At 41.7% G+C, this 277500-nt stretch overlaps 1 protein-coding gene across 1 annotated transcript; it reads left to right on the plus strand.

Moving 5' to 3' along the window:
* Window positions 1-116863: 116863 nt before the first annotated feature.
* Window positions 116864-227314, plus strand: LOC145398717 (uncharacterized). The gene is made up of 5 exons (XM_080271516.1): window positions 116864-116899; window positions 118327-118507; window positions 162847-162946; window positions 165977-166106; window positions 227213-227314. The coding sequence occupies exons 1-5, from the start codon at window positions 116864-116866 to the stop codon at window positions 227312-227314; spliced, it is 549 nt and encodes a 182-aa protein (XP_080127642.1).
* The last annotated feature ends 50186 nt before the right edge of the window (window positions 227315-277500 follow it).

A 277500-nucleotide genomic window follows, 5' to 3' on the forward strand; every position in this document is an offset into this window, starting at 1 on the left:
GTGTGGTTTAATGTGGTGTTGTACTATGGTGTGTGTATGATAGTTGGTGTATTGTGTGGTGTGGATTTGGAGATGGTGTGTTGATATGGTGTGGTATAAAACATTTCAGTGAACTGCACTGTTGTACTGTTGTCTTTTGTGTGTGTGTGTGTGTGTGTGTGTGTGTGTGCTGCAGTACGCAACGTTTTTTTTTTGTCTCGAAATGTAATGCGTGCTATAGTGTTGAGTAGTGTGGTGTGGTGTGATGTGTTCTGTTATAATGACTTGCATGCTATTATTTAGAAGTAAACACACTTAAGAAAAATCATAGCCTGGTGTAGAATGTCTTTCTGTAGCGTGATGTTATATAATGTACTGTAGTGTGGCTTGGTGTAGTGCACTGTTGAGTGTTATATGTGTCGATATGTGGTAATGAACGTTTGGTGTAATATGTTACTTTTGTGCCGAAAAAAAGACCCTTCCAAAAACGTCAAACAAACTAAAGCTAAATACAGATGTGTGTCAAATAATGTAATACATGAACATAATTCTGACACAGTAAAGAGTTAGATTAACATAAGTTGATCGATGAGTGCTGAACAGGGTGGTTTTAAGCAGGGTTAGAGGATCTGTTGAACTCACGAGTGCATGATGTTCCTTTAAAGGAACACAAAGTGTATACATTTGTATCGCCATGCATACGAAAGTTACCCATTGTAAACCCATTTTCTTATCATTGATTTATTACAGAAAACGTTGATCTCATTTTTCATCATCTTTTTTCATACTTTTGTTTCCATGCGACAGGAAATGATCACATGAGAGGAGTCAAAAACTGGACTTGAAATATGTCACATTAGCTGTAAGTTTTTAGTGCGAAGTTTTCTTATTTAGGGAAGTTATGTCCTATATCATTATAGATATTAAAGATTAGATAATAAAGAATCTCTATCAAACATAAACGCTAAATAGGATTACACGAATTTCGTATTAGGGCCTGTGAAATATGTGTTCCTTCAGAGGAACATTGTGTAGTCACATGAACGATGTGTTGCCAATGGTGTTTTTTCTTTCTGTTTCTATAAGTTTACAATGGCGCCTATGGTATATAATTGATTACCTACTCGAATACTAATATTTAGAAGAGTGAAGCAATATATATATATATATATATATATATATATATATATATATATATATATATATATATATATTGTTACATAGCCTATGATTTCATCATTTTTTGTGTAATTCTACCGTACAGTATGCTACATCTTTGATCACGAGCGTGTTCTACCTCACTCCCCCTTTTCTCCCTTATAGTAGAGTAAGTCGTTCTTTCTGTTGTTCAGAGCAGGAGTGTCAACTCTTTGTCCCCTCTGGCTTCATTTGCGCGTCCTTCTTACAAGTTGTATCAAGCTCTGCCGGCCCCTATATAATGAGCTCAGTCTCTGCATTATTGCCACTTAGATCTACTCCTCATTTTGTTCACATCTCTCTCCTCCCCTGTACAGTTGTTATTATTGTGAGTGCTCAGGAAGTCTCCAGCCATCTAACTGCTGTGTTATTTGAGTATGAGTGTTATTACATTTTGTCTTGTACTGTATAGCATAAGGTGTTAATTTGTAGGCCTAGTGAGGTTTTTGTGATTAATGTAATGTTTTACTGTCAGCCAATTTTTGATAATATTTTGTATCTTGCATTTACTGAGTATTATCCGGCTTTCTCATTTTATCAGGGCTGACTTAGATAAATTTACTCTTGCTAATTTCGTGTTAATAGAGGCTATTGCAGTTAACCATATATTTAACCTGTTTTTGCCATTACATTATCCTTATGAGTCCTGAATGTTTTGTTGTTAGTTTGAGCATTAAACTTTAACTTGTAATTTTACCTCTTTTGTTTTGAACCTGGAACTTTACGGGACAGTAGTGATTTTTAGTATTCTCACTTAAAGTGTACATTATCTTTCTCTGTTCCGTAACAATATATATATATATATATATATATATATATATATATATATATATATTCGTAAAATGCCTTGTGCAGAAGGTAGGCCTGCTATGTCAGTCCATGCAAGAAATTTGGATTATATAATAAACCATGCTAGATTATTCTTGTAATTTCTAATTTCTTGGCAATGTATTTACAAAATACCTGGCCTTACAGGTGTTTTATGGACGTCGAGCAAGCAATTGCATACCTGTACACTTTACCTGATGATGAAGCTGCTACAGGTACAGACATTGCCTTAGAGCCTCCTGATGATGGTGCAGAGTCTGATGGAGGTGATCCCAGTGAAGATGTCGTTGATGTAGATGAAAATATGCTACTTGGGCCAAAACTACTTGCAAAGTCACCTCATATAGAACTTTCAAACAGGAATTCATCGTCTAGAGCCTTGTTTGTCTAGGTCAACACCAGCAGACTCAGAAGAGTCGGCAGAAACAACATCACACGCAAGGAAAAGCAAGAAACCACCAAGGAAACGTCCCAAACGCACACATGAATGGAAAAAATGTGACCTAGAACAATCAAAAAGTGGAAGACAACCAATAGAAGAGGAACATCGACCAACAATTTTGCATAAGTGGGCGGATGATGGGTTGAAACCAAATGATATTATCAAGTTCATGTGGAATGATGAGATCATGGAGCTTATAAGGGAAGAAACTAACAGGTATCACCAACAGAAACTTGGTAAAGAGCTGTGTGTCACTGTAAATGAACAGTATTAGGTTTTAGGTATATTTCTTCTCCGTGAGTACAACAAGGTTCTTAATAGGCGGATGTTTTGGTCACGACAAGCAGATTCTAGAAACCTTGCAGTGCTACAGTGAGGAATGTCAGTCAGTAGGTTTGAAGACATTGTTAGGAGCTTGCATTTTGTTGATAACTCTAAGAAACCAGAGCATGACAGAATTTATAAAATTCGGCCGATATTTGATCAAGATGTTCAAGGAGTTAGTTCAACCACTTCCCTCGATCTGGGCAGTTGATGAAGCTATGGAACCAGCCTATGGTCATCATATCCTTTGACTAACGCAAGAAAGCCTTGGTTTAATCACGCTTGTTCTAATGCTGTCCGCAACAAGGAGAAGGCCTACAAAAGGTACCGGAGCCAACCCACCCCTGAATCACATCATCTTTACGTTTCTGCCCGGAATCGTGCTAAGTCTGTTCTTCGCTCTACTAAATATAATTTCATCCATACTAAATGCTCTCAACTCTCCAACTCGAATTCTTCCCGCTCCTTCTGGCACCTTGCCAAAAATCTTTCTAACAACTTTACCTCATCATCCTTCCCTCCTCTTTTCTACTCTGATGGTTCTGTAGCTATTTCTTCTACTGATAAAGCAGATCTCTTCGCACAGACTTTCTCCTCCAATTCCACCTTAGACGATTCCGGTGCTGTTCCTCCATCACTTCTCCCCTCTGACTTCCTCATGGCTGACATTAAAATTTCTTCAGTTGATGTATTTTCTGCCATCACTGGCCTCAGTACTAACAAGGCATATGGGCTTGATGGGGTCCCTCCTGTTGTTCTCAAGAACTGTGCTTCTGTACTTACACCCTGCCTAGGCAAACTCTTTCGCCTTTGTCTGTCAACTTGTACCTTTCCTTCTTGCTGGAAGTTTGCTCTCATTCAGCCAGTCCCAAAGAAGGGTGACCACTCCCAACCCTCCAACTATCGTCCAATTTCTTTAACGTCCTGTATTTCAAAAGTTTTCGAGTCAATTCTTAATAGAAAAATTTTAAGGCATCTTTCCTATCACAACCTTCTTTCCAATCGTCAGTATGGGTTCCGTCAGGGACGCTGCACTGGCGATCTTCTCACCTACTTTTCAGACTCCTGGTCATCCTCCTTTCGGGACTTTGGCGAAAGCTTTGCCATTGCACTTGACATCTCAAAGGCTTTCGATCAAGTCTGGCATAAATCTTTAATTTCCAAACTGCCCTCCTACGGTTTCTATCCTTCTATCTGTGCCTTCATCGCTAGCTTCCTTTCTGGTCGTTCTATAGCCGCTGTTGTAGACGGCCATCGTTCTTCTTCTAGATCTATCAACAGTGGTGTTCTTCAGGGCTCTGTCCTATCACCAACTCTCTTCCTTTTATTCATCAGTGATCTTCTAAGCTGTACATCTAACCCTATCCACTCATACGCTGATGACTCCACCCTTCACCTTTCCATTCGGTTCCCGCAACGCCCATCTCAACAGTTACTTCAAGAAACAAGGGATGAGGCTATGGCACACCTAATGTCTGACTTGGCTCGTATCTCTGACTGGGGTAAAAATAATATGGTTGTCTTTAATGCATCTAAGACTCAGTTCTTACACCTATCAACCCGACAAAATCTTCCACAGGTATACCCATTAATGTTTAATAATATTCAGCTTAATCCTGCATCATCCTTGAACATGCTTGGGGTTTCATTTACTCGGGACTTATCTTGGAAAGATCATATTACATCTCTTGTAAAATCTGCTTCCAAGAGATTGGGTGTGCTAAGCCGACTCCACTCTTTCTTTACCCCTACACAATTGTTGACTCTATACAGGGGTTTTATCCGCCCCTGCGTGGAGTACAACTCTCATTTGTGGGGAGGCTCACCACATACAGCTCTTCTCAATAGGGTGGAGTCAAAGGCTTTTCGTCTCATTAACGCGTAGCACCCGTCTGGCAGCAAACTCTTATCCCTTTTCTGTCCAACTCTCTAATGCAAGAGTTAACCGTTACTCCCAGTCTTTCATTTATGCAACAGGTCAGCTCTGGAACTGTCTCCCTCTATCTGTATTTCCTGCTGCCTATGATCTCCAGTCTTTCAAACGCAGTGTGTCCAGGCATCTCAAAATGATCGGATCTTGAATTTGGCTCTCTATTGTATTTTGTTTTTCTCTTGGAGGGAACTGTTACTGCGGGCTCATGGCCTTTGGTTCCTTCTTCCTCGCATAAAAAAAAAAAATAGATTCAAGCAATTTATCAGGGGAACGCCTGTACGATTTGGGTTTAAGTTTTGGTGTCTCTGCTCTTCTGAGGAGTTTTTGATATCTTTCAAATTGTATGAGGGTAGAGATTCTGGACATGAAGATGGCTTGACAATAGGGGAATCAGTTGTTCATATGTTGGCTAAGGGAACTGTTCTCACAGGTAGTAATGGAAATATAGACAATTGTTTTACAACTCTTCCCCTTCTCGAGTCATTTCGTGAAGAGAGTGTAAACCTAACGGGAACAATAAGAAAAGATAAAGTTAAAAATGTTTTTCTGTCTGAGATAAAAAAGAAAGAGGATTTGCAGAGATGCTCAAAAATGCAGAGGACACGTTGGCAGTATGCCAGTGGAATGATAATAGCGATGTGAGATTGGCAACAAATAAAACAGTTAATCACTAGCAGTCATTAAGTGTAAACGATGGTCTAAACAAAAGAAAGAAGTAATTATTATTCCGCAACCTGTAATCATCCAAGAGTTCAATAAGGGGATAGGAGGAGTTTATCTGTGTGACCAGTTCCGCGGAAAATACAGGGTGACATTTCGCCAACGAGTGTGCTATCATCCTCTTTTCAGATTCATGCTAAACGCTTCAATTGTAAATGGCTCCTATTTAGAAAAATTAGTAAGGTAACTGAACTTCAATATTTGAGAGAGATTGTTAACATTCTTCTGAAACCATGCGAAAGGCCAAGGAAAATTTCACCGATGACATTACCAGATTTTGTACGTTGTGATGGAATTGGACATAACATAGTGATGGGTGATAGACAGCGGAGGTGCAGTGTATGAAAAAAAAAAATGCTAAGCCAATGTGCACTAAACGTGATGTTGCACTGCATGTTCCATGTTGGTCAAAATACCACAAAAAGTAAGAGCATAGGTTGCACTGCATACCTACTACCAATAACAGTACCTAAACAATTGAGTACAATTTTATTCAACAAGTGTAGTGAAAATTAATATATTTTCGTCTATAAATTAATGTGCAGTAAAGAAATAAATGTGTAATGAGGAAAGGATAACAAAGTTATGTTGAACACTGTAAGGGATGCTAAAATATTTTGTTATTGCTTTCATGAATATACACGGAAAATTGATTAGTTATAATAAAGAGAAAAGGAATAAACACTATTTATCGTCAGTTTACCTTTATTTATTGCCTAGGGATACCATACGATCATACTGAGCAACTAGATACATGAATCGACCAAGGAGTGCCGAGAAGGCCTCCATGGTGTTCCTTTAAAGGAACACTGCAAATTTCCTAGATGCTAAAGAGATAATGCAAAATGAATTTGCACAATTCAGTTTTTGGTCAAAACATGTAACATATGTGAAATTGAAAGAAATCTGCAATATTCAAGTGATACCATGCTTTCGTGGGTTTCGACATGGGCGATGATGAAAACAGTGGATAAAGCATGTGAGAAGAAATGGAAAATACTTATGGAATTTATGGTACAGAATAAGGGAGGGCAGGTTAAACAGCGTGGAAGTATGGAATAAATGGTTCATAATAAGGGACAACATGTCAAAAAGAATGGAAACATGGAAGGAGGTATGTTCTGTATGCATGTATGACTGGCAAGGATGGTTTAGAATAAGAGAAAACAGGTTGAACCAAATATACAGTGCGGAATGAAAACTGCTCGACGTACCACTGAAACAAATGACGACCTTTTATGGCTTATTCTCGCTACATATGGACAATTTTATCCAATTTTAGAAAAGCCTCTAATTCAAGAAGTTACTGAGGGCTATATCTAACCCTTCTAACTTGAAGAGTTTTTCTGAGAGAATAAATAGACTGGAGTGGCATGGATGAAATATGGATGACGGTACTGAACTGATGAGATTAAAAGTTATTCTCATGGCAGCGAAGCATATGTAAATATTAGTTTTGGTATGTATCTTACATGAATTCCTGTAAAATATGCTACTGAGAACATGTATCTTTAATCAAACATTTCTTGTTACAGAATCTTGCCGTACTGGTGGTGGTGTGGTGATGATGGCAGCCGCTTTGGGAAGATTTTGGCTTGGCCTGTGGGTGTCCTGCCTCATGGTCCACGCCCGCCTGCCCCGATGCTGTGGTATGGTGGTCGCTTGTAATTAATTATGCTCTGTACCATCACGCATCGGATGTAATATAATATGCAAAATTGTGTTACAGCGCCTTGGAGTATTAAAAAGGAATAATAATACCCTTATCGAGGGAGTCAAGGGCCTGGCATAGCCGTTTTATGCAAATGCAGGTAAAATTTTTCTGCTCCTTTAAAGCTTTGTACAAGGTCACCATAAAGAAGGAAATGGCATTATTGTTACATCACACCAAAATACCGTGACAGGAAAAAGGAGACAAAATATTACACGAATTTAAGTACCTACATATGCAGAACATTTACCATCCCTCGAGCACAGAAGTATAAGTTGAAAATTGCAAATGATAATAGCAAATTAATATGCGAGGTTTTCTGTAAAGATGTGGAATATATTTATCTCGGGCTATGGTGTGTAATAATATGTAGAATGCAACTCATTTTCTAATACATAATAATTGCTCTTAAAGACTGATGTATGTTAAGTTAGTGCTTTCCTTCCACTGTTAGTTTTGGTAAGTATCCAAATACTATCTATCTATCTATCTATCTATCTATTGCCAGACGCCTCAATCCCATTTGGAGTGGCCACAAACAAATCGCCTCCAAGTCGCCCTGTCCCCCGCCATTTCACTGCCCTGCTCCAAACTCACATCCCCCTCTCCCATATACCTCTCCACTCCATCCCTTCATCTCATCCTCGACCTTCCCCTCCCTCTTCCCCCCCTCCACCTCACTCACATACACTCTCTTCGTCAGTCTTTCACCCTCCATCCTCTCCACATGGCCAAACTACCTCAGTGTGTTCCTCATAACGCTTCCTATCACATCCGCATCCACACCACAACGCTCCTTTATATCCTCATTCGTCAGCCTGTCTCTCCATGTGACTCCACAGGCTCCAAATACACTTTCCCATAAAACGAAGGAGGCTATAAGGATAAAAAACATTAGCAGACATATAAAAACATCGGGAAACTATCAGAGTTCCACTGAAATGAACTAGCGTCTGTTCACCCATCTTTAAAGTTTGAACTTCAAACATTCATACCAACACCTTACTGGCTAAACGAATCACACAAATATGAGCTTCGTAATGCATTGTAGGCTATGAAGAGTGGTACGCACTTCTCCCACTCTGCCGCCCGATGTTTCGTGAGTTGCGGGGATGGCTTCTTCGGTGTTATCACTATCTATACTGCATAATTTATTCATTCCCTACTCCCACTGTTATACTCATGCTCACACCAGCAAACTGAGCCATCCATGCAGTACATAACATACATCCAGGTGAGTTCTACTGGAGCGCTATTTACGGATCGCCTTACGCAAGATACCAAACTATGCAATTTCGTGATATTCTTTTGTTCTGGTACTGGACAGGAATGCCTTCACGTAGTGGCACCGATATAGCTGAGCAACCCCGCCTGAAAGGTTGTAAAAATGTTACTCATCCCTAGATATCCCCTGAGAGGAAGAGGTGAACTGCAGGAGGAGGACAACTTAAGCCTGCAGTCCACTGGGGTCACGTCTCACATGAATCTGGGGCATGAACTACTATACCGCTGCTACTACCATTAGTGCTTCTTCTACAACAACAACAACAATAACACCCACAACAACAAAAACTACTACTACTACTACTACTACTACTGCTGCTGCTGCTGCTGCTACTAGTACTACTACTATCACTATTACAACAACAACAATTACTACTACTACTACTACTACTACTACTACCACTATTACAGCAACAACCACAACAACAACAGTTACAACAACTACTACTGATATTACTACTACAACTACAACTACTACTATTACGCTTGTTCCAGACCTGAGCCAATCTGTGGGTGACCTCCATGCTGCACTGGACGCCATGTTGGCCACACAGTCATGCAGTCGCTCCTCCGTGTTTGTGCTGACAGATGGCTCGTACTGGACCTCCCTCGTGTCCAGGGTTAGTATTATATTATCTGCTATTCCCTCTTTTTTATATGCTGGAATCTGGGCATAGGCTTAACAGTCCGTTCCCTTAGGCCCAGCAGTCCCCCGATGTACCATACACCTCCACATGACAACACTTCGGCACTAACACCCGCCGTCCATACTGATCACATCAGGGTTTAAAATATGTGTGCAGTGATCACAAATTGTGCAGTAATCGATCTGATTTCTGAATTGATCAATCTGATTTTGTGTAGTGAAGAAATTGATTATGTGCAGTCAAAAGTACTTGTTTGGGTAAATGGAAAACGTTTGGCAATACAGCCTACTCAGAATTTCTATAGTCGTCTCGCAAATTATTTACAAAGAGATAGCAATAAGTTTAGTTTTATTATTTAAGCTTTTTTGTTTTATAAAATTATAAAAGCTTTCTTATGTTTACCTTTCTTTTTTTCCTGGCGATTTTGGCAATCTCATGACAGGAAATGGGGTCTTGGAGTCTCACAGACCAGTGTATCTAGCAGTCTTGCTGCGCCCGATTTAATATCCTAAAAAACAATAAGGACTGTGGAGAAATATACTGAATATATCCTAAATCCTACCTCATTCACTTTGCTTCTCTTTCTCACCCAGTACCCTAACTTTACTTTCTCTGTTAAACTTGGGTAAGAGTGAGAGCAGGATTTACGTTTGAAATATGTTTTTTTTTTTATAATAACTGTAATTTTTCCATTGGTTAAACCAGTAATTTTTAAGAACAGTGTTCATTTTAGGTGTTTTTGAACAATTTCTCAAATTATTTACTTGTACAAAAATTTCTGCATTCATTAGCCTCCATTTATATCATAATTAAGTTTATGGAAATGTGTAAGAATAGTTTTTTTTTTTTTTAAGTATCCTTAGTTAATTTTTTACTTATTTAAATTTAATCTTACTACTAAATATATTTGGTACGCGAACTCAAAATTGTAATACTGGGAAATATATATATATATATATATATATATATATATATATATATATATATATATATATATATATATATATATATATATATATATAATGGATTACAAAATTTTGCTTTAGATGTGCAGTAATCATATTTCCCTATTTTATACCCTGGAACACATACTAGGGCTGTCTCATTGAGGACTTATGTATTGATATTAGTGGGGGTGTTTTTATGACACATTGGCGGTCCTACGGTAGATCAGGAAATTCTACCTCACTGAGATTCAAATTATTTAGACTGTTCCCTGCCCTAGACGAGATTAAAACCCGCGTCCAATGGAGCTGTTGACCACATCTCTACTGACTCGTCCTAAAATTATCATGTATCTATCAAGAATGCTGACTTGTTAAAACTGATTAGCATGGAATGATGCCTGTCACAAAGTGCCGTGGGGAGGTGAAGAGTCAAAGTAGACTGTTTCTACCGCTGATATGAGTGATATAAGCTGCAAAAGGACGAAAATCTAGGCCAAGTTAGAGTAAAAAGAGTAGAGTATCATTCTTTCTTGTTAGTCCAGTGTACAAGGAGAAATAGCAGGGCAGAAGGAAACGGTAGATCTTTTACTGCAGGATGAAGAACTGATGGAAAGATTTCATATGCAGAGACAGAATGAGGAATTTAGTATGGAATGATTGACCACTACTAGTCTTGTCTAATTAAAAATGATAAAGCAGAAGGAAACAGTTTAGCTTTTATTGGAGGATGAAGGACTGATGGGGTGATTTTAGAAGCAATAGCAGAGAAGGAAATGCTGTATGGCATGGTTGATTAGCAGAAAAGGAAATGCTGTATAGCATGGTTGATTAGCAGAGAAGGAAATGCTGTATGGCATGGTTGATTAGCAGAGAAGGAAATGCTGTATGGCATGGTTGATTAGCAGAGAAGGAAATGCTGTATGGCATGGTTGATTAGCAGAGAAGGAAATGCTGTATGGCATGGTTGATTAGCAGAGAAGGAAATGCTGTATGGCATGGTTGATTAGCAGAGAAGGAAATGCTGTATGGCATGGTTGGTTACCTCGCCCGAACAGAGTTCGATGAGGTATTGTTTTTGGTGGAATTTGTTTTGTTTGTTTTTTTCTTTGTCTGCTAGCTATATCACGGAAAAACGGCTGAATGAAATTATGTGAAACTTTCAGGATATGTAGGAACTGGTACCCAAAGAAAGTGAATACATTTTGGAGGTAACTGAGTGACCCTGAAAGGTCAAAATCAAGGTCACGGATTTTCAGAGGGCAATAACTTGAAAATGGTTGAAGCTAGAGATATTTACTATTATTAACATACAGGAACTCGTATTATGGGCTTTCATTTGGCACCAAGACCTTTGACCTCAAATTAAATGAAAGGTCAAACTCAAGGTCACGGATATTCAGAGGCCTGTAACTCGAAATTGGTTGAAGATAGAGTTATATTTTCTATTATCAACATATAGGAAATCCCATATGGGTTTTTTGGTACCTTGACCTTTGACTGTAAGCGACCTTGATAGGTCAAACTAATGTTCATGGATATTCAGGGGGTTATAACTCGAAACTCGTTGAAGATAGAGATATTTACCAATACCAAGATATAGGATGTCTCATCTGGGCTGTCATTTGGCAGCATGACCTTTGACTCTGAGTGACCCTGAAAGGTCAAATGCAAGATCATGGATTTTCAAAGGAGTTAACTTGAGAACATTTGTGTCATTACCTTAGATTTTAATTGTGCACTGACACTAAATGGCATAAACGAGTCAGTATTTAACAGCAATAAAATATCTGCTGCACAGCTCAGGCTGTGCTGGCCGTGCATCACCATAAACAACTCAACCTCCACGCAATCTTACGCATGGCACTGCAAAGACGGAGAGAGAGTTTTTTCATTTCACCAGATGATGCTCTGGATGTTTATCTTCAAGATTATAATAAAAAAAAAAAAAATTCTTTTTTCATTTTTCACTACTCCCTTGCGTAAACATACGCATGGCCCAACGCAGAGAGAGAGAGAGAGAGAGAGAGAGAGATTTTCACCAGATGATGCCCTGGATGTTTATCTTCAAGTTTATTTAAAAAAAAAAAAAAAAAATCCTTCATGTTTTGCGCACCACGGGGTGGACAACAACAACAACAAAAAGGTAATTGCACCACGGGTTAAGGAAAAAGAGGTAAATATTACAGCCACACCCAATATCAAGTATTTCTTGATAGTTAAGTGTCCCTTAGATTCCCCTATCCAAAATCACTTAATCATGGCATCGTTTCAGAGAGGCTCAGAAGGCCCAATATCTGCTCAGGGCCCCAACCAAATGGGCAGACTCACGTGGCCATGTGGAATGTAAGAGGTGTGAATGAGGAGAGCAAGAGGGTGGAAGTGGTGAATGTGTTCAAGAATGCAAGATATGCTGTGATGGCACTGTGTGAAACGAAGATGAAAGGGTGCGAAGTGGAGGAGTGGGAGGGTGTGAAATGTGTAAGATCGAGAATGAATGGGAGAGGAAGATGTAAGGAAGGAGTTGCTTTATTGATGAATGAGGTGTGGCAGAGTGGAATGGAAGGCTACAAATGTGTCAGCTCGAGGTGTATGTATGTCAAGTTCAAGTTTGAGAAGGTGAAAGTGGCAATAATTGTAGCATATGCACCGTGTGAGGACAGGAGTGAGAGATAGAAAGACAGGTTTTGGGATGAGCTGGGTGAAGTAGTGGGAGAAATGCCCAGGAGCTATAAAGTGATTGTGATGGGGGATATGAATGGAAGAGTAGGCACTGGTCCTCAGGATGTCATAATGGGTTGTTATGGAGTACCAGGAGAAAATGATAATGGGAATCGACTAAAGGATATGTGTCAGGAGAGGAGGTTGTGCATTTGTAATACTTATTTCAAACACAAAGATGCACATAAAAATACATGGTATAGAGGAAACGGGGATTGTGTGGAAAAAAGCCTGATTGATTACGTGCTCGCAGAAAGGTCGATGATGGGAATGGTTGCTGATATGAGGGCTGTGAGAGGCTGATGTGGAGGTCTGTCAGATCATATGATCGTGGTATGCAAGATCAAGCTTTGAGGAGTGAGGTGGACCAAGAGAGAGAGGAGCAGTCAGGGAGAAAGACTGAAAGTTGAGAAGCTGAGGATCAAAGAAATGGCAGATAATTTGAGGACCAAAGCAGAGGACGAGTTAGAATCAGTGAACTGGAATGTATTGGATTTGGACAACCTGTGGAATCCATATAGGGATTGCTTAGCTAATGCTAAAGTGGTGGGTGGTGTGGCAAGAGTGTCAACAAAAAACAAGGGTACGGCATGGTGGGATGAGGAAGTTGAGAGAGCAGTGGAGAAAAAGAGGAAGAAGTGGCTAAAGTGGTTACAGAATAGGGGTTCAGTTGAAATAAGAACTGAGTATATCGAGAGCATGAAGCACGTAAAGGGACTAGTGAAGAGGAAAAAGAAGGAGGTAAATGATGATCTGGGAAGATAAATGAATGCGAACTACTCTGAAAATAGGAAGTTATTCTGGAAAGAGGTGTGGAAATGTAGATGTGAAAGCAGAAAGAAATGTGATAGTGTGAAGGATGCAGGTGGTAAGTTACTAACATGGAGATGAAATAAGGACCATATGGAAAGAATATTTTGAAAGCCTGATGAATGGGAATAGAGAGAGCAGAGCGGCTGTAAACATGATTGGTTTTGGGGGTGTGCAGAGAAGGAATGCAGTGCTAGGAGACGTGATACTGGCACAGGTGAAGAGCGCTGTGAAATGGCTGAAAAATGGGAAAGCAGTTGGGGTTGATGAGGTGTATGCAGAGATGCTTACGTGTAGTGGAGAGAGTGGAATGAAGTGCTTGTTGGAGATATGTAAGAAGGCGTGGATGAGTGAAACTGTGCCTGCAGAGTGGAAAAAGGCTGTGATCGTACCCCTGTACAAAAATGAAGGTGAGTGAAGTGAGTGCAAGAGTTATCGTGGCATAAGTTTATTGAGTCTGGTAGGGAAGGTATATGGAAGAATTATTATAGAGAAAGTAACAGAGATATCAGAAGTCCTAGTGAGTAATGAACAGGGTGGCTATAGAAGTGGCAGAGGATGTGTAGATCAAGTATTTGTAGTGAGACAGATAGCAGAGAAGGCTTGTGAGAAGGACCATAATGTGTTTATGGAATTCATGGATCTGGAAAAAGCATACGACAAAGTAGACAGAGAGGGATTGTGGAAAGTTTTGCGCATGTATGGTGTAGATAGTAAGCTGTTAGGTGCTGTCAAGAGTTTTTATGATGGTAGCGAAGCATGTGTACGAGTTAATGGCCATCTATGTGAGTGGTTCACAATCGGTGTGGGCGTGCGACAAGGTTGTGTGATGTCCGCTTGGTTGTTCAATACATATATGGATGGGGTGATGAGAGAAGTAAAAACACGAGTAATAGAGAGAGGGATGGCGCTGGTAATGAATGGTGATGGATGGAATATCTCAAATTTGTTGTGTGCTGATGATGCAGTACTGCTTGCAAGTAACGGACAAGAACTTGGTAGGCTAGTGCAGAGTTTTGCTGATTTCTGTTAGCATCGTGCCTTAAGAGTAAATGTACAAAAGTGTAAAGTGATGGTTATTGATAGAGAAGGTGACTCCCAATGTGATGTCACACTGAATGGAGAGAGACTGGAATTGGTGAGAGAGTTCAAATCCTTGGGTACAGTGATAGAAAAGAGAGGAAAATGTGCAAAAGAAGTTGAAAGTAGAGTGACACAAGGAAGAGAAGTGGCTGGTGCAATGAAGGCCTTGATTAAAAACAAAGGCTTGAGTGTTGCAGCTGCACAAGGCTTACATGAAGGAGTGTTAGTGCCAACTCTAACATATGGGTGTGAGAATATGGTGTGGCATGAAGATGAAAAGTCAAGAGTAAGAGCAGTGGAGATGGGACTGCTGAGGAATGTATGTGGAGTACAGAGGGTGGATAGGATACGAAATAATGTGATTCGTGAAAAGTGTGGAGTGAGGAAGCCGGTGGACACCAGAATCAATGAGAGTGTTCTGAGATGGTATGGTCATGAGGAAAGAATGGATAACAATAGAGTGGTAATAAAGGTATACTTGCGCGAATTTGAAGGAGGGAGGAAGTGAAGTAGGCCAAGGAGAAGGTGGAGAGATATGGTGGATGAGTGTGTGAGGAAGAGAGGTTTGGAAGTCAGTGAGGCTATGGAACTAACAAGAGATCGAGCTGGCTGGATGAATTTTGTGAGGAGAAGTGCGTGATCAGTGATTTTGGCACCTCTTGTGAGCATGGCAGCATCCGGATTGAATCAGTCAGATATGCTGTGTGAAGCTGCAGAATGTGGTGAATGTTTTTGGCGTATCCGGTAGAGCTAGGATTCCGGGGGCTTGAATGATGAGTGAATGGAAGTGTGGCCTATTTGGTTTGGGCATGTTTGTGCTGTCTGGACATTGCTACCCCTCACCCTGCCCTTGGGTGGGAAAGGAGGTCCGGATGATGGTGATGATGATGATGAATGTCCTTTTTATTTCATTCATAAAATTATGTACAATATAAACTTGAAAGATTTCACTAAAGTCCTCCTAAAACTTCCTGTGAGATTTCGTTGCATACAGATTGGGAAGTAGAGGGAAAAACTCATTTGTAACAGTAATTCAGTTGAGATAATTACCCGTCCAACCCCCGGAAGGGCCGTAGGCCCAGAAAATGTAAAAACAAGTATGGGTAAAGAAAAATCTTTTTTTTTTTTTTTTTTTTTTAACATGACTCTCCAAATTCATCATATTAACATGAAACCAAAACCTTAATGTGCATCTTTCAAATCTGCATCCTATAACATGCCTTATTACATCATGGGAGTTACCCCTTCAGTTATCGGTAGGAGAGTCAGTGTTAGGTGGGTTCGGCCTAAAATTTCAAATGGGCTTAAAATCGTCAATTTTCACCCGATTTACTCCAAACTTGATATGTGACATCTTTGACTAGATATCCTGTTGTGTTTATACGTCAGCATTAAAATGACTGCCGGGGACGGGTTTGCAGTGCCTTCACACCGATTCTTGTTTGGGGTTGATTTGCATGACATTGGATTGGTGTCATGTATCTTTGCTCAAACATACTGACGTAAGTATTCTTTGGCATGAACATCTGTAAGTATTTTATTATGTCTTTATACTTTGTCATTCAAGTGTTCGATGATTAGTCGTCTCATTCTTGTTTCCCCAGTATTCCCTGTTTGTCGTAAGAGGCGACTAAAAGGGACATTTTTATCTTTTTGCTCTCTTTCTTTCCCTTGTACTTTGTCTGTCCCAACCCTCTGCATTTTACTTTCATTTAGTTAAATTCCTCTCACCACTGTCTGGTTCCTGCGAGCCACTGGCATTGGCACCAGGGTAAAATATTTTTATGCTTAAGAAATCTTGATGAACTCTGCTTACGAAGCAATGGCCCTCAGTTCCGTGCAACCCTTAAGTGGGCAGGGGGTGCTAAGAATCCCACGGTGTAGAAATAAGTTTATACATCCAAAAAGAACCTTAAGAATAGGAAACTGGAATGTTCGAACTCTCAATCAGGCTGGTAAAATGGAAGAACTTACTTCAGTGTTCAAGGAATACAAGATGGATATTTGTGCTCTTACAGATACGAGGTTGCTTGGAGTTGATAAAATGAATTTGGAAGATGGTATTACTATGTTGGTTTCTGGTAGGAGTGATGGAAATCATTACCAAGGAGTAGGCTTACTGCTGAGTAGAGATTCTTGTAAGGCAGCATGTGAGTTTGAACCAATTAATGAGCGCTTGCTTTATGCTCGTTTAAAATCTGACCATGGTAATATCAGTATGGTTGTAGGGTACGCTCCGACAAATGAAGCTGGTGATGAAATGAAGGATGACTTTTATGAGAAGCTGCAGGATGTAGTGAATAGAGTGGCAAGACATGATGTGTTAGTTTGCATTGGTGATTTTAATGCGATTGTTGGCAGTAGTAGGGATGGTTTTGAAGATTGTATGGGTAAGGAGGGTGTTGGTATAAGAAACGAAAATGAGGTGCACTTTGGAAGCTTTTATTTGGCAAATGACCTTATAATTGGTGGAACTATCTTTGAACATAGAAAAATACATAAGACTACTTGGATTTCACCATGTGGTAAATATTCTAACCAGACTGAACACATTGCAATTAGCAGAAGATATAGGAGTTATTTGCAAGATGTTTGCGTAAGGAGGGGGGCAGATATAGGTAGTGATCATCAACTTGTTGTGTCAAAGATTAAAATAAAACTTAAGAGAAACGTTAATGGTAAATGTACAGGAGGTAATTATTATGATTTTGATGAGCTGAGAAGTGATGAGAGCACGAGGGAAAAGTTTCGGTGGGAATGTAGGAACAGGTTTCTAGACCTGCAGACTTTGATGGAATCTGAAGACAATGATATTAATCAAATGTGGAGAGAGGTAAAAGTGGTTTTGGATGAGAGTGCTAAGGTTACTATTAAGATAAAGGGAAAAGCGAGAAGGAAAAAGTGGATGTAAGATGAAACATGGAATGCAATTCAGAAAAGGAAGGAGGCTAAGTTAAGAAGTGAAGAACAAAATGTTGATGGCCAGGTAGTTGAAGTACTTAGAGCAAAGTACTGGAGTTTACATTCTGAAGTTAAAAGACTTGTTAGACGTGATAAGAGGAGGTTATATGATGAAAAGGCAACAGAGACAGAAATTAAGTAAAAATGACGGTCAGAGCACAAAAGCAGCGTATCAGGCCATAAAGGAGTTATCTGGGACTGAAAAGAGAAGGAAGGAAATACCTGTACGAGATAGAAATGGTAATTTGATGACTAAAGATTTGGATGTAAAAGGAAGGTGGAAAGAGCACTTTGAATCTGTTCTAAATAGACCAATCCCAGCTGAAGAGGACATTTTGCCAGCAGAGAGAGATTTGCAGATAGAAACAGGGGATATAACTTTGGAAGAGGTAGCAAAATCTAAAAAGGAGTTAAAGAATTTTAAGGCCCCAGGAGAGGATGGAATATTCCCTGAAATGCTTAAGGTGGAAAATGACGAGTTGATGAATGCGCTTTTGAAACATTTTAATGTAGCTTGGGATGATGGTGGAATTCCAGAAGAGTGGAAAAATGGAGTGATTATAAAAATACCAAAAAAGGGATATTTACGTGTGTGTGGCAATTGGAGGGGGATAACTTTGACACCTGTAGTTGCAAAAGTCTTTTCCAAAATCTTGTTGAACACAATAGAGCCAGTAACTGATAAAATTTTAAGAGAAGAACAAGCGGGATTTAGAAAGGGTCGAGGTTGTAATGATCAGATTTTTATTGTAAGGCATCTAATGAAACAAGTTAATGAGATGAAAATTCCACTTAGTATGTGTTTTGTGGATTTTGAAAAGGCGTTTGATAGTGTTTCACGTGGAGCTATGTTGAAAATTATCAGATTCTATGGTATACCAGAAAAGTTTGTAAATATTATTAGAAGCCTGCATGAAGGTACTTTTTGTAAGGTAATGGTGGGTGGTTCTTTGAGTGATCCTTTTCAAGTTAGGTCAGCAGTGATTCAAGGAGGAGTTGTTTCGCCATTGTTGTTTGTTTTGGTTATGGATTATGTTAGAAAAAGGTTGTAAGGAGAACAGGTGCAGGAATTAACTGGAAAGAAATTAAGAAGCTGATGGATTTGGACTATGCTGATGATATTGTACTGATTTGCGGAAGTATTTACGAGATGCAGTGGGTGCTTGATTGTCTGGTGGAGGAAGGAGAAAAAGTGGGATTGGTAATAAATTGTGGAAAGAGTGAAATTATTAATATGAACGTGGAGAACCAAATCGATTGTGTAATTGGGAATAATGTGGTGAAGAACGTAGAAAACTTTAAATAACTGGGAACGATTGTATCATCAAATGAATCATTAAACAATGAAATTGAGGAGAGGATTAGACAAGCTTGGCGAGCTGTTGGAATGTTGAAATCTGTTTGGAATAATAATATGCTTTCGGTACATAATAAAGTGAAAATTTACAAGTCCATGGTTAGACCAATTTTAATTTACGGGCATGAGTCATGGTACGGTACAACTGCAACAGATCAGAAAGTATTAGGATTTGAGAATAAAATACTGAGAAGGATTCTTGGGGTAAAGTGGCAAGACAGATTTACAAATGCAAGAATAAGGGATATTATAAGAGTGGAACCAGTTAATGAATATGTGCGACTGTCTCGCTGGAAGTGGTTGGGGCACATACACAGAAAAGAAGGTAGTTTAATACAGGATGTGCCAGAGTGGACTGTTAGAGGAAGAAGACGTAGAGGTAGGCCGAGGGAAACCTGGTTCAGGACAATAAAAAAAGAAGCAGGAGAGGAGTGTTGGTGGAACCTGAAGGAGATGGCAAGAGATAAATATTGGTGGAGAGAGTTCATCGAGGCCCTATGCATCCCGTGGGGTGTCACAGGAAATTATATATATATATATATATATATATATATATATAGCTATCTATCTATCTATCTATATATATATCTATATATATATATATATATATATATATATATATATATATATATATATATAGATATATATATATATAGATAGATATATTCTGATCACTTATAATTTTCTTTAAAGGTGAAATAATGGTCATAGAGATAAAATAATTGGGGAATGGTATCAATGGCTTGTTTTTCATATATTTAATATACAGTATATATATATCACAGAGAGTACATTTTACACCTTGCATAGCACATGTTGAACACATGTTATAGTGAGAATGGACTGTACATGTTACAGTTGATTTCATTTATACTGGCAAACCCTCAATAAGCTAAACTGATTGCCAGATGCAATCAAATGGGAAAGTAAATTCAACTAAATGTCAAGGAGGCTCGTTCCTACCTCATGACTAAGGCTCACCGAAATTCACACAACCACAACTGAAGTATTCGAGATGTAAGAGTGGCAGCGTTCCGTCGTATGAGAGCAGACCGGCTATTATGTCTCCACCCCTTCTCTAGAGTCACTATATTCGTTTTATTTTAACAACCTAAAATTACCATCTCTTCATGAATACTGAGCTGGAACAAGAGTTTAACATTCGAATATGATGTCAGTCACAAAGGGGTGCTTTGAAAAGGATATAGAGCACTAGTATTGGCCTATTCTGCCACTGACCTGCATGGTATCAGCTCCAAAAGGAGGAAAATCAGGGCCAAATTAGAGCGAAAAGGGTATAGCAAATAGTCCCACTAGAATGTATCCAGGATGTGGCTCTCCGAGTAGCAGGCCAGGTAGAAGAGAAGGACATGGCTAATAATGTATTCCACTGGTACAGGATCTGCCTCAGCTGCGAGCACCCTGGGGACTGGTAGTTTTTGAGAGCAAGATTCACGGCCAAGAAGAGAACACGACGCGGAAACATCTTATCCAGACAGTTGGTGAAGCTCAGAGGGTAGGTTGTATGATATTGTAGTAAGAGTAGATCTACTCACATAATCTTACATGTAGTGTTGTTATAATGGCAACAAATCTTCTTATTTACTTTATTACTTAACAATGTAATTTGCTTTCTGCAATAGCTGGATCGCAGTTTTTATCTTTCTTTTCCACAGTCCTTTTTTTTTTTTTTTTTTTTTTTACCATCTTTAAGCGGGTTATAAATTTAGAGAGAGAGAGAGAGAGAGAGAGAGAGAGACAGACAGAGACAGAGAGAAATTTCAATGTTCAGAAAAATCCAACCATCAGGAACTTGAAGGGCAAAGTGCTTATTAAGTACCACTACTGGTGGGAACTACACCATACTTTGCAATTTTTCTTTGGCCTTCTCAAACCCATGCCTCGTTTCAACACGAGTTGCAATGCAAGTGGTAACTCCCGCCTTGATCGCAGCAGGGCTTGACGTGGGGGGAACTCACGCTGTCTGTCAGATCTCTCCACTCCGTTCGGAAGGAATCAAGGACTGAGATCGCTGAAAAGATCAAAAAAGAATTCCAGCCACAAACATCCTTTATTCTCCATTTTGATCAAAAAAGAATTCCAGCCACAAACATCCTTTATTCTCCATTTTGATGGAAAGCTCTTGCCCAACATCGATGGTAGCTGCCACAGTGATCGCCTGGCGATTGTTGTTACAGAGGCTGGTACAGAGAAGATCCTGGCAATCCCTAAGATCTCTGCTGGAACGGGTGAAACAATGGGAGCGGCAGTGCTAAGGACTCTAGATGAATGGCCGGAAGTGAAGCCCTGGATTGCAGGGCTTTCTTTTGATACCACAGCGTATAACCCTGGGGTTCACAACGGAGCTTGCTTTATCACTGAAAGAGGTCTCCAGATCCCGCTGTTGTTATTGGCATGCAGGCACCACATGTGTGAACTCATAGTGGCAGGGATCTTCTCTTCTTCTGGTCCTGAAATTCCTGTCTTTGGTCCATTCAAAGAGTTCTGGAACAAAACTGACACAGATTCCTTTGATCCCTACGATGATGACCTAGATGATAAATCTCAGTCGTGGATTGCCAACAGAGCCGAGGACATTGAACACTTCATACTCAGCCACATGGATCATGCGCAATCCCATGACGACTACCTTGAGCTCCTCCAGCTTTCATTGGCTTTCCTCGGGAAGAAGCCAGCACGGATGACCCTTTACTATCCAGGTGCCTATCACAGAGCAAGTTGGACGGCCAAAGGCCTTTACTGCCTCAATATCTTCCTTTTCAGAAAACAACTGAAGGATGCAGCCTCCTTCCCCTTCACATGCATCAAAAGGAGGCCATCAAATGCATCTGTCTTCCTTGTCACCATCTATGTGATGCACTGGTTTGAAGCCCCAAATGCTGTCGACTCTCCAGCCAGTATCCTCAATCTGAAGAAGTTTGAAGAATTCAAAGAGATGGATCCTATTGTAGCAAAGAAGGCTAGGAAAAAATCAAAACCACCTCGGGTACCTCAGTGAGGACCTGGCTACACTAGCCATGTATTCTGAGAAAGTCTCTGCTGAGGAAAAGCAGGAAATGCTGAAAAATATGACCTCAGCACTGCCGATGAAGAAGGGTCTGCTCCGTTTGAACATGAAAACGATAGATAAGGCATGGGATCCGACTAAGTTTGTCACCCAGAAGTCGAAAAACCTCTTCCAGTGTTTGAAGCTAGATACTCCAACAAGCATCAATGACCTCTGCCCCATTCCCGATGTCATGGCCCACCTCAAAGTAGTCAAAGACGCTGCTGAGCGGCCAGTCAAACTGGCAGTGGACTACAACAGTGGTCTGACGAAGAATGAAGAAGAACAACAGCTGATCTTCCATGTTGTGCAGCACCACAGAGCCCTCTAAGACTCGACCAAAAAATCCCACATGCAATAAAGTGATTATGCTTGTTGTATAGCTCAAAAATCTTATTTCTTTCTGTACCACATTGTTTATTTTTACCTTTCTCACCATACTCTTCACGTACTCAGACCAGTTAGATTTACAGGATGTGGGGGTAGTAAGGCACGACTTTGCAATATTAAAAAAACATAAATTTTTGCTTGAATGCTTTGTTTGTAAGTGGAATTGATTGCATACTTTGCCCACCTAAATAGCCATTTATTTTTCCTTCCCTATAACTGCTGAACACCTTAATATATATATATATATAGCTGGAAGTAGCTACCTGTGTGTAGGTCACTGGTGTTACGTTTTTTAATGACAAGGGACTGTGTAATATACAGTTGCAGACTCACATAATCACTGGGTGATATATTATTATACAGTACAGTACCATTGTCGTACGCCTCTAGATTTGCGTACCTAAAATCCCTGTATTCATTAGCATAAAACTCTTGCCGGTCAATATATCTTACGCAATTTAAAATCCCCGGGTATATACATGATTGCTTATTCTTACCCTCTTAATACAGAAGAACAAAAATAATAATTCCTTTCCGAGGATTTACGATTTCCTTTATATAGTCTTCAGACCTCATCACTATGAGATAATATACCATCATGTCTATTGTGATGTGATAGGTATAATTCATTAAGGAAAATAATTCAATAGTTATTCTATATTACTTTTCACATTACGTGCAGTCAACGTTAAAGAAAATTTACCTCCACAGAATGAAGAAGCAGTATGAATTGACCTTTTCTATCACGGAGCAAGAAATAGAAATTTATTATCCGAGAATTGCAGAAAGTTTATGGTAGGAGACTTACTAACAGAGTTAGGGGAACAGCTGAAGAATTAGTTGGAAAAGAACGGGAATGCATCAGGAAGTAAAAAGATTTATACATCAGATATTCATCCCAAGGTGTTTAGTGGAAAAGTTTCTAGAGAAGGGAAAGGTTTTATATCCTATGTCACCTTCACGGATTTTGAGAAAGCATAAGACAGAGTGGATAGACAATGCATGTGGAAAATATTAAAAATATATGGAGGAAATTGGATGCTACTGAATGCTGTGAAAAGTATGTTTTGATTACTCATTATATAAACTAAATTGTCAAAACATTACCAAATATATTTGTGTAGCAGATCTCTTCGCACAGACTTTCTCCTCCAATTCCACCTTAGACGATTCCGGTGCTGTTCCTCCATCACTTCCCCCCCTCTGACTTCCTCATGGCTGACATTAAAATTTCTTCAGTTGATGTATTTTCTGCCATCACTGGCCTCAGTACTAACAAGGCATATGGGCCTGATGGGGTCCCTCCTGTTGTTCTCAAGAACTGTGCTTCTGTGCTTACACCCTGCCTAGGCAAACTCTTTCGCCTTTGTCTGTCAACTTGTACCTTTCCTTCTTGATGGAAGTTTGCTCTCATTCAGCCAGTCCCAAAGAAGAGTGACCACTCCCAACCCTCCAACTATCGTCCAATTGCTTTAACGTCCTGTATTTCAAAAGTTTTCGAGTCAATTCTCAATAGAAAAATTTTAAGGCATCTTTCCTATCACAACCTTCTTTCCGATCGTCAGTATGGGTTCCGTCAGGGACGCTCCACTGGCGATCTTCTCACCTACCTTTCAGACTCCTAGTCATCCTCCTTTCGGGACTTTGGCGAAAGCTTTGCCATTGCACTTGACATCTCAAGGGCTTTCGATCGAGTATGGCATAAATCTTTAATTTCCAAACTGCCCTCCTACGGTTTCTATCCTTTTATCTGTGCCTTCATCGCTAGCTTCCTTTCTGGTCGTTCTATAGCCGCTGTTGTAGACGGCCATCGTTCTTCTCCTAGATCTATCAACAGTGGTGTTCCTCAGGGCTCTTTCCTATCACCAACTCTTTTTCTTTTATTCATCAATGATCTTCTAAGCTGTACATCTAACCCTATCCACTCATATGCTGATGACTCCACCCTTCACCTTTCCATTCGGTTCCCGCAACGCCCATCTCAACAGTTGCTTCAACAAACAAGGGATGAGGCTATGGCACACCTAATGTCTGACTTGGCTCGTATCTCTGACTGGGGTAAAAATAATATGGTTGTTTTTAATGCATCTAAGACTCAGTTCTTACACCTATCAACCCGACAAAATCTTCCACAGGTATACCCATTAATGTTTAATAATATTCAGCTTAATTCTGCATCATCCTTGAACATGCTTGGGGTTTCATTTACTCGGGACTTATCTTGGAAAGATCATATTACATCTCTTGTAAAATCTGCTTCCAAGAGATTGGGTGTACTAAGCCGACTCTGCTCTTTCTTTACCCCTGCACAATTGTTGACTCTATACAGGGGTTTTATCCGCCCCTGTGTGGAGTACAACTCTCATGTGTGGGGAGGCTCCCCACATACAGCCCTTCTCAATAGGGTGGAGTCAAAGGCTTTTTGTCTCATTAACTCTCCTCCTCTTACTGACTCCCTCCAATCTCTGTCTCTTCGCCGCACTGTTGCATCTTTATCTCTTTTCTATCGCTACTTTAATGGTCACTGCTCCTCTGAACTGTCTGCTTGCATTCCTCCACCTCTACGACGGGCGCGTAGCACCCGTCTATCAGCAAACTCGCATCCCTTTTCTGTCCAACTCTCTAATGCAAGAGTTAACCGTTACTCACAGTCTTTCATTTATGCAGCAGGTCAGCTCTGGAACTGTCTCCCTCTGTCTGTATTTCCTGCTGCCTATGATCTCCAGTCTTTCAAATGCAGTGTGTCCCAGCATCTCAAAATGATCGGATCTTGAATTTGGCTTTCTATTGTATTTTGTTTTTCTCTTTGAGGGAACTGTTACTGCAGGCTCATGGCCTTTGGTTCCTTCTTCCTCGCATAAAAAAGAAAAAAGTTTATTGTTCCCCCAATGCTTCTTCGGAAACCCAGTGTATTTGATTCCATATTCACTCAGTTGAATAACCTTAACCTTGCCCTTGGCACCGAATTTACCATTTTGGGTGATTTTAACATACATAATGTTGAATGGTTATTGCATTCTGCCTGGACTGACGACGCTGGTCTAGAGTGCGAGCTGTTTGCAGAATCGTTTAATCTCACCCAGTTGGTAAAGCAACCAACCAGAATACCTGATAATCCTGATCATAATGCCCATCTCTTGGATTTATTCTTGATAAATAATCCAGATCAATACAGGATAGAGGTACTGTCACCACTTGGATCCTCTGACCACAATCTCCTCAAAGCCTTATTAGTTAACCCTCCCACACCTCCCCGTCCTGAACCTGTCAGGGTGACCCGATGGCACTTTGATAGGGCAGACTGGGATGGATTTAGAAATTATCTTGCTGACATTCCATGGCAATCTTTCTTCTCTAGTGATCCCAATTCTACCCAGTCCCACATCTGTGACTTAATACTAGCTGGTATGGATTTATTCATACCAAGTCAACAATTAACTAAAAGATCGAACTCTCCAAAATGGTTTGATGGCAACTGTGCCAGAGCAACAGCTCAAAAGTCATTAGCATATAACTCTTACTTAAAATCAAAAACATCTGAATCACTCTCCAAGTTCAAATTTGCTAGAAATCATGCAAAAGCTGTATTAAATCTATCTAAATCAAATTTTCTTCAAAAGCAAGCATTAAAACTACTTAATAACCCTAATGACAATAGAATATTCTGGTCAACCCTTAATTCTTTCAATAATAACTTTAACAAGTCATCTTCCATTCCCCCACTAAAATCTTCAGATGGCAACATTACAAATGACCCACGTGGGAAAGCAGATATCTTTGCCAGTACCTTTGCCAGAAACTCTACCATAGACGATACTAGCCAGAATGTCTCAGTACTGGAACTTGATTCTCCCGAAATTGCCTCACTTAAAATACAGACAAGATACGTAAAATCCATCCTAGACAATTTACCTACCAACAAAGCTCCAGGCCTAGATGGGATTCCACCAATTGTTTTGAAAAAATGTTCCCCTGAACTTGCCTCTGTCCTAGCTAAATTATTCAGACTATGCATATGTACTTCTTTATTCCCAAATTCATGGAAAGAAGCCAATATCCACCCAATTTCGAAGAAAGGAAGTTCGTCTCACCCCTCCGATTACAGACCAATAGCTGTCACAACTTCTATTGGTAAGGTATTTGAAACTTTAATTAATAAGCACATTGTTAAACATTTTGAATCCAACAACTTAATTAGTGATAGAAAATATGGTTTTCTCCACGAAAGATCCACCATTGTCATACCATCCATCAATCAATTGATCTTTTTGGAGAAACTCATACAGTAGCTCTTGATATCTCTAAAGCTTTCGACAGAGTATGGCACCGTTCCCTGCTGTCCAAACTCCCTTGCTATGGACTAACGTCTTTTGTTCCTTTGATTTCTTCATATCTTAGTGACAGGAAAATAAGAGTAATAGTAGATGATGTATACTCTAATTTCCACTCAGTTAACGCCGCCGTGCCGCAAGGATCAGTACTGTCCCCAACCCTATTTCTGGTTCATATTAATGATCTCTTATCTGTCACCCACAATCCCATTCACTCATATGCAGATGACTCAACACTACATAATTCATTCACACTCAGACACCCATTTACAAAGTCTAATATCTCTACCTCTCAACTCAGTACAGCCATCTCCATAAATCAAGATCTATCTACGATCAGTGAATGGGGACAAAACAACCTTGTTTCTTTTAATGCTAGTAAAACTAAATATATACTGTACAGTTTACTAATAGACAGATATTGTCAGATTCGTACATTACCTTCAGTGCTACTAATATTCCCATCCCCAAAAGTATTGAAATTCTTGGCGTCTCACTTAACAGTGCCCTCAACTGGACCTCTCACGTACGATCACTTGCTAAAACCGCCTCAAAGAAACTTGGATTATTGTACAGAGTCCGTAACTTCTTCGTCGATGAGCAGTTAGCTATAATTTATAAGAGTCATGTGCGCTCTCAGCTTGAATATTGCTCACCTTTGTGGAATGGTTGTGGAGAGGTTGCATTAAGACAACTAGACAAAATTCAGAACAAAGCTGTTAGAATCATTAACAACCCTGTCATTACATATAAACTACCTCCCATGCAAGTAAGAAGGAATGTTGCCTCCCTAGCATTATTTTACAGATATTTTTTTGGCAAATGCTCAGACGAAGTTGCGTCCATGGTGCCACCTCTCCATGCCTTCCCTCGTGCTACACAGGCATCTGGTAGCGCTCATGACTGGAATGTCACTCAGCCATATTGCAGAACTTCTGTCTATCAGACTTCTTTCATTCCCCAAACTGCATCTCTCCGGAATTCACTTCCCCAGAGTTGTTTCCCCCCAAATTTCAACCCACAACTGTTCAAATCTAACTGTTACAGATATTTTATGAATGGAGGATGCCAGTAATCTGGTGTACGGATTTTTTTTTTTAATCATTTGTTTTTTCTTCCTCCGTTCTGTTATTTATAAAAAAAAAAAAAAAAATGTATGAAGGTGCTAGGGCTTCAGTGCATGTGGATGGTGAACTGAGTTAATTTTTTTTGTCTGAATGTTGGATTGAAACTGGGATGTGTCATGTTTCCATAGTTGTGCAGCCTGTATATGGATGGAGTTATAAATGAGAAACAAGGTAGTGCAGCTGATGCTGGAGCAGCCCAATTGAGAGAGGACAGTGCTTAGAAACTTTCTGTTCTGTTGTTTGTAGGTGAGACTTTAAGTGAAGATGAAGGGGAACTGGAATGTTGATTGATTGAGAATAATAAAAATCTAGCAGCGCAACTGCCAGGGTCATATGCCACCGGACAACAAGGTAAAAGACACTGGAAAAAATGTCTATCTATTGCCAGACTCCTTAATCCCATAAGGGGTGGCCACAAACAAATCGCCTCCATGTCGCCCTGTCCCCCACTATTACATTCCCATGCTCCCAGCTCACACCTCCCTCTTTCATATACCTCTCCACTCCATCTCATCCTTGGCTTTCCCCTCTCTCTCCCCCCCTGCACCTCACTCACATACACTCTCCTCATCAGTCTCTCACTCCATCCTCTCCACATGGCCAAACCACCTCAGTGTGTTTCACCTACCGCTTCCTATCACATCCACATCACAACGCTTCTTCACTTCCTCATTTCTCTGTCTGTCTTTCCATGTGACTCCACATGCTCCCCTCAAATAACTCATTTCCACTGCTCTCTTCTTGACTTCTGTCCCTCCAACAAGGTCCAAGCTTCACTTCCATACGTTAAAGTTGGTATCACAATACTGTCAATTAGTAACTTTTTCACTTCCATGCTCATTCCCTTGTTTCTTATCACTGCTTTCAAGGAACCAGCAACCTTTCTTCCTTGTTGTACGCTTTCAAGCACTTCACCCTCTAAACTTCCATCCTTACTCATCACACTACTCATGTACAAAATGCACTCACATTTTCCATTTCCTCCTCATCAAAACTCACTGTACATTCACTGACTTCATTTCTCTCGAAGACCATAACTTTACTCTTCCCTAAATTCATCTTTATATTCCATTTTTTTCAGTCTCCCAAACTCATCCACCAAGCCTTGCAGCTCTGCTTTGTGTTCACTTAACAACACAGTATCACCTGCAAACAACAGTACAGAGAGTTTTCAAACACTGCCCTCTCTCATTAGGGCCGCTCCAACATGCACTGCGTGCCCTGCTGCGGGGGGTCACCTTGACATGGTGGCAGGGCTTGAAGCGTGGTTGGGTGTGCCACCTACTTTGGAGGCATGCCTACCTTTGTAGGGTTCGCCATTGGTCGACCACGTGGACCATGCACCCCCTGCATCACTGGTGGAGGAGGCCTGCTGGTGATGTTAGTCCCTGCCCATTTGCCATCTAGGGCAGGACTGTTGCCTCCCCACGTGTTTGCCATGCGTGGCGTCCCGTAATGCTGGGAGACGGGAGTCCTGGAAGTTGAGTGATGCTGCACGATGCACCCTGCAGCTAGTAATATACCTCTTTGGTCCCTTATTCTGGCTAGACGGGTGTCCTGGTTGGGTCCGACCAGGTCAATCGGCTGGTCATGTGTTGGCTAGGGTTAAGTGGGCACTGGGGGACCTGGTGGCTCCTATCATCCTGGAGTCACCCTTGCCCAGGTCCCCCAGTGGTTACCTGCGTATACTCTCCCGCTACCTCTGGGGTCTTCAGTGGTGTTATCCCTGGCTTTTGACCTCTCCTTGTTGAGCTCCATGGTGGGTGGAGGGATGGGGGGATGAAGTTTATGTTGTTACATGAATGGCTTTTCTAGCTAAGAACAAAACTCATGCTGAAGACGCAGCATCCATCCCCAACCACTCATCAAATTCAACCTCACTCATTGCCACTCTGGAACCTTTCCAGGCCCCTGGTGGTTATCCTCCTCTGCCCCAGTGTTCTGCTTGATCAGGGAGGCAGTCACGTCGGGTTGGTGGGGCTCTGGGGCTAGGCCTAAAAGAGTCTGAGCCTGAGACTTTTGTTAAGTATATTGTTTTGAAATCTTCTGCTGGTCAGTCAGTCTTGGACATTGACATTTTTCATCTCCACCAAGCCATAGTGTCTGCATGTGGGAGGAAACCAAAAATCTCAACACAGGGGGATGGAAGCATCCTGGTGGAGGTATCTTCCCCAGAAGAGAGCTCCCGCCTAATGGCTCTGACGTCCACGTCTGGTTCCAATGTCTGCTGTATCCCACATGCTACATTTAACAGGTGTAAGGGGGTAATTTTTTCATGTGACCTACTCCGATATTCAGAGGCATGGTTGTTAGAGGAACTACAATCATCTGGGATGGTTAAAGCTGAGCGTCTTCAAAAGAAAATAAATGGTGTCCTGAACCCTACTTCTACCTTGTTCCTGACCTTTGATAGGTTAACTTTGCCTGTGTCAGTGAAACTCGCTTGGCTGTCATTTCCAGTGAAGCCTTATGTGCCAACCCCAAATCGATGTTTCCAATATCAAGGTTATGGCCATGTTAACCGGTTTTGCCACAGAGCACAGGCTGGCCTTCCTGGTGTATGTGTCTCCTGTGGCAGACCAAGCCATACCAATGACTATCCAGGCCCCCTTAAATGCTATCATTGTGTGGGTCCTCATGCTGTGAATTCTAAAAACTGCCCTCGCTACTGCCTAGAAAAGGAGATTTTGTCTATTCAAACAACTGAGAGGGTTTCATTTCCTGAGGCAAAAAGGAGAGCCCAGACACTCTTCTTTCAGCCAGGGGTTACATTTGCTTCTGTCCTTTCCAGAACACCAGTGCGTCGCCCTGTATCTCAAAGGCAGCCTCGTCCCATTCCAGTACTCACTCCTTCAACTCGTGATATGCAGAATGCTGTCCCCATGGTTAGTACTGTTGGTGAGACTGATGCTTGCCCAACCTATACTCCGACTGTTTCCACCCCTACTTCGGTGGCTGACGACTTGCACACTTCTGTGGTGGTGGCAGATGTCTATGTCAACCAGACTCCTATTCCCGTCATAGCCAGTATGCCCGAGGCTCCAATTGTCCCTGGCAAATGTCATCATTGTTCATCAGAGTCCTCCGAATATGAAGACCGGCCACCTAAGGTCTCTGTTGTTGACCCTTCTGTTGACACCTTTCTTGTTCCCTCTGTCCAGCAGGCTGAGGGATCTAACCTGAAGCTGATGCTTCAGCTCTGGTCCAGTCCCGACCTGGGGATGTTGGACCGCTCGTTGGTGCTTCAGATCTGAAGCATAGGATGGCCTTCTCAAATGACACTAGACCTGTGGGCTCTACTTCCACTTCTGGGGCTTCTGGTGGGGACACTGGCCGTCCTACACCTCCAAAGACAGCCCCCAAGCCACCTTCCAAACAAACTGGTATACCCACTCCAAGAAGGAGTGTTGTAAAACTTACTTCCACATCCTCACGTTTGTCTTCAGACGTTAGACAGAGGATGCGGGTTTCTGGTGCTGGGCAGGCTCCTGTCAAGGGCGTTCATAAGCATCAGTTGAAACCCACTCGCTTGTCAGGTGTACAGTCCCGCACTTACTCATCATTCCTCCATTATGGGTTCCATCATCCAGTGGAACTATCGGGGTTTACGTGCCAACTATGAGGAATTGTGTCATCTGGTTTCTCAATTTACTCCTCTGTGCACGTGTATCCAGGAGACCATGGTGGGTGATACTGTTCCTTCCGGTCCTTCTGGCTACCATGCCTTTTATTCTAATCCTGTGCCGGGCCAAGGTCATCATGGAGGTGCTGCTATCTTCCTTCGCAAGGATATTCCATACAATCATCTGGACATCTCCACTCCCCTGCAGGCTGTTGCTGTCCGGATGTTTTTACGTCGGCAATACACAGTTTGCAGTCTTTATCTTCCTCCTAGTGCTACTGTTGAAAGGGCGGATCTGGAACACTTTATTCATGAACTTCCTTCTCCTTTTCTGTTACTAGGAGATATGAATGGTCACCATCCACAATGGGGAAACAGTGAGGCCAACCCTCGGGGTGTAATGCTGGCCTCTTTAATGGAAGATGAGGAGTTAAGCATTTTCAATGCCAATAAAATGACTTATTTCCATAGTCAGACCGGAACTTTTACTGCCATTGATTTGTCTTTATGCTCAGCTGATGCTGTTTTAGATTTTACCTGGGATGTGTTGCCAGACCTGTATGGCAGTGACCATTTTCCATTACTTTTAACTACTAGTGTTGGTGGACCTCAGCCATGTCTTCCTTGCTGGCTTCTGGATAAGGCTGACTGGCCAAGTTTCAGGGAATTAAGTTCCATTTCCCTTTTTGTCAATGAGTTTGGCTGTCTTACTGAGGCTGTGTCATATTTCAATACTGTGTTGCACTCAGCAGCCCTGTTATCTATTCCAAAAACAAAGGGTCAGTTTCCTACACGTCCGATTCCTTAGTGGTACCCTGAGTGCAGTTCCGCAGTGAAAGCCAAACGAGTCACCTTCTCTCGACTTCGTCGTCACCGTGGGAATCCTCAGTATTTGGTGGCGTTTCAGAGGGCACGGGCTCATATGAGGCGGGTTTTAAAGGAGGCCAGGCATTCATCCTGGAAGGGTTATGTTTTCCCTCCATCAATTCGAGGACTTCCATCACCCAGGTGTGGAACAGGGTAAGGAATATTTCAGGAAAATTTATTGTTCCCTCCCCTCCTGTTTTATCTGCAGCAGGTGAAACTGTGGCTGATCCACTTGCTGTTGCAGAGTTGCTTGCTGATCATTTTGCCAGTGTGTCAAGGAAGGATGCAGATACGCCTTTGGCTTGCCACCGTCGGTGCCTAGAGTCTCGTGGTCTCAGTTTTGCCTCTGCTGGGGGACAGTCTTACAATGTTCCATTTTCAATTTCTGAACTCCAGGCAGCTCTATTGCAGTGTCATGATTCCTCTCCTGGTTATGATGATATTCCTTATACCTTTTTACACCACCTGTCTGATGAGTCCCTGTTGTTTTTGCTTTCACTGTTTAATAAGATCTGGTGTTCTGGAGAGTTTCCGGCTTGTTGGGGTGTTGCTGTAGTTATCCCCATCCCCAAAATAGGTAAGGACCACCTACAGGCCCAAATTATCGGCCTATTTTTTTGATGTCTTGTATATGTAAAGTTTTGGAAAAGATGGTCAATGTCAGGCTTGTGTGGTTTTTAAAGAGATGTGACTTCTTATCCCCTGCCCAGTATGGTTTTTGAAAAATGCGATCTACCTCCAATGCACTGCTGTCCTTGGAATCTTCTGTCTGAGAGGCTTTCTCCACTAACCAACACCAAGTCATGGTCTTCTTCGATCTGGAGAAGGCATATGACACTGCCTGCAGTCATGGTATTTTACTCTCTCTTCATGAGTTTGGTGTTCGTGGACACTTGGCTATTATTCTTCAACAGTTTTTATCTAACCGAATTTTAAGGGTGCGAGTGGGACGAGTGCTTTCTACTGCCTGAGCACTAGAAGATGGAGTACCACAGGAGAGTATTCTTAGTGTTACTCTGTTTGTTGTAGCCATTAACAGTGTCATTAGTGTACTTCTTGACGGTGTACGAGGATCACTATATGTTGATGAACTCTCGATCTCCCTCACAGCGTCTAGAATGTCTCTGATAGAGAGGAAGTTGCAGCTGGCTCTCAATCGAATTTCTGACTGGGCAGAAACTCACAGTTTCCTTTTTTCTTCAACAAAGACAGTGGCTATGCATTTTTGTCGTCTTCAAGGGGTTCACCCAGACCCTGACTTGTATCTCTATGGTAGGAAAATATCCTGTGTGGACGAGACGTGGTTTCTGGGACTTCTGTTTGATAGACAACTAACCTGGGTCCCTCATAATCGTTCTGTTAATGTGGCTTGTCTTAAAGCTCAGAGTCTTTTGAGGGTTTTAGTTCATACCTCTTGGGGTGCTGACCGTCAGACCCTCCTCCTCTTGCATAGGTCTCTTATTCTTCCTAAACTTGAATATGGGTGTGAGGTCTACTCCTCTGCAACAGATGCCCGTCTCCAGTTGTTAAATTCTGTGTATCATGCTGGTGTACATCTGGCAACTGGGGCATTCAGATCATCCCCGATTCCAAGCTTATTGGTGGATGCTGGTGTACTCCCCTTCGTTATGCGATGCCAGTTGCTAATGGTGAGGTGTTGGTATCGTCTTCACCGCATTCCAGACTCAGTTTCTTGTGCCATCGTCTCCCAGGATTCCCTATCTTCTGTTTTTGACACCCGTCCTAATTTCCCAAAGCCATTTGGTTACAGGGTCCGATATGTTATGTTAGCCCTCTCTGTTCCGAGACTGGCAATTTGTCCACATCGAATCCCAAGGGTGGGTTCTCCGCTGCTCCCTCGCATGACATTCTGTAGGTCCGTTGTTGAAAAAAAGGGCTCACTTCCCTCTCAGGTGTCCCTCTCCCTCTGTTTAGAACATGCCTCCGTTCATGATGGTTTTCTCCCCGTCTATACTGACGGGTCTAAGACTGATACTGGAGTAGGATTTGGTGTTGTATTCCCTTCCTTTAGTAGGGGCGGTAGCCTTCCTGGCATTACTTCAGTGTATACGGCGGAACTGACTGCAATTCTATATGCTGTTAAAATTATTTTTACTCTCCCCCAATCCTTTTTTGTGATTTTTAATGACTTGCGTAGTGCTTTGTCTGCACTGGAGTCTTTTAATGCATCCCATTCATTGGTTTCATTACTTTTAGTGTGGCTTTTTCTTCTTGGCCGTCGTGGCCGCCGTGTAGACTTCTGTTGGGTATCCGCACATGTTGGTGTGATGGGCAATGAGAGGGCAGATACTTTAGCTAAAGCTGCAACTTATCAACAGCCCTTAATCGACTACCCACTTCCTGCTTCTGATGTAACACCTTACTTGCGGTACACAATTCGTACATGTTGGCAGAGACAGTGGGATGTTGTTTCTCACAATAAACTAAAAGAAATCTTTCAGAGAGTGGTTGTGCCAAGGGTTCTTCCCTCTGTGTCTCGGCGATTGGAGGTGGCTCTTGCTAGGCTTCGCATTGGGCATTCACGGCTTACACACGGGTTCCTGATGAATGGTGAATCTCAACCATACTGTGATGACTGCCTTGTTCCCCTTATTTTCCGTCACTTGCTGGTCGAGTGCCCGAGTCTGGGGGACCTACGTCAGAGATTTCTCCGTGGGCATAAGGGGGTAGACAGTGCCTACTGTTTGTCGTCGATGCTTGGTGAAACCTCTAGCGATTTTAGTGATGTTTTTAGTTTTCTTCAGGAGGCGGGCCTCCTTCCACTTTTATAAGTAACTGATATTTTATAAACTATTCTTTTACTATTTTCAGTGTTTTATTTCTACTAACAGATTTTAACTTTAATTTGAATATGCACGTTTTCTTTTGCTGTGTGTTTTACTTTGTGATCCGGCGGCATATGACCCTTGCAGTTGCGCCGCCAGATTTTAATTATTTGCAATCAATCAATCAATCAACATACACTGCCCTACCTCGTACCTCTTTTACAACCCCATCCATATAGAGCTTGAACAACCATGGAGACATGACACATCCCTGTTTCAATCCAACTTTCAAATAGAAAAATTCAGTCATTTCACTATCCATATGAACTGCAGCCTTAACACACTCATACATACTCTTTATGGCTTTCAACAACTTCCCATCTACTCCATATATTCTTAATACTTTCCACAATCCTTGTCTATCCACCCTGTCATATGCTTTCTCAAAAACCAAGAAGGCCGCATACAACTTCTTGCCCTTCTGTAGAAACTTTTCCATGAAAGATCTAAGAATGAATAGCAGATCTACACAACCTCTTCCCTTCCTAAAACCTTCCTGTTCTTCTCCAACTAATTCCTCTGATTATTTCTCTGACTCCGTCAATAAGTATCCTACCATATACTTTTCCTATTACACTAAGAAGACAAATGTCCCTATGATTACCACACATTTCTTTTTCCCCTTTTCCTTTGTAGAGGGGAATGATTATACCTGACTTCCAATCCTCCGGGACTCTATCTTCCTCCCAGGCCAATCCGCACATCTTCCACATCCATTCTAGTACTATCTCCCTCCCTTATGCTTCAGCATTTCAACACACACTCCATCAATTCCTGGGGCTCTCCCCATTTTAACTTCCTTCATTGCTTCCACGACTTCCATCCAACTGATTTCTTCCTCTCCTCTCACATCCCTGCTTCTCCCAGCCATTCCCCAGCCACTTATATTCTCATTATTTTCATTTTCTGTGTTCAGCAATTCCTTAAAGTGTTCCCTCCATCTGCTCAATTTTTCTCCCTTCTCCACTGGTAATTTACATTTTTATCTTTCACTCCCCTACTAACATCTTTGGCACCTCTCTAACTCTCTTTACCTCTTTCCAAAACTTTTTCTTACATTACTTCCACTTTACACTCAAATTCCTTCCAAATTCCTCATCTACTTTCTTTTCACTCTCTCATACTAATCTTTTCACCTCTCTGTCCCTCTCTACATATAGCTCTCTCTTCCATCTCTCAATTTCTTCCACGCTCCTGTTTCTCATCCACTAACTATAATTATGCTTTCTTCTTTTGTGCCACAGTCTCTCTCACCTCTTCATTCCACCATGGTGTTCCCTGCACCCCCTTCCGTCTTCTCTTCACCCCACACACCACCTATGTTGCACAGACATCTTTTGTGAATATCTTGCACACACCTTCCACGTCCATCATTTGCTGCAATCAATATTTACCCAGTGGCTCCTCCATTTCCCTCTTATACTCTGCCTTTTTCCATCCTCTTGTAAACTTTTCAGTATCCTTGTATGAACTACTTCCTCCTGTCCTTCCCTTCTTCTGTTTCTCCATTTCAGTTTTACTTTGATTCTGACCACCACTAAGTGGTGGTCAGAAAGACCACTCCCTCAACCTCTATATATTCTTGCATCCATTATACACTTTTCATCCACATACACATAATCAAGCATTGCTTTCCGTTCATTTAGTTCACCACCCACCCTTCTCATGAGTCGCCACATATACCCGTGAATCATTTTGTCCCTGAAGAGGGTGTTGGCTATCACCAACCCCCTCCCAGCACAGATGTCCACTGCAGCACTGCCATTCTCATCCATCTCTGCAGGCACACCTCACTCACCAACTACTCTGTCCACCTTCCCATTCCCTACTTTTCCATTCGTATCTCCAGTCTAAAATACTCTCTCATTCCTTTCAAACTTTTCCATGCACGATTCCACATTTCTCCAGAAGTCTTCTCTCATTCGGCTCGCACGATCTTGCGTTGGTGCATACAGGCACACAATCACCCACATTTGTAATCCAACTTTCAATCTTACCCACACAATCCTTGAGCCAACTGATCCATACTCTCCTATATTCTTCTTCCATCTGTTACTCACAACAATAAACACTCCTTCTTTTGCCCTCTCATTCTCATCTATTCCCGCGCATATACCCCATCCATACCCCCATTGTCTCACACTCACACCCCACCATTTAATTTCAATTAATCTACATACATCCACTGTCGCACCCTCATGAACCTGGACAGTCTCTCTTTCCTTCACCTCATCATTTTGCACCTCTTACATTCCACGTAGCTATCCGTACCATGCCCTTTGTTCGGTCCTTAGTCATCACCTTTTGGTTGGTCCTGGTCCAAGGCTTCTTGTTCGTATTTTTAGGTTATTGTTTTCCGGAGAGTGGCACTAACCCTTCGCCAACCCACTTGTTGTCATGTAGGGAACACGTGTTGGCTGGTTATAAGATTGCCACCCAGCACTGTAAATGGTTCCCTGATTTACAGGAAATGATTTTGCTTGCTACTCAATGTACAGTAGAGCTACCCTAAATACGGAGTACCAAGACACTATGTAAATACCCGTTAGTAGAAAAACACTGAAAATAACAAAAGAATAGTTTATAAAATATCAATTACTTTTAAAAGTGGCAGGAGGCCCGCCTCCTGAAGAAAATTAAAAACGTCAGCAAAATCGCGGGAGGCTCCACCAAGCATCGACGACAGAGTGTAGACACCATCTGCTCCCTTATGCCTATGTAGGAATCTCTGACGTAGGTCCCCCAGAGTTGAAATTCGACCAGCAAGTCATGGACAGTATGGGGAACAAGGCAATCATCACATTACAGTTGAGTCTCATCAATCATCAGGAACCCATGTGTAAGCCGAGAGTGCCCAATGCGAAGCCTGGCAAGAGCCACCTCCAATCGCCGAGACATGGAGGGGAGAACCCTGGGCAAAACAACTCTCTGGAAGATCTCTTTTAGCTTATTATGAGCAACACCATCCCAGTGTCTCTGCCAACACGTATGAATTGCATTCTGCAGGTAAGGTCGGGTAGTCGGTTGGGGGCTGTTGAGATGACACAGCTTTAGCTAATGTATCTGCCCTCTCATTGCCCATCACACCAATATGTGCGGGAACCCAACAGAATCCACGTGACAGCCACGACAACCAAGGAGAAAAGGCCACTCTAAAATTAATAAAACCAATGGATGTGATACTTAACTCGTGGATTGTGCAATTACCCTTTTTTATCCCACCCCTGGTGTCCAAAAAATGAAGGAAAACAAAAGTTTTGTTTTATAGTTTTTGTTTATTATAAATTTGAAGATAAACATCCAGGGCATCATCTGGTGAAAATGAAAATAATCTCCGTCTGTGCATAGGGCCATGTGTAAGTTTATACATGGGAGTGGTGAAAAAATAAAAATATTTTTTTTTTTTTTTTTTTTTGTATATTAGAAACTTGAAGACAACCATCCAAGGCATCATCTGGTGAAAAAAAAAAAATCACTCTCCGTCTTTGCATAGCGCCATGCGTAAGTTTGTGTAGGGGTGGAGTAGTTAGCAGTGATGCATGGCCAGCATAGCCTGAGCTGTGGCTCGCAACGGGACATTTCCCAGCCTGAGCTGTGGCTCGCAACGGGACGTTTCCCAGCCTGAGCTGTGGCTCACAATCCACGGATTAAATGACTCTAGTGCAGACAGAGCACTAAAGGAGTCACTGAAAATCACAAAAACAGATTGAGGGAGAGGAAACATGATTTTTAGAGCATATAAATCGCAGTAAATACCGCCATATACACTGAAGTAATACAAAGACGACTACCACCGTTATTAAAGAAAGGGAAGACAACTCCAAAGCCTACTCCAGTATCAGTCTTAGACTCGTCAGTATAGATCGGGGACAGAACCCTCATGAATGGAGGTAAGTTCTAAAAAGAGAAAGGGACACTTGAGAGTGAAGTGAGCCTTTTTTACCAACAACGGGCCTACAAAATGTCACACGAGGGAGTTACCAAAAACCCACCCCTGGGATCGTATGTGGACAACTGCCAGTCTCGGAACAAAAATGGTTTACATACAAACCAGACCCTGTAACCAAAGTGCGTCAAGAAACTAGGACGGGTTTCATAAACAGAAGACTGAGAATCCTCGAAGATGATGGCACAAGAAATTAAGGCCGGAATGCAGTGAAGACGATACCAACACCTCATCATCAACAACTGGTGACGCAACTCCAAGGGGAGTACACCAGCATCCACCAACGAACTTAAAATCGGGAATGACCTGAATGCCCTGGTTGCCAGAAGCACACCAGCATGATGCAAGAATTTAACAACCGGAGACAGGTATCTGTTGCATAGGAGCAGACCCCACACCCATATTCAAGTTATAAAAGAATAAGAGACCCATGTAGGAAGAGGGTCTGATGGTCAGCACCCCAGGAGGTATGAGCCAAAACCTTCAAAAGACTCAAAGCTTTGAGACAGTCGCCTAGACAGAACGAATATAAGGAACCCAGGTTAGTAGTCTATCAAACAGAAGACCCAGAAACCGCATCTCTTCCACACAGGATATTCTCCGACCATAGATATACAAGTCTGTGTCTGGGTGAACACCTGAGGATGAAAAAAAATGCAGTAACTGTCGTTGTTAAAGAAAAAAGGAAGCCACGAGACTCTGCCCAGTCAGAAATTCTATTAAGCACCAGCTGCAACTTCTTCTCTATCAGAGACATTCTAGATGAGGTGGAGGAAATTGAGAGGTAATTGGCACATATAGAGATTCGTACACCATCAAGAAGTTCACTCATTACGCTGTTGATGGCCACGGCAGAGAGAGTAACACTAAGGATACTTCCCTGTGGGTGCTCCATCTTCTACTGCACGGACACTAGAAAGCACTTCTCCCACTCGGACCCTTAAATAACTGTTAGATAAAAACTATTGAAGAAAATTAGGCAAGTCCCCATGAAGACCAAATTCATGAAGAGAAGGTAAAATGCCATGACACCAGGCAGTGTCATATGCCTTCTTTGGATTGAAGAAGACCGTGACCTAGTGTTGGTTAGTAGAAAAAGCCTCAATGACAGAAGATTCCAAGGACAGTGGTGCATCAGAGGTAGATCGTATTTTTCGAAAACTATACTGGACAGGAGATAAGAAATCACCTCTCCAAAAACCACACAAGCCTAACACTGACCATATTTTCCAAAACCTTATATATATAAGGAGTCAGAGAAATGGGTCGATAATTCGTCGCCTGTAGGTGGTCCTTACCTGATCTGGGGATGGGAATAACTACTGCAATGCCCCAGCAAGCCGGAAAGTCACCAAAACACCAGATCTTATTAAGTAATGACGGCAAAAATGAAAGGGACTCATCAGAGAGGTGACATAGAAATGCATAAGGAATATCATCACAGCCAGGAGAAGAATCATGGCACTGCGACAGAGCTGCCTGGAGTTCAGAAAAGGAAAAGGGAACATTATAAGATTCTCCCTCAGAAGAGGCAAAACTGAGACCATGAGACTCTTGGCGCCGACATTGACAAGCCGAAGGCGAATCTGCATCCTTCCATGACACACGGGTAAAATGATCAAGCAACTCTGCAACAGCGAAAAGATCAACCACAGTTCCACCTGCTGCAGATAAAACAGGAGAGGAGGGAACAGTAAATTTTCCTGAAATTTTCTTTACACAGTTCCACACTTGAGTTAGGGAAGTCCTCGAATTGATGGAGGAAACATAACCATTCCAGGATGAACACCTGGCCTCATTTAAAGCCCGTTTCATATGAGCTCGTGCCCTCCAATACACTTTCAGATACTGAGGATTCCCACGGTGATGAAGAAGTCGAGAAAAGGAGACTCGTTTGGCTCTCACTGCTGAACTGAACACAGAGTTCCACCAAGGAACCGGACGTTTAGGAAATTGACCCCTCATTCTTGGAATTAAAAACTGGGCTGTGAAGCGCAACACGTCAGTAAAATAAGACACCGCCTCAGTAAGACAGACAAATTCACTGAAAGAACGGGCAATACAACTTAATGCCCTGTAAAGTGGCCAGTCAGCCTTACCGGTATCTAGAAGCCAGCAAGGAAGACGAGGTTAAGGTCCACCTGCACCAGCAGTTAAGAGTAATGGAAAATGGTCACTGCCATATAGGTCTGGCAACACATCTCAGGTAAAATCTAAAACAGCATCAGCTGAACATAAGGACAAATCAATGGCAGTAAAAGTCCCAGTCTAGTTATGGAGTTTAATATACCCAGCTCCTCATCTTCCACTAAAGAGGTCAGCATAACACCCTGACAGTTGGCTTCACTGTTACCCCATAATAACAGAAAGGGAGAAGGAAGACTATGAATGAGGCGTCACCCCCCACCCCCGTTACAGCAAGGCTTGGCGAATGAGTTTGGAAGGGTATAAGAAACTAAATTTAAAGGTGAATGTAAGGGAGAGTAAAGTTGTGGTCTTCGAAAGAAAAGAAGTCACTGAATGTACAGTCTTTTATGTAAGGATGAAGGAACCAAAGGCCAGAAGCCTGCAAGAGTGTTCCCTCCAAGTAAAAACTAAAACAAGATAACAGGGAGCCGTATCCAAGATCAGTTCATATCAAGGTGCTTGGACACACTGCGTTTGAATGACGGGCAGTAGGAAATACAGAAAGAGGGAGACAATCCCTGAGTTGACCTGTTGCGTACATGAAGGACTGGGAGTAACGGTTAGCTTTTGCATTAGAGAGTTGGATAGAAAATGAATGAGACCTTGCTGCTAGATGGGTGCTACACACCCTCCGTGATGATGGAGGGATGCAACAAGAAAGTTCAGAGGAAAAATGACCATTGAAGTAACGATAGAAAAGAAACACAGATGCAATAGAGCAGCGAAGAGGCAGAGGTTTAAAGAAGCCAGTAAGAGCCGGAAAGTTAATGAGACGAAAAGCCTTTGACTCCACCTTGTTGAGAAGACCTATGTGTGGGGAGCCTTCCCACACGTAAGAAATGTATTCTATACAGGAGTGAAAAAACCTGTGTAGAAAGTCAACAACACGGAGTCGGCGTAGCACACCTAATCTCTTGGAACGAGATTTTACAAGAGAGAGAATATCTTTCCAAGATAAATCCCGAGAGAATGAAACCTGAAGTATGTTTAAAGATGATGCAGGATTGAGTTGGATGTTGTTAAAAATTAACGGATTCACCTGAGGAAGATTTTGTTGGGTTGAAAGATGTAAGAACTGAGTTTTTGATGCATTAAATAGGACAATATTATATTTACCCTAATCGGAGATATGAGCCGTCAGACATTAGATGTGCCATAGTCTCATCTCTTGTTTGGTGAAGTAACTGCTGTGATGGGGACTCAGAGAAGAGAATGGAAAGGTGAAGGGTGGAGTCATCAGCATATGAGTGGATAGGGTTAGATGTACAGCTTACAGTGTCACTGATGAATAGGAGAGAGTTGGTGACATAGAGTCCTGTGGAACACCACTACTGATGGCTCTATGAAACAAACAGTGACAACCTACAACAATAGCTATAGACCGACCAGAGAGGAAGCTAGAGATGAAGGCACAGATAGAAGGATACAAACCGCAAGAGGGCAGTTTGGATAATAAAGATTTCTGCCAGACTCGATCGACAGCCTTTGAGATGTCAAGTGCAATGGCAAGCTTTTCGCCAAAGGCCCGAAAGTAAGATGACTAGGAGTCTGAAAGGCAGGTTAGAAGATCGTCAGTGGACGTCCCTGTCCGAACCCATACCGACGATCAGAAAGAAGCTTGTGGGAGGAAAAAATGCTTTTTTTTTTTTTTTTTTTTTTTTTTACCTATGTTAGGAATAGATTAAAAAACTTATAGAGATACAGGATGTTAAAGCAACTGAGCGATGGTAAGTGGGCTGGGAATGGTCACCCTTCATTGAGGCAGAATGAAGGAAAAGTACAAGTTGGACGACAAAGGTGAAAGAGTTTACCCAGGAAATGTGGCTGGATAGTGAGGAAGTGGAAACTGTGAGTGCGTTTAAGTATCTGGGAAGTGTGATGAGTTAGGATGGAAGTTTGGAGGATCAAGTGCTTGAAATGGTACAGCAGGGAATAAAGGTTTCTTGTTCCCTGACAGCAGTGAGTGAGCATTGAAGCAAAACAAGTTGCTGCATGACAATATTGTGATCTCCACTCTAACGAATGGAAGTGACGCTGAGTCATGGTTGGAAGGAGACAAATCAAGAGTGAAAGCAGTGGAAATGAGTAATCTGAGAGGAGCATTAAGAGTTACATGGAGAGATAGACTGGCAAATGAAGTGAAGGGGCGTTGTGTTGTCGATGTGGATGTGATAGAAAACTTTAGGAGAAATACATCAGGGTGACTTGGCTATATGGAGATGATAGTGAGAGACTAACTAGGAGAGTGTATGGAAGTGACGTGGGGGGAAGAGAAGGAGACCGAGGATGGGATGAAGGAATTTGAGTAGAGAGGTATACGAGAGAGGGGGTGTAAGTTGGAGGGAGGGCAGCGAAATGGAAGGGGACAGGGCGACCTGGAGGAGATTTGTTTGTGGCCACCTCTTACGGATTAAGGCGTCTGGCTATAAATAGATTGATTGATAGACAGATCTTTTTGCCAACACTTTTTAACTCCCTCCTCGTCTTTCATCATTAGCTTAAGCTCGTCTTTCCTTCTAAAACCCAAAATTTCAAACCGATACCATCCCTCTATGACGTGCTGGCAGAAAGGGCACAGTAGAGCAGTGGTAGTTGGGTCAGCTTTACCGACTGTGACTGTATAATGCTTAGTTCTTCTGCAAGTGGCATGAAGACATTTTAAACAAAATGGTTTTCAAGTTCATTTGGTTAAGAAGTCGAAGTTCAAAACTTTTAAAGTTTTGAAATTCACCTGAAAACTCATTTACGTACAGTTTGAAACTTGGTAGATATAAAACAGAAAATTAACAACAAATAAAAACAACGTGATATCAGAAGCTCGGAACAACTTCCTTATTAAACTGGTGTCATTTACAGCTGAGAGAGGTGGTTTGGTGCATGACTGTGGTGGTGGTGAGTGACGATCCAGACTTCCTGTCCACTTTTGCCGAGTCTTCCTTCAAAACTCACCTGCTGATGATTCAGACAGCGAGGCTGCTTGCCTTCACTCGCCTCCCTCTCCACCGCCTCCACACCCTTCATCACCTTCACAAGACATTCTCTCGCACTGACTCACTCATTGCTATTATCAACGGTGATCTGAGAAAATTCAGGTAATCCTTTTAATCCGATATTAATTCCTCCACTACAGGGATTTTCTCACCTGGGTGCCCTATTTGAAGAGATTTTTTTTTTCTTTTTGTCTTTCAGAAACCACCTTTAGCCTTCAGAAATTTTGAGTAAGTCGCACTGATTAAGAAACTGTACCGTCATTCCTCGCACAGGAATTTTCGGGGTGTTTCGACCTTTCTAGCACTTCCTTCTAGATTAGCTGAAACTGCTATTTCATGCAAGTCATATTAATTTTGTTAAATCTACACTCCTAAATTCTCAGTCACTGTATGCTGTTTGTTGTACACATTTACAGCCGGCCATATCGGAGCCCCCAGGAGGCTTAAGATTGGGGTACAGGAGTAACTTAGCATGGGGAAGAATATAGATATGGTGGCATTGGCCTCCTAGGCCATTTTGATGCCATTGTTGTTATGGCTTCGAGGCCAGAATGGCCAGAACTGCCCTTAGTAGGCGGAATTTGTGGCTAACCACTGAGGCAATTTTCAAATTCATCTTTAGATTTTTTTGTTTTCCATTTTTCTCTAACGCAATAGCTTGAGCAAGTGCATCCGTGTTCACGTGGTGACAACAATTCCCGAGGTTGACCATTTCCGGTGAGAGCAGCGTGGCATCAGCGAGCATGCACACATGAGAGAGAGAGAGAGAGAGAGAGAGAGAGAGAGAGATAAGAGCCCACAGCTTCTCCCACACAGTCGTTTTCCACCAAATTTTGCACACGCATATGGATACGCCAAAAAACGCCACATGCAAAAATTCATTAAACACTAGTCACTTTGATTTTTATAAAAGAGGGTTAAAGAGTGTCACCCCATCTTCAACAAATGTCCGCTGCCCAGCGTCAACAGGCGTGTCGTCACCGTGGCAGCCAACAGCCGTGCCGCTATCTTGATATTCCTCTCTCTAATGATGGCCGCCACACCGTATATCTACTGGTCCCCTGCCGGCTGAGGACATCCAACATCCAAGCTTCATACCTATTCTGATTTTTTTTTTTTTTCAACAGTTTATGACGACGTACTTATTGTATTGACTAAAGGGTGAAACGATGGAAGTCTGACATTGCCAGTATAAAGAAAGTGCAATAGATAGGTGTTTCAGGAATAAATGCGAGCGAAATGGAGTGTATGAACAATCGGAGGCGAAAGCAGTGGGCGAAATTCTAATAAAACGCACTAAGAAAACGCTTTAGGAGTTACAAGAATTGACGTGGCATCAGAAAGCGTGTGCGTTAGACACACAGAGAGGGGAACCTGCGGCCAATTAGCCACCATTCGTAACTGAGGCAATAAAGCTGGCTATCTATGTGTGATGTGTATGGAGCATCAAAACAGTGCATGCCAACAACTTATCAGTTCATGGTGCATTACCAACACTCAAAGGCAACCCTGTGTTTTGAGCACCAAAGTCCTCAATAATACAACAAAGAACAGCTTGCTATCACTCAGAAATTTCTTGGATTGGTGGCTAATGTTTATGCCAAGGGGATTTCCTTATCCCTACGTTGCTCGCGTGGGGTGTTTTGGCACCCCAAAATTTTTTAAAGCTCACATTTCGTAGGTGGCAACTTGGTTATTTCTCTCCGTTCCAGTACTCGCCTGATTCAATGAGGGGAAAGAGCACGTGGAGTTGCGCGGTCCTACCTGTGTTGTAGTGAGAGGCACACACACACTTTTCCCCCCTAGGGTGTCCAGTGTCCCCACCAGACTAACCAAGGTATATTATTACAATTTATGGAATGTTTTTAATTTCAATGGGAAATTAATTTATGTAGATCTGTTATGGAGAATATATATCAGTCCTCTCTCTAATATATGTTTACAATGAATTGCTGCTCTCAGTGTATTTTATTACTCATTCAGTCATATAATTATGAGTTTAAGACAATAATGCATAATTTCATATACCGGTAGTTGTTTTATGGAAACTTTCTAATTGATAAAAATTATCCATCTTTTCAGGTGCAAGATCCATGAAACCGAGAGACTAAGGCTTCAAAAGATGTTGGAGGAGGCTTTTGTAAGCAGTGCAAAAGATGAAGAAGATATAGAAGGGGATGAGTATGTTCCTGCCTCCAACATTGCAGGTGAAGATGACGTCGTAGAAGAGGATGAGCATGTTCCTGACTCCGACTGTTATGAATCAGAGCCAGATGATCTACCAGAGGAGCCCCAAAAGAAAAAGCCAAGAAGTGAAGGATGGATGGGAAAAGTCAAAACAACATGGTGGAAGAAGAATGCTCCTAATTTAGTAGGTCGTACCCGTGCTCACAATGTTATTAAATTCTAAAGCAGGGCCAAAAGAACCAGACCTAATTTTTCAATCACCTACAGACCTCTGGGCACTCTTCATCATTCCAGAAATAATTGATTTATTGGTCGAGTATACTAACTTGACAATCAGTGAGAAGAAAGGGAAGTATGCTGAGCCCTACAGAACACGAGACACTGACATATTTGAAAAGAAAGCATTTCTTGGCCTACTTATATTAGCTGGTACTTATCACGCCAACAGGCTACACCTTGCTGATATATGGAAATCTGATGGTACTGGAAGAGAGATATTCAGGCTGACTAAGTAACTGAATCGCTTTTGCTTTCTGTTGTGTTGTCTAAGATTTGACGACAAAGCAACACGCGAGGCAAGAAAGAAGGTGGATAAGCTTGTCCCAATCAGACAAATATATGAGTTGTTTGTAGAAAATTGTAAAAAGAACTACGCTCCATCAGAAACAGTGACTGTAGATGAAATGCTTGTAGCCTTTAGGGGCCATTGTTCCTTCAGGCAATATATTCCCTGCAAACCAGCCACGTATGGCATCAAAATACATGCATTCTCTGATGCAAAAACTTTCTATGTATCTAACATGGAGATATATATATATATATTTTTTTTTTATGTGAGGAAGAAGGAACCAAAGGCCATGAGCCCGCAGTAACAGTTCCAAGAGAAAAACAAAATACAATAGAGAGCCAAATTCAAGATCCGATCATTTTGAGATGCCTGGACACACTGCATTTGAAAGACTGGAGATCATAGGCAGCAGGAAATACAGACAGAGGGAGACAGTTCCAGAGCTGACCTGTTGCATAAATGAAAGACTGGGAGTAACGGTTAACTCTTGCATTAGAGAGTTGGACAGAAAAGGGATGAGAGTTTGCTGCCAGACGGGTGCTACGCGCCTGTCGTAGAGATGGAGGAATGCAAGCAGACAGTTCAGAGGAGCAGTGACCATTAAAGTAGCGATAGAAAAGAGATAAAGATGCAACAGTGCGGCGAAGAGACAGAGGTTGAAGGGAGTCAGTAAGAGGAGAAGAGTTAATGAGACGAAAAGCCTTTGACTCCACCATATTGAGAAGAGCTGTATGTGGGGAGCCTCCCCACACATGAGAGTTGTATTCCACACAGGGGCGGATAAAACCCCTGTATAGAGTCAACAATTGTGCAGGGGTAAAGATAGAGCGGAGTTGGCTTAGCACATCCAATCTCTTGGAAGCAGATTTTACAAGAGATGTAAAATGATCTTTCCAAGATAAGTCCCGAGTAAATGAAACCCCAAGCATGTTCAAGGATGATGCAGGATTAAGCTGAATATTATTAAACATTAATGGGTATACCTGTGGAAGATTTTGTCGGGTTGATAGGTGTAAGAACTGAGTCTTAGATGCATTAAAAACAACTATATTATTTTTACTCCAGTCAGAGATACGAGCCATTAGGTGTGCCATAGCCTCATCCCTTGTTTGTTGAAGTAACTGTTGAGATGGGCGTTGCGGGAACCGAATGGAAAGGTGAAGGGTGGAGTCATCAGCGTATGAGTGGATAGGGTTAGATGTACAGTTTAGATCATTGATGAATAAAAGGAAGAGAGTTGGTGATAGGACAGAGCCCTGAAGAACACCACCGTTGATAGATCTAGGAGAAGAACAATGGCCGTCTACAACAGCGGCTATAGAACGACCAGAAAGGAAGCTAGCGATGAAGGCACAGATAGAAGGATAGAAACCGTAGGAGGGCAGTTTGGAAATTTAAGATTTATGCCAGACTCGATCGAAAGCCTTTGAGATGTCAAGTGCAATGGCAAAGCTTTCGCCAAAGTCCCGAAAGGAGGATGACCAGGAGTCTGAAAGGTAGGTCAGCAGATCGCCAGTGGAGCGTCCCTGACGGAACCCGTACTGACGATCGGAAAGAAGGTTGTGATAGGAAAGATGCCTTAAATTTTTTCTGTTGAGAATTGACTCGAAAACTTTTGAAATACAGGACATTAAAGCAATTGGACGATAGTTGGAGGGTTGGAAGTGGTCACCCTTCTTTGGGACTAGCTGAATGAGAGCAAACTTCCAGCAAGAAGGAAAGGTACAAGTTGACAGACAAAGGCGAAAGAGTTTACCTAGGCAGGGTGTAAGCACAGAAGCACAGTTCTTGAGAACAACAGGAGGGACCCCATCAGGCCCATATGCCTTGTTAATACTGAGGCCAGTGATGGCAGAAAATACATCAACTGAAGAAATTTTAATGTCAGCCATGAAGAAGTCAGAGAGGGGAAGTGATGGAGGAACAGCACCGGAATCGTGTAAGGTGGAATTGGAGGAGAAAGTCTGTGCGAAGAGATCTGCTTTATCAGTAGAAGAAATAGCTACAGAACCATCAGAGTAGAAAAGAGGAGGGAAGGATGATGAGGTAAAGTTGTTAGAAAGATTTTTGGCAAGGTGCCAGAAGGAGAGGGAAGAATTCGAGTTGGAGAGTTGAGAGCATTTAGTATGGATGAAATTATTTTTAGTAGAGCGAAGAACAGACTTAGCACGATTCCGGGCAGAAACGTAAAGATGATGTGATTCAGGGGTGGGTTGGCTCCGGTACCTTTTGTAGGCCCTCTCCTTGTTGCTGACAGCATTAGAACAAGCATGATTAAACCAAGGCTTTCTTGCGTTAGTCAAAGGATATGAGAAAGGAATGTATGCTTCCATGCCTGAGAGAATAACCTCCGTAATGCGCAAGGCAGACTCAGATGGCTCCCAGCCATGGAAGCAATAATCATTCCAGGGAAAATCAAAGAAGTACTGCCTGAGGGCCTCCCAGTCCGAGGCTCCAAAATGCCACAGACGACGTTTCCCTAGAGGGTCCACAGGCCGTACCGGAGTGATAGGACAGGTTAAAGTAATAAGGTTGTGATCGGAGGAGCCCAACGGAAAGAAAAGATTAACAGAGTAAGCGGAAGGATTAGTTGTGAGGAAGAGGTTAAGTATGTTGGAGCTCTCTCCAAGGCAGTCAGGGATATGGGTAGGGTGCTGTACAAGCTGCTCTAGGTCATTAAGGATAGAAAAGATGTAGGCTTGTTCACCAGGTGGATCCGTGAAAGGAGAGGAGAGCCAAAGGTGGTGGTGAACATTGAAATCTCCTAGAATGGAGATTTCAGAGAAAGGAGAAATGGATAGAATGTGTTCCATCGTAGAAGTAAGATAGTCGAAGAATTTTTGATAGACAGTAGAATTAGGGGATAAGTAAACAGCACAGATATATTTAGTCAGAGAATGACAGGAAAGCCGAAGCCAGAGGGTAGAGAATTCAGAAGACTCGAGTTCAGGAACACGAGAGCAAGATAAGTCGTTGCGTATATATACACAACAGCCACCTTTGGCTTTGAAATGAGTATAGAGAAAGTAGGAGGATACAGAAAAGGGTTTGCTGTCAGTTGCCTCAGACAGCTGAGTCTCCGTTAGAAAAAGAAGGTGAGGTTTAGAGGAGGAGAGGTGGTGCTCAACAGAGCGAAAGTTAGAGGAAAGGCCGCGAATGTCGCAGAAATGAAGAAGAAGAGAGTCAGGCAGTGGATCCAGGCACCTCGAGTCGTCACAGGGAGAGGGGCGGATGGTAGGGGCATTTATGGTCCCCCCACCTGGGGACTCCGAGGCTTGGTGAAGAGACGCCATTTTTGTTGAATTTTGAATAGGAGGTGTAGTGTGTACTGTGTACTGTGCATGTAGATGGACCATACAAGGCTGACAAGAAATACAATTCACCTCAGGCGTGGTGACAAGGCTTATCTCTGAGATCTCCGGATCTGGCAGAAATGTAACATTTGACAATTGGTCCATCAGTCGTATCAACACTTCACGGCCACAAATTGATTACCGTGGGGACACTCTGAAAGAACAGACGTGAGATTCCCCAGCAGTTCTTGGTGACAAAGGGTAGATCTTCTTGTGATGGTATGTTTGGATTAGAGAGAACCTTACAGTAGTCTCATACATACCAAAGAGTAAGAGTAAGAACAAGAAGAATAATGTTTTCCTTGTGAGCAGCATGCACCATGATAACAAAATAGACCCAAGAACTGGTGATGATAAGCCTGAAATCATCATTTTCTACAGTTCAACCAAAGAAGGGGTTGATGTGGTCGACATGGTGGTAGGGAAGTATGACACTTCCAAAAACAGCCGTCGTTGGCCCCTAACTGTGTTCTTCACTCTCCTCAACATCTCCACAGTAAATTCGCATGTCCTATATGCTCACAATCCACAGAATAAGCTGAGGCACAGCAAATTCATGAAGAAGGTATGTCTGGTGCTTACTGAGGACAGCCTAAAGAGGAGACTGCAGACCATGCATCTTCAAAGAGATCTCAGAGCAGGAATTAGAAGACTGTTGCCCGAAGCTGTTGGATCTTCAACAACCTCCAGCCACAGTCATCACAGAGGACAAAGCGATGTGCATTTTGAGCCAGGTCACAGGACCGAAAGGTGAAAACAGTGTGTAGCACTTGCGGTAAACATGTTTGCAGTGATTACAGCAAGGTGATTGTGAGTTGCACTGAGTGCCAAGATACACTATCAGGTGGTGAATCAGACTAATCGGAAATGGTGGGGATGTTGGGCAAAACCAATGTCTCGTCCATGGCTTTGTAATGAGCTCACATATATTTTTCCTGCAATTTCATTCTTGTTGGAACATTCTGTGGCTATTCTTGATGAGTGGTACATTTCTGTATTATTGCATTGGTGTGCTTTAGATAAAATATACAACATATGTCTACGTAACAAATTTATGTTAACTTTCATTACACTGACATATATGTTTAGTTATATTTGTGATTTAGATCATAATGTGAAACAGATTGGATTGGATTTTATTTTCCCATATTGTTTATCATAATACTGATTATAAAAAAACATAAAATGTATTATCCTGTGACTGTTTACCTAATAAAAGTGTTTTGAATCCACGTGTTGTTTTCATTTTTACCGTTTTTATAATTTATTTTATTTTATGTTAATAAACACCAACTACAAGGCATTCAATCTGTTCATTAGTGATTGCAGAGATATGCCGAAGCGGCAGTATCAATATACTTAACATGCTGGTATCACTACATGTATTTTTGTATTGGGGTGTTGTAACACCCCACCTGACCAACCGTATTTGAAAACCCCACCGGACTAACGAAGGGTTAAAAACGACCCCAGGAAGATGCTTCATAGGCGGGGATGGAAGGCTTCCTGACTGTCAGGAAGTAACTACTATAAACGCGCAATAATTGCGTAATAATAATAGGAACACTAAAAAAGCGTCATCTATCATGATTTCATCATGTATAGCGGGAGGGTGTGAAGTGTGTAAGTTAAATGCATGCGTTTGTGGGATGAAGGAGTTGCTTTATTAGAGAATGATGAATAATAAAGAGTAATGGAAGACTGCTAAAGCATGAAAATACTCAAGGTGTATATTACGTCAAGTTCAATCTAATTCGATGAAAGTGATATTGATCACTGCGGCTACATATGGTTCTACTCTAGCTGAAGAGAAGAACAGGTTTGGAGATCAACTAGGTGATCATCCAAAAGTTACAGGGGTTTGTGATAGCGGACTTAAATGAGGAGTGCCCAATGGCCCTATGAAAATAATGTAATAGGCTGTTCTGGAGTGGAAGGCAAGATGGGACAACGGACATTGACTGAAGACTGTTTATTAGGATTAATTGTTATAATATTTTGAGCAAAAAGAACTACACAAGTATACGTGATATTGTGAGTGGTAAGAATGATCAAAGGTGCCTGACTGAATACATAGAGAAAAAGATGTTTGGAAGTACTGTTGACATTAGAGTGGGGAATGAATTATGCTAAGGTTTGCCTGTTCATGTGATTTTTCTGTGCGTGGTAAAACCGAGAAGTGTGTGGTTGATAAAGGGAGAAGAGAGTAGCCTACACTGAGAGAATAACTAAGAGTGAAGAAGCTGAATAAGAAACCAATGTGTATCATCATTATCAACATCATTATTACCGTCGTCTTTGGTGCTAATTTTTTGTGCTGTTGCTAGTGTTATTAATACAAGTAGTCTTCATTTTATTTCTTAAGGCGTTACTTTTGTTGATGTTTTCAGAGTGAATCTGTACTCGTCGTTGCCGTACAGTGATTCATCTACTCTGCCACAACGAGTGGCCACCTGGACTGCTGACAGAGGCCTGGTTCTTGCCCCCACCACCCATCTCTTCCCATCAAAATTTATGAAGTAAGTGATTTATTCCCAGGTTTGTCAAGTAAATCATGTATACTTACAGAAACAGAAAATTTACCCATTCAGTGCAATATTTAACCCATATGAAGAAATATTTTACTTACAAAACTCTATTTTACCAGTTAAATTTTACCTACACAAATAAATAGTTAACCTATTATGGTTCAGTAATAATTTACTTATACCATCATGTTGTTACACAGAGCAACAATTTACCTTTACAAAGCATTATGCTCCCCGTCTATCTATTGCCAGACGCCTTAATCCAGAGACTGTTGGCCACAAACAAATCGCCCTCTACGTCACCCTGTCCGGTGCCATTTACCTACCCCCCGTCCAACTTCCTCCTCTCTCATATGTATTACCATTCCATCCCCCAATCTTATCTTTGGTCACCCGTTCCATGGTCAGTCTCTCATTCTTCGTCCCCTTCCCATGACCAAACAAATATTTTTTGCGGACAAAAGAAACAGATGAGCGTGGCACCAGATCGTGAACACAGCTGTGATTCGGCACAAGATCGTGAACACAGCTGTGATTCGGCACAAGATCGTGAACACAGCTGTGAATCGGCTCCTTACCTCTTAAAGCATACTGATAAGCGATTAGACTTCAGTGATAAACGATTGATGACGAGTCATCAAATGTGCCATTATGCCTCAACTGATTCGATTAGGGCTCAACTAATATACGATTAGGGCTCAACTGATATACGATTAGACTACAATTGATATGCGATTAGGCATCAAATGATATACCACTCAACATCAACTGATGTATAATGGGGCTTCAACTGATATACGATTTGGCATCAAGTGATATACAGTTCAACTAATATACGATTAGGCATCAGCTGATTTACTATTACGCATTAACTCGTATATTATTAGGCTTAAACTGTTATACAATTATGCATCAACTGATTTACGAGTAGGCTTCAACTGATGTATGATTAGGTTTCAACTGTAGTACGATTAAGCTTCAACTTAAAATAATTTGATCTTAATCATATAAGCTTCAGCTGCAATACGATTAAGATTAAATGATCCTCGGGTTCCCATTTTATCCTTGGGCCCATTTCCCCAGGGTTATATTCTCCATGGACCAATTTCTACCATGGACGTATTTTCTCACTATCCACCCACCCACCAACACTGCCCACTCATCCCACCAATCAGTTTACCTACCCATCAGACCATCTGTTTCTAATATGATTAGAGAAGAAATTCAACGGTATTTGGCTGCCATCTATCCACCACGCTGACTTGAGAATTTCCGATTAACTATAATCTTGGCCATCAGAGGAGTCACTTGAGATTATGTAATGAACATGTTTAAAAAGTCTCAATTCATTGTAAGAAATTACACCAGTCAGAGCTGTTAATAGTGTTGTATATGCATTATTCCTTGATTTCCATAGAGGACAAACAGACTGGCAGACAAACACTCTCTCTCTCTTTCTGTGTGTGTGTGTGTGTGTGTGTGTGTGTGTGTGTGTGTGTGTGTGTATGTGTGTGTGTGTTTGTGTGTGTGTGTGTGTGTGTAGAAACATGAAACTCCACAGATATGCCCTGCCGCATTTACCGCATAATATAACATACAGACGTGTATTACTTAACATTTTGGGTAACTGGAGGCCCATTGCACCTGTTTTATTATTATGCATTCTTTACGTTAGCGCATTTTAGGTATAATGATTATAAAACTGTTGCGCATTAATGAACAGTTTTGGTTAATTAGAGGGTACAAATAAACAGACAAACAGAATGGGAATTTTAATAGTATATAGATAAGGCCGTGTACCACCCTCAACTTCTGGAGCACAGGGTAAAATATATTTCAGAAATAGAGAGGATAATACTCTGACACTTTCATCTATACTGTTGCTGATTTCCATTCTGTGTACCATTGTTGCACCTTTTCTTATCCAGAGAAGTCTAGGCTAGGCTAGGCTTGTTTTCTTAGAACTAGGTTAGGTTAGCTTATTAATCAGTTAGGTTAATCTGTTAGGTTTGGGCAGGGTAGGTGACGTTAGGTAAAAAAGAAAACAAAAGTTAGCAAGACTTTCTGAAGTATATACAGGGTGTCCTGGGAAATGCCTGTCAAATTTCATTTTCTTCTAGGGATAATTTTGAGTAGAAAATGCTGTATCAATACGGACTGTATTCTCAGCCGATATGAGGGTACAGTTATTATTGATGACCATATCGGTGGAATGGTCTCTATGATTATTAACCCATAAGATTATCAGTCAAAGAATTTTCTTATCATTAACTCTCGTTCTCTTATTGACTCCTTTCAACTTGTCTCTTTGCTGCACTGTTTCATCTGTATTTCATTTCTATCGTTAAGTCAGTGGTCACAGCTCCTCTGAACTGTCTGCTTGCATCCCTCCACCACTACGACGGGTCTGTAGTACCCATCTAGCAGGAAACTCACCCTTTTTCTGTCCCGTTTTCTTATGCACAAGCTAACCAATACTCCCAGTCCTTCATGTAACTGGTCAACTCTGTACATGTCTGCCTATGACTTCCAGTCTTTTAAACACATTATGTTCAAGAATCTTGAAATGAACGGAAGTCGAATTTAGCTCTCTTTCACTCTTTCTCAAAGTAAACATTTTTGTGGGCTTCTAGCCGTTGACTTCTCCCTCCTCAGAAAAAAAAAGAAAAAATACTAGCACCATTATGGTCACGAAGTGGACTCATGGTGAGATAGCATTTTTTGACTCAAACTCACCCCTAAAATATCTTCCTGAAGTTTGGCAGACATTTCTTGGGGCACCCTGTATATAGTGTCTATGAGCTAAACGTTAAGTGCTTATAAAGTGAGGACGGTTTCTAATGTGCAGATTATGTCCTTGGAATTATCAGTATAGGATATGCGCTTTTTTCAGAGGCTTCATTTATTCATTGTCTCTGGAAAAGTGTCTTAAATTTCAATCCACCTAACTTCGACATTTCCTTTTGGTGTCCTTCGTGGTCACTGGACTTTATGAAGCGTGACAAAATTAGTGTAGGGTAGATGGATTGTGTGTAAATAGTTAGTGACAGGGATTCACTCACTCTAAAGTTGTTAAAGTAGACCATACCCAAGCTTATAGACACAGTCCACATCAAATAGTAATTCCTATTCTTTCCTCATACAGGTGTGTTGAGTATACTCAATTCGCTCTAACTTGGCCAAAAACTGCCATCTCTCCATCTTGACTGCCGAGTTGTACCAAGATGTTATCATTTAAGTATGGTACTAGTCACAAGGAAGTGCTATGGAAAGGATGTAGAGCCATAGTGTGGTCTTACATTGCCACTGGACTACGTGGAATAAGCTGAAAAGTGTTGAAGATCTGGCCCAAGTTAATGTAAAAGATGAATAAGAATATGCTCTCTATATTTTGATTCCATTATACCATTAAGCACTAAAATCCAACTGGGAAAGCTGAAGGTATCCTTCAATTCTAGGTTCCCTCATCGGCCTCATCTGGTGGCATCACAGGTAGAGTTTCCGACACAAGTAGCAGCGATGGTGGACGACCCAACAGCGCCGGGGGGTAAGCGGCTCACCTTTACGGGACCCATACATAATGCTGTGGAATTCCTCGCAAAAAGGATTAATTTCACGTAGGTCACACTGGTAGTCTAGTTTAACCCACTGAGTCCAGGAATTGTGTTATTACCTCCGCCAAGGAGGTTATGTTTTTACCGGCGTTGGTTTATTTGTCTGTTGTCTGTTAGCAGGATCACTAAAAAAAATTGCATCACCCGGATTCATGGCAATCTAGAGTATTTAGGAATGGATTTATCTGTGTTTCCGATCTTTTGTCTCCTGAAAGTAGGAAACATTTACGGATATATCTAAACTTCCATTAATGTATACAGGATTTACAGTTCTGCCGTAAATTGTGTCATTCATATATTATTATTCTTTTGCAGTCTGAACCATACCCTTCACAAACATAACATTGCCGTACCTGGATACGATCCAAAAATATAGTGAATGAACTACACAGAATTTTTAAAAGTTATCTAAAGTCTGACCTTTTAGCCTATTATGATCATATGATAAGGCAATGGGAGGTTGACAATAAATAAATAATTAAATAAATAAAAACATAAGATCGAACACCGGCTGGGAGACGAAACAGTTTGGGAATTCAAGGTAATGGGTCATCCTCATGATTGGTCCGTCATAAAAAAATATTTCTGCTATTATCGTCACTTGGAGCATCTCGAATCTTTTGACAATGTGACGTGTAGGCTACCATTTTGTCCAAATATATGAGCCACACCTTCCCTTTGACGACAGAGAGAAAATAATCCATGAATGCAACACGGCCATAGGGTCATGTATTATTCCTAAAGGGAAAACAGTCTGCCGATAGGGTTTTTACCTTTCATTTGCAATCCTCCTCACTGATAGTCAATGATTGAAAACCGGTGCACCTCTCTAAGTAGCCAGATCATAAGGCAGAAGTTTAGTGCATCCTTGATGGTGCCAGTCATCCTTGTTGTACAAGATCACTAGATGGATGACCAAGGCAAACATAAGGGATCCTGATTACTTGTGTTAAGCACCTCCTGAAACTGCCCCTCCTCCTTCCTCTCTCTCTCTCTCTCTCTCTCTCTCTCTCTCTCTCTCTCTCTCTCTCTCTCTCTCCTGCATTCGTATTGGTGAAAAGGAGGTCCTCTGGTGTCGATTTAACACACTAACAACATGTGACCACATCATTCTCACCATTACCTGTGTTCAGTACCTCCAAAGGAAAATATGAGTGAATTTGTTTAGCTTTTAACACTTTGGATGCACATCTTATACTGTTAACCTTCACTATACCATACTGAACAGCCATGGCGAAAACACAAATCCCTGTCCCACTCCACTATAGATATGGAACCAGTAACACAAAGGGCGCCGCCACACCAAGGCCGGAATCACACTTACTCTGACGTGATTTGTCCGATTATGTACGTTAGAAGTAACACTGGCATAAGAACACTTAGTTTCACTGAGCCACATTCTGACCAATCCATTTTCACTGTTAGACATGATGCACGTTACAGTGAGACGCATTATGGTCAGAATGTGACCCAGTGATACGAATGAATGAATGAATGAATGAATAAATGAAAATGTGACATGGGGGCGCAACAGCAGAGGTGATATGCCGCTGAACACAAACATTATAAAGAAGTCAAAAAATAAATGAATAAATAAATAAATAAAATGAATCATAAAACAAAACGACAAAATCAAAGAAACAACGAAAACTAAAACGTGGTGGAAAGATTGAGGTTAAACGAGAACAGTATAAAAACACAAACTGAAATATGATAAAGTCCTACAGTTTGTGGAGAAGGCCGGAACTTAATACAAAGGAGAAGGTGCCTCCTCCCATAGCACAAGCCTCTTCCCCAAGTACCGAAGAGAGAAGATAAAGTCCGTTGTTGGCTCGGCACCCGGAAAGGTACTGCCGACGAAGGTCCTCAAGACTTGGGCATTCCAAAAGAAGATGCTGCACAGTCAAAGGAACCAGACAGTCATCACAATAGGGAGGGGGCGCCTTCTCCATTAAAAAACCATGAGTCAGCCTAGTGTGGCCAATCCGGAGACGGGCCAAAGCTGTTTCCCACTGTCGGGATAGTCCAACATACCCTCCATCGCCCAGGTTCTGACGAATGCTGCGGAGTTTGTTCGCCCTTACTGCATCCCACCTTCTCTGCCAACAGAGATGGACAGCTTCTATAGTGCTTGTACATAAATCCTCAGATGGGACACGGTAATGGGGAGAGGAAGGGCGAGAGGCAGCGGCTCTCACCATAGAGTCAGCACGCTCATTGCCTATGACCCCCACATGAGCAGAGACCCAACACATCTGTACAGAAAATCCGGGTCTGTGTAATAAGAAGAGCCACTCCAAGATAGACAGGACTAGAGGGTGTGATGAAAAGCCACAAGACAAAGCTTGCAAGGCACTGGCTGAGTCACTAAAAATGGTGAAAGAAGCAGGGGGGAAACTAAAAATCAACTCAACTGCAACTAAAATAGCTATAAGTTCAGCAGTAAAAACAGAGGCGGAAGGAGGAAGACTCCCACCACGGCTAAAATCATGGAAAACTACACCAAAGCCTGTCCCAACACGGGACTTAGAACAATCAGTATATACAGGGATCGAGCCACTGTGGGCTGAGGCGTGTTCTAAAAAATAAGGCAGATCTTCCTGTGTGGAATGAGAGGCCTTCCTCTCAGGGAAGTAATCACATGGCCGTACTTCTGGGAGGAGCCAGGGAGCCACTCGGGGAACACGCACAGAGCAAACAGGAAAAGGCTGAACACCTAACTCCTCCATGGCAGCCTTCACTCTGTACCGTAACGGTTGTGGATAGCGTGGGTGGGTGTTATAAAAGGGGAAAAGAGCGACCTCAGAGATAGCCATACAACTTGGTGAGGAAGGTAGATGGTGAAGGCGGTGCCAACACTGCACCAGTAAGGACTGGCGACGGAGATCTAGTGACGGTTCATTTGCATCTACTAATAGACTAGGAATTGGGGAAGACCGGAAAGCTTCAGTTGACAGACGGATCCCAGCATGATGGATTGAACTGAGAGGCTTCAGCCGTGCCTCAGTAGCAGAAGTGTATACCTCACACCCATAGTCCAATTTCCTTCGTACCAAGGCACGGTAAAGGTAGAGCAGGGTGGCTCTATCAGAGCCCCAAGATAGGTGAGACAGAGTCCATAGGAGAGACAGGGCACGGTGGCAGGATAAACGTAATGCACGGATGTGGGGAACCCACATCAGTCGTCTGTCGAAAACAAGACCGAGAAACCTTGCTTCATCCACACATCGGACCCTGTGGCCATGTAACTTGAGATCGGGGTCGGGGTGGACACCTCTCAAGCGGGAGAAATATAAGGCCACTGTTTTTGTTGGAGAGAAACGGAAACCATGCTTTGTGGCCCAATGAGATACGTGGTCTAAGGTGAGAAGCATACGACGTTCAGCCACGGGCATCCGAGAGGCAGCATACCATATAGCTAAATCATCGACATACAGTGAGGCAGACACCCCCTCTGGAATAGAGGACAGAATACCATCTAATGCTATAGCAAAAAAGGTCGTGCTAAGGACACTTCCTTGGGGCACGCCTTCTTCCTGAGGGTACGAAGGAGACAGAGTATCACCAATTCGAACCCTGAATGAACGGTCACACAGAAAGTCTCATATAAATAGGTGCAGCCTACCACGTAAACCTAAAGAGTGAAGCTGCTTGATGATACCAAACCGCCATGTAGTATCATATGCCTTTTCTAAGTCAAAGAAGACACACACCAGATGCTGCTTCCTGGCAAAAGCATCACATGCTACAGCTTCTAGGCAGACAAGCGCATCTGTCATCAAATGATATTTGCGAAAACCAGACTGACATCGAGAGAGACAGTCATTCCTTTCGAGGAAATACATTAAGCATGAATTGACCATCTTTTCAAACAGTTTACACAAGCATGATGTAAGGGCAATTGGTCGATATTTTAGAGGACTGGATCCTGTCTTCCCTGGCTTTTGGAATGGCAGGACAACAGCTTCGCGCCAAGAGGTAGGAAGAGAAGGGTCTCTCCAGATTCTATTAAAAGCTTGAGAAGAAAAGACAGTGCATCATCACCCAGGTGCTGAAGCATTGCATATGGAATATTATCTGACCCTGGTGAGGTGTCATGACAGAGGGAAGGAACAGATTGGAGTTCATGGGAAGAGAAAGGGAGGTTGTAAGACTCCCCTCTCCCGGAATGGAAGTTCAATACCCTAGCCTCTTCTACGTCCCTGTGACTGGCAAAAACTGGAGTGCTAGCATCTCTACGGCTGACCACTGCAAAGGCAGAAGCAAAAATATCGGCCACAGCCGCAGGGTCACCAACAGGCTCACCATTTGACAGCAGCACAGGGGACCTGCCTTGCAGGAATTTTCCTGAAATCTTTTGTACCCTTTTCCACACCCGAGACACTGGTGTCTTAGAGTTTACGGAAGACACATAAGCCATCCAAGATTCTCGTCTGGCTTGTTTGAGGACCCGGCGTGCCCTAGCACGTGCCCTCCTGAATTTGACAGGATAATGCTCTGTTTTGTATCGACAATAATGTGAAAATGCTGTCTTTTTGGCACGTACAGCAATACTACAATCCTCATTCCACCATGGGACAGGGCAATAGTTATATGTGCCAGAGGTTCTTGGAACAGCGTGGAGGGCATAAAGAACGAAACAGCTTCATCTATATGTGGAAAGTCTTCTATGGAAACACCAATAGAAGTCAAGGAAGAAAAAAGGGACCAGTCCGCCTTATCTAACCTCCACCTCAGGAGACAGGAACAAGGACTAGATATTGCTGCAGTAAGGAGGATAGGAAAGTGATCACTCCCATGCAGATCCCTCAGAACCTCCCAGGTGAAATCCAGGATGCAGTCAGGAGAACAGACAGAGAGGTCAATTGCGGTAAATGTATTCGTCTGAGGATGAAAATACGTAAACTCACCAGTATGCAGCAAGGAGAGATCCTCATCCTCCAATAAGGATGCCAACAAACGACCACGTTGGTTAATTAGACAGTCACCCCACAAAGGGTGGTGACCATTAAAGTCCCCCAGGAGGAGAAAGAGATTAGGTAGTTGTCTAAGGAGGTCTTCAAGGTCTGCTTTACTAACTACTATGCTGGGTGGTAAATATATGCAACAGACAGTATACCAGCGGAGGGCATACAACCGCACAGCAACACAGTGAAGATCAGACTGGAGGTGAACCTGTTGATGGGGGACATTAGCCCTCACCAAAACTGCACCACCTCTAACAGGATCCTTGGTTGGAGCTGAGTAAAAAGCATCATACCCAGGTGGTGCATGAGGAGTGGCAAACCCTACAAGAGTTTCCTGGAGACACACGCACAAAGTGGAATAAGCCAGGAGGGTCCGCAGCTCCTCCCAATTACCACGCAGCCCTCGACAATTCCATTGTAATATACTGGCTGAGAATGCCATAGTATCCACAGCAAAGGAAGAATCAGGTTGAGCGGCGAGACAACCTTGCCCCCGGCAAGCAACCAGATATAGATTGCTGCTTAGAACTGCCCTTAGAAAGGGACTGCCTGGCACCGTTATGGTGGACAGTGTGCTGCCCAGCTGAAGATACCTGGAGGATGAAGAAGAGGGCCGGACGATGGTGTTCTTCTTTGCCAGGGCAAGAGATGGTTTGGCAGGTGGACCGCAAACTGCCCCAGCCGGAATAGAGCAGGCAGTGCCACCACGAGAAGGAGCACAATCAGTAGCACATCCCACAGTACTGGAATCCTGAGAGGGCAAGGCCTCATGCAGCTGAGCAGGTGCATCAACTACCTGAGGACCACCACTATCTGGTGGTGGCTGGGTCATCAGCGAGACGCCATCCCCAGCCTACACTTGCCCTGACCCCTGAGCATCCCGAGGAGGAGGAGTAGTGGGCTCCACTGCAGAGATCTTTGGTAGCAGCGCTTCACTCTCTGAGCACTCCGAGGAACCACGGCGACGCTTACCTTGCACAGGAAGGACATCGGGAGTTTTGGATGTGTCAAAGCAAGGTGTAGCATCGACACGGGTGTTTGTCACTGGAGGAACTGGGATGGGGGAGGCACTCCCAGATGCTGGAAGCACCACCACAGAGGGGACACCCCCAGAGACAGGAGGCACCTCCCCGGAAGAAGCACAGCTGCTTCCAGGCTGCACTCCCTCGGTGGAACCCCCCGGCCGAGAAGGCCAGGAAGTAGAACCCTGAGAATTTGATGGGGCATTGTGTGATGGCAGGGGCACCTGCCGAGTAGCTTTATGGTGAGACAACGCAGCAGAAAAGGTAACCCCAGGGCGAATGCACAGCTCCTTTACCCTGGCCTTTCCCTCAGAAAAGGAAATTTTCTCCTTCGTTCGGACAGAAATAATCTCATATTCATACTTGTATACTTCGCAATCCCTTGAGGAGGCTGATGTACTCCTCCACAGTTCAAACATTTAGAGGGTTGAGAACAATCATCCATACCATAAGAAATTCCACCACAATTTCCACAAACCTTGGGAAGGCCAGACGCTTCCCGCCTGCAAGAATGGAGAACATGACCAAACCTTTGACAACAATAGCACCTTCTAGGTCGGGGAACATAAGGTTTAACCTTAAGCTTCCACCATGCAGTGGTGATGACCTCTGGCAAAGTAAGACGATCAAATGTCAAGATAAGAGTGGGCATGGAGGTTAAAATCCCATCAATTTTCTTCATTATTCTTTGTACTGATACAACTCCCTGAGGAGCCAGCCCCTCTAAGAGGGAAGAATCAGAATATGAGACCAAGTCACGAGAATATACAACCCCTCGGGACTGATTTAGGACCGAGTGACGAGAGGCAGATACAGGATAACCAGTGACCATAGTTAGGGACTGGATGCGTGAACTCTCCTCTTCATTCCTGGCTTCTACCAATAGAGAACCATCACCCTGCAAAGAGACCTTGGGGGTAAATCCACATGCTATAATTAGACCACTGTGAATCTGGAAACAGTTCAGGTTCCGGAAGGAAGTACCATCATCTGTTTTAAAGACTATATATATTGTGTAAGAATGCTTCACAAAGATACCAGGTAAAAACTCAATACAGGGAACATCTGTACTCGCAGTTTTGGCAGATGACCCAGAGGGTACAGGGTCGTCGGCCAGAGAGAGACCAGTTGATGCTGACTCGTGCGGCTGGTCACGGACCATACGAATGGTTAAAGATTTGACTAATGTACCCATACATACACTGGCAAACATAAATTGTCACCAGAAGCCAAGGGAAACCGCCTACCAGGGAGTGTGGGGACCGAGCGCGGTCTGATGGGAGCGGGGTACCTCGTCCTCAGAGAATGTCCCCAAAAGAACACCCCGTGTTACGAAAGTTTGCTCCCACCAGTGCAAAGACCCCCTTCCCCAACACTCCCCAGCCCAGACACCCAACCAACCAACTCAGGACAGCACTGAGGCGATCCCTCTGGAGGGCGGCACCGATGACCCATACGGGTAACCTACGTTTCGGGCAGCGCTTAGTCAGACCCCTCACCCACAACCCTACCCGCATGAGAGACCCTGCCAGATGTTGTTACATCCACAGGCAGGCTTGTGGGATCACAGGGGCACGCAAGCCCCCCAACCACGACAAGGTGGCTGCCCACGGGGGGGCCCAGTGATACGAGGTGTTCTTATTCCAGCATTATTCCTAACGTACATAATCAGACTTCTCGTGTCAGAATAAGCCTGGTTCCGGCCTTGGTGTGGTGGCACCCAAACACCCACCTACTAGTACTCTTATAAACAAGACTTGCTACTTTCGTAGAAACTTAACGGAATTATTTAAATTTCTTTCCCCCAATACATACTAAACATCTCCCTTAAATTTATTGTATATAGTAAATTAAAAAGAGATCGTCCGTTAACACCAAAATAACTTCAGGTACTCATACGTGATGCCAGATGACAGAGAGTTTGGCTCGCCGTTGAAGAATGGCTCCTGGTCTGGTATGGCAGGCCAAGTACTCCGGGAGGTTAGTGTTTCAACATATTAGTATAAGCCAATACAAATGAGAAAGTAGTCTTTTGGTATTATTGCTTTCAAAAGTTCCACTCCTCCCCTTTCTGTTCAGTATTCAAAATTCTTAAGTAGTTTAGGTGAAATTGCATAAAGTCACCACAGTTTGTCGGTTTTGTTCATCTGTTAGTTTTAATCAACAGTTAGTTTTAATGACCCTAACTAATACAGTGTTATAAGTTACAGAAAGGCAGGAAGGGGAATGAAACTTTTGGAGGTAACAGTATAGTAGTCTAAAAGGCAGGATGGGATAAAAATGGTTTATTGTTTACATTCAAGTAGAATCCCTATGAGATGAGGCGCAGTATATCTAGTGTCACGAGAGATGGCGATCAGTAACCCACATTTTAAAAATCTTGACTACAGTGACCTAGCCTCAGGACCCTTCACCTCTCAAAGTATGTGATGTATGGAACTGATTATTACTGTTTCACAGCAAACATAGACATTCACAGTCACCATAAAAACTCCTCCAAATTTAGTAATGTTCATCAACTCAGTAATAGTTAATACACTGTAGAGTTACTGCCTATCCGCCTTGCCATGTAATTTTTCCAGATCTATAAATAACATGCATAGATTATTCATAAACATCCACTTCCTTATTTACCAGTTAAGTGCGCTTTGTGAAAGTGTGACGAGCGAGTGAGCGCCATGTTTTCACAATTTCTCTCTGATATATTATTTCTTCATGATGGTAGCTGAACAATGAAAAATGTACTGGAACGAAAGACATTCAGATACCCCCCCCCCCGACACACACAAACACAAGTAATGGAAGCTAACACCACCTTGATCACGGCCTTCGCAAAGTCTTTCACCAAACAATGTTTCAAATGAAGTGGAGGCATGAATGCTTAGCGTCTTCTCGGATGTTCCATAAACAAAGATAACACATGTGCTTTATTTAACCTTGCTGAGGTCCTAGAAGCATGCAGATCACCGGTGTTCAGGCCCCCAAAGATGTTCCAATGATGTGATTTGTGGTCAACAGCAGTCAACAAAGTACTCAGTTTCTTAACTTTCGTTCACTCTATGGGCATTCGCATTTTTTTTTTTTTTAAATGCAAGGAAGAAGGAACCACAGGCCAAGAGCCCGTAAACAGTTCCAAGAAAAAGAACAAAAACAATACAAGAGAGAGCCAAATTCAAGATCCACTCATTTCGACATGCCTCGACACATTGCGTTTGAAAGACTGGAGATCATAGGAAGTAGGAAATACATAGGGCGACAGTTCCAGAGTTAATCTCTTGCATAAATGAAGGACTGGGAGTAACGGTTGGCATTAGAGAGTTGGACAGAAAAGAGATGAGAGTTTGTTGCCAGAGGGGTGCTACAAGCCTGCTGTAGAGGTGGAGGGATGCAAGTAGACAGTTCAGAGGAGCATTGACCATTGAAGTAGTGATAGAAAAGAGATGAAGATGAAACAGTGTGATGGAGAGACAGAGGTTGAAGGGAGCCAGTAAGAGAAGGAGGGTTGATGAGACGAAAAGCCTTTACCTCCACCGTATTGAGAAAAGCTGTATCTGGGGAGTCTCCCCACACATGACAGTTGTATTCTACTCAGGGGCAAATAAAGCCCTTGTATAAATTCAACAACTGTGCAGGGGTAAAGGAGCCACGGAGTCGGCTTAGCACACCTAGTCTCTTCTAAGCAGATTTTACAAGAGATGTAATATGATCTTTCCAATATAAGTCCTGTCTGAAAGAAACCCCAAGTATGGTCAAGGATGATGCACGATTGAGCTAGATTTTATTAAACATTAGTGGGTACTCCTGTGGAAGATTTTGTCAGGTTGATGGGTGTAACACCTGAGTCTTTGATGCATTAAAAAAATATATATATTTTTACCCCAATCAGAGATACAAGGCAAGTCAGACATTAGGTATGCCACAGCCTCATCCCTTGCTTGTTGAAGTAATTGCTGAGATGGACATTGCAGGAACTGAATGGAAAGGTGAAGGGCGGAATCATCAGCGTTCGAGTGGATAGGGTTAGATGTACAGCTTAGAAGGTCATTGATGAACAACAGGAAGACAGTTGGTGATAGGACAAAGCCCTGAGGAACACCACTATTGATAGATCTAGGAGAAGAACGATGGCCGTCTACAACAGCGGCTATAGAACGACCAAAAGGGAAGCTATACATCAACGCACAGATAGAAGGATAGAAACTGTAAGAGGGCAGTTCGGATATTAAAGATTTATGCCAGACTCGATCGAAAGCCTTTGAGATGTCAAATACAATGGAAAAGCATTCGCCCAGGTCCCGAAAGGAGGATGACCAGGAGTCTGAAAGGTAGGTGAGAAGATCGCCAGTGAAGCATCCCTGACGGAACACATACTGACGATCAGAAAGAAGGTTGTGATAGAAAAGATGCTTTAAAATTTTGATGTTAAGAACAGACTTGAAAACCTTTGAGACACAGGATGTTAAAGCAACTGGACGATAGTTAGAGGATTGGGATAAAAGATTGACTGATTGATTGACCGTATTAAAATCTGGTGGCGCAACTGCCAGGATCATATGCAACAGGACAACATGGTAAAAGATGCGGCAAATAAAAAGTGCATATTCAAAATAAGTTTATATTCTGTTTGTAGGAATAAAACACTGAAAATAATAAAAGTATAATTTATAAAATATAAATTACTTATAAAAGTAGAAGGAGGCCTGCCTCATGAAGAAAACTAAAAACATCAGTAAAATCGCTAAAGGCTCCACCAAGCATCGAGGAGAGACAGTAGGTACCATCTGCCCCCTTATGCTTATGCTTGAATCTCTGACGTAGGTCCCCCAAACTCGGACACTCGACCAGCAAGTAACGGACAATAAGGGGAACAAGGCAATCATCACAGTACAGTTGAGTCTCACCACTCATGAGGAACCATGTGTAAGTTGATAGTGCCTAGTGCGAAGCCTAGCACAGAAACACCTCCAATCGCTGAGACATAGAGGGAAGAACCATTGGCACAACCACTCTCTGAAAGATTTCTTTTAGTTTATTATGAGCAACACCATCCCAGTGTCTCTGCCAACACGTACGATTTGCGTACCACAAGTAAGGTGTTACATCAGAAGCAGGAAGCAGGTAGTCGGTTGGGGGCTGTTGAGAAGATGCAGCTTTAGCTAATTTAACTGCCCTCTCATTGCCCACCACACCAACATGTGCAGGACCCAAGCAGAAGTCCACATGGCGGCCACGATGGCCAAGAAGAAAAAAACACTCAAAAACTGATAAAACCAATGAATGGGATGCATTAAAAGGCTCCAGTGCAGAGAGAGCACTGTGCGAGTCACTAAAAATTGCAAAAATGGACTGGGGGAAAGTAAAAATGATTTTGAGACCATATAAAATCGCAGTCAGTTCCGTCATATACAATGGAGTAATGCTAAAAAGGCTACCACCCCTACTAAAGGAAGGGAAGACAACACCATATCCTACTCCAGTATCAGTCTTAGACCCATCAATATAGACGGGGACAGAACCCTCAAGGGTGGAGACATGTTCTAGAAAGGGAGACAGGGACACCTGAGAGGGAAGTGAGCCCTTTGTTTCAATAACAGACATTCAAAGTGTCATATGAGGGAGTAGCCAGGAACCCACCCTTGGGATCCAATGTGGACAAACTACCAGTCTCGGAACAGGGAGGATAACGTAAGCGACTGGACCCTGTACACAAATGGCTTCGGGAAATTAGGGCAGGTGTCATAAACAGAAGATCGTGAATCCTGAGAAAGTACGACACAAGAAACTGAGACCGGAATGCGGTGAAAACGATACTAACATCTCATCATCAACAACTGACATCGCAAATCCAAGTGGAGTACACCAGCATCCACCAACAAATTTAAAATCGGGGATGATCTGAATGCCCCAGTTGCCGGACGTACACCAGCATGATGCACAGAATTTAACAATCAGAGACGAGCCTCTATTGCAGAGGAGTACACCTCACACCCATATTCAGGTTAAGGAAGAATGAAGGACCTGTGCAAGAGGAGCATAATCTGTCAGTAAGCACCCCAAGAGGTATGAGCCAAAATCCTCAAAGTTTTTACACATGCTTCCTTAACAGAACAAATATGGGGAACCCAGGTTAGTCATCTATCAAACAGAAGACCCAGAAACCGCGTCTCTTCCACACAGGATATTCTCCAACCATAGAGATACATGTCAGGGTCTAGGTGAACCCCTCGAATACGACAAAAATGCATGTCCACTGTCTTTGTTAAAGAAAAAAGAAACTGCGATACTCTCCCCAGTCAGAATTCTATCAAGAGCCAGCTGCAACTTCTCTATCAGAAACATTTTAGATGCAGTGAAGGAAATTGAGAGGTCATCGACATATAGTAAGCCCCATACATCGTCAGGAAGTACACTAATTACGATGTTAATGGCTATAGCAAAGAGCAAAACACTATGGATACTCCCCTGTGGTACTCAGTCTTCTAGTGCATGGGCATTAGAAACCAGTCAAAGCACCCCTCCTGCTCAGACCCTTAAAAAACGGTTAGATAAAAACTGCTTAATAAAAATAGGCAAGCACCCACGAAGACCAAACTCATGAAGAGAAAGTAAAATGACATGACGCCAGCCAGTGTCATATGCCTTCTCGTGGTCGAAGAAGACTGTGACCTGGTGTTGGTTAGTGGAGAAAGGCTCACAGACAGAAGATTCCAAGGACAGTAGTGCAACAGAGGTAGACTGCATTTTCGAAAACCAAATTCAGCAGGGGATAAGAAGTCATTTCTCTCCAAAAACCACACAAACCTAACATTGACCATCTTTTCCAGAACTTTACACATGCAAAACATCAGAGAAATAGGCCAATAATTGGTCACTTGTTGGTGGTCCTTACCTGGTTGGGGATAACTACAGCAACACCCCAACAAGCCAGAAACTCTCCAGAACACCAGGTCTTATTATTGAAAATATTGAAAGCAAAAATGAACGAGACTCATCAGACAGGTGACATAAAAAGTTACAAGTAAAATCATCATAACCAGGAGAGGAATCATGGCACTGCGATAGAGCTGCCTGGGGTTCAGAAAATGAAAAGGGAACACTTATAGGACTCTCCCTCAGAGGAGGCAAAACTGAGACCATGAGACTCGACCGTAGGAGTCGATACTGACAAGCGAAAGGCGAATCTGCATCCTTCTGTGACATGCTGGCAAAATGATCATACTCTACAGCAGCAAGAGGATTAGCCACAGTTCCACCTGCTGCAGATAGAACAGAAGGGGAGTGAACAGTAAATTTCCTGAAACTTTCCTTACCCGATCCAACACCTGAGTGAGGGAAGTCCTCGAACTGATGGAGGAAACATAACCTTTCCAGGATGAATGCCTGGCCTCCTTTAAAACCTTCCTCATATGACCTCGTGCCTTCTGATACACCACCAAATACTAAGGGTCCCCATGGTGATGACGAAGTCGAGAGAAGGTGACTCGTTTGCCTTTCACCGTGGAACTGCAATCAAGGTTCCACCACAGAACCGGACATTTAGGAAACTGACCCTTTTGTTCTTGGAATAGACAATAGGACTGCTGAGTGCAACAAGTCAGTGAAAAATGACAACACCTCAGTAAGGCAGCTAAACTCATCGACAGAAAAGGAAATGGAACTTAATTCCCTGAAATGTGGCCAATCAGCATTATCCTGACACCAGAGAGGAAGACTTGGCTGAGGTCCACCTGCGTTAACAGTCAGGAGTAACGGAAAATGGTCGCTGCCATACAAGTTTGGCAACACATACTAGGTAAAATCTAAAACAGCATCAGCTGAACATAAGGACAAATCAGTGGCAGTAAAAGTTCCAGTCTGGCTGTGGAAATAAGCCATCTTATTTGAGTTTAAGATGCCCACCTCCTCATCCTTCACTAAAGAGGCCAGCATAATACCCAGAGGGTTTGTTTCATTGCTACCCCATAGTGGATGGTGAGCATTCTTATCTCCTAGTAACAGACAGGGAGAAGGAAGGCCATGAACAAGGCATTCCAGATCCTCCCATTCAACAGTAGCACTAGGAGGAAGATAAAGGCTGTAAATTGTATACTGCCTATGTAAAAACATCCAGACAGCAATAGCCTCCAGGGAACTGGAGATGTCCAGGTGACTGTATGGAATATCCTGGCAAAGGAAGATAGCAGCATCTCCATGACAACCTTGGCCCGGCACAGGATCAGAATAAAAAGCATGGTAACCAGAAGGACCAGAAGGAAGAGCATCACAACCGTGCACATGCACAGAGGAGTGAATTGAGAAACAAGATGACACAGTTCCTCACAGTTAGCACGTAAACCCCAACAATTCCACTGGATGATAGAACCCATAATAGAGGGATGATGATTAACCTGTCACGTCCCGAGGTTTTCCGCACCTCCGACATCCCCCAGTCCCGAGGTATTTTCGATTTTTTTTTTTTTGGCTAAAACCTTCGCTTTTGGTGAGAAACATCGAAAATTCATAGAGAAATTGCTCACCTGAGGTTTAAAATACCCAACCCAGGTAGGAGTTCCTCCTTACCCGACTGGGTTTTCTAACATGCTGGCACCAAAGAAAACGAGTTCTATGGGAGGGTAACTATTTTATCCACTCATAAACGGTATTTATTTATTTACTTGGTACGAATGTATATGTAGTATGAGAGTATATTGGTTTTCAAGCAGTAATAAAGGCATTATAAGCATTGTTTCACTCACTAACTAATCACCATACCTGACCTTTTTTTGCCACATTACCTGATCATTATTTCTGGCTGTTTCTTCTTCTAATGCTATGTAAACATTGTCCTCCACATTGTCATCGATTGGGGAATCACTCTGGCCCTGAATATCTTTACTAGCCAGGTCACTGGTAACAGGTGAATTACCGAGACAATGGCATGAGGGGGGGAGGGGGAAGGTTATGCTGTGTAAGGCATTGTCCCTGCTTGGCATCTTGTAGAGGAATAGAGGAAGGTGTCCCGTGTATACATACGAAAAATCACGCGCGAAAATTGAAAATTGTGCAAATTAGGGACATTGCAATTGCACGACTTACTGGTACGTCGCCGGGACTGGTAAATGCAAATCGTTGCAACGTACCCATACGTCGACGGGACGGGGCGGGTTAAGTGAGGGACTGTACACCTCCTGACAAGTGAACTGATTTGGAATGATGCTTAGGAAGGCCCTTGGGAAGAGACTGCCCAACACCAGGAACCCGCACCCTATGTCAAACATCCGTAGGCAAACGTGATGACCAGCAAGAGGAGAATCTTGCAATACTCTCTTCCCCGGAGGTGGAACAACACATGGCTTGGAACTGTTATGCTGCCCGGCTGAAGATAATCTGGAGGAAGCAGAAGGGGGCCAGATAATGATCTGTGGTGGAGCAAGAGATGGCTTCATAGAGGGACTGCAAGCTCCCCTAGCTGGAGTAGAACAGGTAGTTCCACCATGAGAAGAAGCACAATCAGTAGCACAGCCCACAATATTGGAACCCTGAGATGGCAAGGCCTCATGCAGCTGAGCAGGTGCATCAACGACCTGGGTACAACCACTAACTGGTGGTGGCTGGGCCATCAGTGAAATGCCATCCCCAGCCTCCACTTGGCCTGACCCCTGAGTATCCTGAGTAGGAGTAGTGGGTTCCATGGCAGAGATCTTTGGCAGCAGTGCTTCTATCCCTGAGCACCCTGAGGAGCCACGCCAATGCTAACCATGCACAGGAGGGACGTTGGGAGTTCTGGATGTGTCAAGACAGGGTGTAGTGTCAACACAGACATTTTCCCACAGGAGGAGCAGGGATGCAGGAGGCAGTTCCAGATGCAGGAAGCACCAACCCAGAGAGGACACCCCCTGAGACAGGAGGCACCTCCCTAGAGGAAGCACAGCCGCCTTCAGGCTGCACCCTTTCAGTAGAACCTTCCGGCTAAGAAGGCCGGAAAGTAAAACCCCATTAGGTTAAGGCCCAATTCACACTATAGGGACGGTCGTGCTCCACTCATGGTCTGGTCAAGTACCATTACATGCATTTCAGTGGAAGCATTCACACTGGCAGTCACGGTCAAGGAACGCTCCGCTCTCGCTCCACTCACGATCCATTCAAAAGATATTTTGAGTGGAGTGAGAGTGGACCATGAGCAGACCAAACCGACAGTGTGAACACCTGCCATGGTCTCACTCCGCTCCAGTCTTGATTCAGCCCTTGTACAGACGGGTATTGCTGCTTTGAGTCTCTTGAAAAGATGGAGAGAGAGAGAGAGAGAGAGAGAGAGAGAGAGAGAGAGAGATTCCTGTTTAACAAGTACATCTAGCTGCACAGTAGTCTTCCTTACACTCTTCCTAAGCAATTTATTTTGAACATTACCCCTTAGCTTTCTATTGTATGTAAATTATTTCGTTTTAATATGGACATACTTCACATAAATACAAAACTAATCAACACTGAGGTGTCATATGCAGAGTTAATCGTTAACGGAGAGGCCCTGCGGAATCTCTAAACCCACTGTGAGTACAAAATATCATTCAGGGTGGACCGTAAATAATGCAACACTGGAAGCTCGCCTGACAGTATATTGCGTGTTGTGTGGATGGCTCAATATGCTGGTGTGGGCGTGGGTGTGGCAGTGGGAGTAGGAATTGAATAAATGAGGCAGGATAGACACTGATAACGTTGATTTAGCCGTCCCAACAAGACACAAGAAATTGTCCATATTTTAAGGGTTTGTGTACTTGGTTGTGTGTAATAAAGTTTACAGCGAAACTATTTGTCTTTTAGTTGTAGTTTTTTTTTTTCTCTCTCTCTCTCTCCTGAAATAAAATATCTAATGACCATTGACGGAGGACATGTGACTTGTGAAAACTCACACATCCTCCGTCAATGGTGGTGGCACGTCTAATGTTGAGGGAGAGGAGATGATGGGACTGTGAGCAAAACGAAAGTGGACCTAATGTGTGAATGTACCAGGATCGTGAGCGGAGCGAGAGTGGAGCGTGACTGGAGCGTGACTGTCCCTGTAGTGTGAATAGGACCTGTGGTATTGTGTGATGGCAGGAGCACCTGCCAGGTAAGTTTAGGGTGAGACAAGACAGTAACAAAGGTAACCCCAGGGCGAATGAACCTCTCCCTTACCCTGGCCTTTGCCTCAGAAAAAGATATTTTCTCCTTCGTTCGAACATAAACAATCTCATACTCACACTTGTACACATTGCAGTCCCTTGAGGAGGCCGCATGCACTCCTCCACAATTCAGACATTAAGAGGGTTGAGAACAATCAACCATACCATGGGAAACACCACCACAATTTCCACAGACCTCAGGAAGGCCAGACACTTTCAGCTGGCATGAATGGCAAAGATGACCTAGCCTTTGACAATAATAGCACCTTCTAGGTCAGGGAACATAAGATTTAACCTTAAGCTTCCACTACGCAGCAGTGACAACCTCTGGCAAAGTAAGGTGATCAAACGTCAAGATGAGAGTGGGCATGGGTGTTAACCTGCCGTGTGCCAGAACCATTTTTAAACGGTCCGACATCATTCTGCAGCCAGTGCCAGTGCTGTTTTAAACCAGTTTAAAGTAAAAAACTTCTCTGTGATCGCAATTTTCAAGATTCGTGGGTAAAAATTGGCAGGCATGTAAGGTAACTGTTCCTCTACCATCCCCCAGGCTGTCAAGGCCATACACTCACTCGCTCCTCCCCTCACACTCACTCTGCCTCACTCTGCCTGTGTGCCTCACCCAGTACTGTACATAGTAAAGGTATTTCTTAAATATTTTTTCATGTACGTGTAAGTTGTAAATATTTTCTTGTAAGTGTAAGGACTATTCATTGAAGTCAAGTTGTAAATACCTTCTTGTAAGTGCCAGGACTGTATGTAATGAAGTCAGATTGTACCAATCTTCAAGTAACTGTAACATAATGCATTCACAGTGAGAAAGACACGCAAATTGTGATAGATGCTGAAGTATTAAGTAATCAGAAAAGTGTACTGAACATTGCTATACCTTCCCAGCATAAATACCTGAGTATACCTTACACAGAAAACGGCTTTCTCTCACATACGTGGTAAGCGTGTGAGCGGCTATACACGTACATGAGTACGCAGGACTCAATAAAACTCATTTCCGAGCGTCGGTGAGAATTTTAATCCTTTTGGGTCTCAAATAGGTCCCAAGGTCACGTTTGAGAGACGCATTTTTTTTTTTTTTTTAAGTCAAGGTTTACAAATAAAGAAAAAAATATCACATTCATGCACAAGGAAATAATACACATCTGCCTATAAAACATAGAGCTCTACTCAGTGCTGCAAAAATGATGGGAAGTTGCGTAACAAGTGGTGTGTGGTAGCGTGGTGAGTATTGCCGTCTAGGTGGGTAGGTAATTTCTTGGTGCATAGGCGACATGATTGCACTGTTTCTTTCCATATTTTTCCATAAAAAACAGTGCACTAATATGTGTACATTATATCCCACGTGATTTGTGAATGATTCTTGAGATGTTTTGTTTACAAAAAACAAACCAAACAGTTACAAGATACTTATAAAACTATCACTTACTAGTTATTACTGACTAATTTATTTTACTTTGCTCTTATTTTGCTTAGTACTGTCCAAGGCTGTGGGGTTAAGGACATGGGGGTAAGCCTAAGAGCTTGCCTTTTGTATGGACATACGTTTATTTTATTGTTGCTAACTATATCATCCTGTGTACTTACAGGCAGCAGTAGAGACAGTGATGAAATATTTATTATTTCTCAAAACTGACGGTTTTATAAGTATAACCAGGAAATGTGAGAAACTCATGAAATATAAATCAGAAAAAGTAAGGAGACACTAACAATCATACGTCAATGAAAAAGGCAACACTTGCTGCACATGTATGTCCGCCTGGTAACAAATAAATGCATGGTACGTGTATAAAAGGCTACAGAAACGACCTTAGAAACCTAAAACCATAAACGTGTAATTATTTTACCTCAATCAGACACTCTAACATACAGGAAATGAATAAATATTGAGACATACAACTCGGAATGAATGAATGAATGAAAGAAAATGTGACATGGGGGCGTAACAGCAGAGCTCATATGCCGCCGAACATAAAATTACAAGAAAGTAAAAATTTTTAAAAAACGGAAAAAATAAAAACGAAATAAACAATGCATAAAACAAATGAACAATATAAAAGAAAAAAAGAAACCAAAGCTAAAAACAAGGTGGGAAGATATGGGTTAAAATTAGAACACTGTCATTAAAATACAAACTAAAGTATTGAAGAGGGCCAGAACTCAACACAAAAGAGAAGGTGCCTCCCCTCATAGTACAAGCCTCTTCTCCAAGAACCGAAGAATGAAGGTACGATCCATCGGCAGCTCGGCACCCGGAAAGGTACTGCCGACGAATTCCCCAGGAATGGGGCATTCAACAAGGAGATGCCGCACAGTCAAAGGAACCAGACAGTCATCCCAATAGGGAGGGGGTGCCCTCTCCATTAAAAAACCATGGGTCAGCCTAGTATGGCCGATCCGGAGACGAGCCAAAGCTGTTCCCACTGTCGGGACAGTCCCACATACCCCCCATCGCCCAGGTTCCTACAAATGCTGTGGAGTTTGTTCGCCCCGGCTCCATCCCACCTCTGCTGCCAGCAGGGTCAGACAGCCTCCACAGTGGCTCCACATAAATCCTCAGATGGGACACGGTCTTGAGGAGAGAAAGGGCGAGAGGCAGCACCTCTCGCCAAAGAGTCAGCACGCTCACTGCCCATGACCCCCACATGTTCAGGGACCCAACACATTTGTACAGAGTATCCTCGCATACATAATAAAAAGAGCCACTCCAAGACAGACAAGACCAGGGGATGTGATAGGAAGCCACAAGACAAAGCTTGTAGGACACTGGCCGAGTCACTAAAAATGGTAAAAGAAGCTGGAGGAAAGCTAAAAATCAATTCAACCGCAACTAAAATGGCAGCATGTTCAGCAACAGATGCACATGGAGGGAGACTCCCACCACAGCTAAAATCACGAAAAATGACACCAAAGCCTGTCCCCACATGGGATTCAGAGCCATCAGTATGGACAGGGATCGAGTTACTGTGAGCAGAGGCATGTTCAAAAAAATAAGACAAAGCTGCCTGTGAGGAAAGAGAGGCCTTCCTCTCAAGGAAGTAGTCACATGGTTGTACCTCTGGAAGAAGCCAGGGGGTCACTTGGGGGACACGCACAGGGCAAACAGGAGAGGACTGGACACCCAACTCCTCCATGGCAGCCCTCACTCTGTACCCAAACGGGTGTGGATAGCGAGGGTGGGTGTCATAAAAGGGGAGAAGAGCGACATCAGAGACAGCCTGACAACTCAGTGAGGCTGGAAGACGGTTAAGACGGTGCCAACACTGCACCATTAAGGACTGCCGGCGGAGATCCAGCAATGGTTCATTTGCATCAACCAACAGACTTTCAATCAGCGAGGACCGGAAAGCCCCAATTGACAGGCGAATCCCGGCATGATGGACAGAATTTAGTGGCTGCAGCCGTGCCTCAGTAGCAGAGGCGTACACCACACACCCATGGTCCATTTTCCTCATAAATAAGGCACGATAAAGTCAGAGCAGGATGGTTCTGTCAGCGCTCCAAGACAAGTGAGATAGGTTCCTTAAGAGAGACAGGGCACGGAGGATTGAGAGTCGTAATGAAAGGAAATGCCTTGTCCCGTGTCAGTCTCCTGTCGAAGACAAGTCCAAGAAACCTTGTTTCATCGACACATCCCACCCTGTGGCCATAATAACTGGAGATCTGGGTCGGGGTGAATTCCTCTCAAGCGCCAGAAATACAAGGTCACAGTCTTTGTTGGGGAGAAACGGAAGCCATGCAATGTGGCTCACCGAGAGACCCTGTCCAGAGCGAGCTGCATGCGGCATTCAGCCACGGACATTCGGGAAGCAGCATACCATAGAGCCAAATCATCAACATACAGTGAGGCTGAATCCCCTTCTGGAATAGAGGACACTATACCATTCAATGCTATTGCAAAAAGCGTCACACTGAGGACACTTCCCTGAGGCACCCCTTCCTCCTGAGGGTACGAAAGAGACAGGGTGACACCATCCCTAACTCAGAATGAATGGTCACGCAAAAAATTTAATATAAAGAGGGGTAGCCTGCCACGTAAGCCAAAGGAATGGAGTTGTTGGAAGATACCAAACCGCCATGTAGTATCATCTGCCTTTTTTAGATCAGAGAAAATGCACACTAGATACTGCTGTCTAGCAAAAGCATCACATGCTGCAGCCTCAAGATGGACAAGTGCATCTATTGTTGAGCGACATTTTAAAAAACCAGACTGACACTGAGAAAGATATTCATTCATTTCTAGAAAATACATTAAGCACGTGTTGACCATTTTCTCAAAAAATTTGCACATGCAGGACGTTAAGGCAATTGGCCGATACTCCACGGGACTTTAACCTGCCTTCCCTGGCTTCTGGAATGGCAGGACAATGGTCTCACACCAAGAGGTGGGAAGAGAGGATTCCCTCCAGATTCTGATATAAAGGCTGAGGAGAAAGGACAGGACATCATCATCCAGGTGTCGAAGCACTGCGTAGGGAACATCTTCCGGCCCTGGTGAGATGTCATGGCAGAGGGAAAGGGCAGATTGGAGTTCACGACCAGATAAAGGGAGGTTGTAGGACTCCACATTCCCTGAACAGAAGTCCAGTACCCTTGCCTCTTCTATCTCCCATTGTCTGACAAATATCGGTGAGCTAGCACCTCTCTGACTGACCGCAGAAAAGGCGGGCACAAAAATATCGGCCACAGCTGCAGGGTCACCAACAGGCTCACCATTAGACATCAGCACAGGGGACCTACCTTGAGTGAATTTTCCCGAAAACTTTCGCACCCTCTTCCACACTTGAGACACTGGTGTCTTTGAGTTTACAGATGACACATAAGCCATCCAAGAGTCCCACCTGGCTTGTTTCAGTACCCAACGAGCCTTTGCCCAGGCCCATTTGAACTCGACAAGATAATTCTCTGTCCTGTATCTACAATAACAGGAGAAGGCTAACTTCTTCTCACGTACAGCATACTGCAATCCTCATTCCACCATGGGACCGGTCGATAGCAATTTGTGCCAGAGGTTTTAGGAACAGCATGAAGGGCAGCAGAATGCAGAACGGAGGAAAAGAACGAAACAGCCTCATCAATATGTGGAAAGTCTTCAACAGAGACATCAACAGAAATCAGAGAAGAGAAAAGGGACCAGTCTGCCTTGTCCAATCTCCACCTCGGTAGACGGGAACAGGGACTAGATACTGCTGCAGTAAGGAGGATGGGAAAGTGATCACTGCCATGGAGATCCTCCATAACCTCCCAGGTAAAGTCCAGGAGACAGTCAGGAGAGCAGACAGAGAGGTCGATTGCAGTAAATGAACCCATTTGGGGATGAAAATGTGTAAATGCCCCAGTATTGAAGAGGGCAAGATCCTCATTCTTCATTAAAGACGCCAACAAACTCCCACGTTGGTTAATAAGACAGTCACCCCACAAAGGGTGGTGACCATTAAAGTCCCCCAAGAGAAGAAAGGGCCTAGGTAACTGACCAAGCAGGTTCTGAAGTTCTATCTACTGACTGCTGTGTTGGGTGGTAAATAAATGGAACAAACTGTGTACCAGCGGTGGGCATACAACCGCACAGCAACACACTGGAGGTGAGACTTGAAGTGGACTGGCCGATGAGGGATGTCAGCCCTCACCAAAACAGCACCACCTCTAACAGGATACTAGGTTGGAGCTGAGTAAAAAGCATCATACCCAGGTGGTGCATGAGGAATGGCAAGCCCTACAAGAGTTTCCTGGAGACACAAGCCAAAGGGGAATAAGCCAGGAGGGTCCACAGCTCCTCCCAATTACCACGCAGCCCTCGACAATTCCATTGTAATATACTGGCTGAGAATGCCATAGTACCCACAGCGAAGGAAGAATCAGGTTGAGGGGCGAGACAACCTTGCCCCCGGCAAGCAACCAGATTTACATTGCTGCTTAGAACTGGCCTTAGAAAGGGACTGCCTGGCACCATTATGGTGTACAGTGTGCCGCCAGCTGAAGATAACCTGGAGGAAGAAGAAGAGGGCCGAACGATGATTTTTTTCTGTGGCGGGGCAAGAGGTGGTTTGGCAGGTGGACCGCAAACTGCCCTAGCCGGAATAGAGCAGGCAGTGTCACCACAAGAAGGAGCATGATCAGTAGCGCATCTCACAATACTGGATTCCCGAGAGGGCAAGGCCTCATGCAGTTGAACAGGTGCATCAACGACCTGAGGACCACCACTATCTGGTGGTGGCTGGGTCATCAGCGAGACGCCATCCCCAGCCTACACTTGCCCTGACCCCTGAGCATCCCGAGGAGGAGGAGTAGTGGGTTCCACTGCAGAGATCTTTGGTAGCAGCGCTTCACTCTCTGAGCACTCCGAGGAGCCACGGCGATGCTTACCTTGCACAGGAAGGACATCGGGAGTTTTGGATGTGTCAAAGCAAGGTGTAGCATCGACACGGGTGTTTGTTACAGGAGGAACTGGAGGAACTGGGATGGGGGAGGCACTCCCAGATGCTGGAAGCACCACCACAGAAGGGACACCCCCAGAGACAGGAGGCACCTCCCCAGAAGAAGCACAGCCACTTCCAGGCTGCACTCCCTCGGTGGAACCCCCCACCCGAGAAGGCCGTGAAGTAGAACCCCGAGAATATGATGGGGCATTGTGTGATGGCAGGGGCACCTGCCAAGTACCCTTAGGGCGAGACAACCCAGCAGCATAGGTAACCCCAGGCCGAATGAACCACTCCCTAACCCTGGCCTTTGCCTCAGAAAAGGAAATTTTCTCCTTTGTTCGGACGGAAATAATCTCATATTCATACTTGTATACTTCGCAATCCCTTGAGGAGGCTGCATGTGCTCCTCCACAGTTCAAACATTTAGGGGGTTGAGAACAATCATCCATACCATGAGAAATTCCACCACAATTTCCACAGACCTCAGGAAGTCCAAGATGCTTCCTGCCTGCAAGAACGGCGAACATGACCAAATCTTTGACAATAATAGCATCTTCTAGGTCGTGGAACATAAGGTTTAATCTTAAGCTTCCACCACGCAGCAGCGATAACCTCTGGCAAAGTAAGACGGTCAAATGTCAAGATAAAAGTGGGTGTGGGGGTTAAAACCCCATCAACTTTCTTCATAGTTCTCTGTACTGCTACAACATGATGAGAAGCCAGCCCCTCTACGCGGGAAGAATCAGAATATGAGATCAAGTCACGAGAATACACAACCCCTCGGGACTGATTTAGGACCGAGTGACGAGAGGCAGATACAGGATAACTGGCGACCATAGTTAGAGACTGGATGCGTGAACTTTCCTGTTCAATCTTGGCTCCTAACAATAGAGAACCATCACCCTGCAAAGAGACTTTGGGGGTAAATCTGCATGCTGTAACTAAACCACTGTGAATCTGAAATCGTTCAGGTTCCAGAAGGAAGTATCATCATCCGTTTTCAGGACTATATTTTGTGTAAGAGTGTTTCACAAAGACACCAGGTAAAAACTCGATACAGGGAACATCTGAATTCGCAGTTTTGGCAGATGACCTGGAGGGTACAGGGTCGTCGGCCAGAGAGTGACCAGTTGATGCCGACTCTTGTGGCTGTTCACCAATCACACATGTGGTTAATGAACTGTTCAATGTATCCATATATACGTTGGTAATTATGAATTGGCACCAGGAGCCAAGGGAAGCCGCCTACCAGGGAGTAAGGGGACTGAGCGCGGTCTGATGGGAACAGGGTACTTCGTCCCCAGAGGGTGTCCCAAAGAAGACACCCCGTGATATGAAAGTTTGCTCCCACCAGTGCAAAGACCCCCTTCCCCAACACCCCCCAGCCCAGACACCCAACCAACCAACTCAGGACAGCACCGAAGTGATCCCTCTGGAGGGCGGCACCGATGACCCATACGGGTAACCTACGTTTCTGGTAGCCCTTAGTCAGACCCCTCACCCACAACCCTACCAGCATGGGAGACTCTGCCAGATGTCATTACATCCACAGGCAGGCTTGTGGGATCACAGGGGCATGCAAGCCCCCCACCACCACAACAAGGTGGCTCCCCACAGGGGGCATATGACACAGAAATCTCTTGCTTGCATGTAATGCAGCAGCTATGTGGGTAAGCAGGAGGCAGGGGGTGGGGTTTGGAGGGAGAGTGGAGGGTGAAGGGTGGGAGGTAGAGGGATGGGGAATCTGTGGGAGATAGAGGGGCAAAGGAATTGGGATATGAATGGGAGGAAGGAGGTGAGAGCTATGTATCCTCCAGAGCAGTAAAAATATATTGCAAACAATATTCTTTTGCTAAATGAACTGTCTGATCCCAAAATAGTAAAAAATATTGCCAGATCAACAGTATAATAAAACCAATACATGCAACCCAACCCCACACCATGATTAGCTCTTCCCAGACTGTTTAAACTAAAATACTGTGATCTGCGCATGCCTGCTATAGAAGCAGAGGGGTCTGGGGAGCGGCTCGTATCCTTATTTCATCCACCAGCCTCACGCAACAGTTTTCATTCATGCCTAAATATGCTGCCATGGGAGTGGCTAGGAGACCCCCCCTACCGAGAAAGCCACTATAGTGGCCAGGAGACCTGAAAGGGTTAATGGCAAAATTCGTTGTTTCCACATCAAAATCTATCATTTTAGCCACAAAAAAAATTGTTAAAAAAATGGCCGGCACTGGGGTGATCATAGGGCAGGTTCAAACCCCATCAACTTTCTTCATAATTTTCTGTACTGATATAACTTCCTGAGGAGCTAGCCCCTCCAGGAGGGAAGAAATAGAATAAGAGATCAAGTCACGAGAATACACAACCCCATGGGACTGATTTAGGGCCATGTGATAAGAGGCTTACACTGGATAACCAGCGACCATAGTAAGGGACTGGATGTGTGAACTCTCCTCTTCATTCCTGGCCTCCAGCAACAGAGAATCATCATCCTGGAAGGAGACCTCGGGGGTAAATCCACACACAACCTAAAGCATTGACAATCTGAAAACAATTTAGGTTCTGGAAGGAAGTACCATCAGCCATTTTGTGTACTAAGTATTTTGTATAACAGTGTTTCACAAAGATGCCAGGTAACTTTTCGATAGAAGGGACATCTGGATTTGCAGGTTTAGCAGATGACCTGGAGGGCATAGGATCGCCGGCCAGAGAGTGACCAGGCAATAGCGACTTGTACAGCTGGTCACTGAGCACACAAGTGGTTAACCCCTTAACCGCAGGCTTGTTTTGCTTTGACTTGCGGCTCCCGCGGGCATATTCGTGCTCCGACAGACTCTCTAAAAATATTTGCCAAAAATCAGTTAGTAATCCTAGATTATTAAAATCACATAAGTTTATGGCACATACCTTCAGCTTTCTCTTGGGGTGTTTGTTGAGCCTTCGTCGAGTACCGTTGGACTTGTGGAGACCTCTGAAGTTGGTTAAAGAAGTCTCCACTTTACACTTCCCGACAACCCGTAATGTGATTACCACAGCTTGATATTATCACTAGAAACATTATTCTATGATTCTGAAATAGTTTGGAATCCATACTAAAAAAAAAAAACACTTTGAAAGCAATGAAAATTACGAGCGCGTATATGACCTTCCCACTTCCGATCATTCGCTGCTGGTGTTCTGTCACTTATTATTCATAAAAACTCTCGCAGTTTATATTTGTATTACTATACAACACTTATATATATCTACAGTCTTTATCCATAAGTTTCCTTCAGTAATAGTAGTTTATGGTCACTGTAGGCATTCAATTTCTCTTTCAGTAAAATACGTAGCATTTACTTTCTCGTCCTTTATACTAACGTTGAGAGTGAATGTCACTTTCACCTTCACTCTCATAACTCATAGTATTCATACATGCTAGAGTGAAACTTTCACTTTCATTACTCCTAGTACATATACTTGTATTCTTATAATACTACTCATTTACATTTCTATTTACGTTCTCTATTTTATTTACATTATTTACATTTCTATTTTCTTTACACTGTGTTAGGCACTGTCACTTGCAGTAACTTATAAAATTATTTTCCACTGCTCACTTATATTTACATTCATTGCATTCACTTGCTGTTTACACATTATTTACACATTATTTACATTTCCACTTGCACTGTTTTACTCACCAGAAAGATCGTAGTCACTCTCTATCAGTTGTCAGCCCTTTACCTCTTTCCACACGAGGTTTAGTAGGGGGTAGAGGTCACAGGGCCCTTTGGATGGGGCTAAAAAGCGGCGGAATTTAGCAGGCGCGAATCCGACGTACTTTCACCTTGAAAGATGACAGTAAACTGATACTGGTGGCCTGCCTGCCTACTGCCTAGGGAGAGTGCATTACTGCCAACGTCAGCCTTGTGAGAGCTGCTAATATATAGCTGTGAAATGACTGGGAGGAAATCTAGAAAATACATAATAAATTAGGTAGTTCCATGTGAATGTAAATATCACTTAGGCTTCTCCCTTCCTTCCTTATATATATTTTTATTATGAGAATAGATTATACGGCATATTTCAAGGGGAAATAAACAACGAAAATTAGCGAACGAGTGCACATGAGGTGTTGTCAGGTGATAATTAGCCAATTCCAGGTGTATGACACTATCACTTACCTTATTTCATTGTTGTATATATTATTTGGTATAGGAATAGGGCATTGGGCTTATTTCAATGGATGAAATCAGTGGAAAATTCCAGGGAAGATTTACTTAGCGTAGCACGGCCGATCAGGCAAGAGGAGATGGTAATGGAGGGGAGGTAGGGAGGGGAGTCAAGAATGGGGAGAAATGGCTAAATTGTCAACAATGGATGGGAGTACAGATGAGATTAGGAGTGCTGACTAGTGTTGGACATTGGTAGTACTGACAGATGATCCATGCCACCACTTGAAAACCCGGGCGAATTCAAAATAACACAGAATCACAAAAGTGATGCCCCGCGGTATGATCCCTTGCTCCCAAGCGTCACGAAAGTGATGCCCAGCGGCTAAGGGGTTAAAGAAGCGTTTAATGTATCCATATGTACATTTGTGACAGGTTAAATGGCACCAGGAACCAAGGGAAACCACCTACCAGGGACTGAGTGGTCTGATGGGAGCAGGGTATCTCGTCCACAAAGGGTGACCCCAAAAGGACACCCCATGATGCGGAAGTTTGCTCCCATCACTGCAACGACCCCCTTCTCCAATACCCTCCAGCCCAGACATCTAACCAAACAACTCAGGAAGGGACCAAGGCGACCCCTCTGGAGAGCAGCACCGATGACCCATATGGGTAACCTACATTTCAGGCAGTGCTTAGTCAGACCCCTCACCCACAACCCTACCAGCATGGGAGACCCTGCCAGATGTCATTACATCCACGGGCAGGCTTGTGGGATCACAAGGGCACGCAAGCCCTCCCAGCACGACAAGATGTCTGTCCATGGGGAGGATTTGGAGCAAAAGGAAGCTCATTTCCATTATCAAGAAGGACTGCCTTCAGTAAATTCGTCCAACAGTCTATGAACAACCGCAAATCTCGTATTTGATAAGGACGGTACTTACAAAGGCGTTGCATTACCGATATAGCATCATAACAGCATCAAAACATATCCATCTTGAAGTACATTGAGAGTTCTGCATGTCTATGATGGAAGGTGGTGGTACAAACTCCAACTTGTAGCAGGCTCCATTGCTTGAGTTAAGATCCAATGAGTTCAGTTTCTCCTAGTGCATGTTAAGGTCTCTTATAAAGTCATCCAGCTCCACCTGTCTGAGGAAGTGTGGCTCCTTGCTCTGTAAATTTTTTTTTTAAGTTGGCACCCATGCAACTATCCTCCTCACAAGGTTGTCATTCACTTGTGGTACTTAATGGAGCGTTTGGAACTGGAAGCCCAGGTCATGGGGTACTGGCCTAAGAACAGAGGGTACGTTAGGATACATGATCATGGACCAGGTTTTCACTGATTCCCATTTGGTGTTAGTTAGAAACAGTAACAGTTGGTACAGTGATCCTTGGTCTGTGCCAAACCATTGATACGGCAAAAGGCATACCTGATGGCATTGATTCATTCATGTGGTTTACAAAAGGCTTGCATGCTACATGAGATGTCCACTTCTTGTCTTGATCACTAACAGGACATTTGAAGTAATGTTTGTAAGTGGCTATAACATTCCTTGTAATTGATTTCTTCAAGCTTTCAGGTGCAAAGAGCCAGCAGATATAGAAGGAAGTGTCTGATATATTCATACAGTTACGGCACTCCATTGTATACCAGCACAGATCAAGGCGCTTTGTAGCAGGAGAGATAATCTAATATGGAATAATGGCAAATATATGCTTACCTATGCATGTATTGGTGTCCCACCCTCCCTCCAAAAAAAAAAAAAAATGATCTGCTTGATCGTGGGAAAATTTTACCCGACTCTGGCTGTGACTGATTCATTTTGAGTTACTAAATATTTTGTGATTCAGGTACTTAACTGAAAATGATATAGCCGCCAGAAGATCTAGCTGAAGTGTGCCTTTATATCTATTTCCGTAATAGGAGTCGGGTCGGATTCCCACATAAGGGGAGATTTTTCTAAGGTATATTGGCTTTTGAAAACTGGACGTGCTAGAAAAGACTGGATATCATATTCGAAATATACAGGTTCATGTTCCTTAGAATCATCTCAAAATATACTAGAACCATAACACTTTTTAAATTTTGTCGACTAGTGTCATTAACAAACTTGACCGTGAGTAAACATTGCTCGCTCGCTCGTAACAATGGTTATGATAAGTGACATCCAGACATGAAGTACTCTTGCAGCCATTATTATCCCAAATACATTGCTAACAACAGTCACAATACTTACCTTACAGTGGATTATTTACACTTTTTCTACAGTTTTTCAGAACAGTATGTAAGGTAATGGTCACAGCCGGTTTTCCCATCCAGTGGAGCAAGTCTTCATACCTGGGTCACCTGGCATAAATTATCTCTTCAGTACTTTTCTTTCTTACTATTTTCTTTTATTATAAACAGGCCAGTGCACCTTCATTACATTATGTTATCATTTGTAAATACATCTCTTCAACCCCTGAGAAATTCTCACTGTTCCTCTTACAGTACTTTTATTATTCTGTGATCAATCTGCGTGGTCACGTATCTTATGAGGGCTTCACAGCACCAGGACAGAATTGCTGTTACTGACTTTGACCCTTACTCCACTATCAAATCTTGGATGAGAACTTTTAACTTTATTTGACTGAATGACTGCTTGAGTGACCAAAATATGTGACGAGGTAACTGGCAGGGTTATATGTCGTCGGACACCAAGTCAGAACACGACAATGAGGACAGAATAAAAGCAGACAATAAAATATAGGTTAATTAAGTGGAAATAGAAGGGCTAACTGCATTGGAGTTTTCAGAGATAGTCCTGAGTCAAAAAAAAAAAAAAAGTCTTCCCTGCACAAGTGACAGCTGAGTTGCCTGGTCTCGGCTACAGCCAGGAATTCAGTTTTGTTAGGTTTCATAGGGACCGTCTTAGTAACTGCGTTAACTTTAACCCTTCTCTGACTCAGATGTAAGTTCGTTTTCCTCGAATAGCCCTCAGATGTCAAAGCTCAAGGTCGCTGGGCAAGGTCAAAGTCGGGCCCATGTGTGAGTTTCTTAGTAAAATAACTCAAACACTTCTGATCTGAATTGAACCAGATTTACTGGAAGGTTTGAGGGTTAGACAAGGAGTCAACCCATTGTTTTTTAGAACAATGAGTCAAAAGCCGAGGACATAGAACAAGGCCACATTAAACATTTTTCTTATTTCAATCATATACTGTAATAGGATTGACAATAAGGCAAATATAAAAAGGATTCGATTTTGAGAACAAAGTTCAAGGTCACTGGAACAGCTCACATGCCAAAGTGACAGGGCAAGGTCAACTCAAACGTTACTGATATGATTTAAACCAGATTTGGTGGAGTGGGTAATGGTCAGGCAAGAACGAAGGGATTCAGTAAAGATTATAATAAGTCAAGGGTCAGTCCCACAGGGGAGAGTCAAAGTTTGATTCTTTTCTTACCTAACTGTTCATGCCTAATTGTATTTTTACAGGAATGAGTCAAGCTCATACTGTCCGCTGTATTAAACCAATTTTATCATACATGTCCTTAAATTTATGAATTGTTTTTGGCACACACTATTTCATTCGGTAGTGCTTTCCACTGATCAATTGCCCTATTTGGGAAATTAAATTTCCTTACGTCTTTATCGCCTCTCCTATATTGCATTTTTTTGCAAAGTCCTCTTGCTGATGCTTCCCCGTAGGATACATACTCTTTTATGTTTGTTTTCTCCGTCCATAATAAGCATTTATATACAGGCAGCATAATCATGTCTCCTCTTTTTCTTCTCTCCTGCAGTGTTGGCAGACTCAGTTTTTCTAGTCTTTCTCTGTAGCTTAGATACTTTAACCCCCCCCCTATCCAGAACAATGGATGACCTGAATTTTTACCCGCAGCTTAACTTATGGTCACCTGCAGCAGGGAGTGGAACACAACAAAGGATGACCTGAATCTAAAAATGCATGTGACAAAGGAGGAGGGAGTAGGAGGGGAGGAAAGGGGAGGGGGAGGGAGGGGGAAAGGGGAGGGGAGGAAGGGGGAAGGGGAGAGGGGGGAGGGAGGAGGGGATAAATACTGCTGCTTAACTTAAGACCTAGAGGATTAACCCGCCCCATCCCAACGTTTTCTGGGCAGTGGTACGCCCCAGTCCCAACATTTTTGGACCTTTTTTTTTTTTTGGCTCAAAGATCCGCTTTTTGTGAGAAACATCGAAAATTCATAGAGAAATCGCTCACCTGAGGTTTAAAATACTCGATCCAGGTAGGAGTACGTCCTTACCTTACAGGGTTTTCTATCAGGCTGGCTGCAAAGAAAACGAGTTCTATGGGAGGATAACTATTCCACACCACTCATAAACGATATTTATTTATTTATTTGGTACGAATTTATATGTAGTACAAGAGTATATTGGTTTTCAGACAGTAATATAGGCATTATAAGCATTGTTTCATTCACTAACTCATCACCATTCCTGACCTTTTTTTGCCACATTACCTGATCATCATTTCTGACTGTTTCTTCCTCTAATATTTGTCCCCCACATTGTCATTGATTGGGGAATCACTCTGGCCCTGAATTTCGTACCGTGGCATGACATGGCTTTACTGGCCAGGTCACTGATAACAGGTGAATTGATGAGAAAAGGGCATGCAGGGGGGAGAGGAGATCATGCTGGGTAAGGCATTGTCCCTGCCTGGCAACTTGTAGAGGAAGGTGTCCCGTGTATACGTGCCAAAAATCACTCGGGAAAATGGAAAATTGTGCAAATTAGGGACCTTGCAATGTTGCCGCATTAATTTACGTCTCCGGGATATGAGTGCACATCATGTGAGGACGTGAATTCACATCTCCGGGACGGGGCAGGTTAATGGATGACGGTTCATTTTTTGGGGTGAAAATGAAATTATGCGTTAATCTACATGAAACTTTACTGGATTATAGCTATGATACCTACTTAAACGTGTAGGAAGTTCCAATACGATACATGAAGAAAAGAAAAAAAAGATATTCAGTAAAATCTTAATATATTTAACCTAACTTTCACTGACTACTGCTCCTAAGTGAGTAAACATATAATTTCATTCATTCATTCATTGCCACACGCCATGTATCCCAAACGGGGTGGCCAAGGGCTTAGAGTTAATTGTTTTACTGGAAGGGGCACCAATCCTCCACCAACCCCACTTGACACGTAGTCATTTTAAAAATATCAGTGATTAACTTAATCATTTACAAATAAAGCTCAGGGATTAGTTTTGCCAAATATAGCTTTTATCCATTAAAATTTCATGAAATTGATGCATTATTTCATTTTCAACCAAAAAAATGAACGTCTCCCCTTAAGCTTGGTACCCATCTTGTAGCGGCCCTTCGAACATTTTCAATCATATCTATGTGTTTCTTGAGATGATTCCAGACTACTGATGGATACTCCAGGGATGGTCTGACGAATGATGTTATTATCTTTCTCAGCATTTCTTCATTTATGTATGTGAATGTTATTCTCATATTTGCAAGCAGTGTATACAAGTTCCGTACCTTCTCACTGATGTGGTCAGCCGGAGATAGTTTGTTATTGATAATCACATCAAGGTCCTTCTCTCTTTCTAATATGTGTAAGGCTTTACTTCCTAACTTATTATCCCAGTCTGGTCTTTTTGCACTTTTACAAAACTTAATTACATGACACTTGTCCACATTGAATTCCATTTGCCATGTATTACTCCATTCATGAAGTTTACTTAATTCTTCTTGTAGCTCTTTACAAGAGTCTGTGATAGTAATTCTCCTTTGTTTTTTGCTTCATCAGCAAATATAATTAGATAGCTTTCATTTCCAATGTTACCATCTATGTCATTTATATACAGTAAAAACATATTTGGTGCCAGCACTGAGCCATGTCAAACTCCGCTAGTCACTTCCCTCCATGATAAGATTTTTCCCCTTAGTACTGTTTTCATTTCCCTTTTTCTGAGAAAATCTTGCATCCAACAGTACAGTTTGCCTCGGATGCCTCCTTGATAGTACAGTTTCCTTAAAAGTCTTTGGTGCGGTACTCTGTCAAATGCTTTCTTGAAATCTAGATAGATACTGTCCACCCACCCTTTTCGTTTCTGTAATGTTTCTGCAACTCTGTCATAGTAGCTTAATAGATTAGTAACACATGATTGTCCCTTTCTGAAACCAAACTGCCACTGTTATCATATAATATTCTTTTGGATGGTTTACCCAAACTTATCAGCATTTCCAATATCTTACAACACTGGTTAATGTTACTGGTCAGTAGTTGAGTAGAATTTGTCTGTTCCCTCTCTTGAATAAGGGGACAATATTTGCTTTCTTCCAAATAACAGGCAGTTTACCTTGACTCAGGGATTCCATGAATATTAAAGATATTGGTCTACTTAACTCCTTTGCACATTCTTGTAGCACCCAACATAAAATTTCGTCAGAAACATTTGCTTTTGCTTTGTCTAATTTACTTAACTCCCCCTGTATTTCTTTTTCCGATATTTGTATATCTGGTAATATGTGTTGGCATGCATGTTCCATATCATCCCTCTTAAAATTATTTTCTTCTGTAAAAATCGATTCAAAACTTTCATTTAGAGCTTCACCAATATCTTTCTCTTGTGTATAGATGATCCCCTCGTCTGTAATGGATTGTATTTTATCTTTTACTTTGGTTTTGTTTCGGATGTACCTGTAAAATAACTTCCGTTGACCACTACTTTCATTTATAATATTTTCCTCAAACACTCCTTGGGCTTCTCTCCTTATTCCTGTATAATCGTTTCTTGCCTATTTATAGTTATTATATGCCCTCTTACTATTGTGTCTTCTGTACCTATTCCACAACACGTCTCTGTTTTTCTTTTGATTTTTTACATTCTTTATTAAACCATTTCTTTATTTTCATTTCTGCTTCTTTGTGCTGTGGGATGTAATTTCAGACTCCTATTTCATAAAGTTCACAGAATTTTCTATATATATCATTTAAATTTTGTCCGCTAACCTCTTCTTCCCAATGTATTTCTAAGAAGTATTTCTTTAGATCATGATCATTGCCCTTTTTATAGTTTAGGCTCTTTTTGTAACATTCATTACTGTTAACTCTGTCTTATGCAATCCTGAAGTTGCAGTTTAATACTAGATGTTCGCTTTTGCTGAATGGAGGGTGATATATTATTGTCAATATCATTTTCTTTGCTTGTAATTATAAGATATAGAACTAATGGTACATCCAGTCCTCTTTTTCTGGTGTTTTCCTTTACATGTTGTGTTAGGAAAAACTCCTACACAAGATCCAGGAGCTTTTGGTCCCAGCAGCTTTCCTAATTCTTTATATCTTGAGTAATCCAGTTTGTATTTGTATTGAAATGTCCGGTTAATAAAATCCTTTCAGATTTCTCCTCCATTCAAGTAATGCTCTTAAATTCTGAATTGTACTCTCTGCCAAGTCTTCATATTCGCCTCTTTCCCAAGTGTTTGATCTGGGTGGCATGTATAAATTTGCCACAGTTACTTTCCCTTTAGATGTATTAATCTCTACTGCAATCATTTCTACTTCTGAAGGTATATCTAGTTCTCTTTTTAAGACTTGTAGATTTTTCTTTGTTAATATTATAATTCCTCCTCCTTTTTTTAAGTTCCCATCTCTTCTCCAAATAATGTATTCCTCTAGGTTTAGGGTATAGTTTGATATCCTTGGTGTTAATTTTGTTTCAGTTAGGCAAGTAATATGTGGTTCCATCTCTCTGATATCATCATTCATCTCTAATAATTTAGATACCATTCCACGTAGTACACCGACTTAATCATCTTGTTCACATACTTGTCATGACCTGGGTCTACTACCTTCCTTCTTTTTTTTTCCCCTTCTGGTTATGTACCACTTTCGTACCTGCAGTTCAATTACTTTGTAAAAAAAATGTTTTCTTCTCTTCGTGTGATCTAACCTCGTTCTTTGTTTTTGCCTCCCTCTTCTCTTTTAGTAATCCCAGTTCCTCTTGAGTTAGGCATCTTTTAATCCACAAGTTTTAGAATTCCTCTTTTTCCATATGTTTGTTTGCATTTTTAGTATCTCCACAGTGTTTACACTTTGGAAGGTTACTTTCAGAGGGCTTGATTTATTTCTCTCATATTACCCTAGCTTTTTTTGTTGTTATGTCTTTACTACAGATTTCATCTGATATTTCCTTCAGTATGTTGTGAGACTTGGAAACTGACAAAATCAATGGAAAATAAATTAATTCGTTCTCAGAGAGCAATGGAAAGGTCAATGTTGGGAATATCTTTAAGGGTCAGGAAAAGATCAACTTGGGTGATAGAGCAGACTAAAGTCAAAGATATTATAGAAGTTATAAAAGAACAGAAATGGAGGTGGGCAGGCCATGTAGCAAGAACAAGGGATAATCGATGGAGCAAGAGGTTGACTGACTGGACACCAAGAGATGGTAAACGTAGCAGAAAAAGGCCAGACAGGAGATGGAGAGATGAGATAGAGAAATTTGCAGGGAAAACGTGGCAAAGATTGGCCCAGCCAAGGAATTCGTGGAGAAGGTTGGGGGAGGCCTTTGTTCAGCAGTGGACTTATAATGGCTGCTGCTGATGATGATGATGATGTTCATTATACTTGCCATCTCCTTTTTGTCTCTCGAAATCTTTTTTTTAATTTCTTCCTCATCTAAACCATTGATTACAATACATTTTTTTATATCTGCTAAATCTTTGACCAATTTTGGATTGTTTTGGATTCTTTTTTTCACTACCATTTCAATGCTTTTTCCTTCGACTCTTGTTTATTTACTTTCACCATTTAGAGCATACATAGTTTCCACATCATTCTTGTAGCTTTACAACGCCTCACTCACATGAGTTATCTTCTCAATATCACTGCTCTGATCTATCGGGTTGCTTCCTTGTGCGTGTGTGTGTGTGTGTGTGAACAAAACAACTAATGAAATTTTGATCCGTTTTGGATCAAAATTGGTGGATGAGTTGACAATCATCAGAGTGATTTTTTTTTTTTTTTTTTAGAGTAACAGGTTGAAGGTCAGGATCACATGGCAAAGTCAACTTACAGTTTTCATCTGATTTGCACAAAACGTTGTGGAAGGGATGAGGTTAACACACGGACAAAGAGATCTATTTTGAAAACAGTCAAGGTCAAGGTCAAAGGGAAAGGTCACCGGACAAAGTCAGCTCAAACAATCTTGCTCTGATTTGAACCAAAGTTATTGGAAGGGTTAAGGCTTAGGCAAGCATGAAGTTATTTGATTCTGAGAGTAATATTTCAAAGGTTAAGATCACAGGCCAAATTAATATTATCGGCCCATTGATCAGTTGTTGGCCGTGTGTACTGCATTCTCTTAAGTGTTTTTTTTTTCTTTCTTTTTTTTTTGACTGGTGTGTCTGGTAGGTTGTTCAAAGACTGACATGTACCTAAGGGAGTCCGTGTAACTCTCCCAACAACTATGAATGGACAATGGGTATACTGAGGACACACTGAGCTAATTGTTTCCTTGATGTACTTACAACAGAGCACCATCAACTAAAAACGAATCATCTCTGCTGCTTTTCTGCTTATGATCTTTGAAAATTAGTCTCCTGAATCTGAAGCAAATGACATAGATGACACATCTATGGCCACATAAAGTTGTTGGTGTCAATTGCTGTAGAATCACCAGACTGAATTTTAAAGCCCATAGGGAAGAGGTAGGAGAGACGACAGGACTTTTGTTGTCAAGTGCACAGTGCCTAAAAATAATTATCGGAGCAACTTTGTGGTAAACAAACTGAAAAACTAACAATGTGATCCTAAACACGACTGAGGCCTTGTGACACTTGTTGGTAGCCCTGATGATCCCAGTTGCCATGTGACGTATGTATGCTATGTGTTATCATAGGCATTTCCTACAATTGTGACGCATCAATGCTATATATAATACTTGTGTATAATTATTATAGAGATGAATGTATGATTTCAAAACTATTAACCTCCATATGAGGATACAATTTTTAGGCATTGCACATAATGAAAGAGAAATACGCTGAGGTGGTTTGGACATTCGGAGATAAGGGAGAATGAAAGACTGCCTAAGAGGGTGTATGTAGGTGAAGTGGAGAGAGAGGGAGGGGAAGACCGAGGATGAGATGAAAGGATGGAGTTGAGAGGTATATGAAGGAGGGGGGAGTGAGTTGGAGGGAGGGCAGTCAAATGGTGGGTGACAGAGCAACTTGGAGGCGTTGTGTCTGCGGCCACCCTTTGCGGGATTAGGGCGTTGGGCTATAGATAAATAGGACATAATGAAAAAGACTGTTTTCACTATCACTTTAACCCAATATTCAGTTTCCTTTCATTCAAAGGTACACTTAGTAAATTAACAAGAGTTTCTATATCAGTCAGCAGAACATGCAAAAAAGTCAAGGGTTACACAATACACTATACACAAAATAATACCTTTTTTTTGTTTCAGTTCCTGATAAACAGAGTAATTACTGATGATCATATTTTGAAGTTTATGTTTGTTTTCACCCGGCCGTTTTATTAAAGAAAATTAATATTTCAAAAAAATTTAAGGCGACCCATAAACTGCGCTTCACTAAACTCCCATGGCATTATTTATATGTTGTGAGAATGACTCACTCGGCTAGTGCGCGCGTGGTTGTGGAAGTAGGAGTAGGAAATTAATCAATGATGCAGGTTAGATACTGATAACGTTCACTAGGCAATCTCCAAAACACACGAGATATCACCTAACTGAATGGAAGTGGAGCGTTCAGCTAACTGCACTTTCTTCAATAACTCTTCTCTGTTCCAGGAGGCTGATATCAGTGGTGGGCCACATGGCATCATAAGGAAGAAGAAAAAGGATCTCCACTGCAGTCCTATTGTGTTTATGACGCACCATAAAATTTTCGCTGTCCGTGGTCGCCCTGAGGTGGACCCATGGGGCTTCCTGCTGCCTCTGTCACCGGTAGTGTGGATGGCTGTGGGGTCGGCACTGCTGGCTGTGATCACTGCTATGTTACTCCTTCCTTCTTGCCTTCCCCCACACACTAACCAACCACCCAGACAAGAGACCAACATATTCAACTGTATTCGCATCCTCCTCCAAGAAGGTAGTGTGAATGTCCCAATTGAAACTTGCCCCCCTCTTCTTTTTTTTTTTAATATGCCTCCGTTAGACGTCACTGGTTTAAATGCTTTTGTTTTAAACAGATGTGTCTCAGCCATCTGGGTGGTGGTGGTGGGAATCTGTGGTGCAAGGGGTGTGGATGCTGATGATGGTGGTGTTAACACAAAGCTACGTTGGTAACCTCATGTCCCTCCTGGCTGTCAGACACATCAGTCATCCCTACCAAACCCTCAGAGATGTCATTAACGATCCTAATATCAACATACTTCTCAATGCTTTCGTCCCAGAAATGACAATATTTAAAGTAAGGACCACACCATTTTATTTACAGTCAACAGTTAAACTATAGATAGTGACACTGCAATACTCTTCTTACCTTATCTTAGTTCAAATAGACCTCCTTTCTTTAGCTTATATCACACATTGTAGTAGCAGAGAGAAGCAGGTTTTTCTGTCCCTTGCACTTCTTCGTGACCAGCATCATAATACAGCTTTAATTAATTGCTACAGCTGATCAGTAAAGAACTGGAATGAATGAATGAATGAAAGAAAATGTGACATGGCGGCGCAACAGCAGAGGTCATATGCCACCGAACATAAAATTAAAAGAAAGTAAAAATCTATTAAAAAAAAAAAAAAGATACAAAGCCGAGAAAAAAAGGCATAAAACAAATTAACAATATAAAAGAACAAAACAAACCAAAGTTTAAAAACATGGTCGAAAGATATGGGTTAAAATTAGAACACTATCATTAAAATACAAACTAAATTGTCAACAAACCCTACAGCTTGTGAAGAAGGCCAGAACTCAACACAAAAGAGAAGGTGCCTCCCCTCATAGAACAAGCCTCTTCCTCAAGAACCAAAGAAAGAAGGTACGATCCATTGGCAGCTCGGCACCCAGATAGGTACTGCCGACGAAGGTCCCCAAGACTGGGGCACTCGACAAGGAGATGCCGCACAGTCAAAGGAACCAGACAGTCATCGCAATAGGGATGGGGCGCCCTCTCCATTAAAAAACATGAGTTAGCCTAGTATGGCCGATCCGGAGATGAGCCAAAGCTGTTTCCCACTGTCGGGACAGTCCCACACCCCCCCCATCACCCAGGTTCCTACGAATGTTGTGGAGTTTGTTCGCCCCTTCTGCATCCCACCTCTACTGCCACCAGACACGGACAGCATCCACAGTGGCTCCACATAAATCCTCAGATGGGACACAGTATTGAGGAGAGCAAGGGCGAGAGGCAGCAGCTCTTGCCAAAGAGTCAGCACGCTCATTGCCCACGACCCCCACATGTGCAGGGACCCAACACATTTGTACAGAGTATCCTCGCCTACCTAATAAGTAGAGCCACTCCAAGACAGACAGGACTAGGGGATGTGATGGAAAGCCACGTGACAAAACTTGCAGAACACTGTCCGAGCCACTAAAAATGGTAAAAGAAGCTGGAGGAAAGCTAAAAATCAATTCAACCGCAAATAAATGGCAGTATGTTCAGCAGTAAAAACAGATGCACAAGGAGGGAGACTCCCACCATGGCTAAACTCACGAACGATGACACCAAAGCCTGTCCCCTCATGGGATTTAGAGCCATCAGTATATACAGGGATCGAGTCATTGTGAGCAAAGACATGTTCTAAAAAATAAGACAAAGCTGCCTGTGAGAAAAGAAAGGCCTTCCTCTCAAGGAAGTAGTCACATGGTTCTACCTCTGGAAGAAGCCAGGGGGCCACTCGGCGGACATGCACAGGACAAACAGGAGAGGACTGGACACCCAACTCCTCCATGACAGCCCTCACTCTGGAACCGAACGGGTGTGGATAGCGGGGGTGAGTGTCATAAACGGGGAGAAGAGCGACCTCAGAGACAGCCTGACAACTCAGTGAGGCTAGAAGACGGTTAACGCTGTGCCAACACTGCACCATTAAGGACTGCCAGCGGAGATCCAGCGGTGGTTCGTTCCCATCAACTAACAGGCTTTCAATTCGCGAGGACCTGAAAGCCCCAGTTGACAGGCAAATCCCAGCATGATGGACAGAATTTAGTGGCCGCAGCCGTGCCTCAGTAGCAGAGGAGTACACCACACACCCATAGTCCAATTTGCTCCTAACTAAAGCATGGTAAAGTCGGAGCAGGATGGTTCTGTCAGTGCCCCGAGACAAGTGAGATAGGGTCCTTAAGAGAGACAGGGCACGGAGGCATGAGAGTTGTAATGAACAGATATGAGGTACCCACGTCAGTCTCCTGTCGAAGACACGTCCGAGAAACCTTGTTTCATCGACACATCGCACCCTGTGGCCATATAACTGGAGATCTGGGTCGGGGTGAACTCCTCTCAAGCAGCAGAAATGCAAGGTCACCTTCTTTGCTGGGGAGAAACGGAAGCCGTGCACTGTGGCCCACTGAGAGACCCTGTCCAGAGCGAGCTGCATATGGCATTCAGCCACAGACATTCGGGAAGCAGCATACCATAGAGCCAAATCATCAACATACAGTGAGGCTGACACCCCTTCTGGAATAGAGGACTCTATACCATTCAATGCTATTGCAGAAAGGGACACACTGAGGACACTTCCCTGAGGCACCCCTTCCTCCTGAGGATATGAAGGAAACAAGGTGACACCAACCCTAACTCTGAATGAACGGTCATGCAGAAAATTTAATATAAAGAGGTGTAGCCTGCCATGTAAACCAAAAGAATGAAGTTGTTGGAAGATACCAAACAACCATGTAGTATCATATGCCTTTTCTAGATCAAAGAAACCGGATACTAGATGCTGCTGTCTAGCAAAAGCATCACATGCTGCAGCCTCAAGACGGACAAGTGCATCTGTTGTTGAGCGACATTTTCGAAAACCAGACCAACACTGAGAAAGACATTCATTTCTTTCTAGGAAATACATTAGGCGCGTGTTGACCATTTTCTCAAATACTTTGCACATGCAGGACGTTAAGGCAATTGGCCGATACTCCATGGGATTGTAAGCTGCCTTCCCCGGTTTTTGGAATGGCAGGACAATGGCCTCATGCCAAGAGGTAGGAAGAGAGGATTCCATCCAAATTCTGTTATAAAGGCTGAGGAGAAAGGACAGTGCAACATCATCCAGGTGTCGAAGCACTGCGTAGGGAATATCATCCGGCCCTGGTGAGGTGTCAAGGCAGAGGGAAAGGGCAGATTGGAGTTCACGACCAGAGAAAGGGAGGTTGTAGAACTCCACATTCCCTGAACGAAAGTCCAGTACCCTTGCCTCTTCTATCTCTCATTGTCTGGCAAATATTGGTGAGCTAGCACCTCTCTGACTGACCGCCACAAAGGCGGACGCAAAAATATCGGCCACAGCTGCAGGGTCATCAACAGGCTCACCATTAGACATCAGCACAAGGGACCTACCTTAAATGAATTTTCCCGAAATCTTTTGCACCCTCTTCCACACCTGAGACACTGGTGTCTTTGAGTTTACAGATGAAACATAAGCCATCCAAGAGTCCCGCCTAGCTTGTTTCAGTACCTGACGAGCCTTTGCCCGCGCCCTTTTGAACTCGACAAGATAATGCTCTGTTCTGTATCTACAATAACGGGAGAAGGCTAACTTCTTCTCACGTACAACAACACTGCAATCCTCATTCCAACATGGGACTGGTCAATAGCACTATCTGCCAGAGATTTTAGGAACAGCATAAAGGGCAGCAGAATGCAGAACGGAGGTAAAGAACGAAACAGCCTCATCAATATTTGGAAAGTCTTCAACGGAGACATCAACAGAAATCAGAGAAGAGAAAAGGGACCAGTCTGCCTTGTCCAATCTCCACCTCGGTAAACGAGAACAGGGACTAGATACTGCTGCAGTAAGGAGGATGGGAAAGTGATCACTTCCATGGAGATCCTCCATAGCCTCCCAGGTAAAGTCCAGGAGACAATCAGGAGAGCAGACAGAGAGGTCAATTGCAGTAAATGAACCCGTTTGGGGATGAAAATGAGTAAATGCCCCAGTATTGAAGAGGGCAAGATTCTCATCTTCCATTAAGGACGCCAACAACCTCCCACGTTGGTTAATAAGACAGTCACCCCAAAAAGGGTGGCGACCATTAAAGTCCCCCAAGAGAAGAAAGGGCCTACGTAACTGACCAAGCAGGTTCTGAAGTTCCATCCTACCGACTGCTGTGTTGGGTGGTAAATAAATCGAACAAACTGTATACCAGTGGTGGGCATACAACTGCACAGCAACACACTGGAGGTCAGACTGGAGGTGGACTGGCTGATGAGGGATGTCAGCCCTCACCAAAACAGCACCACCTCCAACAGGATCCTGGGTTGGAGCCGAGTAAAAAACATCGTACCCAGGTGGTGCATGAGGAGTGGCAAGCCCTACAAGAGTTTCCTGGAGACACATGCACAAAGGGGAATAAGCCAGGAGGGTCCGCAGCTCCTCCCAATTACCACGCAGCCCTCGACAATTCCATTGTAATATACTGGCTGAGAATGCCATAGTACCCACAGCGAAGGAAGAATCAGGTTGAGAGGCGAGACAACCTTGCCCCCGGCAAGCAACCAGATTTAGATTGTTGTTTGGAAGTGCCCATAGAAAGGGACTGCCTGGTACGTTATGGTGTACAGTGTGCCGCCCAACTGAAGATAACCTGGAGGAAGAAGAAGAGGGCCGGACAATGATTTTCTTCTCTGGTGGGGTAAGAGATGGTTTGGCAGGTGGACCACAAACCTCCCTAGCCGGATGAGAGCAGGCAGTGCCACCATGAGAAGGAGCACAATCAGTAGCGCGTCCCACAGTACTGGAATCCTGAGAGAGCAAGGCCCCATGCAGCTGAGCAGGCGCATCAACTACCTGAGGACCACCACTACCTGGCGGTGGCTGGGTCGTCAGCGAGACGCCATCCCCAGCATGCACTTGCCCTGACCCCTGAGCATCCCGAGGAGGAGGAGTAGTGGGCTCCACTGCAGAGATCTTTGGTAGCAGCGCTTCGTTCTCTGAGCACTCCGAGGAGCCACGGTGACGCTTTCCTTGCACCTGTGTCGATGTTACACCTTGCTTTGACATGTTTTGGACATGTCAAAGCAAGGTGTAGCATCGACACAGGTGTTTGTCACAGGAGGAACTGGAGGAACTGGGATTGGAGAGGCACTCCGAGATGCTGGAAGCACCACCACAGAGGGGACACCCCCAGAGATAGGGGGTACCTCCACGGAAGAAGCACAGCTGCTTCCAGGCTGCACTCCCTCGGTGGAACCCCCCGGCCGAGAAGGCCGGGAAGTAGAACCCTGAGAATTTGATGGGGCATTGTGTGATGGCAGGGGCACCTGCCGAGTAGCCTTAGGGTGAGACAACGCAGCAGCAAAGGTAACCCCAGGGCGAATGAACCACTCCCTAACCCTGGCCTTTGCCTCGGAAAAGGAAATTTTCTCCTTTGTTCGGACGGAAATAATCTCATATTCATACTTGTATACTTCGCAATCCCTTGAGGAGGCTGCATGTGCTCCTTCACAGTTCAAACATTTAGGGGGTTGAGAACAATCATCCATACCATGAGAAATTCCACCACAATTTCCACAGACCTCAGGAAGGCCAGACACTTCCCGCCTGCAAGAACGGCGGACATGACCAAATCTTTGACAATAATAGCATCTTCTAGGTCAGGGAACATAAGGTTTAACCTTTAGCTTCCACCATGCAGCAGTGATAACCTCCGGCAAGGTAAGACGGTCAAATATCAAGATAAGAGTGGGCGTGGGGGTTAAAACCCCATCAACTTTCTTCATAATTCTCTGTACTGCTACAACACCCTGAGGAGCCAGCCCCTCTAAGAGGGAAGAATCAGGATATGAGATCAAGTCACGAGAATACACAACCCCTTGGGACTTGTTTAGGACCAAGTGATGAGAGGCAGATACAGGATAACCTGCGACCACAGTTTGAGACTGGATGCGTGAACTCTCCTTTTCATTCCTGGCTTCTAACAATAGAGAACCATCGCCCTGCAAAGAGACCTTGGGGGTAAATCCACATGCTGTAACTAGACCAATGTGAATCTGAAAACAGTTCAGGTTCCAGAAGGAAGTACCATCATCCATTTTGAGGACTATATATTTTGTATAAGTGTGTCTCACAAAAACACCAGGTAACAGCTCGAGATAAATGGCATCTTGATTTGCAGTTATGGCAGATGACCCGGAGGGTACAGGGTCGTCAGCCAGAGAGTGACTAGTTGATGCCGACTCGTGCGGCTGGTCACCGACCACACGAGTGGTTAAAGAATTGTTTAATATATCGATATATACAGTGCTGAATATGGATTGGCACCAGGAGCCAAGGGAAACTGCCTACCAGTGAGTGAGGGGACCTAGTGCGGTCTGATGGGGCCAGGGTACCTCGTCCCCAGAGGGTGTCCCAAAACGGACACCCCGTGCTACGAAAGTTTGCTCCCACCAGTGCAAAGACCCCCATTCCCAACACCCCCCAGCCCAGACACCCAACCAACCAACTCAGGACAGCACCAAGGCGATCCCTTTGGAGGGCGGCACCGATGACCCATATGGGTAACCTACGTTTCGGGCAGCACTTAGTCAGACCCCTCACCCACAACCCTACCCGCATGGGAGACCCTGCCAGATGTTGTTACATCCACGGGCTGGCTTGTGGGATCACAGGGGGACGTAAGCCCCCCCACCACGACAAGGTGGCTGCCCATGGGGGGGAGAGTTAAAAACTGGAGATGGAGAGAATCCGAGAGATGACAGTTTTAGGGCAAAGTAGAGAAAATTTATTCAGGCAATATTTACTTTAGGGCCCCTTCTCTTTGGCGGGTTTCTTCCTCATCATCACCTTGTTTTTATGCTGTGTGGGACGATTTGATGCCGCAGATTGTCGGAAACGAGTTTTTAGATATTAAACAAACCTCATCAGTCCCTGCATAAGATAAAGGGGACGGAGTGTATTTGGTGAGGGATGGGTGACATTTGTTGTGCAAGGCGAAGTAGTGCCGTATGAATACGCAATAATCACACTAGTTAGGTTAAATGAGGCTAACTTAATACCTGAAAAAAAAAAAAAACACGTTTTCAGCAACCCTCAACATTAAATCAACCATTCACAGGATAAAAACAAGCTGGTGAAAAAGAGAAAACCACAAAAACAATGGAGAACATAAAGTAAATACTGACCAGGAACTCTATCAGTCTGTCCATGGATGTCACCACACTGAAATCCCAGTGAGGGATTATAACAAATGAATCGCCTCTGTCACTCCGTCCTCTGCCACACACACACCCCTCTCTCCTATACAGTACCACTCCTCCCACTATATCTCAAAACAAAATGTATACATGTATGTAGGCTACAGTATGTATGTACTGTATGTATGCATATACTATTTGTATGTGCACGAGTCTGGGGCCCAGGCCTAACAGCCCGTTCTGTGAGGCCCAACAGTCCTCCCACGTATCATACACTTCCACGTCAACTTCGGCGCTAAGCACCCACCGTCGATACTGAATACATAGTAGGGCTGTCTCTTGCAGGACTGGTGTACTGGTATTGGTCTTTTTTGTTTTTTTTTACTTGGCGAGTCTTATGGTAGATCAATAAAGCCTGCCTAGCGAAATATGAATCCTTTAAACCATTCCCTGTCCTAGACGGGTTTCGCACCTGCTTCCACTAGGACAGTAGACCACTATCTACTGACTCGGCGAAAAAAAAAATACATATACTCATTAAAAAAAAAAAATCAGAAGTTAATATTACAGACCTGTTCACTGGACCTCTTCAATGTATAAGTTATGGAATGGTAAAGTAGTATTTCAGTGTTACTTATCATATTTGTTTATTAGGACTTGGTTTTCATATCCAATGCCCTCCCTGTCTCCCTCCCTCCCTCCCTCTCAGTAGGCAAAATAAGCATCTGCCGACTTAAATGGACACAATGCCGTTTGTGATCTTGCAGTTTTTTCTTCCGGTTCCATAATGTTTGAACCCTCTACGAAGTAAATCCTTCCGAAAACCCAGTTCTTATGTATGGAGTCTATTGTCCTTTATTTTATCCCGGTCAAGAATTCCGTCCATTTACAGCTTATTCTACGTAGTTCCTTGCAGAATAAAACAATATTTCACCTTTAAGTCCGTTCCACAGCACTTTTTTTGTGACTAGCATCACATTCAAGTGTTAATCTATTGTTAGAAGTCAGTATCCAAGAAGGAGAGATTTCAGTTTTAGCCCAAGTTAGAGTAAAAAGGGTAAAGTGGAAGGTTTCTTGTAGTTCACACTTTGTTTACGACCAGGGCTTAGAAACTCGAGCATATTCACGACCGATTTGATGTCGTAACTTTGATTTCTTTTTCTAGAAAGAATTAGAGATATGACAAGACTGTTCCTTTCCGTGTGCTTCTTGAAGAAACAGTAACAACCTACGGCAACTGTTCCTCTAGTAAATAAGATTTGCTTTTATGTAGGATTAATTCGAGACTTCAAAACATTCTGCACACTGTTTTCATTAACCTTCTTGCGAAAAACAAATATAATCTATGACAGGGAGGCGACAGCAAGCTAGTTTGAAGATCCCACACTGCATGAGCATGGGACTGCAAGAGCAACAGCAATATCATCTATACTCTTTTTCCTTTAACTTGGCCCAATATTCGTCTTTTCATACCTTAACCCCTACACCGCGGGCTTGTTTACCAATTACTTGCGTGTCCCGCGGGGTTATTTGGGCTCCGACAGACTCTCAAAAAATATTTGCTAAAAATCAGTTATTAGTCCTAGAATAATAAAATTATATATGCTTATAGCACATACCTTCAGCTTTCTCCTGGAATGATTGTTGAGCCTTCGTCAGTTTCCGTAGGACTTGTGGAGACCTCTGAAGTAGGGTAACTAAGTCTCCACTTTACACTTCCCGACAACCCGTTATATGATTACCACAGCCAGATACAAACACTATAAACACTATTCTACCATTTTCAAGTAGTTTGGGATCCATACTAAAAAAAAAAACAGTGTGAAAGCAATGGAAATTACGAGCGCGTCTGATCGCCGCACTTGCGCTAGTTCGCTCTAGGCACTCTGTCATTTATTATTCATAAAACCCCTCACACTTTATATTTCTATTACTATATCACACTTATATATATCTGGAGTCTTTCTCCATAAGTTTCCTTCAGTCGTATTATTTTATTGTCACTGGTCATTCTATTTTTCAGTCAGTAAAATACGTAGAGAGCCACGGATTCACTCTCACTCTTATAACATAAATTATTTGTACTCATATTCTTATATTACTAATTACTTACATTACTATTTACATTTTCTATTCTATTTTCAATATTTACCCTTCTATTTTACTTACAATATGTTATTCACTGTCACTTTCAGTAAGATAAAACTATAATACACTGTTCAATCATATGAACTGAACATCCATTGCTTTCACCTGCTATTTACACATTATTTACACATTATTTACACATTATTTCCAAATAATTCTGCTTCCACACTTGCACTGTTAGAACTGCTTCTGGCTGTGATAATCGAAGAAGCAGGTTACACAGAGGGGAACCTGGCATTCAGCGCACTGCCAAGAGGTGCGTTTATGCTCAGGTGTGCGGCGTGTGGTATGCGCACATACCTGACACCTGCGAATCGCAGCCTTCCTTTTCCCTGTGGCAGGCATTAGCTCAAGTCTGTGCCGATCCATATACGCCCTCTGCTCAAGTCGGTCGGGAAGTGTAACTGGATGGCGCCTTGGAGTTGCTGCTTGCACCTTACCATATTTTTCCAGCAGCTGCTGGACACAAGTCCTGGCGAACAACCTCAGGGAGAAGGACTTGGGTGGCTTTACCTTCATCTTGTACAGGATGAAGGCGTTCAGCATCGTCATATCTATGAGATGCAGAAAAACTTTCCTGTACCACCTAGTATTTTTCCTGAGGCAGTCGATCTCACCAATCATCATGTCGGACTTGTCCACCAGCCGCATATTTATATTATAGTCCAACACAGCATCAGGTTTCATCACAGGTTCGCCTGTCCTACGGTCGACCTTCCCACTGTCTCTCATCTCCCCCTTATGTACGGTGGTGAGCATGTGCACGACTCTCTTGTCATGCCACCGTATTGCCAGCATCTTCTCAGACTTGCGTAGGTGCACGTCTCCTCGCTGCGAGTTTCCCGCCTCTGGGAATTTGGGGAAGTTGGCACGATTACTTTTCACAGTGCCGCAGGAGCCAATGCCGTGCTCAGAAAGGTATTTGGCAAGTTTCGGTGCTGTATAGTAGTTGTCTGTATACAGCACATGATTCCCACCAAAATACTTTTCTAGGAGCACTTTCACTACACAGCCTGAGAAGCCAAGGGGGTGTGTTTTATCGAGATCGACAGTGCTGGCTGAATATATGACGAAGTCAAGGATGTACCCCGTCTTACAGTCGCACAGTACAAAGAACTTAATTCCAAAGCGATGGCGTTTGCTTGGAATGTACTGGACAAACCGAAGACGTCCTCTGAACAGAACCAAGGACTCATCAATGACAACCTTCTGAAATGGGTGGAAGAATGACATGAACTTATCCTTCATTCTGTTCAGAATCTCCCGGATCTTCCAGAGTGGGTCGGTTTGGGAAGGTACATCATTATCGGCAAAGTGCAGGTTTCCCATGATGTTCCGGAAGCGATCTCTGGCCATGTACTTGTTGAAGGTCGGTGAGGGTAGTAAGGGGTCCATGGACCAGTATTCTTCCAACTCATGCTTCTTGGAGTGTGGCATAAGAAGCATGAGGGCAAAGAACACATACAGCTCCTGCACTCCCAGCACGGTCCACTGTTGCATCTTGGCTGCACCTGTACCACTAGCAGCACGTTGTGATTCGAACCTGTTGGGCTCATCACATATGTGCTGCATGACTTCGTCATCTAGGAAGGCCAAAAGGTAGTCGACACACTCAGCATTTTCGTCCATAGTGAAGGCAGGCTGAACTCCTGACGAGCTCTCATCGAAAACCAGGTTTTCGGGGACAAAATCTGACCCTTCCGTCCACGCGAAGGCCTGGGTCCAGGATTCCCTGGCGTGGCGGTGGAGGGCTGGTGGTGGTGGTGGTGGTGGAGGTTGGCTGAGAGGGAGGCTTATCTCGGTCAAGGTCACTCGCACTGACCCTAGGTTGCCGTACAGCACTAGCAGCCCTTACCCTACTAGCTACACTACTTTTCACTCTCTTAGATCTACCTCTACCTCTATGGCCGGCCTTCACTGTTGATGCTGGTGGTGACTCCGACGACGAAGACTCCGGAGATAACTCAGCCGACGATGATGACGAGATGAGTAAAGCGGGGCTTGGGGAACGGGGAGGTGAATGCTCTCGTGACTCATGGCGGGCTGGGTCACGTGGGGGCATTGTTCTGGGGCTAACACGCCGCCTTTTCACTCCCTTCCCAAATTCTTTTCTTTCCTGCACTAAAGGCTCCTTTCCCTTGGAGCTAGACACAGATTCACTGGTAGGAGCACTTGTTGTCGCTGTTTCTGGCGCGATAACTTCACCCGGCTCATCACACGATTCACCGGAATCGTCAAAATCGCTGTCCATTATTATCATGGACAATTCAGCAAGTTCTCGTGCCACTGCAGAGTCACTGAGGCCTTTCCTGCTTGCCTCAACACTTTTCTTGGGGGTAGAGGTCACGGGGCCCTTTGCAATGGGCGCAGAAGCGGCAGGAATGGCGGGGCGCAAGTGCGACATGTTGTCTCTGCAGTGGAGGACAAGGAACTAAATGCCGCGGCTTATCTGAGAAGGGAAGGGTTGACAATGACACTTTAGGCTGACTGCTGCTAACTTACAGGCTAATTTTTTATAGGTAGAAAATCTCGGCAATAAATAAAGAAATAGGTAGTTCCAGGTGAATGTAAATGTCAATTAGGATTCTCCCTTCCTTTCTGATATATATTTTTATTACAGACATCGATTACAAGGCATAAATCAAAGGGGAAATTACCGTGGTAATGTAGCGAATGAATGCACGTGAGGTTTTGTCAGGTGATAATTAGGCAATTTCTGGAGTATAACACTATCACTTACCTGTTTTTTTTTTTTGGTATATATTATTGGGTAAAAATATTGGGTATAGGGCTTATTTCAATGGATGAAATCTGTGGAAAAAGAAGGGGGAAATTTCCGTAGCGCAGCGCGGCATGGGAGGTGAGAGGAGAGGGTAATGGAGGGCAGGTAGGGAGGGGAGTCAGGAAGGGGGTAAATTATCTGAGAAGGGAAGGGTTGACAATGACACTTTAGGCTTACTGCTGCTAACTTACATGCTAATTTTTTATAGGTAGAAAATCTCGGCAATAAATAAAGAAATAGGTAGTTCCAGGTGAATGTAAATGTCAATTAGGATTCTCCCTTCCTTTCTGATATATATTTTTATTACAGACATCGATTACAAGGCATAAATCAAAGGGGAAATTACCGTGGTAATGTAGCGAATGAATGCACGTGAGGTGTTGTCAGGTGATAATTAGGCAATTTCTGGAGTATAACACTATCACTTACCTTTTTTTTTTTTTGGTATATATTATTGGGTAAAAATATAGGGCATAGGGCTTATTTCAATGGATGAAATCTGTGGAAAGAGAAGGGGGAAATTTCCGTAGCGCAGCGCGGCGTGGGAGGTGAGAGGAGAGGGTAATGGAGGGCAGGTAGGGAGGGGAGTCAGGAAGGGGGTAAAATAGCTAAAATGTCAACAATGGATGGGAGTACAGATGAGATTTGGAGTGCTGACTAGTGTTGGACATTGGCAGTACTGATATATGATACAAGCCACCACTTGAGAGCCCGGGATAATTCAAAATAACACAGAATCACAAAAGTGACGCCCCGCGGTATGATCCATTGTAGCCGAGCGTCACGAAAGTGACGCCCCGCGGTTAAGGGGTTAATTGTTGAATTGCAACAATAGGTTAACATTGAGATATGATGCTAGTCATGAAGCAGTGCCAAGGAAAGATCACAGAACCATACTCGTTTTGTAATTTGGCGAAGCAGACTGTACTGATCGACCATAACATTCGCCAGGTAAAAAAAAAAAAAAATGCCAATACCGCTACACCAGTCCTGTAAAGGACAGCCCTACTATATATTCAGTATCGACGGTGGGTGCTTAGCGCCAAAGTGGTGACGTTGAAGTGTATGATACTTGACTGATTGATTGATTGATTGAAAATAATTAAAATCCGGCGGCACAACTGCCAGGGTATTACGCAACCGGATGACAAAGTAAAAGACACAGCAAACTAAAAAGCGCATATTCAAAATAAAGTTAATATCCGTTAGTAGGAATAAAACACTGAAAATAATAAAAGAATAGTTTATAAAATATCAATTACTTATAAAAGTAGAAGGAGGCCCGTCTTCTGAAGAAAGCTACAAACATCAGTAAAATCCCTAGAGGCTTCACCAAGCATTGAGGACAAACAATACACACCATCTGCCCCCTTCTGCCTATGGAGGAATCTCTGACGTAGGTCCCCCAGACTCGAACACTCGACCACCAAGTGACAGACAGTAAGAGGAACAAGGCAGTCATCAAAGTACAGTTGAGTCCCACCATTCATAAGGAACCCATGTGTAAGCCGAGAGTGCCCAGTGCGAAGCCTAGCAAGAGCCACCTCCAATCGCTGAGACATAGAGGGAAGAACCCTTGGTACAACCACTCTCTGAAAGATTTCTTTTAGTTTATTGTGAGAAATAACATCCCAGTGTCTCTGGCAACATGTACGAATTGTGTACCGCAAGTAAGGTGTTACATCAGAAGCAAGAAGTGGGTAGTCGGTTGGGGGCTGTTGAGGAGTCGCAGCTTTAACTAAAGTATCTGCCCTCTCATTGCCCACCAAACCAACATGTGCAAAAACCCAACAGAAGTCTACACGGCAGCCACCACGATGGCCAAGAAGAAAAAGCCACTCTAAAATTCATAAAACCAATGGAAGGAGTGAATTAAAAGACTCCAGTGCAGACAAAGCACTACGCAAGTCACTACAGATCACTAAAACAGATATGGGAAAGTAAAAATGATTTTAAGAGCATATAAAATTGCAGTCAGTTCTGCCATATACACTGAAGTAATGCCACAAAGGCTACCACCCCTACTAATCCCTTAACTGCTGAGTGTCACTTTCGTGATGCTTGGGAGCAAGGGATCATACCACGGGGCGTCACTTTTGTGATTCTGTGTTAATCTGAATTCGCCCAGGCTTTCAAGTGGTGGCTTGTATCATCTATCAGTTCTGCCAATGTCCAACACTAGTCAGCACTCCTAATCTCATCTGTACTCCCATCCATTGCTGACAATTTAGCCATTTCTCCCCGTTCTTGACTCCCCTCCCTACCTCCCCTCCATTACCCCCTCCTCTCGCCTGCCCGGCCGTGCTATGATAAGTATATCTTCCCTGGAATTTTTCACTGATTTCATCCATTGAAAGAAGCCCTATGCCCTATTCTGATACCAAGCAATATATACAAAAAAGAAATAAGGTAAGTGAGAGTGCCATACACCTGGAATTGGCTGATTATCACTTGACAACACCTCACGTGCACTCATTCGCTAATTTTTGCTGTTTATTTCCCTTTGAAATATGCCGTATAATCTATTCTTGTAATAAAAATATATATAAGAAAGGAAGGGAGAAGCCTAAGTGATATTTACATTCACCTGGAACTACCTAATTTATTATGTATTGTCTAGATTTCCTGCCAATTATTTCATAGCGTATATATTAGCAGCTGTTACCCCGATGACACTGGCAGCATTCCATTCCCCCTAGGCAGGCCACCACACTGTATTCACTTTACTGTCATCTTTCAAGGTGAAAGCACGTCGGATTCGCGCTAAGTAATTGCTGTGGAATGTGAACTGGCTAATTTGTCAATGAAAATGATAGAGAGTGACTACGATCTTTCTGGTGAGTAAAACAGTGCAAGTAGAAATGTAAATAATGTGTAAATTATGTGTAAACAGCAAGTGAAGCAATGAATGTAAATATAAGTGAACAGTGGAAAATAGTTTTATAAGTTACTGCAAGTGACAGTGCCTAACACAGTGTAAATAAAATAAAAATGTAATTAATGTAAATAAAATAGAGAATGTAAATAAAATGTAAATAAGTAGTAATATAAGAATACGAGTATATATACTAGGAATAATGAAAGTGAAGGTTTCACTCTAGCATGTACGAATACTATGAGTTATGAAAGTGAAGGTGAAAATGACAGATTCACTCTCAACGCTAGTATACAGGACGAGAAAATGAATGCTACGTATATTACTGAAAGAGAAATCGAATGCCTACAGTGACAATAAACTACTATTACTGAAGGAAACTTATGGATAAAGACTGTAGATATATATAAGTGTTTTATAGTAATAGAAATATAAAATGTGAGTGTTTTTATGAATAATAAATGACAGACCACCAGCAGCGAACGATCGCCAGTGGGATGGTCATACGCGCTCGTAATTTTCATTGCTTTCACAGTGTTTTTTTTTTTTGGAGTATGGATTCCAAACTATTTCAGAATCATAGAATAGTGTTTCTAGTGATAATATCAGGCTGTAGTAATCATATTACGGGTTGTCGGGAAGTGTAAAGTGGAGACTTCGTTACCCAACTTCAGAGGTCTTCACAAGTCCTACAGTACTCGATGGAGGCTCAACAAACATCCCATGAGAAAGCTGAAGGTATGTGCCATAGGCATATGTAATTTTAATATTCTAGGACTAATAACTGACTTTGGCAAATATTTTTAGAGAGTCTGTCAGAGCGCAAATATGCCCGCGGGACACGCAAGTCAAAGCAAAACAAGCCCGCGGTTTAAGGGTTAAAGGAAGGGAAGACAACGCCAAATCCTACGCCAGTATCAGTCGTAGACCCGTCAGTATAGACGGGGACAGAACCCTCATGAATGGAGGCATGTTCTAAAATGAGAGAGAGGGATGCCTGAGAGGGAATTGAGCCCTTTTTTTTTTCACCAACGGACCTACAGAATGTCACACGAGGTAGTGGCCGAGATCTCATCCTTGGGATCTGATCTGGACAAATTGCCAGTCTTGGAACAGAGAGGGCTAACAGACCGGACCCTGTAGCCAAATGGCTTTGGAAAATTAGGCCGGGTGTCAAAAACAGAAGATTGAGAATCTTTGGAGATGATGGCATAAGAAATTGAGTCTGGAATGCAGTGAAGACGATACCAACACCTCATCATTAGCAACAGCCATCGCAAATCCAAGGGGAGTACACCAGTATCCACCAACAAACTTGGAATCGGGGATGATCTGAATGCCCCGGTTGACAGATGTACACCAGCATGATGCACAGAATTTAACAACCAGAGACGGGCATCTGTTGCAGAGTAGACCTCACACCCATATTCAAGTTTAGGAAGAATAAGAGACCTATGCAAGAGGAGGAGGGTCTGATGGTCAGCAGCCCAAGAGGTATGAGCTAAAACTTCAAAAGACTCAAAGCTTTAAGACAAGCCACCTTAACAGAACTAATATGAGGAACCCAGGTTAGTCATCTACCAAACAGAAGACCCAGAAACCGCGTCTCTTCCACACAGGATATTCTCCTACCATAGAGATACAAGTCAGGATCTGGGTGAACCCCTCAAAGATGACAAAAATGTATAGCCACTGTCTTTGTTCAAGGAAAAATGGAAACCGCGAGTTTCTGCCCAGTCAGAAATTCGATTGAGAGTCAGCTGCAACTCCTCTCTCTGTTAGAGACATTCTAGACGCGATGAAGGAAATCGACAGGACATCGAGATAGAGTGATCCTAGTACACCGTCAGGAAGTAGTGATGATAATGATAATGGCTACAGCAAACAGAGTAACACTAAGGATACTCTCCTCTTGTACTTCATCTTCTAGTGCTCGGGCATTAGAAAGCACTCCTCCCACTCGCACCCTTAAAATTCGGTTAGATAAAAACTGTTGAATAAAAATAGGCAAGCACCCACGAATACCAAACTCATGAAGAGAGAGTAAAATACCATGACGCCAGGCAGTGTCATATGACTTCTCCAGACCAAAGAAGACCATGACCTGGTATCGGTTAGTGAAGAAAGCCTTACAGACAGAAGATTCCAGAGACCATAGTGCATCAGAGGTAGATTGCATTTTTCGAAAACCATACTGGGCTGGGGATAAGAAGTCACCTCTCTCTAACAACCACACAAGCCTAACACTGACCATCTTTTGCAAAACTTTACATATACAAGACGTCAAAGAAATAGGCTGATAATTCGTCGCCTGTAGGTGGTCCTTGCCCTGTTTGAGGATGGGGATAACTACAGCAACACCCCAGCAGGCCAGAAACTCCCCAGAACACCAGATCTTATTAAACAGTGAAAGCAAAAATAACAGGGACTCATCAGACAAGTGGCGTAAAAAGGCATAAGGAATATCATCATAACCAGGAGAGGAATCATGGCACTGCGACAGAGCCATCTGGAGTACAGAAATTGAAAATGGAACATCGTAAGGCTCTCCCCCAGCAGAGGCAAAACTGAGACCATGAGACTCTAGGCGCCTATGGTGGCAAGCCAAAGGCGTATGTGCATCCTTCTGTGACATGGTGGCAAAATGATCAGCAAGCAACTCAGCAACAGCAAATGGATCAGCCACAGTTCCACATGCTGCAGATAAAACAGGAGGGGAGGGAACAGTAAATTTTCCTGAAATTTTTCTTACCCAGTTCCACACCTGGGTGATGGAAGTCCTCGAATGGATGGAGGAAACATAACCCTTCCAGGATGAACGCCTGGCCTCCTTTAAAACCCTCCTCATATGAGCTTGTGCCCTCTGATTCGCCACCAAATACTTGGGATCCCCATGGTGACGACGAAGTCGAGAGAAGGTGACTCATTTGGCTCTCACTGCAGAACTGCACTCAGAGTTCCACCAAGGAACCGTACATTTAGGAAACTGGCCCTTCGTTTTTGGAATAGATAAGAGGGCTGCTGAGTGCAACACGGTATTGAAATATGACAAGCCTCAGTAAGACAGCCAAACTTGTTAACAGAAAAGGAAATGGAACTTAATTCCCTGAAACGTGGCCAGTCAGCCTTATCCAGAAGCCAGCGAGGAAGACGTGGCTGAGATCTACCTGCACTAGCAGTTAAGAGTAATGGAAAATGGTCGCTGCCATACAGGTCTGGCAACACATCCCAGTTAAAATCTACAACAGCATCAGCTGAACATAAAGATAAATCTGTAGCAGTAAGAGTTCCTGTCTGGCTATGGAAATAAGTCTTTATATTGGAGTTGGCATCACTGTTTCCCTGTAGTGGATGGAGACCACTCATATCTCCCAATAACAGGAAGGGAGAAGGAAGGCCATGAATAAGGCATTCCAGAGCCGCCCTTTCAACAGTATCACTAGGAGGTAGATAAAGACTGCAAAGTGAATACTGCCGACATAAAAACATTAGGACAGCGACAGCCTGCAAGGTAGAAGAGATGTCCGGATGACTGTATAGAATATCCTGGTGAATGAAGATAGTAGCACCTCCATGATGACCTTGGTCCAGCACAGGATCAGAAGAAAAGGCATGGTAGCCAGAACGACTGGAAGGAACAGCATCACCTACCATGGTGTCCTGGATGCGCATAGGAGTAAACTGAGAAACTAGATAACACAGTTCCTCATAGTTAGCACATAAACCCCGACAATTCCACTGGATAACAGAACCCATAATGGAGGAATGATGATTAAGTGCAGGACTGTACACCTAACAAGTGGGTGAGTTTGGATTGATGCTTATGAAGGCCCTTCACAGGAGCCTGCCCAGCACCAGAAACCTGCACCCTCTGTCTAACATCCCAAGGCAAACGTGAGGATGAGGAAGTAAGTTTTACAACTCTTCTTCTTGGAGTGGGCATACCAGTTTGTTTGGAAGGTGGCTTGGGGCTGCCTTTAGAGATGTAGGACGGCCAGTGCCCTCACGAGAAGCCCCAGAAGTGGAAGTAGAGTTCATGGGACTCAAAACATTTGAGGAAGCCATCCTATTCTTCAGATCTGAAGCACCAACGAGCTGTCCAACAACCTCCCCAGGTGGGGACCGGACCAGAGCTGAAATATCAGCTTCAGCTGTCACCTGGCTAGATCCCTCAGCCTGGTGGACAGAGGGAACAGGCGAGGTGTCGACAAAAGGGTCAAGAACAGAGACCTTAGGTGGCCGGTCTTCATGTTCAGAGGACTCTGACGAACAACGGTCATGTTTACCAGGTATAGGTGGAGCCTTGGGCATACTGGCTGCGACAGGAGAAGGAATCCGGTCAGCGTGGACATCTGCCATCACCACAGAAGTGTGCAAGTCGTCAGCCACCAAAGTGGGGACGGAAACAGTCAGAGTAGCAGTCGGACAAACATCATTCTTACCAACAGGACTAACCATGGGGACAGCAGTCTGTATATCATGAGCTGAAGGAGTGGGTATTGGAATGGGTCGAGGCTTCCTCTGAGATACAGGGCGACGCACTGGTGTTATTGAAAGTACAGAAGCATAAGTAACCCTGGGCTGAAAGTAGAGTCTGGGCTCTTATTTTTGCTTCAGGAAATGAAACCCTCTCAGGTGTAGGAATGGGCAAAATCTCTTTTTCCACACAGTATCTTGGACAGTTCTTAGAAGAGAGAGCATGAGGACCTCCACAGTGATAGCATTTAAGGGGTTCTGTACAGTCGCTGGTATGGCTTGGTCCACCATAGAAGCCACAGACACCAGGAAGACCCGCCTGTGCATGATGGCATATTCGGCTAACATGCCTATACCCCTGGCAGAGGAAACAGCACTTTGGGGTTGGCATATATGGCATCAAAGAAAGTGACAGCCAAGCCAGTTTCACTGATGTAGGCAACGTTAATTTGCCAAATGTCAAAAACAAGGTTGGGTTCAGGGTCAAAATTCCATCGATTTTCTTCTCAAAGCACTCAACCTTCACAGGGCCAGACGACCATAGTTCCTCCAAAAGCCGTGCCTATGAGTATCCAAGGTCACAGGTAAATACGACACCCCTACATTGGTTGAAACTGCCATGTGGGACACATGTAGCCTAATGGCTGCATCAGAGACAGAGGTCAGATCTAGTAAACAGGAGGTCTCTTCAGGGGACGACACTTCAATAAGTATGCTCCCATCGCCCTGGGAAGAGGTCTTAGGCTCCCTTCCACAAGCTGACAGTATAGCACGGTGCAGTTCAAAAATGTCCATTGCTAGCACTGACCCTCCCATGAATGGTTTCACGACTAGATATTTGGCATAATGTGCCAGCACCATTTCATCATCTCTGAACTCCAGAGTCGCACCAACCCAACGTGAACGCCTCCCAGTCCCAGCTGAATGCTGCAGCAGAGGAGGATACTCAACAGGGGCCTGGTAAGGCTCCAGAGTCGCAATAGAAGAGTGACCAGGGACGGTGTCAGAGTCGTCAGCTGAAGATTTTCTTAAATTTCCCATATTACTACAAAGACAAACTTCATTCCCCCACCCCTCCACCCACCACGGAGTCCAACAAGGGGAGGTCTTATGCCAGGGCCAACATCACTGGCGACCTCAGGGGTAGCAGGAGAGTATATGCAGGTAATCACCAGGGGACCTGGGCAAGGGTAACTCCAGGACGATAGGAGCCACCAGACCCCCCAGTGCCCCCTTGACGCTAGCCAACGCATGACCAGCCGATTGACCTGGTCGGGCCCAACCAGGCTCCTCGTCTAGGGACAAAAGAGGTGTATTGCTACCTGCAAGGTGCATCATGCAGCATCACTCAACCCCCAGGATTCCCGTCTCCCAGCATTACGGGACGCCACTCACGGCAAACACGTGGGGAGGCAACAGTACTGCCCTAGATGGCAATGGGCAGGGACTAACATCACCAGCAGGCCTCCTCCACCAGTGATGCAGGGGGTGCTTGGTCCACGTGGCCAACAAATGCTGAACCCTACAAAGGTAGGCATGCCTCCAAAGTAGGTGGCACAGCCAACCACGCTTCAAGCCCCACCAACACGTCAAGGTGACTCCCCACAACAAGGAAGCGAATGATACGTGGGAGGACTGCTGGGCCTCACGGAACGGGCTGTGACGCCTGTGCCTAGAATCGTGCACATACAGAAAGTATCTCTCTCCCCCTCCCTCCCTCCCTCCCTCTCTCTCTCTCTCTCTCTCTCTCTCTCTCTCTCTCTCTCTCTCTCTCTCTATATATATATATATATATATATATATATATATATATATATATATATATATCTATATATATATATATATATATATACACACACACATTTGTGATGAGATAGAGTAGTAGGAGGAGTGGTACGGTATATGAGAGAGGGGTGTGTGAGTGGCAGAGGACAGAGTGACAGAGGCGATTTATTTACCATCCCTCTCTGGGATTTCAGGATGCTGACATCGATGGACAGACTGACAGAGATCCTGGTAAGTCTTTGCTTTACGTTCTCCACTGTTTCTGTGATTTTCTCTTTTCCACAAGCTTGTTTTCATTGTGAATGGTTGATTTAATGTTGCAGGTTGCTGAGAACGCGCGCGCGCGCGCGTGTGTGTGTGTGTGTGTGTGTGTGTGTGTGTGTGTGTGTGTGTGTGTGTGTGTGTTTCAGATATTAAGTTAGCCTCATCTAACCTAACCAGTGGGATTATAGCATATTCACACGGCACTACTTCGCCTTGCACAAATAATGTCACCCATCCCTCACCAAAAACAATTCGTTCCCTTTATCTTATGCAGGGACCGATGAGGTCTGTTTATTATATAAAAACGCGTTTCCGACAATCTGCGGCATCAAATAATCCCACACAGCATAAAAACAAGGGGATGAGGATGAGGAAACCCGCCGAAGAGGAGCTCTAAAAGTAAATATTGCCTAAAATAATTTTTCTCTTCATTGGCCTATAACTGTCATATCCCCATCTCCAGTGCCTCGTTGTAACAATAAATTAAAGCTGTATTATGATGCTGGTCACGAAAAAGTGCAAGAGACAGAATGTACTAGACCTGCTTCTCTCTGCTACTAAACTGTGTGATATGAAAGAAGCTGCAAAGAGAAGAAAATTTGGGCCACATTAAGATGAAAGATTTATAGTTCGGTAAGTACAGGAAAAATAACGGAATTCAACTAAGAAAAATAAACATTTCTTTAGGCGCTCCCTTAAGTATGCTAATATTAACCCAAAATTGCATTTGAGCATTTTATGTTATAAGCATAGTCTAGTACGGCAGCTTTTTTTCATTAACTAATCACGGGATGGGATAAGTATGTAAAATCTAGCAGGCTTGTTGTTCTGCTGAATTTTATGCAGCATTTTTCAGAGACAAACACTTGGAGGGAAATACGCACAACGCAATAAACATATTAATAAATGTGTTTGCCGACTGAGTGACATGCACAGTACCACAGAGTTTTTCAAAGTGGCAATGATAAAATGACTGTGGGAAGTAGAGATATAGATAAGATCAAGTGAACATTTGGTGGAGAGTGGAGCTGAGACGGTAGAGTACTTGGGCACTGTCAACGTTATTTTCACATGATAATATTTGTATTCCAAACGCGATTTGTGCTAAAACTACCAAATTTATTAGTGTCGACATTCTGAACTACCTTGTAGTCCCCAAACTCGCAAGTGGTTAACTGACTAGATCTGTTGAGTTACTTTACCTCTGCCAGTGTAAACAGTGCTCTGCTTAGCAAAATAGTGCATCAGATAATCATTAATTACACAAAAAGCTTAATTGCAATAAAGTGCAACATCTTATACGATATACTGGAATTATAGACAACAGTGATACGAATGGTTTCATTACTAAACAATCTAATTTCTGTTCTGCTCTGAGGTTTATTTCTCTTCAGAATGCGGAATCTGGGATGTACCGTGACCTTGCTGACCTATTTGACACAGACCGAGTGACCGCCTCCACGTATAGCAGCTTAGTGGCTGACATGAACAGATTGGCGAGGCTTGGTACTCATGTCGTCTTTGATGTCGATATCAACCTCTGGAATTTCATGGCTGCAGATTTCTCTCTGACAGGTTTGGACTCACTGCACCCATGTTGAAGAGTGAGAATGGGTGTCATGACTTTAACCAAGCGCGTGTGCTGGTGTATGTATGTATGTATGTGTGTGTTCTTACCTAATTGTTCTTACCTAATTGTATCTTTACAGGAATGAGTCAAGCTCGTACTGTCCCGTGTCTTAAACCATATTTATCGTACATATCCTTAAATTTGTGAATTGTTTTGACGCACACTATTTCATTCGGTAGTGCATTCCATTGGTCAATTGCTCTGTTTGGGAAACTGAATTTCCTTACGTCTTTTTCACCTCTCTTCTTATGCAGTTTTTTTCAGTGTCCTCTTCCTGATGCTTCTCCATGTGTTAAGTAATAATTTATGTCTATTTTCTCCTTCCCTGATATGCACTTATATAGCATTATCATGTCACCTCTTTTCCTTCGCTCCTGTAGTGGTGGTAGATTCAGTTTATTTAGTCTTTCTTCGTAGCTTAGGTCCCTTAAGCTTGGTATCCATCTTGTAGCGGCCCTTTGAACTTTTTCAATCTTGTCTATGTGCTTTTTGAGATGAGGACTCCAGACTACTGATGCATATTCCAGGGTTGGTCTAATGAATGATGTTATTATCCTTCTTAGCATGTCTTCATTTATGTATGTGAATGCTATTCTCATATTTGCAAGCAGTGTATACATGTTCCGTACCTTCTCACTGATGTGGTCAGCCGGAGATAGTCTGTTATTGATGATCACACCTAGGTCTTTCTCTCTTTCTGATTTGTATAGGGTTTTATTTCCTAACTTATAATCCCAATAGTTGAACGTAGAGGATGGAGGTAATGCAAGTATAAGTGGCTGGGGAATGGCTGGGAGAAGGAGGGAGGTGAGAAGACAGGAAGAAATCAGTAGGATAGAAGTTGTGGAAGCAATGAAGAAAGTTAAATCGGGGAAAGCCCCAGGAATTGATGGAGTGTGTGGTGAAATGCTGAAGCATGGGGGAGAGAGAGTAGTAGAATGGATGTGGAAGATGTGCAGATTAGCCTCGGAGGAAGGTAGAGTCCCGGAGGATTGGGAGTCAGGTATAATTATTCCCTTGTACAATGGAAAAGTGGAAAAAGAAGTGTGTGGTAATCATAGGGGCATTTGTCTTCTTAGTATAATAGGAAAAGTGTATGGTAGGATACTTATAGACAGAGTTAGAGAAAGAACAGAGAAATTACTTGGAGAAGAACAGGGAGGCTTTAGGAAGGTTGTGTAGATCAGATATTCATTCTTAGATATTTAGTGGAAAAGTTTCTAGAGAAGGGAAAGAAGTTGTATGCGGCTTTCATGGATTTGGAGAAAGCATATGACAGGGTGGATAGACAAGGATTGTGGAAAGTGTTAAGAATATAAGGAGTAGATGGGAAGCTGTTGAATGCTGTGAAGAGTATGTACGATGGTGCGAAGGCTGCAGTGCGTGTGCATGGTGAACTAAGTGAATTTTTCTCTTTGAAAGTTGGTTTGAAACAGGGATGTGTCATGTCTCCATGGTTGTTCAATCTGTACATGGATGGGGTAATAAAAGAGGTACAAGGTAGGGTAGTGGATGTTGGAGTGGCCCTGGTGAGAGAGGATAGTGTTTGGAAACTCCCTGTACTGTTGTTTGCAGATGATACTGTGTTGTTGAGTGAAGACGAAGGGGAGCTGCAAGGCTTGGTGGATGAGTTTGGGAGAGTGTGTAAGAAACGGAATCTAAAGGTGAATGTAAGAAAGAGTAAAGTGATGGTCTTTGAGAGAGGTGAAGTTAGTGAATGTACAGCGAGGTTGGATGGTGAGGAATTGGAAAATGTGAGTACGTTTAAGTACTTGGGTAGTGTGATGAGTAAGGATGGAGGTTTGGAGGGTGAAGTGCATGAAAGGGTACAGCAGGGAAGAAAGGTTGCTGGTTCTTTGAAAGCAGTGATAAGAAACAGGGAAGTGAGCATGGAAGTGAAAAAGTTACTACATGACAGTATTGTGATACCAACTCTAACGTACGGAAGTGAAGCTTGGGCATTTTTGGAAGGACACAAGTCAAGAGTGAGAGCAGTGGAGCCTGTGGAGTCACATGGAGAGACAGGCTGACGAATGAGGATATAAAGGAGCGTTGTGGTGTGGATGTGGATGTGATAGGAAGCGTTATGAGGAACACACTGAGGTGGTTTGGCCATGTGGAGAGGATGGAGGGTGAAAGACTGACGAAGAGAGTGTATGTGAGTGAGGTGGAGGAGGGAAGAGGGAGGGGGAGGCCGAGGATGAGATGGAGGGATGGGGTGGAGAGGTATATGAGAGAGGGGGGTGTGAGTTGGGAGCAGGGCAGTGAAATGGCAGGGGACAGGGCGACTTGGAGGCGATTTGTTTGTGGCCACCCCAAACGGGATTGAGGCGTCTGGCAATAGATAGATAGATAGATAATCCCAATCAGGTCTTTTTCCACTTTTACCAAACTTGATTACATGACACTTTTCCACATTGAATTCCATTTGCCATGTACTACTCCATTAGTGAAGTTTATTTAATTCTTCTTGTAGCTCTTTACAAGAGTCTGTGTTAGTAATTCTCCTTTGTATTTTTGCATCATCTGCAAACATATTCAGATAGCTCTCATTTCCAGTGTTACCGTTTATATCATTTATATACACTAAAAACATGATTGGTGCCAGCACTGAACCCTGTGGTACTCCACTAGTCACTTCTTTCCATGATGAGTAGTTTCCTCTTAGTACTGTTCTCATTACTCTTTTTATGAGAAAGTCTTGCATCCAACAAAACAGTTTGCCTCGAATTCCTCCTTGATGGTACAGTTTCCATAAAAGTCTTTGGTGTGGTACTGTGTCAAAAGCTTTCTTGAAATCTAAATAGATACTGTCCACCCATCCTTCCCTTTCCTGTATTGTGTTTGTTACGCTGTCATAGTAGCTCAGCAGATTAGTAACACATGATTTTCCTTTTCTGAAACCAAACTGTCTTTCTGTTATCATACTGTGTTCTAGATGGTTTACCCAAGCTTTTCTTATAAGCTTTTCTAATACCTTGCTTACAACACTGGTCAGTGATACTGGTCGGTAGTTGAGTGGATTTTGTCTATTTCCTTTCTTGAATAAGGGGACAATATTTGCTTTTTTCCAAGTATCAGGTAGTTTACCTTGACTTAAGGATTTCTTGAAAATTAAAAATAATGGTTTACTTAACTCGTTTGCACATTGTCGTAGTACCCAACATGAAATTTCATCAGGACCACTTGCTTTTCCCCTGTCTAATCTACTTAACTCCTCCTGTATTACTTTTTCTACTATTTGTATATCCGGTAGTATGTGTGGACATGCATGTTCCACATAGTCCCTCTCAAAATTTTTTTCTTCTGTAAAAACTAATTGGAAATTCTTATTTAGTGCTTCACAAATATCCTTCTCTTGTGTATAAGTGATTCCCTCGTCCGTAATTGATTGTATTATATCTTTTACTTTGGTTTTGCTTCTGATATAGCTGTAAAACAGCGTTGGTTGATCACTACTTTAATTTATTTTATCCTCCTCAAACTGTTTTTGGGCTTCCCTCCTTATTCTTGTATAATCGTTTCTTGCCTGTTTGTAATTATTATACGCCCTTTCACTATTATGTCTTCTCTATCTATTCCACAACAAATCTCTTCTTTCTTTTGATTTTTTACATTCTGTATTGAATCATTTCTGTATTTTCTTATCTGCTTCTTTGTGCTGTGGGACGTACTTCTGGACTCCTATTTCATAAAATTCACAGAAGTTTTTATATACAGCATTTAAATCTTGTCCTTTAAGCTTATTTTCCCAATCAACTTCTAAGAAATACTTCTTTAGGTCTTGATAATTTCCCTTTTTATAGTTTAGGCTCTTTTTGTAACTATCATTGCTGTTTACTATGTCATATGCTATCCTGAAGTTATAATTTAGTACTGCATGATCGCTTTTGCCGAGTGGAGGGTGATATATTAAACTGTCAATATCGTTTTCTTGCCTAGTAAATATTAGATCTAGCACTGAAGGTACATCAAGTCCTCTTTTTCTGGTGGTTTCCCTCACATGTTGCGTTAGGAAGAACTCTTGTACGAGATACAGGAGCTTTTGGTCCCAACAGCTTTCTTGGCTAATTATATCTAGAGTATTCCAATTTATATTTGTATTGAAATCCCCAGTTAGTATAATTCTTTCTGATTTCTCTTCCATTTTATGTAGCAATGATCTTAAACTCTGAATTGTACTCTCTGCCAGGTCCTCATATTCATCTCTTTCCCATGTGTTTGATCTGGGTGGCATGTACAAATTGGCTACAATTACTTTACCTTCAGATGTGTTGATCTCTACTGCAGTCAGTTCTACTTGTGATGGTGTATCTAGTTTTATTTCATTGACTTTTAGATTTTTCTTAGTTAATATTATAATTCCTCCTCCTTTTTTTAAATTTCTGTCTCTTTTCCATATATTGTATTCCTCTAAGTTTAGTATGTCATTGGATATCCTTGGTGTTAATTTTGTTTCAGTTAGGCATATGATTTGTGGTTCATTTTCTCTGACATAATCATTCATCTCTAGTAATTTAGATACCATTCCATCCACATTTGAGTACATCAACTTTATCTGCTTGTTTATATACTTGTCATGACATGGTTCTACTACCTTCCTCCTTTTTATTCCATCCTGTTTGTGTACCACTTTCGTACCTGCAATCCTATTACTTTGTAAAAAAAAACTTCTTCTTCTCCTCTTCCGATCTTCCCTCATTTTTTGTTTTTGCTTCCTCCCTTTTCTCTTTCAGTAATTACAGTTCCTCTTGTGTTAGGCATCTTTTTATCCATACATTTTTGAACTCCTCTTTTTCCATAAGATTCTTTGCATTTTTTAGTATCTCTTCCACAGTGTTTACACTCTGGAAAGTCACCTTTAGAGGTCTTGTCTTGCTTTTCTCATATTTCCCTAACCTCTTGTGTTCCTCTATGTCTTTACTACAGATTTCCTCTGATACTTCCTTCAGTAAGCTCATTACATTTGCCATCTCCTTTTTGTCTCCTGTGATCTTGTTTTTTAGATCTTCCTCTTCTATACCAGTGATTACTATAGATTTGTTTATAACTACTGAATCTTTGACTAACTTTGGATTGTTTTGGATTATTCTTTTCACTTCCTTTTTAATGCTTTTTTCCTCCACCCTTGTTTCTAAGTCTTTCTTTACTTTCAAAATTTCAGCATACGTGGTTTCCACATCATTTTTGTAGCTTTGCACAGCCTCATTCACCTGTGTTATCTTCTCAATATCACTGCTCTGGTCAATAAGACTGCTTACTTGCCTAATTGTCTCTGTGTCATTTTTTAAATCATTCATAACACTCTCGTGAGTGTGTGTGTGTGTGTGTGTGTGTGTGTGTGTGTGTGTGTGTGTGTGGAGACGATACATATCAAACAGTTTTTATAGTTTAAACCAAACTTTGTGGAAGCATTTAGGGACAGCCCTCGAGGACACCTATATATATATATATATATATATATATATATATATATATATATATATATATATATATATATATATATATAGTTATGCTGTCCGCCTTTCCGTCCCCACGGGTGCAGCCGTTACAGCTGGGCTAGGGGATTATGCAGTATGTATCCGTGTCATTCGCGGAGTTTAAATTAGCGAGTGTTACAAGTTCTTTTGTTTCTTTCGTTCCCGCCACTGAGGGCAATTTTATTTCATGCCATGCTGAGTATGCATTTGATTATTTTGATTGTCTTATGTGAGCTACCTGTATATTTAATGATGTTTTGCTTGCATTAGAAGTACCAATTCATTGTAGAGAGAGAGAGGGTCACGAATTTAAGTTCCTTGTTAATTAATCTGATTCATGCGTTCGCGCTTGACTGCACGAGCCTTGATCAGGCAGTCTCTTCCCAACTAGCTTCCGTATCGTGCGTGTGTGCACACTCTCTCTCTCCCCAGTCATTTTTATGCCGAGCTGGCGTTTTCATTTAAGTTTATTTTTATTCTTTTTGTTGCTGACTGAGGGAAGTAGTTATTTTATTTTGTTTTTGTAACCGTGTTGTCTTTGGAGGGCCAGTTTGGCTCACCGTGGTCTTCTCGCTGCCTTTGTTAACGTTCCCCAACACACGTACATACACACACACCCCTAACCCCTACATAGTTAATCCCATCTCTTTGCACAAGGCTAGTGAGAACCATCGTGAGCTATTAACTGCGTTCCCCCTTGGACACGGGTTAAGTAGAAAGTCGTCACCACCGGAAGTAAGTGGGAGGTGTTCCTGTATACTGTCTCGGGCGGTATTACTTCCGGTAGTGACGATAGTAGGCTAGAGCTATAGGTAGGCTGTTCCGTTTTATTATCAAAGTACAGAGTGTTGCGTTCTTAAGTAAGTACTTTTCCGTTGCGCAGTTTTTCTCTAGTTTGCGGAGTGTCAGTGCCGGGGTCTGCGTTATTTTTGCAACGCAGTGGAGGCCGACCATCTAAGGTTGACTTGTTGTCTTTTTGTAATAGTCTCGGGCTGGCGCCACCGTAACAATATATATATATATATATATATATATATATATATATATATATATATATATATATATATATCTTTCCAGTACATTAGATCAAATGTGAAGGTCACAGGGCTATGTTAAACATTGGCAAAATCACCTTAGCCAGTTTTTATTAATTCCAGACCGAACTTGTAAGAGGGGTTAGGGTAATTCAAGAATGAATTGGTTTATTTTTTATAACAATCAGTCAAAGCAAAGGTCACAGAGCAAAGTCAACATAATCAGCCTTTTATCCAATGTTTGCGGAATGCTTGCAGATGAGAAAACGTCTCAGTTGCAGGGAAAGGGCGAGTGCCAAGGTTACAAGTAAAGGCCAGCTAAAACATGTCTGATCTGATTTTAACTAAACACAACTGAAGTATTAAGGGTCAGGTAAGAACGAAAGGATTCAGTTTTGAGAACAATGAGTCAGAAGTCAAGGTAGCAGGGCAAGGTCAAAGTTCGATCTGTATGACTGTGCATGAACAAAATAAACTACTACTGAACATTTGAAAGCATTTTAGTTCTTAACTTACGATCTCTCTCTCTCTCTGTTTTTGCTAACTCCAAAACAATAATTTTTCGTGATCCTGTTGGAGTGAAGGGCTAAAATTTGATCTCTATTAAAAACTTCCACTATGAAAAACCACTCTAATGTAAACATGTTTTTAAATAAGCAGGACTGCTAGGTAGGTGACACTGGAAAGTTCTCGATGGTTCGTGCATTTTGAGTTGCCAAGCAGAGTTGCCAGGTAGTCTGCTGTTGGAAGCGGAGCTATTTTATTAGCTTATGCAGTAATTTTTCTTTTCTACAATGTTGTATCTGGATGATTGTTTGTTAAATTATATCATTTAATTTCAGTTTGTATGAAGTATTTCGAGTGCTACGTAATGTATGAAAGCTCTCTAATATTTTGGATGTCTCTGACTTGGAACTGTTGTCGCTTGGAGCACCTAGAACAATCGGGTAGCCAAAAAGGTTATAAAAAAGGATGAGGGATAGAATAAAGGAAGTTCAGTCAGTTTTACTTGTGGTCTTGTGAAGTTAGTGTAGCCCTGGAGTTGTGAAGCAGTGTAATTCCTTGGACACTGAAAGAAAAGCATTCGGGAGCCGAATGCTAATCGCCCACCAAAATATGCTCTTCGCTAAGCCCAAGCCTTTTACTTTCATGAAGGTTTCATGCTCATAAATTAAGCCATTCATGAGATATAATGGTGCTAACGGTGGGTGATACAAATAGTTGACCTTTGGCAGCCATTTTGGTGACCTTGACCCCTACCCCAAGTACCCATTTTCTAACTTGTCGAAGGCCTAGGCCATATCTTGGTACCCTGAGGGTTTCATGTTGATAGCTCAAGCTGTTCATGAGATATAATGGTGCTAATGGCAGGCGATAAAAACTAGCTGACATTTGGCATCCATTTTTGTGACCTTGACATTGACCCCGAGTGCACATTTTCGAAAGTGTCCAAGATTTTGGCCATATCCTGATACTCTGAAGGTTTCATGTAGATAGCTCAAGCCGCTCATGAGACATAATTGTGCTAACGGCGTGCGATAAAACATAATTGTGCCAACGGTGTGCGATAAAAACTAGTTTACCTTTGGTAGCCACTTTGGTGACCTTGACCTTGACTCCGAGTGCCCATTTTCGAACTTGGCCAAGATTTTGGCTATATCCTGATACCCTGAAGGTTTTGTGTTGATAGCTCAAGCTATAATGGAAACACACACACACACACACACACGCACACACACAGACACATAAATAAAAGTAGTGATCAACCAAAGCTATTTTACAGCTACATCAGAAGCAAAACCAAAGTAAAAGATAAAATACAATCCATGGAATCGTCTATACACAAGAGAAGGATATTTGTGAAGCACTAAACAAGAATTTCCAATCAGTTTTTACAAAGGAAAAAAATTTTGAGAGGGATTATGTGGAACATGCATGCTCACACATACTACCAGATATACAAACACCAGAAAAAGAAATACAGGAGGAGCTAAGTAAATTCCACAAAGGAAAAGCAAATGGTCCTGATGAAATTTCATGTTGGGTGCTATGTGAATGTCCAAAGGAGTTAAGTAAACCATTATTTTTAATTTTCAAGACATCCTTGAGTCAAGGTAAACTACCTGATATCTGGAAGAAAGCAAACATTGTTCCCTTATTCAAGAAAGGGAATAGACAAACTCCACTTAACTACCGACCAGTATCACTAACCAGTGTTGTAAGTATGGTATTAAAAAAGCTTATAAGAAAAGCTTGGGTAAATCATCTAGAAGAACACAATATGATAACAGAAAGACAGTTTAGTTTCAGAAAAGGAAAATCATGTGTTACTAATTTGTTGAGCTACTATGACAGGATAACAGACACATTACAAGAAAGAAAAGGATGGGTGGACAGTATCTATTTAGATTTCAAGAAAGCATTTGACACAGTACCACACCAAAGACTTTTATGGAAACTATACCATCAAGGAGGAGTTCGAGGCAAACCGTATTGTTGGATGCAAGATTTTCTCATGAAAAGAAAAATGAGGGGAAATTACTCATCATGGAAAGAAGTGACTAGTGGAGTACCACAGGGCTCAGTGCTGGCACCAATCATGTTTTTAGTGTATATAAATGATATAGACAGTAACACTGGAAATGAAACCTATCTAAATATGTTTGCAGATGATGCAAAAATACAAAGGAGAATTACTCTTGTAAAGAGCTACAAGAAGAATTAAGTAAACTTCATGAATGGAGTAATACATGGCATATGGAATTCAATGTAGACAAGTGTCATGTAATCAAGTTTGGTAAAAGTGGAAAAAGACCTGATTGAGATTATATGTTAGGACTGCTTGCCAATATGAGAATAGCGTTTTCATACATAAATGAAGACATGCTAAGAAAGGTAATAACATCATACATCAGACCAACCCTGGAGTATGCACCAGTAGTCTGGCGTCCTCATCTCAAAAAACACATAGACAAGACTGAAAAAGTTCAAAGGGCCGCTACAAGATGGGTACCAAGCTTAAAGGATCTAAGCTATGAAGAAAGACTAAATAAATTGAATCTACCAACACTACAGGGGAGAAGGAAAATAGTTGACATGATTATGCTATATAAATGCATATCAGGGAAGGAGAAAATAGACATAAATGATTACTTAACGTATGGGGATGCATCAGAAAGAGGACACTGCAAAAAATGCATAAAAAGAAAGGTGAAAAAGACGTAAGGAAATTTAGTTTCCCAAATAGAGCAATTGATCAGTGGAATGCACTACCGAATGAAATAGTGTGTGCCAAAACAATTCACAAATTTAAGGATATGTACGATAAATATAGTTTAAGACACGGGACAGCACGAGCTTGACTCATTCCTGTAAAGATACAATTAGGTAAGAGTTAGGTAAGAACACACACACACACACACACACACACACACACACACACAGATGCACTTTCAAAAGGAAGAAATAGAAAAATTAGGAAACGAAGTCAACAAGAAAGACATAACCATAGGTGAGCTGACAGTAGAAGTGGGTTCACTTAGGAGAAAAATTAGTGAAATGGCAAGTACAGTAGTTAACCACGAGAGTATTATGGAAGAGTTCAAAAATGATACAAAGACAATTAGGCAAGTAATCAGTCTGATAGACCAGAGCAGTGATACTGAGGAAAAGATAACATAGGTGAATGAAGCTGTGCAAAGCTACAAAAATGATGTGGAAACCACTTACGCTGAAATGGTGAAAGTAAAGAAAGACTTAGAAACAAGGGTGGAAGAAAAAAGCATTAAAAAGGAAGTGAGAAGAAAAATCCAAAACAATCCCAAGTTAGTCAGAGATTCAGTAGATATCAACAAATCTATAGGAATCAATGGTATAGAAGAGGAAGAAGAAAAAACAAGATCTCAAGACAGAAAAAGGAGATGGCAAATCTAATGAGCGTATTGAAAGAAGTATCAGAGGAAATCTGTAAAAAAGACATAGATGTGGGAAATATTTTCCCCCAGAGCAGTTGCGCTCTCTATATTTATCATAGTTCTATCTATCTATCTATTACCAGACGCCTCAATCCCGTTTGGGGTGGCCACAAACAAATCGCCTCCAAGTCGCCCTGTCCCCCACCATTTCACTGCCCTGCTCCCAACTCACACCCCCCTCTCTCATATACCTCTCCACCCCATCCCTCCATCTTATCCTTGGCCTCCCCCTCCCTCTTCCCCCCTCCACCTCACTCACATACACTCTCTTCGTCAGTCTTTCACCCTCCATCCTCTCCACATGGCCAAACCACCTCAGTGTGTTCCTCATAATGCTCCCTATCACATCCACATCAACACCACAACGTTACTTTATATCCTCATTCGTCAGCCTATCTCTCCATGTGACTCCACAGACTCCTCTTAAATAACTCATTTCCACTGCTCTCACTCTTGACTTGTGTCCTTCCAACAACGTCCAAGCTTCACTTCCGTACGTTAGAGTTGGTATCACAATACTGTCATGTTGTAACTTTTTCACTTCCATGCTCACTTCCCTGTTTCTTATCACTGCTTTCAAAGAACCAGCAACCTTTCTTCCCTGCTGTACCCTTTCAAGCACTTCACCCTCCAAACCTCCATCCTTACTCATCACACTACCCAAGTACTTAAACGTACTCACATTTTCCAATTCCTCACCATCCAACCTCGCTGTACATTCACTGACTTCACCTCTCTCAAAGACCATCACTTTACTCTTCCCTACATTCACCTTCAGATTCCGTTTCTTACACACACTCCCAAACTCATCCACCAAGCCTTGCAGCTCCCCTTCATCTTCACTCAACAACACAGTATCATCTGCAAACAACAGTACAGGGAGTTTCCAAACACTATCCTCTCTCACCAGGGGCACTCCAACATCCACTACCCTAATTTGTACCTCTTTTATTACCCCATCCATGTACAGATTGAACAACCATGGAGACATGACACATCCCTGTTTCAAACCAACTTTCAAAGAGAAAAATTCACTTAGTTCACCATCCACACGCACTGCAGCCTTCGCACCATCGTACATACTCTTCACAGCATTCAACAACTTCCCATCTACTCCATATATTCTTAACACTTTCCACAATCCTTGTCTATCCACCCTGTGATATGCATTCTCCAAATCCATGAAAGCCGCATACAACTTCTTTCCCTTCTCTAGAAACTTTTCCACTAAAGATCTAAGAATGAATATCTGATCTACACAACCTCTTCCCTTCCTAAAGCCTCCCTGTTCTTCTCCAACTAATTTCTCTGTTCTTTCTCTAACTCTGTCAATAAGTATCCTACCATACACTTTTCCTATTATACTAAGAAGACAAATGCTCCTATGATTACCACACACTTCTTTTTCCCCTTTTCCTTTGTACAAGGGAATAATTATACCTGACTCCCAATCCTCCGGGACTCTACCTTCCTCCGAGGCTAATCTGCACATCTTCCACATCCATTCTACTACTCTCTCTCCCCCATGCTTCAGCATTTCACCACACACTCCATCAATTCCTGGGGCTTTCCCAGATTTAACTTTCTTCATTGCTTCCACAACTTCTATCCTACTGATTTCTTCCTGTCTTCTCACCTCCCTCCCTCTCCCAGCCATTCCCCAGCCACTTATACTCGCATTACTTCCATCCTCTACGTTCAACAATTCCTTAAAGTGTTCTCTCCATCTGCTCACTTTTTCTCCCTTCTCCACTAGTAATCTACCATTTTTATCTTTCACTCCCCTGCTAACTTCACTTCCACCCTGTCTTACTCTTTTCACCTCTTTCCAGAACATTTTCTTACAGTCCCTCCACTTTACACTCAAATTTCTTCCAAATCCCTCATCCACTCTCTTCTTACTCTCTCTTACTAATCTCTTCACCTCTCTCTTTCTTTCTACATATAACTCTCTCTTCCGCCTCTCAACTTCTTCCACGCCCCTATTTCTCATCCATTCATTGTATGCTTTCTTCTTTTGTGCCACAGCCTGTTTCACCTCTTCAGTCCACCATGCTGTTCCTTGCACCCCCCTCCGTCTTCTCTTCCTTCCACACACCACATCACATGCTGCACATATTTCTTCTGTAAATATGCTACACACACTTTCCACGTCTCCCATCTGCTCCAATTCATATTTACCCAATCGTTCCTCCACTTCTCTCTTATACTCTGCCTTTTGCTCATCCTCTTGTAACCTTTCCACTCTCCTTGCAACTACTTCTTCCTCTCGTCTGTCCCTTCTTCTATTTCTCCATTCTAATTGGACCTTGATTCTGGCCACCACCAAGTAGTGGTCAGAAAGTCCACTCCCCCAACCTCTAAAAACTCTTGCATCCATTACACATCTTCGCATCCTTTCATCCACACACACATAATCAATCATTGCCTTCCTTTCATTCAGTTCACCACCCACCCTTCTCATCACTCGCCATGTATACCTGTGGATCATTTTATGCCTGAAGAGGGTATTGGCTACCACCAACCCCCTCCCAGCACAAATGTCCACTAACACACTCCCATTCTCATCTATCTCAGCAGGCACACCCCACTCACCAACTATTCCATCCACCTTCGCATTCCCAACTTTACCATTCATATCACCAGTCAAAAACACTCTTTCCTTCCAAACTTTTCCATGCACATAGTTATCCCTGGTTAAAGGCAGAGGAAAAATAGAGACCGTTGTTAATTGTTCAAGCGGTTTTAATAACCCAGATATGATGTTCTCTTTAATAATTCTTGTTATTGATAAATTAAATGCTACTGCATTTAACCCACGTGGACAACTATACTATGTAAATACATGTAATTATGTGGTATTTTCCACTGACCTAAACTGCGTCTGCGCGTTAGGTGACGTGGCAAACAGGGAAAGATTCTCCTGTTAAGGCAGATTGGAATTAAGATATTTACACAGTTAAAGGGAATATTTGGTCTAACTTTAGTTTAAGTAAAACTAAGATTAATTTGTTAGATTTGCCCTGTACATATCATGATGTAATATAACTGTATTTAGTACTGTAATTAAATAAGAGTTGGCAACCCACAATTCGATGAAGAGTTGGGGATTGCCGCGTTCACTCACTCTGCTCCTAGCTCTCATGGAGTTAGCACGGTTGTACAGTCGCCAAACTTTCCACCTGGGCCACCCCGCCACGAGAGGTGGGTAAGGGGTGCTGGCAATAGTGTAGGCTATCTGTTTGTTCGTGTGTACATACTTGATGAAAGTTCGGATCATCACCTCTCGTTTTCCTTAGTGAACTTCAGTCAAACTTCATCCCAGTAATCAGTCGACAATTTTTAGGCGACAGAATTTCAAAGGAGCTTCTTGAAAGTGTTGGATAATGCAAGTATTGAAAACAATAAGTAAACTAATTCAAAAGACCGCATCTTTACATATATTATATATTTAAAAACGTATTCTTTTTCATTATTACATGATAAACCCATGGCTAAAAAATGTCTTCTGCATATTGGGGGGGAAGAACCGTCGTGTGACCGGCCCTTATGGTTGAAAAATAGATACCTGTGTCTGACTGTTCGTTTTGCATTTAGCCAGTCCTGGGCCGATCTCGATAAAACCTATTGAAATACCACTCTTGATCCGAGACATGATTAGACAAGTTAGGTCATTAATCGTTACAGGATTACTCATTGGGAGGATATTAATTTAAACTAAGTAGGAGAGTTAGGAGCTGTAGATGTCGGAGGTTGAAACTCGTTCGTTGAGGCAGAATACTGCCTTGAGTCAGCTAGTCATGAGTCAACCTTTCGTTAACAATAGAAAACCTAAGCATCTCATCACTTAATCATTACGTGGATCTCTGTGCTTGCAGTGCAAACACGGCAATTGTTTTAATAGTTGATATATATTAAATATTTGAAACAGTACTGTGGGTGACGTGGTAGTTAACGCTTCCGCCAGGCGATCCGTGTGGCGTCGTTCCACCCCCGTCAGGAGAGATGGGTTTCTCCTATTAAACACCTAGCCCTTTTCTTATGACCTAGGTCTTGGTAGCAGCCAGTCAACAATCAACATCACATATCCTCGCACTCAGGACCTCGGTGACGGGGGCTAAAGCGAGGTTCGCGGGATTTAAAAAAAAAAAAAAAAAAAAAAAAAGTGTTCCAGCCTGTAATGATAATTTCATGTTCGTTACGTTGCATTTACCAATCACATAAGTAATATCACAGGCAATGGTGATATAAATGTCCAAACAATTCATGAATCAATAAAATCGAGCTTAAAATGACTGGAAGCTTTTGCATCCTGTGGTGAAGAGATGGTGTCTTCATCTTGCTATAATGCGAGATAATGTTGTTCGGTGAATAATCGATGAGCATGTAAATGTGTGACCGCACACATAAGCGGCACCGCTCACAATCAGTTTTCCTTGCAATGTGTAATTCAGTCATACGTTAGACGAATGGACTATAAAGATGTGCTGTAATGATCATAGTCATATGAAGAATGGTACGGTAAATCATTATCATAGCTGATATAATAACCACATTCGGCAAAAGTATGCATAAATTCTCTGCCTGCTGAGGTGACAGTATTTTAATCTCCTACTTCTTCGTGGTGCACCACAGAACACATGAAAACATCTGCCTGAAGTACTACCAACGAGGAAATAAGCAACCGTTAACAGTGTCTGAACATCATCCTAATGTTTATTGGTCAGTGTCATTCATGATGTGAATATGGCAGGCAATCTTACTTGTAACTGGATGTAGATGTTAGGTAAATGCATTCATCTTCAACCTATACTGATAATGGTATCAAGTGATAACCCTATGAAATGGAATTACTGATATAATGAGAGAGTGTGAGAGAAAGGCTTGGAGTGATTCCAGTATTTAGTGCATTAACATGTTATTGTAACAATGTAAAAACAACATAAAAAATAACATGTTTAGTATTGTTAAAAATGTAAATATTTGGTAGATTGCCAATGGATCTCAAAAACTAGTTCGGCAGTTATTGTCACTGGCGGTATGAATAACGTAACCCCCTCCCCTCAACGTCCTGCACCTGCCCTGGATTTCACTATGCCAAGCTCCCCCCTTAATCAGCTCTCCCACTGGCTCGACCAGTTGCAGGAAACCGGTCGCATGGAATTGTTGCATGTCACAGGTTGCACGGACCAAGGCCAAATATGTATAGTATAATATATATTATTGTATTATAAATAAAAGTTTATATTTATGTAAGAATAATATTTATATTACTTTATTATAAAATTTATATAGTCATATATCTTTGGCCTTGGTCAGCACGACCTGTGGCACACAACAATTTTCCATGCGACCAGTTTCATGCAACTGGCTGAGCCGATGGGAGAGCCGCCTTACTCCTGAGACATTTTTCTCACCACCTAACTCCGTACCCAGCCATCTAAGGGATGAACTCTGACTCTGACAGAGGTTCACTATGGACGAAGAGAGTTGATGATCCGAACTTTCGTCGAGCATGTACACACGAACAAACATATACACTGTTGCCAGCACCCGTTACCCACCTCTCGCGGCTAGGTGGCCCAGGTGGAAAGTTTGGCGACTGTACATACACACCATAAGGACGCTTGCTTGCTCAGGCAACTTCACCAAGCAGCCTCATCGTCATCGGTTAACGATCACTCCCTCTTCACTAGCTAAGTAACCTTTACGAATTGGCCAATTCAAGGGGGGATTAGCGAAGAGATAGAAGAGAAATAGTTATTGTAGGTGAGTTAAGTTACGTTTCGCCTAACTCTGAGACTTGTTTAATTTACTTAGACAACTTTAGGGAAGAGTAACGACCTACGAGTTGTTTACCAGAAAATTCTTGCATAGCGGTGTCCCGGCAGGGATACCGACTTGGATACATTAATTATTTTTCACATTTTGGTGCCCAGAAAGAGGGCCCCGATTTGTATACCAGAACTATTAAACATTTTTCACATTTTTGGTGCCCCCCGAGTGAGGAAAACCGATGTGTGTCGAAGCGCTGAATGTGTTTGAAGTTGCTTTTGTGGGACACAGTTTACTACCACGTTCGGTTGAAGTGGAAGACGTGGACGTACGTGTCTACAGATCTCCGGGAGGAAAGGCAAGCTTTTTCTCTGAAGATGAAAGGCTGAATGCCGTACTAGACTGGGAGCATGACCGTACGGTCCTTTTCCTTGGAGGAAACGATATCCATGAGGACGTGGAGGTCAATGAAGTTGTGGAGAATATTTTAGCAGTGGTAGGAGCCATAGAGGTCTCTTGTAAATCCTCAGTAGCCATAACCCTCCTCGAGCCAAGGAACCTGCCATACGGCTCTCCAGTTTATGGAACATATAAATTAATTAGCAGATCTGTAAACCGAAAGTTGCAACGGGCCAGGAAGGGAAGGGATTTCATACATTTTAATGCCAAGCCCTTCCAAGCAATGTTGAAAGCTAATGGTATACATTGGAACCATCATGGTAGGGAAGCGGTTCTGCAGAAATTTATAAATTATGTAGAACATAAGAAAGGAGAGTTCTATGCTGTACAAGCTATGGGTGGGCCTATGGAGTATTGAGGTAATTAATTCTGAGCTCGGGGAATATGGGTGTTTTGGCAATTGAGTGTGGGGATGAAATAAAACCCTAGAGGTTTAATAACCCTAGGGGATAGGTTGAAATTATAGACCTAATCCCTACACTCCTCAAATTAAATAATTAGCTGAGCTGTAATGAATATTATGAAATTGAGAGAGGGGATAATTTGCACAATGAGGACTTAATCCCAACCCTCTTCAAAATTTAAAATAATCAAATCATTACTAAGTTGAGGTAAATTTGTAGTTGGAATTCATAATTAAATTATTAAATTAGAACTCCGTCAACATGTCTGTTTCTTTATTGCAAAGATCTTCTAGTAGTAAGGCAGGATGGGTAACTAGAGCCATAAATGATTGTAACCAGTCGTTGGACCAAATACCTCTGTCCAAGGAGAGAATAAATAGTCTCCTAAATATCCTGAAAGATCGATGGAGTAAGTACGAAGACAGTTACTTAACTTTAGAAGCGCCTATAGTAAAGGCTGAGAATAAGGAACTCTTAGAGTCAGAAACTACGAAGTTTGAAGACAAATTAGAAGAATACTTAACTGTAGTAAAGACACTAGAGTCAGAATTAGCTGACACTGCCGCGGAAACACAAGTTGTGGCACAGGAGAGTAGAGCTGTGGTACCACAAATAACGCTTCCGGAATTTGATGGGGAGCAGAACTGGAAATCCTTCTGGGACCAGTTCAAATATTTGGTACACGATAGAACAGATCTCCCTAAAGTCACCAAACTTACGTATTTGTTAGGACAGGTCAAAGGAACACCATATCAACTGATAAAAGAATTACCAGTAGAAGAAAATAACTATGAGGTGGCTTTGACCATCCTTAGACAAAATTACGAAGACAGGGAGCAAGTTATAAATCATTTATTAAAGGCTCTAATAGAATTACCCATGCCTAGGCACGATTTTGATTCCTTGCAAAAATTTAGAATTGCACTAAGTTGTAATTTCAAGGCCTTAGGTACTTACGAAGATATTAAGACATCAGATTGGGTGCTTTCAAGAATTGTGTCCTTAAAGCTCCCACCGAAAACCAAGGATGCTTTGTATGGTAGGTACCAGAAGGATAATTTCTCCTGTGAAGAGATTGAGGAAGGCTTGATGCAACTCTGTAAACATTTGCAAGGAACATTAAACACTACTGAGGTCAAACAGAAGACTGAAGTAAAGAAAAAACCCACTAACCAACTGATTGGGAAAGTTAAGTCAGAGAAGACTAAGTATGTGCCTAAAGAAGAGATAGGTACTTTCCTTAGCTCCACAAAGGCCGAGGATAAAGTATTAAAGATAAGGAATAGACATGCTGAGGATATTAAGGAAATAGAACCTTCCATGGTAAAAGACAGGAAAGTTTGTGTCTTTTGTGGTGAGCAACATTCCAGTGTATTTTGTCAACACTACCCTGATTATGCTTCTAAAGTAGGGAAGCTTCAGGAACTGGGGTGTTGTATAATCTGTATGAACTCCGAACATACTGCCGCGGCTTGTAAGACTAAATTAAATCTTTGCTTAAAATGCAAAAAAGATCATTATCATAGTGCTTTATGCCCTAGGATGAAAATTGAGGTTCCTAAACCTGCAAGCGTCAATATGACAATTGCAAAAGGGAATGCTCCATTAGTAATGCCAGCTGCAGTACCAATAGCAGATGTGAAGGTATTGTTTGAGAATAGAAACCAATTGGTATGTACCCTGTTTGATACGGGTGCTCAGAAAACCTTCATTTCTGAAGACATTGTGAAGAAATTAAAGTTACCAGTTATCGGCAAGGTAAATCTAGCCATTACAGGATTCTTGACAACTAGGAAGGCTCAGTCTTTTGATTTAGTTAGACCTGTAATACAATTAGGCAGATATAAATGCCGTATAACAGCAGCTATGCTTGATACTATGGAGACAAATATATACATAAAGGGATTGAATGAAACCTCTGATCATTTGCAAAGCTCAGGGATAAAGTTGGCTAAACAGAATGTTGAATCAGATACTGTGGGTCCCATAAAAATGATAATTGGTTCTGATTATTGTGGAAGATTCCTACATAGGACTTTCCAAAGGAATAAGGTACAGTTATTCAAAAGTCCAGGAGGTAACCTTATTATGGGTCAGTTGCCTTTTCCAAAACAAGATAAAGGAGAGGCCAAACTAGTAGACTCAGTCTTTGTTACCCCCACACCGTCATTAATGGTAGCTAGAATATGTGCAGAATTAGAACCTACTTAGTTAAATGACTTGTTGGATGAAAATATTGAACCTGTACACAAACTGTGGGACCTAGACAGTGTAGGTATAACCTCTGAGGACCAACCCCTGAAGATAAAATAACTTTGGATCTGTATAATCGGTCTGTGGAATTTAAGGATGGACAGTATTGGGTAGGATTACCATGGAAACTTAACCATTCAGAGTTACCAACAAATTACCAAGCAGCTAAAGCTCAGTTAAATTCTCTTCTAAGAAAGTTGAGAGATAAACCAGAACATCTGATCCTATATGATAATATTATAAGGGATTAATTGAAGAATAAATTTATAGAAGAGGTAGAATACCCTGTTAACCACAAAGAAGGACACTACTTACCACATCATGCTGTAAGCAAGGATTCAGTAACTACTCCCATAAGGATAGTATTCAACTGTAGTAGTAAAGCGTCCAAGGGATCAGCTAGCTTGAACGATTGCCTATACTCTGGATCTACACTATCAGAAAAGTTAGGGAATGTGTTACTAAAATTTAGAGAGAAACCTTACGCTTACACAGCAGACATTAGTAAGGCTTTTCTCAGAATAGGACTGAAAGATGAGGATAGGAAATTTACAAAATTCCTCTGGCCTCATGATCCTCAAAATGAGGATAGTCCATTGAAAACTTACTGTTTCCGATCGGTGCTCTTTGGCTCTTGTGCTAGTCCTTTCCTACTTTGCAACACTTTAAAGCATCATTTTGAAAATGCCAAATGTCCAGAAATAGGGCAGGCTTTTTATATGGATAATTTGCAAGGTGTTGCTGATACAGAGTCGGAAGCTTTGAAGGCTTATGAAGTAGCCAATTCCGAATATGGGAAGGCAAATTTGCCGTTACAGAGCTGGAATACAAATTCACCGATTTTGAGGAATAAAATACAAGAGGACTATCCAGATTCTCACATTCCCAAAATTCTAAATGTGTTAGGTCTTAACTGGGATACAACAGCTGATGTAATAAGTCTGAAACAAATTAAGTTCTCTGATGTCACTCTCACCAAGAGGTCCTTGTTAAGTCAGGTTTCCAAGCTATTTGACCCATTATGATTTGTCAGTCCTATAGTTATTAGGGGCAAATGTTTAGTACAGGAGGCTTGGCTAGAAAAGTTAGACTGGGGCACTGAATTAGGTGAGACATATGTGGAACATTGGGAACAGATTAGAAAGGAGTTTGAAACTACATCAAGCATATGTATTCCCAGGAAAATAAACCGTAATGAGAAGTCGCACTTACACATATTTTGTGATGCTTCTCAAAGGGCCTATGGAGCAGTAGCTTATTGCGCAACAGGAGAGGATAGTAAGATTATAATGTCCAAAGCCAGAGTTGCGCCAATTAAAGAAAGAACCCTACCTCAAATGGAATTGGCTTCCATAGAAGTAGGAACTAAATTGGCCAGGTATATAACCACAACTCTTGATACTCAGTTTGAGGATATTTACATATGGACTGACAGTGAGATTTGTCTTTACTGGATAGGGAAGGAAGACAGTAAAATTCCTTTTGTCCGTAATAGAGTGAAGACTATTAAAGAGCTGTCTTCCAAATTTAATTTCATGCATGTGTCCTCCAAACAAAATCCAGCTGATCTGCTCTCGAGAGGTTCGACCGTAAGGAGACTGATCAAAGATAACTTGTGGTTTAAAGGTCCTAAATGATTACTCACTAAGGATTGGCCTGAACAGAAACAGTACAGTATTGCCGAGGTTAGTGTAGTGACCTTGGATCCTGTAGTACCTGAGCCAGAAGTAATTGACATCAGCCGATTTTCATCGATAAGACAACTTCTAAATACTACTAAATTGGTTGTTGAATTTTTGAATAAGAAGGTGGGGTTTCAGAATTTAGATCCCCTAGAATACTGGCTGAAAAGAGTACAAAGAAATTCTTACGGGGAAATATATAAACTTTTAGGCCAAGACACTGGAAAAGGGAATAAGCTGATGAAGAATTTAGGCTTGTTCTTAGACGGAAAAGGTCTGATAAGATGTCGAGGCCGATTGGTAAAAGCTGACTTGCCCATCCAAACCAAACATCCCATTTTATTACCTAAGAGTGGATGCTTTGTACAACTTATTATAAAGGAAGCCCATGATTCCACTCTCCATTGAGGTGTACCGCAGTCCTTAGCCCAAATTCGGGAAAGGTACTGGATTCCTAAGGGTAGACAGGTTATTAAAAAATATCTCAAAAACTGCATCATTTGTAGGAGGTATGAGCAGAGACCTTAAATCTACCCAGGACCACCAGCCCTACCGAAGGATAGGGTGAACATAAGTCGGCCCTTCCATATAACAGGAGTGGACTACACAGGGGCTATAACTGTTACGGGTGAGGAAACTCCCCATAAAGTTTACATTTGTTTATTTACTTGTGCCTACACAAGGGCAGTCCATCTAGAACTAGCGGAAGACCTAAGCTCTGAGACATTCCTCAATGTCTTTCGCAGATTGCTGCTATAAGGTCTTGTCCTGGCAAGTTAATAAGTGACAACGGAACTAATTTCGTTGGAGCAACACCTTTACTGTTGAACATAATGAACGACCCAAAGGTTAAGTCAGCGCTGGGAATCCGAAATTGTATTTGGCAGTTCACAGCTCCAAGAGCTCCATGGCAAAATGGATTTACCGAAAGAATGATTGGTATTGTCAAGAACTGCCTGAGAAAAACATTACATAGAACTAAGATCACGAGAGAAGATTTAAGAACAGTAATAACTGAAATTGAGGCCAGGGTTAATAATAGACCTCTGACTTATCAAGATGACACTAGCGACTCGCTAGAGGCCTTAACACCGGCTCACATGTTACATGGCAGGAAGCTCCATCCGATGCCTTGTGTGGATATCCAGGAAGAAGTTGATGATCCTAACATAGAAAATAATGATTTAGGACATCTTCGGGAGGGATATCAACGTCTGAAAAGGGTGCTGGATACTTGGAGTAGACATTGGAGCGAAGAGTATCTTTTGAGCCTACGCGAGAGGTTTTATGGAGCTCAAGCTGCCAGCAACAAATCAGTTATTAACATAGGAGATGTGGTCTTAGTGAAGACTGAACAGCCAAGATCCCAGTGGCCATTAGCTAAAGTGATCTCCACACACCCAGATTCTGAAGGGGTGCTGAGACTCGTAAAAATAAAATGCAGGGGACATACCAGTATAAAAACTATTGATAAACTGGTACCTCTTGAGTTAGCAGCTACTCCGAATCCAGAGGATGGTGAAGATCAAACTGGTCAAGAGGCGCGACCTAGAAGGGCCGCAGCACAGGGTTCTCGAGAACTATGGAGAGAACTCTTGGCTAAGGGTCATATTACATGATACAGCGTATCATTTTCCGCCGGCCCCAAAACTGTGGGAAATATTTTCCCCCAGAGCAGTCGTGCTCTCTATATTTATCATAGTTATCCCTGGTTAAAGGCAGAGGAAAAATAGAGACCGTTGTTAATTGTTCAAGCGGTTTTAAAAACCCAGATATGACGTTCTCTTTAATAATTCTTGTTATTTATAAATTAAATGCTACTGCATTTAACCCTCGTGGACAACTATACTATGTAAATACATGTAATTATGTGGTATTTTCCACTGACCTAAACTGCGTCTGCGCGTTAGGTGACGTGGCAAGCAGGGAAAGATTCTCCTGTTAAGGCAGAGTGGAATTAAGATATTTACACAGTTAAAGGGAATATTTGGTCTAACTTTAGTTTAAGTAAAACTAAGATTAATTTGTTAGATTTGCCCTGTACATATCATGATGTAATATAACTGTATTTAGTACTGTAATTAAATAAGAGTTGGCAACCCACAATTCGATGAAGAGTTGGGGATTGCCGCGTTCACTCACTCTGCTCCTAGCTCTCGTGGAGTTAGCACGGTTGTACATACACACCATAAGGACGCTTGCTTGCTCAGGCAACTTCACCAAGCAGCCTCATTGTCATCGGTTAACGATCACTCCCTCTTCACTAGCTAAGTAACCTTTACGAATTGGCCAATTCAAGGGGGGATTAGCGAAGAGATAGAAGAGAAATAGTTATTGTAGGTGAGTTAAGTTACGTTTCGCCTAACTCTGAGACTTGTTTAATTTACTTAGACAACTTTAGGGAAGAGTAAAGACCTACGAGTTGTTTACCAGAAAATTCTTGCATAGCGGTGTCCCGGCAGGGATACCGACTTGGATACATTAATTATTTTTCACATTTTGGTGCCCAGAAAGAGGGCCCCGATTTGTATACCAGAACTATTAAACATTTTTCACAATAGAGGAACATAAAAGGTTAGGGAAATACGAGAGAAGCAAGTCAAGACCCTTAAAGGTAACCTTCCAGAGTGTAAACACCTTGGAGGAGATACTAAAAAATGCAAAGAATCTTATGGAAAAAGGGTTAAAAAATATATGGAGAAAAAGATGCCTAACACAAGAGGAACTGGAATTACTGAAAGAGAAGTGGGAGGAAGCAAAAACAAAAAATGAGGGAAGACCAGAGGAGGAGAATACGTTTTTTTATTACAAAGTAATAGGATTGCAGGTATGAAAGTGGTACATAAACAGGAGGGAATAAAAAGGAGGAAGGTAGTAGAACCAAGTCATGACAAGTATATAAACAAGATGATAAAGTTGATGTACTCAAATGTGGATGGAATGGTATGTAAATTATTCGAGATGAATGATTATGTCAAAGAAAATGAACCACATACAATATGCCTAACTAAAACAAAATTAACACCAAGGCTATCAAATGACATCCTAAACTTAGAGGAGTATAATATTTGGAGAAGAGATAGGAACTTAAAAAAAGGAGGAGGAATTATAATATTAACTACGAAAAATCTAAAAGTCAAAGAAATAGAACTGAGATATACCCTCACAAGTAGAAATGATAGCAGAAGAGATCAATACAACTGAAGGGAAAGTAACTGTAGCCAATTTGTACATACCACCCAAGTCAAACACATCGGAAAGAGACGAGTATGAGGACCTGGCAGAGAATAAAATTCAGAGTTTAAGATCATTACTACATAAAATAGAAGAGAAATCGGAAAAAATTATACTCACTGGAGATTATAATACAAATATAAATTGGAATACTCTAGATATAATAAGCCAAGAAAGCTGTTGGGACCAAAAGCTCCTGGATCTCATGCAAGAGTTTTTCCTAACGCAACATGTAAGGGAAAGCACCAGAAAAAGAGGACTCGATGTACCCACAATACTAGATCTCATATTTACTAGGCAAGAAAACGATATTGACAATTAAAATACCACCCTCCATTCGGCAAAAACGACCATGCAGTACTAAATTGCAGCTTCAGGATAGCATATGACATAGTTAACAGCAATGAAAGTTACAAAAAGAGCCTAAACTATAAAAAGAAAAACTATCATGACCTAAAGAAGTACTCCTTAGAAACTGATTGGGGAAAGGAGTTTAGAGGACAAGATTTAAATGCCAAATAATAAAAAATTGGTGAACTTTATGAAATAGGAGTCCAGAAGTACATCCCAAAGCACAAAGAAGCAGAAAAGAAAATAAAGAAATGGTTCAATACAGAATGTAAAAAATTAAAAGAAAAAAGAGATTTGTTGTGGAATATATACAGAAGATACAATAGTGAAAGGGCATATAATAATTACAAACAGGCAAGAAACGATTATACAAGAATCAGGAGGGAAGCGCAAAAACAGTTTGAGGAGGATATCATAAATAAAAGTAGTGATCAACCGAAGCTATTTTACAGCTACATCAGAAGCAAAACCAAAGTAAAAGATAAAATCAAATCCATTATGGACGAGGGAATCACCTATACACAAGAGAAGGATATTTGTGAAGCACTAAACAAGAAATTCCAATCAGTTTTAACAGAGGAAAAAAAATTTGAGAGGGATTATGTGGAACATGCATGCCCACACATACTACCAGATATACAAACATAAGAAAAAGGAATACAGGAGGAGCTAAGTAAATTACACAAAGGAAAAGCAAGTGGTCCTGATGAAATTTCATTTTCAGTACTACGTGAATGTGCAAAGGAGTTAAGTAAATCATTATTTTTAATTTTCAAGAAATCCTTGAGTCAAGGTAAACTACCTGATATTTGGAAGAAAGCAAACATTGTTCCCTTATTCAAGAAAGGGAATAGACAAAATCCACTCAACTACCGACCAGTATCACTAACCAGTGTTGTAAGCAAGGTATTAGAAAAGCTTATAAGAAAAGCTTGGGTAAATCATCTAGAAGAACACAATATGATAACAGAAAGACAGTTTGGTTTCAGAAAAGGAAAATCATGTGCTACTAATCTGTTGAGCTACTGTGACAGAGTAACAGACACATTACAGGAAAGAGAAGGATGGGTGGACAGTATCCATTTAGATTTCAAGAAAGCATTTGATACAGTACCACACCAAAGACTTTTATGGAAACTATACCATCAAGGAGGAATTCGAGGCAAACTGTATTGTTGGATGGAAGATTTTCTCATGAAAAGAAAAATGAGAACAGTACTCAGGGGAAATTACTCATCATGAAAAGAAGTGACTAGTGGAGTACCACAGGGCTCAGTGCTGGCACCAATCATGTTTTTAGTGTATATAAATGATATAGACAATAACACTGGAAATGAAAGCTATTTAAATATGTTTGCAGATGATGCAAAAATACAAAGGAGAATTACTAACACAGACTCTTGTATAGAGCTACAAGAAGAATTAAATAAACTTCATGAATGGAGTAATACATGGCAAATGGAATTCAATGTGGACAAGTGTCATGTAATCAAGTTTGGTAAAAGTGGAAAAAGACCTGATTGGGATTATACTGTTATGAAGGGGGTTTTACCAGTTAGGTAGTCTCGTACCTTCGAGACGTTTCTGGTACCGTATGTTTCAGTGCGAGACGTCAGAGTTGCCAGTTTGCCTGGTGTTTGTGAGCGTAGTTATTTCGTAAGTTAAATATTCATTTATTTTTATGCTCTTTCTTTATAATGTTTTATTTAAGTGATTGCTTGTTAAATTATGTAATTTAAGTTCATATGGTTAATGATTTAGAGTGTTAAGTAATGTAAGACAACTCTAGAATGTTATGATGTCTCATAGTTGGTAACTGTTGTTGCTAGGGGCTGATGCAAGGCAGCATGTCCTAGAATGTTGGAGAAGTAGAAGTTTCGAGTGTAATGCAAGCTTATATAAGATGGGGTAGTGATTATTTACAAGTTTAGTGAGATGTCAAGTCAGTTTGAAGTTTAGTTGGGTTTCAGGTCAGTTTGTGTGAAGTGCAGTCGGTTTTGGTGCAGTGTCAGTGTCAGTGAAGGTTGTATATTTTTGGTACTTGTGAAAACAGTGGCAAACAGTGACGGGTTATTGAAGTTTGTATATCACTGTAACTTGAGAAGACAGTGAAGTGCATTAAGTGTAATTACTGTCAGTGAAGATTATTTTCGCACTTGTGTAATAAGTGAAGTGTTAGCAAGCATTAAGTGTACTAACTGTGAAGTGTTGTTAAACATTAAGTGTACCTGCAATCTATAAAGTGTGTATAGCTCCAGTGCTTGTGAGAACAGTGAAGTTGAAAAGCATGAAGAGGAATTATTTGGAAAATAAAGACAGTTAACTTTAAGGAGCCAGTGTTTATTTTCGCCTCAGCTGATCTTGTGTACTGTACACCTAAAGGCTGACCATAGAAGAACAACTCACTGGGCAACGTCCTTCCTGTACTGTACTACTACCTTGTTTGGAGCCTGTGGCAGTGTGGGGACTGGGACGTAACAATACGTTAGGAAATAAAACCCTACACACATCAGAAAGAGAGAAGGACCTAGTTATGATTATCAATAACAGACTATCTCCGGTAGACCACATCAGTGAGAAGGTACGGAACATGTATACACTGCTTGCAAATATGAGAATAGCATTCTCATAGGTAAATGAAGACATGCTAAGAAAGATAATAACATCATTCATCAGACCAACCCTGGAGTATGCATCAGTAGTCTGGAGTCTTCATCTTAAAAAACTACATAGACAAGATTGAAAATGTTCAAAGGGCCGCTACAAGATGGGTACCATGCTTAAGGGATCTAAGCTACGAAGAAAGACTAACTAAACTGAATCTACCAACACTACAGAAGAGAAGGAAAAGAGGTGACATGAATATGCTATATAAATGCATATCAGGGAAGGAGAAAATAGACATAAATGATTACTTAACCTATGGGGAAGCATCAGCAAGAGGACACTGCAAAAAACTGTATAAGAAGAGAGGTGATAAAGACGTAAAGAAATTTAGTTTCCCAAATAGAGTAATTGATCAGTGGAATGCACTACCGAATGAAACAGTGCGTGCCAAAACAATTCATAATTTTATGGATATGTACGATAAATATGGTTTAAGACACGGGACAGTACGAGCTTGACTCATTCCTGTAATGATACAATTAGGTAAGAACAATTAGGTAAGAACACACACACACACACACACACACACACACACACACACACACACACACACACACACACACAGAAACATTATCACTCCACCTTGTAAAGCCAGGAGATAATAAAGACAATGAACGTAAGAAGCCTGTGTGATTTCGACGCCTGAGTTTATCATGTGTACGCTGATAGGCTAACCCTACAAAGAACAATTCACTGGGCGATGTCCTTCCTGTAGTGAACTACCGCTGCTGGAGCCTGAGGCAGTGTGGGACGGTAACAGGTGGTGTCAGGAGCAGGGATAGAAAAGTGCTGCAGAGAGTCAAATCTTCAACATGGAGCCAGAAGGTATGCAGACACCAAGCCATGTTAGGCAGGAGCAGGCATCTCTGGTTGCAGTCATGAAGTTACTACAAACACAAATTGAAGGAACAACTACATGCGCAAAGTGAGCAGCTACAGACACAAAATGAAGAACAGAAAGAGCTCAAGAAAGAACTCAGAGAACAACTACAGGTACAACGAGAAGAAGAGAAACGATATGAAAGGCTTCAAGAGTCATTACAGGAGCAACAGGAGGAGTTACAACTGAGGATGCAAGGACAGTATGGCGCTTTCATGGAGGAAGTAAAGGAATAAGAGCAACAGTTGAAGCAGGAAGTATACAGTAAGTTTCAGCAGCAAAAGCGTGAGGTACCGTATCCAATAACGCAGTGCTAACAGCTTTTAGATGAACAGTTGAAGTTAATTTGCAAGGAAAATGAAGACATAGAGAAATCTTGCCCTGCTTAGCCTCATCATAGTGTACAGGAAGCAAATAAAAAAAATGGACAGTGTTTGGTGAATCTTGACGAATCCGAAGCACCTAAAGGTAGCATTACAGAGATGAGTATTCAGAATGTAGGAATTTTGAGTCCTGGACTTAATTATGAGGCCCCAGTTTTTAGGCCCCAAACCAGTGAAATGTATGGCTATAATGCGGGTCCAATTAAAAAGAAACCTCAGGAATGTGATGGTGAAGTATCATGGGATGCCTACCATATGTAGTTTGAGTTACCGTACTTGTTGATCCGAATGGCTGAGATGATAGGCAGAGGGCAGTGCAGCTTCCTACATGCCTCAAGGGTGCGACAATGGAGATTCTTGGCCAGTTATCAGTGAAGGACAGGAACGGATATCAGTCCCAATTAGATGCGCTGGAGCACAGATACAGGACCATGTACCAGACAAAGGTATACAGAACAAGATTTTGGACCCGTGTAAGGGCTCGAGACGAATCTGTTCAGCAGCTTGCTCATTATCTGGAGTATGGCACACAAGGCGTATCCTGGAACAGCACCTAACCTAGTGGCTATTCTTTTGAGGGACCAGTTCATCGATGGTCTGGATTGCGCAGATTATGAAAGTGCAAGTAAAGCAAGCCCTATTAAGAAGCATGCAGGAGGCACTAGCCAGGGCTCTGGAATCTGAGTCCTACATCAGGTCCAGTACAACCAGTTAGCAGGCAGGACGTAGTGCAGAATGCAAGGCAAGAAAGGGGCAGGTACATGATATGAAGACATTTGATGGAAGTTCCTGGTATTGCAAGGAGCCAAAACATAAGAAAGAGGACTGCTACAAGTGGAGGGAGGAACAGGAGATCAGAGGAGGTTGCTAGTTCTGTGAAAGGTCAGGACATAAGAAGGAGGATTATTACAAACTGAAGAAGGACCAAGAACAGTTACAGAACAGTGCAAAGAAATCTGCAATTGCAACAAAAAGGTTTTGGGCATGAGGTGAGGTGGGACACTTCAGTTCTAAATGTCCAGAGAAGAAAAAGGAGGATAAGATGAAGGCTGGAGGAGGACAACTGGCAAGTTGGCTCGAGAAACCGAACAAGCATAAATATGAATTGCAGCACCATCCTGGGTGGCTACATGGCAAAGCTAACAGCCTGAGTCATTGGCCTTGAGACCCAGTTTGAAAGCAGTGTTGTAGGAGTGAAGATCTTAGCAAGAAAAGCAGCCATGCTGGAGTGACAGAGCCAGTGTCAGCTGAAGAAGGCCTGAAGAGGATGGAGCCAGTGTCAGCTGAAGAAGACCTGATGAGGATGCAGATTGAGGATACATTTTTACAACCAGTGTTAGAGTAGCTGCAACGGAGTACAGTGTGACCATCTTCGGAAGAGGTTTCGGGGTTCAGCCCTACAACTAAAAGCTACCAGAGTTGGTAGGACCTTCTTCGTTTGCACAACAGACTACTGGAGTGACAGTGGGAGACACCTGATGGCCCCAGCAAGTATTGGCAACTGGTGGTACCTAAGAAAATGAGGTCTGAGGTCTCAGAAGGGTCTCATACCCAGATCACTAGTGGGCACCTGGGAGTGAAGAAAACTGTAAGCTGCGACAGAGGTTCTACTGGACTGGCATGTCGGGATGTTGAAGCGTTGTGTAAGGTCTGTCATGTATGTTGATCCAAGAAGGGACCCAAGAAATGCGGTTTCGCCCCTCTTCAGCTGTACCAAGTGGGTGCACCAATGGAAAGAGTCGCATTGGACGTTGCTGGACCTCTGCCACTCACTGAATGAGGAAACCGGTATATATGTGTTGCAATACACTACTTTAAAAAGTGGCCAGAAGCCTGTGCTATTCCCGATCAGGAGGCTGCAACTGTTTGCTCGGGTGTTGGGTGACCAATTCATCTATTGTTTTGGGATGTCACAAGGGCTTCATTCAGACCAGGGTAGAAACATCGAGTCTGCTGTGTTCCGTGAGTGCTGCAAGTTGCTGGGGAACATGAAGACCAGGATGACTCCATCAAAGCCACAATCATATGGAATGTGGGAAATTCAATTGAACCCTGGGACAAAAACTGGCTAAGTACTATGTAGAGGGACAGATGGAATGGGACCAGAAATTACCTGCATTGCTAATGGCATATCGGTCTGCATCCCAAGAGTCTACCAGGCACACCCCTGCAAAACCGATGCTGGGCCACGAGTCATGATTGCCAGTCGATCTGGTAATGGGAAGACCACCTGGTGAAGAGCTGTCTACAGACACCTCCAGCTATGTGAAGTCTTAGTCTTCAGGATGACTGGCTGAGGTACATCAATAAGTTCGAGGAGCTCTGAAGTTTTCAGGCGAAGTAATGAAGTGCAAGTATGATGCCAGGGAAAGTGATGTGAGCTTCAAGGAAGGAGGCAAAGTTTGGCTATACAATCCTCTTTGGAAGAAGGGACAGTCACCGATTCTGCAGAGCCCGTGGGATGGGAACTACACTGTGGTGGACTGTCTCTCATGTGTAATGTACCAGATTCAGGGAGACAGGAAGTCTCAGCCAAAGGTAGAACACATGAATCGTCTGTGGCAGTATCATGGGCCAGGACAGTATGGCTAGGACATCTTTAAGGAATTGTGCACACGAACAACTGATGATGTTGAAGAGGACCAAAGGGCTGAAGCAGAAGAGGATGGTGACAGTTTCCGAAGGGAAGAAGTGAATCAGGAAGAGTACCAAGTCATTCCAGGAAGAGTGGACTGTGCGGAGGACCAGGGATGTTGTCAGAAATGTCATAAAGAAAATCTGGTAAGTTGAAGGACTATTTTTTGTATGATTAAATGTTTAGTTTGGATTTCGGATTGTTTGTAAATTTTGTGTACTTTTGTCGGGATGACAAAAGGACTAGGGAGGGGGTAATGTCAAGAAGCACGGGTGCTAGCCTGGAGATACTGGAAAACTCCCTGTGGTCCGTGCATTTTAAGTTATCAGTGTTGCCGAGTAGCCTGCTATTATGAGCGGAGGTATGTTGTAAAGTAATGCGTTAATCTTTATTTTTTTATATCTATAATGTATCTCGATGATCATTTGTTAAATTATGTAATTTAATTTTGGATGTCTCAGATTTGGAACTGTTGTCACTAGGAGCAACTAGAGCAATAGAGTAGTGAGGAAGGTTATTAATAGTCTGTGAACCATGTACCCCGACTTCGGGTGATCGGTACCATTCAAGGTGGCCAATTCTAATATGCATATTCTGAAAGTCAGATATCTGGTGATCACATTTTTGCATGATGGCAATTTGGAATCGGTAGCTTTCCTTCTACAAAGTCCATCAAAGGAGATCCCCCCTAATGCACAGCATTACATCAAATAAATCTGTAAATTTTTACCACAGTCTCATGAATTGATACATTTGTGATAGAATATAAAACAAAATATACAGTTTTTATTATCTTTATGATACAAACCTATTCTTTTGAAAATGAAGACAAAAGTCCCGTTGAAATTATTGTATTTTGGGAATACACTCATTGTTGGAAAGATTAATGTCTGGAGAATGTTGATGATCATCAGTTTCTTCTAGTCATCCTCTTCTTCATAATCATCATCATCATAAGCATTATCACATTCATCTTTTCTGTCAGCACCTTCATCAGTTGGCTGGTTCTCACATGCTAACAGTCTGCAGAGTTCCGAACACTTCAACCCATTGACAGCACAGCTACATTAGGTTGCTGTGCAAGACTGTTATTGTGAGTTTTTCTTGCCTCCGATGATTTTCATCTTCCAACCATATGCACTGGGTGTTGGTACTTGTGGGTATTGTTCCAGACATCTCCAGATAGCTGTCTGAAAATCTGCACCAAAAATGTGTATTTGCAAAGCATTACTGCAGGATGGTAGATGGTGTTGCTCATTATGTCCCTTTTTGGATGTAAACAACCCATAGTGCAGTTCATTAACTTTTTCTGTAGCAGTTTTTGATATAGCCTACATGTGAATGATTATAGCCTGTCTCTCAGAGATTGGGATACAGTCCATTCTTTCCTAAGATCACAGAATATTTTCTGTAGCTGAATGTCATCTTTCAACATTTTAAGGGCGCTCAGCTTCCCACCTCCAGCAAATGTGCTGACTGAGTCACATCCGGTAAAACTGTGTATTCCAGTATTTGCCTCACAAACAGATTCACCTAGAATCCTAGCAATTTTCTGTACCTCTGTGTATTTCACTCTAGCCTGGGTTCCATTTTTCTAATAAAGTGAGGTAGGAATGTCTTTATCGAAGGCTAGCAGCAATAGGAACACAACTGTATAATCTGAAACGATGATAATTGTCTTGAAACCACAGGTCGCTGCATGAGCTGAGTGTAAAAGGATACGTGTGTCAGCCTCTTCTTGGGTTGTCTTTAGCTCTGCCACAATGTCACAACTTTGGGCGCTTATCCGATGACAGATATCATTGCATGTGGCAAATAAAGTTTTGCCATTTAGTCTGTTGACATGTCTCTCCTGCTTCCATTCAAGGGCAAGGAACTGAATGGGAGAAATGTTGTTGCTTGTGGAGGTAAGAAATTTTCTCCATTGTACCACAAGCTGTTTGGATTGAATGTTTTTGTATTCTTTGCTACTGAATGTAGATTGGCGTAACTGTCACTCAGCATTTTTGACAGAGTTTTCATTATAAACATCAAAGACAATATCTAATCTGTCACTGTTTGATCCTTCATGAAGGGCCTTTGACAAAACCGAAGATGCAGTGTCTCCAATGATTTACTTCTCTCCTTTTATCTTGTAAACAACAGCCATTTCATCTGCTATGCATGCAGATGATGGAGGAATCACTTCTTGTGGAGATACATTTTTTGTAACTCCTTGGAAAGTACAGACTTGGCCGTTTTCCTCGGCAGGCCATCAGCTGTAGCAAGCGACCATGGCAAGGGACCTAGTGCGAATTTTAAAACCTCCTTCATGTCAAGTTCCTGTATCTGTGCCATCATTAGCATATTGCCAAAGAGTCAAGTGGTTGCTCTCAGAATGACATTTCTGCCATTGATTTTCAGTCTCTTGGTTTTACAAGTTTCAATGAAGGTCTTGAGCTTCATTCTGGGAAGATCATGGAATTTGATCAGAGGAGGACTGGTCTCCAGTCTCTTCACTTTGAAGATCATGTAAGCATTTCCACCACAATTACTTGCTTCTTTTAGTTCTGCTACATCATCATCTAAAGCAACAATGGCACTTACAATGTTGACAGCTCGCTTGATTCTTTGAAAGAATTCACCAAGACACCTACGACACTATTCACTGAACAAATAGCAGTTTCGTCTTTCAGCATTCGTGGCTTGTGCAGATCTGCATGCTGTATGTCTGGTTTGTTTAGCTGAACTATCTCACGCAGCATGCATGCGTGAGTACTTCTGTACTCTGCAGTTAGATAGCATTATCTGAACCACCAGTATTCAAACTAAAGCGACAAGTTCCACCTGCAGTTTTGGTGTCTTTGTTGACTGTTTCTTCTGTTGCCTGGTCAACAGGGATGCGACCAAATGTACTGGAGTCTCCTATCTGAACAGCAAACCAGCCTTCTTTGAAATTGTCATAGCCATCTGGATTTGTGTCAGACAAGTTAGACATTTCAGCAAAATACATACTGAGATAGCGTGCATAGTTGACTTTGTCATACACACAACACCATGGAATCAATGAACGGATGCATGCCGTCTGGAGCTCCCAATTTCCCTCCCTTGTAGCCCGTAGCAGACCAAGCAATACAGTGACAATGTCAATGTAGCTCATCTAGATTTCTGATAAGTACCATTGTCATGTTGAAGAAAATCTATGCCTGATGCAAAGTAATGAAGCAAACCATCAAGTTCCGCATTTGACATCATCTCTTCATACTTCTCTGAGCAAAGATTTTCATGAAGGTCATGAATAATTTATAGTCCTTCTTCAATGTGTGGTGAATGATTTTGTTCCATCCATGGGACGAATTCCTTGAAGACAATGCGGAGTAAAGTTTCATATATCCATCCATTCATCATCCAATCCTACATTGCCCCATGAGGAGCGTAGGAGCCCGGGGCTAGGCAGTTGGTCCCGACATTTAAGATGAGAGTGAAAGTTATATATATATATATATATATATATATATATATATATATATATATATATATATATATTTGTGGGTTCTCGCTGTTCTCTTGTACTGGCGGCCTTCCATGACACCAGCGACTGATCCTTCTGCAACAGTACCAGTTTCTGTCAAAATATCTTTCAATCCGCCATCTTGAAACCGTTTTCCAATAATGGAAAAAAGATTCCACATAGTATGGAATGCTCCAATCTGCAAGATTACATTCTTGAATCTGTCGACATGTTTCCAGACTATCTCTACAGCCATAGCATAGATTGCCTGATCAAACACAAGGGTCATTCCATCGTAACCGTCGTACCGTTTACATGCAACTTATGTACACTGCTATTGCAATATTTCTCAAACCACTTGCAATAAACTTATACTTTTTATATGGGAGATAGGTAATACCACCAGGAATAATAGGCCATCAACATTTTGTTATTTGCTTAATTCATTTCACTGATATAACAGCCGAAAGTTGTCGTAACGGTCGTTCCCGCACTGCCACCCTGCTTTTAGTTAATGTGCTTCTGAACCAAACCTCTGTGATTTATGATGGCCTAAAATTCCCATATTTACACCAGTCCTGGCTAAAAGACGTGTGAGTTTCATGATGCTCTCAGAAATAAAATATCTTTATTACTTTTGTTTTTGTTACCATTTATGTGCCGTAACGGTCGTTCCCGCTCAAGCCGTAACGGTCGTTCCCTTTGAATTGCCTTCATGATATCTGCATATACACCAATCAGTCATTGGTTTTCCTTTCCTATATCAGTATGGTTTTTCAGTGCAAGGCTTCCTGTAAATTTTAACTGGATGTTGCTTGCAAGTTAATGTATAATAACCATCATTTCACACGGTCACATCACTCAAATTTATTGAAATTAAATGTTTTGCATCATTTTAACACACTAGTTACTCTTATGTCACTTCCACATTTTCCAAGTAACATAAAACACATCATATATTGTCAATTTGCCATTTTGATTAATAAAAGAGTTAATACTCATTTTGTCATAATGATGCATAAATTCAAATCACACCATTTAAACACTTAAACGTAAGATTCAATGATCTCTCAACTTATACCACACAGAACTTTAACATGTTGCACTTAGAAATTGTACTCCACGGAATGAGTGCACTCCACGCTTTGAAATCGTTGGTTGTGGCAAAAACTTTTCTATGTCCTCGTCATCCACATAGTCAATGTCAGCTTTGGTAGGGAATGTAAATGAATATGATCCATCCGATTTCTTCAGGCAGCTAATGCGACACCTGCCAGTTTCAGTGCTTATGTCAATTTCTTCAATGATTGCCACATAGAACTTACATAACCTCTTGATAGTTCACTTGACAATTACATACCCTCCAACCTGTAGACATAAGACTGGAGATGCTGCACGGGCCTCTGAGAATGAAGTAGTATCAGGAGTTAAGGCAGGGACTGTAAAACCGCATTCAGAATCTGTGTCAGAGGATAATTTGCTGCCATTGCTGGTGCTTGTATCAGATTCAGCCTCTGCTGGGAGCAGGATGCACCTTGCATAAGGTTGGCTGTCTTGGCTGTCATAGTATAATGATACACTTGTCAAGGACCTTGATCCTCCTACACTTCTGGATCTCTTTGGCTCATTGACATTTTGCCAGATGTTGTTGAAAGTGTTATTCTGTGAATTGACATGTTCTGTTGAAACACAGTAATTTCACCTTGGTGACAATCTTCTCTGCAGCTTCATAGAATGATGTTGCATCATTGACAATGCAGCGTCCTCTGAGTACTTCCTTGTACACATAACTTTAAAACTGCCCTAATACCATCATGTGAACCCTTGCCATGGTAGCTCTCATGAATATTCCATTCCGCAGTACTGCTGTAGAGTTCCTTGTAAAATGTTAGGGCTGTCATAGCATAACAGTTTTTAAAATGAGCAGCAGCCCCATCAGTCCACAGAATGATATACTCAAAATCATTGCGGAGCTCATCCTTAACATATCTGAAGATTTCTTGGTTGAAGACCTGCGACTCTAAGGTGCCATGGTGTTGGGTGTTTGAGATGACTGCGACTGCCTGGGTCTTCACTTCATTGTCTAGTACATAATGGATAACACAGGTGTAAATGGTGACTGCCTCATTTGGTGTTGTACAGGCCCAATGTGCAGCCATGACCTCATCCTGGTGTTTGATGCCATAGTTCTCTGCGAAGTCAAGTTGAATGATGATGGTTTTTGGTAGACTAAGCAAACATTCCTTCTGGTGTGAGAAGGCCTTGGACTGCAGTCTTATATTACATGAATAGGTCACATTAGGACTAAGTTGTTTGCATATTTCAGCTGCAAGGTCAGAGGTATGTGGGAATTCTATCCTGAGGTGGCCACCATCCCACTGACATACAGGAATGGCACTGCAGTCATCATCCAGCAGAGCTTCAATCACATCTGCACAGTCTTTGGCCAAAGTGCATTTCTCACACTCTACGCATACATGCTGAATTATCTGGGCTGCACACAACATGGGCAACTAGGTCAGAAGTGGGTATAATGATGTCTTTTCACTTGGCAGCCTTGAGGAGAAAATTCATATTTTCACAATATGGACAGCAGCACACAGTCTGTGACTTGTACAGTAGCTTACAAGTTCTAGTTCTATGGGTCTAAGTTCAGCAGATTTGGAAATACCTATCTGCATTCCAACATGCTTGGGCTCTTCTTTATATAACTGGTACAGCTCCCTAAGTATGTAGCAGAGGACCCTTCTGGCAACATGCTCCTTCTTCCCTGTCACCGTGGACCGTACAGACTTGGTTTGTTTCTTTCCTGGAAGGGCTCGTGATATGTGGTCTCTTTGTTATATGAGATAACCGCTTCCTTGACTTCCTTAGTCAGTGCTGGTGATGGCCTCTGCTTCTTGGCTGTAGGAATTGTGAGATCCAGGCCAACCTTAAGGGCAATGTTGGCAACAACAGCTTGCCTTTTCCTTGGGCTATGAGGCAATGCACATGCTGTTCTACTCACAGCTTTACCCAGGGCTTCCCGAGACTTACAGAAAGGTTGTCCTTGTCCATCTCCTCTCGTCCTGGCTCTATAACGTTGCTTCCTTTTTAAAGCCAGAATGTTGGATTCCTTCCTTTTCTTGGCTGTGAGACCTTGCCAATACTTCTTGCACTTTCCTGTATTCTTGACTGACCATCCTGCTGGATCTTCTTCCTTCTTCCTTTCGCGATATCTTCTCATTCTTTCTGCAGGTGACACTGGTGTCATCTTGAGGTCTTGCAATGTAGACACTGGGTGAAGTCCACTCCTATTAAAATTTAGGTAAGTACTGTGATCAATTAAATCTGAAAAAAAGAAATCAAGCATTGACATACCAGTAACCAAGTTAACTAAAGGAGTAAAAATAGCAAAGTAAATAATAATAAAAGTAGTAATAGGAAAGTAATTAATGTACGGTCGTTCCAGTCCGTTCGGTAATGACGGTTCCACATGACACAGGTATGAGCGTGATGCAATTTGTGCCAAACCCAAGATGTAAACCAGAATAACAAATACACCACATGAAAGATGATTGAAAACTAAAAGAGGAAAAAAAATAGCTCAAAAGGATGAAAACTCTCTTTCATAGACTAAAAAAACATGTTTTTTCGTAACGGTCGTTCCTCTTTCACCCTTCAATTTCAAATGCCCATGGAACAATAACTAAGACATCTACAACATCTCTGAAAGTTGCATTAAATAGAGCAAAACATGTAGAAAACGTCCATATATTGTTTTACTTCATAAGTATTGCTGCTTTCTTAGTATATAGACCTGAAAACCGATTTTTTTTTTCATGTGTGCCGCAGAACAACACATACCTGTACATATTTAGCCATATCTTCATAACTAAAAGGAATATATAGATTCTTTTTGTATATCTGAAAACTAGAAACCTTAAGGAATAAAACCATTATAAAATTTATCATTTTTTATCAGTTTCAAAATTTCACCTAAAGGTTTACACTTGCATGGAATAACCCACAACTACTATTTTGGAAAGGTTGAGGGTGTCCTTGATCTGCACTGAGTGCTTTAATATTTTTTGTACATGTAAGGTTTCTGTATCAGTTGCTGGGACATTTATAGTTGGGAGATATCCTGTGTTATCTTTTGTCACTGTCTGGTTTCTTTTCATGACAATACTGACTCCTGTCTATCCCATCACTTGTTGGTTGTCTCCTTCGATCTGTCTTGTTAGCATTCATACAAGATTCCTCTTGTGTGCCTCAGCAATCACGTTAGTTCTATCACAGTCAACACTTTTGAGGTTAGAAGGACCGATTTGCTTTCCTGGTACGCAGACAGTCAAGGGGTCCTCGTGTAATGTCAGTCTTCTTTTCTTGTTTTTCTAAATAGCTGGAAGAGGATTTTTTTTTTTTTTTTTTTTTTTTCCAAATATCTGTGGCTGTACAATTATGCCATTAACTCTGTGAGACGTTCCCTCTCCTGTCAGGGTCTCCTCTAGTTGATCAATGTTTTCTCATGTAAGAGTTGTAAATACATGATCTTGTATATATTCTCGCAGGATAATGTTATCTGTAGCATTAGCGACCTTTAGCAGGCACAGGGCAGTTTAATTTTCTTCTGTAGTAGTTTATGACACTCTATGGCCAAGCCTGTTCAAAATCCAGATAAGCTTAACATTGCCGATCAGTGCCTTTATAGCAGATGGCAGAAGGACATGTTTAGGTAGAACTTGAGATCCCCTACTCACTGTAATTATATAAGACCCTGAGCAAATGAGTCTACTGGCAGTGAACTTAGTTTTCAGGATTGTTTGGAAGGCACATCTCTACTCATCAGTGCAAAAAGGAACTTTCTTCCATTTTCTGGGATCTTCACACTACTAGTTAGGGCTGAGGGTAGAAATGGCCATTGGCTATTTTCATCCTGGTCTTTTATAACAGATCGTCGATGTAACGCTGCTCTCTCCAGTGTCTGCTGAAAATTAGTAGAGTTTTCCTGAAGTATTTTCAGCTTGCTCTTCAGCTGCTGATTTTCACGTGCCAGGTTACACGCAGTTAAGCTGTGTGGAAATACCAAGAGCTTTCCATTTTCATCGGCAAATATATGAAGCACGTCTCCAAGATCAGCTTCAAGTTTCCTTCGAAAATATTTTCTTAGTGGACTGACGTATTTCCACTCCAAGGGACACCATGCTGTCCTGTAACACATTTGTAAGCTCTGCTAATTTCATAACTCTGAGTGATTTAAACAGTTCACATCGGATACACTGCAACAAGTGGTCATAGGCATCCCTTTCAGCCTCCTTGTACTTGTAATCAGAGTCCTCAGGATCATATAGAATGTCTGTATCAGTACCGTCTTCTATGCCGTTCAAGTTGATATAAAGTCTGCAGCAGGACTTATCATACTATGCCTCTGCTGCAACAAGCTCTCTTGAGGCAAGAGCTAGAATCCTGGTGTCATTACGCTTTGTTGCCACTTCTGGTATCTTGAGTCTTCTTGTAATTCAGCACTATCAAAACCTCTCTGGTTCTTGGCCCTTTTATGTATTGTGTTGTCTTTTCCGGTGGGCAAAATATACAAGTTTTATCTAAAACTCTTGAGGCTGAGGCCTGTTTCCTTGCAGAACGTCGCTTCACCTGTGAAAGGGAGCCGTCATCTTTGCCTTCAAGTTCATCCAAATCACGCTTCATAGTGAACATCTGGCGACATTTTCTATGATAAAATACCTCCGGTACATCTCCCTCTCCTACGGTTGCAGCAATGTCCAGTAGCGGTGTGTGCTGTCTTATTCTGGCAGCTCTAAGAAGAGTGTTCCAAGAATCATAGTCTCTTAATATGAGATTACTGTGTGTAACATCGTCGCCAGAATGGATTATGCATGCCTTCTCTGTATGCTGATCCATCTTCAGGGTGCAGAATAACGTTCACTCATGCACCTGATAAGACACAAGAGAACTAAAGAAATGAGACAAAAATGAAATTAGCATTCTGAGGTATGCACAGGTAAGCCGAGTATGTCAAAGTTTTGTAGAATTATATCACATTCCTGGGAAGTATATTTATTTAAGGCTTATGAGAATGCCAAGCGCTATGTGGCTGTATATTTTGGGGGGTCAAATTCGGCGCCGTTTTTTACGACAACCATCAATTGGATTCTAATAATACTTGACAGTCTTATCTAATATACATTCCTTGATGATAAACTGTTTGACGTTTTGTGAACGGAATGTCTCTGACAAAGAGAAAGCATTAAGAAACCACCAACCTTTGGAGATGTCAGGCTCATTTATTATTCAGTGTATTTTGTTAAAATTTTGCATGGTGTTTTCCTATTATCAACACTCCACTTAACAAAACATGAATTTCAAACAACACAATGATCATTAAAAGTGAGTTAAACTCATATGTGCACACACCCCACCAACAACACTGTTTTCCGAATCTTCAGAAAATAGATTTTCGATACAAATTTGGAGCTGTCTAGCCACTGTATACTACCTGTCTGCGATTGCTAACATGCAGATTCTCAGTCCCTATGGGTAGATCTTTGAAATGAAACAAATATACCTTTTTCACTTTTTGTGGTACTGACCACCCCAGGTACCTCACAGACTCAATAGGATGGCGAAAGAATAGAGGAGGTTCAGTCAGTTTTACTTGTGGCCTTGTGAAGTTAGTGTAGCTCTGGAGTTGTGAAGCAGACAGTGTAATTACGTGGCAAATAAAGACAACGAAAGTCAGATGCATGTGTTATTACGATGCCTGAGTTGATCTTGTGTACACTGAAAGAATTATTCACTGGGCAATGTCCTTCCAATACAGAACTACTGCTGCTGGAGCCTGTGGCAGTGTGGGACGAGGACGTAAGAATCTTAATCCGTGAAAAAAAATCACTTCCCAAAATATATGAAAAATCCAAAAATCACAATATATGAAAAAGTCCAAATCTGTGAAAAAATAACTTCAATTTAAATGTACGAAAATTAAAATCTAAGTATGTGAATGATAAAAAATGTAAAAATATGAAAAATCACTTCAGATTTAAATAAGTAAAAAATAACTTATTTTTTTTAAATAACAGAACAGAGGAAGGACAAACAAATTAATAAAAAAAAAATAATCCATACACAAGATTACTGGTGTCCTCTGTTCATAAAATATCTGTAACAGTTAGACTTGAACAGCTATAGGTTGAAGTTTGGAGGGAAACAACTCTGGGGAAGCGAGTTCCAAAGAGATGCAGTACGGGGAAAGAAAGAATTCTGATAGGCATAAGTTCTGCAATATGGCTGAATGACATTCCAGTCATGAGCGCTACCAGATGCCCGTGTAGCACAAGGGAAGGCAGGGAGAGGTGGCACCCTGGACGCAACTTCATCGAGCATTTGCCATAAAAATATCTGTAAAATATTGTAAGGGAAGCAACATTCCTTCTTACCTGTATGGGAGGTAGTTTATTTGTAATGGCAGGGTTGTTAATGATTCTAACAGCCTTGTTCTGAATTTTGTCTAGTTGTTTTAATGCAACCTCTGCACATCCATTCTACAAGGGTGAACAATATTCAAGCTGAGAGTGCACATGACTCTTATAAATTATAGGTAACTGCTCGTCAGTGAAGAAGCTACGGACTCTGTACATTAATCCAATTTCTTAGAGACGGTTTTAGCAAGTGATCTAACATGAGAGGTCCAGCTGAGGGCATTGTTAAGTGAGACGCCGAGAATTCCAATACTTTTGGAGATGGGAATATTAGTAGTACTGAAGGTAATGTACGAATCTGGCAATATCTGCCTATTAGTAAATTGTATATATTTAGTTTTACTAGCATTAAATGAGACAAGGTTGTTTTGTCCCCATTCACTGATCGTAGATAGGTCTTGATTTATGGAGATGGCTGTACCGAGTCGAGAGGTAGAGATATTAGACTTTGTAAATAGGTATCTGAGTGTGAATGAACTATGTAGTGTTGAGTCATCTGCATATGAGTGGATGGGATTGTAGGTGACAGATAAGAGATCATTAATATGAACCAGGAACAGGGTTGGGGCCAGAACTGATCCTTGTGGCATGCCGGCAATAACTGAGTGGAAATTGGAATATACATCATCTACTTTTAATCTTATTTTCCTGTCCCTGAGATATGAGGAGATCTAAGGAACAAAAGGCGTTAGTCCATAGCAAGGGAGTTTGGACAGCAGGGAACGGTGCCATACTCTGTCGAAAGCTTTAAAAATATCAAGGGCTACTGCATGCGTTAACCATGTAGGTCAATTGACAGATGGATGGTATGAGTTGGGAGATTGACCATGTCAATAGTGGATCTTTCGTGGCGAAAACCATATTGTCTATCACTAATTAAGTTGTTGGATTCAAGATGTTTAACAATGTGCTTATTAATTAAAGTTTCAAATACCTTACCAACAGATGTGACTGCTATTGGTCTGTAATCAGAGGGGTCAGAGGAACTTCCTTTCTTCGGAATTGGGTGGATATTGGCTTCTTTCCATGAATTTGGGAATGAAGAAGTACGTATGCATAGTCTGAATAATTTAGCTAGAACAGAGACATGTTCAGTGGAACACTTTTTCAAAACAACTGGCGGAATTCCATCCAGGCCTGGAGCTTTGTTGGTGGGTAAACTGTCTAGGATGGACATTACGTATCTTGTCTGTGTTTTAAATGGAACAGTTTCGGAAGAATCAAGTTCTAGTATGGGACGTTCTGGCTGGCATCGTCTATGGCAGAATTTCTAGCAAATATACTTGAAAAAATATGTGCTCTCGCACGTGGGTCATTTGTAATGTTGCCATCTGAAGATTCAGTGAGGGAACGGATGATGATTTGTTAAAGTTATTATTGAAAGAATTAAGATTATATATAAATGACCATAATGTCTAATTTTATGAAGAAAATAGCTTCAAATCGAACTCTTTAAAAAAACGGCCATAAGATCATCAGTAACCCTAGCTTGGTTATGGTTTCAATTTGGACCCATGTTAATAAAGTATTTTTTATTAAAGATTCCCTCACTTATAACATTCCAAAGTTACGCCCTTTTCTCCCGGCACCCTGATCTCCGTTCCATGTACCATTCTTGCTCTACGTGCTAAGTTTGATTTTCCCAAGATGATTACACGTCCATTTATTTTTCTCAGGCAAAACTTCACCTATACTTACCTAACTAACAAACTAACATAACTTGGTACGCAGGAAACAAAGTTATCCTAACCTAGACTTTCCTGCGTAAGAAATAGTGCAAAAATGAGAAAGAGAAGGGAAAACATCCTCCTGGAACACCTAGGCCGGTATTCTCGCCAGTTAAGAAATCTCCTTAACCCCTTTTCCTCAACGACGTATTTTGCTTTTTGCACCTTACTGTCCTTGTTTGTGTTATATAATTACTTAAAACATCACCATACTCTTCATAAATAACCTACAAAGGATTTTGACTACCAATATTAAAAAATAAATCGCTATGGAGGAGATGTTAGGGAGCTTCCTTAACCGACGAGAATACGGACCCGTGTGTATTTCTGCATCCCTCTATAAAGTGTCATAATACTCACAGAACTCTTTATGAGCAGGTCAGTGCGATTTCTACGTTGGCTGGAGCACCTACTTTCCACTACCACTGTCGATATTGGCGCAGAAAAACAGTCCTGTTTCGCCTGCTGTGGATAGGGGGTAAGTATGCTGAAGAGAATGACCAAAACAAAACGAAAAACACTCATTACACCCACATATGCGTGGCCAAATAGCCTTCGCTAACACTGATTCAGTGACTTGCGTTTTTAAAGTGAAAAATTTATGTGAGTAGAGTGACAATTTATCCGAAGATAGGAAACGTGGAGGACTAAGAAGAATTATGATTAATGCTAGTAATTAGTAGCAGTAGCCTAGTAGAGGTAATAATAGTAACAGTGGTGGTGGTAATAATAGTAGCAGTAGTAACAATGGTGGTGGTAGCATGAGTAGCATTGGTGAAGATAGGAAACGTAGAGGACTAAGAAGAAGAATTATGGTTAATCGAAGTGGTTAGTAATAGTACTGTAGCAGAGGTAATAATAGTAACAGTGGTGGTGGTTGTAATAGTAGTAGTGATAGTAGCACTCTTGGTGGTAGCAATAGTAGTAGTATTGATAGTAGTAGCAGTAGGAGTAGCAGTAGTAGTAGTAGTAGCTATATTGGTGGTGGAGGTAGTAGTAGTAGTAGTAATATTGGTAGTGGTGGTAGCAGTAGTAGTAGTAATATTGATGGTGGTGGTAGTAGTAATAGTAGAAGTTGCAGTAGCAGCAGTGCATTCATCATGATGAAGTACGCGACCTCACTGCGAAAATGCTACAGCAAATATGCCATGATGTCACCACAGAGCCAGCTCTGCTGCCTCTAGACGGTGAGCACTTCATACACAGAACAGCAAACACATCAAATGATGCAAGAATGGATGTCATTGCTGGAGGTTTCTGGACACTTGGGCAGAGGGCTTTCTTCGATTTTGGGATATTTGATCCTCTGGCAGCATGTCTTCGCGAAATGTCTTTCGAGGCTGCACACAAGAGGAATGAACAGGAAACAAACTACCAAAAAAGGATCCAGCATGTGGATCACGGTCGATTCACTGCCCTTGTTTTCACAACATCAGGTGGGATGGGTCCAGAGGAGGTGAGATTCTCCTCGAGACTGTCACAGGTTCTCTCTGAGAAGAAGCATCAAGCTCAGAATTCTGTTATGACCTGCATTAATTGTCGACTGTCATTCTCCCTCATGAAGTTTGCACTCCTATGCCTCAGGGACACAAGATCATCAGCCCTCAGTCCTGTCTCTCTGGCGGGTATGGATTACGAAGCTACTGTGGTCGGAAGCCGCACAGACCAGCGACTCCAGTAGATTAATGTATTTTTTAATATTAATGAAACTGAAACAGAGTAATTAAAGTAGTAGTATATGGTTGGTAACCACATCCGTTGGCGTTCTTGGGGCCAACGGATTTTAATTTGAGGGGTACTGTTAACCTTCACATTACAACTCCAAATGGTGAACTGTACAGTATTAGGAGGGTTGGTTTTGATCTTCACAATATAAATTCCCGAACGGATGGAGGTGATAAAAAAAAAAAAGGTACAAAAAAAGTAGTTGTAGTAGTAGTAGTAGTAGTAGTAACGGTGGTGTTGGTGGTAGTAGTAGTAGCTGCAGGAGCGGAATATTATTATTATTATTACATATTTGGGGTTCTTTTTGCTGTTGCTGTGACTCCAAGCTCATCTAGACGTGGATTTGGTGTAATTTTCTTGTCTTAATTTTACCATCATGGAGAAGGAAAAGTTATGTTGTTGATTAAAACGTATATGGAATCTGAAATTAACGAACACAGTGTGTGTGTGTGTGTGTGTGTGTGTGTGTGTGTGTGTGTGTGTGTGTGTGTGTGTGTGTGTGTGTGTGTTTTATGCTAGTTGATCTGATACTACACGAATCCTTAAGTTAAAGACAAGAAAGTAATTATCTCTGGGTCATGTCTCCTTGATACAATCAGATGAGGTAGGGTCTATCTATCTGTCTATCTGCCAATCCATCTATCTATAGCCAGACATCTTAATCCCCTGAGGGGTGACCACAAACAAATCGTGTACCAGTTGCCCTGCCCTCTGCATTTTGCTGCCCTCTTTCCAATTGACACCCCACTCTCTCATCATCCATCCATTTCATTCTTGGTCTCCCTATCCCCCTTTCCCCTCCCACCTCATTCATATACACTCTCCTTCTCTCTCATTCTCCATTCTCTTCACATGGCCACATAAGGTAAGGTTCAACATAAAAACATACGAAAGCGCTAAACCCTTACGTTGCTTACTTTCATCATCACACCCAGTAGACTGAATTATGCTGTTGAGTTGCGGTTTTCCTCTATAGTCCATCATCCCACCCCTCGAGGGACAGGAATGGGACTGAGAGGCTTTTTTTCTGGTTGAATATGTGTAACACTTGGAAGTTGCCCTTCTACAGCACAATTATGTAAATGAATATGTGGCTAAGCATGCCCTGGTAACTGAGGAAGTGAAAAAAAAAATGAAAGATGGAAAACATTAATGTATGGAGGACTATATAATTCTGGATATAACCACGCACACATAAATTCAACAGCGCTTGTGCCGTTGATACAATATGAATGTGTACTAAACATTTCACGCACTTTTTAGTCCCCTGCACTGTGTTGGTAAATCTGCCATCACATTGTCTTTGAAATGCCAGGGAGTCTATCAAGGGTATTATGGTATTTATGGACATCACACTGAACCGATCTTTGTTGGAAAATGCGATTACGTAAATATCAAACAGAATTACGCGAAGTGCAGTTGAAGATAGGATGTATACTTTGCAAATGATACTTGACAATTAAGGATTCAACTAGACAACATGAATAAACATTGCCGTTTGAATATTAATGGAGTTACTCGTATTATGATCATATAAATGTTTTGTGCATATACTGTGTTATTTCAATATTTGTCATTACTGTTTATATAAGTAGCCGAAAAGTCATCTGGTCTTCAGTATCCGGTTAGACTCGATAGCTTTGGTTATACCACAATGTTACTTGGTAAATGTCACACCAAGTTCCTTGACTGATAGGCACAAAGTCTCTCTCTCTCTCTCTCTCTCTCTCTCTCTCTCTCTCTCTCTTCTCCTACGACTTATAAATATCCTTTGTCTTCACAGTGCCTTTGCGTTGATGGAATCGGGTTTACTTAATAAGTGGTTGAAGTACTCCCTGGCCAACACCACCGCCTGTGTCAATCCACCCATGGTCATCACCGTCACTACTGTCCTCTCACTCGCCAACCTCTGGGTAATTACAAGACTGTGTATATTTGTCAAGCACTGCATATCTATATCTATCTTTCTATCTGTATCAAATACCAGTTGCCTCTTTCCGTAAGGGGTGGGTACTAACAAATCGCCTCCACGTCATCCAGTCCTCTCTCTGCCTTCCCTCCAGTCATAATCACTCACCAACCTCTGGGTGACTGTGGATTTCGACCGGAATTCTCTCTCTCTCTCTCTCTCTCTCTCTCTCCCTCAACTTTGTTTTTTTATTGGGAAGAAGTACAATTGACATGGGAGGATTCTGCACTTACCTTTTGTTTTCCTCTCTGCAAATAATAATAATAATAATAATAATAATAATAATAATGATAAAATAATAATAATAATAATGATACTACTACTACTACTACTACTCTACTACTACTACTACTACTACTACTACTACCACTACTACTCTAATAATAATAATAATAATAATAATAATAATAATAATGATAATAAAGTAAAATAATAATAATAATAATAAAAAAGCAAATGAAACACCGAGATCTCAGGCCCTAAGCTGTCAGTGCAAAGCATCGCTTGGTATGCCTCCGCCAATCCTTGCGCATGAACTCTTCTTAAATCCCTCATGACAAGCTTCACTGTGGGTTGAAACGAGACTAAAGAGAAAGTAAGTCGACCACATATGCCCTTGACCTTGGCCATTTGACCCTGCTGACCTAATCAGTTCATCATCCCTTCATAATGTATCACTGAAAAGAGTGTGATCTAAATCCATTAAGGATTTCAGGAGATATTACGCCCACACCCATATGATCTTGACCCATGAACCCTTGACGCTGCTGACCTTATCAGATCATCGTTCCTTAATACTTTATCACTGAAAAAAGTTAGGCTGAAATCTGTTTAAGAGTTAAGGAGGGATTCCATCTACAATGATACACTAAGTTGACCCCATGTGAACTTGACCTTTGTCCTCCTGACCTATCTGTCCTAATCAGTTCATCATCTCCTCATAATGCATCACTGACAAAAGTTTGGTGGAAATTTGCCATGGGTTCAGGAAATATCGTGACCACATTAATGTTACGGACAGATGACCGTAAGGATAAACTTAACTGATCCTGTATGACTTTGACCCTTCATCCCTTGACCTTGCTGAGCTAATCAGTTAATCGTCCCTTCATACTGTATCAGTGACAAGAGTTTGGTTTGCAATCCGCTGAGTTGTTTAGGAGATATCACACCCACAAGATAAACTAAGTAGACCCTATATGAACTTGACCTTTGACCCCTTGACCTAGCTGAACTAATCAGTAAATTATCTCCTCATACTGCATCGCTGCCAAAAGTTAGGTGGAAATCTATCAATGGCTGCAGGGAATATTGGTTCCACAAAAGTGTTATGGACAGACACATGCATGCATGCATGCATGCACCAGCGCATGCATGCATGGATAGACCAATCACTCAATGCCTCCTCCATCACAGGTGGGTAGAAGCATAATAATAAATAATAAACAGAACTATACTACTATCACAACTACTACTACTACTACTACTGTCCAGAGGTGGGCACCACAAATGAAAATTCAGTTCAGCAACGCAAATCCGCAAACTAAAAAAAAAAAAAAATGCATTCCGCAACCGCAGATTCGCAAAATTCTTTAAATGTGCGGTTCCGCAAATGCAAAAATGCAAAAGCAAATTTCAGTACCACGGCATCAGCTTCATCTTATTCTGGATACCATTAGAATATTATGTTAAGTTTAGGATGATATTTTTCATAATCAAGGGGTTAAAAAATCATCTCTAGTTACTCACGTACTGCAATTATATCTATATTTACTCCTCTGACTAACAGTACGTGACTATGAAGTTTGGAAATTGTTTAAAGTAATGAATGGGATATATAAAATTATAGTTAGAGTAAAATTTAAATATTTCAGTTATTATTATTAGACTATTAGACTGTTTTTACTATAAAACAAGGGTTAATCCTTCACTATCGCATATAAATGAACTAAATTACTACATTTCACAGTTCGCAATTGACAAGTTGACACACCAGTCCACCTCAGCTCGCACTTGACAAGTTGACACACCAGTCCACCTCAGCTCGCACTTGACAAGTTGACACACCAGTCCACCTCAGCTCGCACTTGACAAGTTGACACACCAGTCCACCTCAGCTCGCACTTGACAAGTTGACACACCAGTCCACCTCTATTCCCTCTCAGTCCTCACTCAATACTCACAGTCAGACTTCTCCAACAACTAAGACAACTCCAATGTATAACTTTCTATCTATCTATCTATATTGATACCGCATGGAGAAAGGTGGTTGTTTCGTAAGAAAAATGGTAAAATTTTGTTCAGTTTCATTTCGTATGTTTCTTGTTTAATCTGTTATCTACCTAATGATTTTTGTTGAGACTGAAATACTGGCACTGCCAACGCTGTAAGTCTGGCAATTTGAAATTAGAATAAAGGTCATATTCTAGGTGGACTGGGAGGCTTCATAGCACATCTTTGCAATTATCACCGTTATTGGCTTCTATGCTAAACAAGTCTTTCTAGTATCGATGTAGTTTACATCACTAGCATATATTATTGCATCTATGAATCTGGAAAATAAACTTATCTTGAATTAGGCTTTATTTTTTCTTTATTTACTGGGGGGAAAACATCTTTGCTGGCTTTTATCCTTAGATTCTTATTTCTTACCAAGCACGCACAAACAGAATATCATTAGGACAATGTAGTGAGTAACCCTCCAGTGCAAAGCAGAATATGTCTTGCTATGATGATTTTATGTCTTATCATGAGTACGAACGTTGCCTCCTTTTGGCTTATACCCATTGTCTTTCCTTTCCAGGGAGCTTGGTATGATGCCACTGAATATCAAAAAGAGATTAATCTGATACTCAGCCGCTCTCTCTCTCTCTCTCTCTCTCTCTCTCTCTCTCTCTCTCTCTCTCTCTCTCTCACACACACACACACACACACACACACACACACACACTTTTTATGGAATCGTAAAACTGTCGTACAAAATGTACGATACTAAAAACTGCCACATATACTATTGGCAACAGATGAACCTGGTACAGTATAAGAGTGTGGCATGGCCCAGGCAGTTGGTACGCCTGCAGCCCGTGACGTATTCACACATTTGTTGTGTCTAGGAGGATGAAAGAATGGGTTGCCAATCACTGTTTAAAACTGACACGTAGTTACGAATCAATTATTAGATGACTCTAGTAAAAATAACCTTTGGTATGAGTGTTTTTCATTATTATCATATCTCATTTCGTTTGACAGATAAACTTCAAGTGCAGTGATAACCAAATGATATAAAGATATTTCCGTTTCATAGACTCTTCAGGTCGGTGCTCACACACCTTAAAATTGCTCCTGTCTTGCTTTTGCCAGATGGTGGAGCACACTCTTCAATATTTGATACAAAAATCAAATTGTTTTCATAAACTGTATACTGGCATTTCTCTTTGTAAAATTAATAAATCATACGAAGATATGGTTACTGGCTTCTAGTGTCTTCATAAAACATAATCCTCTCTTCTCATTCTGCCAACTTTTTCATTGCTGGAAACTCCCATCTTCTCCCCGCACTCCCTCCCTCGAACCCCCTACCTCTCTCACTCTCCTCTTCCCCCTCTAAACAGCCAGTTCCTCCCCTCCCCCCCCATTTTCTTTTCGACTAACGGAGATGGAGGTCATAGAGTCTAACCTCCTTACTTCTTTAACCCGCAGTGGTTATCTGCCTAGATAACCCTTCTGTGGTCGACAAGACATTCTTATTGACAGTCTCTCTCTCTCTCTCTCTCTCTCTCTCTCTCTCTCTCTCTCTCTCTCTTTCGTGCCACCTCACATAAGATCTTACCGAACTGTGTTTCGCGAGTTCGTAGTGCCACAGGGTGCTCTTGGGGCCGGCGAGGATATTGGGGAAGCCATTAACCTCCAAGTCACTGTCTCTTTGATATATATTAGCTTATGTGTATAATAAAATGATTATAATACATAATGAAAAAAAAAGACCTTGTTTTCCATTAGCAGGAGAGGTTCATGTCGTGTATTAGAATGACCTGTATATTCATTCTGCAATAATTATAATATACTGGTTATGATGACAGTTCAACCATATATTTCATTCATAAGATGACCCAAATGTGCAACGGCATAATTGTAAAAACAACGTATATTGGCAATGTTGTTTCATCAGATCGATCTAGACTGTGTATGACTCTTGCTTGTCGTAATCCGTCGCAGCTGTGTACCACTGAAAAGAGGCTAACCATCTACACACTGTAAAAAGAACCTCCCACTTAAGCTCCACATCTCCGCGACTCATAGCTGCGTGGCGCAAATTCCAAAAGAAGTCTGTCCAATGCACCCCAGTTGACATGGGACTGGTATCTCTGTAGTCTAGAACGGAAGTTGGAGATTTAGCCGTCATTCTCGCGCTGTGGATCGAATCTTCTCAAAGCTGAAGTTTTCGGCTGTATAAAAGGAAACCAGCATAGGTGTCGTTTATATGTTCATGATTATGATAAGTAGTCTATTGTTCTCTACGCCTGGATTACAGATAATCCTGTAGAACACACACAAATGCATACTGGCTAATCCTGTTTCCAGGCCAAATGGGCCATTATCATTAACTGCAGCAGGAGCAGCCTATAGTGGACTACTGCAAGCAGAAGGGCCCTCCTAACTGTAACCTACTGATTTTGTGTGTGTGTGTGTGTGTGTGTGTGTGTGTGTGTGTGTGTGTGTGTGTGTGTGTGTGTCACTCACAACATAGGGTGAAAAGCCCATTCCCTGAGGCCCAGCAGTCCCTCTGTAAAGCATTCACTTCTATATGACACCATTTCGGCACTAACACCCACCATCCATTTTAGGATGTTTCGTGCTGGTGTATTAGTACTAGTTTTTTTTTTTTTGTGAGATGACAGCAGGTCGTATGGTAAATCATTAAAGTCTGTTTTTAAGGAAATTCCTACTTTCTCTACACTCATTTCAAAGCCAAAGGTGGCTGTTGTGCATATATACACAACGACTTATCTTGCTCTCGTGTTCCTGAACTCGATTCTTCTGAATTCTCTACACTCTGGCTTCGGCTTTCCTGTCATTCTCTGACTAAATATATCTGTGCTGTTTACTTATCTCATAATTCTACTCTCAAAAATTCTTCAACTATCTTACTTCAACAATGGAATACATTTTATCCATTTCTCCTTTCTCTGAAACCTCCATTCTAGGAGATTTCAATGTTCACCAGCACCTTTGGCTCTCCTCTCCTTTCACTGATCCACCTGGTGAACAAGCCTACATCTTTTCTATCGTTAATGACCTAGAGCAGCTTGTACAGCACCCTACCCCTATCCCAGACCACCTTGGAGAGAGCTCCAACATACTTGACCTCTTCCTTACAACTAATCCTTCTGCTTACACTGTTAATCTTTTCTCTTCATTGGGCTCCTCCGATCACAACCTTATCACCTTAACCTGTCCTATCACTCCGTTATGGCCTGTGGACCCTCCAGGGAAATGTCACCTGTGGCATTTTGGAGCTGCGGATTGGGAGGCCCTCAGGCAGTACTTCTTTGATTTTCCCTGGAATGATTATATTGCTTCCATGGCCAGGAGCCATCTGAGTGTTCCTTGCGCATTATGGAGGTTATTCTCTCGGGCATGGAAGCATACATTCCTTTCTCATATCCTTTGACTAACACAAGAAAGCCTTGGTTTAATCACGGTTGTTTTAATGCTGTCCGCAACAAGGAAAGGGCCTACAAAAGGTACCGGAGCCAACCCACCCCTGAATCACATCATCTTTAAGTTTCTGCCCAGGATCGTGCCAAGTGTGTTCTTCACACTGCTAAAAATAATTTCATCCGTACTGAATGCTCTCCACTCTCCAACTCGAATTCTTCCCGCTCCTTCTGGCACCTTGCCAAAAACCTTTCTAACAACTTTACCTCATCATCCTTCCCTCCTCTTTTCTACTCTGATGGTTCTATAGCTATTTCTTCTACTGATAAAGCAGATCTCTTCGCACAGACTTTCTCCTCCAATTCCACCTTAGGCAATTCCGTTGCTGTTCCTCTATCACTTCCCGCCTCTGAATTCCTTATGGCTGACATTAAAATTTCTTCAGCTGATGTATTTTCTGCCATCACTAGCCTCAATACTAAAAAGGCATATGGGCCTGATGGAGTCCCTCCTGTTGTTCTCAAGAACTGTGCTTCTGTGCTTACACCCTGCCTAGGCAAACTCTTTCGCCTTTGTCAACTTGTACCTTTCCTTCTTGCCAGAAGTTTGCTCTAATTCAGCCAGTCCCAAAGAAGCGTGACTACTCCCAACCCTCCAACTACCGTCCAATTGCTTTAACGTCTTGTATTTCAAAAGTTTTCGAGTCAAATCTCAATAGAAAAATTTTAAAGCAACTTTCCTATCACAACCTTCTTTCTGATCGTCAGTACGGGTTCCGTCAGGGATGCTCCACTGGCAATCATCTCACCTACCTTTCAGACTCCTGGTCATCCTCCTTTCGGAAATTTGGCTAAAGCTTTGCTATTTCTTCTTGACATCTCAAAGGCTTTCAATCGAGTCTGGCATAAATCTTTAATTTCCAAACTGCCCTCATACGGTTTCTATCCTTCTATCTGTGCCTTCATCTCTAGCTTCCTTCCTGGTCGTTCTATAGCCGCTGTTGTAGACAGCCATCGTTCGTCTACTAGATCTATCAACAGTGGTGTTCCTCAGGGCTCTGTCCTATCACCAACTCTCTTCCTTTTATTCATCAATGACCTTCTAAGCTGAACATCTAACCCTATCCACCATACGCTGATGACTCCATCCTTCACCTTTCCATTCGGTTCCCGCAACGCCCATCTCAGCAGTTACTTCAACAAACAAGGGATGAGGCTATAGCACACCTAATGTCTGACTTGGCTCGTATCTCTGACTGGGGTAAAAATAATCGTTGTTTACACCTATGAACCCGTCAAAATCTTCCACAGGTATACCCACTAATGTTTAATAATATTCAGCTTAATCCTGCATCATCCTTGAACATGCTTGGGGTTTCATTTACTCGGGACTTATATTGGAAAGATCATATTACGTCTCTTGTAAAATCTGCTTCCAAGAGATTGGGTGTGCTAAGCCGACTCCATTCTTTCTTTACCCCTGCACAATTGTTGAGTCTATACAGGGGTTTTATCTGCCCATGTTTGGAGTACAACTCTCATGTGTGGGGAGGCTCCCCACATACAGCTCTTCTCAATAGGGTGGAGTCAAAAGCTTTTCGTCTCATTAACTCTCCTCCTCTGATTGACTCCAACCTCTGTCTCTTCGCCGCACTGTTGCATCTTTATCTCTTTTCTATCGCAACTTTAATGGTCACTGTTCCTCCGAACTGTCTGCATGCATTCCTCCACCACTAAGAAGGGCGCATAACACCCGTCTAGCAGCAAACTCTCATTCCTTTTCTGTCCAACTCTCTAATGCTAGAGTTAACCGTTACTCCTAGTCCTTCATTTATGCAACAGGTCAACTCTGGAACTGTCTCCCTCTGTCTGTATTTCCTACTGCCTGTGATCTCCAGTCTTTCAAACGCAGTGTGTCCAGGCATCTCGAAATGAATGGATCTTGAATTTGGCTTTCTCTTGTATTTTGTTTTTCTCTTGGAGGGAACTCTTATTGCAGGCTCATGGCCTTTGGTTCCTTCCTCCTGTCATAAATATATATATATATATATATATATATATATATATATATATATACTGCTCCCTGCCTCAACCAAGATACAAACCTGCATCCATTGGAACAAGAGACCTATCGACTTTGCCACCGCCTCCCCCATTCAGTCCTAGTAAACAGATGATACTCATTTCCCTACCAAGTTCTCTAGTCTCTTCCTCTCATTTTATTTGCAGGTTTCAACACCGACCTTTCATTGTTCTCTCCTTAGGAGGGCGGAGGGGGGGGGGGGGGATTTCGGTTTTACCCTCATAATTCTGATTATATCGCTCACTATTTGTCTTAATTCCATCCCATCTTTACAAACGGATTAATAGTAGAACAAATTTATCTACGCTACGTATAACCACATGACACCGTACCAACAGTATATGAGGCAATGTATTAATTATTAAAAGACGTAAAAATTCTGCTGATCATCCCACCATGCTTGTTAATACTGTTTAACATTCGTACACCGCAGATGGATAACAGTTTTCCTGTGCCATTCATATACGACAATGCCTTTTATTGATATATTCACCCTCTCCTTCACTAGTACAGATATGTTCTTAGTGTATCTGCATAGATAAGGTATGATTAATGACAATACCTTAAAAATATATTTCACATGCAGCCTAACTGCATATGAACACCATGACTGTGTAGCAGAAACAGTAATTATGACAGTTATATGACATGGTAAATTCAGTGCTTTCTAAGTCTGCTGTAGACATCTTGTTTACGAATATAGCATATACTGTTGCTATAAACTATTACCGATATGTATCTAATATTTAGTCCACGCATCATTAGCAACAATCACGGCCTGCTGTGTTGTTCGTTCCCCTTCTTCCCATGTATATATCATGTTGTCCCACAGGTTTTCAATGGGGCTCATACCACAGCCCCGATTCGTCCAGTCCAGTAGTTCCAGGTTGGGGTGTTCGTCAAACCATCTCTGGGAGATGTGGGATATGTGCACAGGGCATTTGTCATGGTCAAATAATATACGCCTGGGAAAAGAGTAATCCTGTCCAAGACGAGAAAGCAGAAATTCCTCTTCAAAAATTTCAAGATAGTTGTAAAGTGTCCGTTAATGGGAGAAACAACCCACCCCATGGAGTCATGCCATACCCACACATTTTGCAAGGCATGCCCACTACGTTTTTTTTTTTTTTTTTTTTTTTCCAAGATGTTTTTACCGTTGTATCTGTTACTGGGAAAATAGGGCAAATGATATTTAGTGTGTTGTTTCATCCGTGTGTGTTACGCAAGAGGGCATGTGCTTAGTTAATTTGGCCTGTCTGTCAGTATTTCCGTTTGTGGCAATATTATGGATATCCTACTGAACAAAATATTACAATCCTGAATTATGGCCGAACAAGGTCATACCTCATGTGCATGGTCATTAAACTTTTTTTTTTTTTTTTTTAACCAGATATAGACAAAACGTGGTAATAAAGTTGAGGATGAGCATGGGATGAAGTGAATAATATTTTAGAACCGTTGGAAAGAGGTAATGGCTGTAATTCGGTCCTTCGTCTCAGCTAGCTACTCGGTTTGGACAGAGCCTGGGAGGAAGAAGTGATTGTATTTCGAGGACAACAATTAAGGTATCAAAAATTCAGCCTAGGCATCTCTAATCAAAATCGTACCAATATTCATTGAATGGCTGAGGGTCCATACATACAGTAACTGGATTTTACGATACTCAGTCAAAGGTCAAGGCTACAGGATATGTTCAAAAGTTACAGCCATAGACAAATTGTGTGGCACGGATGTTGCACTCTGACTCTCCTTATTGCTTACTTTGAAACCAACTTTGCATCCATATGGAATATGTTTTAATTTACACAACAGGCTTAGTTATGTCATATTTAATACCTAAGTTGAATACACTCATTATGTTTACTTGTATATAAACAGGCATGTGTGATGCCTTTTGCAATATTAAACCTGCTGTATTTCTCCTCCAGCAGTGTATCTTCCTTCATGTTGTTGACGAGAATGATTTTTGTCAGTGAATATAAAACGAGTCCAGTAAATTAGATCTTCCTGCACTTGGTTCTCTGCTAATCTACATCTGCCCTCACAATGCTTAGGTGTTAGCTGCAGTTTTTTGGCCGGCGTCCTGTGGTGAATACACTCGACAACTTGCACAGTCTGAACAGCCACATCTAGTTGTATTTGTTCTCATATGGCTGCAGCGTTGGTAAAACGATAATTTTTTCCAGCCTCTCGTATCTGTCTATCATCTGTGGCTGTGGTCGTGTATTGGTAAGGAATTTTTAATTAAGACCACCGCTGGCCACCAGTGTATTGGTAGGAATTTTTATGTATAACCCACTTGCCACCAGTGTACTGCCGAGAATTTTAATGAATACTACCGCTAACCCCAGTGTATTGCTATAGAATTTTAATTATATATCAGCTAAGACACCAGAATAATGTTTCGATGATTCTGATCCCACAAAACTTTGTCGTCACTACATGAGTGACCGTTGGTAATGCGAATTTTGTATCAGGTGAAGTTTCTATGCCGGTTCTAGTTTCCATATTCAATTCAAGGTTGTATTAGAATTTATGGAGGATGGCGTGCTAGCGTGATGTTGTTTATGGCTAGCCGTCACTGAACTGACCTTGAGCACAACACTGTTTACTTACCAATGGAGCTGCCAGTAAATTACCGAGCCTGTTTTCAGTGTAAACCCAAAACCAACTGGGGTTTTTTATGCCTTTTTTACTCCGAAATAGATACCAATGACTTACCCGACTTTGGTCCAAACTGTAGGATCAGGTTTCATACTGAATGGGTCAGCATGAATTTACGTAGGCTTAGGTTCTTGAGTTGTTATTTCCCCCTAGTGCACCTTGCGGGCCGCCCCGTACATAGCCATCAAAGAAGGGTAGTTGGAAACCCGAATTTAAAGAGTATAACATTGATTTTAATCATACCCAAAATTAGATAAATGCTTGAATCCATACACTTCCCTAGTTAACATTGATCTAATACCACTTCGAACAGAAGGACCATACTAGTTATGAGTGGATGGTCTTGTTCACTGAAGGACTCGAGGAGTGACTATACCAAAATTATATAAAAAGCACTTGCTCATTACATCCTGCACCACTCTCCTACAATTACACTTCACTTCAATGATGAGACTTAATCATAACACTCAATTCAATACATGGTAAGACCCAAAATGACGTAATTCAATATTTACACAAACCCCGAGAATTTGATTACTTTTTTAAACTAATGAAATACACTTCTATTACATTATTTCCATTATGAATTATAATATAGAAAACTCCTCGACTTAGGTTAAGGTACAATGATTTAGATTTTTTGTCTAACACAATGAACGGGGGGGGGGGAGTGTGTGGTATGTGTGGTGAAGTATTTGGCAGATTACGACTTAATTTAATGTTAATATCTGCGAATCCAACAAAGGCGGTGGAGTGAGTCACACAAGAACTTTGCTATTGAACACACTATTAATCACTCTATTCTCTATAACTCTCAATGTGAAAACAACGGAAGGGGGCAGAGTATGAGCCTTAAACACTGATCTGCGAATCCAACAAAGGCGGTGGAGCGAGTCACGCAGTTATGTTCGTTCGTTCGTTTAAAGATTCCCTGCACCTGTAGTGCAGGCCGGGCCATACATTAGCCCGGTCAGTGGGGTATGGGCTGGTTAAATAACAGTAAGTGGGGAGGACAGGACCTGGGGATTTCCCAGCACACACGACCTCTCTCCTGACTGGCTTTGTGGTGTGTGTGGCGACGCAGTTGTTTGTCTGTTTGTTTAAAGATTCCCTGCACCTGTAGTGCAGGCCGGGCCATACATTAGCCCGGTCAGTGGGGTATGGGTTGGTTAAATAACAGTAAGTGCGGAGGACAGGACCTGGGGATTGCCCAGCACACACATCCTGTCTCCTCGCTGGCTTTGTGGTGTGTGTGACGCAGTTATGCTCGCCCAAGTCTTATATAACCTAGGATACCTCAGTCCGATTGCATGCGAGGATGTTACAGCTTTCACGTTAACAAGTATGTCTCGCAACGCTCATTTGGGAATTGGCTTCTTTAGAGCTTATCCTATCTTACCAAGATTACACGACGATGGAGAAAATTTGAGTAGTATCGAGAATGATCACATCATTTAATTGCAAGACATCGTAATAATGTTTGGATGCTATTTCATCAGTTAACCAAACGTGGGAACGCACAATGATCGATATTTCGAGGTAACTAAATATATAAAATATTATGGACTGTTTCTCCCCTTCTGGCACTTTCTCAATTAGCATTTCTAACACTAAAATGAATTGAGACAGAAAGATATCTTTGAATTTACTAAAGAGGTTATGAAGATTAAGCCAATTTAAATGTTCGTCAACTCCGCTACCCGCGTGTTTTATGGAGGGGTGGAGGGAGTGTGGTCGGCCGATGTAATAATGCGAATTACATGATATGTACAGTAGGTGTTCACTTCTAACTTATCTCTGCGATACAAAAAATCATTCTTATTTTATACTTATAATACACTTATACTAGATTATAATTAATCACACTGATACTAAATTGTTCTTAATTACTAAATTACAACTATCGCACATCTAAGTTACACTTATATCTTAACCTAACTTACTGGCACTACAGTCGTCCATGGTGGTCATTCCCTCGGTTTGTTGTTCAGGTTTCCACCTTATACCCAAAGCGTCAGCCATCGTGAAACTGTTGTCTTTGATATTCCTACGGTGTTGCCAATCTTCCTAATAGACTTTCCACTTTCTCGATTGCCATCAGGACGAGAGTATCTTCCTGTCGGATCATAATTTTTATTTCTGCTCTGTGTTACGTTTGTGATAAATATTGGCAACGTCCTAAAACTGTAATACAATCACCTTCAAACGACTATTTACCATAAATAAGAATACCCATCAATGAGACGACTTAGAAATGAGTGGCTTCCTTGTTATCCCCACTTCCCCTTGGAGCGCCATGTGGCACTAAGGGCTGCCAACACAGTTTGGGTAAGATCTGGGGTGAATTGGCGTGGGCGACAGGAAAAGAGAGAGAGAGAGAGAGAGAGAGAGAGAGAGAGAGAGAGAGAGAGACTGCCAATAGGAATGACTTAATGACAGTAGTGGGGTTATTAAGGTAGATAATCACTAAAGATTTAAGATGTATGGAGAGTAGTTTCTGCGACCTTACTCCGTGAGCCAAGTGGTGGGGGTAGACATTTTTCTTTTTTCTTTCTTGAATTACTGGCTATCGGCCAGAGGTGGCCATTAAGACAAAAAGTCTATGTACAAGACAAACAAACAAAAAATCAAATAAAAGACATTCAACTACACAAGAGATGCAGACAAATATACTAAAGACTCTCAACTATACAAAAAGACACTGATATACAAAGGCACTCAAATATACAAGGCACTCGAAAAACAAAGGCTCTATGGGCCAAGTCACATGGGAAGCAGTGATGAGAAGCTGATGGCTGAAGTCAGGTTAAACTTCATCTGAAGCTGAAGAACTGAAGCCTGAGTAAGAAGCAGAGTCGGGCCTTTGAGATGTGACAATACGATCCCGAGGGTATAGGATAAAATTGGAACCTCCTCTGGGGCGGTGACAGCCTGGAGGGACCCCTGGCGCAGCTTTTGGAAGGATAGCAAGGTGCACTGGTAGTTCCCTTTACTGAATTCCTGCTCTCCTTATTCTGCAGGTGCCTTGCCCTCATAGTACCGTAACTGCTGCTCCATGCTCTTGAGGCCAAACCAGGTGACGGAGACAAACTTGTCTCAAGAGAGGCGCCGAGCCGAACCAGAGTGCTTGGGACTTGCTGGTGCTTGAACCTCAGATGAAGGGGGAGGCACCACGGGAGACACAGAAGCCCCAGGAACTTCATCCTCAGGTGGGGATGAGGGCTCATCATCCCCAACCAGCATGGTCATCGCAAGAAAGGGCAGCAAAATGGAATGGTGGGAGACTGCACGCCCCGACAGCTGGATCCTCGTTGGGGGAGTCGAGGGCTGCAGCTGCAGCACCCTCGGGACCAAGGATGTGGGGGTCGCAGGGGGCCCAGGACGACGCCACTGGGCCCTCCTCCCAGCCCTTCTCTACGCCATGGGTGTGGAGCAAAATGAATCGGGGATTATGATGGCAGGGAGCCCATTGGCCTGGAAGATGGCAGGCAGGTGCTGGGCAAGAACTGCCAAATCCCCTTCCGAGAATGCCTTGGCAACCTCTACACACACATGGCAACGATTGTACAGGCAGAGGAGGCAGGGAAAGAGGATGAAGCAGTAGCTGGAGACTGGCACCGGCACAGACGGCACGAGGGGGGGGAGGGCGTGGGGAGAGCCCTGCACCACCTGGCCTACAGGACCGGTGACAAAAGCAGCTGCAGGACCTTTGGCACTCTCCGCTACCACAAACTCCACCACCTCGCCAGCAGCAACTGAAGGTACAGGGTGGGCTGGGTTAGGGGCCACAATGGAGGAGCGGTGGATAAAAACGTCATCTCCTGTGTCCTGGCGAGTCAGGAAACCATATCTCTTCCTGGCGTGGTGTAGTGCCATAATTTTAAGTGTTAGTATAAGTTAGTATAAGCTAGTATTGTAAGTGTAGTCTTAGGTAATATTGTAATTATAGTCTGTACAGTGCTTGATTTAATCGTTAAATCTTACAATTAAGGCTAGTCTTAGTTGATATTCATAACGTGAGCATGATTCTGTCATTGATAATATTAAGTCAAGTGTTGATGTGAATGTTTATACATAATGAATCAGCGCTTTTCAACAAAGAAGTATAACCGCGTAAGTTTCGTAGAAATTAAAAAAATCGCGAATGTGTTTCTTCGTATTCTAATCTAGAGATTTACCTGCCGAAGTTAATAGAGTTCCCCTTTTGTACTATGTGGTGGTGAATTGGAAATGTCCGAAGTAAGACTGTTGAAGGTAATCATTAGCGGAGCGCGATATTCATGTTATCGAAGTTGTGTCATCAGTCAAGTAGGCCATAAACCGACGCAGGTAATTATACTGATCTGATTCCTTTTTGATTTGGCTTCGTTATGATTAAAGTTCCTTTATGCTTAGTACAAAAAATTTAAACACCGTAAGTCATTTTGCTACGTATGACAGGTGCAAACATATCTCTCGCATTCTTTAAAGATCTTTGAGACTCGATAATAGTATAAAGTAAATAGCTAAAGTTTTCGCCGATTCCAGGACACTGTCTTGGTTTAGTATAAAAAGGCACGAGGCGGCGCCAGGGGCTTTGGCCCCAATGGTTGATAGGCCAGAAAAAAAAAAAAAAAAAGACAACTGCCAGACCGCCACTTCCTTTCAGCATTGCAGGTTAGTGTAGAATTCTCATCCTCCCCCACCCCCTTTTTTTTTTTCTCCCTCGTGTACTAAGTCATCAAATACATTCGTGAATTAACTTGGTCGTATTTTCCCCTGATCCCTCTTGTACTGAATGACCAGACCGCCACTTCTTTTCAACATTGCATTTCATCATGCGTTCAAGCCACTGCTTAGCCGGTGTCTCAGACACTAAATCTCCACTCCCCTCTCTTAGTTCATGTACCCTAATTAAGAATCTATCGGCTGGTCCATTTGGTAATTGTCCATTTGATTACTGATCTATTTGAAAATTATATTCAGTTGTACATAATTCTTGTGTTATACATGCTAAATCGTGAGAATATCTTGGTGGTAATCTTTACTTCTTCCCAGTGAGTCCAACTGTGACCACGGGATCAATATATCCAGGTGAATCAGTATTCTTTGAGAATTAATTTAGGTTTGTAAAAATTCATGACTCTGGAGTTACAGACCGTGATTATATTTTATCTTTGATCCTTCACAGTTTGAAGAGTAATCTATCTCAGTTCTTAATGCTTAGTATATCTTAGGTTAAGTCATTTCCGAGTTTGATCTTTGCTATCCTCTAAGGAGTGGTATGGGTTAGACGAGGTTGAGTGGCTTGCAAAGTGTGCTTAATATCTAACGGCTCACGCACTCTCCTAAAGTTCACGCTACCACAATTCCCATGAACTCTAATAAGATCACGCTAGCTCATTTCCCATAAATTCTATATAAGATCACTCTATCATATTTCCCATAAACGCTTTAATAAGTTCACGCTACCACAATTCCCATAAACTCTAATAAGATCAAGCTAGCTCATTTCCCATAAATTCTCAAATAAGATCACGCTGCCCATTTTCCATAATCTCTAAATTCTGATCAATACACTGGTGGCTCTAAAAATTCTTGCATTACACTGGTGGCTAAGGCGATGGGATAAAATATTGTTGTGGGATAAGAATTTGTTGTGGATAAGACATTGTTGTGGGATAAGAAATTGTGGATAAGATATTGTTGTGGGGTAGATATTGTTGCAGTTGGTGAGTGAATCGAGATAGAATCCCTCAATAACAGTACACTGGAGGCCCACTTCATCTCGCGATATCTCTAGAATTAATTATCTTTAAATCTCCTAGACGATAAGCAAAATTATTCTTCATTGATAATAGAATGAATATCGAGATGGAAGAGCGACTTATGTATTTTGTGGTTTGGTATAGTGAAAGGAGGAGTAAAGTGGAAGATAAGTTGTTAACGGGATTAAGGGTCACATGTCAAGGAGATCAGAGTGAGACAGTGTAGAAATAAGAGTTTAAAATTAAAGGGGAGGAGGAAGAGAAATCTTCATCTAGATCTTGGGTAGTGAATGAATTAGACAGGTCAGAAACTCAACTGTCCCCCACGAATCCTTGCTATCACGCATCTTCTAACCCTCATCCAACAATGAGAGCAAGAGAGACCCTCACAAAGCCTCACGGTATCCCGATTCTAGAACTCCACAAATTACAGGGTATTGATGCAGCAGCACGTCTGGAAATGTTTTTTGAATTAGTTGAACAATATGATGCTGATGATGCGACGCACATGCAGATTGCAAAGGGTATAGTGAGCCCTGAACTTGACATTTTCATTCATAACAAGCATCGAGTGATTTCATGGCTAGCACTTAAGGAATATCTTCGAACGGAGTTTGCAATTGAAGTCAGTATTGATCGGGCTTGGCAGGAATTAGAATCAATGTGTTATGATTGGATAGAGTCACCCCAGGCTTTCACACACCGTTTCATCTGCCGCATGCGGTGATAGAACATAAATTCCCTAACGAAAAGTTCCCTAACAGCGACAAAGCAATCAAACGGAAGCTGTGGTATGGGTTACCTCTACCATCACGAGAAAAACTCGAGGGATTCCTAGATGATGAGTACCCATTAAAGAAGTTAGAGTTGAATATGAACGTCAGTTATTGGAAGTGAGTCAGACCCCTCGTGTCAATGCGGTTCCTGCCGAGAACAAAGTCAAGGAAAGGAAACTCGAAAATCAGCCGTTGCCGTACACCTCAGTGAACTAGACAGATCACGTCCAGCTGGGCCAAAAGACAAAGTGAAAGAATTACAATGCCAGGTTCGCGAGCTCAAATCTAGCCTAGCACGAGTGAATAAAGGGCAACCTAGCAACTCCAGAACATCTAGTGGTAAATATTGTGCCCATTGTTTAGCTTCATCACATAGTCTTCAAGAGTGTTCACGCAAACCTCCTCCCTGACATTGTTTTCACTGCCGTAGACCCGGATGTCATCATGGAGACCGTGGGTGTCCTGGACGTAACTCTAAACCTCCACGACAAAATGACTCTAAATCGAAAGAATCACAAAATCCACCCCAGAAGTTATGACTAACCGGTGGTCATACATCCCCCACCATCAGTGTAGTGATTAATGGAAAGATAGTAGAAGCTATAGTTGATACCGGGAGTAGCTACACTCTAATTAAGGAATCAGCTGTCAAGTGAATTGGGGGAGAAGTAAATACACGGCGAAACCCGCCTCATTTGCATAGAGTAACAGGCGCCCCTTTGAGAATTTTGAGAATATTGCGGGCAGAAATCGGAGTTGGAAATGAGAAGAACCATAAACAATGGTTCCCGTTAGAGCCAAATTCTTATATTAATATGGATCTGCTCCTAGGTTGCGATGTACTAGGTCAAGCTCCTCTCATGTGGGATGGAGTAAGGAGAGTCATGGTATGGAGTGGCACCCCATATGTTGTGAATCATATTCATCGACAAAGGAACAAATTTGAAAGAGTGAATGGTGACTCAGTCGAACCCTCCAACCAATCACAATACTTCTCGCAAATCAATCTTCTTACCACCATGAAAGTAGATCCATATCAGTCTAAGTTTATGCTCATCCCTGTAAGAGAAGACCCAGGCACTAACCTTATTATTTATCCTCAACCTAGGGTCAGTCATAAGTCATCCATACTTGGTCAAAGTCAGTTCTGAGAATTAAATCTACTTCCCTCTCACTAATGCGACTAAGAAGGAGAAGGTATTTCTTAAGGGCACAATCATTGGATTGTACGAGAGAATTGATAATTCACATCCTGGTAGGGTTAATGTCACTAAAATTCACAATGACCGACTCCCAGAAACTGAACAAGTCAGACAAAGCAGGACACGTGTTCAGAGGTTAAAAGAACTTATTGGACAACTAAACTGGCAACATCTCACTAGTGCCCAGCAGGAAGAGTTATTTCAGTTAATCTTCAAGCATGACCCTCTGTTCTCGACAAAAGTGAGTTACGACTTATCAGTGGCCCTCCTGCTCATATCGAAGTAGCTGATCCTCAACCCAGTTGTGGACCCATGTACCGCTATCCTGAACAAGCAAAACAGATCAATGTGGCCATGCTAAAAGATATGGAGGAAAGAGAAATCATAGAACGATCTACTGCAGCCTGGCTGTCACCTATTGTACTTGTAATTAAGCCAGATGGTAGCAAACAATTGTACCTTGATTATCGTCATGTGAATCAACACCTCGCGACTGACATCTACCCCCTCTCACGATTGGATGAACTAGTTGAACAAGCGGCAGGACATCAGTATTATGTCACTCTTGATATGCAAGAGGCATATTTCCAAATTCTGTTAGATGAAGAAAGTAGTGACCTCACTACCTTCAGTGACGGGGGTCACACTATACCACTTTCGACGTCTCCCATTCGGACTTAATTGCTCCCCTGTGATCTCATCCAGGCGAATGGCTTCAGTACTAGCACTCCTCCTACAGAAGGGGTGGGTCAGAAACTACTTAGATGATTTGATCCTTTGGGCTCCAGACTACCCAACTTTACTAGACTGCCTGAGGCAGTTACTCCAGTTACTTACTGAAAATTGAGTGAAATTAAATCTCAATAAATACAATTTCGGCCTTAAAGACGTCACATTCCTAGGTCATCAGATTTCTGCCAAAGGAAGCAAACCTGATCCGAAGAATGTTGAATCAGTTGCAAAGATGAAACCTCCCACCACAGTAAAGGAAGGCGATTTTTAGGAATGTGCGGGTTTTACAGAAAACATGTTCCATCATTTGCAACGATTGCTATGCGCCTCACCAGTGAGTAACATTTACCTGGATGGACGAATGCCAGAAATTTTTTGAACATCTCAAGTCTTGCCTCATGAACGCCCCTGTTTCAGTTAGGGCTCAGGTAAAACAACCGTTCATTCTCATTACAGACACTAGTAACACTCATGTTGGAGAAGTCCTGAGCCAGATTCAATCAGATGGTACCAACAAGCCGATTGGGTATTTCTATAAAAAGTTGAACCCCTGTGAGACTCGATATTCAGTGACAGATAAAGAGGCCCTAGCTGTAATACTTGCTGTCACGAATTCGTGCGAGTGTATTTATACAAATTCGTGACATTTTACTTTGGTGAGAAAACCACGAACTCTAGTGGAATTCCCACTGGGCATCACTCAGTTCAACCAACCTTGTATGCACTTCGATTGGGATGGTTTTCAGAACATTTGTCACTGTTTCATAAGTGACCATTCTTTTGCAAGAAATTAGTGTTTTTACTGAGTGATTTATTGCGTGTGTATATCGTTCGCCTTCTCTCCATTGACCGTTGAAGTTAGGCCACACCTACTTCCGAGGGACACGGCCATCTCTTGCCCCCTTTCCCAGATTGAACTTAGCTTTGGATTGCCTAGAGGATAGGATCGTTTGTGCCCAGCATAGAGCAGCGTCTCCGTTGTACAGTGATTCCCTGGATCTCCACCTAGGCAGTGATCAGTGAAGTGGGCTTGCAGCGAATAGCAGCGCTTGGTGTTCATCACGCAGACGCCCAGTCTTTCATAGCTTCAGCTCCATTCCCTCCACTGACCAGTACTTCCGTTCGTTTTTCTAGGCTTAAGTCTGATTAGCTTTTGAATGAGTGAGTGAGTGTATTTCCTTTGTTATTTGAATTCATGAGTCCCTCTGTGACCGTGAATTCCCCATCTGATATCATTTTGAAATTCATATAATGTAAATTTATTTTATTGTAATCAATAAATATACAGTTCTTTTCTTTGAGCTTAATGTAATTAGAATTGTGTTTTATTTCTCCACATTAAGCTTACTTCAGTTTGCCACTCCTAGTTTGCACAAACTCCTTACATTGTTCATAACTGGTATTTAGGCCAGTTCTTTTGTATCAAACTTAAATCCGTTGTGCCAGCCAGGAGTTAAGCACCGGCAAGAACCTGTCCATTATGATTAGTATTAGTTACTGATTGTCAGGGGTGGAGACACTTTCTCAAGAGGCTATCGGTACTAACAATCAGTGCTCGTGAGTAATTAGTCTCAGCACGACTAAGACGGATGATGCGAGATTGACACGCTGGACACTGTATTTGCAGCAGTTTAACTTTGTTGTGAGACACATCAAGGAAATGACAATGTAGGTGCAGACCTGATGTCTCGCCTGCTAACTGATGACTAATGGGCAACTGTTGTACATGGGTCCACAGACAGGGGTCCTGAGAGATTTGAGTAATCCAAAGACTAGCTTAGTTCCCAGTATCTTGCTCGTAGGTCACATAGGACACATTATGTCCAGAGTCTGACATACATAGCTACCGTAGGTTAAGAGGAAAGTACGAGACCCCCGTAGGGGCAATCCAAGGCTGTGTTTGAATTACCTTGTGGTGTCTCGAGCTGTGGGCTTCTCTGAGGATTCCCAGAGAATGCACATTATTCACATGAGTGTTCACACCCACGTTGGGTGTTAAAATGTGACCTGCCCGAGACTGCATAGGGATTCGCAGCTTGCCGATATTAATCATAAGTGTAGAGTTAGGTTTAACCAGTAAACTGGCAGTTCTGAGAGATTTGAGCTATTCAAGGACTACATTTCCTGGTTAATAATGTATCCATTAAGAAAATAATAATGTCCTTTTTGTAGCACATGTACTGACTACTAGGCAGAGAGGGAAATTGTAATTTAATAAAAATTGTTTGTTGCATTGACACTTTTGATGCTCCGCCTTGATTGATTTTGCAGGTACAGTTGGAAGTATAGCAATTTTGCCGTGCAGATCAGCTGATCATCTCTGCCGCATGCTGCCATCTCTTCTCTTCTGCCTCGTCGTCTCCATTTACTATTAATTTGCATCATATCATTTTACACATAGGTGCAGTTACACTACAACTGTCACACCTACACCGTGTATTACATATACCATGCTACACGATAATTAGTTGTTAATGATATTGTAGTGAACATTTCGCTTGGTTGGACCTGAGTACAGGATTTTCACCGTCATCACGGAGTTTTTTCCTCATGCTTATTGTATTAACTTAAATACAAGTTTTTTATCCTCATAGGCGACAGTGATTATCTCTTGTAGCAGGATAATATACATCCCACAGTGTGAATCTTGCTTGACTGAATTAAGATGTATATATGTATATCAACAAATTTTTCTGAAGAAAAATTTGATTTTGATGAGGCGTAATGTCACGAATTCGTGCGAGTGTATTAATACAAATTCGTGACATTGTACTTTGATGAGAAAATCACGAACTCTAGTGGAATTCCCACTGGGCATCACTCAGTTCAACCGTCCTTGTATGCACTTCGATCGGGATGGTTTTCAGAACATTTCTCACTGTTTCATAAGTGACCATTAGCACAACATTAGTGCTTTCACTGAGTGATTTATTGTGTGTGTATATCGTTTCCTCTCTCTCCCTTAACCATTGAAGTTAGGCCAAGCCTACTTCCGGCGAACACGGCCATCTCTTGCCCCCTTTCCCAGTTTGAACTTAGTCAGCTTTGAATCACGTCGAGGATTGGATCGTTTGTGTGCAGCACAGAGGAGCGTCTCTGTTGTACAGCGATTTCCTGGATCTCCACCTAGACGGTGATCGGTACAGAGGGCTTTCAGCAAACAGCAGCACTTGGTGTTCATCAAGCAGACGCCCTGTCTTTTGTAGCTTCAGCTCATTCCCTCCACTGACCAGTATTTCCATTTGTTTTTCTAGGCTTAAGTCTAATTAGCTTTTGAATGAGTGAGTGAGTGCATTTCCTTTGTTATTTAAATTCATGAGTCCCTCTGTGATCGTGAATTCCCCTTCTGATTTCATTTTGAGATTCATATAATGTAAAATTGTTTATTGTAATCAGTAAATTTACAGTTTTTTTAGCTTAATATAATTAAAATCGTTTTTTTTTTTTTTTTTTTCTCCACAATAAGCTTACTTCAGTTTGCCGCTCCTAGTTTGCACACTCTCCTTACATTGTTCATAACTGGTATTTAGGCCAGTTCTTTTATATCAAACTTAAATCCGTTGTGCCAGCCAGGAGTTAAGCTCCGGCAAGAACCTGTCCATTATGATTAGTATTAGTTATTGACTGTCAGAGGTGGAATCACTTTCTCAAGAGGCTAACAGTACTAACAATCAGTGCTCATGAGTAATTAGTCTCTGCTGTGTAGTGTTGAGATAGTTTATAAATTCTCGTCCTTAGAGAATCGGCAAAGTAAAGCAGCATAAAGTAAAACTCGCTACTTGATTTTCACAAGTCAGTCCCTTGTCTCTACCTTCGAGCAATATCAAGCATTTTTAATTCTTAAATTTACATCCCCCGGTGACACTTGCATGTCGTAACCTCCATCATTATCTGTGGGGTACCTGTTTTACTGTAGTTACTGATCACCAACCTCTCGCTAGTGTATTCAAGCTGAAGACTATATCACCTCGAATGAATAGCTGGATCCTAGAAATGCGAGAATATAACTATGACATCCAGTACCTTAAGGGTAAAAGCAATTTTGTTGCAGATCAGTTGTCACACCCAGTTCGAGTAGTAGTCCGTCCACCTGAAGCCACCTGGCTCAGGTTAGATTGAGAACAAGTGAACTCCCGTCAAAGAGAAGAACCTGTTTGGGGAGAACTAGCACAGTATCTCAAAGGTGGTAGAGTTCCCGCGAAAAGACTACCCATAACCACCTTACATCAGTTTGCCTTAACCCCTTAACCGCGTGGCGTCAATTTCATGACGCTTGGGAGCAAGGGATCATACCATGGGGCGTCACTTGTGATTCTGTGTTATTTTGAATTCGCTCAGGCTTTCATGTGGTGGCTTGTATCATCTATCAGTACTGCCAATGTCCAACACTAGTCAGCACTCCTAATCTCATCTGTACTCCCATCCATTGTTGACAGTTTAGCCATTTCTCCCCGTTCTTGACTCCCCTCCCTACCTCCCCTCCATTATCCTCTCCTCTCGCCTGCCCAGCCATGCTACGCTAAGTAAATCTTCCCTGGAATTTTCCACTGATTTCATCCATTGAAATAAGCCCTATGCCCTATTCTTATACCAAATAATATATTCAAGAAAGAAATAAGGTAAGTGATAGTGCCATACACTTGAAATTGACTAACTATCACCTGACAACACCTCACGTGCACTCGTTCGCTAATTTTCCCTGTTTATTTCCCCTTGAAATATGCCGTATAATCTATTCTCGTAATAAAAATATTTATAAGAAAGGAAGGGAGAAGCCTAAGTGATATTTACATTCACCTGGAACTACCTAATTTATTATGTATTGTCTAGATTTCCTGCCAATCATTTCATAGCGTATATATTAGCAGCTGTCACCCTGCTGACACTGGCAGCATTGCATTCGCCCTAGGCAGGCCACAACACTATACGGATTCGCGCATGTCCAATTCCGCCGCTTTTTAGCTCATGCAAAGGGCCCTGTGATCTCTATCCCCTACTAAACCTCGTGTGGAAAGGGGTAAAGGGCTAAGTGACTGCTGTGGAACGTGAACTGGCTAATTTGTCAATGAAAATGATAGACAGTGACTACGATCTATCTGGTGAGTAAAACAGTGCTAGTGGAAGTGTAAATAATGTGTAAACAGCAAGTGAAAGCACAATGAATGTAAATATAAGTGAACAGTGGAAAATAGTTTTATAAGTTACTGCAAGTGACTGCATAACACAGTGTAAATAAAATAGAAATGTAAATAATGTAAATAAAATAGAGAATGTAAATAGAAATGTAAAAGAGTAGTAATATAAGAATACGAGTATATATACTAGGAGTAATGAAAGTGCAAGTTTCACTCTACAGTAGGATGTATGAATACTATGAGTTATGAAAGTGAAAATGAAAGTGACAGATTCACTTTCAACGCTAGTATATAGGACGAGAAAGTGAATGCTACATATTTTACTGAAAGAGAAATTGAATGCCTACAGTGACAATAAACTACTATTCTGAAGGAAACTTATGGATAAAGACTGTAGATATATATGTTATATAGTAATAGAATTATAAAGTGTGAGTGTTTTTATGAATAATAAATGACAGAACAACAGCGGTGAACGATCGCAAGTAGGAAGGTCACATGCGCTTGTAATTTTCATTGCTTTCACAGTTTTTTTTTTTTTTTTTGGAGTATGGATTCCAAACTATTTGAGAATCATAGAATAGTGTTTCTAGTGATAATATCAGGCTGTGGTAAGCATATTACGGGTCGTCGAGAAGTGGAAAATGGAGACTTCGTTACCCAACTTCAGAGGTCTCCACAAGTCCTACGGTACTCGACGAAGGCTCAACAAACACCCAGGGAGAAAGCTGAAGGTATGTGCCATATGCATATTTAATTATAATATTCTAGGACTAATAACTGATTTTTCGCAAATATTTTTAGAGAGTCTATCGGAGCGCGAATATGCCCGCGAGACCCGCAAGTCAGGCAAAAACAACCCCGCGGTTTAGAGGTTAATAGAAGAAGTGTTATATTTTGTGCAAGAAAAGGCAGATGGTAGTCTTCACTGCAACCGTATAGTCCCTCTTGCCATAGTTGTACAGGCCCTTCAACATGCACATGAGTTAACTGGTCATCTTGGTCAAAAGAAAACTATCAGAAAGGCAGAAGAACTATATTACTGGCAAAATCTTAAGGTTGATTGTGTGAATATGTCAAAAAATGTGTAACTTGTCAGAGATTCAAAGGGGACACTGGATTGCAGCAACAGTGGAAGGAATTGCCTCCAGTGATTAGGCCGCTGTAGAGGATTGGGATAGATCTTACTGATATGGTTACTGGAGTCCAGGGTTACCATTACGTTCTTACAGTAGTGGACCATAATAGCCGATTTGTTAGGTTCTTTACCATTACGTTCTTACAGTAGTGGACCATAATAGCCGATTTGTTAGGTTCTTTACCATTACGTTCTTACAGTAGTGGACCATAATAGCCGATTTGTTAGGTTCTTTCCCCTCAAAACAAAACAATCCACACACATCATAGGCAAACTTGGGCTTTCCTGTCATTCTCTGACTAAATATATCTGTGCTGTTTCCTGTCATTCTCAGACTAAATATATCTGTGCTGTTTACTTATCCCCTAATTCTACTGACTATCAAAAATTCTTCGACTATCTTACTTCTACGATGGAACACATTCTGTCCATTTCTCCTTTCTCTGAAATCTCCATTCTTGGAGATTTCAATGTTCACCACCACCTTTGGCTCTCCTCTCCTTTCACGGATCCACCTGGTGAACAAGCCTACATCTTTTCTATCCTTAATGACCTAGAGCAGCTTGTACAGCACCCTACCCGTATCCCTGACCGGCTTGGAAAGAGCTCCAACATACTTGACCTCTTCCTCACAACTAATCCTTCAGCTTACTCTGTTAATCTTTTCTCTCCGTTGGGCTCCTCCGATCACAACCTTATTACCTTAACCTGTCCTATCGCTCCAGTACGGCCTGCGGACCCTCCAGGGAAACGTCGTCTCTGGCATTTTGGAGCTGCGGACTGGGAGGCTCTCAGGCAGTACTTCTTTGATTTTCCCTGGAATGATTATTGCTTCCATGGCCGTGAGCCATCTGAGTGTGCCTTGCGCATTACGGAGGTTATTCACTCGGGCATGGAAGCATACATTCCTTTCTCATATCCTTTGACTAACGCAAGAAAGCCTTGGTTTAATCACGCTTGTTCTAATGCTGTCCGCAACAAGGAGAAGGCCTACAAAAGGTACCGGAGCCAACCCACCCCTGAATCACATAATCTTTACGTTTCTGCCCGGAATCGTGCTAAGTCTGTTCTTCGCTCTACTAAAAATAATTTCATCCATACTAAATGCTCTCAACTCTCCAACTCGAATTCTTCCCGCTCCTTCTGGCACCTTGCCAAAAATCTTTCTAACAACTTTACCTCATCATCCTTCCCTCCTCTTTTCTACTGTGATGGTTCTGTAGCTATTTCTTCTACTGATAAAGCAGATCTCTTTGCACAGACTTTCTCCTCCAATTCCACCTTAGACGATTCCGGTGCTGTTCCTCCATCACTTCCCCCCTCTGACTTCCTCATGGCTGACATTAAAATTTCTTCAGTTGATGTATTTTCTGCCATTACTGGCCTCAGTACTAACAAGGCATATGGGCCTGATGGGGTCCCTCCTGTTGTTCTCAAAAACTGTGCTTCTGTGCTTACACCCTGCCTAGGCAAACTATTTCGCCTTTGTCTGTCAACTTGTACCTTTCCTTCTTGCTGGAAGTTTGCTCTCATTCAGCCAGTCCCAAAGAAGGGTGACCACTCCCAACCCTCCAACTATCGTCCAATTGCTTTAACGTCCTGTATTTCAAAAGTTTTCGAGTCAATTCTTAATAAAAAAATTTTAAGGCATCTTTCCTATCACAACCTTCTTTCCGATCGTCAGTATGGGTTCCGTCAGGGACGCTCCACTGGCGATCTTCTCACCTACCTTTCAGACTCCTGGTCATCCTCCTTTCGGGACTTTGGCGAAAGCTTTGCCATTGCACTTGACATCTCAAAGGCTTTCGATCGAGTCTGGCATAAATCTTTAATTTCCAAACTGCCCTCCTACGGTTTCTATCCTTCTATCTGTACCTTCATCGCTAGCTTCCTTTCTGGTCGTTCTATAGCTGCTGTCGTAGACGGCCATCGTTCTTCTCCTAGATCTATCAACAGTGGTGTTCCTCAGGGCTCTGTCCTATCACCAACTCTCTTCCTTTTATTCATCAATGATCTTCTAAGCTGTACATCTAACTCTATCCACTCATACGCTGATGACTCCACCCTTCACCTTTCCATTCGGTTCCCGTAACGCCCATCTCAACAGTTACTTCAAGAAACAAGGGATGAGGCTATGGCACACCTAATGTCTGACTTGGCTCATATCTCTGACTGGGGTAAAAATAATATGGTTGTCTTTAATGCTTCTAAGACTCAGTTCTTACACCTATCAACCCGACAAAATCTTCCACAGGTATACCCACTAATGTTTAATAATATTCAGATTAATCCTGCATCATCCTTGAACATGCTTGGGGTTTCATTTACTCGGGACTTATCTTGGAAAGATCATATTGCATCTCTTGTAAAATCTGCTTCCAAGAGATTGGGTGTGCTAAGCCGACTCCGCTCTTTCTTTACCCCTGCACAATTGTTGACTCTATACAGGGGTTTTATCCGCCCCTGTGTGGAGTACAACTCTCATGTGTGGGGAGGCTCCCCACATACAGCTCTTCTCAATAGGGTGGAGTCAAAGGCTTTTCGTCTCATTAACTCTCCTCCTCTTACTGACTCCCTTCAACCTCTGTCTCTTCGCCGCACTGTTGCATCTTTATCTCTTTTCTATCGCTACTTTAATGGTCACTGCTCCTCTGAACTGTCTGCTTGCATTCCTCCACCTCTACGACGGGCACGTAGCACCCGTCTGGCAGCAAACTCTCATCCCTTTTCTGTCCAACTCTCTAATGCAAGAGTTAACCGTTACTCCCAGTCTTTCATTCATGCAACAGGTCAGCTCTGGAACTGTCTCCCTCTGTCTGTATTTCCTCCTGCCTATGATCTCCAGTCTTTCAAACGCAGTGTGTCCAGGCATCTCAAAATGATCGGATCTTGAATTTGGCTCTCTATTGTATTTTGTTTTTCTCTTGGAGGGAACTGTTACTGCGGGCTCATGGCCTTTGGTTCCTTCTTCCTCGCATTAAAAAAAAAAAAAAAAAAAAAAAAGTCTGTGGCAGACTGTGGCACACCTCGCAGTATCGTCCTGGACATTGGAGGCGAGTTCACCAGCAGAGATTTTCAGCAATTCTGCCAACTACACCAAATCACCCTTTACTACACAATCCCCTATCATCCTCAAGGGAATGGCATCACTGAGTGGATGCATCAGACCCTGAAGTCAGTCCTTTCTGCCCTATGTCAGGGCCACCCTCTCCAATGGCCCCAAGTGCTCCAGCCATGTCAGATCTCCATGAATCAGGCAGTCCATACATCCACGGGACAGCAATCCTTCTTCGCCTTCTTCTCTCGCCATCCACCTAGGCTGGTCGGTGCACCCTTACCCTCTGTCGACGGTGAGGAAGACGAGATGGCTGTCGCCCATGCTGTCATTCGGGAAACACACCAGAAGATGATGCATCGGTATAGAGAAGTGGCAAACCGAAGGCAGAAAAATCAGACGATTGGAGTTGGAACCCTTGTGTGGATTAAGAGGGAAGCTGTGGCACTTGGCACGTGTCGAAAACTTAATGTGAAATGGGATGGTTCGTACCGTGTAGTAGAAGTGTTCATGGATAGAAGTGTGTACGTGGTAGAAAATGTGTTCACAGGCAAAAGGGTACAAAGAGCCGCAGGACAAGTGAAGCCTTATAATGGAGGTGATAGTGGCTCTTAGAACCCCTGGAAGATGTCTTTGAACCTGATCCGATTGATGAACACTTACCGCCCCGTGAGAGATGCCCTCCCCGGAGACTTATTGAAGAACGTTGAGCTGGGTGTTGCAGTATTAAGTTAAGAGATGGTCAGGGAAATGTCTGTGGGTCGGATTGTCTGACTATTGACTGGGATTGTTAGAGTTCAAGAGAAGTTTCATCCATCGAGAGTTCACAGGAGTTTGGGTTATGGACGGAGCCCAGTTCAGTGGGAAATATTGCCTTCATTCGGGGGAAAGTCTAGAAACCCCCTCAAGTTACAGTCAACATGGTCTAGGATGGAACAGTGACTTCAGGATCTGGCAGGTGCTTGTCAATTGCTAGGTGTAGAGCTGGAAGCGTAAGAATGAATGGATGAGTGTGTGAATGCGATTAGTCCGTATGTTGTGTGAATGGGAAGCGACCCTGGGACGATCCTTGCAGTGAGAGTACTGGTCAGTCCGGGTGAGACGACCATGTTGTCACCCAGGCAGGAGGTTGGCTGGGGCATACCTCTCTGCTGGATTTCGAGAGTACAGTGATAGAGAAGCGACCCCCTGGGGTACGTGATTTAACTTGTGGATCGACAGGTGCCACTTATAGGAGGATGAGTCTGGGAAATCTTTGTTCATACAGAGAGGTTCACAGTCAAATTTGGTAAGTATGTCCCGTCCGCATGCACGACTCTATGAAATGTAAATGACTGAATTGAATGTTTGACTTCCGATGTTTAAATTTTTTTCTCCCAGAGGAAGGACTTATGTAGTGCCATAATTTTAAGTGTTAGTTTAAGTTAGTATAAGCTAGTATTTAAGTGTAGTCTTAGGCAATATTGTAAATATAGTCTGTACAGTGCATGATTTAACCGTTAAATCTTATATTTAAGTCTAGTCTTAGTTGATATTCATAATGTGAGCATGATTCTGTCATTGACAGTATTAAGTCAAGTGTTGATATGAATGTTTATACATAATGAACCTGCGCTTGCCAACAAAGAAGCATAACCGCGGAAGTTTCGTAGAAATTTAAGAATTGCGAATTTCTTTCTTCCTATTCTAATCTAGAGATTTACATGACAAATTTAATAGAGTTTCTCTTTTGTAATATATAGTGGTGAATTGAAAATGTCCGAAGTAAGATTATTGAAAGTAATCACTAGTGAGGCGCGAAATTCATGTTATCGAAGTTGTGTCATCAGTCACGTAGGCCATAAACCGACGCGGGTAATACAACTGATCTTGTTCCTAATTAATTTGGCTTCGTTATGATTAAAGTTCCTTTATGCTTAGTACTAAAAATTCTAAACATTTTAAGTCATTTTGCTACGTATGACAAGTGCAAACGTATCTCTCGCATTCTTTAAAGATCTTTGAGACTCGATAATAGTATAAAGTAATTAGCTAAAATTTTCGCCGATTCCAGGACACTGTCTTGGTTTAGTATCAAAAGGCACGAGGCAGCGACAAACGCCAGACCGCCACTTCCTTTCAGCATTGCAGGTAAGTGTAGAATTCTCATCCTCACCCCCCCCCCCTTTTTCTCCCTCATGTACTAAGTCATCATATACATTCGTGAATTAACTTGGTCGTATTTTCCCCTGATCCCTCTTGTACTGAATGATCAGACCGCCACTTCTTTCAACATTGCATTTCATCATGCGTTCAAGCCACTGCTTAGCCGGTGTCTCAGACACTAAATCTCCACTCCCCTCTCTTAGTTCATGTACCCTAATTAAGAATCTATCGGCTGGTCCATTTGGTAATTGTCCATTTGATTACTGATCTATTTGAAAATTATTTTCAGTTGTACATGATTCTTGTGTTATACATGCTAAATCGTGAGAATATCTTGGTGGTAATCTTTACTTCTTCCCAGTGAGTCCAACTGTGACCACGGGATCAATATATCCAGGTGTATCAGTATTCTTTGAGAATTAATTTAGGTTTGTAAAAATTCATAACTTTGGAGTTACAGACCATGATTATAATTTATCTTTGATCGTTCCCAGTTTGTAGAGTAATTTGTCACAGTTCTTAATGCTTACTAAATCTTAGGTTAAGTCTTTTTCGAGTTTGATCTTTGCTATCCTCTAAGGAGTGGTATGGGTTAGACGAGGTTGAGTGGCTTGCAAAGTGTGCTTAATATCTAACGGCTCACGCACTCTTCTAAAGTTCACGCTACTACAGTTTCCATGAACTCTAATAAGATCACGCTAGCTCATTTCCCGTAATTTCTCAAATAAGATCACGCAACCATATTTCCCATAAACCCTGTAATAAGATCATGCTACCACAATTTCCATAAACTCTAATAAGATCACGCTACCTCATTTCCCATAAATTCTCAAATAAGATCACGCTACCCATTTTCCATAATCTCTAAATTCTGACCATTACACTGATGGCTCTAAAAATTCTTGCATTACATGAGGAGTAGACTGTAGCAGCAGTCGAGCAGGGCAGTACTTCCAAGGTGGATGGAAAGCTGATGACAGGGAGAGCTGGAGCTCCCGTTTCATCAGCTTCGGGACTAGGTCCCAACCATCTCCTTTTGCTGAACTTTTTCAGTGTCTCAGTAACACAGAGGGTAGGCCAGCATGCCCTCCAATACAAGTTTCTCTAACTATCAGCACCAAATTACATGCACAGTACACGCCACACTACCTTTTCCAAATTTTAGAAAAAATGGCATCGAATAACGTAGCCTCAAAGTCCCCGGGGGGGGGGGACCATTAATGCCCCCACCTTCTATCCCTCTCCCGGTGAAGACTCAAGACCTGGAACCACTGTCTGCCTCTCTTCTTCATTTCTGCAACATTCGTGGCCTTTCCTCAAACTTTCGCTCTGTTGAGCACCACCTCTCCTCTAAACCTCACCTTCATTTTCTAACCAAGACTCAGCTGTCTGAGGCAACTGACAGCAGACCCTTTTCTGTACCCTCATACTTTCTCTACAGTATACTCATTTCAAAGCCAAAGGTGGCTGTCGTGTGTATATACACAACTTATCTTGCTCTCGTGGTTCTGAACTCGAGTCTTCTGAATTCTGTACACTCTGGCTTCGGCTTTCCTGTCATTCTCTGACTAAATATATCTGTGCTGTTTACTTATCCCATAATTCTACTATCAAAAATTCTTCAACTATCTTACTTCTACAATGGAATACATTTTATCCATTTCTTTCTCTGAAACCTCCATTCTAGGAGATTTCAATGTTCACCACCACCCTTGGCTTTCCTCTCCTTTCAGTGATCCACCAGGTGAACAAGCCTACACCTTTTCTATCCTTAATGACCTAGAGCAGCTTGTACAGCACCCTACCCGTATCACTGTCCGCCTTGGAGAGAGCTGGAACATACTTGACCTCTTCCTTACAACTAATCCTTCTGCTTACACTGTTAATCTTTTCTCTCCGTTGGGCTCCTCCGATCACAACCTTATCACCTTAACCTGTCCTATTGCTCCAGTACGGCCTGCAGACCATCCAAAGAAACGTCGTCTGTGGCACTTTGGAGCTGCGGATTGGGAGGCCCTCAGGCAGTACTTCTTTGATTCTGCCTGGAATGATTATTGCTTCCATGGTCGGGAGCCATCTGCGTGTGCCTTGTGCATTACGGAGGTTATTCTCTCAGGCATGGAAGCATTCATTCCTTTGTCATATCCTTTGACTAATGCACGAAAGCCTTGGTTTAATCACGCTTGTTCTACTGCTGTCCACAACAAGGAGGGGGCCTATAAAAGGTACCTGAGCCAACCCACCCCTGAATCACATCTTTTATACATTTCTGTCCGGAATCATGCTAAGTCTGTTCTTCGCTCAGCTAAAAATAATTTCATCCGTAATAAATGCTTTCAACTCTGTATCTCGAATTCTTCCAGCTCCATCTGGCACCTTCCCAAAAGCCTTTCTAACAACTTTACCTCATCATCCTTCCCTCCTCTTTTCTACTCTGATGGCTCTGAAGCTATTTCTTCTACTGATAAAGCACATCTCTTTGCTCAGACTTTCTTCTCCAATTCCACCTTAGATGATTCTAGTGCTGTTCCTCCATCACTTCCCCCCTCTGACTTCCTCATGGCTGATATTAAAATTTCTTCAACTGATGTATTTTCTGCCATCACAGGTCTCACTACTAATAAGGCATATGGACCTGATGGAGTCCCTGCTGTTGTTCTCAAGAACTGTGCTTCTGTGCTTACACCCTGCCAAGGCAAACTCTTTCGCCTTTATCTATCAACTTGTACCTTTCCTTCTTGCTGGAAGTTTGCTCTCATTCAGCCAGTCCCAAAGAAGGGTGACCATTCCCAACACTCTAACTATCGTCCAATTGCTTCAACATCCTTTATCTCAAAAGTTTGCGAGTTTATTCTTAATAGAAAAATTTTAAAGCATCTTTCCTATCACAACCTTCTTTCTGATCGCCAGTATTGGTTCTGTCAGGGACGCTCCACAGGTGATCATCTCACCTACCTTTCAGACTCCTGGTCATCCTCCTTTCGGGACTTTGGCGAAAGCTTTGCCATTGCACTTGACATCTCAAAGGCTTTCGATCGAGTCTCGCATAAATCTTTAATTTCCAAACTGCCCTCTTACGGTTTCTATCCTTCTATCTGTGCCTTCATCGCTAGCTTCCTTCCTGGTCGTTCTATAGCCGCTGTTGTAGACGGCCATCGTTCTTCTCCTGTATCTATTAACAGTGGTGTTCCTCAGGGCTCTGTCCTATCACCAACTCTCTTCTTTTTATTCATCAATGACTTTCTAAGCTGTACATCTATCCCTATCCACTCATATGCTGATGACTCTACCCGTCACCTTTCCATTCGATTCCCGCAACGTCCATCTCAGCAGTTACTTCAACAAACAAGGGATGAGGCTATGGCACACCTAATGTCTGACTTGGCTCGTATCTCTGACTGGGGTTAAAATAATCTGGTTGTTTTTAATACATCAAAGACTCAGTTTTTGCACCTATCAACCCGACAAAATCTTCAACAGGTATACCCACTTATGTTTAATATTATTCAGCTTAATCCTGCATCATCCTTGAACATGCTTGGGGTTTCATTTACTCGGTACTCATCTTGGAAAGATTATATTACATCTCTTGTAGGATCTGCTTCCAAGAGATTGGGTGTGCTAAGCCGACTCCGTTCCTTCTTTACCCCTGCACAATTGTTGACTTTATAGTACACAGGGGTTTTATCTGCCCCTGCGTGGAGTACAACTCTCATGTGTGGGGAGGCTCCCCACATACAGCTCTTCTCAATAGGGTGGAGTCAAAGGCTTTTCGTCTCATTAACTCTCCTCCTCTTACTTACTCCCTTCAACCTCTGTCTCTTCGCCACACTGTTGCATCTTTATTTCTTTTCTATCGCTTCTTCAATGGTCACTGCTCCTCTGAACTGTCTGCATGCATTCCTTCACCTCTACGACAGGCGCGTAGCACCCGTCTAGCAGCAAACTCTCATCCCTTTTCTGTCCAACTTTTTACTGCAAGAGTTAACCGTTACTCCCAGTCCTTCATTTATGCAACAGGTCAACTCTGGAACTGGCTCCCTCTGTCTGTATGTCCTGCTTCCTATGATCACTCTTTCAAACGCAGTGTGTCCAGGCATCTCGAAATGATCGGATCTTGAATTTGGCTCTCTCGTATTTTGTTTTTCTCTTGAAAGGAACAGATTTGCGAGCTCATTACATTTGGTTCCTTCTTCCTCACATTAAAAAAAAAAAAAAAAAAAAAACATACCTATCCCACCATCTTACACCCCGTGCCTCTACTTTGTACCTCCACAACTGACTTAAAACTTTCCATGTTACAAGCTATTGTGCAACAGCTCTGCTAAGTCCTCTCCTGTCCTGTTGGTTTCTCCGGGGGGTAGAGGAACTGGCTGTTTAGATGGGGAAGAGGAAAGTGAGAGAGGTAGGGGGTTCGAGGGAGGGACTGGGGGGAGGAAAGATGGGAGTGAGTTTCCAGCAATAAAAGAATTGGCGGAATGAGAAGAGAGGATTATGTTTTATGAAGACACTAGAAGCCAGTAACGATATCTTTGCATGATTTATTAATTTCACAAACAGAAAATGCCAGTATACAGTTTATGGAAACAATTTGATTTTTGTATCAAATAAATCGTTGATGAAGAGTGTGCTCCACCATCTGGCAAGACAAGACGAGCTATTTTTAGGTGTGTGAGCACTGGCTAGATCAGTCTATGAAACGGAAATCTCTTTATATCATTTGCTTATCATTGCAGTTGAAGTTTATCTATGAATGAACTGATCTATGACAATAATAACAGTCATACCTATGGTTATTTTTACTAGTCTTCTAATATATGATTTGTAGCTGTGTATCAGTTTTAAACCGTGATTGGCAACCCAGTCATTCATCCTCCTAGACACAACTAATGTGTGAATACATCACAGCCTGCAGGCGTACCAACTGCCTGACCCAAACCACACTCTTATACTGTACCAGGATTATCTGTTGCCAATAGTACATCGTACAGAAGGCGAATTTATCATACGTATACAAAATTTAGTTACATATGGCAAGAGTGTGGGAGTGGCAGGCGGTGCCAGTGAGCCAGAATCACCCTGACTCCACCTGCCAGGCTAGGCAACGTAGATGTTCGCGGGGAGATTTGCGTTTGTGGAAATGCTTCCGCAAGCACAAAACAGCAAATTTAAGTAGAACTGGTCACAAACGCAAATCCACAAACGAAATCACACTTCCGTAGTTGCGGATTTTGCAGTTTGCGGAAGTGATCGTGCAAGTGCCCAGCTCTGCTACCATCGTTCATTAACTTGACCCAGACATTCGTCCTTTTGCAGCTTATTTCCCGTGGTACAGTGGTTGAATATGTAATTGCAAGGGCTCTGCATCTCTTCCACAGCACTTCTTCGTGACTAGCACCATATTCTAGTATTAATATTTTGTTATTGCCCAGCATTGAAGTTGGAGAGATGGCAGTTTTTATGCCAAGTTAAAATGAACAGAGTATTGTATGGTAAATGAATTTTTTTAAAAGAGGCACAGACTGTGCCTTCTATGGAGAGAACTGCAACAGCAGGCGACTAGGCCTCACTCCCTTTCCCAGTGCTCACTCAATTGCTCTGCACTGTTCCCTGTTTTTATTTCTATCTTTCCGTTTTCTTTCATAAATTTTTTGATTAGTTTAGCCATTTCTGGCACTGTATATATATTGTTCTATTATTCCCTACATCATTCATGACGGACAACGCTCGATAATACGAGGATACATAGAGAATGGTTAGGTTGGATGTCGCTATTAAAAAAAAAAAAAAAAAAAAAAAACTATATTTAACCCCAATTGTTATATCCTTATAAAACAGGGTACACCTAAACCAACACTGTTTCCTGCAATACCTTCGACATAAAAAAAAAAAAAAAATGACTTCAACAAACCTTTTAGCCCATGCTTCAACAAAATTTACAACGGTGTGAATACGGTACTAGTCGTATGCTTAAATAAATGTTTTTTGCTCAACTGTCGATTCAATATCTAGTCTTTATGCTTAGGCACAACTGTGGCACTGGAGTGGCAATATATTCATTTTTAGGCTTACCCTGAAGTTTCATATCCATTTCATTTTCTATGAAGTAAAGACTTTAATTTCTGTTTTCTGCAATGATTTACGGAGTAATTCATAATTTATCTATCTATCTATCTATTGCCAGACGCCTCAATCCCGTTTGGGGTGGCCACAAACAAATCGCCTCCAAGTCGCCCTGTCCCCCGCCATTTCACTGCCCTGCTCCCAACTCACTCCCCCCTCTCTCATATACTTCTCCACCCCATCCCTCCATCTCATCCTCGGCCTCCCCCTCCCTCTTCCCCCCTCCACCTCACTCACACACACTCTCTTCGTCAGTCTTTCATCCTCCATCCTCTCCACATGGCCAAACCACCTCATTGTGTTCCTCATAACGCTTCCTATCACATCCACATAATTTATAAACCTCCAAATAACCGTTAAATATGATATTCAATCTTTAATCATATTTTAAAAAATCATCATTACGATTCTTACAACTAACAACTCTTTTCTGGAATACCACATTTGTGCAATTTTTGAATACCATTGCTTGAAAACATACAAAGTACAAGCCAATTGTTGATAATCCTCTGAAAATGAAAAAAAAAAAAAAAAGGTGAGTTATAGGTAAATTAGAAACCAATTATTGAATCGTTAAGCTTACCGCCAGTTAAATTCCGTGCCACAATACTGGAGCCTCCAGTTGTGGCAGAACAATTTTTGTTTAAGAATATGACCATAAGTTATAAAACTGCAGAGGATATCCTAAAAATTATTTAATTTGTATGACAATGAAGTGTGTCAGGGATCAGATGTATTACAAGTAATATCTGTCACGAATTCACGTGAGTGTATTTATACAAATTCGTGACATTGTACTTTGGTGAGAAAACCACGAACTCTAGTGGAATTCCCACTGGGTATCACTCAGTTCAACCGTCCTTGTACTGTATGCACTTCGATCGGGATGGTTTTCAGAACATTTGTCATTGCTTCATAAGTGGCCATTCTTACGCGCATTAGTGCTTTCACTGAGTGATTTATGATATATCGTTCACCCTCTCTCCGTTGACCGTTGAAGTTAGGTGTCACGGGGGGGATGTAAAATTAAGAATTGAAAATGCTTGATATTGCTCGAAAGTTGAGACAAGGAATTGACTTGTGAAATTCAAGTAGTGAGTTTTACTTTATGCCAGCTTACTTCGCCGATTCTCAAAGGACGACAATTTATAAACTTTCTCAACACTACACAGCAGAGACTAATTACTCATGAGTGCTGATTGTTAGTACTGTTAGCCTATTGTGAAAGTGACTCCACCCCTGGCAATTAATAACTAATACTAATCATACTGGACAGGTTCTTGCCGGTGCTGGCACAACGGATTTAAGTTTGATACAAAAGAACTGGAGTTTGTGCAAGCTAGGAGCGGCAAACTGAAGTAAGCTTAATGTGGAGAAATAAAACATGATTCTAATTACATTAACCCGCGCCGTCCCGGCGACGTGAATTAACGTCCGCACATGATGTGCACTCATGTCCCGGCGACGTGAATGAACGTGGCAACATTGCAAGTTGCATAATTTGCACAATTTTCAATTTTCGCGAGTGATTTCGCAAGTGATTTTTGGCACGTATACATGGGACACCTTCCTCTATTCCTCTACAAGATGCCAAGCAGGGACAATGCATAACCTCTCCCCCCCCCCCTGCACACCATTGTCTCGGCAATTCACCTGTTACCAGTGACCTGGCCAATAAAGACATTCAGGCCCAGAGTGATTCCCCAGTCGATGACAATGTGGAGGACAAAGTTTACATAGCATTAGAGGAAGAAACAGTCAGAAATGATGATCAGGTAATGTGGGAAAAAAAGGTCATGAATGGTGATGAGTTAGTGAGTGAAACAATGCTTATAATGCCTATACTACTGTTTGAAAACCAATATACTCTTGTACTACATATAAATTCATACCAAGTAAATAAATAAACACTGTTTATGAGTGGATAAAATAATTACCCTCCCATAGAACTCGTTTTCTTTGCTGCCAGCCTGTTAGAAAACCCAGTCAGGTAAGGAGGAACTCGTACCTGGATCAAGTATTTTAAACCTCAGATGAGCGATTTCTCTATGAATTTTCGATGTTTCTCACCAAAAGTGGATGTTTGAGCCAAAAAAAAAAAAGGTCCAAAAATATTGGGACTAGGGCGTACCACTGCCCAGAAAACATTGGGATGGGGCGGGTTAAGCTCAAAGAAAAGAACTGTAAATTCATTGATTACAATAAAATAAGTTTACATTATATGAATCTCAAAATGAAATCAGATGGGGAATTCACGGTCACAGAGGGACTCATGAATTCAAATAACAAAGGAAATACACTTACTCGCTTATTCAAAAGCTAATCAGACTTAAGCCTAGAAAAACAAACGGAAATACTGGTCAGTGGAGGGAATGGAGCTGAAGCTACAAAAGACAGGGTGTCTGCGTAATGAACACCAAGCGACTTAAGCCTAGATAAACGAACAGAAATACTGGTCCGCAGAGGGAGTGGAGCTGAAAGCTATGAAAGACTGGGCATCTGCGTGATGAACACCAAGCACTGTATTTGCTGCAAGCCCACTTCACTGATCACCGTCTAGGTGGAGATCCAGGAAATCGCTGTACAACGGAGACGCTGCTGTACGGTGGGCACAAATGATCCTATCCTCGAGGCGATCCAAAGCTGACTAAGTTAAAACTGGGAAAGGAGGCAAGAGATGGCCGTGTTTGCCGGAAGTAGGCGTGCCCTAACTTCAATGGTCAACGGAAAGAGGGCAAACGATATGCATACGCAATAAATCACTCAGTGAAAGCACTAATGTCGTGCATAAGAATGGTCACTTATGAAATAGTGACAAATGTTCTGAAAACCATCCCGATCGAAGTGCATACAAGGACAGTTGACCTGAGTGATGCCCAGTGGGAATTCCACTTGAGTTCGTGGTTTTCTCACCAAAGTACAATGTCACGAATTTGTATCAATACACTCGCGCAAATTCGTGACAGTATCTTTCATAAAGAAACACATTTAACTTTGTTACAGATGTGTCATCATTTGTTCACCAATTTTCCCATCTGACTTTTATTTCTCATTCCTTTCTTCTCTGAGAATTTATGGAAAATTTGTGCATCATCTTCCCTTGTCCAGGTTTGGTAGAATATCGCCAGGAAACATAGCAAGCATATTAGATGAAGAAATCTGGTTAATCACAGATAAAAGCAAAAAAGCGTGCTGGCCATTCAACTTACCCACCCCACTGGGAGGCAACTTGGCGCCTGTCTGAGACCTGGGCAGGTTGAAACAGTCACAACTTTACAGAAGGTGCTGTATTGAGTGAGTTGATGATGGACGCCCACACTTGTCATGCATCATCACTGTTCTTCAGCTAACAAGTGGATACCATATAAAGACATGTGCAGTGGGAAACTTTTACAATTCTTTAATTCCTGATTATACTTCTGTCTATCTATCTATTGCCAGACACCTTAATCCCGTAAGGGGTGGCCACAAACAGGTCACCTTCATGTCGCCCTGTCTCCAGCAATTTCACTGCCCTACTCCCAGCTCACACTCCCCTCTCTCATATACTTCTCCACTCCATCCCTCCACCTCATTCCTGGCCTCCCTCTCACTCTCCCCCCTTCCACTTCACTCACCGACACTCTCCTCGTCAGTTTCTCGCTCTCCATCCTCTCCACATGGCCAAACTGCCTCAGTTTGTTTCTCCTAACGCTTCCTATCACATCCACATCCACACCACAATGCTGCTTCACTTCCTCGTTTGTCAGCCTGTCTCTCCATGTGACTCCACATGCTCCTCTCAAATAACTCATTTCCACTGGTCTCACTCTTGACTTGTGTCCCCCCAGCTGGGTCAAAGCTTCACTTCCATACGTTAGAGTTAGTATCACAATACTGTCATGCAGTAACCTTTTCATTTCCATGCTCTCTTCCCTGTTTCACTGCTTTCAAAGAACCAGCAACTTTTCTTCCTTGTTGTACCCATTCAAACACTTCACCCTCTAAACTTCCATCCTTACTCATCACACTACCAAAAGTACATTAATGCACTCAAGTTTCCTCCTCATCCAACCACACCGTACATTCAGTGACTTCATTACTCTCGAAGATCATAACTTTACTCCTCTCTATTCACTTTTTGATTTCGTATCTTACACACTATCCTAAACTCATTCACCAAGCCTTGCAGCTCCCCTTCGTCTTCACCTAACAACACAGTATCATCTGCACACAACAGTACAGGGAGTTTCCACACACTCCCCAGTCTCATTAGGGCCGCTCCAACATCCACTACTCTACATTGTATCTCTTTTATCGCCCCATCCACATACAGATTGAACAACCATGGAAACATGACACATCCCTGTTTCAATCCAACCTTCAAACAGAATTATTCACTCAGTTCACTGTTCACAGGCACGACTGCTGTAGGACCCTCATACATACTCTTCACGGCATTCAGCAACTTCCCATTTACTCCATATATTTTCAGTACTTTCCACAATTCTTGTCTGTCCACCCTGTAATATGCTTTCTCCAAATCCATGAAGGCTGCATACGACTTTTTTTCCGTTTTCTAGATAATCCACTGCAGACCTAAGAATGAATATCTGATCTACGTAAAGTGACCAGATTTACTGGAGCTAAAAGCGGGACACTGTCACATATATATATATATATATATATATATATATATATATATATATATATATATATATGCACACACACACAGAGCTGCACCTCACTCTGAGGCTGCTAATCAAACACTAACGTCTTAGACAAACTCCGAACATACTGTATGGTACGGTGAATAGCCGATCAAAGATGTCACTGAGTATAACAGATTCCATATTAATAATTCGGAATATCATTTGTTTTGGATTATGCATAATTTTACTAATTCATCATAGTTTCATAAAAGAAGGTTATCTTATATCTAATGTAATAATGATTTTCTGAAAGCGGGATAATTTGCTAATAAAGCAAGACGTTTTAGTCGCAAATAAATAAGCGGGACAGACATAAAAAAAGCGAGACTGTCCCGCCTAAAAGCGGGACTCTGGTCACCTTAGATCTACACAACCTCTTCCCTTCCTAAAACCTCCCTGTTCCACTCCACCTAATTCATCTGATATTTCCCTAACTCTGTCAATAAGTTTCCTGCCATATACTTTTCCTATTACGCTAAAAAGAGAAATGCCATAATGATTACTACACACTTCTTTTCCCCATTTTCCTTTGTACAGAGGAATAATTATACATGACTTCCAATCCTCTGGGATTTTACATTCCTCCCAGGTCAATCTATACATCTTCAAATCCATTCTACTACTATCTCTCCTCCATGCTTCAGCATTTCACCATGCACTCCATGACTTCCTGGGGCTTTCCCGATTTTGACTTTCTTCATAGCTTCCACTACTTCCATCCTACTGATTTCTTCTCTTCTCACCTCCTTCTCCCAGCCATTTCTCTGTGTTCAACAATTCATTAACCTGTACTTTGATAGGCAAAAAGAAAACTGATAGCCTACCCATCTACGCTGGCCGATTTTGGATTTTTTTTTTCTGGCTAAATGGGCGTAATACATGAAATATAAGATCCCTGGCACTAATAAAAGTAATCACCAATGCCAGAAAGTTGGTTGGATTGAGTCAGGTTGGTGCCATCCAACCTCTGAAATCTTCAAGATTACTGAGAGAGCAGAGTGACTATGAGTTTGTGAACCAATTTTGATTTTTTTTTTTTTTTGTGGGTAAACGGCATTAATATATCAATATAAGATCCCTGGCACTAATAAAAGTAATCAACAAAGCCAAAAATTTGGTTGAATCGAGTCAGGTTGGTGCCACTTAACCTACGAAATCTTCAATGTTACTAAGATGGCAGAGCGGCTTTAAGCCTGTGAAGACTGTCACTCGCCTCCCGCGCTCCTAAATCAGTGTTGTAAGAGTAGCAGAGAAATGTCTGAAGTTAGTGAGATACGTTATTACCTTCCATACTCCTTTGGTTCCTTGCAGTGACTTCTCAGTGCTGCAGGACATAGATCTACGTCACTGGCGTTTCTGAAGGGGACATAGATCTATGACGCTAGCGCAGTAAGGATTAAAGTGTTCCCTCCTTCTCCTCACTTATTCTCCCTTCTCCACTAGTAATCTACCATTATTATCTTTCACTCCTCGACTCTATTTTTGAACATCCAGTCTAACTCTCTTTACCTCTTTCCAGAACATTATCTTACATTCTCTCCACTTTACACTAAAATTCCTTCCAAATTCCTCATCCACTCTCTTCTTACTCTCCCTTACTAATCTATTCACCTCCTTTTTCCTCGATACATATAACTCTCTTCTGCCTCTCAACTTCCTCGTGACCTCTTTTTCTCATCCACTCACTATATGCTTTATTGTTTTGTGCCACAGCCTGTCTCACCTCTTCATTCAACCATGCTGTTCCTCGCACCCCGTTTCGTCATCTCTTCACCCCACACACCACCTCACATGCTGCATAGATTTCATCTGTTATTATCATGCACACACCTACATCCCCATCTGCTCCAAATCATATTTACCCAATCGCTCCTCGACTCTTCTCTTATATTTTGCCTTTTTTACATCCTCTTGTAACCTTTTCACCCTCTTTGTAAGAACTGCTTCCTTCTGTCCTTCCCTTCTTCTATTCCTCCACTTCATTTCAACCTTGACTTTCACCGCCACCAAGTGGTCGTCAGTAAGTCTACTTCCCCAACCTCTATATGCTCTTGCATCCATTACACAACTTCTCGTTCTGTCATTCACACACGCATGATCAATCATTGCCTTCCATTCATTCAGTTCATCACTCCCCCTTCTCCTCACTCGCCATGTATACCTGTGGATCATTTTGTGCCTGAAGAGGGTATCAGCTATCACCAACCCCCTCCTGGCACAAATGTCCACTAAAGCACTGCCATTCTCATCCACTTCTGTTGGCACACCCCACTCACTATTCCATCTACCTTCACCTTCCTTAGTTTTTCATTCATATCTCCAGTCAAAAACACTCTCTCATTCCTTTCAAACTTTTCAGTGCACGCTTGCACAAATGTCCAGAACTCTTCTTTCACTTTGCTTGCATGATCTTGCACGCACACACACACACACACACACACACACACACACACACACACACACACACGCACACACACATTTGAAGTGCAACTTTAAATCTCTATCTATCTATATACCTAGGCTGCTTCCCCCAAGGAAAGGGAGGTAGCCGAGACAGGACGACACACTCCCCATTTACTCATCCATTCAAACACATTCATTCGCATCTTAGCCCCAAAGGGGAGAATGGACAGATCCTCACCGCACCACACCGCACAAGGGTCAACTGCGCAATGCAATCAGTGACATCCGCAGCAGGGCCCGACAGCAGAGCTGGTTTACCCCTCCCACATCATAACAGACTCATCCCCTTACCTGCACCTGACATGAAATAGCTGATCAGACCAAATGCTGGAGAATATCCCCTCAGGGCTGCGTCATCAGTTATTCATTCACAATTTCTCTCCATTTATTTCTGTCACGCACAGCCACTCATCCTTCCTCAACAGACATCCCTCTCACATCCAGCGCTCTCTTCACACTGTCCATCCATCCTATTCGTGGTCTTCCTCTCAGCCTTACACCTCTCACATCAGATCTAGTAATATTTTTCACCAATCGCTCATTATCCATTCTCTCCATATGCCCAAACCATCGCAACACCCTCTGCTCAACTCTAACAGCCATCTCACGAACAACTCCAGTTCTCCTTCGCATTTCATCATTCCGCACTCGATCAATACGCGTCACTCCACACATACTCCTCAGACACCTCATCTCCATTACATTCAAACTTTTCCTCTCTGCTACACCCGTATTCCATGTTTCAGCCCCATATAATGCAGTCGGTACCACAGCACCCTCATACAGCCTTCTCTTTACATCCATTCTAAGCGAACGACATCTAAACACTTTTTTCATTCCTCCCAGCACCTTTCCTACTTCATTTATTCTAAACTTCACTTCTGCATCTATTCCTCCATCCACAGCAACATATGACCCTAGATAATTAAAACACTCTACCTCCTCAAGCAACTCGCCATTCATAACTATATTCATCCCTCTACCATCTACCAACCTCGTACACTTCATCACTTTAGTTTTATTCTCATTTACTTTCAATTTCCTCCTTTCGCACACCCTTCCAAACTCTTCTACCAACTGTATCAATCTCTCCTCTGAATCAGCCACCAGTGCAGTATCATCTGCAAACAGCAGCTGCTTCAGATTCCACTCTCCACCATCAACATTCACCAGACTCAGACCTCCACCTAAAACTCTTGCATTCACCTCCCTTACAACACCATCCATGTAAATATTAAACAACCAAGGTGACATCACACATCCCTGTCCCAGCCCCACTCTCACAGGAAACCAATCACTCACAGCATTTCCCACTCTTACACACGCTCTACTATTTACATAAAAACTTTTCACCCCTTTTAGTAACCTACCATCAAGTCCATACATTCTTAAAACAGTCCACAAAGCCTCCCTATCAATTCTATCATACGCTTTCTCTGAATCCATAAATGCCCAAAACACATCCTTGCCTATCGCTAAATACTTTTCACACACTTGTCTCACCGTAAACACCTGATCCACGCATCCCCTCCCTCTCCTAAAGCCACACTGCTCATCACCAATCACTCCCTCTGTATCCTCTCTAACTCTCATAACACTCTACCATACACCTTACCTACAACACTCAACAGACTTATACCCCTAAAGCTAGTACATTCATACTTATCACCCTTGCTTTTATACAACGGGACCACACAAGCACTTGCCCAGTCAACTGGTACCATACCTTTCACAAAGCACACATTCAACAATCTCACCCACACAATTCTTGAGCCAACTGATCCATTCTCTCTTTTACTCTCGTTCCATCTCTTGCACACAGCAATACACACTCCTTCTTTTGCCCTCTCATTCTCACCCACTCCCGCGCATACACCCCATCCATTCTCCCATTCTCTCATATTCTTGCTTTTCCATTTGGTTTCAGTTAATCCACATATTCGTACATCAACTTTTGCACTCACAAGCACCTGGACAGTCTCTCTTTCTTTCACCTTATCATTTGCTCCCCTTACATTCCATGTCGCAATCCATACTATGTCTTATGTTTGGTCCTTAGTCATCACCTGTTTGTCAGTCCTGGTCCGAAGCTTCTTATTCATATTTATAGTTAATAGTTTTCCGGGGCGCGGCACTAACCCTTCACCAACTCAGTTGTTGTCACGTAGGAGCGCGTGTTGGTTAGTTACAAGGTTACAACCCAGCGTTGTAAATGATTTCCTGGTTTAGGGGAAAACATCTTGTTTGCCACTCAGTGTAGAGCTTCCCGAAAAACAGAGTACTGCAACACTGAGTGGGTGGATGATGGGTGCCCCCACTTACTCTTCTTACCTATTATACTTACTGGACAAAATTAAGCATGGAAACGTCATTGAAATTTGTGTTTGCAGTCTTCAAACGATTATATTAATGAACTATATACATTGTCCATAAACTGTGTAACAGGGACTAGTCGTAGGCAGAGGGAGACAACCAACTCTCTTGCTAGCTTTATTCCAACTCGTCACGTTGGTCTTGGCATTTTGAAGCTCCAACTATCTCAACAACAACTGGCTTAGCAACTCGTCACGTTAGTCTTGGAGCTTCGAAGCTCACACGGAACAATGTACAGGAATAAATAATGAAAAATAGCAGAGCAGACACACACACACTCACGTGCACACTCACGCACACACTCACACACTCACGTGCACACACACATGCACACTACACTCCCCCCTGTTCCTACAAAAGATCATTGTACTGGAAGGGTAGTACTGGACAGCATTCCTGTGAACTTCGACCAGGCAGAAATCTCTCAGGACTGCCTTCTTCTTCGGTCGAGCTTTCGACATCACCCGTCTCAGAGCCCCTCAGTGGAGTTTGCACATTAACCGGCATATCGTCATCCTCTACTGCTACAGCTGGCATTCCCAGCGCCGAGGGTTCTTCTCGGGTGGGTGGTAGTGATGTAGCTAAACTCAGGTCACACACATGGCGTGGCATGCCATCAACTTCGACGTTCTGGGCTGAAACAATATTCGTTACTGTGCCCAGGAAACTTGTGGAATCGCAGCGCCTATTGGGGTGTCGGATCCACACATGATCCCCTACGCTAAAGCAGCACTGGTCGTCCATTGGCTGATTTCGCTGGGTCACCCTGTTGATTCCAAGCAGCCTGATCTCATGCCTGAATATCTGGTTGGAAGGGGCAGATGCAGCACCATCACTTAGTGGCATCACATTATAATGGTAAAATGCCTCCGCCATGGAGCAGCCTGTCCGTGCCAGTATCGTCTTCACTGTTCAATGACACCGCTCTGATGTTCCATTACCGGAAGGAACATTGGCACACCGATATCTGACTGTCATGCCCCAGTGACTGGTAAACCCACTGAAGACAGAACTACAGAAGCTGGCAGCATTTCAGTCAGCAGTTCCTTGGGTGCTCCATGTTCAAAAAACGGATTCCAGCTGTTCAATAGCACTGTTGGTGTCTTGACGTCTGATTCTCCACCAGGTAGCGTAACACGACAGGCTGCAGTCAATGAGAGTCAGGTACTGCTGATTTCTGATATGACAGATGTCCATTCTAACTCTGATCCAAATCTCTGAGGTCCCCAAAACCCCCTTTTGCCACCTCTTGAGTGCTGGATCAACAGTCTGGCATTCTTGGCACCCACGAACGACATTGCATACCTGCTGCCAAGACTGGCTGAACATTCATAAGACAAAGCATCTCTTCGGTACTTGAGTTAGTGCATCAGCCTTGTTCTCGAAAAAGGATACAAATTTAACTTCAAGACGCAGACTTGAATCATCGTCGATGGTATTCAGTGTCTCTAGGCATCTGCGAATCAGCATTTAACTAGATGCTTTAGTCTTCACATGTGCTTTTCCCAATAAAGTGTCCACAATCCAATGATACACAGTCCTCGAGTCAGTCATGAAAGCCAATACCTACATCTTCCAGGAGATAGTGAGATTTAACCCTCTGACGACAGCATCCAGCTCTGCAAAACTGGTGGGAGCAGTCGTTCTGTCGTAGCCAACACGCATCTTCTAAGATGTCCCCGTTCACTTCTAAAACAGCTCCCAGTGCAAGAGAACTCTCATCCTCCCAAAGAGTAGCGTCTTCTCCTGCTACATCCCTTCGTCCTCCAGACGGGTCAGACCTCTTCACCTTCTTCAGTGTCTCCATTAGCATGGAGTGCAACTTAGGGTCAGTAATCTCATCGTCTCATGAAGTAGTGGCCTCATTGGCGTGCCTCAACATGTAAGACGCCACCGCTCTCACCCAGCCGCACACAGGCAGATGACTTGTCAACTGTCCACACAGGGAGAACATGATGCGCCTTGTCATATTCTCAAGCATTTCACTGACATCGTTGTCACGTCTCCAGAAGAGACCGTGGTGCTCCCCTCAGACTCTGATGCCAAGATATGGACTCCATGAGACACGCGCTTGGCCGGTTTCCAGGTCAGGCCGACACGATTCAGGTGAATCTCAACCTCCACCACAGATGCTGTGCTTTCATCCACCAGTATGTCATCCAGATACTGTGAGGTGGCACAGTTAATCCTCTCATCCCAGCTCAGCACTGTGCCCAGGACCTTCTTCAAGATGAAAAGTGCGATGTTCAGTCCAAACCCCAGTCTTGTCAAGAAATAATGTCTTCCCTGAAATATCACCATCAGGCTCGACCATAATGATGGGTGAACGTGAATTTGCAGGTAAGCCTTGCATAAATCCACGAGAGCGACCCTCTGTCCACACCAGTGTTGTAGGTCTTGAGACCAAATTGATGTGGTCTTGGTCTTGATCTTTGTCTTGCTTGATGTGGTCTTGGTCTTGATCTTCGTCACGAAGCTTCTGGTCTCTGAGTTTTGGCTCGAGACCAGGTCGAGACCAACATTACAAAGTCCATCGCGGCGTGGGGAAGGTCGGAATTTATGATCATCCACGGAGAAAAATCATGGCTGATTCAATTCACGGTGCGCCATACAGCATTGTACTGTCTATAGATACTGCCTGACTAGTGCTACAGTGATGATGTACAAGCTGAGCCCTGCGAGTGCCAATAGAATGCATGCGAGTTGAGAAAGCATGCATGACGTGGCCATTCTCGCAGTGATAATCTCCGTTTGAACACACGCATATTTGCAACTCTGTTCACCTCCATGTACTTCATATACATGAATGATGTATGCAATCCCCACACCCTTCATACACGGACACCACAGGCTTTGCTAGTTCGCTCGGAAAATGTAACCATAAAAATTTCTATTTACCTATGTTTGATTCTTCATACCAATGAAGCAATGAAAGCAGAAATATTTTACCTAGATGTTCAGTTGTTCACATAAATTAAATTTTGTAAATATATTTCCTCCCTTACAGGGGCGTAGCCAGGACTTTTGAGCGATGGGGGCCAAGTCAGACATCAGTGGCTTCCAATGTTTCGAGTTATGACCCTTCAGAGCTTCCATTGACATGTTTAGAAGAAATCTGAATATTTTCTAGTGTTTCACAGCTACCCTCGTATTTCATACAACTTATTCACCTATGAGCGGGGGCCCATTACCTTGTGGCCCAGTGGCATTTCTAGCCCCACTAAAGTTTGGGGACCACCTGGGGGCTGATAAATCATCTGTAGTAGCAAGAAGGCAGTGAGCAGACTCGAATGAGGGCCCCTTTAATGAGGAAAAGTTAGTAAAAATTGTTCTCTTAAAAAAATAGTGGGAACAACCATGAGAAGTATTTGGAGCATTGATGGAAGTAAAATATATACTTTATATTCATGAAAATTTTTTGCTTCCTACCTCTGTATCCCGAAACCCCTTTGGTCTCTTGTATAATTATCCTGAAAAATCGGTAGTCCCCCTCGACTGTTCACAAGAAACGAAAGATTAATAAGTTGTGTATGGATCATTTCGGCACAGGTAAAGCTCGGAGAGAAGTGCGAAAATTAGTCTTCCGAAAACCAGCTTTCGCTTGAAGTTGAAGTTGAAGTTGTTGTCGTTATTTATCTGGTCCCACTCCGCCAAAGGCGCTCTGCAGGACCTTCACGTATGATTTAGATCAAACCCAATACAAAAATCACAGTGCGTATCCTTCTCTAATTGTTGAGTCCTCCAGGTCGTAACTATCTGAGAACAAGAATGTCTTTAACTTGTTTTTAAAACTCTTTGTGCCCTTGATCAGCCATATATCAAGTGGAAGACTTATAAAGTCTTGGGGCAGCAAACCTGAAGGCACGAAAGCCAGTATTGGATGAAACTCTAGGGTCCAGCAGCATCAGTCCAACACTAGCTCGAAGAGTGTTGCTTCCATCTTCAGATGGTTGAACCACATGCAACAGGTCTCTCAAATATGATGGGCAACCAGTATGGAGTGCTTGATGAGTTAAAACACACACTTTAAATTTAATTCTAGCCTTGATAGGCAGCCAGTGAAGCTCAATCAACACCGGAGTAATTCTGTCACGAGGAGAAACACCTTTAATCAATCTTGCAGCCCTGTTCAAGACATTCTGGAATTTTTTTAGCTGTATCTTTGGCAGATTGCAATAAATTGAGTTACAATAATCCACTCTGTTAATTACACAATTTATCACAAGTTTCTTCACAGAACTCTTATCTATGTATTTCCTAACAAAAACAATATTCATTGAATAGTGGCCAGACATCCTAACAACATTTTTTACCTGAGCATTCAGGGACAAGTTACAATCTAGCACTTGCTTGAGGAAGATACAGCTATCCATGAGTACGATGGCACTGACAAAGCATGCAACACCATACATTATAACTTCAAAACCTTACTTTCCAAAGTTTAACCTGCCCCGTCCCGTCAACGTATGGATACGTTGCAACGATTTGCATTTGCCAGTCCCGGCGACGTACCGGTACATTGTGCAATTGCAAAGTGCATAATTTTGACAATTTTCAAATTTCGTGCTTGATTTGCGGTACGTATCCTCGCATGATCTTCCCCTACCTGCCACCAGGCGGGGACACTTGGCGACCCCGCGCGACCCGCGCTAACCCGTCACTTGTCCACTCACCTGGTAGCAACGGTCCTGCTCAGACATGGCTAAGAGAGGTCTCTCAGAGGGCAAAATTCAAGCCGCCCTGGATGCCTTTACAGGCGACAGTGATTCCCCACTGGACGACGAGGTTGTGGTTAAAGATTATGTGCAGCCAGAGGAGGAAGAAACCACCAACAGTGACGAAGAAGTCCCGTCTCCCAGGAAGCGGCAGGACGTGACTTACCGTGCTGCTAGAGAGGGGCAGCAGGCCAAGAAACCACGTGCAACATCCTATGCCTATCCCCAACGTGATTTGGAACCAGATTTCGATGACGATGACGATGACGATGACGAGGACAAGGACAGAGTCGTGGGACGTGCTGCCATGTGGTATGGACATGAGGTAATCACGCATCGTGGCCCAGAGCGCACACCACATCGGACGAGCAGGTATGGGCCTAGTATTTTGTTTGGGGAGTTAGGAAGTGCCGTGGAGGGAGTGGGAGTGAAAGGGAAAGTACAGGGATGATTGGGGAAAGTGAGAGTGACATGAGTGAGTCATTGCTCTCCCTAGGTAGTGTGAGGCGGCGTAGTGTATCACGTGGGCGAGTGTGGGTGCGTTCGGTATCACGTGGGGTTGTGATGGAGGGGGAAGGTGGGGAGGAACCACTCCCAAGCACGTCTTATGCTCCCCAATATTCCCTAACACGTGGTCGAGCTAGGGTGCGTGCGAAAGCACGTGGTGTTGTCATGGAGGCGGAACTTGGGGAGGAACCACTCCCCAGCACGTCTTCTGCTCCCCAATATTCCACTACTTCATCCCCACAGCCCCCTAATGTTCCTCAAGGCCGTAAGGGTAAGGGAAAGGGAAAGGGTAAGGGCAGAGGGAAGAGGAGTGACAGTGGGGAAGCCCTCCGCACTCCTTCTCCCCCACCTCCCCCACCAGGATTTCCTCCCCACCCAGACGAAGGCGGTGATGGGGATGATGGGGACGAGGGATTTGTGGGATGGAATTGGGAGGATGGGAGTGATTTTTCTCCCCTCATTCACCCCTTCACTAAGCAGGGGCGCTCTGGCTGCATTGCTCCCGGAATTCACCGTAATTCCACCATGTTGGATTTTTTCCACCTGTTTTTTAGTGAGGCATTTGTGGAGCAGATTGTATACCAAACCAACCTTTTTGCAAGCACCCAGCGCCTTGAGAGTGAAAGATTGGGAACAAGGAGTAGGCATTCTATCATATATGATTACCCTGTCTCCCTTTCAGAAATGTTCCTTTTTTTTGCCCTGGTCCTTTTGATGGGTATTATATGAAAAAACAGAATTCCGGCTTACTGGACAAGGGACCCTGTTATATTTACACCAATATTTGGGCAAGTCATGAGCCATAATTGGTTTCAACAAATTCTAAGTCGCCTTCATTTCTATGATGCTCATGATCCTGCAAATGCGAAAGACACTGATAAAATGAGGCGAATTAGGTTGGTCTTTGATCACCTGAGGCAAACTTTTAGTTCCTCATTCTATCCCTATAGAGACCTCGTCATAGACGAGAGTCTCGTGTTGTGGAGAGGCAATATTTCATTTAGGCAGTATATACCCAGCAAAAGGCACCGTTTTGGGTTCAAGATCTTTGTTATGTGTGACTGTAGGACTGGATACGTGCAAGACATAGTCTTGTACACCGGTGCACAGACAGACATAATAGAAAATCGAAGTATTGGACTGTCGGGAGCAGTGGTAAAGACGATGATAGAAGACTACCTTCATCGTGGTCACGTCCTCTACCTAGACAACTGGTACACTAGCCCTCTTCTCGCTCGTTATCTTCACACGCATGAAACGGGAGTCTGTGGAACCATGAAGGTGAACCGGCATCACATGGCCAAGGTAGGGCGGAAACTTGCAAGGAATGAGGTTGTCTTCTTCAAAGCCAACAACATCATGCAACTGTGTGGAACCACAATAGAGAAGTAAGCCTCTCGTCAACGGTTCACTGCCCCTTGATGCACCGTACTGATTCCGTTGATTACGGTAACGAGAACAGGCGTCATATTTGGAAACCTGAGTGTGTCATGGACTATAACATAAACATGCGCCTCGTGGACCAGTCAGACTCCATGATATCGACGGTAGAGTGTGGCAGGACCACGATGAAGTGGTATAGGAAACTGTTCTTTCACTTGCTAGAGATCACTGCTCTGAATTGCCACCACCTTCACGCCATGACAACAGGAGTTCAGGAAACCTTTGAAAGGTTTGTGAGGGAGCTCACAAGAGAGATGTTTGCACGTTATGCTGTAGAAAGGCCCCAACATCGCACCTGCACTGCCCCTATTGCCCAAATTCCCCTGAGAATATCCGGCCGCCATTTTCCCACTCTTATCCCTCCCCAGCCAAACAGACCTAGGCCCCAACGCAGGTGTCACGTGTGTAGCAATTCCCGGGTGAGACTCACGACACAGAGGAAGGACACCTGCTATGATTGCGTGGAGTGTGACGTGGGTCTCTGTATTCACCCATGTTTCAGCGAATATCACACGTTGATGCAATTCTGATATGGTGTGAATGCGACAGGATGCTGAAACTATGAAGTAAATGCGACAGACAGACGCTCAGTGAAATTATCAGTCATGTTGATATCCAAATATTAGTATAACGTGCATACGGGTATAACATAAGTGCAAAAAATGTATGTAAGTGTATAGATATGCTGTAAGTGGAAACATACATAGCGAGGGTTTTATGATGCGATATATTGTCGCTCAGTGCAATAAATACGGTATACAAGCATGGGCGATTGTATGTGTGTATGCTCCAACAGAGGATCGAGTGGCAAGAGTGAAAGATGAGTTTTGGGCGAGAGTAGAAGCATGAATGGACAAGTTTGAGAGGAGCGAGAGAGTGCTGTTGATTGGAGACATGAATGGCAAAGTTGGGAATGTATGAGTGGATGGAGTGGTTGGTCAGTGGGGTGTGTCAGCTGAAGTAGATGGGAACGGTAGTGCTTTGGTGGACATCTGTGCTGGTAAGGGGTTGACAATAGCCAACACCTACTTTCGTCATAAGATGATCCACCGGTATACATGGAGAGTAATGAGGAGGATGGATGGTGAACTTGTTGAACGAAAGGCAATGATAGACTACGTGTGTGTGGATGAGCGAATGAGAAGACAAGTGTTGGATGCAAGAGTGTGGAGAGGGTGGGGGAATGGAGTCTCGGACCATCACTTAGTGATGGCCAAGGTAGAGCTGCAAAGAAAGTGGTTGAGGAGACGAAGGGGAAGACAGGAGGAAGCAGCTCCTGTGAGAAGAGTGGAGAAATTGCAAGATAGTGAGAAAATGACAGAGTATAAGAGCATAGTGGAAGAAAGATTGGGAAGGTATGAGCTAGAGCAGATGGAAGGGGTGGAAGACGTATGTAAGATATTCATGGAAGAGATAAGCACAGCGTGTGAGGCGGTTTGTGGAGTGAGGAGGAGATGCAAGGGTGTGCAAGGGGCAGCATGGTGGAATGATGAGGTGAAACGAGCTGTGGAACAAAAGAAGAAAGGCATATGGTGAATGGTTGGCGAGTAGAGGTAGGGGAGAAGATGTGAGAGAGAAGAGAGAGGTATATGTGAGCAGGAGAAGGGAGGTTAAGAGACTGGTGAAGGAGAGTAAGAAGAAAGTGGATGAAGAGTTTGGGAGGAATCTGAGTGTGAAATGGAGGGAGAGTAAGAAATTGTTTTGGAAGGAGGTAAAGAAAGTAAGGCAGTGTGAAAGGGGAAATAGTAGGGGAGTGAAAGATAGGAATAATAGATTGTTGGTGGAGAAGAGAGAGAAATTGAGGAGATGGAAGGAGCACTTTGGGGATTTGTTGAATGTAGAGAGTGAGAGCAGTATAAGTGGTTGGGGAATGGCTGGGAGAAGAAGAGATGAGAGGAGGGAGGAAGAGATCAGTAGGTCAGAAGTAGTGGAAGCGATGAAGAAGATTAAGCTGGGAAAGGCCCCAGGAATTGATGGAGTGTGTGGTCAAATGCTTAGGTATGGGGGTGAGATTGTTGTGGAGTGGATATGGAAGTTGTGTAGATTGGCTTGGGAAGAGGGAAGGGTTCCAGAGGACTGGAAATCAGGTATTATTGTTCCTCTGTACAAAGGAAAAGGGGAGAGAGAAGTATGTGGTAACCATACGGGTATTTGCCTTCGTGTGACTGGTAAAATATATGGTAGAATACTCATTGATAGGGTTAGGCATATGACAGAGGAGCTAGTTGGAGAAGAACAAGGGGGATTTAGGAAGGGAAAAGGGTGTGTAGATCAGATATTTGTTCTAAGATGTTTAGTGGAGAAGTATCTAGAGAAGGGAAGGAAAGTGTATGCTGCCTTCATGGCCTTGGAGAAAGATTATGACAGAATAGATAGGCAAGGTATGTGGAAGGTATTAAGAATATATGGAGTGGAGGGGAAATTGTTGAGTGCTGTGAAGAGTATGTACGAGGGAGCTAGGGCTACGGTGCGAGTGGATGGTGAGCTGAGTGACTTCTTTGATCTCAATGTGGGACTGAAACAGGGGAGTGTGATGTCTCCATGGCTGTTTAATATATATATGGATGGGGTTGTAAAGGAGGTGCAAGGTAGGGCAGTGGATGTGGGGGTGGCCCTAATGAATGAGGGTGAGATTTGGAAGCTTCCGGTGTTGCTGTTTGCTGATGATACGGTATTGTTGAGTGAAGATGAATGGGAGTTGCAAGGTTTGGTGAATGAATCTGGGACAGTGTGTAGGAGGAGGAAGCTGAAAGTTAATGTAAACAAAAGTAAAGTTATGGTGTTTGAGAGGAATGAAGTCACAGAGTGTGCAGTGAGGTTGGATGGTGAGGATATGAAGAATGTGAGTGCATTCAAGTACTTGGGTAGTGTGATGAGTAAGGATGGAACTTTGGGGGATGAAGTACGTGAAAGGGTATAGCAAGGAAGAAAGGTTGTTGGTACACTGAAAGCAGTGATGAGAAATAGGGAGGTGAGTATGGAAGTTAAGAAATCACTGCATGATGGTATTGTGATCCCTACCCTGATGTATGGAAGCGAGGCGTGGACCTTGCAAGAGGGGAACAAGTCAAGAGTGAGAGCAGTGGAAATGAGTTACTTGAGAGGAGCATGTGGAGTGACGTGGAGGGACAGGTTGACGAATGAAGAAGTGAAGGAACGTTGTGGGGTAGATGTGGATGTGCTTGAAAAGATTAAGAGAAATACACTGAGGTGGTTTGGACATGTGGAGAGAATGGAGAATGAAAGACTGACTAAGAGGGTGTATGTAGGTGAGGTGGAGGGAGGGAGAGGGAGGGGTAGACCGAGGATGAGGTGGAGGGATGGAGTTGAGAGGTATATGAGGGAGGGGGGGTGAGTTGGGGGGAGGGTAGTCAAATGGTGGGTGACAGTGACTTGGAGGCGTTTTGTCTGCGGCCACCCTTTTCGGGATTAGGGCGTCGGGCTATAGATAGGTAGATAGATAGAATTATATAATTATTATTATTGGAAATGTATACGGGTATAATATAAGTTCACATTATTGTAAGTGATGAAATATATTCTAAGTCAAATAATCATAGCGTGTGTATAGAGATGCGATATCCTGACGCTCAGTTGAATGAATAAGGCCCGTAATATTGAAAATAGAAGACAACAAGTGGGAAAGTGTGTAATATATGTGAAGAATTAGTATATAAGTGTTTGAGTATTATGTTGGTCGATACATTCATTGCGAGGGTATTTTCATGCGATATTCTCACGCTCACTTAAATAAATAATGCCAGTAAGTATGTAAAGTGCAGTATAGTGGTGTAAACGTGTGTAATGTAAGTGGGAAAGTAAAATTGGAGTGAATAAATAAAGTAGAAGATGAAACTCGAGTGTTTGAGATCGTGGTTGCTACGTGAATATGCGCTAGCATATCGCTAAATGCTCTCGTAATGAATGTAAATAATTGAAAACATTTACAGTGGTGGAGGAAAGGTTCTATGTAAAGGGAAAAATAATAGGAAAGTGATAAAACATTTGGGTTTGTTGAAATACGAGTCATGGCGAGTGCGCTTACTAAGCTGAAGCGCTAAACTTATGCTGCATGTCATCATAATGAATGAAAACATCTGAAAACATTTACAAACAGTTGTAATTGGTAAAATGTCATTGAAACAAGTATACAAGTAGAAAAAATATGTGGACTGATACAAGAAACTTAGCATATAGCATGTTACGACTCGGACCTAACTCGCTATGCTCGCGCGATGGTACGATGCTTATTTTTCATATATATGAGTCTGAAATCCATTATATTGTTACTGTTATTGTTTATTAGTTCAAATTCAATAAATATAGAGGTGTTGTGTGTTGTTTCTCCCAGTATTCCTTACCATAGAAAACGTGAGTGCCTGACATGTCCATAAAAGAATACGATACCTGGCGGGGGGGACCTCACCTGTTATGACCACTTATAGACCACGGTAAGCCCTTTCTTGGTGATCATCCTTCGTTTCTCAACCTAAGCGGAAGTTTGAGCCAAAAAAAATTTTTTCCAAAAAGGCTCGGGACTGGGGGATGTCGGAGGTGCGGAAAACCTCGGGACGTGACGGGTTAAAAACCTAAAAAACTTTCAAAAGCCGTAACATCGGTGTGCAGGTCCGTAGAGAGCTATGACCACGCCCTAGGGTGCCTGGAAAACGTTTGACACGGGCCAGAAAAAGAAGCAAAATTGTCACAGTCCTGGTTTGGAGCCAGGTCCCTCCATACTCTTGATTTTTGGCCCCAGGAATTATCCTCATTGCTCTCTTCTCTCTTTCATTCTTATTAGTAATTGTCTTCTCAGAAACTGGGCGATTGGGGTACTAGTGCACTCACTCGAGGGGCCGAAACGCCTGTGAAAACTGACCAGCAGTGCAGCACCTGCAGGCTGCAGCTACTTTTCATTCATTCAGCAGACACATAAATTCTTGGTCTTGGTCTCGGAGGATCTGGTCTTGTTCTCGGAGGGTCTGGTCTTGGTCTCAAGATGCCTGGTCTTGACTACAACACTGGTCCACACCTGCGCTACTGGCTAATTTTCTCCGCTGTGTGCACATCGAGATAAGAGTTCAGTTCATGGAAATCTAGTACCAGGCACACCTTTTTCTTCAGTTGTTGCACGATTGCCGTCAGAGGAATGGTTCCTTTCGCTGGCCCGTGGGTGTTGTCATCATACTGTACAGGTTGGAAATTAATGCCAGTAATATTTTTACACCTTGCACTGTAATATCCCATATTTTTGTACATTTTTACACTAATGTTGTGTATTATCCACATCGATTCAGTATTTATTTTTTTTCAGTTGAACGATGACACTCTGGAGGCTAATATTTTACCAGTGAGTTCCAATATTTAGTGATACTTATCCAAACTTTCTAAAGAAAATATCATAGGCAGTTTAAAAGTTCATTTATCGTAAGGATCCCTAAAAGGGAAGATTCAAGGCCTTCTCTGTGTTTTGCTTTCTGAGCGGGCTTCAGTACAGCGTTCTGCCTGGAGTTTTTCTTTCTCCTGCCCCCATGATGATTTAGTGTGCCGACTTCTGTTCCCCTAAAAGGTATTTTGATTGTATTTTGCCTATGCTAGTAATGTTTTGAAAGTGAAATCTGCTCTAGAAACTGTTAGATAAGAGAAGAGTGCAGAGCGGCTCTCTCAGTGTGGGTGAGGAGAGACAGAAATCTACTTGTGTCAGTATTTACGACACCCTGGGGTAACGCTAAGTAGTCACGTACGCCACTGTGATACTAAAATGAGTGTTATAATTATAGAATAAGGTGACGAATCTTTATCCTATGCAGTATCATCCTAGCACCTAGAAGTTAGGATGGTCAAAGGGCAGCGCATTATCTAATTTCTTGGAATATTCCTATGAAAAGTTTTATTTTTCACAAAGTATAATACTTTTATCTTATTATTTTGCTTGAAATTACCTGAAAGTTCTAAACTTTCAGGGGAACAAGTTTTGAAACAAGTCTTGGAGCAAGTTTTGGGTAGAAGTCTGGGAGTGGACTTGATCCAAGTTCTGGCAGAGTATTTTACTTCTGACACTGGGTCCAGCATGGCCATTGTCTGTTTTCTTACACAGTATTCAAATATTTCCCAGGCCTGGCACAAGTACAATCTCCCTCTTATCATCTAGCATGTATGGAGAAGCAGCATGTAAATAAAGGCCCAATCTCTACAGTCAGGGTGTTTCGTCAACCTCATGGATTACCCTATGCTCCTTCCCAGAATATATATCCGAAGGGTCAGTGCTACCAAGTGTATCCTATACCCTTCTTCAAGTAATAATGTGGACACCCATTTAAGTTAGGTCCATTTATTATTTTATTTTAGAGTGTATTACTCATTACTATTCCTCAAATATTTCATCATTTCATATATTTCCAAACTTTTCCTTAATTTAAAAGTACTGGTCACTTATTATTTTTTGTAAGTGGGATTTTGATAGTTATTTTCTCATCAGTACTTCTATTGACCAGTACAATACGGAACCAGCTATCGATCCTTGATCCACTGACACAATTCGTTCTTCTATTCCTGAAGAACCTCTCGAGGCACCCTGTACTCTGAGAGAGTATTCATTAGTCGTGGCGGCCCTGTGCCACCACACCACTTCCACAACACCGTCCACGTGCTTGCTTTCACATCATGTCACTTTAAAGTCCTTCTCGTCGATGTCAGTAGTTGCCTCCGCTGCCAAAGCCACCGAATCCTCGATACCAAACTGTACATCATTCAGCGAGCACAGTATCACACTGGTATCAAGCGAAGGTCCATGACAAGGTTGTCCAAGCGAACTGCAAAATTCTTCAGACTTCATCTGTTGCTGTTAAGTGCCTAGATAGCATGTAACAGGGACTAGTGGGCAGAGGGAGACAACCAACTTTCTTGCTCCCTTTATTCCAACAACCAACTACAACTGGCTCACCAACTCGTCACGCTGGTCTTGGCACTTCAAAGCTCCAACTAACTCAACAACAACTGGCTTAACAACTCGTCACATTAGTCTTGAAGCGTCGAAGCTCACACGGAACAATGTACAAGAATAAATGAATAATGAAAAATAGCAAACACACACACACACACACACACACACACACACACACACACACAACAAACTGTGTCAATACAAATGAGTTTTCTGCAGATATCTATCTATCTTTCTATCAGTCTGTCTACCTAAGGCGAGAATTTTTGTCCTCAGACAACCACCATGCCACATAAAAGTACAAAAACTTTTAAAATATTCCTAAAACTTTTTATATCAATAGTGCTACTGATTTTCTTGCTGTTACACGTCAAATAGTGCTTTTGAATTGAGATAAATAAGACTAAAATCTATAGTAAATTAAAATGACCACCAACAAGGTGGGAGGGGGGGGCGTTCTAATTACCCCCTTTTGGAGTAAGGGTAGGATCGAAGATTTTTTTTGGCAAATGTTGGGAATGGCAAGGAAAACTGGGAATGTCTTCTATACAGTGACATTTATTATTATTATTGTTATTATTATTATTATTATTGCCAGACGTCTTAATCCCATAAGGGGTGGCCTCAAACAAATCGTCTCCATGTCGCCCTGTCCCCAGCCATTTCACTGCCCTGCTCTCAGCTCACACCCCCCCTCTTTCATATATCTCTCAACTCCATCCTTCCATCTCATCCTTGGCCTCCCCCTCCCTCTTCCCCCCTCCACCTCACTCACATACACTCTCCTCGTCAGTCTTTCACTCTTCATCCCCTCCACATGGCCAAACCACCTAAATATGTTTCTCCTAGCGCTTCCTATCGCATCCACATCCACACCGCAGCGCTCCTGCACTTCTTCCTTTGTCAGTCTGTCCCTCCATGTGACTCCACATGCTCCTCTCAAAAAACTCATTTTCACTGCTCTCACTCTTGACTTCTGTCCCTCCAACAATGTCCAAGTTTCACTTCCATACGTTAGCGTTGATATCACAAAACTGTCATGTAGTAATTTTTTCACTTCTATGCTCATTTCCCTGTTTCTTATCACTGCTTTCAAGGAACCAGCAACCTTTCTTCCTTATGGTACCCTTTCAAGAACTTCACTCTTTAAACTTCCATCCCTAATCATCACACTACCGAAGTATTTAAACGCACTCACATTTTCCGTTTCCTCCGCATCCAACCTCACTGTACATTCACTGACTTCACTTTTCTCGAAGACTATAACTTTACCCTTCGCTACATTCTCCTTCAGACTCCGTTTCTTACAGGCTCTCCCAAACTTATTATTATTATTATTATTATTATTTATTTATTTATTTTATTATTATTATTATTATTATTATTATTATTATTATTAATATTTTATTATTATTATTATTATTATTAATATTATTATTAACATTATTCTTATCTTTTCAGGGCATGTTCGTGGTGCTTGGCCTAGGCTGTGGGATATCATGCCTTGTTTTCCTCTTGGAGAAGGTTGTGTCCAGTACAAAGCCGTTGACAGAAATACGCTGAAGCATACAAAGACAATGTTCTCTCTCTGTCTCCCTCTCTCTCTCTCTCTCTCTCTCTCTCTCTCTCTCTCTCTCTCTCTCTCTCTCTCTCTCTCTCTCACTGTTCTTGCACTATACTGCAATTATAGATCTGATACGAAACTCAGTTGTTATATTTCATTTTTATTTAGGATATCTTTTCCTGCAAGGTTTATTTTTATACAGTTAACGGAATGCTTGAAGTAAAAAGATCATGACAGCAGAGCAGAGGTCATTGCAGCTATTAGTATATATATATATATATATATATATATATATATATATATATATATATATATATATATATACACTTTTGTTTTATCTGATGTATTCGTTTTTTATTGTAGCAGGCCTGATGTCAATAAACATGTAAACGTATTTCTGTCTTCTGCCTCTTGGCTACAAAGATGGTCCGAATATATTAGTTTTGTTTAGTACGACTCAATTTTATCTAGCATATTGAAAATACCTTTGTAATATATATATATATATATATATATATATATATATATATATATATATATATATATACCTAGGCTACTTCCCACAAGGAAAGGGAGGTAGCCGAGACAGGACAATACACTCCCCATTTACTCATCCATTCAAACACATTCATTCGCATCTTAGCCCCAAAGGAGAGAAGGGACAGATCCACACCTCACGAAGGTCAACTGCGCAGTGCAATCAGTGACATATGCAGCAGGGTCCGACAGCAGAGCTGTTTTACCCCTGCCACATCATAATAGACCCATCCCCTTACCTGCACCTGACCTGATTAGGTGATCAGACCAAATGCGGGAGAATATCCCCTCAGGGCTGCGTCATCATTTATTCACAATTTCTCTCCATTTATTTCTGTTTTGCACAGCCACTCTTCATTGCTCAACAGACATCCCTCTTGCATCCAATGATCTCTTTACACTGTTCATCCAACCTATTCGTGGTCTCACTCTCAGCCTTGCACCTCTCACATCAGATCTAGTTATCTTTTTCACCAATCACTCATTACCCATTCTCTCCATATGCCCAAACCATCGCAACACCATCTGCTCAACTCGATCAGCCATCTCCCGAACAACCCCAGTTCTCCTTCGCACTTCATCATTTCTCACTCGATCCATACGCGTCACTTCACACATACTCCTCAGACACCTCATCTCCATTACATTCAAACTTTTCCTCTCTGCTACATCCATATTCCATGTTTGAACCCCATATAATGCAGTCGGTACCACAACACCCTCATACAGCCTTCTCTTTACATCCATTCTAAGCGAACGACATCTACAGTAAACACTTTTTTCATTCCTCCCAACACCATTCCTACTTCATTCATTCTAAACTTCACTTTTGCATCTATTCTTCCATCCACAGCAACATGTGATGCTAGACACTTAAAACATTCTACCTTCTTAAGCGACACACCATTCAAACTCTATTCATCCCCCTACCATTTACCGACCTTGAACACTTCATCACTTTACTCTTATTCTCATTTACTATCAATTTCCTCCTTTCACACACCCTTCCAAACTCTTCTACCAACTCTCTCAATCTCTCCTCTGAATCAGCCACCAGTCCAGTATAATCTGCAAACAGTAGATACTTCAGATTCCACTCTCTACCATCAACATTCACCAGACTCAGACCTACACCTAAAAATCTTGCATTCACCACCCTTACAACACCATCTGTATAAATACTAAACAACCAAGACGACATCACACATCCCTGCCGCAGCCCCACTCTCACAGGAAACCAATCACCCACAGTATTTCCAACTCTTACACACTACTATTTACATACAAACTTTTCACCCATTTCAGAAACCTACCATCAAGTCCATACAATCTCATAATGCCTCCGTATCAGTTCAATTATACGCTTTCTCTAGATCCATGAATGCCAAAAACCCATCCATGCCTTTTGCTAAATACTTTTCACACACATCTTTCACAGTAAACACCTGATCCACGCATCCCCTGCCTCTCCTAAAGACACACTGCTCATATATATATATATATATATATATATATATATATATATATATATATATATATATATATATATATATATATATATATATAGGGTGTAACGCGATATATATATATATATATATATATATATATATATATATATATATATATATATATATATATATATATATATATATATATATATATATATATATATATATATATATATATATATATATATATATATATATATATATATATATATATATATATATATATATATATATATATATATATATATATATATATATATATATATCGCGTTACACCCTATATAGTATATATATATATATATATATATATATATATATATATATATATATATCGCGTTACAACCTATATATATATATATATATATATATATATATATATATATATATATAGGGTGTAACGCGACGTATGACAAAAACTTACACCAATGATCTATCATATAATTTTGAGTATATTTTGTTCTATAAACATATGCCCTCTGCGACCCCAGTTCAGTGCCCAGCATTCTCGAGTTTTGTGTAAAAGCTTCGTCTCTTGCATGTGCCATTGGGTGAGAGCTTGGCAGGGCGGCGGGAGACGAGTATTATTAGCTTATATTGTACTATACATGAAAATCCCATATCCTATCAGTACACACGAGTTTTAAGAAGAATCTTTACGTAGCCTATTGATTCTTTAACATCAAGTCATGCATTCATGCGATTCTTTTGCACAAATCGACTGTAATTAAGGATTAAATTCGAATATTATGGCTTGCAAGGGAGTTAGGAGGGAGGGAGGACAGGCTGGTGTGTTGTTGCCAGTTATGTAATATTTGGTTTGTAGGATGTTGCTACCAGCATCATCATAACACCCACAGCTCATTCAGTGAAAGAACATTACTGTTTTGAGAGACTAGCCTCACTTTAAATCAGGAGGTATATTATTATTCATTACAATTTTTCTGCTGCAAGTAAACGTGGCACCATTTTTTTCATATGATGACGTGAGAACAATGATACAGGATTGCCAATGTAACGCCTATGCAACTAGACCTATTTTTTGCTTCTACTTGCGGCACTAACATCTGGCAACATGATATCTAGCTACATTCTGGATATTTTTGTCATTTATAGGTGATATTTTAAAGATTTCATCGTATTTTCTAGCGATGTTTTGCAGTGTTTATTATCTAGCGACAATCTAGCAAGTTTTCAGGACTAAACTTGCGAGATTGATAAGGACTTGGCAACCCTACGTCCACTGTCATTTGAACGGGAACATTTGCGGGGGAGGCACACACTTCAAATACTGTTCTGCGCGTTCTGTTGTTCACCGGGTTCAGCTTCACATGTTCATGAAACAGCATGCTACGTACGTACAGCAATGAAGAATATGCAGATATCGTGTATTTTTTTTTTACGGGTTCTGCGATGGTAATGCCAGTGCTGCAGAGAGGAACACAGGTGGAGATACCCAAGGGCGCCACGTTTACTTGCAGCAGAAATATTGTGATAAATAATATTCTTCCTGACTTAAAGTGAGGCTAATCTCCCTTTAGAATAACGTTTTTTCACTGAATGAGCTGTGGGTGTTATGATAATGCTGGTAGCAATATCCTACAAACCAAATATTACATAACTGGCAACAACACACCAGCCTGTCCTCCCTCCCTCCCTACTCCCTTGCAAGCCATAAAATTCGAATTTAATCCTTAATTACAGTCGATTTGTGCAAAAGAATTGCATGAATGCATAACGATATTAAAGAATCAATAGACTACGTAAAGTTTCTTCTTAAAACTCGCGTGTACTGATAGGATATGGGATTTTCATGTATAGTACAGTATGAGCTAATAATACTCGTCTCCCGTCGCCCTGCCAAGCTCTCACCTAATGGCACATGCAAGAGACGAAGCTTTTACACAAAACTCGAGAATGCTGGGCACTGAACTGGGGTCGCAGAGGGCATATGTTTATAGAACAAAATATACTCAAAATTATATGATAGATCATTGGTGTAAGCTTTTGTCATACGTCACGTTACACCCTGTATATGTATACACAGTATATATATATATATATATATATATATATATATATATATATATATATATATACACCAAGGCTGCTTCCCCCAATGAATGGGAGGTAGCCGAAACAGGACGACACACTCCCCATTTACTCATCCATTCAAACACATTCATTCGCATCTTAGCCCCAAAGGGGAGAACGGACAGATCCTCACCGCACCACACCGCACAAGGGTCAACTACGCAATGCAATCAGTGACATCCGCAGCAGGGCCCGACAGCAGAACTGGTTTACCCCTGCCACATCATAACAGACCCATCCCCTTACCCGCACCTGACCTGAAATAGCTGATCAGACCAAATGCGGGAGAAATCCCCTCAGGGCTGCGTCATCACTTATTCATTCACAATTTCTCTCCATTTATTTCTGTCATGCACAGCCACTCTTCCTTGCTCAACAGACATCCCTCTCGCATCCAGCGCTCTCTTCACACTGTCCATCCATCCTATTCGTGGTCTTCCTCTCAGCCTTACACCTCTCACATCAGATCTAGTTATCTTTTTCACCAATCGCTCATTATCCATTCTCTCCATATGCCCAAACCATTGCAACACCCTCTGCTCAACTCTACCAGCCATCTCCCGAACAACGCCAGTTCTCCTTCGCACTTCATCACATCTCACTCGATCCATATGCGTCACTCCACACATACTCGTCAGACACCTCATCTCCATTACATTCAAACTTTTCCTCTCTGCTACACCCATATTCCATGTTTCAGCCCCATATAACGCAGTCGGTACCACAACACCCTCATACAGCCTTCTCTTTACATTCATTCTAAGCGAACGACATTTAAACACTTTTTTCATTCCTCCCAGCACCTTTCCTACTTCATTTATTCTAAACTTCACTTCTGCATCTATTCTTCCATCCACAGCAACATGTGACCCTAGATATTTAAAACAATCTACCTCCTCAAGCAACTCACTATTCAAAACTATATTCATCCCCCTACCATCTATCAACCTCGTACACTTCATCACTTTACTCTTATTCTCATTTACTTTCAATTTTCTCCTTTCACACACCCTTCCAAAATCCTCTGCCAACTGTCTCAATCTCTCCTCTGAATCAGTCACCAGTGCAGTATCATTTGCAAACAGCAGCTGCTTCAGATTCCACTCTCCACCATCAACATTCACCAGACTCAGACCTCCACCTAAAACTCTTGCATTCACCTCCCTTACAACACCATCCATGTAAATATTAAACAACCAAGGCAGCATCACACATCCCTGTCGCAGCCCCACTCTCACAGGAAACCAATCACTCACAGCATTTCCCACTCTTACACACGCTGTACTATTTACATAAAAACTTTTCACCCCTTTTAGTAACCTACCATCAAGACCATACAATCTTAACACAGTCCACAAAGCCTCCCTATCAGTTCTATCATACGCTTTCTCTAAATCCATAAATGCCCAAAACACATCCTTGCCTTTCGCTAAATACTTTTCACACACTTGTCTCACTATAAACACCTGATCAACACATCCCCTCCCTCTCCTAAAGCCACACTGCTCATCACCAATCCCTCTGTACCCTCTCTAACTCTCATAATTAACACTCTACCATACACCTTACCTACAACACTCAACAGACTTATACCCCTAAAGCTAGTACATTCATACTTATCACCCTTACCTTTATACAACGGGACCACACAAGCACTTGCCCAGTCAATTGGCACCATACCTTTCTCAAAGCACACATTCAACAATCTTATTAACCAGTCAACAATAGTCACTCCACCACCCTTCAGGCATTCCACAGCACACCCATCCATACCTGCAGCTTTCTCTGTTTTCATCTCCTTTACTGCCTTCTGCACTTTCTCCTTCGTGATCAAAGAATCATTCAACTCTCCCAACACATTTATTCCTTGCAACCTTCCATCCACCACAATCTCAGCCACCCTTTCCTCCTCTACATTTAACAATATTTCAAAATACTCTGCTCATCTCTTCCTTACTGCATCCATCTCAATTAACATCCTTCCATCCTCTGCTTTTATTCGTTCTTCCTTCCCAGACTCTCCCTTTCGCACCCTTTTCACCTCCTTCCAAAGCATTTTCTTATTCTGTGAAAATTCTCTGTCAGCCGCCTACCCCACCTCTCATCTGCTGCCACTTTAGCATCACGCACAGCCCTTCTCGCTCTATTCCTCTTTTCCTTATACCTTTCATATGACATCTCATCCTTCCTCTGCAGCCACACTTCATATATATATATATATATATATATATATATATATATATATATAAATTGTTACGGAACAGAGAGAGATAATGAACACTTCAAGTGAGAACACTAAAATCACTACTGTCCCGCAAAGTTCCAGGTTCAAAACAAAAGACTTAGGTAAAATTACAAGTTAAACTTTAATACTCAAACTAACAACTAAACATTCAGGACTCATAAGGATAATGTAATGGCAAAACAGGTTACATATATGGTTAACTGCAATAGCCTCTATTTACACGAAATTAGCAAGAGCAAATTTATCTAATTCAGCCCTGATTGAATTGAGAAAACCGGATAATGCGGAATTAAAGCAAGATATGATATTATTACAGATACAAAATATTACTAATACTGGCTGACAGTATGGAACCAATATGAATCATAAAAACTTTACCCGGCTTACGAATTAACGCATTAGGCTATGCAGTACAAGAAAAATGGTAATAACACTTATACTCAAATTATACAGCAGCTAGATGGCTGGAGACTTCCTGAGCACTCACAAAAATAATAATATACTGTACAGGGGAGGACAGAGATGTGAACAGAATATGGAGTAGATCTAAGTGGCCACTAATGCAGAGACTGAGCTCATTATATAGGGGACCGCAGAGCTTGATTCAACTTGTAAGAAGGACGCGCAAATGAAGGCATAGGGGATGAAGCGTTGGTAATCCTGCTCTGAACAACAGAAAGAACGACTTACTCTACTATAAGGGGGAGAAGGGGGGAGTGAGCTAGAACACACAAGCCTGGTCACTATGGAAGCCACATGGCGAATCGTGAACAAACATGCAGCATACTGTACATTAGGATCATACAAAGGATGATGCAGTCATGAACAAAACTGTATCATAAGTTAGAATTATACAAGGGATGATGAAATCATAGGCTATGTAACACCTCCCCACAAAGAGAAAGAAATTTACAAAGGAAATTTCTTATTACTCTAAAACAATCTGTCTGAAGTCTAGATAAGCAATCTGCAATAACATTTTCTTTCCCCTTGACATGTTGTATGTCTAATGAATACTCCTGAAGAAGTAGACTCCATCTTGTCAATCTCTGATTTTTATCTTTAAACTTACTAAGGAATTTCAGTGGGTTATGATCGGTATAAATGACTATGGGGTCAAAACCAGAACACAAATAAAATGAAAAATGCTGTAAACCCAAAATCGAGGCCAAAAGCTCTTTCTCAATAGTTGCGTAGTTCTTTTGAGGTGGAGTGAACTTCTTACTGTAATAAGATACAGGGTGTTCAATACCCTGATCATCCTCTTGCAGCAAAACAGTCCCAGCTCCTGTATCACTTGCGTCAACAGCCATCTTAAAAGGCTTAGCAAAATTTGAAGTAGCGAGCACTGGCTGACTTAATAGGATAGCTTTAAGTTTACTGAAAGAGGATTCAGTTATCGGTCCAGACAAATTTAACTCCCTTTTTCAGTAGGTCTGTAAGTGGTGATACAAGAATTGAAAAGTTAAGAACAAATCTCCTGTAATAACCTACCATTCCCAAAAATCTTTGTAGCTCTTTCCTACTTTTAGGTCTGGGAAGATCACTTATAACCTGAACCTTAGCTCCTGGTGGTGCAACGTGTCCATCACCAATTACGTACCCAAGGTACTGAACTTTAGCTTGACGAAACTCACACTTTGATAAATTAGCTACAAGATTAGCCTGAACCAAACGCTCAAGAAATTTACTGACATGGCATAGGTGATCTTTCCAGTTGTCACTGATGATTAATACATCATCACTATATACAACACACCCTGCCAAACCCTCTGTTACAACATTCATGAGCTTCTGAAAAGTGGTTGGAGCATTCTTCATACCATATGGCATTACAGAACATGCAAAAGTCTTTCCTAATGTTACAAAACATGAGATCTCCCTAGCACGTTCTAGGTACTTGACAGTATCCCTTTAACAAATCAAACTTACTTATGTACCTAGCCTTTCCGATCTTGTCTATGCAATCTTCCACGCAAGGGAGAGGGTAAGTGTCTGTTTTGGTTATCTGATTAACACGTCTGTAGTCGATGCAAAGCTGCTGTGACCCACCTGGCTTAGGGAATAGAGTGACATGAGAACTCCACTCGCTTTGACAGGGCTCAATCATCTTGTGGTCCAACAGGTAGCCAAGCTCCTTCTGGATGAGAGGAACTTTCTCTGGGTTCACACGGTAAGGAGGCAGTTTAATTGGCTTTGCGTCTCCAACATCGACATCATGCATGAACACAGTGGTTCTTCCTGGAGTGTCACGGAACACTTGCGGGTACTCCTACAGTAATACCGAAAACTCCTGCCTTTCCTCGGGAGCTAGATGAGAAAGCTTAGTCTGGAGATCATTCATGATATCAGGATTCTTCCCCAAACTATCAATCAGGCTCATACTGCATGGGAGAACTTCACTTGCAGACTCGGGTGGAACAGCTACAGTGCAGACTGGGTTATTTTCGTCCCGCCTGTGATATAACTTTAGCATGTTGATGTGACAAAGTTGCTTGTTCTTTCTACGATCTGGTGTGGCGATGACATAGTTGACATCACTGAGTTTCTTCTCCACGAAATAAGGACCACTAAATTTGGCTTGAAGAGGTTGCCCATGCACTGGTAGCAGAATCAAAACCTGATCTCCTGGCTGAAAGTGCCGTAACCTGGACTTCTTATCATACCAAGTCTTCATCTTCTCCTGAGCAGCTTCTAAATTCTCTCTCGCCAGCTGTAAAGCAGTGGACAGCCGTTCTTTGAACTTCATCACATACTCCAGCAGGTTGACGTCATCTTCCTCGGAGAGCCAGCATTCCTTGAGTAGCTTAAGGGGTCCTCTTACGTCATGGCCAAACAGTAGTTCAAAGGGTGAGAAGCCCAGTGATTCATTTGGAGATTCTCTTACGGCAAATACAACGAATGGAAGACATTTATCCCAATCTTTCTGGTGTTCCAAACAGTATTTCCTGAGCATCGATTTGAGTGTTTGATGATATCTCTCCAACGCTCCTTGGGTCTGGGGATGGTAAGCTGAAGACGTGATCAGGGTGATGACCAACTCTTTCAGAGACTGCTTGAAAACATCTGACATGAAATTACTTCCCCGGTCTGACTGTATCTCCTTGGGCAGACCAAACTTGGTGAAGAACCCTAGCATTTCCTTAACCACGTTCTCTGCTGAGATACTTCTAAGTGGAATGGCTTCAGGATAACGAGTAGCCATATCAATCAGGGTCAACACATAAGAAAATCCTGAAGAAGTCTTAGGAAGAGGGCCCACAATATCCACCAACACACGGGTGAATGGCGCCTCAAAAGGAGGAATGGGAACTAGAGGTGCAACCTTTTCGGTCTGATTACATTTCCCCACAACTTGACAGGTGTGACAAGACTTACAATACCAGGAAACATCTCTGAAGATACCTGGCCAGTAGAAGTGTTTCAAAATGCGTGCCACAGTCTTCCTCACTCCAAGGCGTCCTGCCAAACTGGAATCATGAGCCACTCTAATGATATCCTGCCTACAAACATGAGGGATGACAACTTGATGTACAACCTCCCATTCACAGTCAGCTGATGCTGTTGGGGGTCTCCACTTCCTCATAAGTACTCCTGACTTTATATAATAACAAGCAGAAGCACCAGCTGACTCTTCCTCACTGCAAGCAGAGTTAGCTAGACCTTTCAACTCCGGGTCAGGAACCTGCAACTCAACCAACTCTTGACGAGACAAATTATCAACACTACGGGGTACTGCCTCATCTGGTGAGTGGTCCAAATTAGCAATAAAAGTGTCAGCTAGGATAACATCATCATCATCATTATCCTCTAAGTCACCAGTAACTTTAGACTTAGCCCTAGTGACAGCACATGCAGAGAACACATCAGGGACATCACAATCCTGGGTCGCAGTCACTGGTTCACTAGACAACTGAGAAGCAGGACACACTTGACTTCCACCAATATCATTTCTAAGTAAGAAAGTTACACCTGACATTGGGAGTGTCTCAACCAACCCAACCATAACGGAACCATTAACAAAACCAGACTCTAAATTCATTCTGCACAGAGGGACAGAGAAGTAATTATTCCCTACACCTTGTAAGATTACAATTTCATCTGAGAAATTAACATTAGAACCTAGAACACTGGTCAGCATAAGGGATTGGCAAGCACCTGTATCACGATATATTTTAACTGATTTCCTGTCATTACTGTCCAGAGGACTGACAAAACCATCAGACGGGAAATTAGCACATGAACTCTTGAGAGTGTCACCCACGTTACTGCTCAAAAGAGGAGCTTCATCATGAGAATTCAATTTACCCCTCAAAGCAGGTTCAGTTAACTCGGTTAATTCTCAAGGTTGGACACTAGATCAATTGACTGAATATTTAAAGACTCCTTTTTGTTCATATCACGCTGTCTCCTGAAACATTTCTCCGTAGTATGACCAAGCTTACTACAATAAGTACATTTACTTTTCTGAAATCTAGAGGTGGAGGTGGTATTTACTTCCTGAGAAACATCGTCTTTATTCTCTTTCCTGTTACCTGTACTCTGAGTAGAGGCAACGTACTTACTCTCAGCTTTTCTTTTTTCTTTAGAATATCTCTTTTGAGTGAGAACATATTCATTGGCTAAAACTGCAGCATCAGACAAATTATTTATTCTTTTCTCATCAAGATATAGGCTTACATCTTTATTAATACACATTTTGAAGTCCTCCAGCAAAATCATCTGCTTAAATTTATCAAAATCAGAATTTACATTCTTAGAATTTAACCACTGCTCTAACAGATCTTCTATGATTTTTGCATACTCAACATGGGATTGCTTATCTTGCTTATAAGTTGTCCTAAATTTTACTCTATAGGCTTAAGGAACAAGCTCATAGGCCTTAAGAATCAAGCTCTTAACTACATCATTATTATCAGATTGATCCTGAGGCAAAGATGCATAAGTTACTTGAGCTTTATTGGTGAGAACACTCTGAAGGAGTACTGGCCAATACTTTTGGGGCCAATTAAAACCTGTAGCTACCCTCTCAAACAACTGAAAATACTTTGTTAAATCAGATTCATTAAAAGGAGGGACAAGTTTAACATTTTTAGCCACATCGAAATCATCAGACCTAGATGATCCAGTTCCACCTTGTTTCATGCGATACTCATGGTCTGCCTGAATCCTAGGAAGTCCAAATTGTGCCTGAGCCTGTGCCTGTGCCTGTGCCTCCTGAATACGAGCCTGAAACTCAGCCTCCTTAGCACGTGCCTGAAACTCAGCCTCCTTAGCACGTGCCTGAAACTCAGCCTCCTTAGCACCTGCCTGAAACTCAGCCTCCTTAGCACGAGCCTCCTGCAGGGCTAGCTGAAACTTAGCTAATTCAATCTGCATTTGCTCATCTGGAGGAGTTACATTAAACAAGCTTTTATTAATCATGCCAACAATTTGATCTTTAAAGTGATGAGAGCAAACAGCAATTCCCAATTGTTGAGCAACAAGCTTAAGTTCATTCTTTGTTCTGTTTTCTACATCACACACTGTTTGCACATTTGATAAAAAATCTTTGGCTTCAACAAGAGTAGTAATAGTAGACATCATGAATAAATCACAGTCACAAAATATCAAGCAATATCCTTATGATAATATCCTGATTATCCTGATAAGAGGTCGCCAAATAAATGTTCCGGAACAGAGAGAGATAATAAACGCTTCAAGTGAGAATACTAAAATCACTACTGTCCCGCAAAGTTCTATCTATCTATCTATCTATAGCCCGACGCCCTAATCCCGCAAAGGGTGGCCGCAGACAAAACGCCTCCAAGTCACTCTGTCACCCACCATTTGACTCCCCTCCCCCCAACTCACCCCCCCCTCCCTCATATACCTCTCAACTCCATCCCTCCACCTCATCCTCGGTCTACCCCTCCCTCTCCCTCCCTCCACCTCACCTACATACACCCTCTTAGTCAGTCTTTCATTCTCCATCCTCTCCACATGTCCAAACCACCTCAGTGTATTTCTCCTAATCTTTTCAACCACATCCACATCTACCCCACAACGTTCCTTCACTTCTTCATTCGTCAACCTGTCCCTCCATGTCACTCCACATGCTCCTCTCAAGTAACTCATTTCCACTGCTCTCACTCTTGACTTGTTCCCCTCTTGCAAGGTCCATGCCTCGCTTCCATACGTCAGGGTAGGGATCACAATACCATCATGCAGTGACTTCTTAACTTCCATACTCACCTCCCTATTTCTCATCACTGCTTTCAGTGTGCCAACAACCTTCCTTCCCTGCTGTACCCATTCACGTACTTCATCCCCCAAAGTTCCATCCTTACTCATCACACTACCCAAGTACTTGAATGCACTCACATTCTCCATATCCTCACCATCCAACCTCACTGCACACTCTGTGACTTCATTCCTCTCAAACACCATAACTTTACTTTTGTTTACATTAACTTTCAGCTTCCTCCTCCTACACACTGTCCCAAATTCATTCACCAAACCTTGCAACTCCCATTCATCTTCACTCAACAATACTGTATCATCAGCAAACAGCAACACCGGAAGCTTCCAAATCTCACCCTCATTCATTAAGGCCACCCCCACATCCACTGCCCTACCTTGTACCTCCTTTACGACCCCATCCATATATATATTAAACAGCCAAGGAGACATTACACACCCCTGTTTCAGTCCCACATTGAGATCAAAGAACTCACTCAGCTCACCATCCACTCGCACCGTAGCCCTAGCTCCCTTGTACATACTCTTCACAGCACTCAACAATTTCCCCTCCACTCCATATATTCTTAATACCTTCCACATACCTTTCCTATCTATTCTGTCATAAGCTTTCTCCAAGTCCATGAAGGCAGCGTACACTTTCCTTCCCTTCTCTAGATACTTCTCCACTAAACATCTTAGAACAAATATCTGATCTACACACCCTTTTCCCTTCCTAAATCCCCCTTGTTCTTCTCCAACTAGCTCCTCTGTCATATGCCTAACCCTATCAATGAGTATTCTACCATATATTTTACCAGTCACACTAAGAAGGCAAATACCCCTATGGTTACCACATACTTCTCTCTCCCCTTTTCCTTTGTACAGAGGAACAATTATACCTGATTTCCAGTGCTCTGGAACCCTTCCCTCTTCCCAAGCCAATCTACACAACTTCCATATCCACTCCACAACAATCTCACCCCCATACCTAAGCATTTCACCACACACTCCATCAATTCCTGGGGCCTTTCCCAGCTTAATCTTCTTCATCGCTTCCACTACTTCCGACCTACTGATCTCTTCCTCCCTCCTCTCATCTCTTCTTCTCCCAGCCATTCCCCAACCACTTATACTCACACTGCTCTCACTCTCCACATTCAACAAATCCTCAAAGTGCTCCTTCCATCTCCTCAATTTCTCTCTCTTCTCCACCAACAATCTATTATTCCTATCTTTCACTCCCCTACTATTTCCCCTTTCACACTGCCTTACTTTCTTTACCTCCTTCCAAAACAATTTCTTACTCTCCCTCCATTTCACACTCAGATTCCTCCCAAACTCTTCATCCACTTTCTTCTTACTCTCCTTCACCAGTCTCTTAACCTCCCTTCTCCTGCTCACATATTCTTCTCTCTTCTCTCTCTCATCTCTCATCTCCCCTACCTCTACTCGCCAACCATTCACCATATGCCTTCTTCTTTTGTTCCACAGCTCGTTTCACCTCATCATTCCACCATGCTGTCCCTTGCACACCCTTGCATCTCCTCCTCACTCCACAAACCGCCTCACACGCTGTGCTTATCTCTTCCGTGAATATCTTACATACGTCTTCCACCCCTTCCATCTGCTCTAGCTCATACCTTCCCAATCTTTCTTCCACTATGCTCTTATACTCTGTCCTCTTCTCACTATCTTGCAATTTCTCCACTCTTCTCACAGGAGCTGCTTCCTCCTGTCTTCCCCTTCGCCTCCTCAACCACTTTCTTTGCAGCTCTACCTTGGCCATCACTAAGTGATGGTCCGAGACTCCATTCCCCCACCCTCTCCACACCCTTGCATCCAACACTTGTCTTCTCATTCGCTCATCCACACACGTAGTCTATCATTGCCTTTCGTTCAACAAGTTCACCATCCATCCTCCTCATTACTCTCCATGTATACCGGTGGATCATCTTATGACGAAAGTAGGTGTTGGCTATTGCCAACCCCTTACCAGCACAGATGTCCACCAAAGCACTACCATTCCCATCTACTTCCGCTGGCACACCCCACTGACCAACCACTCCATCCACTCGTACATTCCCGACTTTGCCATTCATGTCTCCAATCAACAGCACTCTCTCGCTCCTCTCAAACTTGTCCATACATGCTTCTACTCTCACCCAAAACTCATCTTTCACTCTTGCCACTCGATCCTCTGTTGGAGCATATACACATACAATCGCCCATGCTTCTATACCTACTTTCATCCTCACCCATACAATCCTTGCACCCACTGTTCCATACTCTCTTATATTCTCCTTCCACTTCTTGCTTATCATCAGACATACTCCCTCTCTTGCCCTCTCATTCTCACTGACTCCCGCACATATACCTACACCGTATTCCCATTCTCTCATCCTTTCACCTTTCCATTTAGTTTCAGTCAATCCACATATATCCACTTTTGCATCCTCAAGCACCTGGACAATCTCTCTCTCTTTCACTTCATCATTCACTCCTCTCACATTCCACGTTCCTACTCTCAGAATGTCCTTTGTCCGTTCCTTAGTCATCAACGTATGGTCCGTCCGGGTCCGAGGCGCTTTATTTGCAAAGTTACAGGTTCAAAACAAAAGACTTAGGTAAAATTACAAGTTAAAGTTTAATGCTCAAACTAACAACTAAACATTCAGGACTCATAAGGATAATGTAATGGCAAAACAGGTTACATATATGGTTAACTGCAATAGCCTCTATTAACACGAATTTAGCAAGAGCAAATTTATCTAAGTCAGCCTTGATAAAATGTGAAAACCGGATAATGCTGAGTTAAAGCAAGATAGAATATTATTACAGATACATTTTTTTTTTTTTTTACTAATACTGACTGACAGTATGGAACCAATATGAATCATAAAAACTTTACCAGGCTTACGAATTAACGCATTAGGCTATACAGTACAAGAAAAATGGTAATAACACTTATACTCAAATTATACAGCGGCTAGATGGCTGGAGACTTCCTGAGGACTCACAAAAATAATAATATACTGTACAGGGGAGGACAGAGATGTGAACAGAATGAGGAGTAGATCTAAGTGGCAACTAATGCAGAGACTGAGCTCATTATATAGGGGGCCGACAGAGCTTGATTCAACTTGTAAGAAGGACGCGCAAATGAAGGCATAGGGGACGAAGAGTTGACAATCCTGCTCTGAACAACAGAAAGAACGATTAACTCTATTATAAGGGGGAGAAGGGGGGAGTGAGGTAAAACACGCAAGCCTGGTCACTATGGAAGCCACGTGGCGAATCGTGAACAAACATGCAGCATACTGTACATTAGGATCATACAAAGGATGATGCAATCATGAACAAAACCGTATCATAAGTTAGAATTATACAAGGGATGATGAAGTCATAGGCTATATATATATATATATATATATATATATATATATATATATATATATATATATATATATATATATGTATATATATATATATATATATATATATATATATATATATATATGTATATATATATATATATATATATATATATATAAACATATATATATATATATATATATATATATATATATATATATATAAACAGTATATATATATATATATATGTATATGTATATATATATATATATATATATATATATATATATCTATATATATATATATATATATATATATATATATATATATATATACACAGTATATATATATATATATATATATATATATATATATATATATATATATATATATATATATATATATATATATATATATATATATATATATATATATATATATATATATATATATATATATATATATATATATATATATATATATATATATATACATATATATATATTTTTAAATATTTATATATATATATATAATATATATATATATATATATATATATATATATATATATATATATATATATATATATATATATATATATATATATACACAATGGACTTTGTAACTTCTTTATAGTGATGTTTTGTATATATTAAAGTTGTAGACAAGCGGTTGTTATACTTGAGTAGTTTTGTAAGTAGAAAATCTTGGTTCCCTTTTGTCATTCAATGACAGGAGAGGTAAAGAATAGTATGGGACTATTTTTATTTGTCTTGGAATAATAACAAAATCTCTCACACACGAGTGAAGTATAAGTAGAGTCCCACTAGCTACCTCCCTGTCTCGCTCTCTCTCTCTCTCTCTTCCAAGTTGCTAAGCCTTTCTCTCTAGTACCTGCCGATTCTATGGCCTCTCTCCTTCTGAGCTCTTTTTCCTAAATTCTGGTGAAACAGGGGTCGTGTCACGTGTGTTACACTGTGGTTGAAAAGTTCCAGAAACCTGTGTGTGAGTATGTGTGTATGTCACTAGGCTTTGTTCCCCTGCTATCTCGCTGACAAACTGCCTGCATCATCTCCTGACATTGCTACTTCCTAATCTGTCGTCAGCTTTTCCTCAGTTAACTTGCAAGATCATTTCCCTTTCCCAGGCTATCATAGAGCTGTCTATCTGTCTATTTATCTGTCTATCTATTATGATTTGTAAATAAAATATGGACTCATAACATTGCTCGGCTGCGCCGCTGAAGGTCCTCCGACAGCAATTATCATTGACATATGCTAATCTATTAGTACATAATATTGATTATAATATTGTATACATATAACATTCATAGTAAATTGCAATGATCCAGTAATATTACATTTTAAACAAGTTGTATACATATTTGAATATATGCAATGGTTGTTGTATGACATTTTGTAAGACGTGTATGTATAACAGACATACGTATATAACTGTGCAATGGTAATACTGCTAGGTTATAGATTACATATTGAGTTATCCCTTTAGTAATGTCTAATATTTCACCTAACTTGTATGATACTGGTAGTACAGAATTGTGGTATAATTGTATGACTCTATATAATATTGTAGTAACATTGTGGTAATACACAATTGTAACATTGTGAATTGTTACATAATTATATTGTAATTGTTACATTGTAGTAACATTGTAGTAATACATAATTGTAACATTTTAAGAATTGTTACATAATATTGTGGTAATGCATAATTGTGTTGGCCTTATAATTATAGTTACATTTTGTTAATGCAACTGTTACATAATTGTGTTGGCCTTATAACTGTATTTAAAGTTACATAAAAGTTACATCTTGTTAATGCAACTGTTACATAATTGTTACATATTGTTTGTAGTTACATAATTGTAGTTAAAGTTACATAAAAGTTACATCTTGTTAATGCAACCGTTACATAATTGTTATATATTGTTTGTAGTTACATAATTGTAGTTAAAGTTACATAAAAGTTACATCTTGTTAATGCAACTGTTACATAATTGTTATATATTGTTTGTAGTTACATAATTGTAGTTAAAGTTACATAAAAGTTACATCTTTTTAATGCAACTGTTACATAATTGTTACATATTGTTTGTAGTTACATAATTGTAGTTAAAGTTACATAAAAGTTACATCTTGTTAATGCAACTGTTACATAATTGTTACATATTGTTTGTAGTTACATAATTGTAGCAAGTGTAACATAATGCAATCGTTTGTCGTTACATAATTGTTACATATCGTTTGTAGTTACATAATTGTAATAATTGCAGTCCTGACATTGAATCCGGTCATGCTGCGGTCGATGATATGATGTGCCATGTCACTAGCTTGTGGAGACAACAATTTGCTTTTTTGTTTGTAGTTTATGTGGTATTTTGGCATTTGTAGTAACACTTACACTTATTTTCATTTGTTTGTTATGTGATCTTACTCTATTTCTTTTTCTTTCTTTCTTTTTTTTTGTATGTATTAATTTTCTATAGTTTGTTTTTCTTCGTTTGTCTACGCTTTTTCTGTGTTGTTCGTGGTTGCATAATTGCTGGCTAATTTCCTTGGGATCCTTTTTTAAGGTTTAGTTTATATTGCACAGATATTACTGAAAATTATATTATATAGTCCTATATTTTGTTATTTTATATAAAAAATATATATACACTATATTCAGTATTAACTATATACATTGACTTGTTGTTCACTTGTACCTATCGTGGGCAATATATGTGTCAGCACTGTGTGGAAATCATTGTCTTCACGATTGTGTTGATGTTCATTCTTGCTAACGTCATTTTGTGTCCGCCATTTTTTTTTTCTGGTTTTCCTTGTAACTTAATTAATCTGTTTCCACTAGGTAGCTTTAATTAATAAATGTTAAATACAGTTCTTTTAATCGCTCACTAAGTAACTGTGATGGTATATTTTCTTTATCACTTTGTAGATGTAATAATGTATAGTTGTATGTATGAAACACGTATTTTAAGTAGGTATAAATGGTAACACTCGTTGGTGGTAAATAAGTGCCATAATAAATGAATGAATATATACAGTGTAGAATATTTATTGTTGGTGCAAGTATTGAATGATTGAATTATGAAGATAATTGAAGTAGGTATATGTATTTAAGTTGTAACTATACAGCAGGTTTATTTGTCTGTGCAAAATGTGTCGTCTATCACTGTGTATCATATGAATGAAGTAACTATGTAACTCACTAAATTTTACCGTGGTGGAAGTGGTGTGAGTGGAGTTGCACGCGGTGATAGCGTTGTCCTTCACGGGGTGATTGACGTGTTGTGGGGTGTCAGACACACGTTGATACGTATGGTGACGTCGACTTCCCACACTGGTAGCTGTGGTGAGTAAATGAGTAACGATGAGTAACTTGAGTGAAGATGAGTGAGTAAGATGAGTTGTGAATATTGGCTTGGTATTCGCTTCGTTGTCTTGACCTCTTCACTCCTGCGTCAGCGGTGGAGGTTGGGAGGATGTAGCAGAGGAGGGTGAGGTCTGGTAGTTGTGAGTCGTGAGTCGTGTCTCACTCTTCGTTTGTTTGTTTGTTTGTTTTTTCTTTCTTGATGTATTCTCGGTCCTTTTTCCTTGTGATTTACTCGTTGTAGGATGAAGACTGCCGCTGCTTGTAGGAGCGTGTAGAAGATTATACAGACGACTCGTAGAGTTGTTACTTGTAGTTGATCGTAGATGGTTGTAGTTCGTTGGTTCGTCGTAGAAATTACAAGATTGTTTGAATCAGTACTTTTTAACACTACTTGCAAGGCGTCCTGTGACCTCTTCACCTTTACATCAACGTGATGATCGGGGAGACGGAGGGGGGGTTGGAGAGAATACTGTCAGGAGCTGATTGAGTTGTTGGTTGTGAGAGGTATTTTTTGGTTTTCAATCTTGATATTTTGTAGGAATTCACTGTTGAATCATAGACGAGGTTCGTATACGTTCGCTGCTACCAAATGTCACAAAAAGGACTTTGTAGTTACTTGTAGAGAAGTTATATATATATATATATATATATATATATATACTGAACTTGTGGATGAGCGGTTGTGAGATCCTCGGTATTTGTTTCTTGATTCATTTTCACTGTTTGCTCTGTTAATTTAACTTGGACTTGTTTATGGTTGTGTGAGGGAATGGTGGAATATGTTCGACCGGACCGGTGAACCCTGTTAAGTATATTGGCATACGTGTGCAAGTCAGCGACAAAGTCCTCACTTGCTATGTCAGAGGGGGTTTCCCACTCATCATCTGAAACTGCCGTATTTATTTCTTGGTCTTTAGTTTGTGGTGAAGTTTGTACAAGGGGTGTGTTGCCTTGGTGCTCTCCTAATTGTGAGTCTGTTGTTGTGGCTAATTGTGTGTCATCTGGTATTAACGTGGGTGGTGGCGAAAATATTCCTGTCATCAAGATATGGTGTTATGAAATACGCCTTTTGTTTATTTATGTCCTAACAAAATAGATGAGTAAATAAGTTGAAATAAATTATAGATAGTGAGTGTATAAGTGTATATATGGAAATAAGTAAAAAAAGTTGAATTTAGCTAATTTTAGCACTGAGAAGAAATGAGTAAGTATAATTTTACCCACTTGATACAGATCGTAGAGGTGTGTACTTTCGCTGGCCTATGCAAGATGAAAAAATAGCAATTTTCTCTTGTTCATCTAGTATGTGGCGCTTGATGAACATTTGTTCGCACTGACTGACTAATGAAATGACATCAATGTGATCATTTTCTGTGCCAGAGAATTTTGGGACAGTTTTATCCTCATATACAGCTGGTATCAAGATACACTCATTTCCCAACATGCCTCCTATGTGAATTTTAGACTTGTTTTTCTTTACGTTTGTTCGTTTTTTGTCATGACTTGGTCTTCCCCCGATTTGAACATAGACACAATTTTTTCTACTGTTTTGCAGTCACTGGTCCATTGCCCTTGGTATCTATGATGCCTACAGTAAGAACCAAATCCTTGTCTCTTTTGTTTGTCCTCTTTTGCTTTGATAAAGCATTCATACCTTGTGTGTCCTGGTTTTGCACAATAATGACATAGAATGGACCTATCCCTTGACTGTGATCTACGAGGTGACTTCCCATAAGTAGTGTTGTTTATGGCGCGAGACCTGCTCGGGCTGTGCAAAAACTTATGAAACTGCCTGTAGCCTGGCGTCTGTGATCGAGGCCTCGTCATGTTTGGTTGTTTGCTCTGCCTGCTTTCAGGTCGCGATCGATTTTGTTCTCTGTTTGGGGTCGGTGTAGATGTTTTCACAGCTGATACTGTCTCAGGAACTCTCATTCTACTTGAATGTGCAGATGTGTCGACCATACCTGCTTTACTGCACTGCATCTCTACCTCGTTCATTAAGTCTAGTAAGCACATGCCTGGGTTGTACGCGATCGTCTTGACGATCTTAAGGGTCCTATCAGGTAATTTACGCAAGGCAGCTACATAATCAATGATGTCCACGACGAGGTCTGGGGACATCTTTCCATCATCTGTTATCCAATTTGAGTTTTCCAAAGTAAGTAACAATGTGACAGTGTCCCGTCTCTTGGAGACCATGATGAGTTCGGTGTCTGTGTTGATGTTGATGATGACCAAAGTGTTGTTATTTTTATTGGGGAAGGGATGTATTTGGTATACTGTGAACAGGTCTTCAGTTACGAACGATACACGATAGCCCACATGCAGGACATCCTGGAAAGGATAAGACATTCAACCAAGCCCAACTGTTATATTACTGGCCTTCATTACGAAAAGATATAAACAATCATATAGACAGATGCGAATCATGTGCGAAACACAAAGGATACCCAATCACACCTGCACTGATGGGTAATTACCCTGTACCACATCAACCATGGGACGTTGTCGCGGCTGATTTACTCAAGATGCCATTATCATACAATAATAACCAATACCTATACGTAGCAACGGATCATTTTTCCCGTTATGTCATTTTAGCTCCAATTAAAGATAAGACAGCAGAGACAGTAGCAAAGGCAATAACAGATGATGTAATATGTCGTTTTACTACCCCAAAGGTACTAATAATAAGTGATAATGGAGGAGAATTTAATTCTGAGATCTTACAAGAAATATGTAAACAATACATCATCAAAAAGGTTAACGTTTTAGCCTATCACCCAGCATCGAATGGGTTGGTAGAGAGACAAAATAATAAAGTATTAGATGTGCTACGACACATTCTCAGTGAAAATTATGCAAGCTGGGATGATTGGATTCCCAGAGTAGAAGCCTCAATTAATGGATCTATAAATAAATCCATAGGTGACACACCACATTTCATTATATATGGAACAGATAAAAAACTACCATATGAGCTCCTAGAAGGTGACAGTATGCCCATATTAGGAAATTAATAGATTTTTTTTCGGTGTTATGAGTCCATATTATATTTACAAATCATAATAGATAGATAGATAGATATAATATGGACTCATAACATATATATATATATATATATATATATATATATATATATATATATATATATATTGTTACATAGCCTATGATTTCATCATCCTTTGTGTAATTTTAACGCACAGTATGCTGCATGTTTGATCACGAGCGTGTTCAGCCTCACTCCCCCCTTCTACCGTTATAGTAGATTAGGTCGTTCTTTCTGTTGTTCAGAGCGGGATTGTGAACTCTTTGTCCCCATGGCTTCATTTGCGCGTCCTTCTTACAAGTTGTATCAAGCTCTGCCGGCCCCTATATAATGAGCTCAGTCTCTGCATCATTGCCAATTAGATCTACTCCTCATTTTGCTCACATCTCTGTCCTCCCCTGTACAGTTATTATTATTGTGAGTGGTCAGGAAGTCTCCAACCATCTAGCAGCTGTGTGTAATTTGAGTATAACTGTTATTGCATTTTTTCTTGTACTGTGTAGCGTAAGGTGTTGATTCTTATGCCTAGTAGGGTTTTTGTAATTTATGTAAGGTTCTTATTGTCAGCCATCATTAATAATATTTTGTATCTGTAATAATATATCTGGCATTCACTGAGTATTATCTGGTATCTCATTTTAACAGGGCTGACTTAGATAAATTTACTCATGCTAATTTCGTGTTAATAGAGGCTATTGCAGTTAACCATATATTTAACCTGTTTTTGCCATTACATTATCCTTATGAGTCCTGAATGTTTTGTTGTTATTTTGAGCATTAAACTTTAACTTGTAATTTTACCTAACTCTTTTGTTTTGAACCTGGACCTTTACGGGACAGTAGTGATTATAGTATTCTCACTTAAAGTGTACATTATTTTTCTCTGTTCCGTAACAATATATATATATATATATATATATATATATATATATATATATATATATATATATATATATATATATAAAATCATCATCATCAGCCGTTTGAGTATCCACTGCAGGACTGGCCTATCCCCACCGAACTCTACCAAGTGGCTTAGGCTGTCTGTTAGAGATTGCATGTAGGGTGAGAAGTGTTTGGAAGTGTAATTGTAGTGCTCGAGTGGCTTTGGATGTATGTGCAGTCTGTGAACCAAGTGTAATCGGCCCGCGCAAGCCGACTGGGTGCAAGCACCCAGTAAGCAACACTGGTTCAACCACAGCACCCCTTGTGTCCGACAATGCAATACGTGGCCGGATGAACACTCCCAAAGTTTATTACCCTGGCGGGGCGCGAACCCTGGCCCACCCGTGTACGAAACGCACACTCTACCTCTGTACCACAGGGTCTCTCTCTCTCTCTCTCTCTCTCTCTCTCTATATATATATATATATATATATATACATAGAGAGAGAGAGAGAGAGAGAGATAAACATATATATATATATATATATATATATATATATATATATATATATATATATATATATATATATCATCATCATCATCATCATCATCTGGACCTCCATTCCCACATTAGGGCAGGGTGAGGTGTAGCAACGTCCAGACAGCCTTAATTCTGCCAAATTAAATGGACCATGCATCCATTCACTCATCATTCAAGCCCCTGGAATCCTCGCTGTTTCTGGTAAGCCAAAAACATTCACCACGTTTTCTTGCTTCACCTAAACGTAGGCGATAGGGTCAATTTGGACACTGTCATGTTTAAAAGGGGTGCCAAATCCCTGACCATGCACTTTTCCTCACAAAATTTATCCAGCCAGCTCAACTTCTTGTCAGTTCCATAGCCTCACCTACTTCCAAACCTCTCTTCCTCACACACTCATTCACCATATCCCTCGACCTTCTCCTTGGCCTACCTCGCCTCCTCCCTCCTTCAAATTCGCTCAGATATACGTTTTTCAACTCTTTTATTACCCATTCTCTCCACAAGGCCAAACCACCTCAGTACACTTTCCTCGATTAGGTGTCCACACACTTCCTAACTCCACATCTTTCACGAATCACGTTATTTCGTATCCTATCCATTCTCTGTGCTCCACGTACATTCCTCAGCAGTCCTATCTTCACTGCTCTCACTCTTGACTTTTCATTTTCGTGCCACACCATAGTCCACATCCATATGTTACAGTTGGCACTAACACTCCTTCATGTAAGCCTCGTGCATGTGCAACACTCAAGCCTCTGTTTCTTATCATGGCCTTCATTGCACCAGCAACTTTCCTTCCTTGTGTCAATCTACTTTCCACTTCTTTTGCATATTTTCCTCTCTTTTTTATCACTGTCCCCAGGTACTTGAACTCTCTCACCAATACCAGACTCCATTCACTGTAACATCACACAGGGAGTCACCTTTTCTCTCAATAACCACACTTTACTCTTGTCTGCATTTACTGTCAAGGCACGACTCTCACAGACATCAACAAAACTCTGCACTAGCCTACCAAGTTCTTCTCTGGCATTTGCACGTAGTACTGCATCATCAGCATAAATTTGAGATATTCCATCCATCACCATTCATTACCAACGCCACCCCACTCTCCATTTCTCGTGTTTTTACTTCTCTCATCACCCCATTCATTTATATATTGAACAAACATTGGGGACATCAGACAACCTTGTCGCACGCTCACACCGATCGTGAACCATTCACCTAGATGTCCGTTAACCCCTACACATGCTTCACTACCATATCATTTAGAGGAAACATAGTATTAACGTAGCCAGAAACATCATCTTTATTATGTCCAGCCATTTCGACATCTTGAACTATGTCATCTTTAGTGGGAAAAAATCAAGGTGAGTATGACGAACTTCTGGACAAAATCGGAAATGCTGTTTGTGGCTACGTTAATAATACTTTTCCTCTACAAGCTGTTGTTCCCTGAGAGCAAACCAGTCTCTCTATGTATTTTTCTGTATTTTTATATAGAGGAATCAGTATCACCACATCATTTTCTCCACCTTAGGGCAGCGTTTCTTAACCCCTTCACTCCACTGATTTTTTTTTTCCCCAGTAAACTTCTTGCTTACAAGAGCATTGAGAAACTCTTAGAAGTTGCCAATCTTCACCTGATAATTTAATTTGAATAATAAAAATGCGGTCAACTAAAGTACTGTTTTGTAAATGTTTCCTTCATCACTTCGTTCATTAGTATAATTTTATTATCATATATTCTCAGGAAGGGACGCCTCATTACGATAAAGTTGAAGGGAATCACTGAACTAACAAAACATAACCGTCTAAACGTAGGGACAAATATTCTTCGTAGCTCAAAACCGATTACCGACATTCTCAGCCATGTCTTTATTATAGTTTTAATCAAATAAAACTTTCCGACATATATGTCTATCCGTAATGCTAACATGAAGTCGTTTGGCTGAAAAATATTTTTTGGAATCAGATGAAGCTACTCAGCACACGCCCCCGCCGATGATGATAACGATTGTGCGAAAGCTTTGCCTTTCCAACGGTGTCTCCTTAACACCTCTTCCTATTCTCTCTCAATTTCCACATCTGGTGTATAATTTGATTTTTCTCCATTGTAAGCAGGAAATTTCCCATTATATTTGTTTTATTTTCAAAATACCATTGTTGCAGCCTTAGATCTTTAGCTCTGATCCCCGACAGGAGTGGACAAAGAAAAAGAAAATGAATAACGTCCTCTAACGTTGCACCATACATTTCACGCGCCATTCACTCTCTTGTAATCATTTGTTGTCCTTTAGAAGCAGTGTGTTTGATTGTGCTTTAAAAAAAGTTACTGAAGCCAGGGTATTATCATTTATGTCTTCTTCACTTTTTATTATACTCTTCCACTCCTTAAAAATAAAAAGTCTTGATTTGCTCATTATATCTTCTTTCCACTTTGCTGTATCCCATTTCCTTATCAGTTCTTTTATGTCCTCTTTCTTCTTTGTTGTCACTTTATTAATGTAAATCTAGTTCAATTTCTCCCATATATTTGATGATGTCCTCAAGCCATTTGTATTTCTTATCTTGCATTTCTAATATAATCTCCCAACAAGTCATTTCTGTTGTTTCCTCCACTATCTTTTCCTTCTTGAAATATGCCCCTTTCGTATTGAATTTCTCCTTCCATTACCCCTGCTAACACTGATGAGGCTCCCACTTCTCTAAGGGTACAAACTGGTGTAAATTTAGTTGCTCCAAGCATTTGTCTAGGTACTTTTTTTTTCTACTTTCAGAAGCTTCTTGATTTCTGATTTTGTTAGGCTAATAATGTTGCTGCCATACAGCACTGATGGTAGGGCCAGGCTCTTCCAGTACACTTTCCCTGTCATTATCTTGTTGCAACTTTTTTTTGTTCCTGGATAATATGGCCATTTTCTCAACCTTTTCTATCATGATCTCCTTCTGTCTTCCAAACATATTCCTCATATTTGTAATGGTTAGTCCCAAATACTTAATGCTGACCGCAACTCTGATTCCTTCCATTTCTTCTGGATGGTCTTTCATATTATATATTATAATGTTACTCTCATCCTTATAAATTTCTAAGACATACTCTCTGCTTACATTTATTCATTTCTGGATATTGTTCCTTGCCTCTTCCACTGTTTTTGAAAACTGTAAGCCATCCTTAGGAAAGAACAACATATTCAGTTTGAAAGTTTCAGTCAAGAATCCAGTAATCCCTCCTTCCATGGTTTGCAGAATTACAGTATCTTAATGGAGTAGAGCCTGTGCAACCTTGTCTGATGCCACTTATGTTAATTTCACTTTTCACATTGTTGTTTAGGTTTATTACAGTTTTGTCGGTTTTATATACATAGCCAATGACTTCAGTTATCTTTGAATGAAACTTGGATTTCATTAAAGACTTTAATAGCATTTCTTGTTTGATGAAGTCATAGACTTTGCTGTAATCGATAGATGTTACACTCAGTGGCCTTTTCAATATGTAGCTCTTTTCCACATAGTACTGAAGTATCACCAGGTCATCTTCGATTCTTCCACCTGTAGTGAAACCCATCTGAGTATCCTGCTTTTCATATTTTTTTTTTCTATGTGTCTTTCCATTTTTGTCTTTAACAGGCTCATAAATATTTTGTACGAGTAATTAGTCAAGGCTATAGGTCCGAGTTGTTTTGCCGTGGGTTTGTTATTATTATTTTTTTTGGGGGGTATCATTTTTGCTCTCGATATTCTCCATTTTTCTGGTATGTCTTCTTCTTCTAGTATTTTATTGTTTACATTAATTATTGTCTTCATACATTTGTCACTTTTCAGCAAACATTTGTGAAACTCAGGTTTTATATTATCTGGCACAACCGCCTTTTTATTCTTTAGATTTTGTAGTACCTCTGCCACCCTTTTTCTTATGATACCCTCCAAGTCCATTAGTCTTATTTCTGTCTTCTTTATCTCCACCGCCATGTGAAAGTGCTCTGTCAGGTGTTCTGGGAACTCTGTTTCCTTGAGTTGCAATGTTACCTTGTGCTAGTTCTGTACTGTGAATGTTCATGTATTTTCTTTGTGCTTCTGATGTCCACACTTCCTACATGTTTTCATGTTGCTGGTATATTGATTTCCATGTTTCTTCCAGTCTTTCCTTTGCTTCTGTTTCCTGCAGCTGCTTGCCTTCCATATCATACAAGCAGACTTCATTTTCTTTGCTTCTATTTCTCCTCCTCAGTTTGTCTATGTAGTTCAACATTTGCTTACTCCTGTCACTGCTGTCCTTTATCTCTTTTGTTAGTTTCTTTTCATGTACATATATTTCTTCCCTAATCATCTTTTGGACTTTCTTCTTCTGGATCAGGTACTCATTATTAAGTCTCTCTTTCTCAGGTTATGTTTGTGCATACCTCTTCAATGTATTTAGTCTTTTTCTTTCCTGTATTCCTTTCCTAATTTCTTCGTTCATCCCAATTGGTTCTTTGATATCCTTTATCTCTGAGTCTAGGTTCATTTTTACTGTTCTTTTTAATACTCTGTCTGTACTTCTTTTAATGGCTTTATCCAACTGTTCCACATTTGCCACCTCTTTCTCGTGAATCACTGTCTCTAGTAGGTTTCGTTTTTTATTCACTGGGGCTTCATCTGTTTTATAAAACTCCTTTTTGTACCATTTACCTTTCTTGAAGTTTGGTTTCCTGGAGTTTGGCCTCTTTATCTTAAGTGGTACAAGGTTGTGATCAGAGACATCAATTATGGTTTGTTTTTCATCTATTTCCACACAAATGAACATATCATGAGCACTTTCGTTCACTAGTACATAGTCTGTTGTGCTGTTTTGGTCCCATCTGCTCCATGTAATGACCCCGTTGCACTCTTGATTATCATTTAGCATGATTAAGTTGAAATTTTCCAATAAATCTATGATGATTTGTCCATTGTTATTTAAGTTTTGGCTTACAATAAGCCCAACATATCCGTTAAAGTCTCCTAGAAAGAAAACTAGTTCCTCTTCTATTGTTTCAAGTTTTTTTGAAGTTTCAGTTTTTAGAGAAATATTCTTTGGTCTATCAGCTTCTGCAAACTACATTAATATTACTTTTAACTCATATTTTGTACTTTTGTTTTTTTAGACTAGCATAGAGTAGATCACTATTTACAGTTTTTAGTTGCCTTAATTCTGATATTCACTTTTCTATGCATAATCATTAGACCTCCACCTTTTTCTTTTTCATTACTTGCTCTCATGCTGTCCACCTTACATATGCCATTTGCTCTATTACGTATATCTATTTTCTGCTGTGTATCAGTGAGTAAAATTATGTCATGTGTATTTTCTAATAACTTTTCCACTTCAGCTAGTTTCACTTTAGTAGGACCTTGTATATTAAGTAACTTTAATGTTATAGTTTCTTGAACGTCTTTTCTCCTCCACTGCTGAGATTTCTTCCTCCTCAGATTCCTTATTTCATTCTCGTTGACCCTTCTGCCTGAATCTCACCAGTTTTCCCTGCTTTATCATCCACCCTTGTTCTCCATGATCCCTTTTCCTCTTCAGTTCCTCCCTTAAGGCCTCTGTCACACATTAACGGATGAAACGGCAGATGAAGCCGGACGAGAAATTTCGGCCATCCGGGGTGATCCGGCGTATCAAGATGCTGTGACGTCATCGAAGCCGGTCTGAGCACGGCAGGCAAATGGAAAATTAGGGTCTATTCCCAGCAAACCGCGGTCACTAGCCGATCCTTGCCAGAGATGTTCCCGGTGTATTTGCGGATGGCACCGGACTGAAGCCAAAACATATGGAGGAAGACGGATTTACACGGTGCCTAGAAGGACCTAGGCAATCTCCAGGCAGTTTTTTCCTATTGTCGCCGGACTGTAGTCAGTGCTGCCTCACGATGCATATAAAAGAATGCCATAGAGGCTGTTCCTCATTCTGCTACTTATTTTGGAGATTGAACATCAACAGACAAGACGTATATTTCTTCAGAGCATGCTGATTACAACAACTGCAGTTGGCTACAGCTGAAATGGACCTACTGGCAGCAAAAATGATTGTGCTAACACAGAGCCAAGAAGAACAGAGAAGAAAAAGACAAAAGAGGAAACGCTTGTGGGTTAAACCTCGGCTTCTCAGAAGACCCATGTATGGCCAGTATGAGAAGTTGGTGAATTAACTTACAACAGAAAATGTGACTGGCTTCAGGAATTTCTTAAGAATGGACCCTGCGATACTTGAGGAAATTCTCCGAGCTGTCCTGAATGAAATTACGACTCCCGGATGGCCCCGTTCTCTAAAAGCCACACAGGGACATTTTCAGTGTGTTCACAGAGGCTCCTGCCAGTTCCCGGCAGCTCCCGTCATCAACACAGATCGTTTTCTTCTGAGAGATCCGGTAAGAAATAATGAACACCGCTCATTTTTTACGCCTGTCCAGCTTAACGATGCAGGATGACCAAGGATGCAGCCGGACGACAGGCCGTCTACTCTACGGTGCCCAGAGATCTCCATGGATGATGGTGGACCAGTCCTCCGGCTTCATCTGGCGTTTCATCCGTGAATGTGACCTAAGGTTAACAATTTGTTCTTTTTCTTTCCTTTTTTGCCATATCAGTCGATATGACTATTTTCTTCTTCCTTGGGTCTTGCTCATGTTTCAGCGTCTTGGCATTCCCTAATATGTTCCATTTTTGTCTTTCATTATTTAGCTTCACCTGCATTGGTCTGTTCCCTCCTTTTGTTCTTTTCCCTACCCTTATAAATTTCTGTACATGATAATCTTCCATTCCTGGACTGTTGGTGAACAAATCCTGGCACATAACATTATCCACCTGTTCTCTCCTGTTGGTTCTCTCATTCTGCCCCCTGCATAAATTACAATGTTATTTTTTTTCTCCGTTTCCTTCCATTCTGACAGATTCTCCAATACCAGTTCCATCACTTCCTCCACAGTATATATATATTTTTCTTCAGCCCTACATTCTTCTAGCTCTCTATCACTGAGTTTAAGCATGTCTTTCTTTAGGGTCTTAACTTTCTCGACACATCCCTCCACTCGTGGCTTACACTTTCTGCAAAACCACATCAGAAATTCATATGTCTGCAGTACTCAGTACAATTCCACATTTACTTTGTCGCAGCATGTGTAAAACCAATCCTTACAGGCATCACAACATAGGCCGTTGTCCTCCTCTTTCACCCTCCTGCTGCAGACCCCGCAGTGGGCCTGTCTGTTTGCATCTTGCTCCATGCATTCTTCGCATTTTTTGGCCTCTTTTGGCATGCTCTTCTTCCCACATCCTTCACAAGTTTCTCTTGTAACCCCCATTTTGCTGTACTATTAGATATTCACGATAATCGAGAGCTCAATCGCGACCTCCCGAACACAAGTGTTCATTCGACACCGGTATGTTTGGCTGTTGTCTTCCTGGAAACATCAGTACTTGAGATTTTCGGGCGGTGGCTTCATCTTCACCTGATTTCGGCTTCATAAATTGCACCTTTTTTTTAACGTATAGTCAGTATACTCTCTTCAACATGTTTCAGATGAAACATTAATCTCTTTGATGTCTAAGTGATAAGCGTTTCAGATTTGGCATGCAGCGAGACTTCTAATACTATATGATGAATGCTAATGGACCACTTGTTTTATGCATTCTAGTAACTGTTCTGCAGTATTTTACTTACATGTATAGAAAACTGGTACAATATACATTGATTACAGTACTGAAGAATTTATTTACTCTTCATCACTAAATATCATGGAGGGGTTTTTAGAAAATATATGGTTGTGCGAGTCGGGAGTAGTTGACCGACTTGTCAGTTAAGTTGCCCGGCGATCATTGGCAATCTTCAGTTTGTGAACGCGCCCATTACGTACGAATTTTATTCTAGGGGAGATTGTGAACTGGAAGAGTAAATACATCCCTCATCAAACCCTCAGTACGAGAGATATTTCCCAAGCTGAATGAAATCATATGTGTACAGCAAGAATTAAATAAAAGAAATGCGTCTTCAGCCTGAAGAGACCTTCTGTTCTGAGAGTGGGGGGAATAGGTGACCCGTGACTTCAGGCCATTTTTATAACCAACTATGTCAAGGTTGTTGTTGTTGTTGTTGTTGCTGATGGCTACGTTTATGTTAATGATGTTCATGATGATGATGTTGATAATGATGATGATGATGATGATGATGATGTTGATGCAGATATAGATGATGTTGCTGTTGCTGTTGTTGCTGCCTCAGGCTTGTTTGAATCGTGCACCCGATGGACTGCAGGCTTGCGTTACCGCCCTCCGGCACTCCATCCTCGTCCTTTCGGGATGAGGGAAGCAGATAAAGAATGCTTGTATAACCAGGCAGTGCAGCCGCCCGGGTATACCAGCACAACACGATGTACAGTTAAATGCAAAGGTCTGTAAGCCTGTCCAACTCCTCTTTCATGGCTGGATTAATAAAAGTTTGAATTAATGTGACACCGTGGACAGAGTTGCATATCATCATCCATCTGTGGGTGATAATATATATATTTGTCCGCTATGTGTCATTCAAGCATCAATGGTTCTCGCGATGAGACTGGCGATAAAAGTGAACAACATTTGCATTTGACTGTACACTGATACACTTATGTTATATTGATGCCACAACTTGAGCTACCACTGTCGGATTCTTCTGTTTCTGGGTGGCATTAGTTTTGTCTGAAAATTACCTAGGCTTCCAAGGACATCGCTCCTTAACTAGTTACTTTATAGATGCTAAGATAACTCGCAAGCATCTGGGGTATGTTTGACTACTTGGGAAAATTGTGTGTGTGTGTTGTATCGTTACAGGATTGAGTCAAGCCCGTGCTGTCCCATGTATTAAACATTATCATACATAACCTTAAATTTATGAATTGTTTTGGCACACGCTATTTCATTTGGTAGTGCATTCCCCTGATCAGTTACCTTGTTTGGGACACAAAATTTCCTTACGTCTTTATCACCTCTCTTTTTAAGCAGCTTATTGCAGTGTCCTATTGCTGATGTTTCCCCATAGCTTATATACTCATTTATGTCTATTTTCTCCTTCCATGATGTGCAGTTATATAGCATAATCATGTCTCCTATTTTCCTTCTCTCCTGTAGTATTGACAGATTCAGTTTTCAAAGCCTTTCTTCGTAGCTTAGATACCTTAAGCTTTGTACCCATCTTGTAATGACCCTTTGAACTTTTTCAATCTTATCAATGTGTTTCTTGAGATGAGGATTCCAGACTACTGATTTATACTCCAGGGTTGGTCTGATGAATGATGTTATTATATTTTTCAGCATATCTTCATTTATAAGTCTGAATGCTGTTCTCATATTACCAAGCAGTGTATACATGTTCCGTTCCTTCTCACTGATGAGGGCAACCGGAGATTACCAGATGACCCGCCGACATGTCATAAAAGTACCCCCGCTAATACCAATACACCAGTCCTGTATGAGACAGCCCTAGCATGTATTCAATATGGACGGTGGGTGTTAGTGCCGAAGTGGTGACATGTAGAGAGGAGTATGGTATGTAGGAGGACTACTGGGCCTTGAGAGCAGGCTGTGGAGCCTATGCCCTGAGTCGGACACATAAAAAAAAAAAAAAAAAAAAAAAAATCATTGATAATCACACCTAGGTCCTTCTCTTTTCCGATATATGCCGGGTTTTACATCCTAACTTATAATAATACCACTTGTACCAAACTTAATTACATGACACTTGTCCACACTGAATTCTATTTGCCAATTATGACTACATTCATGAAGTTTAATAGATTACTTCTTGTAGCTCTCTACAAGAGTCTGTGTTAGCAATGCTCCTTTGTATTTTTGCATCATCAGCAAACATATTTTTGTAGCTTTCATTTCCCGTGTTACTCTGTCGTATACACTAAAAACATAATTGGTGCCAGCACTGAGCCCTGTGGAGCTCCGCTGGTCACTTCCCTCCATGATGAGTAATTTCACCTTAGTATTGTTCTCATTTCCTTTTTTCTGAGAAAATCTTGCATCGAACATTACAGTCTGCCTCGGATTCCTCCTTGATGGTACAGTTTCCATAAAAGTCTTTGGTGCGTTACTCTGTCAAATGCTTTCTAGAAATGTACATAGATACAGTACTGTCCATCCAACCTTCTCTTTTCTGTAATGTTTCTGTTACTGTATCATAGTAGCTCAACAGAATAGTAACACATGATTTTCTCTTTCTGAAACCAAACTGCCTTTCTGTTATCATATTGTGTTCTAGATGGTTTACCCAAACATCTCTTATCAGCATTTCCACTATCTTACTTACAACATTGGTTAGTGATACTGATCGGTAGTTGTGTGGATTTTGTCTATTCCCTTTCTTCAATAGGGGAACAATGTTTGCTTTCTTCCAAATATCAGGTAGTTTACCTTGACCCAAGGATTCCTTGAGTATTAAAGATATTGGTCTACTTAACTCCTTTGCACATTCATGTAGCATCCAACATGAAATTTGATCATGACCATTTGCTTTTCCTTTGTGTAATTTAATTAACTCCTCCTGTATTTCTTTTCCTGATATTTGTATATCTGGTAATTATGTGTGGGCAAGCACGTTACATATCTTCCTCATACTCTCGGGCTTCTCTCCTTATTCTTGTATAATCAGTTCTTGCCTGTTTATAGTTTTTATATACCCTGTCACTATCGTGTCCTTTCTATCTATTCCACAACAAGCGTCTTTTTTCTTTTGATTTTTTACATTCTTTATTAAGCAAGTTATTTTCATTTCTGCTTCTTTGTCCCGTAGAATGTAATTTCGGACTCCAATTTCATAGAGTTCACAGTATTTTCTATATATAACATTTAAATTTTGTCTTCTAAGAACTTTTTCCCAGTCTATTTCTAAGAAGTACTTCTTTAGGTCATGGTAGTTGCCCTTTTCGTAATTTAGGCTCGTTTTGTAACTTTCATTACAGTTAGCTATGTCATATGGAATCCTGAAGTTGCCGTTTAATTCTGCATGGTCGCTTTTGCCGAATGGAGGGTGATACATCGTACTGTCAATATCATTTTCTTGCCTAGTTAATATAAGATCTAATACTGATGGTACATCAAGTCCTCTTTTTCTGATGGTTTCCTTTTCCATGTTGTGTTAGGAAAAACTCCTGCACAAGATCCAGGAGCTTTTGGTCCCAACAGCTTTCCTGGCTTTTTATATCTAGAGTATTCCAGCATATATTTGCACTGAAATCTGCAATTAACATAATTCTTTCAGATTCCTCCTCCATTCTATGTAGTAATGGTCTTAAACTCTGAATTGTGCTCTCTGCCAGGTCTTCATATTCGCCTCTTTCCCAAGTGTTTGATCTGGGTGGCAAGTATGTATTTGCCACAATTACTTTTCCTTCAGATATAATTATTAATCTCTACTGCAATCATTTCTACTTATGTGGGTATATCTAGTTCTATTTCTTTGACTTGTAGATTTTTCTTTGTTAATATTATAATTCCTCCTCTGTTTTTTAAGTTCCTATCTCTTCTCTATATATTGTATTACCCTAGGTTCAGGGTAACATTTGATATCCTTGGTGTTAATTTAGTTTCAGTTAGGATAATAATATGTGGTTTCTTTTCTTTGATACAATAATTCATCTCTAATAATTTATTTACCATTCCATCTACATTTGAGTACTTCAACTTAATCATCTTGTTTACATACTTGTCATGACTTGGGTCTACTACCTTCCTCTCTTTTATTCCCTTCTGGTTATGTACCACTTTTCTACCTGCAATCCAATTACTTTGTAAAAAAAAAAAAAAAAAAGTGTTCTTCTTTACCTCTGATCTTCGTTGTTCTTTGTTTCTGCCTCCTCCCTCTTCTATTTTAATAATCCAAGTTCATCTTGAGTTAGGCATCTTTTTATCCATACGTTTTTGAGTTCCTCTTTATCCATAAGTTTGTTTGCATTTTTACTATCTCCTCCACAGTGTTTATATTCTGGAAGGTTACATTCAGGGGCCTTGACTTATTTCTCTCATATTTCCCCAGCATTTTGTGTTCCTCTGTGTCTTAGTTACAGATTTCCTCTGATACTTCCTTCAATATGCTCATTATATTTATCATCTCCTTTTCGTCTCTCGAAAATTTGTTTTTTTTTTATATTTCTTCCTCATCTATGCCAGAGATGACTATACTGTAGCTCTGTTGCTATATGCTGGATCTTTGACCAATTTTGGATTATTTTTTTCACTTCCTTTTTAATGCTTTTTTTCTTCGACTCTTGTTTCTAAGTCTTTCTTTACTTTCACCATTTCAGCATACGAACTCTTCCATAATACTCTCAGGGTTGGCAACTGTGGGTTGGCAACTGTGCCTGACATTTCACCAATCTTCCTTCTAATTGAATCCACCTCAACTGACAGCTCATCAATTGTTGTGTCTTTTTTGTTTACTTCCTTTACATTTTTTTTTTTCATTTTCTTCCTCCTGCATGTGCAATTGCTTCTTAATTTCATCCATTTCACTCTGAAATGCCTTCTATAACCTGTGTACCCTCTCTACTATCCTGTTGTACATCTCTATTTCAACCAGTTCCTAGTAGAAATCATCATCCTATTTTCTACCTTTATCCCTTTTCTTAACTCCTTCCAGATTCGCTATACTAAAGATGGTGGTCATCTAGTGGTACTAAGAGAAAGAAAATTCTACTTACAAGTATGCATTCCTTGATGCACACAGCAGACTAAACAGCCGATGAGTTTGCTCAGCGCATTCCTGCACTAATTTCCTATATTCTCTTATGTGACTAACACTTTTATTTAAACTTCCTCTTTTGTATTAGAACACCATTTAGTTTAACTTAGTACAGAGCCTGCCTCATAAATAGATACTCTTTAGGTATGGCCAGTTGTGGCCAAGGTTGGCCAAGTGCAAAGCAATGTGGTGTACTTGTTCCCTCTCTGGCACCTCAGCTGTGTGTGTGTGTGTGTGTGTGTAAGAGAGAGAGAGAGAGAGAGAGAGAGAGAGAGAGAGAGAGAGAAAGAGTGATCTTACCTAAGTGTTCTTACCTAATTGTATCTTAACAGGAATGAGTCAAGCTCATGCTGTCCCGTGTATTATATCACTTGTATCATAAATATCCTTAAATTTATTAATTGTTTTGGCACACACACTATTTCATTAGGTAGTGCATTCCAGTGATCAATTGCCCTATTAGGGAAACTGAATTTCCTTGCATCTTTATCACTTCTCTTTTTATGGATTTTTTTGCAGTGTCCTCTTCCTGGTGCTTCACCATAGGTTATGTACTCATTTATGTCCATTTTCTCATTCCCTGAGACACGATTATGTGTCATAATCATGTCTCCTCTTTTCCTTCTCTCCTGTAGTGTTGGCAGATTATTTTTTTTTTTTACTCTTTTCTTCATAGTTTAGATCCCTTAAGCTTTGTACCCATCTTGCAGCAGCCTTTTGGACTTTTTCAGTCTTATGTTTTTCTTGAGATGAGGATTCCAGAATACTGATGCATACTTCAGGGATGGTCTGATGAATGATGTTATTATCTTTCTCAGCATGTCTTGATGTATGTATGTGAATGCTATTCTCATTTTAGGAAGCAGTGTATACATGTTCCTTTCCGTCTCACTGATGTGGTCAACCAGAGATAGTCTGTTACTGAAAATTACTCCTAGGTCCTTTCTTTTTCTGATATGTGTAGGGTTTTACTTCCTTACTTATAACCCCAATCTGGTCTTTTCCACTTTTACCAAACTTAATTACATGACACGTGTCCACATTGAATTCCATTTGCCATTTATCGCCCCATTAATGAAGTTTATTTAATTCTTCTTGTAGATGTCTACAAGAGTCTATGTTAGTAATTTTCCTTTGTATTTTTGCATCATCAGTAAACATATTTACATAACTTTCATTTCCAATGTTGGTATGTCATTTATATACACAAAAATCATAATTGGTGCCAGCATTGAGCCCTGTGGAACTCTGTTGGTCACTTCCCTCCATGATGAGTAATTTCCCCTTAGTACTGTTTTCATTTCTCTTTTTCAGAGAAAATCTTGCATCTAACAGTACAGGTTGCCTTGGATTCCTCCTTGATGGTACAGTTTCCATAAAAGTCTTTGCTGTGGTATTGAGACAAATGCTGTCTTGAAATCTAGATAGATACTGTCCACCCATCCTTCTCTTATGTAATGTTTCAGCAACTCTATCACAGTACCTTAATAGGTAAAACATGATTTTCCCTTTCTAAAACCAAACTCCTTTTCTGTTATCATATTGTGTTCTTCTAGATGGTTTACCCATACTTTCCTTATCAGCTTTTCCAATATCTTACTTATAACACTTGTTAGTGATAGTGGTCGGTATATGAGTTGATTTTGTCTATTACTTTTCTTGAACAGGGGAAAAATGTTTGCTTTCTTCCAAATATAAGGTGGTTTTCTTCAACCCAAGGATTCCTTGAATATTAGATATATTGGTCTACTTAATTCTTTTGCACATTCACGAAGCACCCAACATGATATTTCGTCAGGACCATTTGGTTTTCCTTTGTCTGATTTGCTTAACTTCTCCTGTATTTCTTTTTCTGATATTTTTTTATCTGGTAATATGTGTGGGCATGCCTGGTCCATATCATCTCTCTAAAAATTATTATCTTCTGTAATAACTGATTGGAAATTTTTATTTAGTGCTTCACTAATATCTTTCTCTTGTCATATATGATCCCCTCGTCCGTAATGGACTGTATTATAACTTTGGATTTGCTTCGGATGTAGCTGTAAAATAGCTTCGGTTGATCAGTACTTTTATTTATAATGTCTTCCTCAAACTGTCTTTGGGATTCCTTTCTTATCCTCGGATACTGTTTTCATGCCTGTTTATAGTTGTTATATGCCGTCTCACTATTGTGAGACAAGTCTCTTTTTTCCTTGGACTTTTTACATTCTGTATTTAACCATTTACTTATTTTCTTTATTGATTCTTTGCGCTGTGGTATTAAATTTTGGACCCATGTTTCATAAAGTTCACGGAATTTTCTATATATAACATTTAAATTTTCTCCTCTAAACTCCTTTTCTCAATCTATTGCTAAGAAGTACATCTTTAGGTCGTGGTAGTTTCCCTTTTTGTAGTTTAGACTCTTTTTCTAACTCTCATTACAGTTAACTACGTCATATGCAATCCCGAAGTTGCAATTTATTACTGCATGGTCGCTTATGCTGAATGGAGGGTGATATGACACATTATATTGTCAATATAATTTTCTTGCCTAGTAAATATAAGATCTAGTACTGATGGATAATCGTCCTCTTTTTCTGGTGTTTTCCTTTACGTGTTGTGTTAGGAAAAACTCCTGCACAAGGTCCAGGAGCTTTTGGTCCCAACAGATTTCGTGGCTTCTTACATCTATATTATTCCAATTTATATTTGTATTGAAATTTCCCATTAATATAATTCTCTCAGATTTCCTTTCCATTCTATGTAGTAATGCTCTTAAATTCTGAATTGTACTCTCTGCCAGCTCTTCATATACGCCTCTTTCCCAGGTGGTTGTTCTGGGAGGCATGTATAAATTTGCTACAATTAATATTCCTGTAGATGTAGTAAACTCTACTGCAATCAGTTCTACCTATGAGCATATATCTACTTCTATTTCTTTGACTTGTAGATTTTTCTGTGTTAATATTATAAATCCTCCTCCTTTTTTTTAAGTTCCTATCTCTTCTCCATATATTGTATTCCTCTAAGTTTAGAGTTTCGTTTGATATACTTGGGGTTTAATTTGTTTCTGTTAGGCAAATAATGTAGGGTTCCTTTTCTGTGGTATAACCTTTCATGTCTAATAATTTAGATACCATTCCATCTACATTTGAGTATATCAACTTAATCATCTTGTTTACATACTTGCCATAGCTTGAGTCTATTATTCTCCTTTTCTTTTTTTATTCCCTTCTAGCTATGTACCACTTTCGTACCTGCTATTCAGTTTGTAAAAAAAAAAAAAATCTATTCCTCTCTCCTGATTTTTTGTTTTCGCTTCCTGCCTCTTCTCCTTTGGTGTATCCAATTCCTCTTGAGTTAGGCATCTTTTTATCCATATTTTTTAAATTCCTCTTTTTCCATGAGTTTGTTGGCATTTTTTAGTATTTTCTCTACAGTGTTTGCACTTTGGAATGTTACTTTCAGAGGCCTTGACTTACGTCTTTCATATTTCCCTAGCCTTTTATGTTCTTATGTATCTTTCCCACAGATATCCTCTGATATTTGCTGCAGTATGTTCATTATATTGTCCATGTCCTTTTTGTCCCTTTAGATACTTGTTTTTATTTGTTCTTCACCTATGCCACTGATTACTATGGATTTGTTAATCTCTACAGCTTCCCTGACTAGTTTTGGACTATTCTTTATAACTTCTAAAACTTCCTTTCTTACGCTTTTTTTCTCCTACCCTTGTATCTAAATCATTGTTTACTTTCGCCATTTCAGCATACATATTATGTACCTCATCTTGATAATTTCTGACGATTTCATTTACCTGTGATATTTTCTCTTCAGCTTGGTACCCTTCTTGTAGCGGCTTCTTGAACATTTTCAGTCTTATCTATTTGTTATTTGAGATGAGGACTCAAGACTACTGATGCACACTCCAGGGTTGGTCCGATGAATGATGTTACTATCTTTCTTAGCATGTCTTGATTTCTATACGTGAATCCTATTTTCATATTTGCAAGTAGTGTATACATGTTCCGTACCTTCTCACTGATGTGGTCAGCCGGAGATAGTCTGTTATTGATAATCAGACGTAGGTCCTTCTCTCTTTCTGATGTGTGTAGGGTTTATTTCCTAACTTATAATCCCAATCAAGTCTTTTTCCACTTTTACCAAACTTGATTACATGACACTTGTCCACATTGAATTCCATTTGCCATGTATTGCTCCAATCATGAAGTTTATTTAATTCTTCTTGTAGCTCTTTGAAAGAGTCTGCATTAGTAATTTTCCCTTGTATTTTTGCATCATCATCAAACATATTTAGATAGCTTTCAATTTCAATGTTGCTATCTATATCATTTTTATACACTAAAAACATGATTGGTGCCAGGACTGAGCCCTGTGGAACTCCGCCAGTCACTTCTCTTCATGATGAGTAATTTCCCCTTAGTATTGTTCTCATTTCCCTTTTTCTGAGAAAATCTTGCATCCAACAATACAGTTTGCCTCGGATTCCTCCTTGATGGTACAGTTTCCATAAAAGTCTTTGGTGAGGTACTGTCAAATGCTTTCTTGAAATCTAAATAGATACTGTCCATCCATCCTTCATTTTTCTGTAATGTTTCTGTTACTCTATCATATTAGCTCAAGAGAGTAGTAACACATGATTTTCCCTTTCTGAAACCAAACTGTCTTTCTGTTATAATGTTGTGTTCTTCTAGATGATTAACCCAAACTTTTCTTATCAGCTCTTCTAATACCTTACAACACTGGTTAGCGATACTGGTCGGTAGGTGAGTGCATTTTGTCTACTTCCTTTCCTGAATAAGGGAACAATGTTTGCTTTCTTCCAAATATCAGGTAGTTTACCTTGTCTCAAGGATTTCTTGAAAATTAAAGATATTGATTTGCTTAACTCCTTTGCCCATTCATGTAGCACCCAGCATGAAATTTCATCAGGATCATTTGCTTTTCCTTTGTCTAATTTACTTAACTCCTCCTGCACTTCTTTTACTAATATTTGTATATCTCATAATACTTGTAGGCATGCATGTTCCATATCATCCCTCTCAAAATTATTTTCTTCTGTAAAAATTGATTGAAAATTCTTATTTAGTGCTTCACAAATATCCTTCTCTTGTGTATAGGTGATCCCTTCATTCGTAATGGATTGTATTTTACCTTTTACTTTGGTTTTGCTTCTGATGTAGCTGTAAAATAGCTTCGGCTGGTCAAAACTTTTATTTATGATGTCCTGCACAAACTGTTTTTGGACTTCCCTCCTTATTCTTGTATTATCATTTCTTGCGTGTTTATACTTGTTATATGCCCTTTCACTATTGTGTCTTCAGTATCTATTCCACAAGTCTCTATTTTCTTTTGATTTTTTACATTTTGTATTGAACCATTTCTTTATTTTCTTTTCTGCTTCTTTGTGCTGTGGAATGTACTTCTGGACTCCTATTTCATAAAGTTCACAGATTTTTTTTATAAATAGCATTCAAATCTTGTCCTCTAAGCTCCTTTTCGCAATCTTTTTCTAGGAAGTACTTCTTTAGGTTATGGTAGTTTCCCTTATTATAATTTAGGCTCTTTCTGTAACTTTCGTTGCTGTTAACTGTCATATGCAATCCTGAAGTTCCAATTTAGTACTGCATGGTCGCTTTTCCCGAATGGAGGGTGATACATTAAATTGTCAATATCGTTTTCTTGCCTAGTAAATATAAGATCTAGCAGTGAGGGTACATCGAGTCCTCTTTTTCTGGTGCTTTCCCTTACACGTTGCGTTAGGAGAAGCTCCTGCTCGAGATCCAGGAGCTTTTGGCCCCAGCAGCTTCTTGGCTTATTATATCTAGAGTATTCATTAAAATCTCCGGTTAGTATAATTCTTTCCGATTTCCCTTCCATTCTGTGTAGTAATGCTCTTAAACTCTGAATTGTACTCTCTGCCAGATCCTCATATTCCCATGTGTTTGATCTTGGTGGCATATATAAATTTCCTACAGTTACTTTCCCTTCAGATGTATTGATCTCTACCGCAATCAGTTCTACTTGTAATGGTATATCTAGATCTATTTCTTTGAGTTTTGGATTTTTCTTTGTTAATATTATAATTCCTCCTCCTTTTTTAAAGTTCCTATCTCTTCTGCAACTGTATTCCTCTAAGTTTACGATGTCATCTGATATCCTTGGTGTTAATTTTGTTTCTGTCTATCTATCTATCTATTGTCAGACGCCTCAATCCCGTTTGGGGTGGCCACAAACAAATCGCCTCCAAGTCGCCCTGTTCCCCGCCATTTCACTGCCTTGCTCCCAACTCACACCCTCTCATATACCTCTCCACCCCATCTCTCCATCTCATCCTCGGCCTCCCCCTCCCTCTTCCCCCCTCCACCTCACTCACATACACTCTCTTCGTCAGTCTTTCACCGTCCATCCTCTCCACATGGCCAAACCACCTCAGTGTGTTCCTCATAACGCTTCCTATCACATCCACATCCACACCACAACGCTCCTTTATATCCTCATTCGTCAGTCTGTCTCTCCATGTGACTCCACAGGCTTCTCTTAAATAACTCATTTCCACTGCTTTCACTCTAGACTTGTGTCCTTCCAACAATGTCCAAGCTTCACTTCCATACGTTAGAGTTGGTATCACAATACTGTCATGTAGTAACTTTTTCACTTCCATGCTCACTTCCCTGTTTCTTATCATTGTTTTCAAAGAACCAGCAACCTTTCTTCCCTGCTGTACCCTTTCAAACACTTCACCCTCCAACCTTCCATCCTTACTCGTCACACTACCCAAGTACTTGAACGTACTCACATTTTCCAATTCCTCACCATCCAACCTCGCTGTACATACACTGACTTCATCTCTCTCAAAGACCATCACTTTACTCTTCCCTACATTCACCTTTAGATTTCGTTTCTTACACACTCTCCCAAACTCATCCACCAAGCTTTGCAGCTCCCCTTCGTCTTCACTCAACAACACAGTATCATCTGCAAACAACAGTACAGGGAGTTTCCAAACACTATCCTCTCTCACCAGGGCCACTCCAACATCCACTACCCTACCTTGTACCTCTTTATTACCCCATCCATGTACAAATTGAACAACCATGGAGACATGACACATCCCTGTTTCAACCGAATTTTCAAAGAGAAAAATTCACTTAGTTCACCATCCACACGCACTGCAGCCTTCGCACTATCGTACATACTCTTCACAGCATTCAACAACTTCCCATCTACTCCATATATTCTTAACATTTTCCACAATCCTTGTCTATCCACCCTGTCATATGCTTTCCCCAAATACATAAAAGCCGCATACAACTTCTTTCTCTTCTCTAGAAACTTTTCCACTAAAGATCTAAGAATGAATATCTGATCTACACAACCTCTTCCCTTCCTAAAGCCTCTCTGTTCTTATCCAGCTAATTTCTCTGTTCTTTCTCTAACTCTGTCAATAAGTATCCTACCATACACTTTTCCTATTATACTAAGAAGACAAGTGCCCCTATGATTACCACACACTTCTTTTTCCCCTTTTCCTTTGTACAAGGGAATAATTATACCTGACTCCCAATCCTCCGGGACTCTACCTTCCTCCCAGGCCAATCTGCACATCTTCCACATCCATTCTACTGCTATCTCTCCCCCATGCTTCAGCATTTCACCACACACTCCATCAATTCCTGGGGCTTTCCCTGATTTAACTTTCTTCATTGCTTCCACAACTTCTATCCTACTGATTTCTTCCTGTCTTCTCACCTCCCTCATTCTCCCAGCCATTCCCCAGCCACTTATACTCGCATTACTTCCATCCTCTATGTTCAACAATTCCTTAAAGCGTTCTCTCCATCTGCTCACTTTTTCTCCTTTCTCCACTAGTAATCTATGATTTTTATCTTTCACTCCCATGCTAACTTCACTTCCACCCTGTCTTACTCTTTTCACCTCTTTCCAGAACATTTTCTGACAGTCCCTCCACTTTACACTCAAATTCCTTCCAAGTTCCTCATCCACTCTCTTCTTACTCTCTCTTACTAATCTTTTCACTTCTCTCTTTCTTTCTACATATAACTCTCTCTTCCACCTCTCGACTACTTCCACGCCCCTATTTCTCATCCATTCATTATATGTTTTCTTCTTTTGTGCCACAGCCTGTCTCACCTCTTCAGTCCACCACGCTGTTCCTTGCACCCCCCTCCATCTTCTCTTCCTTCCACGCACCACATCACATCTGCACATATTTCTTCTGTAAGTATCCTACACACACCTTCTACGTCTCCCATCTGCTCCAATTCATATTTGCCCAATCGTACCTCCACTTCCCTCTTATACTCTGCCTTTTTCTCATCCTCTTGTAACCTTTCCACTCTCCTTGCAACTACTCCTTCCTCTCGTCTTTCCCTTCTTCTATTCCTCCATCTTGAATCCTAATTCTGGCCACCACCAAGTAGTGGTTAGAAAGTCCACTCTCCCAACCTCTATAAGCTCTTGCATCCATTACACATCTTCGCATCCTTTCATCCACACACACATAATCAATCATTGCCTTCCTTTCATTCAGTTCACCACCCACCCTTCTCATCACTCGCCATGTATACCTGTGGATCATTTTATGCCTGAAGAGGGTATTGGCTATCACCAACCCCCTCCCAGCACACATGTACAATAACGCACTCCCATTCTCATCTATCTCCGCAGGCACACCCCACTCACCAACTATTCCATCCACCTTCACATTCCCAACTTTACCATTCATATCACCGATCAAAAACACTCTCTCATTCCTTCCATACTTTTCCATGCACACTTCTACATTTGTCCAGAACTCTTCTCTCACTCTTCTAGCACGATCTTGTGTTGGCACATACACACACACAATCGCCCACATTTGTATTCCAACTTTCAACTTTACCCACACAAACCTTGACCCAACTGATCCATACTGTCTTATGCTCTTCTTCCATCTTTTACTCACAACTATACATACTCCTTCCTTTGCCCTCTCATTCTCACCTACTCCTGCACATATACCCCATCCATACTCCCATTCTCTCACACTTTCTCCTCTTCATTTTGTTTCAGTTATTCCACATACATCCACTTTCGCACCCTCAGGCACCTGGACTATCTCTCTCTCTTTCACCTCATCATTCGCTCCTCTTGCATATAATATGTGGTTCATTTTCTTTGATATAATCATTCATCTCTAATAATTTAGATACCATTCCATCTACATTTGAGTACATCAACTTCATCATCTTGTTAACATACTTGTCATGACTTGGCAAGTGTGTGTATGTGTGTGTGTGTGAGAGAGAGAGAGAGAGAGAGAGAGAGAGAGAGAGAGCAGTGTGTGTGTGTGTGTGTGTGTGTGTTCTTACCTAATTGTTCTTACCTAATTCTATCTACAGGAATGAGTCAAGCTCGTACTGTCCCATGGCTTAAACCATTTTTATCGTACATATCCTTAAATTTATGATTTTTTTTTTGGCACACACAATTTCATTCGGTAGTGCATTCCACTGATCAATTGCCCTATTTGGAAAACTAAATTTCCTTACGTCTTTGGAGCCTCTCTTTTTATGCAGTTGTTTGCAGTGTTCTCTTGCTGATTTTTTTTTTATGCGAAGAAGAAGGAACCAAAGGCCATGAGCCCGCAGTAACAATTCCCTCCAAGAGAAAAACAAAATACAATAGAGAGCCAAATTCAAGATCCGATCATTTTGAGATGCCTGGACACAATGCGTTTGAAAGACTGGATATCATAGGCAGCAGGAAATACAGACAGAGGGAGACAGTTCCAGAGTTGACCTGTTGCATAAATGAAAGACTGGGAGTAACGGTTAACTCTTGCATTAGAGAGTTGGACAGAAAAGGGATGAGAGTTTGCTCCCAGACGGGTGCTACGCGCCCGTCGTAGAGGTGGAGGAATGCAAGCAGACAGTTCAGAGGAGCAGTGACCATTAAAGTAGCGATAGAAAAGAGATAAAGATGCAACAGTGCGGCGAGGAGACAGAGGTTGAAGGGAGTCAGTAACAGGAGGAGAGTTAATGAGACGAAAAGCCTTTGACTCCACCCTATTGAGAAGAGCTGTATGTGGGGAGCCTCCCCACACATGAGAGTTGTACTCCACATAGGGGCGGATAAAACCCCTGTATAGAGTCAACAATTGTGCAGGGGTAAAGAAAGAGCGGAGTCGGCTTAGCGCACACAATCTCTTGGAAGTAGATTTTACAAGAGATGTAATATGATCTTTCCAAGATAAGTCCCGAGTAAATGAAACCCCAAGCATGTCCAAGGATGATGCAAGATTAAGCTGAATATTATTAAACATTAGTGGGCATACCTGTGGAAGATTTTGTCGGGTTAATAGGTGTAAGAACTGAGTCTTAGATGCATTAAAAACAACCATATTATTTTTACCCCAGTCAGAGATACGAGCCAAGTCAAACATTAGGTGTGCCATAGCCTCATCCCTTGTTTGTTGAAGTAACTTTTGAGATGGGCGTTGCGGGAACCGAATGGAAAGGTGAAAGGTGGAGTCACCAGCGTATGAGTGGATAGGGTTAGATGTACAGCTTAGAAGATCATTGATGAATAAAAGGAAGAGAGTTGGTGATAGGACATAGCCCTGAGGAACACCACTGTTGATAGATCTAGGAAAAGAACGATGGCCGTCTACAACAGCGGCTATAGAACGACCAGAAAGGAAGCTAACGATGAAGGCACAGATAGAAGGATAGAAACCGTAGGAGGTCAGTTTGGAAATTAAAGATTTATGCCAGACTCGATCGAAAGCCTTTGAGATGTCAAGTGCAATGGCAAAGCTTTCGCCAAAGTCCCGAAGGGAGGATGACCAGGAGTCTGAAAGGTAGGTGAGAAGATCGCCAGTGGAGCGTCCCTGACGGAACCCGTAGTGATGATCGGAAAGAAGGTTGTGATAGGAAAGATGCCTTAAAATTTTTTTTAATGATAATTGACTCGCAAACTTTTGAAATACAGGATGTTAAAGCAATTGGACGATAGTTGGAGGGTTGGGAGTGATCACCCTTCTTTGAGACCGGCTGAATGAGAACAAACTTCCAGCAAGAAGGAAAGGTACAAGTTGACAGACAAAGGCGAAAGAGTTTGCCTAGGCAGGGTGTAAGCACAGAAGCACAGTTCTTGAGAGCAACAGGAGGGACCCCATCAGGCCCATATGCCTTGTTAGTACTGAGGCATCCCCATAGGTTATGTAATCATTTAAATCTACTTTCTCCTCCTCTGTTATGCATTTATATGGCATAAACATGACTCCTCTTTTCCTTCTCTCATGTAGTGTACTGTAGGTAGATTCAGTTTTTCTAGTCTTTCTTAGTAGCTTAGATCCCTTATGCTTGGTGCCCATCTTGTAGCGGCCCTTTGAACTTTTTCAATCTTATCTATGTGTTTTTTTGAGACGTATACTCCAGGTTTGGTCTGATGAATGATGTTATTATCTTTCTTAGCATGTCTTCGTTTATGTATGTGAATGCTATTCTCATATTTGCAAGCAGTGAATGGATGTTCCGTACCTTCTCACTGATTTTGTCAGCCGGAGATAGTCTATTATCGATAATCACACCTAGGTCCGTCTCTCTTTCTGATGTGTGTAGGGTTTTACATCCTAACTTATAGTCTCAATCAGGTCTTTTTTCACTTTTACCATGAGGAGTAGACTGTACCACAAGTCGAACAGGGCAGTACTCCCGAGGTGGATTGCAAGCTGGTGATAGGGAGAGCTGGAGCTCCCGTTTCACCAGCCCTCAGGACATGATCCTGACCATCTCCCTTTGATGAACATTTTCAGTGCATTCATTTACACAGAGAGTAGGCCAGCATGCTCTCATAATACCTCTACCTTCAACTGTCTACACCACACTACATGCGCATAACATATCACAACTTCTATTCACTCTCTTTAGTAATGGCCCCTGCAATGTTGTCAGGACTCCATATTATAATTACAAATCATAATAGATAGCATGATGAATAGATAGATAGATAGATAGACAGACAAATAGAAACAGCAAGTCAGGGGATGAGATAGGTAGTGTGTCTGTGAGAATCAAACAATGGTAAACATGCTTACACACTAACTCAAGGAATGCTTGATAGGCACACGAACAATGCCTCGTGACCATATACACACATACACACATACTCACACACAGGCTTCTAGAATATTTCAGCAACAGTGTAACACACGTGACAAGACCCCTGCTACACCAGAATTTAGGAAGCAGAGCTGAGAAGGAGGTTAGCCATAGAACTGACAGGTCGTGGAGAGAGTGAATAAGAAGAGGGGTCCAACTAGACTTACTTAGTGTATTAAGTCTCTGTAATACATACGCTGCTCAACTTAGACTTTCTCTGAAGATAATAAATCAAGATCAACTCCCTGTATTCATCTTTAACTTCTCCCGCTCTTCAGTTAACTCGACTCACCTATTACAAGAATTAAGAGTTACATACATAAAAAAGTTGGCTACAAAGCTTTAACAATGTTACTGTCAAATGAGGTGGTACCTGAGATTGCCACCACTGGCAGGGTAGGGCTGGCGGCACAGGGTCCTCCCGGTCGCCATCAAGCGACTGTGCCCGCAGCGACCGTTGCTATTCCCGGTAATGCTCGTCAGCAAAGAAGTGAAAGTGCAGCCTTATATTTCACTAACATCCACGGCCTTACCACAAATTTAAACTCAGTTCATTTTTTTTTCCTTCAGTCCATATCCCCTTTGGCCCTTTTCCTCACAGAACCACAAATCTCACCCTCTACTGATATATCCCCATTTTGTTTTCCCGGTTACCATCTCCTCACAAACTTCTGTAACAAGGGCGGCACCTGTTATTATATCAAATCCCAATATGCAGTTGACACTATTTTAAACTTCACTTTATCCAGTTTTGATCACTCATTATATAAACTAAATTGTCAAAATATAACCAAATATATTTGTGTAATTTATCGCTCCCCCCATGCTTCTTTGGAACCCAGTGTATTTGATTCCATATCCACACAGTTGAGTAACCTAAACCTTGCCCTTAGCACCGAAATTACCATTTTGGGTGATTTTAACATACATAATGTTGAATGGTTATTACATTCTGCCAGGATTGACGACGCTGGTCTGGAGTGCGAGCTGTTTGCAGAATCGTTTGATCTCATCCAGCTGGTAAAGCAACCAACCAGAATACCTGACCATAATGCCCATCTCTTGGATTTATTCTTGACAAATAATCCGGATCAATACAGGATAGAGGTACTGGCACCATTTGGATCCTCTGACCACAATCTCATCGAAGCCTCATTAGTTAACCCCACCACACCTCCCTGTTCTGAACCTGTCAGGGTGACCCGATGGCACTTTGATAGGGGAAACTGGGATGGATTTAGAAATTACCTTGCTGACATTCCATGGCAGTCTTTTTTTTTTCTCTAGTGATCCCAATTCTACCCAGTCCCACATTTGTGACTTAATACTAGCTTTTATTGATTTATTTATACCAAGTCAACATTTCACTAAAAGATCGAACTCTCCAAAATGGTTTGATGGCAACTGTGCCAGAGCAACAGCACA

This window comes from Coenobita brevimanus, chromosome 46 (assembly GCF_032717465.1).
Source record: "Coenobita brevimanus isolate Jiangsu-jjx chromosome 46, ASM3271746v2, whole genome shotgun sequence".
Taxonomy (NCBI): Eukaryota; Metazoa; Arthropoda; class Malacostraca; order Decapoda; family Coenobitidae; genus Coenobita; species Coenobita brevimanus.

Coding starts and splice junctions, on each gene's coding strand:
- LOC145398717 (XM_080271516.1), top strand. CDS start 116,864: ATGCTGACATCGATGGACAGACTGACAGAGATCCTG. Junction 116,900..118,326: donor ACAGACTGACAGAGATCCTG/GTAAGTCTTTGC, acceptor ATTTCTCTTCAG/AATGCGGAATCTGGGATGTA. Junction 162,947..165,976: donor TCGCCTGCTGTGGATAGGGG/GTAAGTATGCTG, acceptor TTGTCTTCACAG/TGCCTTTGCGTTGATGGAAT.